Raw genomic sequence first — 288,358 nt, 5'->3', positions numbered from 1 at the left:
CTACTTGCAGGGAGATTCTGTCTTAAGCTAATTGCTGCAAATAACAAGAAAATAAAAAATAAAATTGTACCTTTTGTAAATACTAATTCTAGTAGACTAACAACAGGAGAGGATCTCTTGAGTGGCAATTCCCCAACATTATCCAAAATATTGCTGGAAACAGAGAATAGTTTTACTGGTGTTAGAAAACAGTGCCCATGGCCATGTTACTCCTTCTCTTATCAGAGTATTACACATCCTATTAAAGTAATGCAAAATTCAATTAATAATAATTTTGAAATGTTGCAGTTTTTGGCAGAAAATAAGAATTATTATGTTATTTATACTGATGGCAGTAAGGGGAACGATTATGTGCATGCTGCTATATACGATTCACATTCAAAATTCTCTCAAAGCTTTGTTCTGCACAATACTTGTAATATATTCACTGCAGAGGCATATGCGGTTTATAGGGCATTATTATATATTCGTCAGCTTGATCATTGTAAATACTTTTTGATTGTTTCTGATTCACTAAGCTTGATAAAATCTTTAGCTAACCTTTCAATTTCATTTAAGTCTAATTATATTTTGTATTTTATCAAAGAAATAATTTATCAGTATTACCTTAAGCATATCGAAATTGCGTTCCTGTGGGTACCATCTCACCGAGGCATCTCTGGCAATGAAATAGCTGATAAAACCGCATATGATGGTAATAATGCTGTTGATGTTAGAAATGCAATGGAAATTCCGATGACTGATTTCCTGCAATGTATTAATGAAAATGTACATAATTTATGGTTAGAAATGTGGAAGAAAGACCAAAACATCAAAGGGAAGTGGTATGGAAGTATTCAAGAAAGATTACCTGTTAGACCCTGGTACAATAGACTGAAAGAAGCCAGCCGAGACTTTATCACTACGTTAAATAGATTGCGCTTTGGCCATAATACTGCACCGTCACACCTTGCTAGACTTGGGATTATTACGAGTAATACGTGCCCCCATTGTGAATCACAAGAAGGAACCATGGAGCATCTTATTTTTGACTGCCAAACCTTCCTACTTGACAGATTAGTGTTGGCTAGTGAACTGTGTGAACTGAAAATTAAGTTTGATTCTTCATCCCGCCCGCCGCCACTTAAACAGTTATTAAAAGACAAGAACAGTTATAAACCCATATACAAATACATTAAAAATACTATCAAAACAATTTAAGTGTCGTGAAGTGAAGTGATAAAGTTTATGTGTAAAAAATGACTTGACTTAAAGGTCTCAGTTACCAGGTCATAAAATTCCAAAAAAAAAAAAAAAAAAAGAAAAAAAGTTTAAATATTGACATTTGAAAAGTCAAAAGTGACAAGTCAGCCGAGTGACATTCCAAGGGATTAGAAAAATAATGAACGTATTATTCTATAAATTGTAGATTTTATAGCATTAGGATTGTATCGCGTGTTAGTGGCGCTGGAATTATACGTGTTTCATTATACACTTCATAAAGGAACCATTATGTTGAAACCAAAAGCATTGACACAAGTGCTCAGCCAGGCAAACACAGGGGGAGTTGAAAACACACTGTGGGTATCATAATATTTACATTCGTTTTTTGTTATTTCGTCTATACAATACCAGTTTAACAACAATAAAAAATGGTTTCAGGTTATTAAACCATCAAGGTGCACTCCTCGCTTACTCGGGTTACAACGACAAAGATGCGCGAGTTACAGCAGCAATCGCCAGCAACGTATGGTCGGCTTATGAAAAACATGGCAGGAACGTTTTCAAGGAAGATAAACTCCACTTGATACTTGTTGACTGCTTGAATGGAAAAATTGCCATAACACAAGTAGCAAATCTGTTACTGTGCCTTTATGCTAAGGAATCTGTTGGTTTTGGAATTCTAAAGGAAAAAATCAATGCTATAGCACAATATCTTGAAGGGCCTCTAAAACAGGTTGCAAGTTCATAGCATTTGGAAATTTTCCTGTAAAATATTCATTATTACTTCAATGTTTTTGTATCTATAAAGTCTAATAAATATTTAATTATAAGATGTGTTTAGCAAAATGTAAATTTTATATTAAACTTTAATAAATATCTACTACAAATAAACTGGCCTATTCTTTTGTAAAATTAAATAATCACAGGAGTTAATCCATATTATAGTGAATTGAAAAATTTTAATGTATATGATATTATTTTTGCTGATATTTTTAGACTTTCGGACAAATAGGACCTTGGAGAATCACTTTGTTCTCAGACTATGTTGTACCATTAAAAAAATTACTATATAAGTACCGAGGTTATAAGTTCTTTGAACCCTTGATCCTTTTTGTGAGTGATCAAAATACATGCTTTGCTGTTTGTGTAGCATTTCTCTAATCCCACACCTGATTAACTATAATCGTTAGGTATGTTTGACTAGAAGCAAGATCATAAGTGTTAAGATCACAAGTGCTTGTTACAATAAAGAGGTAATTTTGAGTATATATTTTTAATGCAGGACAACGATTTTCAAATTGCAAGTTGGTGAACAGCTTTTTTAATACAAAAAAAATGTACTCTACATAAGTACAATACAACTTAGGGAGAATAGTCTCAATCTCATTATCTATTGTCTATTGGTACAACTTTGTTGCTCAGTGGGTCGGTGTATTTTTATGCATGAACATTTTTGTACGCATTGTACGGCACCTCCGGTTCGTGTCTGCCTTGCACTTCAAAGGTTTTTTATCTTCCGACCCTACCCAACTGCCGCATGTGAAACAGATTTTATTCGGGTGTTTTGACAGCTCTCTATTGTCATTTGTACATTTTTATGTTGGCACTTCTGTTGCAATTGCAAAATTTGTTGTCAAATTGCCGCAAAGTTGTGTGTGAAGTGAAGATAATTTTATTGTTTTGCTCCAAGATTTTGTCCAAATATTCTGCGATAAGGCTGCACAATGAATTTATCGGACGATAATACATTTGGAAATGGACTTCTATATGTAGGATTTAATCAGGATCAAGGTAATGGTGGCGATCTAGTTGTCTTGATTTGCTTGCGCTTCATGTACAAATCGGTTTACATTTTTGTTTTGCAATCTTCAGGTTGTTTTGCTTGCGGAACGGAGAATGGATTTCGGGTGTTCAATAGCGACCCACTTAAGGAAAAAGAGCGACAGAATTTCGCTGAAGGTGGACTTTCTTACGTAGAGATGTTATTCAGATGCAATTACATGGCCTTAGTAGGCGGTGGCAAAACCCCCGTGTATCCTCCGAACAGAGTCATAATATGGGACGATTTGAAAAAAGATTCTGCAATATCACTTGACTTCAATAGCCCAGTTAAAGCTGTGAAACTACGAAGAGACCGCATTGTTGTTGTGTTGGGTAAATCTCATTGTAAATGTTGTTTATCTTGTGTAATGTTATCAGTTGTTTTTTTTTTATTCAATTAACTCTATTGGCAAGTTTGTGTGTATTTGAAAACATGCATTTTGATGCAGATTTTGTAGCTATTGATACTCTAAAATTGGTCTTTTTATGATTTGTTTGTATGCCAATTGTAAAAAATTAAATAGAGCTTATTAGTCATTGAATTAATCTTCAAGGTTACTGTATAAATTGAACAAAAACATAAGAAAAAAAAAACATAAAAGCCTTTATTTATTTAAATGTATGCCTATTAAAGTTGTAACTTTTTGCAGAGAACTTGATCAAAGTGTACACATTCACGGCTCAGCCTCAGATGCTGCATGTGTTTGAGACCTGTCAGAACACCCGGGGGCTTTGTGTAGTGTGCCCCAATAGTAACAACGCTCTGCTTGCGTACCCCAGCCGCAAAACGGGACATGTGCAGGTAATATTTTGTTCTTACTCTTTAAAATCATACTTAATTCTTTGCTAAATTTAGGTAAGTATTATGATTCTTTGTTACAACAACCTGCTTAAGCTGTTTCATCTGTTTTTTCATTGCGTACAGTTTCACTTTGATGAGTGATTTTAAAGCAACTTAAAGGCATAAAGCAAGCTAGAAAATTAACAAAAAGGTTTTGTAGGAAAGGTCTTAAAGAAAATATGTCTTTCTGCAAGCTCAATATTATAAATTAAAAGAAGGTTTATAGTTTTTAAAGTGCATCATGTTTTAGACATTAATTAGAAATAGCCCTGTTAAGCACTGCATTTAGTAAATTAAATGAATAAGAATTTTCCTTAATATATTATTAGTTTCATGTGTTAATGCAAGTTGTTGTTTCCTGTTACATTTCTGACATAAAATGATGTCTGTTTTAAACTGTCAGGATTTATATTGACAGTCTTTATTACTTCTAAATCTTAACTAAATGTAAGTAGAGCTTATTCTAAATTCAATACAGAAATCAACTATTTTTTATGTATCAATCCCTTTTCCCTACAGTTGGTGGAATTGAGTAGTCACGCAGGGCCTAGCACAGCACCAGAGGGACACTTAATAGCTGCCCATGAGGCTCCACTCAGTTGCCTGGCTCTGAATGTTGGCGGCACCAGACTGGCCACTGCCTCTTCCAAGGGTACTCTCATTAGGGTCTTTGATACAGCTACTGGTCAAAAACTTGCTGAACTCAGGAGAGGAGCTCATCAGGTAAATTATCACTTCACTGCTGAACCTTTTAAACAGTTATAGTTAAAAGGATCCTCTAATTTATGAATTGTTTTATTTATTTTATTCATTTCATATATTGTTTTAGGCTACAATTTACTGCATAAACTTCAACCACTCAAGCACCAATCTCTGTGTCACATCAGACCATGGAACGGTACATGTGTTTAGTCTAGAAGATGACAAGTTGAATAAGCAATCAAGTTTGGCAACAGTCAATTTCTTGCCTAAATACTTTTCAAGCAATTGGAGTTTTTGCAAGTTTACCATCCCAAATGGACCCCCTTGCATCTGTGCGTTTGGAGTTGATAAAAGTTCTATTATAGGTGAATTTAAAATATTTTCCATTACAATGAAATGTATAATTCGTAGAAAATGACAGAATTATAAATCTGTTATCTTTTCAGTTATCTGCGCTGATGGATCTTATTACAAATACAAGTTCAATGAAAAGGGGGAATGTACAAGAGATGTGTATGCCCAATTCTTGGAGACATCGGAAGACAGATAAACATGTTAAACCTCAGAGAGGATGAGATTATACAAACTTTCACCAGAAAACTGAGTGTGTAAGTGAGGTTGTCTCCCGTGAGCTCATATAATGCGATATTTGTTGAATGTCTCGTGTGATTTATTAGTGATATACAACCAGAAATTTATAGAAATAAAATAATATTTGTAGATGTAAAAATCATATAATAAATATATTTATAAATACAGAAATAAATTTAACATGTATTTTCAAGTGTAACATTGGCTATAGCCAAAAAACTTGGATGCAAAAAAATCACATATCATTTGATCATTGAACTTCATGGTGTAAATCTTTTAGTTAGATGTTGGAGGCAGACTCATTTATAAACACTTATTGGCAACTAGAACATTTGGCTGCATTACACAAGTACCCTACCCTTTAAAACTATGATAGGAATAGAACTTCAGTAGTAATGTATTGTACTAGTTGTCCTGGGCGAGAATGGATGTAATATTACAAAAGCAGTAAGAGTACAGCATTGTATGTAACATATTTAATATTATAATGTTGTGGTTGTAGCCAATTTGTTGTCTTTGCCGGGTGGCATGTACATAGACTCCGGTCTGGTCGCGACGGCTTTTTATCGACAATACTGCTAAAAGTAGCATGAGCTGTCTCATGCCACTGCAATGAATTATTGAGGAGCAATGAATCATGCAAGCAAACATTCACATACTTTACCGCACGCAGTTAGAAATATCACTAGAAAACACTCATTCCATGTAAGCTTGCCATTAAAAAACGGTAAACGCCTATGTAATATTAAATGTTCTAATAAAAATACTATATACATTTTGTAAATTTATAACATGTAAAACATTTTTTTGTAGGCAAAATCAACTTTTTATATTGTTACTTTGAATAACCTTACATAAAACTTATAAAAATGTTTATTACAATGTTGATGTGTTCTCCTTTCTTATGATGTTTATTAAAGAATAAATACTTAAATTCAGTATATTTTATAAACTAAAACGAGTCATTGAGTTATTCTGCAAGGACTGTTTTTAATTTAAAGTAAAATAGTAGCTTATTAGCTGCATGTTACTCATTCGCGTTGAGATATCTTTTGGATAATTGGATTCGTTAAAATTTAAGACTGGATCTTTGTTCAATATTTGTTAGTTACTTACTATTACAATATTATTATCGCAAAATTGCGCATTATGTGTAGAATTAACTTAAGTGAATACTACTTTATTGACATGTTACAATATTATTTAATGTAAACTCTTTTCTAAGAAATCAACATTTATATGATTCCGAAAAATTATATAGAATTTGCTGCTGTTTTGTTTGAAATGAGCATAACAGGTACAATTCAATACAATGTTTTTTGAATAAGTATCTTCACTGTTTCATTTTACGATTACTTATTAGAGACGTGATAAGTGTGATACGAATTAATTGATCAAGTGGTGCAAGTAAGACGAACCAAAGAATGTGAGACATAATTTTGTAAAATATTGCCTATGTCAACAAGGCTACTCAAGAGAGTAGTAAGTTAATGGGACAACAGATAGGGATTTTCATCTTTTGATTAGCATGGATGCTGTATTCATATTATTTGTGCTATTAATATATACTACATGTTTTACCGTGCCTTTTGCTGTTATAAATATTATGCCAAATTAAATACACAGCTTTAGTTTCATAATCTTTAGATCTCGGCGACAAAATTCATATATTTTACGCGATTACTTCCAATTAGCTATTGGTTTTAACTTCATCTGTTATTAAAGTAAAAACAATTTACCATAAAATGTTATTAAAATCGATAGTTTGCTGATTTTTATTATTTTATATATAGGTGACGAGGCTCACAAACATATTGCTTTAAAAATATTTCTAGAATGTAAAAAGATAATTTTCTTTTGAATGGAATTGTGATTTCTGATGTTTTGTGCTCGATACTTTATGCTCAGTGTTAGACATGCAATCCCAGTTCATTTTATGTACCTACGACACTCGGTGATTAGCAGCTGTAGAATTATATTTTTTTTAAGAATCATATTATTTTTTGTGATGTTTGTTAACCATGCAATGTCCTTTAATTGTAATCAAGTAACTTTTTTAATAAATTAAGTATATTTTTCAAAATGAGTTTGTTTTGTTACTCGACAAATTCACCCCTTTCTAAGTCTAAAGCATCAGACAAGATGTGTATATATCTAGTTTTGGCCACTCAGTATAAGCCAATAAATTATATTGATTTAATGATGCCGATATTTTTTTGAAAAAATCTCCGCTCTTCTCATTTCTGCTTTGGACCAGACATTATAATTTATTTTTGAAGACAAGGTTCTCGAAATAAAAAAAAAACTATTTCCTAAAATACTTTAATATTAATTAGCATTATCTTTTCAATACATCTATGAAGGTATCTCTTGGTATTCTTATATTCGCCACACTGCGCATTTTCTTCTTTCCTTCAGCCTGCTGTTTCAGCAACTTCTTTCTTCGAGTCACGTCGCCTCCGTACTGAAATAATATACAAGAATAACTAACATATGTTTTATAGTACTAATTTATCAATATCAAAGATGATTTATTTCATCAAAGAAGTTCAGTCTTTAATGTCGCGACATGTCGCGATGTCGCGACACCTTTTAACACACGGTCGGTTAGCCCCTTGGTAAGTTATTTATTAACTTGTGCTATGGGTGCTAACACAACTGATAAACTACATATAGCTACATATATACATATTTATAAATACATATAGTAACACCCAGACCACGGCCAACCAGCATGCTCATCACACAAATATCGACCGAACCGGGAATCGAACCCGGGACCTCAGGTTCGGCAGTCCGGCTTGGTGACCTTTGCGCCACAGAGGTCGTCAAAAAAGTCTTTAAGTCTTGTAGCTTAAAATATATTTACCAATTTTGCTGTGACATCTTTTCTGTATGCTTTTAACGTTTCTCTAGCCAACACTTTCCCTCCAACAACTGCTTGGATGGCGACCTAAAGGAATAATTCAAAATTAAATAAGGAACCATGTCGTATCCGTACAAAAGAGCGCTGCGTTCTTTTGATACCTAGCTAATAGATATAAATATATCTATATCTATTCAGCGATAGGAAGAAAAAAAAACTGATAACATTCTTATACGAATTATAAAATAAAATATTTACGAATATATTTGCAAATAATATACCTGCACCATCTGCCTCGGAATCATTTCCTTGAGTTTCTCAGTAAGCCTCCTAGCATTGTACTCCAAACGACTGGTATGCACAATAGTAGATAACTCGTCCACTAGCATACCATTGATGAGAATATCCATCTGAAAAGAGTATTAATAAGTCCATTAATTATAGAAAACAATGTATTTTCTAGGTTCCAAGGCCAGAATGCCTTCTAAGCAATCTAAATTCATAATAGGGAATGCGTCGTCTAAGGGTGCGTCCACATCTGGCGAATGTGCCGCGAATGTGCAGCACGCGAGCTGATTGCGAGCTGTCTGCGAGCTGCGCGCGTGTAGTCACTGCAATAGTTTGGTGTGCCTCTTTAGCGCAACTCATGCAAGGCTCGTATAGAGCGCGCGAGCGGCGCGCGATCTGCGCGCACTCAGTTCTCGCCCTTACAGTTCCGTATATTGGCTCAGTACTATCGAAGATGTCAGACGTCGCGCGCCGCCTGCGCGCTGCTCGCGTGCGGCGCTTAGGTCGCGCGCGAGCTGCGCGCGGGCGGCGCAGAAGCGGCGCACGAACAAAAATGCACGCGCGCAGCTCGCGGGCAGGTCGCAAACGGCTCACGAGCTGCACATTCGCCAGATGTGGACGCACCCTTACTCGAATATATTTTTAGCCAACACTACATTTGTATAAAGTATAAATTTATAAGAACGTAAGGGTTGATTACTATACAATAACTGCTTACAATTCTTCTTCACAGCTCGTGTTTTGCTGAAAACTTAACTTATTACATACATTTAAAATTATCTATTTGTACTTTGTTACATACCCTCACTAACGCACTAGGATGAAAACCATAATCCTGGTAGTCAAAACTTGCGAATCCCGAAGTAAGGCTTTTAAGTGTATCATGGAAATCAATAACGACTTCAGATAGAGGCAATATATACTGCATCATGGTCATTCTATCATCTACGGAGTTCGAAGGGAGGGGAGTCCCCCGTCGGTCAATACACAGGGAAGTTACTGCTCCAATGTACTCCACAGGAGTTATAATAGTTCCTGTAAAAGGTATTTACAAATTCCGTTAGTGAATTTTTAACCTTATGGTACTCAATTCAAAGTTGAAAATAGTATCTCACCTATTACAAACGGCTCATAATATTCTTCAATGTTTTTGACATCTGGAAGTAGCAAAGGATTTGTGACTATGACTTCTGTGCCTTTGTATTGCTTTATCGCTTTAGCACCCTTAACTCTGTAAGATAAAATATGTATATAAGTTAGTAGACAATATTCGGAGCTTTTAAGTAAAATAGGCATATTTCTTTTGCAGTATACTCACTTAACTTTATATGGCACGGATGGAGCTGTCAGTATGGCCTCAGCCTTATATTCCTGTAGCAAGCGTTGTGTGAACACTTCCAAATGTAACAGCCCCAAGAAACCAATTCGCCATCCTTGCCCTAAGGCTGGACTGAAAGAAAATAATTTTTGTTGTTATGTGACAAACGGAATATATACTTCTAATTGATGTTCTGATTTCAATAGACCTTGTTTACTTATAGCACAGTTTCCAAGTTATTCCCCAATCACTTTATTTTTGGTCTTTGATATTCAGATTTAAATGCAAAATTGGAACTTTAGCCGTAAATTTCGGCTCATGACCCATAGACAAAAAGAGGTCTTCAGTGTTACCTGGAATCAGGAGTAACAGTAACTGCATAGTCATTCAAAGCCAGCTTCTTAATAGCATCATTGAGCTGTGGATGCTGTGACTGGTCTGAGGGGAAAATTCCTGCATAGACCATGTGTTTGACTGGCGGGACCGCTGACGCAGACTCGGAGTCTGCTACCTCTTTGGCTAGTAATTGGTCACCTACACTGCCGCCGCCTCGTGGCCCACAACCTGGGGAAAGTTAATAAGTGCTTTACAAATCCAACGCAAGTACAGTACGGGTGGATTCTATTTTTATGCAAAAGGCATTTTATGTAGGAAGAAATAAAATTAACATTCTTAAATGTTTGGCAGCGGCATAAAATTCAAATTATATATCTGCATCTATCTACTTTTGCCATGATCCTGATTCGTAAGCATTTTAAGCTCAGTCATATAATGTAAACGTTATCAGTGACTTACCTACCATAACAACTTGACCAGCAACAGCTTCTTCAATAGGTTCCTCACTTGGCCTCAACATAGCAAGAAACTTCACTGTTTGGGGCTTGAAATCAGATTTCCATTTCACTGCTTGACCTACACGCACTTTACCAGAGTGTATGTAAGCCAAACATAGCACTCCCCTGTATTTATCATGCCATGTATCAATGACATTTGCTTTAAAATGCCCCTCTGTATCAACAGTAGGAGGAGGTATCCTAGTTATGACTGCTTCTAACAACTCTTTGACACCCCAACCTTTTTTGGCGGATATGCTCATTACACTTTCAGGATCTATTTTAAATAAGGAATGCAGCTGTGACTTTACTTTTTCGGGGTCTGCTCGAGGTAAGTCCACTTTGTTTAGTGTTGGGATTATGAAAAGGTTGTTCTTTTGTGCCAGAGAGTACACTGCTACTGTCTGTGCTTGTACACCTTCATTAGCATCCACAAGCATTATAACTCCTTGGCACGCTGTTACACTTCTGACTACCTGTGAAAAAATCACTTTTATCTATCTATTTGTGCTTATTTTCTTAATTAAATTAATATACAAAATTAAATGTGTTTGTTATACCTCATTGGAGAAGTCTACATGTCCTGGAGTATCTATGAGATTGAGCAGGTACTGTTCACCATTGTATGTATAATTTAAAGATGCAGTTACTGCTTTAACAGTAATTCCTCTTTCTCTTTCAACCTGCAAACAAATATCAGTGAATCAATATTATTTAAATGATGTAATCAATATGTCTGTACATTGTTATAACATTTGTGTATTCAACATAGTTAGTCCTGCATTAATAGGCTTACCCTGTGCTGTAAGTGTTATATGCCCCAGACAGAATTGTTATTATAGTCATCTGAACTAGAGTTTATCAATAACTTTTATTTAAAAGAAGATAAATATGTTATTGATCAATAAATTTGATTTCATATTTTCTTACTTGTAACTGGTCCAGTACTTGTGCATGTTCAGCGCCTGGTTTGATCGTACCAGTTAGTTCCAGTAGTCTGTCGGCTAAAGTACTCTTGCCATGATCAACGTGAGCCACTATACTGAAGTTGCGCATCTTTTTCACGTCAGTAATCTTATCTGGTGCATCTGAACTATTCAAACGCCGAGATATCATTCTGAAATCGTATTAAAATACAATGTTTTTGTATATAAAATTTAAATAAATCATACTTTTCTCGCATAGAGACTTACCTTGGAAACCCCCGACGGTTAGTGAGAAATAGGCTTCTCACATTATTTAGGAGTCTAACCATTATGAACTATATTAATCTCATTCATAAAATATTAATATCCTTTAATTTAAAAATTAAATAATTTAGAGATACATGTTACGATTAGGTTATCTATCTGTCAAGACTGTCACATTCTTGTCAAAGTCAGCTGTTGCTGCTGTGCCCTGTCAAGTACGTGTAATCGCAGTGAGCGAGAGGTCCCAAACAGTGCAAACCACTGACCTCTATATTTACCACTATAAAATAAATATAGAGGTCAGTGGTGCAAACAGTAATATGTCTCTCTTTAGTTCAGATTTATCAATTCACCCTTCACACCGACAAATAAATCTTGCTTTATTTCCAACTATGCTTTTTATCACAGGTGCGCAAAGTATATAGTTAACACGCGACGCTGGTGGCAATTCTAAATAAATTAAAAAAAAAACATTTAAGTACTTCTTTCTTTCTTCCTCCTGCCCTAATAAATAATACTACCAGTAATAAAAGACAAACATAATTTTGCATTTTAATAGGTATAACTTATTTCATTAATTAATATCTTATAGATAGTTCAACTCAGTTGTGCGCGCGGCCCTAAGGCCAGGGTGCATAAATATACAACTTTCATTCGTGTGACAGTGACGCGGTAGGCGGCAGTCAAGTACAATCGTTCGTAGTGATTATATTATACTCTCTGCAATCGTTTACGAAAATGTCTAGTTCTTCACGGAGAAAATGTTTAAGGAGACAGGTAAATTTGCGTTTCAAAAAATGTTATTTCATTTACAACATTCAAAGCTTTTTATAAAATAAAATCAAGTATAATAACACCACACTACACTATTCATCTCCCTAAAAAATGTTTACAAAACTTCTTATTACCTATATATTTAAAATTACGACAAATATAGGAACCACAGTATTATTCTTAACTACACTCACAATCTTTATCCTTACATCTAAGTATACATGTTACAGCCATGGTGATTAAATAGATATTAAATTCTTGACCGTTATTTGAAGCTTACTAGTTTGAGATAGGCACCTACGTGTTTTCCGCTTTTATCTCCGTCCTTTTCTACCCCATATCTTGCATCTCTCTCGCACACCGACCAGTTTCACTCCCCACCAGGCAGGAGGCGACGAGTGTTCTCGGCGGCCACAGTTCGTCATTGGCGTCTTGTTTTCCGCCCGAGAAGGTTGTCTAACCAACCGCTGTAGTATTTCGTTGAAAAATAAACTCAGTGCTCTCGCAGAACACAGGTGAGTTTATAATATTTTATACAATTTGTTAACGGTTTTACCGTTCGATATTCGATTTTGCGAAATCAAGTGTTAATATTTTGTACATCTACCCCTTTTTTGTCACGAGTTTCTTCCGTGTACTTTTTTTTTCAGTAATTTGTTTTCAGAATGAGTGACTTATAAAGCAAATACAGATGCGGTAAATAATAAAGCTACCACAGCCCGTGCACGTGACTATGGAAAAGAAAGCAAGCCCGAAGTTCCTAAGGCACCTGTGGCCCTAGTTCAATCCTGCAAGGCGTTCAACGGTTTGACAAAAAAGAATGGTGTGAGGTGCGGTCCAACCAGCATCTCCTTAGTTCGGACTGATCACTACCGCACTTGAAGAGGGCTGATGGTGTCAAGAAAGCTTTTCGGCCTTGAAAGACTTGGTACGCTCCCCTCGGACTACCAGTAAGTCTGTTAGCCACCTCCCATGGGGGTCGGCTCATTATCACGGCGTGTGATGGTTTTCGGCCTTGAAAGACTTGGTACGCTCCCCTCGGACTGCCAGTAAGTCTGTTAGCCACCCCCCGTAGGGGTCGGCTCATTATCTCGGCGTGTGATGCTTTTCGGCCTTGAAAGACTTGGTACGCTCCCCTCGGACTGCCAGTAAGTCTGTTAGCCACCCCCCGTAGGGGTCGGCTCATTATCTCGGCGTGTGATGCTTTTCGGCCTTGAAAGACTTGGTACGCTCCGCCTAGGACTGCCAGTAAGTATGTTAGCCACCCCCCACAGGGGTTGGCTCATTTTCACGGACCCGCGCAGGGTACCAATCTTGCATGTTGCGAGACGCAGCATCATTACAAAGTGGGGACCAGTAAGTATACTAGCCACCCCCCACAGGGGTCGTTTCATTATCACGGACCCGCGCAGGGTACCAATCTTGCATTTTGCGAGTCGCAGCATCATTACAAAGCAGGGACCAGTAAGTATACTAGCCACCCCCCGCAGGGGTCGGCTCATTATCACGGACCCTCGCAGGGTACCAATCATGCATGTTGCGGGTCGTACCATCATTGCAATCTACCCTCGCAGGGTGGCTTTTTGGATCGACTTTCGAAGAGTCGCCATTATAACCTTCCCTCGAAGGGAAATGGTAATCACACTCACGCTGAATGGCGTGTGACGCAAAACTCTAAAAGCTCCCTTGGGATATCACGAGTAAATTACAATAGGAACCATGTCCAACAGAGGAAACAGAAAGCGTCCAGGACCGCAGGCGGACTTTGATGCGTCCAACAAGGCACGTAAGTTATGACTTTCCAGGCGGGTTGCCTAACATTATATCAAGACCAATGGAAAGAAATGGGAGCTCCGCCTTTCTTGTCAAAAATAATAAGTGGGTATCGCATACCATTGGCCAAGAGCCACCTTTGATAGATAATGCCAGATTTGACCAGAGAGTCCAAAGAGATGGATGTCGTCATATCCCAAATGATAAAACAAAAAGTTCTATTGATAGCTGCAAATTCTGCCAGCTTTCTTTCCAATATGTTTCTTGTGCCCAAAAGGCGACGGAAAGAACCGTCCAATACTCAATCTCAAGGTTCTCAACAAGTTCATAATTACGGAACCCTTCAGTTTAATAAATGTTTTTCGGGTGCTAGAGTTTCTTCAGAAAGACGAATGGCTGTGCAAGTGGATCTCGCCCAGGCTTACTTCTACCTTCCGGTAGCCGGAGGTCACAGACATGTTCTTCGACTAGTATACAGAAGAAGACTGCTTCAGATTACGTGCCTACCATTTGGCTTAAGCACGGCACCCAAGACCTTCGCCACAGTGACCAATTTGGGTGGCTCAAACTTTGAAAACTCAAGGGTTACTTATAATTGTGTATCTCGATTTTCTGGTGGCTCACCAAGATATATTTGCCTACTTTGGGATCATTTGCACCACGTTTTGGATGGCAAGTGAATAAATCGCAAGCATTATCAACAAGATAATGACAAAACGCACTACGTGACAAACAGCACGACAAACTTAGAAGACCTGCATAGCTTGATAGGACTTTTAAACTTCGCAAGTTTTCGTTGTTCCATACGGCAGACTGCATTACCGGGCTCTCCTCACTTTCCTCAATGCAGTGTTGAACAGCAATCTATACCTACCCTATTCATGGAACCGTGAGCCAAACGGTGAACAAACCATAAAAAGGGTTCTTATAAGTCACGATTGAAGTAATGATCATATTTTATAAAAATAACTACGAAAGTAATATACTGACAACATTAGAAATGATATTTTAGAACGATGTCTGTGGAACTTATGCAATCTTTTCAAACTTATTTGAAATCAAATATGTATAATAAAGGCCGTAAATTATTTTCTTAATTTTAATGAAATATGTAGTAAATCGTTTACATGTAAAATGAACCTAGAAGTCTTGACTGTCATACATAGAACCCTACTTAATTGAAGACCACGATACTAAGAACATTTTACATAAAAATGTGACGTTTTTGTCATCGGTCGGGTTATACCCACCATTTTGAAAAAGTGTCATTCTTTGGTTACATTGTGGGCTCACGGCTCGGTGAATGGAGTATAGCAATGTTGAACCTACCAGCAGATGCCTTAGCAGATCTAAAGTGGTGGCTGGTCAGCTGCCACCAAACCTTGGATATTCATTCGCCACTTCCCTGTCACCTTATAACCACGGACGCCTCCGATGTAGGATGGGGGCACAACTGAACGGAACTCCCGTAATGGGTTCATGGAACGAGAGAGAAAAAGGCTTTCACTGCGATCTGAAAGAGATGCTTGCAGTATTAACTGGAAAATCACGGCAAGTTGCTAAAGAGATCAACAGCCATTTTTCAATGCAAAAATGGGACTGTGGTGTCATATCTAAGAAATCAAGGTGGCACCCGATCAAGGAGCCTACCGAACTTGACGTACAGAGTATTCAGTTATCTTGAGCTGTATCAAATCTATCACGTCGTGAATCATATACCAGCCCTATTCAACAGTCAGGCAGACCATCTCTCCCGACACAAACCTCCACCGGAGTGGCATCTTGTATCAGCAGTGGACCTACTTGCCTCGAAGCGAGCCCAGGGACACATAGTTGTGTACTACGTGCCCCTAGATCTGAAGGACCCGAAAGCGGGGTTCCACGATGCCTTTTTCTCAAGTTTTGACTTACCCGCTAGCATGGGTATTACCGCCACCTTACCTTATACCGTAGGTCCTCAGTCATCTCAATTCAGGAACGGGAGTTAATCTCATAGTAGTTCCTTCGGTGGTACCAGGTATTTTGGCGAGCAGATTTGAAGTCCCGATCATTAGCAGTACCCTACACACTGATGAACCTCGAGCAGAAACCGATAGACACAGCAACGGGGATACCCCCTGCCAAGGTCAGGGAAATGGGGGGGGGGAGGGACAAGGAGTCTCTCCGACTGAAGTCTTCTTCAATCCACACGCAACACTTATCAATCAGCTTGGAGTCGATGGTTAAATTGGGGCGAAAAGTATGAAATTGGATCCTATGAATCCTTGAATCCCTATTTGGACCTATACTTACCCAATTTTTAGCAGACTTACACATAGTAAATAAACTAACATACAATACTATTTTATTACACAAGTCAGTTATAGCTACACTATGCAATGCAGAAACCACTGGAGAGCTAGGTTCACACGTTCTAGTCGGACACAATTTAAAATCAATAGCGCTGAGCAAACCTGTTCCCCGGGAAGCCGTCCATCTGGAATAATGACCAATTGGTAACCTACTTAAGTGCAGTAAACGTAGACGAGAATAATCCATTTGCAACTTCCAGGCACACTGCTGCTCTTTCTTTTGCTAGCTTGTTTCGGAAAGGCGAGTCCATGATCTTTCCTTGCTTGCAATAGACCCAGAACATTTCAAAAACAACAAAGATAATTTAATCTTATGGCCAGTCTTTGGCTCTAAGACCGACAGTTCTAGTCATAGGCAGTCGGGTTGTTGTTTGATGGATAATCAGGAAAATATAAATCTAAGTCCAGTGTATTGGGTCAGAAAGACTAAAGCCTTGTTAGAAGATAGACGGACATCGGCTAATTCCTTAAATTTATTTATATCCGTTAGAGGCCAACCAAAGGCAGGCACCCGAACGATGATGCGGGTGGATTAAGACATTGTTAAAAGAGGCAGGAATAACTACAACCCCAGGAAGCTTCCACTCGGCGGTAGCGTCAAAATCTGTGTTGACAATATACTTTTGGACGATATATTAGCAAAGGGTAATTGGCGATCAGGCAATACATTTGCCCATTTTTACAGAAGGGAAAGATACCCACTAAATAGAAGTAGCAAGTTATCTCGATTATTTAATTAATCCAGCTGATTAATGTCTATATTTTTGTTACTATTGTTATTAAGAAGTATCGCAATGTTTTTGTTAATTACTATTAGAAAATGAAATCAATTTTGCTTTTGTTCTTGCATCTCTCTTTTAATTTTTATTACTCATCCTTCGAGCCCATTTCCCAACTATGTTGGGGTCGGCTTCCAGTCTAACAGGATGTAGCTGAGTACCAGTACCAGTTAACTTTGATTACATTAGTATTCCAGGACGCAATACACATACTTACATGTGATTACTCGTGTACCTAAGTACCTATTTACATACACAATTTCATTGTGCTTTTGCTCACATTGGCGTCCACTTCCACCAGGCGATAACAAACACGTCTCAAACTAGTAAGCTTCAAATAACGGTCAAGAATTTAATAGCAGCGTTTTACCTGAAATAAAACGCATATTAAATACTTACCTTATTTGAAGCTTACATTTTAATTTCTGCCTGGTGTTTTCGACTCAATGACGAACTGTGGCCGCCGAGAACACTCGTCGCCTCCTGCCTGGTGGGGAGTGAAACTGGTCGGTGTGCGAGAGAGATGCAAGATATGGGGTAGAAAAGGACGGAGATAAAAGCGGAAAACACGTAGGTGCCTATCTCAAACTAGTAAGCTTCAAATAAGGTAAGTATTTAATATGCGTTTTATTTCAGGTAAAACGCTGCTATTATACATTATGACTAGCTCAGATCAAAGAATTCTTTGATTTGAGATGACTAGTCATTATATATAATACCCAAATTGACTAGAGAGTATGATAAATTAATCACTTTATCTGGATATAATTCATAATAGCTGGTCAAAGTTAGCCAAAGTAATAAATCCCTACCTCCCTACTAATATTATAAATGCGAAAGTAACTCTGTCTGTCTGTTACGCTTTCGTCTAAAACTTGGTACAGAGATAGAGTTGACCTTGAGAAAGAACAGGATAGTTTTTATCCCAGACTTATGAAGAATTCTCTTGGAAACGTGATATAACTGAACTCTACGCGGGCGAAGCTAGTATAGTATAACCAACTGACTACTTACTAAACTACTACTACTTAAAAACGGCTCAAGTTATTATCAACATGTATTTTTTTATGATAAGTCATCAAATGACTCCTCCTGCTGCCTGTGGGAGAGCAGCGTGAGGGAGTGTCAGTAGTAAGTGACTTAAACCCACGGGTGGAATAAAGTAAAATTAAGTAAAGTCATAAAGTAATGAAGTATAAAAAATGAAAATAAAAGCGCGGTTAAAGTTTTATTAATAAAAAAAGTCATAAAGTAAAAGTAATGGTCAAATTCATTTATCAAGGCTGAAATAACAGCAAAACTAAAAGTTAAAATCGGAGAAACGAATTTGACCGTTACTTTTACTCTATGACATTACTTTGGCTTTTACTTTTGATGAAGAAACTGGCTATTAGTCAGTTAACATGAAATTATAATCTTCATCTTCTTGTTTTATTACATTATCCAAGTCTTTGAAAATACTGTATAAAATTGCTAGTTAATGTGATTAATTCTGTGTCAATTATCACTTTATCTAAATTGAGTAGACATTATAAATAATGGCTAGATAACATAAATAATATCCAGACTAATTACTTTGGCTGTAACATACATACAAACATTTTAAGGCACCCACACAATAGGTACAATACACAAAATAAAAAGTATAAATTCACAAAAATTACAGTACCCTGCCATGATACTCATTACACAACCAAACCTGGGTAGGTCTTAGAGCTTGAGGCTCTATATGTATCCCGCGGAAGCGCCCGCAGGTGCGGCAGAGAGCTGCTGCTGCACCGTCTGCACTCGTAAAACAGGAGACTCGAATATCCAACAGGGCACACTTCTACAATGATTCTATATATGAAAAAAGTTAACGTTTACGTATTATTGTTTTAGACTCGAGAAACCATTGCTAAGGTGTACGAATTTCTGAAAAAAGACGCGAGAGATATATTAGAACTAGTAAGTGATTCAGTATACAGTGCAAGTCCAGTTTTAATATCGAAATTAAGTGAACATTTAAATATCGTACGGAAAAGAACAGCAATGGCAGTGGGGGTATCAGAGAGAACAATTACTACTATATTGGCTGAAGGAAAAGAATCTGACTTTAAATCTCCGCATAAAGATCGTAAAAAACGTTTAAATAAGTTAGAATTAGACAACTTTAACGTTGATGTTATACGTTCCACTATTCAAAATTACCATTTAGAACATCGCGAGTTACCTACCTTGCCAAAGTTGAAAAGAATATTTCAAGATAAACTTAACTATGATGGAGGTATTTCGACTCTGCGGACGGCTTTGTTAAAGTTGGGATACAAATGGCGAAAAACTGTGGATAACAGACGTGTTATTCTAGAGCGGCATGACATCCAAAAACTACGATTTTCCTACCTAAAAAAATTACTCAAATACCGTGAAGAAAATCGGTGTATCGTATATACAGGTGAGAGCTATATCTTAACTAATCATGTGAAAAACAAAGGATGGGGTAACAAAGATGGGCCACCTTTAAAGAGAAACCTGTCGAAAGGACAGAGAATTATCATTGTGCATGCTGGTTCAGAACGCGGTTTCGTACCTAACGCACTATTGACATACAAAGCAAATTGTGTTACTGGTGATTACCACTCTGACATCAACGCAGAAAACTACGAAAAGTGGCTAAAAGAACGTCTAGTACCGAATCTTCCACCTGACTCTGTGGTTGTGCTTGGTAATGCCTCATACCATAATGTTCAGAATGACAGAGCCCCAAATTCTAATTCTGAAAAAATAGAAATGCAGAGATGGCTGACAGAAAAAAATATAGCTTTTGAGCAAGATATGAAAAAAATTGAACTTTATGATTTGATAAAAAAAAATAAAGAAAAATATATCTCTTACAAGGTTGACGACATACTTCAGCCATATGGCATAAAAGTTATTCGATTGCCACCATATCATCCTGAATTAAACCCCATAGAAGATGTGTGGGGAATTTTAAATAATTATATTGCTTCGCATAATGTCGACCAGAATGTGACGGAAATAATGAAACTCATAAATGAAAGTTTAAGTCAAATTGATGAAGGGGTGTGGTCTAATACTTGTCGACATGTGCAGAAGAAAGAAGAAGAATACTATAGACATTTTGACATGGAGTCAGAATTCATTATTAACCTTGGTGAGAGTAGCGAATCCGAAAATTCATCATTTGATTTTTCAAGTAGCGATTCAGAATAATTATAAATAAATTATTATTCTTCATCAATTTGCCCACATCCCTTCATCAATTTGACTTAAACGTTCATTTATGAGTTTCATTATTTCCGTCACATTCTGGTCGCTATTCGGTTCGCATTATTCTGAATCGCTACTTGAAAAAAAAATGATGAATTTTCAGATTCGCTACTCTCACCAAGGCTAATAATGAATTCTGACTTCGTGTCAGAATGTCTATCTATAGTATTCTTCTTCTTCTTCTTTCTTTTGTTTTTTCTTTTGAATCGCTACTTGAAAAATGAAATGACGAATGTTCGGATTCACTATTTATATTATATATTATTACATAATACCTGTTTTTCTTTAAACACCCGTATACAACCCCTAAATAACTGTATTTGTACCCGACTGTACTATTGTCACGCACACAAAGTTACTGTATATGTACAAGCTTTACCCACACATAAGGCCGCGCGCAAAATTGAGTTGAACTATCTAGAATAAATATGGACGAATGTTAAGGAATGGACGGATTCATTTAACATGACGTATGTGACGTCTACACAACTTCTTCGATACTATGATCTGTTGAGTCGGGGCTCAAGCTTTGTTCTTCTGGTTGTTGTTGCAGAGCTTGTAGTTGGCTTTCGAAACCTGTAAAACGATTAAGTTATTATTTTCTTTGTAGCATTCATGGGGTAATAACGTCTGTGCTTAAGAGGCTGAATGCACCCAGAACACTCTTTCTCTCGCGTACGTAAACACGTACGAGAGAGAAGTCGGTTGACGCGACGTTCGTAACATACATATAGATTAATAACTTTAAAATGAGTTGACTCATTAATGTTACAAATTTTATCAATATTCGTTGATAAGTAATGCAGAAATTTTTGTTGGGAGATCATTTTAGAGGTAATTTTTTTTTATCCCACCATCTCGGAAACAGTAGTTTTACCCTTTGGTATCTGAGCGCAAAAGCCGTTTTTATCCTCTAGAGCGGTAAAGTGATTTGAATTTAGAACATCGTGTGCAATACTCCATTTGTGACAATCTTGATAAGACTTTTCATACAAATACATATTAAACAAATAAAATACTGCTTACAATAATTATTCAATTAATTAAGCAATTTTTATTATTGTTTTTACATCGATTTTTAACCTCGTTTCGTTTTTAAACTGAGTTTTCAAATAAATGAACTTTAATAGGTACTTCTTTTTAATTTGATACTCATATGTGCGCGCCATTTTGTTTTTTTGCATTTAGTAATTTCCTCGATGAGGTGGGATGAACAGTTACGTGTTGCACTCGAGTGCAAAGATTTTTCACCTTGTGCACTTTTGATTCCCTCGCTATCGCTAAGGATTCTAATTATTGAAACACTCGCTACGCTCGTGTTTCAATTTTAGAATCCTTCGCTTACTCGGTCATCAAAATTGAGCCCGCGGTTAAAAAGCAACTTTGCACTCTTGTATAACAAATAACTATTTTGTATCGACAAAACTTTTCGAAAACGTGATTTGAAATTAACAGGGTTCTAAGAAATATGTTCAAGATTAATATATTTTTTTTCGCCGTCAAAATCTGTATAGATTTGGCCAAAAAATTGTTTGAGACAAGCCAATTTCGACATTCAGCCCCTTAATAATCGTTACTTACGAGGAGCCTCAGCGTGATTCGGTGCATATTGCAGGAGTAATCGTAGTACTTTCTCTTCCGAAATCAGTCCAGGGCGACCACTCACGGCACGGAGCAACTGTTGCCCCGCAACTACACCTGTAAATATTTTACAAAAGCATCCATAAGCCATTTTGAAATTTAAGAATAATTGAGGACACAATAAAAATATGATGATGGCGATGATTATCGATTAGAACCGACAGAATAAAATGGCACTATACAATATATTGTATAGTGCCATTTTTTTTTTGTCGAACTGTACTTATGTCAGTTTGCTTACCAGGGTTTATTTCTCCTGTGTCCAACATCTTTTTAACATCCACAAAACGTTTGACGATCGCACTTTGCTCTTGAAGAGCTGTTGTTTGAGCACCTGAGAAAAAGAAGAATAATGATGTTAGCAGTTTGAAAATTTAAAATTTCAATTAACAAATCATGATGTTGGTTACCTGTATCAGTGTCAGAAGATTTCGCCAAACACCTAACTGCTTCTTTAAGCGCTTCCAGAGCTTTGTCGTAATTCTGAAAAGTAGTTTATACTTTTTAAATGATATGTAATCTTTAACCGGCTACAGGGGTACAGGTACCTACAGTGTAACGGGAAGATTCAGGAAATAAATCTGTATTTTTTTCTAAGATTAGTAACTGATAAAAGAAGTGGCGAAAGATATGAAGGAGTGTCAGGTATCTGAAAGCATATACATATGTCTAGAATAGAGCAAACTGGAAAAGTAAAATTAGGAAAGCTGACTCCACCACCGACCAACCACAGGAAGAAGAAACGAGCAAAAAGTACTAACTTCATACTCATCAACTTCAACTTTGGCGCACTCTGCATAAAAACCAGCCAGTTTCCCGTACGCCTTGGCTCTAGTATAGAAGTGCAGTATATGTCTCATGAGGTCGGGCCGGGTCCGCCAGTCCGCGCGTCTGCGCAGATAGTCCGCGGCCATCAGCTGAGCGTTGCGATCGCGGGTTGCCGCCGCGAACGTTGCTATACGGTCAGCGTCGCCTGAACGCATTAGCCAGCGCATTGCACCGGCCTGGGAATAATGTAGGTAAATATGAATATCGTTGGAGTTTAGGAACAATAAATATTGCAGAATATCTTGTTTGAAACAACTTATTAGAATTGGGTTCGTTGAAGTTGCAGCTAAAACCCAAAGTGCGGCTATACCTAGGATTGACCGGCCTAAGTGTAACTGGACATCTATATGCGGCCTGGTTGTATCTTATCGTCGCTCCGGTTAGAACGAAGTACCTATAGCCTTAATCAAAGCCTGTCCATAAAGTTAGGTGTAACTTCTCATAATTATGTACTCCCATATGTAATCCCCATTTAAATCTTATGTACTTAATTATTCCCTCCGTTATGTACTATCCCTTATGTACTTCGTTATGTAAATGAAAGCCATTTTGTTTACCTTGTCTCCCGCATGGGCCAATCTTTTAGCAGCCTGGTGGTACAAGCCCCGGGCACCCAAAACGTCAGCCAGTCTTCTGAGAAGCGCATCTCTGCCAGTCGTACCTGCGGGTGCCGCTAGCCGCTCGCTTAGTTCCTCAGTTAATGGCGTGGGTATTTGCTCCACTATCTCTAGAGCTTCTTCGTACTGGAAAAATGGATGAAGATTAATGAGAGGGCTGGTAGCAGGAAATTCAAATATAAATTAATTTTTTAACACGCTTTTATAAGCTAGGGCTGTATGTACGTACTATGTGACTATGAATGGGTTCTTTTTTAGTTAAGAAGTGTGATCTTATTATCCGCGGTAATACACATCAAAGCAATTTTAAATATCTGAAATTGTTACACTTAAAAGGACTGCTCTCCTTTAGGTTGACGAATTTATTTTTTGTGCAAAATGTAATTTAGTAAGTACCTTATTTAATTACCTTTAAAGCTTAAATGGTTATTTTCATACATGAGAAAAACCTCAAGAGCTATTAAACTATTTAATTCACCTTTCCAGCCGTAGCTAACAGCGCCGCGGCATGTGAGTGCTGGTTGGCCTGCCTCAGATGTGCTGCCAAGGTATTCGCTAACTCCGGGTCTACTTTGTCCCCGAGAGCTTCCACGGCCGCTATCATTGCGTTCGTGTCTCCACTGCTTACTGCCAGTTTTAATGCCATGTGGACCTTACCTGAAGGAAATTTCAAATTGGTTCTACAAAGAGCACAGTAGCATTATGACATAGACTACCTATTTAGCCTGAGTGCAAATAACACCCCTTTTTTTTGCTGTGAAGTCCTCAAATGAGCCCTCCCGCTGTGGGTGTAGCGTGAGGGAGTGTCAGTCTCTTACTAAAATCCATCATGTTCCTTCTCGTACCCCTTTATGTACAAGGGCGACAAGCTCACCTCTTGATAAAGCAAGGGGGTGTTACCTTCATTACAATTAATTGAGTACCTGCTTTCTGGTAGAGAGCTATGGCTTGTTCCGTCTGTCCAGCGTTCTCTAGTATAGAGGCGGCATGTAAGGCATGCGTGGCAGACGCGGAGCCGGCGCGCCACACCAGGTGCCACGCGCTCGCTTCGGCGGCCACGCGAATGGCTGACGATACCGCGCCACATTTTATGTACATCTGTGGGATTAGAAGTAAATCATCCATATTTTTAGGCTTTTTAATTTTCGCTCTACTTACACGATTCCTTTTATCGGAAATATAAAGTTACAAATATGAAAGAATGCTCAGCTTGTTTACCTTCACTGCAGTTTCCGTCTTATCTGGCTGCATTTCTAAATAGCGAGCCATTTGATATAAAGACGATCGATTCTTTTGACAAAGCTTTTCAGCCTCGTCTGTTCTATCCATATGACACAACAGTCTCGTTTGTTCGCCAAAATCGTTAGCCCGTGCATATGCTTCCAAGGCTCCATCCAAATCCCCAATACTTTCTAAATAATGTCCCCACCATGTTATTAGACTGGGGTCACTTGAATTAGACACATACTGCGCCAAAACAGGTGATTGCCCCTGTGCCACGAGCATTCTGGGTACGTGAGGCACTAACGTACCAGCACTTTCAAATAGTTTCAAGGCAGCACCAGTTTCTCCATTCGACCATAAAACTTTAGCCAGCTTATGCTGCGCGCTCTTTACAAGCAAAATGTTTTCTCCTTCATGACTCCCATTAGTAATTTCGTTGAGACCACCCTCCTTTGCTGATATTAAACGTGTGATTAAATCTGGTCTTTGTGCCTCGCGGAACAAGTTTTCAGCTTCTTCGATCATACCCAAGTTGACAGCTAATACAGCGACCTTGCAAGTGTCGTCCATATTATTGTCGCTCATAACTTTCCGCATCATCAAAGCGCCTTTTATGTTGCCCATCTTTCCTAAACATACTGCGCCAACATCAGGTCGCTTTCGGGCGACGCAAACTTTTGCTAAACTGTCCCAGATAACAGAGTTTTTCCCACCAGCCAGCGTTGTTCCTACAACTACTGCCTTTTCCAAGTACCCAGTAGTCATGTAGTAAAGAAAGTCCAATACTTGTCTAACATTAGCAGCGTCATGGTCGGCGATGTCCTCGAATTCATGTATTAATATCTTTTTGATATTTTGCTGTGCTAAAATTACAATGTAAGGCGTATGTAGAGAACACAACATAAAGTCAGTCATGTAATAATCCTCAGAACTTGAACACCAATTTTTATATTCATATAAGCTTCCCTCATGGCAGAGGAATAGATGTACTCGATCCAGATCTGCTGATCTCATGTGTACTGCTACAATTCTAGGATCATTACAGTCCCATATTATTGCTATAGGAACACTTTGATATGGAGGGGTTGCGTTCTCAGAGATGAGCGTATGTGTGATGACGTCATTTGCTACATCCCATAGATACAGCCTTGGATCGGGGGCTAAGCCAGAATTAGCGACACTAAGCGAGATGTAGCGTCCAGTACAATTTACTGATGCTCTCATGACTTCACCAAAATCTTCAATCATTTGATAACAATTCTTTGGAGGATATGGCATTCTCAGGCCTTTCTTTGTGATTTCAGCTAGTTTGAGTGTGCCATCCATTGTTGCTATAACAATGAATTTGCTAGTATTTGTGACGCCGATAGGCTCACCTTCGCCTTCAGTGCTTGGCAATATTCCGAGGCTGGTACCAGATATGGAGTAGCACTCTATATGAGGATTTACTACACCAACTAAGACATCATTATAAATTATCAAAACATCAGTCTTCCATGCGAAAGTTCGTATTAGAGAGAATTTCACATCATTGTCTTTGCTGCACATCCAAATCTAAAACAGAAACAATTCAATATTTATAAATAAAATTAATTTATATTTTAATTAAAAACATTAGGACATACATTACCTGAACTTCTTTACCATCACCCAATGCAATATATTGGTCATTAAATGCAAAGGCTCTGATGGTGATTGAAGTATTGATCATGGATGTCACATTGCTTTTGCTTGTGAGAGCAATTTCATTTGCAGACTTTTGAACCATGTGTATGTTAGGTGAATATCCCCAACAGACTGGCTGTTCACGGAGAACAAATGCACTTGTTATGCAGTTTACATGCAGCAGTGGGTTCATCAGACCCTCAGATCCCCAGCTAACTTCCTTGACTGTCCCTTTGACTGAAGTGCTACTAATAAGTTTCCAATTATTCCTATGGTCTCTTCTCCAAAGATACAGATTACCTTGAGAAGTTCCACAGCAAAGAGTATCACTTAAATTGCTGTAACTAATACTTGTGAATATATCACCTGCAACAATTTCTTCCTTCTCATTTGGTAATACATCATTATCACCTGTGTCACTGTCCCAAACCCTTATCAAATTATCTCCTGTTATAACTGCTACATAGAAGTTTCCTGCAAGTACTATGCACTGGCCATTTCTTGCAGCCATTCTGACGTGAGTGTCAGTCATTAAAGAGCCATCATCAGACATTATAAATCTAGTTAAACTAAGAGCTCCTCCAGACTCCCAAGCTACTAAAAGGTAGATATTGCTTATTATTCCCATGAATATGATGTTACCAGGAGCATTTAGTACCTCAGAACAAGCACCATTGTGGTCTATGTACAGTATGACTCCATTATCTTGAGCTGCATAGCAGGAATGGTTGTCTGGTTGGGCACCTTCCCTCATTCGTGCAGTTGTTCTGGGCCGCCAAGCAGCTAGAGCATCTAAAGCATTCTCATCACCAGCTACCGCAGCACGGGCTAGTCCTCTGATAGATGTTTCTGAGCTAGGTAGAGGAGTACAGAATGTTATATGGGTAATAACATCTCCAAGTTGGTGATGAAATGAAGTAAGTGGAGCTCCCGTACTAGACTGCCAGCCAGACAGTGAACCTGCAGCATCTGAAGCTAAGAGCCTGCCTCCTCCCAAGCTGAACGCCACTGTTGTTAATGCAGCATTGTGGGGTGCCTCTAAGCGAGCCCAAGAGTATTCCAACCAAATATAAAGTTCACCTCCATCCCATCCAACCACTAGGAGCCGTCTTATAGGATGCCATGCAAGAGCAGTTACTTGATTTGACAACAATATAGGCCAATCACAGCCTTCTAACGGAAATCCCTGAAAGAAGTTGTGATCCTTTGTTAAAAATTTCATCTTTAAAAAAAATTGATTTCAGTTGGTTTCTTTTGTTGATGGTAAACTACTTTAGATTTACTAATTTAGATGGAATTTGGTAGAGCCTTAGATTTAATTTAGATTTAATGATGGATGTAATCCAAAGGAAATCAATTAGAATTTTGATACAAATGAAAACCAGCAGGAATTTGATTATAACAGATGAAAGGTTCTTACATTTTCTTGAAATATAGTGACAAATCCACCTTTTTCTTGATTATACGAGCCTACAGCCAGAAGAGGTAAAGAAGGGTGCCATGTCCCAACAGTCGATACAACATTACCATCAGTAAAGCTTAGTTTTGTATCAATATACAAAGTCATGTCGAATGCGGCGAAATGTGAATCATTTAGTAATTCAATAGATTAAACTACTGATAAACAGTCAATAGTTAAATATTATGTGTAGCATATCCCTTTACATAAATTCAGAAACATTTTTCAATTCCAATTGTTTTGGTTTCGGTTAATGTTGACGTTGCTATGGATACTACCATAGACTATAATGCCACCTATCTTATCGTTTTCTCACTGATAGTACCAAGGAGCTTAAAACTATAACTGGAGAAAATCTATCAAAAATACATGAAGCAATCTCAAATGAAATTAGTGTGACTCTCTGTGCTGTTATTTTACTGCACCATTTCGGTTAAATGTAGACTGATCGAAACTGCGCATTTATGTTTTATTTTATACTGGGAGACAAAATTCAAGCAGACGCTACGCAACGTTATAGTCCAGTCATAGCAAATCTAAAAGATTTATGTTTTTGTCCGTTTTTTGACCAAAAAAAAATCCTGTTTGCTCACGTAGTGATTAAATACTCTCTGGTTTACTCTTTGGTCTATCTCTATGGTCATATTTTTTTTCCACAATTTCTTTTGTAGTCTGCATTTTTTTATTAGATTAGATTCGAGTAGATGTCAACAAGAAGAAAAACTTTTGAAGCGGATTTTTATATTGTTTCTTATTCTTACAATTCTGTTTTGAAAATATGTGGTACTTGACGTCTGAAAATGATCATCGAGTTTTGTATATTAGCTCATCAACGAATCAGTTAGTAATAGGAAGAAGTGTTGATAACCAAGTATGTAACTTTGCTATCCCGGATGATCCCTCAATAAGTAGAAAGCATGCAACCCTGACGGTGATGAATAATGGTTTGATTTTGCAAGACCTGGGCTCAAGATACGGAACTTTTATAAACACAGAAAAAGCCGAAGTTAACACTAACATTGAATTGAATGCAAATGATATTATAAAGTTTGGTAAGATGAATAGTGTTTGGAAAGCGAATTTTATTAATCTTATAACATGTTCATCTACTCTCAAAGGAGAAAATCTTCAGAATTTGAAGTTAACCCTATCAAAAATAGGTGGCATGTTGAAAGCAGATTGGGATGACACTTGTAATTTTCTGACTATGCCGGCTATTACCCTGACTATTAAGGTTGTATTGGCTTTGGTGCAAGGTTCTCACATTGTCACTGTAGAGTATTGGAACAAAAGTCTCGAACATGTTACTAACTTAAATGCCTTACCAGACCCTCAAGACTATCTACCTCAAGTTGTGGAATCTACGCTTAATAAAGAAGTTGTATCATTTTTGCCAGACAATAGACGTAAAACATTATTTAGTGGTAAGAAGTTTATTTTCTTCTCTAGAAGACAATATGAGATGTATAAAACTGTTTTGATAAAAGGTGGTGCCTCACCAATGCTTTTGAGTGAGTGTAGAATGACCATTTCAATGCTTTGCGCTAATGATATAATAGTTATACAGTATATTCCAACTGGAGCCACTCAGGAGACACAGTCTCAAAGGAAAACAATCAATGACATTGTGACCCAATTAAAAAACAGAGGCAAAAGAGTGATTGCAGATGCTGAGATTGGTTTAGCAATACTATATTGTTCTATGGAAAAATATTGTAATCCTAACTTTAGTTTCACATCAGAAGTAGTCAAGCAAACACCAGTACCTGCAAAACCTTCAAAGGTATTGGCTCAGGAATCCCAAGAACCCATGTCTCAACAGAAAAAGGAAAATATAAGAATAGATGAAAGTTCAATGTCTCAAGAAAGCTATGAAAAACATTCAAATAAAAGAAAATTGAGTGAATTCACAAGTGACTTCCAAGTAAATCCTAATAAAAAAGTTGCTGTTACTTCTTTGCCTCTTAGTGTTGTAAATGAGAGAACCAAAAGAAGACTCTCAGGAAATGATGATAAGATTTCAAACCCATCCAAGAAACAAGCATTAGAGAAAGACAATAATACTGAAACAATAAACCAGTCTGAGCAGGACAATGAGAATAACGGTGAGATGTTTAATTTTGTCAGACCAGCATCAAATAACAGTGGTGCTGATACTAAAAAGAAGCTCAATTTAGCCAGACCACAGAAAAGAAAATTAAATAATTTGAATGAAGATGGGGACTTGTTCAATTTTGTCCAAAGTGAAGTTCAAACTAATGACATTGAAGGTGACACTCATACATCAAAACAAAGCCTTTTCAGCAATAATAAAAAGAAAAAGGATGAAAGTGCGGATACATCTCTAGATACTTCGACTGCACCAAAAACTGAAGGTGTCTCAGCAAATGACATATTAGCAATGAGAGGATCAAAATTGAAAGAATTAATGGAGCGTAATAATATGACATGTAATTCAAATACAGTGAATACTGTGAAGAAAGAGAAATCTGAAGACTTGGAGGAGCAGATGAACAAACTTGATTTATGTTGTACTATTGTCACTACTTGCGATAATTTGATTGTTAAAAGGGACCCAGTAAATGTCACTGAAAATAATCTCACTAGGAATGATTCTCAGAAGAACTTTAAGAAATTCAAGAAAGTATGGCCTGTGAAGAGGCAAGTGACTATAATCCATTCTGCTTCAATGAGCTTCAGTAACAATACAGTTGCCTAATTAATACATAGTTACAAATAAGAAATTTCTTTTTATAATTTTAATTATGTTTTATTCAAGTAATATGTTATTTTTACAAGTATGTAAAGAAAAATAAATGTTATTGATCTAATCATCATTTGTTTCTGATTCATCTGATTCTTGATCTAGGTCTACTTCATCTTCAATATCTTCTTCAACAACTTCTTTTTTTGCATTGCTAGAATAAAAAAATATATTTAACAAAATGTTATATGACATAGTACATAACCAAAATAAGAAAAGCTGCATTCATCAGATGCTACTTTCCTTCATGCTCTGACCAGACAATAGTCATTTCTTTTAGAAATTAGTAATAATGATCAAATTACCTGGCTTTTTTATTCTTTTTGGCTCTCTTCAGTTGCACATTTCCATCAGGAGCCACCCTAACAGTCTGGCCAGGGATTGTAGACAGTTCACCTTCCACCACTGTGTAGTTCTTAGGACGCTTTTGCGTTAGTTTTGGTGGTTTGATGGTACTTGATGGTCCTACAAAATTAAAAATCCTTTTTAGTTGAATGTTTTGAAATTATCATTAATTTATTTATTTATATATGTGCCAATAGCAATACATAACAAAATATAAAAAATAATAATTGAAGAATAAAGTTTAATACTTACGCAAAGTAAGATATAATGGCAACGACATAGACAGGGGCAGCTTCAATGAAATGGATCTGATATTTCCCTCTCCACCAGGAAACTTAGTTTTTAGCTGATGAACTAAAGCTATAATATTTTCTTTTAGTTTTTCCTGAGGCATAGCAGTATGACCTATAGTGACAGTAGAAGTTTCTCCCTCTCCAAGGCGTAGAATAGCAGTGCGTAGACCTAACTCAATACTTTGCTTCAACTTTTTATTTTCATTTATTCTTACTGGGATGAGCATATTGTGTTTTTTGAAGAACATCTTTCCTAGAAGATGTGATACATGGCTCAACACTCTTGTGTCCACCATGATGAAATCATGCTGTGTTAAAAGTCTGCGTTTCAGTTCAAACTGGTCATACTCTACTCTTAACTGTCTGACTGGGAGTACTGTTTTAACCTGGAAAAGTGAAGGAAATATAAATAAAATGTGAAAACTTGAATATGGATTGTATATTTTTGATAATAAATTATTCATGATAAGTACTTACTCCAGTCACACCTTCTTTCCTCAATATTTCTTCCCAATGGTCAATTGTTGGCTCATGGTCATGTTTTCTACCTTTCTTTATGTCTGGTGTGATTAAGCATACTTCGCCTGTAGAAGCAATAGTACTATGTGGCAATAATCTGGAATTATAATAAAGTATTATTAAATAATGTTGAGAAATAGAACACTTAATTCACAGTAAACATTGTTGATATATAATTAATATTTTATGGGATACTTACAATCTCACATTGCCTCTTGTGTTTTGTATTTTGATACAATGTATCTCTGCGAATATGGGTTTTTCATCATCAAAAATTGCATTTTTCTGTTTATCAAGAGGAACAATAAAATTGAGCAATGCATTCAGGCAGTTATTCACGATATCATCAGTTATGTTCTCTGAAGGCATTACATATTTGACTTTATTTTTGGGTGAGAATTCCTTTTTAATTTCAACAGGAACTTTTTTCTCTTTTTCTTTTTTTTCTGTCTTTACTACAGGTTTTTTCGGCGCGGGTTCCTTTTTCGACGGATCAGGAATTTTCTTCTCAGTTTTTATTTTTATTACCGGTGCCGGAGTCACTACAGCTTTTTGAGGTTTGGTCTTTTTGCGTTTCTCAACTTTGGCGGATTTTTTATTCTTCTTGTTGTTATTCTCCGTCATAAGCGGTGTTTTCGCTTTTATAGCAACCATTTTTAATGACTTCACTTATATTCAGTCTTAGATAAAGTTAGTATTGAGTATATTCACTCTATTAAATTGTAATAACAAAATCAACAGAACACGAAAACTCGCTAAAATTCACACATGTCAACTTAACCTCACTTTTTGTTCGTTGCCTTCTGTCATCCCACTCATGGCTAAAACGTCCATTTGACAGCTTTGTCCGTTCAGAAATCATTTAACATAATCGATTTAGTTTTTAATACAATTACTCGCCATAAAAACGATTTTTGGGTGGGAAGTTTGCAATAATTGTTGTCCCTATTTTTTGGCCCTCGGTTGAAAGTACAGAAATGGGTATTTGTCGTTTTATTTTAAAAGTGCTCAGTAGAGAATCGCTCCGGGTGCCAATCCATGCTACGCCTGGTCTTACCTATTAAATACTTATTTAAAACATGTATCTTTCAAATCGAACCAACAGGTACTTAGTTCCTGAGATTACAGCGTTTAAGCAAACAAACATACTAACAAACTTTTCACTTAGGTAAGGGGTGCCCATTTGTAGACAAAACTTTATTAGTGAAGTTATCGACTCCAAAGTCGTATATTTAATATTATTATAGCCTTAACTACAATTATCTAATAAGGCTTTTATGAAATGGAATGAATCACGGGAAAGGAATCAGGAATTGGAAATATCCCAAATCCGGGCGAATAAGGTTGCGGGCAAAACCATGTTTTTATCAATTCATCGTTATTTTGATTGTAAAATCACCTGTAGGCACCCTAACACAGTCAATTAATTGAATGTAAGTTAACGCTTCCTGGCCTACCGCCAGATTGTGGTTAAAGGGCGTGTGTTCATTAGCGAGAACATCGCTGGCTTACATGAAGTGATTCTGATTTTAATTTATGACACTATTCATTTTATAAATTAAAAATATATGTATAGGAAAAATATGAGATTTACATATATTTTTAATTATATAGTCTAAGCTTTAGACTGTCGCAGACATTTTAGGAATATTTTTGTACATAAAATTATACACGTGTATCGGTTCAGTTGCTATGTTTTGGAAGCTATTGCAAACTAAAAACGCGCAAATTGTCATACAATCAATACACCTACTGACCTACCTATCTTCGATTCTGTTGGAATGTCATCTAGGCAGTAATCGAATTAGTAAGCACATTCCAATCCCAGCCTAAGAATTCAAACGCAATCAAGTTTCCATCTTAATTTCATTCGAAATTGTGATGTACGTTCACGATGAATCTCAGGAACAAAATAGGTTCGTACTACCACTTATATACATACAGTGGGTGTTATGAAAGGTCACCAAAGGATGTAATTGCGTATTGCGAGGGGATGAGCGGCAATATCCATCTGTGAATGAATGTATTCATGTCATCTGCAAACAACATTTTCTTTTTTAAGCGTTGTAATTTAGGGGAGTTCCCGAGGCATTCAATCGAAGCCGTCAATAGAACCTCATAAAAAGCAAAAAATATACTTTGACTAAAGCAAATAAAAGTGATATCACTTATATTGTCTTTGTATCTTTGGTGGGTGGCTTCCAAAAAACTCGTTACTAGTATATTATTCACCTAAATACTAACTTCACTAAATTCAATAAACATTACAAAATGAACGCTCCTACGAAATTGTGTTACAACAAAATAAATAACTTGACGAAGCTTTGTAAAATTGCGTTTCAGCGTACAATTAAAGAGGTGCGATATTGCTTTCAGTTCTGGCAAACATCCAAAACATAACACCTGCAAGGAAGGAAATGCATTTGTGGTCAAATCTTTCGCTGCATTTTCTGGGATTGAGTAAAGGTTTTACTTTTATGGAAAGAAAACTTGACAAAGTACTGTTAATGTGCCAAATACTTTTTTTTACCAGGAACCCATTTGTTTTCCATGAATAGATATCTACCTAAATAGATGGTTAATCTAGCTTCTTATAGAGTTTGCCTGATGGACACAAAGGTAATGATGATACTTCCTAAATCAACGACCTGCTTGTTCTTTGAAAATGGAATTCCCCGCCAGATTCGCAAATAAATGTCGCAGTTTAGGCCTAATCTTTTGAGAAAGGTTTATGGGCACCGTTGTGCATCGATTTTGAAGTCATCCTTATCTCGTTTATCAAAATGTGACAGCTGTTAGCTAATCTTTATCTCGCTTGAGTGGTTAAAGCCAATTGCAGGAAATGGCTCATTACGGTAAACGTTGCCCTGTTACTAATTATGCGCAATGGCTATCCTAAAAAGTTATGGTCTAACACCTAACTGCTTTCTGCGGCTTACCTGTCAACGTTAGCATCATTAGTAGTCAGTTACTTTGAATTTATAAACTTCCGCAAGTAAAAAGGAGGTGCTAATGGAGTCAAAAGATCGTCATATTCCTTTCATATGATACCATCAGCATTATCAGCCTTTCTATCGTACCACCGCTGGGGACAGGTCTTCTCTCACAGAGAAAAATTAAGCGCTAATTACCACGCTTGCTGAATGCGGGTTGGTGATTTCAGACCTTATAGTCCAGGTTTCCTCAAGATGTATTCCTTCACCTTTAATCAGATATTGGTCTCCAAGAAATAGATAACATATGATACTGTTTCTGCATTTATAATAACTTTGGGATAGGTTAGCTGAGGTTTCGTTTTATTTAGGGTTAATAAAAACACAAAAAAAAAATACTGAAACTTCCTGATTAAATATGCCTACCCTAGATATTTTCCTTACGAGAATTGAAGGTCAGCCAATGCTGACGAGGCTAAGCTGGGGTTTCTGAGCAAATCCTTTACGATTACCATAATGATTACCATGGAATGTAAAAGTTTTGCTTACGTTTTATTTAAGTCACTTGACGCAAGTTATATACAGCAAGTGTATTCTATGCTACTGTGACAATAAATCTTAAAAGCCGTAATGTCCGAGGTCGGTAGATGGCGCCATCGAGTTCGTACATTATGCATGTAACGTAGTGCACCTATCGCTGAAACATGAATAGTTTATGTCCTATTAGCAATTTAGAGTGTTGCGATAACCTTAATTATGTTTGAATCTCGCCTGATCTTAAGTAATGTTATTGTATTTACAGTGACATACATTATTTGATAGCTAACTGCCTACCTAGGCAGTGCCTATACCTTCTCTGATTTTAATGGTATAGACTTGACTTGCACTAACAATATTTTTATTGATATTAAAAGCAAAAAATCTCCTTAAAGTGTACCTAAATTCATACTTACCTGTTAAAGAAATAAAACATATGTGCTTGCCTAAATAAATAGGTCAAGTACATAAATGATACACATCAGATTTTATATAAAGTTACGCTCGTAAAAGTGTCAGACTTGTGTAGTCATGGAGGCTAGGTAACATCTGTTTTATTGAGTCCTTTGGGACCCGGAGCCTTCAGTAACAACCCGATGCAATGCGGTTTTCGTCACCTTACGTTTTCAATTATTTAACTTTTACGGACTCCCGAAGAATTAAACCTTACGCCATGAATTTGAAATTTATCGCTCCGAAGGTATTGCCATGTCAAGTTAACTGAGTTTCAATATCAAGAGTGCTTTAAAGGCTTCCTTGTAACATTTTCACATTATCGACTGTAGAACAAAGGGAAGTTCTTCAGTACCTACAAGCATTCTTTTCCCCGTAAAAAAGGTGACAAAAGATTTTTTTATGGAAATGTTGCGTGGTCGGGGTACCGTGGGCGCTCGCAAAGGGCAGCCCCTTCGACTTCATATCCCGGGGCTCTATTTGCTATTGCGTAGTTACAGTGTTGTTCGAGGCTACTATTTATTTAAGAACGTTTGTGGCATGAATACGGAGCTAAAGATTCGTAAATTATGGCATCCCTACGTGTTATGGGTACCTTTTTGGCTGAGTACCTATGTGTGTCCTGTGAAGAGAAAAAATATTTGCATGCTGAAATTAAATTTCCGTTCGGTGGTATTTAATAAAAATTCGATAAAGGATCGCATGATTGATGTTTATTACTTAAAATAATGGCTCATGTAATTTCATATGTTTCATATTTTAAAGGCGTACCTATCACATGTAATTAGTTAGGTTTATGCAAGTTTTATTGAGCGGTATTTTGATAATAAATTAGTTTTGAAAATAACGTACTTAAATAAAATAAATTGAGCACTTCATCTCGTTAGATGAGACTATCAAAATTATGAAGCCATCTTGGTCGTACGCTGTAGCCATAGCTTACTTAATCATGAACCACTTTTCCTTACATTAAATAGAACCTTCAAGTAAATAGTCAGCGTGAGTAAGTATTTGGGTAGCCAATTAACATACAGACAAATAATAATATCCACGAAGTGCTTTTACGGAGAGTGTATGTGACATGTATTACGGGAAAATTGTTTTCCTTTTGTGTCTGTCCCTCCCGCCGCACCTTTATTGAAATCATTTATTTCGGTATAATTATTATTCATTTTACTTATATACTTTTGGGTAAATGAATACCAATCAATTTGTATTTTAATCAGCTTTAACAAAAGTAATAAAATAATAGATCTTGTTAGGTCGCCAGAAGATACTTACCAACTAAGGATAAACCAGTGGTTTTGAAAGCCGTGTTTTTTTTTTAACAAATAAGGAAGCAAAGTATCGTCATAGTTCACAGTATAGTACTCAGTACCTGTTAGGTAATACACACCATATTTGTTTATGAATTACTCCCCTCTATAGACACAGTGAGCAAAAAATAGACCTTACAGAAGACCCGTGAGTGTGGTTTGTTTGTTGTACATAAATCATAGTATGTATTTGCAAGGACACTCGCACGTAACCTACTAATTTGACCTTAAAAGTACACACTTAATTCTAATAGACCTTCCATACAAAATCTAGAGACAAATGTTGAACCATTTCCAACTTCGAAGTAATATTTGCCCGTGTGCTACTTCTTAGTCATTTATCACGTTGTTTTTACATTTATCAGAATAGGACTGTAATATATGACATAATCCCAGCTTATTCCCCTGACTCTTTACACAAAGCACGAAAGAACGTATTTGGCAGGAGATAAAGTAGTCAGATCTGCGTCGTAGCATTTCCCGCGGGACGGGCCAACCGAACTCATATTGGTGACCGATTCGTTCAATATTTTCAGATAAAAGTTTTATATTAATTGAATCAGATCAACTGCTGCATTTGAAACATTTAAAAGTGTAAATGGTTGTCCAAATAATCATAAAAGTTATTTACGACTGCCCTCTGTTCTGTTCTTTTTCGAGTTCCGTAGTCGATTAGCAGACATTTTCCATTTTGAATCTCAACACTGTAATACAGAACTTAACACTTTACAATAATTTCATGCACATATTAAGCTAATAAGTCTCTAACTATAAAAATATGCAAATATAAACTGTCCCGCGTTAGTAAGAGAATCAAGAGAAGTTACCATTGCAACAAAGTTTTAAATTGTACAATTCAAATGTTCAATTAAATTATTGGACCGACTGTTAAACATATAGTTGAGGGCTTAAGCTGCCGAACCCCAATTTAAATCGTGTCCGATTCGAACTTAACGGATTTTCGTAGTTGTTTTGGAGCGTGCGAAATTGATAAATCATCGGAGTGGATATCGACAATTACGCAGTATTTCATGATGCCGTGCCTACTTTATTATCAATTTTGAACCATTATCGCCTGCAATTGAATGAGCTGTGATAAATTATTATTATTTATTATTAAGGAAATATCAGCAAGCTTACCTTTTCAGGCCGGGTGGGCAGAGATGTGATAAAAATGAATAAGTAAGTAGGTAGGTATTTGGGGATTCAGATGTGAAAAATATGAAATGCAAACACAATAATAATATCTTTAAGTAAAAATTGACGATACATAGATAATTTCTGTTATTTAAAATCACTGGCTACTCTACTTAGAAAAGCAAAAGTGTGAGCAAAAATAATTAACAAGACCCGTATCCTCTTACAGATAACACAAGTGGTAAAAGCGCATTGAACCAAATGGGATACCACAGCCACCGGCGGCGAGTGCCCGAGGTATCTTTTACAACTTAATGCTCTATCCAATCTTTAAACCAGCATTCGTTTCACGCGGTTTGCAGTGGCTTTGCCTTTATTTTGAGAGAAGAAAGAGATCAGGATACAATAGCAAGCAAACGAATTAATACAACGTTTGCAATGTAGTTTCTACTTCTACAATGATCGAGGGAAATAAGTTTGACTGTTACTGTAGACTGAAATAAACGTAATTGCTTTAATAAAAGCTGAAGTAGTCGATACTTTGTTAGTATGTGCGAGGCAGAGCTGAGAATCCCCGGGGGTGTGTGTGCCGGCTGTTCGCTCTCCGACCACAGCCGGGACGGCGTACGTCTCTCCGTCTACATCAGATCCGTGCCTGCAAAATCTATCAGCTGTTCTCATTGGGAAATTTACTCGAGGTGTCTGTCGTAGACAAACTACTTAACGTCATTTTGCATAGGTATATTGGGGAAGCTCTAGACCTCGTTAGAATATAACTGGTATCGAGTATCCATCGCTTAAAGTCATTATCTTGTAAGTAGATTCTCGTTAAATCAAACCTGCGATAATCCGAACATCTATTAAAATAATACCTACCTACTATTATAAGTAAATAATAAATATTGAACTCTCAATTTTCAAAAAAACATCGTAGGTACTAAACAAAACGAAATCAAAAACATACGCTTACAATCGGGATTTGTCCGAGTAATTTAATTTGGTTCGTATTGGATAAGGGTGGTGGTCTGACGTAAAATATTTACCGGCAGTCGGCGGTGCAGTGATTGCCCGCGGGCAGCGAGCACTGTCCCGCTGGTTCGTCTAAGCACCCGCCGCCGGTGTTCCAACGTAAAACCGTTTCATAAAAATAATATTTGCATACACGTGTTCATTATTTAGGTTACGTATCCCTTACTGTTTTGTTGATACAACAACGAGAAAACATTTATTGTGGAACGTAGACCAGTTTATTAATTTTTAAAATGAACTTTGTTAACGTGCTGCTTTAAAAGGAGGTCTGGGTCATAATTAAGGAGATGTTAAGGATTTTAGTCGCAATCTATACGGATAGGTACATTTTGGAGTCGGAGTACTTACTGATTTATTAGTCAAATATTAGTCACGGCAATAGTTTGCTCAAATTAGAAAAAAGAAAAACTTTACGACACCTTAAAATGTAAGTAGTTTTACCTCTGATGTACTATAACGCAGCTGTGCTTTTCTTACTACAACAGCCGCTGACTTCTTTGTTCAGATCAAGTCTTAGGGGGCCGGTGAGATATGTTTCGTATGCGCATTCAAAACTTACATTTACGTGTCAAAATAAAACAAAGTAAAGTCACAAAACTTGTTCTCACATAAAGAGATTTATACGTGCTAGTAGCTTGGGATAAATGGGCTTGGAAACGTGATTGTCGCTTACCTACCTTTTGTGTTTTTATAACTCATACGGACGTATTTATTTAGTAAGAGGTGGATACCTCGATACTCGTAAAACACGACTCATGTGATATTTAGGTACTGTCCATCGATTTTGTGTCCTCCAGACATTAAGTCTCCGAAGAAAGGTCTGCGACACTGAAGCGCTACAAACGAATGTAGGCTGAAGCTCTTCTTGAACTGAATCTTTTATAAAAGCTATTTAAAACGTTGTTCAAACAATACCTACACGTGTTCAATCGGGAAGTATTGCAAGTTACCACCGATAACTTCAAATTAAGTTCTAAATCAAATACCTTGGAGGTAACTACTGAGGTGTGAGTGAACTTACTATATTAGCTAGCAACAAACTTTGTATAATAATACAGTTATTTTGAACCAATTACATACATACCTACGATGAGGAGCACTGAAAATTGATGGCAAATAGAGTCAAAATTTATATTTAGTTATTACAAGGTACATTCGTCTTCACATTTAAGAAATATGACAGCTCAATGCTACATCACGATGGAATAACAAAGGAAGAGACAGGCCACGTTTCAATTTTGCCGACCGTCTTTACAATTTCTCAAGCAAAATTATGCGAGCGGTAACTGAGTTGGCAACTGCAACTATGCTACTTGAGGCAGACAAGAAGAATAGCAAATACAGACTTATCCGAAAGTGGTTCTGAGCAGATAGAAAGCGGATAAATTACCAATACTGCACCAACGCCGTAGCGGAATGCAATTGGATAAGTTTACGTTCAAATTGAAGAAAATAAATGCCATGGTTAACGCCTCCCTGAGTAATGTTACTGCACCTTAATATGCAGTTAAGTACACATGCACGATGCAATAGCTTAAACGAATTGTTATTCTGTTTTATTTACAAAACAAAGTGATGGCTTTTGCTGTTTATGTTACATTTCGTACGTGAATTGGAAATATGAAACATGAAATCAACTCTGCTCCTCTGTTTGTTTCATCATGATAAAGCATTTTCTAGGAGATTGCTTGACGTAGATTGCAGAATTTTTGGCAACTTCATTGTTGGTTTTGACCTCAGTCTAAGTAAGTTTTGAATATGATATGTAAAAATAAGGAAAAAGCGTTTTTGTACCCGTACAATATTTCTCAATCCAGCTAGGTACGGTAATTAATAACAATGGAGCTGGAATTTTCGCAGAAAAATGCCATTAGTAGTTTTTCTTTGTTGTTTTTTTACTCGTGGGTGTTGGATCCATTTTGAAATATAGTTAGGTAAGTATAGATAGGCACATGAAGTTTGTTATGTCTACCATATTGCTTTTAATATCTAGGAGAGATCTATGGGCTTGCGTGTTACTAAGTTCCTTTACACATGCTCAGAATTAGTAGTATCATAGTATGTTTTATAAACTCGAAGACAGTATAAAGAAAACCTACCATTGCGATTTGCGCTCAGTTCTAAAGAAACAATGTTTTATTCAAGAGATAAGACTGGCCTTTGTGTTACTTGGTAGAAGCTCAAATAAATTATTAAGGACAAGGTAATCACTCCGTTTGCCAAGAAAATACTATGTACAATAAAAATGTTTTGCAGGAGCCATGGCGAATACGTTTGGATTGTTCATAAGTTTGTAAGGGGAGAGTGCAGCATGTAACGGCAGCAAAATCTGACTGGGGTACGTCATAAATACAGAGTGGCGTGGTGTGGTCGTTACTTCAAACAAGGCGCTCGGTTTCACCTTTAAGAACGGCAACCGTTACAAATTTAACACTTTCCGACTGGCTTTTAGTTGTGCTGTGCAAGCGTACATGGGCGTTAACGGGTCCGGAGCGCGGCGGTGGCGTGGCGGTGGCGTGGCGGCGGCGCGGCGGCGCAGCGGGCTCGCCGGGTGTCGGCGGGGCCCGGCCGCCCGCGACCCGGCGAGCTGCCTCGCGCCCGCCTGCCAACGCTACCAGACTTCTTCACGCTGAGTGCGGCACTCACATTCTATTGCGAATGCTTTAAAATTTAAAGCGCCCAGAGAGTTCAGGCAATACGAAAAAAAATATGAATAATGTGTCGTTAAATCCATTCTGTGGCTTGAAAGCCACGGCATGTATGAAGGCTCTCGAGATGACTTTAGCTTTCTGAATTTTATTCACGAAAAGTCTCAAAAAGTATCTTCATACACTATTGTAGGTAATGAATAAGCGATAAAACTTGGATTAGGAAATCCATGTGACATTAGTGAGGATTCCGATATTTGTTCATTGATTTTACTCAGTAGAAGGTTGCTAAGTGAGGTAGGATAGTTCTTATCAAAAGCTCTTGTTTTTCCCTTCGTACTAACATTATTTTCTTCTACTTCTATAAACCGGGAAAACAAGTTTGTTGCATGTTCCAAGTCGAATTACCTAATTTTGGGTAAAAACATTGCTAAAGGAAACTGATATTATTATTTACATATTTTATATGCTAACAATTATTATTTACGTTCAGAAATAGCTACATACGGACGTGAGATTCTATGACTTTTTGCTTGCATGTAATACGTAAAAGTACACATACAACGCGTACGATTAATTATATTATAATCTTTTTAGTTAAAACACGGCCCAATGCCTTTTACCGACTCTTAACATTTTTATGTACTTTTCCGTGTGAGGTCGAGCACGAGTTCAGCAGCTCACAGCGCTAAGGTAAGCGCGTCGTTGGTTCTTAATAGCTCCTTATGAGAGGCACAAGTACTAAATAACGCTTCACAGTACATAAAACATAGTGACGGAGTCTTATAACATTACAGACAACAGTTACAAAATACGGTTATTTTTGTAAGAGTCTGATGCCAAAAATATCAAATATTTATGACCTTTCAGTTGACAGATGCCATTCAGTTATTCAATTATGTCTAAATAGCCATGATATGGTTAAGAGTAACTGGGTTTGATTTACTTAAAACTAGGTTTTCTCCGCGTTTGCGTAGGTACTTGTTGCGAGGAAACTATTTACGTCCCGCACCTGGATAAAAAGCATCTATCAGTGTTCCAAACTTAATTTAGATCGGCTTTCATGCCAAAATTACTGAACCTACCTAAGGATAATTAAAGACATCGTCGGTAAATAGTAAATAAGCATGTCTTTCTCTATCATTTGAGGAACTTTAGAAACCGAATAGGAAATCATTATTACTAAAGATAAGTTCTTTCAGGAACTAAGAATTTGGTGCTAATAATTCCTGCAGGCATTCAAAACGGTAAATTGAATACAAAGCCTTTACACATTGATGTATGATAACGTCGGGTGCACGGTGAAACGATTTGCATATTGTGCAAATGGTGACATCCCCTACAAGCTTGCAAGTGCCATTAAGAACCCGTTAACCCCGGTCGACCGGTACAACTTACGTGAAAGATAGCTGTTGATCATCGCACTACTACGTAAACACATTTCTTCTACTTTCTTCATCTTGATAAAAACCAAAACAAATAGAAACGATAGATCGCAATGCAGCAGAAAAACTACGAATGTCGAAATAATAAATCATTGAATTGTTCTACAACATAAATCGCGTGCAACGTTTTTCAAATACGCTTTCAAGTCATGTGAGTTTCCAAAAAGGGAAATGCATTACAGATTACAGTGGTAGTTAGTATAATTTAGTATATCGTTGCGGTCTTAGTTTACTAGTCTATATTGATACCTACGACTGGCTGGCAACTTGTCAAAGTAATATAAAGCTTCACCACATTTTCACCTAACGTGATGACACTAATTGTAACAAGGCTTACATTGTTGGACGCCATTAGTGTCGTGTTACATACACCATGTTTTAGTAAATACCTATATGCCAGTATCTATAGATTGTTTAGTTTAAGTTTTGGAATTACATCTATGATATACCCACTTGCCCTATAAGTAGACAAAATTAAAGGTACAAACACACCTTATATTATACGATTATACAAATATAAAATGTCTTAACTCACATATGTAAGAGTGGATCTAATGTATTTATCTTATGTGTCGTACATAAGTGTATTTGTATGACAAACTTTGCGCGATACTTAGCGGTGGCTATTCTAAAAGATAAAAATCTGGTCCTGAGGTTCATGTTTTAAGTGACTTGCATAAAGTTCTTGAAGTGTCTGGCCAGGCATGAGTTTACGAACTTTATTTAATTTCCCGATTGCGCAAACGAAAACTAGCGGGAAAACGGACCTAACCCACATCTGGCTGACTAATGTTGTTTGAAGTTGCCTCAAACTATATTATTTATTTTAATGTGTCTTTATTTGAATTTGTAGCCAGCGCTACGCGCTACATTGCATAGGATTAGGTGTGTACCTATTTAAGAATTAAACTTGTGTTATGTTACGAGCCGTTGCCTACGTGTACTAAATGGGAATTACATGTTTTCTGACCATAATATTGCTGCTAGGAAATATATTTGAATTGGACAAACAGAGTCTGTTTTTACAATTTTCCACAATCTCAAATTGAATCTGAATAATTAATGAAAGGAACATTTCCACTTTGTTCAATTGGTTTATGAGTTTTCGGTGTCGTAACGCTCTACTTACATGAGATTGAAAATTAGTTTGGAGAGTGGAACAGCATTCAGCTGACCGTGCACAATTTAGTTCTTTCTAAAACAAACACTTGTATCAACGCTGTTAATCTTCGATTAGGTTGTGATTCAGTTCAATCGTTCTTTAAAATCACCGCAGATTGAGGAAATGCTACGAAACAATGCATGTTTTTCTTCCTACTTGTAAACCGTTTGGGAAATCTTTGAACCTAAATATCTAATACTACGGCGTTTTGTACTGGGTTAGGTTGTGCACAACAAAGGATTTAAGCGTGGAGGAAACGAAATCTTTACTTTGTACACCTTTGCCACAGACTGTCATAGTGTGTGCGTTATAATTGATTATACTCAAGACACTCAAAACGATGACAAAGCCTTGACCACGAAGCCCAAGCAATTTCTGTGAAAATGTGTATTTACTAAGAGCAGGGTATTATTCATTTTGTCCGTTGTAGTGAGCTTAAGCAATACTGTCTGTTGCATTTATGTGTAGGTAAGCATAACTGAAGCAAATTGAATTGGTATTTGTTATATAACAAGGGGAACACTTGAATAAGCGCAAACAGCCGGCGACAGTCGCTTCCGATCTGATTTGTGTTGACTAGACGCTGACTCCGAGATTAATTTTATTACTGTCTCTGAATGAAGTCCAGTTTAAATGGTTGAAGTACTAAAATCTTGACATGATCTTATTTAAATATTTTTTAGGTTTACATTCTAGCCGTCAAATATGGCAATATAAATCTGTATCATCTCCATATTCTATAACATACTGACTGACGGCTTGAGATAACCCACTCATAGTCATCGCTCATAGTATAATACAGGGACGGGGAACCCAACTCAATCGACCACATATAAAAAACTTTGAGATTACTTACCTGAAACTTTTTGTAATACTACCATTTATCTTCAAAGTGAGACATTTATATGCGTAGTAAATTACTTTTTTATTATGAGAATAATATGGTTGTGAACTGCGCCGCAAACAATAACATGGAACTAGTCGAACGAAAATACGCGGTGGCCATACTTATCCTAGGCTTTCATTTCCGTGTAGTTAGATAGCAAGTGACTACACTTGCTATCTAGGTAATATTAATTTAATGAATCTAATCCAGTATTGAATACCTCATTGCTCGATCCTCCACCTAAATGGAACTAATTAATGAAAACATTCCTCCTGCTATCCACATCTCTAACAATGCCAAAGTTCGCGGGCAAGTTACTTCGGGGAAATAGCAGCATGAGCCGCGGGCCAAAGGTTACCATTTAAACCTGTATCCAGCTGTCACGGAACTTAATCCAATTACACTGAGAATAACTGAGATAGTCTAGCGTTCTGTAAATGAGATAAAAAATATTCAGTTTCGTTTATTCGTGTTTCCATATTCGCGTGGAGTTTATTAGTGGCGCTGGACAAGTTCTTGACGCCAGCCCCAATAAGCACGGACACCTCATGACAGATTAATTATTCCGTTTGTTCGCGCTGACTACTACCCGCGACCCCCTTCTCACCCAGCCATCCGCAAAGCGGAAACGAGTTTTAAAATGTTTCCTTTTCACCACCAGACTATTTCGTTTTTTATAAGCTTTTTTAAACAGTATATTTAATTAATTGCGTAAATATTAATTAGCCCCGCGTGTTCTTCCCTTTGAAAGACTTTAGAAAGAGAATTCCGGAAACTGCAAAGATTTTCGTAAATCCATTACGGATTATCTTTCTATCTGAAGCTTTTCCAGGTCTGTGGACATTTCGTTTTCATTTGTATTGTGAAGTTTGATATTTTTAGAATTTGGTACACTTTTGCGATATCATTACATGTACCAGTATGTATATGAATTCATGTATCATTTACTGGTGGATAAGTAACGTAAAGTCGATCATGAGGTTAATTGGTTCCTGGATGGGTGATCATCTATGTCATGACGAGTTCCTCCTCGTTTCAGAAAAGGCTAGGCAGATGATATACCACAATAATAATACGTACATATTACGTAGTGATTGTAGGTAGCCGCCTCGACGGCGCGCTGCGCTCGCCTCGCCGGCTGCCGCTCAGACTGAGTGTAATTGTAGCTTGTGTCTATTGAATTATAGAAAAGTCAACATTTTAGCCGTTTCTCACACCAACTGATCCTACGGGTACGTGAGAACTTTTTGAAAATAATAACAGGAGAGGCAACGACTCTTATGAAGATAAAACTTTTCGATTCGGTTAATTCAGCGACCGTTTATTAATTATTATGCGAAAAGTACCGATGTTCAGGTAAAAAAACTTCCCAATATTTATTATATCGGTACTTACGCACCTTTTTTCCTTTTTTGTGTAAGTGAAGATAAGAAATTCGCTATATCAAGATCGCTTTATCAAATAATAAATTATCTGGCGGGGATCTCGGCCTAATGAGATCACGGCCAAAATGAGGTGGCTATTACGTCACTGATTCCATCGAACATAATGAAGAATGAATGTTTATAATCCTGGCAGCTTTATGTTTATTGTTAAAGTCAATAATGTTGCAGTAAATCTAAACGAACAAAGCATGCAGATCACGAGCAGTTTCTCTTAAACGCATTATGCAGCGGCAATGTGCGCCGGAATATGATATTGAAACAATATCAATAAACGGGTGACGTTTGACGACGTGCGCCACATGCGACATCAGTGTGCTGTGATTTTAATACAGATAAATTATCACATTCACGTAACGGAAAATCGATCATTTTTTATAAGCTTTTGTAGACCTATGCATACCTATAGATACTGACTTCTCAATTAATTATGATGTAGAGAATGACAGGCGATCTAAGAAGTTGTATGGTTATAAGGTTCCCTCACCGCACATTTTCTGGTATCCCAGCAAAAGCTAGTTCATACAGATCCCGTTCTTCCCTAAAATGAAGACAAATAGAATTCACGTAAAATTCTCTTTCATATTGCAAATTATCTGCCTCTGGGCGCGAGTGCTACATACGTATTTTCATAATTTTATTTATATTTCATCCGATTTTTCGGTCTTTCGTAAGTAAATCGTAAACAAGTTCTTCATATTCATATTTTCATATTTGCTTAAAGTTTCTTAAAGAACGTTAAAGTTTCTGTTTTGTGTATTGATACTATATTCCTACTATCTCTATTCATTTTTATGAAAACCACACTTACGAGTCCATTTATTTTACAGTAGTCTAGTAAATCTAGTACCAAATATTTTAATTTTGAATTGCAATGCTACCTAACTGCAACTTAAAAATCCCTGAATATATTTTGAATTGCTACTAGATAGCAAAAACTTTTCACTTCGTAATTAACGCAGTACTTAGTACATACATAGATGTGACCAAAGAGGCTGGCCAACGGCCCTCCGAGCCCGCATCACACCCTTTTATTTTTGACAAATTAGATTAAAACAATTTCATGCACTAATTGTTTAATATTTAATGGAATCAGACAAATTAATTTGTAGTTCCATTGGAATAAATTTTCAATCAGCCGATTGGAATCGTACAGAGTTCAGAGGCTCATGCAGCGATATCCGATTTAAGTGGAATTAATGCACATTATTTTACATCGACATTAATTTTATCCCCTGTAATGTAGGAATGAAAAACATAATGGATACTTTATTTTTATGGAACCACAGAGAGACGTCCTTCTGAAATCGTCCCATATCAAAGTCACCTTGTCTTCTAGTTGATGTAGAGAGTAAATTAATCTGTTTGAGAGGCTTGTAGGACGTCACGTCACCGCACCACGTCCCGGGTGTCGGGAATATAGTGGGTCAAACAATGGTTCTCATGCAAAATGCAAACGTGAGCCACCACTCCGGCCCGGAGCGAATAGCTCGTCCGTCGAACGGAACTGCGGGTACCTACCTCTCCACTAAACAAACGCACTACTTCCTACTACCACCGCATGTTACTTTCGCCTATTTAAAATTTTAAGTTCGACGGGATTTTTCTGCTATGGGTAACCAAAGCAAATCTGGTTCCTTTAATATTCTATCAGTTCGTGTAAGGAAACTCTCATCGAAGAACTTTACGAGCAAAAAATAAGAGTAGCTAATGAGAGGCGCGATGTCCTATTATACTTTTGGCGTGAGCACAAAAAGGGAATGTCAGTATTGCGTGCGGGTGGAGATAATTCCAGTTTGGGTAACGATAGAGGCTCACAGCGTGGGTTGACCGCCACGGCCACCGCCACCGGACCCCGCTCTAAGGATTTGTTTAGTACTCGTAAATTGCTACACTTTGTAAGGTAAATCTGTTGTCATGTCTTCATCCTTCTTTTAATGAATGTATTTATACAATTAGCAATTTGTATTGCCTGAATGTGTCTTCTCCCACTGAAAATATATTTGTTTGGTTTTATTGCGCAGTGTTAATTTATACAAAGGATACTTTCATGTAAGCATAAAAAAGAAAAGCTAAGCAAGCTGCGAAGGTTTAAAAATTTAAATCCATCTGAAATGGGTAGCGTCATCTCGTGCGTGTGTTTATTTATTTACTTATTTTAAATTCTAATGTATCTACTGCGTGTGTGTAAATTCTTATAGGTACGCCAATGCGTAAACGTCGATGTCAAGTAATTGAAATTAGTTCAAGTAGATATCTTATTAGTGAAAATTGTTTAAAAGGTTCCAACAATCCTATAGTCATTGCTTATTCTAGTTACGTAAACTGGTGTACCTATGCATTTCCATTCTTTTCAGTATCTGTTTCACTTTGCATAGGCACATTTACGCCAAGCAGAGTTCATATAATGCGAAAAAGACAGTATCTACGTCGGACATTATGTTAGCTTTTTATTATGAAGTTTCAATGGCACAGCACGTAGAGTAGCCGCGTTTCGTTGGAGGCTTATTTTAAAATAGCGATAACGTTTGGATGCAGCTGGTTTGTCAGAAGCGTCCACTCGTAAAGGTATTATATACAGCGGGAAGCAAAATGGCCGGCTGCGGTTATTATGAAATTTGCACCACTTGCGTGTGCATAGCGCGCGCACTCCGTTCATTATGTATGCACGTGACGTTTTCCGTATTGTCAGGAATTGTGCTTTAGGCTCCATAGACGTGCTTAATTCAAAGTAAGATTCGTGCAAACTGGCTAAGCGAAACTTGTCCCACAGCGTTTGTGAATCAATGATTAATTGGGTAGGGGAACGCCGTGTTTAACGCCTTTGTTGCGGCCAGAGATTCCAAGACTGAAATATTCAATAATCCTAATTTACAAACTACATCTGTTAAGTACGACAACGAATGCATTATTTTACGATACCAGTTTCCTTGCTAGATAAGCGAAGAAAAATGAGCTTCTTAGCATTTATAGCAGTAAACTTTTGTTTTCTAAAATTCCGTGAATTTTCTTTATGTGAGCGTTGAGCGCGCTGCTGTGAGATTTCCGTCCCTACTTTTTGAGCGAGTTTACTACTAAGAATATGTTTGAGGGAACTTTAACATTTGTACATAATGTCTTGCCTCTTGTAAGAATTTAAAATATGTTTTTGTATTTTAAAGTAGACATTTTACCTTAAGAACAGACAGAGGATGTTTTACTTTAGAAAAATTACTGAGCATATCTGCATAGCTAAATTCGCCCGCATTTAAATGCAATAATAATTTATGCATATCGCACCCCAGACTCTTCACTTACCTAAGAATCGAGATATATTTTTAGCTGAGAAGTTATGAAAGTCGAGGCGTTAGTGAAGTTTGGGATACAATGTGTTCTTATTAGCAGTGCGACGGGGATTGTAACTACTCAATAAGTACGTGACGCTCGTACCGAGAGGCGAGCTGGCGAACAAAGTAAACAAAGTTTTATTTGTGTACACAACACGTTCGCAGACCTGTGGCACCTGTACGGATGCACCTACATTTGAAAAACATTAGTTTGTGGACGCTTTTATGGATTGAAACTTGTGTCTTTTGCTGTCATAAATGTGCAAAATTTCTGATGGCAATGTATGTGTGTTCGTAAGCGGATTAATATTCTTCATAAGCACCCATCATGTTACCATAAAATTCCACTATGTAGGTAGTAAAGTTGAAAATAAAATCTGGTTGACAAAGCGTAGTAGCTTCGTTAAGCACGGCGTACCACGCGCATTATTTTTCACTAGTAACGGTATACAAACTTTTTCATATTTTCACTGACGTTTTCCTCGTGTTGGTGCGACCAATCCCGGATTTTAAGGGCTCGACTTTAGTAATAAATGTTCCTGTGTCCTCTTTACGTCTATTCACTGTCAATTTACCTTCCGTTTGAGGGGACTGTCACGTGTCTCGTCTAGTTTATTAAGTAAAACTGATCCACTCAAATTCATTTCAGGATTCTTGAGTATTTTTTAGCTTTTAAAGATTTAACACGAATATTTAATTTTAAGTAGAGTGTAGAGCCAACGCTATATTAATTACCCATCTGCTATAACAACTCTGGATGCGCGCTCAAAGAAATGAAAATATTCAATTTGAATATCCCATTAAACGAAGATCTACGTGAGCCGAGTTTAGAGCGTCCATTATCGTTATAACAATTTAGTTCAAAAGGAATTAATTACCTATGCAAAAGCTTTTCCATTATTTGAAGACCTGCAACTGGCAACTAAACAGAGTACTCAGAACATGTCTTTGCCATGAGCTCAAAAACTTAATGCTTTGTAGATTAAAAATAACTTACTGAGCTTCGTTGCTCATGTTTAATAGAAGAATCAGTTATGACCATTTGCAAGATGGAAATAATAGTACAAAGTGTCTTGGTGAGTAAAACATCCAGAAGTTGTGTTTGAGTATTACGTGGCATGTCGTAACGCTGTGAATAAAATATTCTTTAGTTCGTGTAAATGCAAATGTTTTGTTACAATTCTAGACGTTATAAACTATGTTCTTAGATCTAGTAAATATATATATCTACCGTTATCACTAACATTTACTTTCTTCTTTCAACAATTCCATTGGATTATTGCGGCCAAAGTAATGAGTGCGTCGTGATTCATGGTACTCGCTTACATATGGTACTCCAGCTATCTTACGTGCTTCGAAAAACATATCGCTCCGTTACGCCTCGTAATTTTCATCGTACGTACAAGTTACAGAGAAATCCGGAATTTTGCCCACCAAACGATAATAACTGATCAGCATGATCAACTTTACGCTGAATCATTAGAGTTGATTAGAACTGGATTGTGGAGACTGCAGTTGTGTTTGTAGCTGATCATTTAAAATTAGCGATGGACACGATCAATTTAAAGTTAGAGACATCCTTATTAGCACGATTGCAGTCCATTTATCACAATTGATTGGTCGCAGGTTTCATTAGACATCTTGGAGGACAAACTCTCCAATTGCGGTAGTTGCCGCACAACTTTCCTGAATTATTAGTTGGCGCCGCAGCTATATTTATCGGTGCTCGTGACGTGACTGAAATATCTGTGCTTTCGTATTTTTACTTGTACCTGTACGAGCTTAGAAGGGTTTTTATTCTCACTTGCTACGGTGCAGATATTTCAAGTCATGTTTGACATTTTTAGAGGGATTTGTATTTGAGTTGTTGCAATTTGTACCTTCCTACCGTGTTTTTGTACTTGTGTCGGTAAATAAATATTGAAGGTGGGTTCCCTCAAACTCGCTATGAATCAGATGGCCGGCAATATAGGTAATAGCAGCGAGGCGCTCGGCTGGCCGATGAGTTACACTCGCAATTTTGTTGAATAATGAATTTTCCAGACCGCGAGCTGCCCCGTCCTTAGCAGGGAAGGCGTTCGCGTCGTCCTTATACAAATTTACAACATTTAAAATGAAAATCCACTGATTTATTTCAAGCTTTAAATTGCAGAGCATTGTAGATCTTCAACAAAGAACAAGGAGGGGTTTTGTCAGTGTCGCCTCCACCCTTTACAGCGAGTGAAAATTATGGTTGTTGTAAGTTATCTATTTTGTGATGCACGTGTGCATACTATGAAATACTGCGAGTGTTCTATAATAAGCATTTCCGGAAAGTCAGCTTCCGAGTTGTAATCCATTAGTGTAAATGTTTTTATTTCGTCTCGTTAGTTAATTTGTCTTTGGTAATCAAGCAAAATCGTTAGCAGCCTTTTCATAAAATTAATTGTTTAAAGATCAAAGTCGATGATGTAAAATCAAGTTGGAGCAAACTTTTAGAAATTCCTAAATCTTTGGAATGAAGCTCGTTTAATAAGTTTCGTCACTCGCTTCAAAACAGATTAGACATTCTTTGTAAATTCAATGTTCAGGCTTGCAACTACAAGACTAGTCTCACTGTGAAATTTTTCATGCTACGAGAACATTCCGTAATCTAAATCCTACCTCACGGCACTTCTATCTCAGTTCCAGTTTGGACTTTGATTGATTTGATTGACTGACTTCACTTTATCTCAGTTTTTGCCGACAGAGACTTTACTGAACAATGCTGATTCTTAGTATTGCTTTCATTCATGCTCTTCACATAATCATGTGGTTTTAAATACAGCACCAAAGGTTTCACAGAAAGTGCTACAGATAAAAGATTGCTCTTGTAAGCGAGGGACTTCAATGCCGCAAATCAACGATGCAATGGAGCTAAACGTAAAACGAGGACGGAGGGTTGTCATACAATAGTGCACAGTGGTGTGACTTCAGAGAGTTGGGCATATTAATTGGACGGGTTTGCATCTCACTCCACACGTGTTAAGCTTGGAATACACGAGCCAGCCAGCATAGTAAGATAGAGGCATTAGCGAGCAATAAGCTCGACACCGCCGTCGCGTAAACAGCATTCCTAAGATTTATTGTAGGCATTCATTAATTATCGCTGTAGGTGTAATGTGAATTATAGGATTGTCTGTTAATGCGTGTGTGAATTATATATAAAAAAAAATACAAATTAGAAAAAAATACGAGTAAAACTACTGAACATATAAATAATTCAGAGATTCTTCACATACTTTATTATGATGAGCTACATTCCATGTATTCCGACCATTGCTAAACACCTAAGTGGAATGCTCCGAGCCGCTGTTATTTCGCACAAAGGTACGTGATATATTACAGGACACAGGTGGATTGATTGAGAGGTATGTGTAGCGATCGCGCAGATTGTTTGTATGCCAATAGCTAATATTGCTCCTGTATACAAACGCTTCATTGTATTTTCCGGGCGTTTTGTGCACCCCATAAATTGTAAAGTGTTTACGAATGACACAAAACCGTTAAGTGCGCATCCGTATAAACAGAACGTACGGTACTTAAACAATTTTGTAATGAGAAAATTCTTAGGTCATAAAAACTCTTTGGAACATTCACAAGCGCCATCGCTATTTCGCTGATCCACCGTTAAGAATAAGAAAGCCATAAAACAACAAAGCAAACCCTACGGCTTTGAAGCTGAATGTGGAAAATATAGCATAAATTCCACAGAAGCAAATACGTTTACTTACCATAATACTTGTATTAAAGTACGAATTATGTTCATCGTTTAATTTTTATAAACGACCAAGTCGTTAGACATCCAGTTTTATGTGGTTAAGAAATGACATCGTTATTTTCATTTCATTCTTCACTAGGTATTCGAGTTTCGAGTTTCAAATTCGAGCAAAATTTGGACACGTATAATAACTTAGAACATACAATAATTTATAGAAGGTTCTATTTATTAAAATTATATTCAATATCGTTAATGTAGAGAGGCCAAATGGACACCCCGATGGGATTGAATTTTTATGTGAGTATAATAATAATCCCAGCTGCTCGAATATCAACCTAAATGATTCATTAATAATTATTAAAAAGAGAAAGTTCTTTGTTTATTGGTTCATAAAACATTCAATTAACTTCTGATTTAATTGTCTATGTCTTAGCTTTAGTCGTATTCTTTTTATCAAATACATTAGCCTCCAAATAGGCTTTATTTGTGACGTGACGGGATCACTATAATACTGGATACCGTTTTCCTCCAAGTTTCGCGCTTTCTGCAAAATGTGCAGTTGGATTTTTGTCTAAAATATCAAGTTTCAAGATGTTGTACCAGCATGCAGCGCTTGTGGTGTCTCCCAGGGGGATTTAGTTCGGAACCAAGACAGAGTTTTCAAAATATTTTAGATGTTCATTTTATAATGGAATATCTCTGTATTGATCACTATGAGACTTTCTAAAGTAAGAAGAATGGTGAAAGTTAGTCAACATGTTGGCTTATTCTTCACATTACAGATGCCAATTCTGTTACTAACCAACAAAATCCAGATCTAAGTATAAATATGTCTTATATCTCACGAACGTGGTAATTCTGAATCACACGACCTTTCGTGTTAATATCGTCTATTCAGCCTTAAAAGCCGATCTAATTCAATGATCCAATATTGGGAGCTTGTCTTAGAATATGGGTTGTCACATCCCGCCGCGCGAGGGTTGATGAAATCTTCCTAATTCCAATACTGAGCCGCAACAAAGTCTCCGTACACCGACCTCAAACCTTTATCCTCTTTATTTTTGCACAAAACATAGAAACATTTTTTGTGGGGTCAATGCAACACCGGGCAATATGACCTCTTTAATCATTTACGATGTTAGGGGTATAATTTGAAAGTATTCAATCAGAAATCTTCGTTCAGTTGTAGAAGATTTTGATTGTAAGTAAATGCTGATTACTCTGAGGTAAAATCAATCAAAATGATTGAACATTGGAATATTTAAATATTGTTAATAGGCAAAAATTTAAAAACAGTTGTTTTGATATTTGAATATTAATTTAAATGCAAATATCACATTGTTTTGTACATTATTTTCGATCATTCTTTCAAACAAGGAAATTATTAACAAATTAACGAGCTAATTGACGAAACTGTTTCAAAATAGCTCTTATGGATAACAAAGCATGCACTGGTAAATACCGCAGACATTCCAAATGAATTTATTCAGCTCTCTCGCGTCGCCGCTACAATGAATGTTCTGTTTCAACTTACAATCCGGGAGGAGGAAAGCTTGCCAAACGGTCGTTCGCAAGAAAAGTTAAATTGTATTGAAGCTCACTAATGTCCTCGGAAAAAGGCTCGGCCATTTATTATCTGCATCTGAGTTTATATATACGCTGTGTTATGAAGGGATGAATGTTAGCGAGCAAGTGTGGGCATCCCTCGCTGGCGACGGATATAGCGCGTCTATATGGGCCATCGCGTTCATATCCCGGCTGCGACCAGAATACACGACCTTTACTTACAAAGCCTGCATGTACATCGAGGGAAAATCCATTTAAATGTTGATAGAATTAACAAGCGCTTTGACCTTTATAAATGCTTCGCAGAATTCATGTTTATCGAGAGCTATTCCAGAATGTTCTTTCACATAAAGGCACCATCAGAGCATGCATGCTTTGCAGCTAGTCAACAAAAACGTTTCCACAGTCCAATCGAGTGGGGTTGTGGCCAGTGGGCGGACCTTAAACTAACTGAACTGAACTGTACAGCGCCAATTCTGAACAACGTTTTAGGGGATTTTTGTTAATTGCTTTTGCTTTTTGATTTTGCAGGAGTTCCATTGAAATAACTTAAACGATGTCTGTTCACAAATCGACCACGGTGGTCATGTGAATTTGTAAGTTATTCTTTCTACCGTAGAGTTTTAGTCCGTTTGCCTTCCCTATTTGTGGTTCACGTCTTTGCGGAAACTAATAGTTGGGAAACCGAGTAGAACGAACACGGGAAAGTAATAAAAAGTGAAATAAATAACGTCATTAAAGTTATTCTGTTATTTTAGTTACCGGCGAACTAAACCTTCTGTAACGTATAAAATGAAGTCAAAGTTATTTGTTACTGAAACTTGCGAGTATTTCACAGTTCTCTCCAAGTGCTCGGCTTCAGTCAATGGAGTGTGAGCTTAATATGAAGACTTTGCTGACAAACAACTTGGTTCGAGAACGTGTCTTACTGTGTTTGATACTTCATCAAACGCGAGTATCGGCACTAAAAGTTTTAAATTACTTTTGCTTGGCACTTTATTTAGGAAGATACGATTAAATTCAATACAACAGTCTCTGATTTAAACATAAAAAATATAATTTAATGGTTTGTGACGAATTTATTACTATATTAACGTTTGTAATACTCAGAAAGTTAAATTAAAGACGCGAAGACTTGCCGTAAAATGCTACGCGCTACGGTCTCGCTACGTGATTGCTACGCTAAGTCAATTGCTACGGTGTTTCGTCGGATGTTGTACCTGGTGAACGGTGGCGACTCGAAAAAAAGGAAAACAGCTTACTCGTTGAAATGTAAATAACTCCACCATCGAACGCTTTAAACAAACTTTCATTGATATACGTACAGAACAAACGTCGCGTCGTACAGCTACGCAATTTACTGAAAAATATTTTGAATGACGGTTCACTGTTCACGAATCCACGTATTTAATTAAAATAAGCTTTCGTCGGATAAATAAAGTTGAAGCGATTCCATTTTTTCGTGAATACGATATTGGAAATATTCCTTTATTGTGTCGTTTGGTTAATAATTATCCGTAATATTCTTTGTAACGAGCGGCCTGATTAATGATGGTTGTTGCGATGTTAAAAGTAGTTTTTACTGAGACTTTGATATAATTGTACATTTTATATTTTTTTCAATTATATGTATTTTCATGCAACTTAGTTCTGCAGCAGCATTATCGTATGGAGAGTAGAAAACTATTCACAGAGCAGGCGTGGGTAAGTTCAAATGTCATGTGCGACACAGTATTACGTTTTAGCTTACAGACGTTACAGTTCCCAGCAGCTGTGTCCGTATTAGTTTCAGACTCGTGTTGCACCAAGCTTAGAAGGAAACGCACAACTTTTTGCTAATTTCAGTTAGCTCGAATATTAGAATGACTCCGTTTTTAGCAATATAATAGGATTCAAAATACATCCTACTTCACAATTGACTAAGTACAAGATAAGGTACTGAATCTCAGAAAATTACGCTACGTGGTTTAACCTTGAAATTACAGCAGAACACACAGATCCACATATACATATTAGAATGACCTGTTGTAATCTCGAGAGCTGCAGACATGTACGTACATTAATAAAGTCCCATGTGCCATCACCTGGGACTTTATTAATGTGCGTACACCAAGCAAGCGGCCAATTACGGCACCTCGACTTTAACAGCGAAGTTCGTAATAGAAAAACTCAATTACGCTTTTGTTTATGGCATTTGACCTTTGACCTCTACCGTGGACCGCTAAATCAATCAGATGCTGGCAAACTTTTGTAGTGAGGATTTTTTTTTTCGCAGTACATTTGAACAAAGAATATAACAGTTGCTCGTTTAGACAGCTTTTCTCAGTGTTCGTTAACAAGCCTCTTTCGTTTAGAGTAATCGACTCGAGACTCTTCACAGGGTACAGAAAGCATAATAAGCCAGTTCGCCGTTAAAATGTTGCTAACTGCGCGAATGTTACACGCTAGTACAAAATGAAATTCATGAATATATTATTATAATACGTTTATTAATTTAAAGTCTACCTCTATAACAATATGATTTAACTTTATATTGGGATCATTTAGTTTATAGTTGGTGCAATTAAGCAATGCGTAGACGATAGGGTATCCATGGTTGTTAGATATAATGATGCCTTATTCATTACATAGGTATGTACTGGCACAAATTAAGACATTTTCGTACATTTAACATTCAAGTTTAGAGGTCAAATTGTACAAACCTCAATTAAAAGTATAAAAAACAGTTTTGTTTCTACGTACAACGATCAAAATTGTCCGTTGAAGTGTGAAACTTGAAAAACCTTTCGAACCTGTCCAAAAAGTGTGTTCAGCTTTAATTAGAGAGAGATACCCGAACCTGATTAACTTTTCCCTAATTGACACTTGTTTAATAATGGAAAGATTTAGGGTATCGTTGAATCAACAAATAATAAGGGTTTTGTTGTTATTTCTTAGTCAAAATTTTCGAATTTTATTAGCGAATCAAGCTTCACTGAAATGTTATTTCGTGATATGTGTAACCTTTTGCATAATCTGGTTTGTGTATGTAGGTACTCGCCTTCAATTTCAGAAAAGATATCGACTCTTAAACATCGAAAAGGTACAAAAGACGTAAGCAGCCGATATCGTGAATGTAGGACCTTTGGAAGTTCTTTAATAACGCAGATGAGTATAGTGTAACTACGCAGCTGTAGTATAGGGTGTCAAGCGAGAAAGCCTTTCTGTGTCACCCCTCGCAGCGCGGAAAGCGCCATGCCCTATATTTTCTATGAAAACTGTTTGCGTGCTAAAAGTCCCTTTTACGAACGTTTTCTCCTTACTATCATAGGTACTGGAGTTTCTTAAAGCAAACGGGGCTCGTGTTTGCGCACACCACTCCACGTTATTACCCCCTGGAAACGAGCTCAGAATGAAACAAGCTTATGATTAAGTTATTACATTTATTTTAATTTATTCGTGACAAATAATGACAATACCTACATCAATTATTATTTGTAATTACTAAGTATTGAGCGTATGAGTTCTCTCAATTCCTAAATCAGCCAAGCCAACCAGACCTCCAACGTGACCAAACATTCGCGTATGATTCAAATATTTACAATATTCACATAAAACGTGACTTATGTATCAGATGTAAGTATACAGTTATAACGTCATGTACTTAGTTATACATACTCGTATTATACGTTATAAAATACACTGTGTTCCTATCATTTTGAATTGGTAAAAATGATTGCAATTTATTATTGAAATACATTTTGTACTGTAGACTGAGGTGATTCATTATTCAATGCTGTTAAATATTTTGATGGAACTAAATGTTGTAGGTACACAATCTATTTGAGAAATAATGAAACCCTGCAGATACGTATTGTTATGTATATATGTACGTTACTATCACAGTAATGGGCTTGCTGTCGAGTGACATGATTATATAAAGTTAATTTGTGTATTATCTAGTCATCCTGGCTGTCTGCACAATCTTTAAAATGATCTGTTTGAGAGAACTTGTTAATTTAAAATGATAGTATCTGCATTATGAGCTATTACGAACATTATGAAATACGACGGGACCTCAGTCTACACGTACACGCTTTGATGTTTAACAATATTGTATGTTTTATTTGCCATTAGTATTAAATGTCTAATCTACTCGGGTTTTATTACAAAACTTCTTGAAAATGGTTTCTATTAATTAGATCAGTGAAAGGTCATCGGAGCAATGTTTATTACCCATTAAATAATCAGTAAAATTTATGAATTATATATACCTCAAAAATATTATTGATCTATTACTTCTGATCGTAATGGAATTAAAGTACTATGCGTTTAATAATTATTTAAAAATGTATAAATTTCATAAAAAAATGTTTACATAGGTATGGCAAATTATAATATGATTGTGGTAATACTTAATAATAATCCAATATAAAAACTATGGTACACTTTAATGTTTAATTAGCAAAATGACACGGACATTCAACTTGACAAAATATATGAAAAGGAAACTACCCACCAAATTGTAGCTTTCACAAAATGTATATAATTATTGTTCCTCAGTTAAAGAGAAATACTTCACCTACAGTTTATACAAAACGATTACAATTTGACGGGTAGTTTTTATAAGTGTTTATGCCATTTGTGCGTGGAAATGTCTTAATGGTATACAATGTGTATGAAGTGAATACTTTTCTGGCCAACAGTTAATCAAGTTCTTCGTCCAGTATTTAATCCTCGGTTCGCAATTATCGAACTATCCGAGTAAAATGTTTATCTATAACCGACTACCGCCTAACTACAATTTACATAATGCTTAAAAATTTTGACTATTCAGTCGGGTTCCTTATCTCTACGACGAATATTTAATGTTAATGGGTATACTAAGCACACAACTTATACATTATGTGTCTTAAAAGTACAAGTTCCTATCACTACCACGAATGCAACGTAAATAACTACACGAGTAGATTTAGAGTTCACGATTAGGTGTCGCCCCACCGTCAGCGGCTAGCCTGGAGCGACGATCATAAAATTATGTGCAAAACATACACGAGTTACACAGAAAGTGTATTAATTTAGTAGAGAACAGAAGTCTCATGGTTGAACAGCCAATCTACAGTTGCTTTCTCGCTGACGATGGGACGAATGAATTATTTATTTGTCTTTAATTACATATTTATTTTTGGGACTAGCCGGCTATACGAAAATCATAACAAGGCAAATAAATATAATAAGATCACAGAGTTCCTTTAGAAACTGAACTATAGCATTAGCTTATTAAGTATGCAATCCTTTGTCAATAATATTTACATAATATATACGTGCTTACAACGAAAAGTACACACATTCAATTCAACATTAAGACAGTACATTTGTGCTCGATTTACTTTAAATGGAAATAATTATGAACGTTAAATGTACATTGCTTATTTTAAACGTACTTATAGCTTTGTATCCTGAGCGACTTCGGTAAATTACGATATAAAAAGCAGTTGTATCACTTTGAGTTATAAGAATTGAAACCTGGATATTTTAATCATGTAAAATGTTAGCGTTCTTCTTTATTGTACACTTATATTAGTGCTTACGTATTTACAGTTACTGGATTGCAGTGAGATACACAAAAGCCTCTACGGTTTTCCTACCGGTTTTTATTTGACGTTCACTAATCTAAGTCCGACCTTACATTACACATGCTGTACAAGACGTAGTAGGTTTTATAGAAAGGTTAACTACGCAACACAAAAACAGATGAAACGAATGAAGATGGGTAATATTTCGTAATTTAAAAGTTTGCGCCACGCTCTTACAAAACAAAACTGAGAGCACACTCTGGAATAACTCCACATGTACAAAGAATTACAACGTTGTCTTTGCACAATAGTCGTGTCTTGTAGACGAGTTCTGTTGTGGTGCTCCACTCTCCATGCCCAACGTTACACAGAATACACCAACTTTATTTGCTATTTTTAGATGTTTTTTTTTTATTATTCTCGTTGTGTTTTATTATCCATATTGGTTAAAGCAGTTTTTATTAATTGTTTACGTTACAAATGTATTTATTTATTTTAGAATGTTTCACGCTAGACTTACTTCATACTAGTTATGCATGAAAGGTATGGGTTAAGACAAAGTAGTTTAGACCTTTGGCAAGTAATTATGACCAATTTTGCGGTAAATATCAACAATAATGCAAACATTGCGAAATAAATATCAAAATTCTACGTTAAGTCATATACCCATGTCGTTGTCTCTCAAAGTTGTATCTTATCCTATTGCGATGGTAATTCCGAAAAGATTTATTAATATTCAATTGACGCACGTTTATTAAGACTTCTTGGTCCTAAGTCACTTTCCTCTAAACTATTAACTGCGTCTTAATTACCAAAAAACAATAAAACAAGCTGGATATTTTACAAAAATACAAAAGTAATCGTTGGTAGGTTGATCCTCCATCGAGGAAAGCGTATTTTAAAACCTATTGTTAATTACGTCCCTCTCAAAGTCTCTAGAACGGTAAAGGCACGGTCATGATGTGTATTGCACTTATGGGATTACTTGTCCGTACAGACAGAGAGAAGAAATTCTTCTAAATGGTTCAAAACACGCTCTAATCTACGAGTCAAGTCGAGGAAAGCGTTTCAAGGCACATACTTTTAGAAACAATAGGAAGGTGGTACAGATGAAAAAATAGCTGCACCACCGTCAGGTAAGGTTACGTCAGATGAGTTGAAATCAGAGCGACCGCTAGAAGCGTAGCCTACGATAAGATTCAGTAATACAATGAACCTCCTAGTACTAATCCCGAGCGCTCGGCTACCGATACAAAGTACACCGACAAGTACCATCATGGTAATTACCCTATAATGTCTTTACACCGTAACTATGGTATTCATAATACATACAAATTGAAATCAAAGCTCTTAAAGTTCATTAAAAGTTTTACCTGCACTGTATCACCATTTTCACGAGTAGTCTAGAACACTTTCCACTTACACAACCCAATTATACGAAAAGGAGCGCCCGTCAGAAAATGTTCAGTCAAGCGTATCACGAGTTAATTATCGCACACTCCGCCGTTTGCAATAGTAGGAATATGATTCCCATTAGTCTTTTCGTGCAGCTGACAGGAGTGGTGCGTAGACTCCTGTCAAAAAACGGGAGGCGGCCTCCTGGTGTCGCAGGGCAGGGTGAGACAGCCGCCGCGGCACAGGTGGGTCGCGGCGTGCAGCAGGGCGGGCGCCCGGGCCGGCGGCGGCGCCAGCGGCGGCAGCACGGGCGACAGCGAGCCCGCGCCCGACGGGCTGTCCGCGGCCGCGGACGGCGGGCGCTACACGTGCGTGCACGCGCCCGCCGCCACGGGTCACCCGCCCGCCAGCACGTCCTCCGGCTCCGGCGACCAGCAGTTGTCCGACAGCCAGCACCCCACCACCACGGTCACGAAGCCGATCAGCAACGCTAGTATTATGTACACCTCTGCGTTTCCTACACAAAATATAACCAAATATTAGATAAGCACGACCTGTGCTAATACTACATCATGGAACAGTAGTGAAAGTTGCAAAGTGTGAATCTAACCGAGCTGCTTGCGTATTCCCAGCGGCTGCCGACTGCGCCAGAGTGAGTTGATGAGCGTGGGGTCCCCACGCGTGCGCCAGTCGCGATATCCTCTCCCTCTGGAATATTGACTGAATCTGCGAAACGTAAATTCTTATTAAATTCGTTGTACATCACGTAAATTTAAACTACCTACATATAGCTATAATGCCTAATCAAAACATTACTTAGATATAAAATGCTAAGTATGTCTACATTAATAAAATAATGTCACACCACTGCTTGTAATGAGACAGCAAAGCTGCCGAAGGTGCTTTGATCGCAAAATTGGCGTAAAGCCAAGCTTTCAATGCTGAAGCTTACTCGTACAAATTGTACTTTCATACTGACTGTAGCAAAAAAGCGAAATTGAATTGTTACCATTTTCCGTCCATAGGATATTTACGTTGCGGTTCGTGCATAGGCCTAGTGTAAATAAGTGGTTCATGCGAATGCAGTTGTAACTACCGTGATAAATAGGTATTATGAAACTATATAGTTACTAAAGCGAATAAAATTTTGTATCATAAATTCAAAAGTCAAAGCTGATTATCGTGGAAACGGGTATGGATCTGGTAGATGATGCAGTCGATTCTGAATTGCCGGAAAAATGTCTTGTTTATACATTCGGATGATAGTTTAAAACAATTCAATTTCGCAGCATTTAGGATTCAGTGTTACTTTATTATGGATTATTAGGAAAATATAATAGTTACATGTTTAGGTAGAGGACATATTTGTAGGTTTGGATTCTACTAAATTCTTGTTCTTCTTTACTTTAGGATTTAATAAAATCGAGTAAATTAACATTATTATCTAAATAAAATACCTACTTATTTAAGTAACCATTAGTCGCTAACATTATCAAATGAGGTTTCGATCAATCGTCCCTGCTTCAGTTACCCTACGTACTACTTGTGAGTCAAACGTGCAAATGTCAACCATGTAATGTTATCGTCATGCAGCGGAACTGTTCATCCATCGGACAATTGATGGCTTACAAAAATGATCTCTGCCTTTGGCCCCTAATTTATTATAAAGAAAAAGTTGTCAAAACACTCTAAATAACAAATGACTTACATTATCTCGTCGCACCGGTATTGTAGCGGATAATAAAATATGAAATATATGTATGTATTTGTTTGATTTAAAACACATTAAATTAACAAAAAATAAAACAAGTAAATTCACAGATCATTATGAATCGGTAAACCAGTGTACAAAATTACAAAAAAGTCATATGTTTTGGGAGTCATACAGTGATGTTACATTATCCAAACAAGAAGTTCGTGTACGTGACCTGACGTGATGTCTCGACAACCTCGTCGATTATCATCTATCTGTGAGCCCACACTCAATATGCTCGACGCCACTTAGGCTTCATCGTCCTCCTTATCTACATATTTTATCTTTCTTCCTACTAATATTACAAGGTATTTACAATATAGATGATACTAAGACACTCGATGATAGAGAAAAGGGGATAGAATCATAAAGGCACTTTTATGAGGTACCTACCGACCTATCGTAAACTACAATGTTCTTATTATGATAGATACCCTTTCACTGAAGGCGCGTCGAGGCTTTAACCTCTTAAGGCTGTAAGAGAGTATGTGAAAGCTCTTGGAAAAGTATCAAGTACCTATATCGAGTCTATTGGACATTATTTTTACTAAGCTGGGTGTATAATCATAATCGTTTCGAAGTCGCCTAAAGTAAACATCATTAAATGCAATGTTGACCATAAATAAATAAGCAGGTATCTTGAGCCTCGTCTCTCCAGGGTCACAGGCTGCGTTTAATAACTTTTTCTTTTTAATAACTAATTTAATTTTCTACCGCTACTAAATTATGTAACACGGGGCAGATTTCCTCATTCTTGGGGAGGCATTCTGTTTTATCTATCAAAAGATCCGCTACTGGATATATTTCCCAAGCGAAGCGAAATTTAAAAGTTGTTCGGTAAATGTCTGATATCTTTCGAATTCGATTGTTTATTTACTGGAATGAGAGATACACTTTTCTATTAGATAAAAATTGGATACTGAGCACTCTTACGTTTGTACCTATTTGCGGTACACATAACCGTCAAATTCAGTTTGTTACGTTAACGTTAGTTTAATAAGTAATCTCCTACTTTCTTACAAATGTAAATTTATATTTACTGAGAATGCAATAAACATAACCTCACTTTAAAAGTTCGTTACATAAATATGGTTTAGCAAAGTGGTATCAGTTGTGCTGTAGATTCATGTTACGGGCTTATTTTATAGCATCCCGTGAGAGCCTTTAAACTATCGATAGCAGACCCCGGCCACAAGTTTTAAGTTATTGGTGCATCGCTCTTAACTTGATCCTACCTATATACAAATAGTTCAAGGATGCGACGAATACGACAGTAAATATTTACCTCGTCTCTAGTTCTGAAGTAGTAAGTGTAACTCGTATATGTCAGAATAGTCTTCCGTAGCACGAAGACTAGACGTTAAGTTCGTTAACTATTCATGCATGTTCCTGATGTGTTTAATTTCATTAAGCGCCCTAAGTTTTACTATGTAGTCATTCGGGCGTGAATATATCAATTTATTTGCTCTTATAGTTGAAATTGTAATGTTTATGCTAGCTTTTTGTCATTTCTAGTTAAGATATTTAGTACATTAAAATTTTAATTGCTTATTTCGACACCTTAATTTGTTTCGAAAAACAACTGGGAATGCAAATAATGTGAAAAAGATTAGGTTTTTTTGCACTGAACTTCTAGACAAAATTTAAGCAGATTTTTGTGCTTATAAATGAGTCACAATGAAGTGCGAATTCGATTTACACATAAATAACTACAGTACATAGGAGAGTGCATTTACCTCAACTTAATCGGTGCCCATATTGCTGGACCGGGAAAGTAGAAGGAAGGAGACCGAGAGGCCGAAGTCCCATATGGTGGTCTGACCAAATAACCAAAGAGCTGGAGATGCCTATGAATGTTGCAATGCATCAAGCAACAGAACGCCATAAATGGCGACATCTAGTGGACAGGATCAGAAGGAGTCACGATCCTCAGCAGTGAGGGAAACGACTAAGAAGAAGAATCGGTGCCCAATCTTTCCTTACTAACAATAGCTACAACTGATATGTGATCCAGTTATTTAACGTCAGCTACCTGACCATCTTTGGTTAACTTTGATACGGTATGATACCTATACTTATGTCTCGGAAGGGACTTCGTACAGTCCCACAAAAACTTTATGTCCGGAGACTGAGAGCAAGACTGGTTTACAAAAAGTGTGTCATCTGCGGTCTGCCTAAAGCTTTTCCCGTGCATTATGTGATTGTGTTTTACTACCTCCAGCCTAAATTGCCTAATCGATTAGCAGAAAGGGTATAACAATGGGGCAATAAATAGTTGGATTCGTTTTAGTATCCGCAGCGTCATTAGTTAGGGAAGCCGTTTCACCAATACGGAATGGTGAATTTAGATCTTAACTACCGGAGATAAATCGCTCATATCGTATTCGCAGTTCACACCTGATACATTTCAGCCATTCTTCACGATATCGAACGCTAAGTACCTTATAATGTGACATTAAAGCCACTACTGCCTTCGATTTGATTCTAGAATTATTTTCAAAAATCTGAGGTGAGTGCAAATGTTGCTCTCTGACAAAAGTGCTCAAAATTTAATCTTAAAAGGAAAAGTGGAAAAAGGAGGTGTTACGTGAGTATACTTTTCTAAGATAATAATCTTACATAGCTATTTACTACATCTGGTTACCCAAACTGATTTCAATTTATAGTGAACTTTGTACCGGCCGACCTCTTGCATGACAAATGAAGGTCGTAATTGCTTTTCCAGGTATAACTATGCCATAAACCTACTTGGGATATGAAAGTTAGGTTAAATGACAATAGCTTAACGGCACAGGTTGTCGTCGGTCTGAAGAGCATGAGTACCTCTCCGAATTTAGTATGGTAAACCCACTCTTAACTTTAATTTTAGTTTAGTTGTTTAATTTAAGTATTATTTTAGGGTAGGACTTAATGCACAGGCTACATACTATACAGAAATCAGAGTTATGTCATTACCGGTGTAAATATCGCAACGCTTGTTCAGAAGAGCTTCGAGTGTCTTTAAGCCACATATACTTTTCTGTGCAAACGTTTTTGAAATTAGTCAACGCCCCGAAGAAAAATACTGTACAGGGTCAATAGTTCTGAGTTCCGTGACGCGAGGCCCATTTATATCCCACGAGTACCAATACCCTCATGCGACATACATCTTTTGAGTGTGTCGGTAATACCAATTTTCTATGTTCCTTTCATAAAATGGCATCAATATGCATATGTAGTAGTGCACTGCCATATATTCTATATGTATGCGCAAGCGTTACGTAGGTAAAAGTTAATTTTTGTAGAATTTCTGTATACTAAGTAACCAGTGTACCTTATTATTAGAAGAAAAGAAACAAAACATAGATGTATAATTGATCAGAGTGGTACCTTCGTACGCCGCCGACTCCGGCCGGAGGCGCGGTGGAGTGCGGCACCCCAGGCGGGACCTGCGCGCCTCCTTGCACGCCGCCCTGCACACTTCCTTGCGGGGCGCACACACAACACCCTGTATACAATGGAACACTTAAACTGTAGGAAAACTTTACACATGCTGCGAATGTAACCACAGCCCGTAGTCACTACAATGCGATTTTACGTCAGATGAAATGCAATTCAATTTATATCCTCATTTTTGTAAAATAAAACAACACGACGTTAAATCATACTACGTATATACTATAGCAAAACTACGCGTCAAATCAAATATCTTGCCAATTTACAACTACGAACGTCACGTCATAAATGCAGATTTTACATTTATCCAAAAAATAAATTCGGATTTGTAGTTTTGATTCGTGTTCATTGTACCAATGTGTAAAGCTAAAAAAAGTTTTAACACCTCTGCACCACAACATGCGCTTATGAAAGGCTTAAAAAAAGCGAATCTAGTTTGACAGGCATCCGCATTGAAAGCACAAATAGTCAGTTAAGTAAACAAGTCGGTTAGTGGACAGTGTGCGAGACTTACATAAATATTGACAACAATGCGTACGTTAGTGTTTTGTTTGAAGTGGAGCTAATCAAGTTAGGTCGTTAGTGATGACAGGCATTATATTGTTGTCATATAATAAGACCAATTGTTTTAAAAGCAACATTCTTTTGTTTAGTACTAATCTTTAACAACCTTTGATTTCTTTATATAAAAAACTAGATTTTAATATTTTTATCGTGAAAATTCTGGATGTAATTTAAAATTTGTAACAGGACGCCGCAGCCGCTTGATTTTATTAAATGGGTAACATTTTACGATTTATTCCATTCTAATACCAAAAACTAATACCACTGGTATTTGTTTCAACTCATATTTTGTTTCTATTCCGAACGGATACCATTGTTTAAACTAATACCAAAACAAGTTCAAAGATATAAGGTACAGTCAGTAAAAATGCTTTGTATGTAAATATAAGACCTTTAATTGAAAAAAAAAAAAAACAGATAACTCCAAAAAAAACAAATTTTGTTAGCAAACGTCTTGTTCAATGATAAAATATCACTTAAATAATCAACTTTAATATAATTTTAGTTCCTCTCTATACCTGTCTAATATTTTTTTTTGCAAAACCATCAAACAGGAAGAATTTACTTACAATCTAAAAATTACAAAATATCTCAAAAAATTAACTCTTAATTTATATTGAAATTTATCTGACATAGTTATTATTAGATAGGTACGTAATTATTCACGTCTACCTATCTCATAACAACTATGTCAGGTAAATTTTTAACAAAAATAAATCACTTTTTATCTAACAATTGTAAAATATCACAGAAAATCAACTTTTTGTATAATCAAATCAGTCATTCATCACTTACATAGCAATGAATCAGCAATTTTTTTTGCAATGAATTCTAACCTTACCTAAACAATTGTAAAACACAGAAAATCAACTTTTTGTATAATCAAATCAGTCATTCTTCACCAACAAATTAATATACACACTTTGGATGGACTTCGCTGGAGAAATTGCTAGCGTTACTGCAAACTCCGTTGAAGTCCCCGTTGAAACCCCGTGACCCTCAATATAGGTGAAAAAGGCAAACTTATCTGGGAAACAGGGAAGTGGACAGGAAGGCAGTCTGCCGACGACGGGGCACTCGAATGCCGGCCGGCCAGCGGGACACTTTCTCGCGGGCTTTTATGGTTTTTTTTTTTTATTTTTATCGCGCGACGAACCGCGGGCGATACCAATATTTGACTTTTTCAAAGAGAAGTGAAAACAAAAGCGAAACCCGTCATGGCAGGAAAAATTAAAAATAAAGAAATGAGGAAACGACCAAGAAGTCTGAACACACTTAATAAATAAAAATCACTGTCACTCTGATACCAATACGCCACCGCCACCGCACGGAAATGTACTGAGGAATTTATGTAGATAAAAGGAGATGGCCAAAAAAAAACCCAGAGTCGACAGAAACTTCATATGTATGGTTGGATTCAGTATAATGTGTAGATTACAAAAAGTATTTCATATCATCTAAAAACCATGGGGTTCTCTTTTTACAAGGTTTTTTCGATGAAGATTTTAGTACTAAAAAAGCATAACTTTTCTATTTGCTGTTCATTAGAAGTTGTGCATAATATAAAACTTTACACTCTGGTGTATGTCTGTTAGCACTATACACGAGTGAAGGTTTAGAGCTGACCTGATGATGGAGAATAGAGAAGGTCAAGGAAACTCGGCAATGGTAAATATTAACTACCTCGTGTTTGGGCTTATATTATTCGCATTGACGAGAACTTTTCACTAATGCGAATAAAAAGCTAAAAATACAAAAAAAAACTTCTAGGTTTTTTTTTAACTTCTAAGTTTTTTTTTTTACTTTTAATTTTTATTTTTAAATTAATCTTTGCCAGTTCAGAAGTTTACACATAATAGGGAAACCTCTTCAAGCAGGTAAGGAAGGGTACTTAATCGTATCTGGAGTGGTTCATGTCAATAGTGCAACGGGAGGGGGTCAAACTCAAGACCTTTTAATTACCAGGCAAACTCTGTAACTATGGGGATATTACTATTCGCATGTATAATGTTAGTATACCTTGTTTTTTATGGTCCTTTATGTAAATAATCTTTAAAATCAACATAAATTCAACATAACCTATTTTTGTGAAAATATGATATAGCTCCTATACCCCATGGATTTCAGGCTGGACTTTTTGGCACCATCAAAGGTCTATCCTAATGAACCCATTGGTACCCATTTCGTTGCTGTCGATTCTGGGTTATTTTACTATGAAGATTTGGCCATCTCCTTTCTCTCCGAGTCAAAGCACAACATTCCAGTCACACTTGACTCTGATTGGTTGTTTCGAATTTTGGAACAATAGAGCAAACTCACCCTTTCTCGCAGGTAAAAAAAATAGCAAGATGATTCACTAAAACTACTCTTACCTATGCTAACCTTTGTAAAAATATTGGAGTGAAGTGAATTTGGAAAGTTTTAAGCATTATATTACGATTACATAAAAATATTGAAAAACAAATTTACTTTGATTCGGTTTGACTGCGCTGACTGTACCAAATTCAAGTTGTTGGTATTCGTTCGTACATCAAATTAAATTATTTAAAAAGTGGTATCCGTTCGGAATAGAAACAAAATATGAGTTGAAACAAATACCAGTGGTATTAGTTTTTGGTATTAGAATGGAATAAATCCATTTTACGGGTCGCTATCTTGACCTCATTTGTTTCGGCAGTACCTTTTTGTTTACCAAGTAAGTGGGTCTGCAACTGTTGCTTTTCTTGTCAAGTCCCGAAGTTAGTGCGTTGAAAACAATCATCAATCACGGATTACAGCGCCACGACGCCGATGCGATATTGTCACAGTCTTGCCAAATAACACCGTTGGGCCAAAACTTTAAAATTGATGCTTACGATAGCTATCTAAAAGTTTTATAGCTATAAACGTACAATAGCAAAGTTGAGTGCATTATTGTTTGCGGTTGTCAATCTGGTTTCGGCAAATTATGTAGCGGAACCAATTCGTTTTGCTCAATTATTTATAATGTTCAGCCGTAATAAGCATGGAGGTACCTATTATGTACATATCTTTGCAATTTTCTCTATAAAATAAACCAATGCTCTTAGTCTTTGTACTAAGAGGAGTTGTTTTATTCGATTATACTTGTGAGTTAAAAGTTTTCCGCAGAAAACAATGTTAAGTACGAAGTCCGAGTATTGTTTTGTGTTGAAGTAAAGATCGGTCGTCTGTTGCGAAGAGTGTATTATGTAAATTGGTGCCTTCATGAAATGATTAAGACGGGTCGGCATCGACCCCGTGCGATTGGTATCTGAGGCCAATTACAGCTGTTCGCGTAATGGCCAGTAAAATTAGTTTAATGCATGTGCACAGCCTGTTGCAGCTGTAATCCCCACTCCAGCGACCACTAAGTACACATCAATTTAATTTTACAGCTTGATTCAGTACAGTAGCAGGTACTCAACATTCATGTTTATAAAGTCAGTTTTACAGAAATTGTGGAATATTTTTTTCATAGAATGCACAGCATTTTACTGACGATAAAGAGATATTTACGGTACACCTAAGTACAACAATGCCCAGTGTTATTTGCAAGTAAGCGCTTAAGCGCTAGACCTATCCAAGCCATTTTACAGCGCTCGCTGCAAAGCTACGCGGTATCCTATTATTAAAAGCGATTCATGTTGATTATCCACTCCGGAGCATAGCTACGTCATATTACACGCTGTCTTGTTCCGAGTTCTGCGTGAGATAACTCCGATACTGACTTACTGGCATGAATGTAATGACTAGCGATGAACAATATAAATTATCGGCCTATCTCAGCAATGTTAATCCTACACGTCTTTATCTGTGCCAGAATTCTCTCGGCTGTCTAAGCTAATAAGCTACTAGAGTGTACAAAATATTATTTTCTTTGTATTTTGATAGGTACGCGAAATAACGGAATACACAGGCAATATTTTGCTATAACGGAGGTAGTTACTCAATTTCAAAATGTTTATTCATTTGAGTAAAAATACAGAGTTTCTAATAAAAGCCGTGAGCGCCAAGCTCAGTGACAAACGGCGAAGATATGTGTGTAACCATAATATTCGAGAAATAAAAATCAGTGAAGCCCGTTTATTACAGTGACGCCAGTTTTCACTGAAATAAAAAATATTTCTCGTAAACGTCCAAAATAAATAATGACTGAACACAAACACCGATAGAACTGACTCGTTTGTAGATCAACTTCGTATAAATAGTTCACATAAAAGTAAATATACTTTTATGGCATGATACTATTGACATGGTTTTATTATAAAACTAGCGCAGTTTTGATTTAGAAATGTTTACGACTATTGAGAAGCTGCCCGTCATAGGCAAACGTTTAATGATGATTACGACATTTAAACGCGAAGTATACAATCCCATATTTTTACGTCTGTTTGCAGACGACGGGCTGTTATGTTTATTGGAGTATCTTAATGAAATTCGACATAATAAAATCCCGGAAATATCTTCTTTATTCATACTTTATGTGACAATAATATAAGTTGGCAAGCCTGTCATGGCCGCATTAGCATTAGAGTATTATTATAATGTTTTGGCGTCAGTTTGAGCAGGTTATGGCTACGCATATCGTAGCAGTGACGCGCGGGGGCGTAGCAATGACGCGTTTCGTAGCAAAAATACATGAGTGTCTCGTAGCCCTGACGTATGTTGCAGCTACGGGATTTAACGTAGCATAAATGCGTTTATATTGTTCAGAGAATTTTTCAATTCTTTTAAAATCACTTTGTTATTTAAAGGTTAATGATCTGATTAAGTTATTCAATAAATTACTAACATAATGTACATTTGAAATCATGAAATAGATTTAAATTTAAAAAATTATGGAAGTCGGGATATGTATTCCTTTGTGTATTTCATTGTTACTGTCCAATGAATTTCGTCTGGGCGTGTGAAGCGAGTAAGGGATTACATTAGAGAATGGGCTGCAGCTTGCGCACCTTTGGTGATGCATTACGAATTTATGTGGGGTTAGCTCGCGAGCATTGTGAGTACAGCTGTTTTTAGACCACTGTGGGAATGAAAAAGGATCTTAACATTATTCAAAGCTGACCATGAGAGCTGAGTTTTGCGTGTTTACTTCTATTGTTTTACTGGTACTTTCTAAGTTAGATGTTACTAAGATTCGCAGGAAGAAACAATTGAAAAGGCTCACAAAATCAGTGCCACAGCCACTCAGTGCTTTGTTTCTACAACAATAATGATATGGTCTACTGAAGCTCATAGAGTTGCGAGACCACTATTATTCCGGTCGCCCACATTGACTGATTTACGGCGACCACAGATGCCTTAGTGCAGCATAATAGATAGATTACGTGATGCCAACATACAGACATCCAATTATAATTATCTGCTCACGGCCGCCGTGTAACCGCAGGCATGTGTTTCATTGTGTAAGTATACGTGACAGACTTATCTACAAGTGAATACATCACCCTAACTAATAGAATATGATAATACAAATTCATTAACCTTGTGGTCCCCAGATTAACGAGGTTACTGAGGATTACACTAGGCTGATGAGATTCGGATTCAATCATATCTGAATCCCAGCGGTTATGCATTTATTTTGTAAGATTAATTTAATTTTTGAAAATAATCGCAATTATGAATTGACATTATCACCAATGAAGTACGTTATATAAATGACGCTAATGCTATTAGTGAGTTTCCTTTTATTAAAATCACGTCGCATTGTAAGGCGAGGCCTCGCGTCGCACACAATGAGTGCGGAAGGCGCGACAGCGGGAACAAGGAGACTAGAAGGCGCGATGACACTCCTTTTCAAGATGCGCTATTGCACTACATTCGCCCATTGTTTTCCTTCAACAGCAATTCAATAGACGTCGTTTATCGCACTGGCACAAATACACCTCTCATGTTTCTATTTGCTCATAGAGAGGGAGCGAGAACGACTCCTGAATTATTCATTTGAGTTATTCGCTGCTAGAGGTGAGCAGCAAATCATAATCCTCATAATCTGAGTCTGCTGCTCTACGAAGGTTTAGTGACACAAATTATGGCCGAACAAAACAAAGCTGAGGCCCGTTTAGTAATGTGTTACAATGTAACGATTTAATTCATTATTTTCGAGGCTGAAGCATGAATTTATGTATTTGAAATGGACATCAGTAAAATATATGACGATTGAGCGACATAAGCTCACGCAATACTCGTTAGCATTGTTTGTACATTGTGGTACAGAGAATTGCAGTATTTCCCGAAACTAATTGTCAGTTTTACAGAGATTTATTTTATTCTAAAATGGTTGTTAATATTGTATGACAGGATGACTACGTTGTTTGTTATGTGGCGCGATTATATAATAGCCAGGGTCTGCGTCGACAAGACAGACGCGACGACTCGTGTTGGGGGATGCGGGCTTTATCAAATGATGCCAGAAAAACAATTTTCTCCACGCCGACCTTGTCATGATACAGCTATTGTTCCAATAAGGGAGATTTAGTTATTCAAGAAAGTTTTGACGTAAATCACCTTGTTTATTTGAAAGTGAAAAAGTTGTTCTTGTTATTTGCTACAATACAAATTCCTATGCAAATTCTCAACTCATGTACAAATATTGTTTCGAGGACACATCGATAAAATAGGAATTGGTCATAACATGGCAACTAATACTGGTTCAATTTGAAGCCGCAAATACATAGTTCGAAGAACAATAAAAATTCGTTTGTTACACACCATTGCAACTGTCCGTTGATTTAAAATGGCACAAACATGCGTCGTTTTAACTGCGAGCCTCGCAATGTATCTAACAATAATAGCTATAATAGTCGTGTTGTTCGACGCACTCGGCCACATTTTAAACCGCTACTCTCAATAAACTTTCAGAGTAGAAACCTCGCAGCTTAAGTAATATTGATATTTCACAACAGTGGCGATGTTTTCTTACGTGTTAGCAAACTGTACTACTATAACTGAATATATTATTCAATCCATTGAACATGAATCATATCACGATCGCTATCGTGGCGACTTTGGTGACGTAGGGGATATACTGAATATGTATGTACGAAGATGAGCTGGATACTCAAAACATGATATCATAGTTAAGAAATCATGCGTTTGTTTGATCTGAATTTATGTGGTTTTAATACAAAAAGGTGTAGGTACAATTTGTAAGTTACACGCATGTGTGGGACAGTGGGACTACATAGACCAAGGTCGTCACTGACGTTGGAAATTGGTCTCCGAAATTCCTAAACAATATTTAATACAACATATTTTAACGGAGTTATTATCCGGTACCTGTGGAGATATAAGGGGGAGGGCTATGTTCAGCAGTGGTCGTCCTATGGCTGAGATGACGTTGATGAATCAGTTAAGTAAAAAAATGGTATAGTAAGTAAGCGAAGACATTACCGGCGAGTGCTGCGATAGCTGCCAGCGTAAGGAGGGCGGAGCGGCTGCGTGCCATGTCAGCAGGGCATGCCGCGCGCTGCGCGCCGCGTCATCGCCGCGACATGCTCCGCGACGTGCCACAACTCGTCTGCACCCACAAGCAGCGCACCACCTTCAAAAAAAGAACACATCATCAACAGTATTACCACCTCGTTAACCTGGCCAGCTCAAAAAAAATAATATGTTTATATACTAGTTTCCGCCCGCGGTTTCACCCGCGTTCAGGTGTGACTGTTTCCCGTAGCCAGATGATGACAAAAACTATCCCATTTCCTTCTCCCGGGTCTAAGCTACCTCGCCTTTAATTTTCAGCTTACACGGTTCAGCCATTCTTACGTTATAAAATGTTTAACTAACATAGCATATTTATACAGATAAGTACATAGGTAAATACGCGGTGGACGCACATTGCTTTAGGTTAAATTAAGTAGACATAAGTTTGTGAGGCCAAGACGACGAATATTGTAATTAACCATTGTAAAAAATGTAACTAATCAAAATCGCGGAACCCCAAGTCTGCGGTACAGTTTACTAACAAAAAAAAACCTGGCCACGCGGGGAGCGGGGCTGATTGTCCTTAACAAGCTTGCCAGGCTATCCTTCCCCCATCAAACATTAGACAACAAACAGATTCACAGATAAGCTAGTCGAGTTCTCGAAAGATAAAGGCCCGCCACAACAGGTGGTCCATATTTAATGGGAACTGCTTTGGTTACAATTAATTTGTCACGAGTGGTCAGCGAGTTCATTTCGTAGGCGAAATAGTAGACTGGCGAACGAAGGGACTATCTGCGTATCGACGGCGTGAGCGAAGCCGGCAGCCGGCCTCCAGTCGCCGCGCCGCCGTTCGCTCTGACAAGGGTCATGCTTGCCAAAACATCCGTCCCAACGATATCCGGGCATTTCTCTATTGGAGATTTATTTGCCTCAATAACTAAACTTTTATTTTTTGATTATTCGGATATGTCAGCCTTTTTTATTGGTATGCATTTTTTTCCTAGCCGTATCCGCTAGGAGATTAGTCATTATCAGAGCAAGCATGACTTTAGGTTGGGGGACTGTAAAGTAGCTATTATATTACTCCGGGATCTATAAGGCCATGTTTGAAGAGGAGTCAAGACCAAGTTCATAAGATAATATTTCACGAAGTTCATCGTAGTATGTTTATAAATAAATCAGAAAATGTCGTAGTCTCTCCTATAAGTAACACTGAAACTTATAAATAACGCGGATGGTGTCAATAACTTTAGCAGCGGCTATTTACATCGGCGAGTTTCAAGTGATTTGCTTTATCTCTATGTATTTAGATAGCATCTACTGCGTAGTACATACATGTATATGTTTTACAAATCTATTCTGTTGTCATATACTCGTAGATCATATAATTTTAGAAAACAAATGCCTGCACATGAATATAAATTACAAATACTTGTTTATTATTATTTAACACCCCAAGAGCACAGCGTCGGATTAATCAAGGCTTAGCGGATACGAGACGGCCAACAAAGCCAAAAAAAGATCATCTTGTGAATTATGCTTCAAGCGCACCGCTACATTTTGGCGAAAAATGTTAAAATGCTGGGAAGAAATTCAAGTTAATGTTTTTCGCAAATACTGTGTAACTTTCTGGTAGGAAATATGAAGCTGCAATAAAATAGGCGACACAGTGATGAATGAGGGGGAACACGCTCGCGACACAATACATGTCACGTACTTACGAACTCATAACCATCGATTCCAATTTATGGCAGCCGTATTATTGTTTTGGGGTGAAAAAAAAAAACAAATATCTCAAAGCAATGTTTAGACGTTGTGTAAAAACAGAAAACAGTGATGTACGTGGTTCAAATCTTTAATGCCTTGGCAGAGGACAGGACAGAGAATCGATATTCGGCCAATGTCGATAAAAAGTAATACGAGTGTGAACTTTGAATAAGATAAATGTTCGTCTTCACTTTGGCACCATAATATGTGAAGAAGGAATTGGACTGGTTGGCTTGAACGAAATCTCATTGAGATATCGAGATTCCTTTGCTATATATTAAATCAAATTTTCTGTCTGTATCTTTATAAAATTAAATTCAGTTCCTGGAAGTCGATAACACAGACTCAATAATCGCGGATTGAAAATATTCATGAGCTTTTGATGACAAATACAATAAGGGCCCCTAATTAAATGTCAAGAACATATCTTGAGTTAACTTGACGAAGCAATATGACAATAAAGTTGCAGTTTGTACACGGAAGAAGCTGAGTACTGCTCTTAATTATATAAAGATTATTATATAGAGATTTTATATAAGTAGCAAAAGCATCAAAATATACAATGCGCAATAAATATTATTCCCTACTCATAGGTGCGCAGTAACAATTTAGAAGATGATACATATTACCGCGCTCTCATCAGGCAAATCACTAACTGCGGTTGGTTATCGTTCGCTGGTTATTTTCACGATATAATTCCAGAATCACTTTGCTCTACGATGCCCGTGGGAAACTATTTGATATTTTATTTGTAACCCAGACGGTAGGAAGAAGGTATGGATAGAAAAATGGTATTCCTTCACAGTGAGTAATGCGTTCGATATAAGCTATTTTTAAAGCATATTTTGATGTACTGAAATACCTATCATGGACGCCTAAGGTAGCAGATAACCTGGTTTTCGTTCTATCATGCAAATTTGACTATATTTTCACCATAGTACCTTTTAGCTGTTTAACCAACTTCATTGACTTTGCACCACCATTCCAATTCTGATTAGCAAGAGGGAAATTGAACCTTCGAAACATTACCAAAATACCATAAACGACACCAACCTAGCAACAATAATATAAGCAAAAAGCAAAACTGAAGACATTTGCTTTGTAATACGTTTATCTGTATGAAACTTAGAAAGACAGAAGCGCTCACACTACGGACATCTATTCCATTGCGCCTTTGCATGCATCCATTACTATTCATAGAGTTTGAAATTGTCTGAACTTCTTACTCGCTATAACCTATGAATTGAATACGAAGGCTTGTTACGTGAACTGAAGATATTATCTCTTTTAATTGGGATTCATTTGCATTGGACGATTGCGATTGTTGGTCCAGAATAAAAGAGAATTCGTTGTACACGAATTGATTTTGATTACGCACACTAATATGTATCTGAAGCAGACAGTTGATGTTATTGTTGTGTGAAGGCTGTATTAACTGACGTCAGGCAGATTTATTTTGAAACGTTCAGGAATATATTGAAGAATATTTGAAAGCGTTGACGCAGAACATCCATACAAAAACAAAAACGCAACGAATTCTGTTATGTAAATATTTTGTTCAATAAAAATCAATTGGATTTTTGAATGCTAGGCATAGTTCTGCATAGATTTGCCAGTATGTGGCGTTCAATCTTCAGCGCGAAGCTTAATCTCTCACAAGCGGCTTTCGATCCTCAGCGATAACTGGCTTTTAGATAACAAGCGAGAATGCGAAGTTCAAAGGTTAAAAGGAATTATACTCTAACATATTATATTACTTTTAATTCTCAACGGCGGCTCACGGAGTTTGAATTATACAGTGGCAGAAATCTTAGCTCAATAAAAATATTAGAAGTTTGAAGTACATTTTCATGTTTCACGTCCCAATTTACGATTGGTGGAACAGACATGCGACGGCTCGCGCATATTTGCGTAGGAAGATATAAATAGGAGGCTCTTATACGAGTACAAACTGGCCGAGCACACAAAGGTACTCACACAATCGCTTTCAAAATTGTTCCTACCCTACTTTAACTAATTAATTATTGTGTACCAGGTAGACCCGTGCAAACCACACTCCAGGGGACAAATTGTAACTAAGAGCGCAAGATTTTTACTCAAACCCTGAACATTGTTATTATCCATTACGTTTGGCTTCAATGTTACGTCTTTGTGTTAGATAACTAATTACGTCCTCTTAATAAATCTCACTGTTGAGCTACTAGACACAAACGAAGCTCACGTTACAAAGAGAAATTTTGAGCGCAAATTAAGGAGTCAAAATTAAAATGTAAGCTAAGACAACCTTATATTTGTCTTTCCTATCGGTGTTTTGAAGCAGATCCAGTTTATTGCCCGAAAATAGAGTAAAGAAAATGACTATGACGAAGTTCTCTGAAAAAAGTCTTTGTTGCTCAGTTTTCTAAAAAAAAATCAACTAAACCATTTTTGAACAGAGGAAAAACCATACGTAAATGATCTTTCAAATACCTCCTAAGTAAATAGAAAAGAACAGTTCGCAGACTGCTTCTTAAAAATCAATTTTAGCGGTCACTTGTTAACAATGTGAATCTTTACCCTCATACTTACAATGTTTCACGTAATAAATTATTTTCAAAACTGGGCAAAGTTCCGTAGCATTTTTATATATCATCAGCACACAAACACCTAGGTATTATCATTCTTCTTAAAAACAAATGAGCACTGCACAGTAATTGATTGCAAAGCTTAATATTGAAGTTTGATGTAGAAGCCGGCCGTATGAATTGTGGTGGGTCGGCGAGCGAGCGGGTCTCGGCGAGCTTAGCGCGCAGGCGGCGGGCGTCGGCGCCACCTGTCGCTGTCGGCGCGGCGGTCGGGCCGGGCGACGCGGCGGCCTCGGCTGCTCACGAGCGACTGAGCGCCGCGCGCCCGGGCACGTGGGGCCGCCGCCGGCCGCCGCCCAGGTGCACCTGCTCCCCGCGCCCCCCACACCCAGCCCGTCTGCATCCTCCTGCACCCTGTCTGCACAACACCTCACACACTGCTAATTATTATACAGACCACAGCTTTCCGAGGGCCTTGTTGTAAGATGCTGACTCGCGGCGAGAGTCCATGGAATGACTCCACAGAAACACTCATAAAATATGCACGACACTGAAGATAGAGGAAATTGGAACGGGGAAGTATGTGTCCGCGTATCTATGGAGCCTGCGAGATACACAGCGTAAGATGTAAATGAATTAATTATAACGAACATACTTTTCAGCCGGGACTACGGCGTAGCTAACGCGTAGCGGCGTAGCAGCGTAGTCGAATGGTTTGTATGTACGTAGTAGTTCCTAATTTTCTGTGTTGTTTTTTATGCTGGTATATTTTCTGATTTATCTTTAGTCAGTAAAAGATGGACCTGACTGAGGTGATGAGTGATACATAATTTAGAAAATGTTGTATTGAGCTAATAAAAGAATGAATATTTCATTCGTTCTTTAATATGGATTTCCATCAAACATATTTTAAAATTGTAACATTCTGCATAGTCTCTTACATATCTTCAAGATCTCTTTAAAATATCGGTCATAAAGATATTAGGGCACCGGTCGTACCATTACTCCAATATTTTATGATCAACATTTACTGCTGGTATACGTTTGTACCATTTGCATTCAAAATAGGTACTCTTACTTACTGGCCGTATGAGAGATCTTGCAATGTCCAAATTACATACATGTGTATCTGCTTTCAAGGATGGACGACATTATATTGACCAGTTTGTGTTTTTATAGCTGCGTATCGCATCGGTATATTTTTAATTCAGTTCAGTAGTTTATTAATGTTTAAACTAAACAAAATTATATTTTTATATTTGTAATCAATCTACTCCACAACAGCTCTTAGAATTGTATACATAGTCTAATAGTGAGATTGATCAGGCAAATTGGTATATATATCGCTCCAGCAGCCCTATTGATTGCTCTTCTCAAATACTAGTCTATAAAGTTTGTATGTAGGTTCGTGAGTGGAGCAGAACGTATCAATTTGGCCATGTACAGATGATACGTGCAGATTTTTGAGCGAAACTAGAAAACCTTAGTTAGATAATTTTGAAACTAAATGATTTATTACTAGCTTCCGTCAGCGGACTAGCCAGCGTGGTATGTTGATAAAAAGCAGCCTAAGTGTTAATCCAGGGTACATACCGAATTTTACCTATCTACATACCAAATCTCAACCAAATCGGTTCAGTAGTTTTTGAAAGAATAACAAACATACATCCTTACAAACTTTCACATCAAAGTCAAAGTCATTTATTATTTGCAAACATGGTTATAGGTACAGGTGTTACATTTATAAAAGTTCTCCATATTCTACCGTCACAATTGATGGTATTCATCATTAAATTAATTCATCCTTCTCTATTGATTGCTCTTCTCAAATAGCAGTGTATAAAGTTGTACGTAGGTTCATGTGTGGAGCAGAACGTATCAATTTGGCGATGTAAAGCTGCAGCAGGCGTTAGTTATCTGTAACAGAGACCATGTTCAGGCGCTTCAGAGCTCCGCTTACACGAGTGCTCTTCGTACGATACGGACAGATTTTTGAACGAACACAACTACGGACCTACATAGATAATTTTGAAACTATATATTAAAGATCTGGCGAAGCGACTTGCTGACACTTCAAGTGATCCAAGGGCTGGCTTTTATTTTGGTAAAAAATTAATATTACCAGCTTCAGGGTACGTACGAGGAGGAGTTTTTTGATGCTATTCTGTAATTATTGTTTTTATTTCAATTGATTTCGTATTAGTAGATGTGTTCGTATATGTAGTTTGTTAAATGACAATGTATTACATTAAAGACAAAAAACTTTATAACATAGAATCGATATTTTTTTATCGATAGAATTAAAATAAAAAATGTCAGCGCACAGGTTACGCAAATGGTTAAACGTGATCAGAAAACACAAAGAACCTTTAACGCCTCATCGTCGTCATCATTTAAACCCTTCAGTTCTGAGCAATCCATCTTTTTCTCTTTCCCTTTAAAGTTATTCACAAACTCAAAACTCGATGAGTTATTAGCTGTTTTCCTGTAGTTCCAGTCGCGTCCTGAGGGAACTACTTTTCACATAACTAGGTACCTACATACATGCACATTTACTTTGTTCTTACTCCTTCTATCTTTTTCATATAAAAGCTTAACAAACATACAAAGAAAACTGCACAGTCCTTTTAAACAAGCTCTTAGTAGCTGAAGATGGTAATCCTCAAACAGGGAAACTTATAAAAACGCTGTACGGGTATAACATTAATCTAAAGTGGATTCACAGTTCCGGAGAACAGGGCGCTTGTACCTAAGTGCAGGGAGGTGAACGGAACCTATTGATCTAGCTCATGTGTCGGTCTGATACACGTTGTAACTTTTGAGCCAGTGTAGTGTATCAAGTTGCCTACAAGATACAGTTTTATGTAATGAAGATAGGTCTAAAACTGCTGAGCACACATATTTGAATCTTCACTTCATCTTCTTTGAACATTCTTACTGTTTATCATAATTGAATCAACAAAAGTCGGGGCCATAAGCTAATGTAAAATCAGAAAATCATACAAACCAGTACAACTCAAAACAGCACAACCCAAACCGACATACAACTGAGCTTTGAACACGTCTAATATGAATTTCCTTATAACACAATGCTGAACGTATATACTTAAAGTAATTACTCCCACAAGTCAAACTGTGTATACGGGCTCGGAGTTCGCAAGGCGGGACTTCGGACTTCCAAAATGACTGAAATCAGAATGGCCGCTCATTTCAAAAGGGTCATAGCGCTGCCTCCGTGATAGTTTTATTTTCGGTGTCAGACTATAGACAACCGTTCTGATTCCGTTTGCAGAGAAAGGTTTTATTTTTCCGTTTGGATTTATGGCTTGTGAATCTAGTCCTCGATAGTAAATTATTCTCACAGTTTGTTTCTTCGGCCGCCTGTCACGACTTTTTCTTGGAATTGGAATAACAATGTTCTTTGTCATTTTTTGGAGTAATTTTCTCTGAAAGACGAGAAAGAAAGTGTTTATATAGAACAGTGAATGCAAGTGAAAATGTACTACAGTGCCAACAACATTTTTAGTTCACTGTGCTGAAATACTCGCAATCAATAGGCTATCCTGGTTTTGACAACTATTTAATTAAATTAGTTTGGTAATACTCCTGTTTCACCGTGCTCTGGGAAGCTAGTTATTGAGCGTCTGTAAAAACCTAGGTATATACGTTTTGGTTAGTATTGAGATGGATAATGATTTTCGATGCGAGTGCTATTAACATATTTACTCACGGCCGTGATACGATTGTTTTGCCTGCGTTATGCGCTCTTGACACACATCAAATATAAAGTGATTGTACGAGTATGATAACTGTTATGAAGTCACACATTTTACAATCTGGTGAGTCATACCATCTCCGTTTTTATACAAAAACGCTTAACACGTTAAAATTCCATCTTCGCATTACTCACAATGTCTCATTAAGTTGTATGGGCTACGAATAATAAAAGCATTTATGCGAAGGAAGCTGAAACGTGCCCGAGGAAATTATTAAAGCAAAGTTTATTCGTGAAGTCCTTTTTGCGTGAGCAAAACCGTAATGACTGATAGTATGAGTAGGAATTGGGTATTGTAGTATAACAAAGCGCAGTTGTAAGTTTTAATTTTTGCGCACGTTGTTCCGCTGTCTATCGGACCGGAGTTGTAGACTGAATAAAATTGCTCAAAGACTGCGATGCACGCTCGCCGAAGCGTATGCAAGCGCCCCGAGTGCCCCTTACTTACTGTATTCACTCACGGAAATAAGCCAGGAACACATTCCTTTACGACTATCATATTTTTTGTAATTCCCCAAGCGACGTTTTCAACTTAATATCATAAGACTTTTATATTTTTGTTGGTATTTTGTTCAAGAATTAAACAAGGCTAGTTGTAGGTTGTTATTGTTTGATAATAGATAACAAAATCAGTAGAATACATATCATCAACTTACTTTGCTTATCTAACGTTACAGATGTTATAATGTAGTTTATGAAAAGTGACTCTAGAAATAACATTCACAGAATTATATTTCAACATTTGGATTTAAATCTAAACAAAAAGGACATAACTTTTGCTTCATAATATCATTGCGTAATTAGCGAAACCAAAATCTCTTTAGGAGTCAAAATATTCAACGTTTTATGACAATGGTAACACAAAACGTGTTTTACGGACAAAACGCCGGCGGAGTCGGCGCGGCCGGCGGCCGGGCGGAACAAGTTATAAAATAAGCCGCTAGAGGCGTGTAGACGAACTGCTAGCCGGTGCCGATGCCGACAGCGATGTTCGACCCAGCCGAACTGGAGCCCCGCCAAGCCTTTCAACCGCTTGCAATATAAATACTTGCTCCGCGCGGTCGCCCTATTCAATTGCTTCCTAGCTTTGTGCGCGATCGTAAGCCACGATTTATTGTTTATTATCAGATCGTACGCAATACTTTTTTGAGTTGGAAAACTCTGGGTTCCTGTTAACGTCATTAAAAATAAAATAGGATGTGATTAGTGATGCTAAGTTATGGATAAAGTTTGGAAATATTGATTTTCAATTAGTATTGTTTGATAGTATTATGGAGGCAGAGCGGATCAGATAGCGACTAAATTAACATAAACACGTTAATTTAGACAGTATCGGCTATTGTTGCGGCGTATAACCATTTAACACGTCTAAATCATTTAGGAAAACACTAATGATATTGGCATATTACCAATAAACGGCCGAATTTTATCATGATGTTAAAATATGAAATGAAAATAAGATAACGAGCCAAATGTGGCTTTAAATCATGAATTTTAATTAAACGATTTTCAAAAACCTATTACGTAACGACATGGAGGTTTGAGTTCATATGATTTATTGAGGTAAAAGGAAATTAAAACAGAGTCGATAAACACGATTCAAAGAAGTGGGTTCCAGACGCGCGCCTTGTAATTGCTATATTGTGTGACAAATTATTTGTCAATTTAGCTTTAATTACAGTGTGAAACGGTGGATGAATGACTGAACACACCAGGATTTAAAAGGTTGATGACACGAATGTACTTCAGTTACATAAGCCTTTGTAAGTCATGTTTTATAACCTACATTTTAGAAGAAAAGTAGTGGTGAAAGGAAAGTTAAGCACAAGTTTAGAGGCACGTCCGTCGGGATTGGATGCGGCGTACGTCCGGTCACAGATATCTGTTATTGACGGCTTTCATACCAAACATATACGAGCTATTCTCAATACAAGAGAGCTCCATTAATATTCGGAATGGATTCCTGTTTAAAAGCTGCCTTGGGCATCTTACTTTTCTTATGAAAACGGAATGTTTTATGTTTCCGTAATGTGTAAGTCCTGTTCACAGTATAATTTTTGAACGCGTAACTTTTGAGCATAGACCCTCTTTTAAGGTACCCGTACCTTAAATAAATACTTACCTTTTTATTGAGTATTAGCCTTTCACCTTTTGCCTTTCGCCCCCGCCTAATACCTCTTCTGATAATCTAATTTTGAGATCGATTTTCACCCAATTTTGTTGATTCGAATATGTTAAAAATTTTGACATATTTGTCGTATTAGGAGTGGTATTTAGGACTTATACTGGTACTATGAAGAACTTGTTGCCATCAAAAAAATCTTATCAGAGCTTCTCCGGCACATTATATAACTCCCATAAATATATCATACTTACCTCATCCGTTAAAAGTTTAATTACAACTGTAAGAGCAACTTTAAGTACCTCTTGCACACAACACTACTTCGCACGATAGATCACATCTTAGATCTCATACATTTCCATTAAAATCTCTTAGAACAAATACCTCCATAATTGTGTTATTTGACAGAAACTAGAGCACTTTGCAAAGAAAGTAAACACGAAACTTACTACTTAATAGAAACAGAGGAAGTTCATTAATTAATAAGAGAATGAGACTAAACTAATTGCCGTCGAGGCTTCCGAGGATATCACGTTAAATCAAACTTTGTGTTTTCACGAAATCACAATTTGTGGGTGCAAATGGCGTAGTCTTCTTACTAGATAGGAAAAAACTTCGTTGATGTGTTTTAATATGATTTTAATCTATTTAAAATCTTCTGAAGCTCTATAATCCGGCTAGCTCGTGGATAATGGTTGGTGAAAGAAGCGCTTAATTAAAAGTATACAATAATAAAGGAGCTCTGAAAGGCGCTGCTCTCGTGTTCTTGAATGTAAATCCGATTATCGGTAAATAACTTGAGATCCCTCAATACAACATGTTGATTGAATGTATTTACAAGTACGATTTCAATATTTCCTCATTTATTTCGATGAAAACAGAATAACGTTTGGCTTCAGTGACACCGCTGAAAAATATGCGTGATATTATCTGTTTATCATCATAACGTAGCAGATGTTGCCACGGAAACTCCTTCGGGAGGACATCAACACGAAACTAGCAAATAGTATATTATATTCAAGCCACATACTCAATTTTTATGTTTATATGTGCCGGATATTTTAGCACTGGTTTTACAATACTTTCACTCGTGCAGCGTGTGGCAAAGTATTTATAGACAGAATATGAAAGGAACAATTTCATAGGAAGGCAGGTCGAGTTGTTTCCTTTCACCGGTTTGAACAGAAAATTCCAACTGCAAAGTTGTGTACGAGGAATGAGGATATATCTCGAAGTTTATCTTGTTTATGGAAAGTTCTTCAATAGATTCGTTTTCCGAACATTCGGTTCTGTAATAAACCGTTTACTCGAACTTAAACCTGCACTTATATTGCCCGTAGTTGTCTGTTTGAGTTGAATCTTTTGAGCGTTACATTGGACTTTTATTTATGTCACGTCAGTTCGATAAAACTCGGGAAGGAGGGCAGAGGACTGTCACACCCTGTGCGTGTTCGGTTATTTGTAGGGTTCTATTGTAATAGGACGTATAGGCTAATCGCAATTCCGGGTGCTACTGCAATACCCCAATAACCCTTTTCCCGACTTGGTACCCACGTCACCCTGAGGCAAAGTTAAAAGGTATCGCGCATGTATTTTCCTCTTGAAATGGAACCCAACTACTCCACTGAGTGGCCTGAAGATGTCACAGGGAAAAGCTTTGCAAAACTTTTCTTGAAGATCTCCCTATCTATACTACCTACTTATCATTGACGTCTTGTTTCGTGACAAGTAGGCACATGTACCGTGCTAATAATTCCAACAATCGTAATAAAGCTCTTCAAAGAACTCTATTAATAGGCTCTGGGGAGTGTGGGAGTAGCCAGTGGTCACGTGCTAGTTTGTAGTAGTAGTAACGAGTTTTGTTCCCCCGGGAGCTACTGCGTAGGACCACCAGGCTGCGTGCAGCTTCCTTTCGAGCCCCGAATTCTCAACTTGTAGGTAGTATTGGGGATGCTTTCTGTATATTAAGTTATAATATAAAGAAAGCACTAATATCTTATCACTTACTACATATAATCTTATCATTTACTATAAAAAAATATTACCGCTTTTATGGTGTATTTATAATCGTAAATAGAAGATTCGTAACTAAGTTTTTGTAAGAACATTGAAATTGATATTTTGGAATAAACGATATCCTTAAATAGCTCTCTAATGTCGTCGTAACAGGCTTAAAACAGAGTTATGAACACTCAGGTGATAAGTGATCAACTAGCCACAGCAGACGTAAGTGAAGCTCGTTGACTTGATTCAATCATTTTGATCCAATAACGTAACTGAGCTCTAACTGTGTTACCTGTATGCCTATGAGGTACGCCGATTGTATTAGTCCTGTCTATAAACGTGTTAAAGTAATATATTCGCTCACAAACTCATTTCTAGAAGATTTTTCCTCAATTAATAACCCGTCTATTTGAGAAACCCTTCTGGCGTAATTTACTAAATTAACGACAACAAAAAAGGTTACCTTATTTTTGTGTTTTTTTCTCAAGGTTCACACCATATTAATACGTCACTCCAAAAATAAATTCTTTTGTAGTACCCATGGCACTTTCGCATGATTACTCTTATATAAAGTGAACAATATGATAACCATGTATTCCATATTACCATTTTATTACACAAATCGTTTTTTGTTATCAGCTACGGAGCGTAGCGTTTGTATTGCTACGATGCTACGAGCGTAGCGCGGTGCTACGTGCAGTCAATGAAGTAGCAATTACGTACAGTTCCCGAGGTTTTTATCAATAAAAGAGGGATCATTTGTTTCTATTAATGAGCCCGGGCTTGATTTATGTTAGTTGGTCTAACTAGCTAGTGGAATGAACTATAGCTGTTCACTATACATACATACGTAACTTTACGTCGTTTCGAGATTAATTGAATATATTTATTGCAAATCGTGTTATTGGTATTGATGGTTGAGTTTTTGTCCTTTAATTTATATGCTAAACATAAAGAAATATATCTTCTAAAAAGATTGTCTTAACTAAAGCTTGGTCAAAAATATATCAGATAAATTATTTAATAAAACTATTCTCTAACTAACTCTTAGGAACAAAAAAGTTTCTTGGTAGATCACCAAATTACTTTAAAAGTTCCGCTGCTTTTGGCGAAACTAAGTTTTAACATGAAGTTATCAGTGTAGCAGTGGGCTTTAATATAGTGATGTAATCAAGGGATACGCTTGGTGCCCCGGGCGAAAAACGCCCACCCTTTCCTACGGGCGGGGTAAAGTTGTCATTTTTTACTTTATCTCATAGTGTAGTAGGCGTTTTTGCCAGGAACGTAAAACTGAAAATGAGTTGTCAGCTCACAGGAATACGATAAACTGTGAGATAGCTATAGGTGTAGATCTACCGACGACACTCGCAGTTCATGGAGTGCCAATCACGAAGGCTTTTGTCTATGGAATCCAATTACGCATTTTCCAATTAGTCGCCTTGTTTTCATAAGATCGCGGTTGTTCGCGTTTTAAACTCTAAAAAATCTTCATCTCCCGAGCCTTTGCTCCCAACTTTAAATTTACTTTCCCAGTTTTAAACTCTAAAAAATGATGTAAATAAAATAAAAATATCTTGCAGCATAAATAAAATATGCATCCAATAACATAATAAGCAGATCCATTAACCTTTAATGAGGTTAACATAAAAAGCGATGGCATTATGCGACATAATTTCGCGGGAGATTAATCGTGCGAAAAATGTTAGTCGCTTGATTTACCTGTGCTATCTGTCAGTATTAGGCGCGTTCACACCGGCGGCCGCAGCTCCCTCCCCCCCCCCCCTCGCGAGTTATGGCCGGTCGCTCGTCTTGGCAAGCGTTCGGCTTTGCGGAATTTAAATATTTCCACGCTGTACTTACCCTAAGTGGCCAGAATATTAGCTCACACTCGTGTTCATTTAATAATGTGAGCTCCACTAACCATGTGCGCTTCTATACAATATTGATCCAAATTGTAAGAAAACTTTATTTTGAATTACTTATAGAATTTCTTGCAGATGCAGATGAGCTTTATAAATTGCCGTTCTCTTGCGGCGGGGAACGTTTACATTTCATTTGGCTGGCGGGTTTTTCTGCATCGAGAAATATTTTTGTGTTTTATTCAGGTCGGGTCATATCTAGTTTTGAATATAAAATTCTCAGGAGATTATAATTTCTGGTCCTCATTTTATGTTAATGTTAACCTAATTTGAATTGCATATATATTTCAGAAGCAAAACATACTCTTTGGGATTGTCCATTATTTGGCAATGTAATCAAAATGTATTAATATGTCCGCAAACAGAAACGCGCTCACACAGCTTATCCCTCGGCTTTATGTATAATAATATTTATTTTAGTATCTATAGCACTCAGTGTGCAAAGCTGGGGATATTTTATCATCGCCAGTCAATATAATGTATAGCCCAGATTCCGGCTCTGGGATCGTAATGCATTGGGAATGTTTAGACTTTACTGGCAGATTTCCTTTTTGTGCTGATCCCGGGGACATATAACGAGGAAACAAAGGATTTTGCTTCGTTTTACAAACTTTACTTTTACCGTACACTGCTTCGGTTTAAGAAGGATTTTAACGTCTCTCTTCCTGCTACTAAGTCAATTTTATCAAAAGGTTTAGCCGTTGTAAAATTTTCAATCACTAAGTGTACCCTATTTTGTGTTATTACGATTGTACCATGTGTGGCACACGAACACAAGTATGTACCGTGTCGTGTATTTACGAGAACTACAGCACAACCTCCTCCAGATTTTAATCTTTTAGATGGTTAACCTTTATATGTGTTAGTAGAGCACCTATTTCGATTTTCTTTTATCCTTTCGCGCAAGTACCAGCTTTAGTAATAAGTTAGACACAATGGCGTATAAAAGAGTTATTTATTTGATTGGAAATTTGAAAATCTGAAAACAGAGTGCACATCATATTTTGTGTTTTCCATAACCATGTATAAGCAATGTAATTTGTTCGTCGTTAGAGTACGTAACCTTGAGAAGTCGTTGACAATTGAACCCTAGCGAATGTCTCCAATTCAATTTCTTTATCTGATGGTAAACAACGATATAAATATTAGAGTAAGATATTTTCACAAGTTTGCTATAAACAAAACGCTTAATCAGCTCTTCAGTTAACGGGATGGGTATTTATTTAAACATATATATTTAAAAGAGCGTGTTTTCTAAAACCGTAAGTGTGCTATTAACATGAACATACTTTTCTATAATGAATAAATAAATGTAAAAGCTATTAATTATATTAACGGTATTACTTGCAGTTTGATATACACTAAACAATAAGCTTAACATTAGAGCTTGACTTAACTCCCGGGATCGCCGCGAGCGACGTGAAGTTACAACATAAGCCTGTGCACTGACCTGCCTCTGTTACCGACGTGTAAGGGCCGTCATTCACGTGTCACCTTTGCTTCCAAAACCAGCTAAGTCAATTTGGCCGCGTCTCCCCGCAAGCAACACGTGGCCCTCGGCGTGTGGGGAAAGTGGGGAAGTGAACAGTTAAGGGACTGAGTAGTTAACACGGAAACGAGGACGTATGCGTTGAAATAGGGAGTCGTGCACGCGAGGTGAAGCGTAAGTCCGGCGATTTACGTCACGAGATACTCGACAATACGTTACAAGTGTGTGTACTTCGGAGTAACATGTGGGTGCCGGCGAACAACCGCTTTCCTGCTTCAGATCTTTTATTGGATTGTAAAACAGAGTTATGTCGAGGGGGAAGCACAATTTTCCTTTAATAAGTACACAATTTTAACTAATAATTTTTAACTGAGCTTTGGTTAGGTCAGGCGTGTTGATTTCATTCGTTGCATTTCTGTTCCATTTTAGTAGGATGCTGTCGAACCAATTCCAGTACAAGTTGGATTCGGAATGGTGACCGCAGCATTTGATCCGGGCGATGTTTAGCAATGAATGAATACTAACCGCAGGTTGCTTTGCTGTCCTGTTCGTTGAAATTGTATAACTACACTTATCATCTAGGTTTATAACGCTCGACAATTTGGTCTTGTTATATTTTTGCAAAGAATGAGAAACACACTTAAATAAGTTAGTTTAAATTATTTTTCTGATAATCATCTTTTCATTGCACCTTTACAAATGTATTGAAGCATCTATGTAGGTATATAATATCGCCAAGTTTACATGATACATCAGAGTTTATCAGACTTGGTATTTGAAATAGCATATCTGCTGAATTTTTAAGCGTTTGCCGTGAGATGGAATTCTGGCTGGCAGCCGACGTACAAATATGAACTATGTTAGTCCTTTATACGATGTTTCTGAACTAGAAATAAGACTTTTAAGTCAGATTGAGTTTCCTTAGGTAACGTGTTATTATTATCGAGCTTTGGTACCTAAAGTATTTAAGTCAAGTAGATATACAAACATAGTTTTGCTCAAGAGCAAAAATAAAGCAACCGAAGAACTATAATGTAATTATTCTTCAAGAAAATAGGCATTTGTTGAAGCTATTAATTTTTCATAAGTATTCTCGAAGTTCTCTTTATGGTGTCTTTTCTCACTAAATGGCAAATGAGAAGTTTACGAACATTAAGCCCATTATTTACATCAAACTACGCAAAATAAATGTCTTCTCACAACTTCGGAAATAAAGGAGAAAATGAATTCCTTTTCTTCGTTCTACGAGCTTATTTGTAGTTCGCCAGACGAAGAACAGCTTAGTTACAGTTAAATGAGGAAACCATTTCCATGACTCGAAATATTTGGTAATACATAATCATTCAGCATCTAATTTAATTTGATGCTTTATTTATATTTAACACACATTACCTACGCTATAGGCACTCTTATATGATCAACAGAAAATGATATCATATTTTTAATTTCACAATCCACCGCGTCTCATTTTATTTGAAATAGCATATATTCGCGAACAACACATGGCGAGGTTATTGCATGACAATTTATACTTGGCTGGTTTTCCTCTTTTTCATTCGTCGGAATCACATATTATTATGGTTTACATGAATATTATGCGGTGTATGGCATGGCGCCGCTAAAACCAACATTCGCATTCACGATTTGAAGTAGTTGCGAGCCGACGTCGAATATCGCAACAATGTAAGTCCTATGGGAAATTTTTCAGTGTTAACAATAAGCCCGTGTTTTATTTCGACAAGATTCTGCCACTTCGATGTCGAAACAATACATATCTGTTAATGTATGTCTTGGCAATTTGATTTATGATCGACAGTTTTGCTTAGTTTAGTGCCATTTTATATATTTTTATAGAGGTTTTATAAAACCCATTTTCACAGCAGCTTTGGATGTTTTAATTTAAACCAATTCTGTGTGAGTATTGATTTCTTCATCACGGGCATACTATCTGAAATCTCGCTTAACGCGAACACCCGAACTTTATATCAACAGTAAAGTTTACAGCATTTAGAAATATTCACATACGACTGAGAAAGGGCGGACTTACGACCGAGCGCCACGCCACGAAATTCCGCTTTTGCCTTTCGGCGTGAATATCTAATTAAGCATGTACCTAGCTATATTCACCTATGTTTGTTTTTATGTATTTGTAACAATGTATATGGCTTTTATACAAGAATTAATGATAATGTGTGCCTCATAATGTATTAATTATGTATTAGCAAGAAACAGCAAAACATGGATCATGAGGATATAACAATTAGTGCTAATATGATTTTGATCACTCGCAATTCATTAAAGTATCATTCATAATGGACAATAAATCCAGCCTTCTTACAATACGACCCCAATATACCCTTATTGAGGAAAATAAATGAAATAATTACAACAATAGGCTATTGTGCGCCATAGATTAATTTTGAAAACGTTTGGGCGAGTCACAATGTATAATGATTTGTTTTTAGCGCAGCATTATACAGCATTTGGATTGAAACATATCCGATGGACAGACTTAATTGTCACTTTTGTTTGAACTAAATATACTTACGGTCAAAATAAAACATTCTTATCTTACAAAATAGTTATGAATATCAACTATAGACGCGTTTGTATTAGCTTTTATAAACTGCATAAAGTATAGGTTCGCTATTGGATCACCTTACACGAATGAGGTACAATGCTGGGTCAGTTTTATCCTTCGATGTATTGACAATGCGAAGCTCTTTGCATATTGTAATTTTGTTATGGACCCGTGAAGCCCTATAACAGACAGTAGTTATGGTATGGGCTGGACTGAATGGTCGTCGGCTTACCGTAAGGATTCCATTTTGGAAGGCTCGTAAATCCGGCCACTGCCGAATTTATATTCCCAGCTTCATGCACATATTCAATTCTACGATACTCGGTCCGTACCGATCGACATCTGAATAATCACATGTCAGGGTAAATTGGCGGCACGCCGGACGCAAAGGGTAATCCTCGGGTTTTTGGCATATATTACAGAACGGGCACAATTAGTATTCATTACGGAATTATATTTATCATTTTGGGAACATTTTCCAGTTTTTCCGATGACAAAAACACTCGTTTGCTGGAGTGGCGAAGGATATGGGAATGAGGCCGACAAAATTTATTCGGAGCCATTGTGGGGACCATAATTGCTCAAAGATTTTGAATTTAATGCAGGCTGTGCTCAATGATACTTTAAACATGTAGGAAAATCCATAATGTATTAAGTTGTAATTAATCGCGTATACTTAAATATTTTATTACTTACATACTATCGAGGATTACCCACGAATAAGTACGTACTGACAGAATAATGCGAATAAACTACGCATCATAAAATATAATAACGCAAACTGCAACCACTCCGCATGAAATAAAGGAATAAAGCGCGACGCATTAAAATTCGTGCAGACTTGGTCTTTCAGTTATTTTTTTTTTAAGTGAGCATTTAAAAAGATAAACGATAAAACTAACAATTAAGAATGACTCCTAAACTCATAATCGCCTTTTTGCCCGCTTTCGTCACGCAATTAGCAGCTATGCAAAAGGTCCGGTTTTTCTGTTAAAACACAGAAATGTGCAAACAAAGTTTCACAGTTCGTTACGTACATCATTACAGGGTACAAAACTCTTCATTTGTTGTTCTTTTTTATGATGCTTTCATTTATTTTGCTGGTGGCCAATTAAATATACAGGAGACAGTATGAAGATATTTTTTCATCAGCCAAAGGGTCAGGGACGCGACGGCCCAGACAAGATAAGCAAAGAATAATTTGCGTCTGCTGTAATATTAACAACAATGATTATAAAATGTCTTAATAAAGTTAATTTCGCGTTGCCGAAATTTTAATAAAAGATTTAATGAAGACAGAATGTAGGTTTGGCAGGACATCAAAACAGTTTCTAAGAGAGCTTTCACATTAACGGATTTGTCGTACGTTTACGCAACAACTGACAGCTCGGTTCAAACAGTGACACTCGGAACTACGTTAAGGATAACATCAACGACAAAATCTGAGTGCTTAGTGCGAGTTTTCGTGAATTTTTTTACGGACTCACATGAGAGCGCGTATACTAAGATTTGTATGGAACAAAAACAGCTCCACCTAGTGTCAAAAATTGGAACCTGTTTTTGTTCCATACAAACAGTGTTGCCAACAGTTGTAGAAGCTTACCACCAGAGTCAACTTTTAAAACCACCAGAAAACCACTAACAAAAATTTATCCCACACTTAAAATCACCAAATTCACCACTAAAAAAATATTGTTTATATTTTATTGTAACCTAAAACAATTTAATCATCCAAAGATGTAACTCGGCAACGATAGAAAATTAAAACAGACAAAGCATTACATCTGTTTAGCAATTCATCCGACCCGATCCGAATCCTTCACAAATTATAATCGGCGTAGTAGTTTCACAAATTGTTTAGTTACGCATTTGACCAATGAATGAGTACTTAATATAATTATATAGTAGTCGTTCACCTTTTTGTTTTGTAGATGCTTTTTTGACATTCCGTGAGACTTCAAATCTCCATAGTAACTCCTTAAAGTTGTACCACAAAACTTACATTTCGCTACTTGACCCGCAGTACTTTCAACATTTCGCCACTAAATAGGGGACTTAAACCACCAGTATTAGTGGAAAATCCACTAAGTTGGCAACACTGCATACAAATCTTAGTATACGCGCTCTCATGTGAGTCCGTAAAAAAATTCACGAAAACTCGCACTAAGCACTCAGCTAGTGTAAAAGTGCTCTTAGGGAACTTTAAAAATTGCATCGTTTTTTTCAGATTTTCAGATACCCACGCTTTTCAAATTATACAAGCTTTCCCATTTTTGGCTGTACCTGCATTACGCCATAAATGGCAAAGAACAATGGCAAGAAAAAATCGGTCCGTTTAATACACTTACTTATTCAATTTGTGTCACACAGATTCGATTGACAACTTTATCTTACATCTAGAAGTGTTAACTTGGCCAGTAATAAAATTGCATTTGTGAAAATAAGCAAAATCTAGAGAGTTTTTTTTGTTTCCACTTGGGAGAGCCGGGCGTGAACTCGTCGCGACGCTCACAAGATCTCTTAGCTCACTGGCTGCGACGCTGCCAATAACTCACGGAGATAAGCATTTTTAGAAATTTCATAAATTCTGGGGATTTGTTTTTTATTTTATCTTTTTCGTTTGCCTTCGATCGCTTGTTCTTTTAGATTGCGTTACCTATACAATTTACAGATTCACTGGCACGTTTCTCCTTAATAGAGGTTTGATTAGATTTTTACTGAAAATAGGTACATTAGCAGAATATTGGCTTGTTGGTAATGAATAAATGATAAGAGGTGGAGCTGTCTACATCGTCATTCCGCGTCTGTGTCCGGACATTTTCCGGCCAATTACTGTGGTTCGTTTTGCTTAAATTGAACTGGCGCTCATTAGCAAGCGCACTGCCAATGCATTCATTCAATTTCTTATATACCACAGAGTTGTATAATAAAATATGACTTGCTAAAAAATATGGTTATATTTGATATATAATCACGGTACAGGAACGGGAATATTTCACTGCACAGCTACCTTATTTAATCCCCTAATCGCTTCTTACGACACCCACGAGATACGACGAGGTGGGCCAATCTTGTCCGAGGACATATGGGGACCTTCAACAATATTATATCATGCCGTGATATGAAACATTATGTTTCCTAAGATCATATTTTCCTTACCCATAGAGACCTACAGTTTAATATATTTGAAGCTTGATTTAACTCGCTGAGGGTCGATTTCAGCGTACTTAGTGGCATGTATAGATAAGCTCGCTTCAGGATGCGATAAGTGCTTCAATGAGTGGTTCAATTTATCACAGTGTCACCGCAGTCTGCTTGCTCCGTACACAGCACCCACTCACACGATGTATAGAGCGGTGCAGCCATGCGGCGACACTGAATATATTCCATCTCGAATTCTCTGTACATTCGACTGGCTTAGGATTTAGTCAGCATCCGCAAAATACAGTCAGTACACATAAACGTTTCTTGAATACGCTTAAATATTACAATTTATGTCTATAAATAAATCAATTAGCACCTCAAAGAAATATCTATAAGCATTCACTTTGAAAACGTAATTAGCACTCGGAACATTTCCATGAATCATTGAGTACATTAATCAACGGATGACGGATACATAATGAGCACGCTTCCTTTCACGTCACGTCATTATAAGAATTAACTAAAAGAAAACAAGTTGGTCTGGCGCCTCGATAACGGGAAGACTGACAGGCGTTACACTTATATACAGCATCGTAGTAAGTAGCGCTATGTAGGCAGTGTTGATGTAGGCACGTTGTTTGCTTTAGAGTCCTCTGAGAATTTTCCACCCGGGCAGGAAAAAAGGGTTCGTTACATCACATTTATATACACGTACTTTTTTATGGTCTTTCTTGTGTTGTGTTACAAAACATGTTAAATTAAAAGGGAGTGTAAGTGTATTTGTAATTTTAAATCAATTTTTAGTAAAAATATTGTGTATATGATCACGAAAGTACCCCAAAAATGGCAATTAAAACTATGTCTAAATAACAAAATCAAAAAGTTTGGCCGATTAAAATTAAAATTAAATGAATGGTCTCATTTTTCCAGCTGTTAACAACTAATTCGCCGACCAGACGTCGTAGTGTAAACGAACGAGTGGCCTCCCTAATTGCTCTCTTGAATGTGATGGAGAAGTCTTATTACTTACTTGTACATGTGTGTATGCGTGTGCGAGTATGCATGTGTTGGGGACTTTCACAAATGTACTTAATGTAACGGCTGGGTAACTCGCGACTCGGGCTCATGGTAATTATATCAGCTGTGCACAAAGTGTTCATTAGCACCTCTACTTACTAGATTTTACAGTTGAATAGCAAATGATGTTTACGTTACGACGTAATGACGTTAATGCTATTAACGGAATTGCGTGAGAGCGCATGAATGCCTTCGTTCGACAGTTGTTGGTTCATGTAGGAAGGTATGTAAATATTTCAATTCAGTTTTAAACGACATAAATTCAAAACAATATTTTATCACGAAAATTAACTGTATTTTTTACTGGGTATAGGAAACATGATTTTTACAAAACATAAATGTCGAAAGATGTATCTGTCATACTTATAATATGGGGATCGTTTTGTCACAGATATTTGGGACAGGCTATGATGGCCGATGTCCGGACTGACTACTGTTCGCTTTCAGTATTTAATGTGCTCTCCGTATTGAATAGCTGAATCTGAACCATTACAGGGAACAGGGAATTTTATAGAGAGTTTAAGTTGCATTATGTCTGAAGGTAGGTACTTACCTAAATAAATAATATGTTTAGAAAAACCGGATTTATTGAAAGTAGCTACGGAATTGCGATATGTATTAGACTGATGTGAAAACTTTGACATAAATCTACACGAATATCAACGAAGGTCGCGTAAGTTACACGCGTAAGTAAATTATTCAGGCGGCCAAACTCAGCTTCAACGTTTTTCAACTTAGATAACTTTGTGTAATACAATGTACGTTTATGTATAGTTATTTAAACTCGAAAGCCGCGAATCACAAGTAGTTAGTCGGCGTTTGAAATAGTTGTTAGTTTACGAACATCCTGTGACGTCGAATGTCGTGCGAACGCGATGTTAATTAGTCGCAACAAGACGTATAACGTAATACATAAGTATCTACTCTAGTGCCACCGTGCCTCACCACAGATATAGCGTAGCATATCAAAGAGATGACACAGCCAACTTCATTCCAGGCTCCAGATAAAATGAGAATTATCAAAATTGTACCGTACCTAGTTGATTTTCAGAACATTCATGTAAATGCAGCCGTTTCTTTCTATTTGAAAATTACACAAACGGGTCTTACAAATACAAAGCCAACTTGGAACGTAATAGAATTATCCACGTACGAACATAATAATTAAAGTAAGTGCTCTCTTAACACTTCATTTTTGGCAGCTAAAACATGAAAAAATAATGTTCCGACGCTCGGCAAATGCAGCGCCAGACAGCGGTAATATTCTATAGTATTTAAGTCAATTTCTGCTGCATGAAAACTTCTGTAATTACATGAACCGAATGCTGGATTATAACGACCAACTTCAACCACAAATTATACGATTCGGAGACAAACTATTTCCACAATAAGTATTTACACGAGGCCGCGCGTTTAATTAAATTTCCTTTTCCACACGTTTCAATGTTACTAATAAATTAAAGGATAACATGCGCCAGCTGTCTGGGTGACGTCAAGTAAGGATTTAAAATATAATTAATAGGCTTCATAATTATGCTTTGTAGGATGATGAAATCAAAATAATAAATAATATTCTGAAGTAAGAATAGGTACAACAAACTGTAGGTGTACTGAAATCCTGCTATGCCTCTGCTAAAATAGAAAATATAAACTTTTCACAGAGCTTCAATTAAATGCAACCAAATGCAAGCAAATACATACCTGGCAGCATCACGCAAGCCGCCGTGGTTTGTATGATATTATGTATAAACTTCCACTTAGTGCAGCGGTTGCGTGGCTTTAATTAAATACCGAATTTAAGCGAGTTATTTGCTCATGAGAAGGAATAAAGGAGACTAGGTGTACTATACTACAATCCCCCCTAGTTCAGTATTCCAGAACCATGGAAGATAATTTACATACGAATGCAGCGGCTGACATTACACGCCAGCATCATGTTTGAATTTCAGACAGAGGGCTGGCACCGAGCTTATTTCTATATTTCCAACATTTCACTGTTCTTGGCATATCCGGACAGAGAAAAACCGAACAAAACAAATTTTATTCACGCTACTCAACTACTAGCGAATACTGTACAGATTTCGTAGCACTGTTTTTTGGTCTGTAAATGTTATTCGTTTTGCGTGTGAAGCCTGAAAAACAAAACTATTATATGATAACTGTGAGGAGAAAGTGCTCTTCGGTAACTATTTGTTTTTCTTCTTGGAATGTCATGTAGTTCTAAGAAAGGTACGAATAAAAAACTACGTCAGCACCGTAGTAGTAGACTCGAAGAGACAAACTAATTGCAAGGTGCTCGTTTCAGTAACTTAGGTGCCTATATTCTTTGTGTCACTAGGTAAATGTAATATTATTTATTTCAATAAAAGTGAAGTTTTCGATCAACGTCGGTACCCATCTTAACCGACGTTGACCGAAAAATATTTAGTAACTTTCATAACTTTGTGTTGTGTATAAGTATGTACCTAACACTTAGGTAAATAATTTAACTCTATCTAATTTCGACCATAAGTGATACTACATACCCACTAAATTAAAGCTTAGAATTTTTTTGCTGTTTTTTTTCAGAAGTCTACCTGGTTATAAAAATTACCTCAACATATGGGGAAAATCGACAGCGACAACTAACAAAGCTAACTGACGATTTCTTTCTTTTTCTGAGCTGCGTTTTCATTTGATCGTGATATTCGTTCGTTCAGCCAGCAGTTATCACGTGGAGCGTGGTACGTTGCAATATCGGGTCTATTTCGTTTTGATGTCTATCGATCGTTATGAAATTCCACAGGAAATTGCATTTTGCGCAAGCGTTAAATTAATTTATTAGCACAGTCAAGCAACGATAGAGGTACTATGGACTTGCAAGTCATAACATAACCAGTCTCAAAAAATTGAGAGCGGAATGTTTACGATAAATATAATATAGGATGCAGTTTTACGAAATGTGAGTTTACACTGGTTTAGACATTGAAATGTTTCTCAACCACAAATTACCTACTCTTTTATTTTAATTGTCAGTTGCCAATAACTCATGATATGGATTCAAAAGCTGTTGTATGTTTTGTAGGAAATAAGTCAATATTTATCCCAAATGAGCAGATTCCTCCAGTGATTCGACGAGATTTGTTTGAAGGGATTATTTAAAAGGTCGTTTTACAAATAGGTTAAGCCGAGATTAACTTCGTGAATCTTTTGGACATAAAAATAAAACATCAACAACCGCATCTACAATCCGATGTCATTAATTTATAAGTAAATAGGCACTTCAGGTACTATGCTTGTTCGTTGAATTGCATTTTAATATGTATATTTTTCTTTGTATCTATTATAAGTATCAGGTATGGTTCATCATCTCTTGGACCTATACCTACGTGGCCCAAATATGTTGAAGTTCAACTTCCGACAAGATGTTCAACAAACGTTCGGTAGAAACGAACCTTTTTTGTTAATGTACAAATTATTTAATAACATGAAAACAGCCTTAACTCAGCGTTATAATAAAAATGATGGAGTAGAGACTTTATTGAAGCTGGCATCCCGCCCACGCTGAAGAACATTGAAGTTTCCAATACTGTCAGTATATAGGTAGGTACTTTAGCCATTGGCCCACGATCCATAGCCTTCTTATTAACATCTAACTCGTATTATTCATATTAAACCTGCTCAACTCTTAATGGAAATAAGAAAAAAGCCATTAATATCCAAACTTAAAAAACTCTCCAACTTAATTTTGCAGACACAAGTGACTCTAATTGCCGGCTAAGAGATCCTTTGGCCTCATTCCAAAGCGATGCAGCGCGGTCTCTGAAAGATGAAATCAGTGAATTATTAGCAAGTGATTAACAAAACAAAAATAATGCTTTTTGAAGACAGCGAGCATAATAATTGAAAATTGATTTCACTATAGTACTATCTCTACTTCTCTACGGTCGATAGGAATCCAATGGAATCATTCGAAAATAATTGGGTACTTTTGTACAATTTAGGTTCTATCATTCTTTTACCTCGAGGTTTACCCGATAGGTATCTTTACACAACGCATCTTTTAAGATATAACTAAGAATAGGTGCTTTACCTACACTTAACCAATTAGTACGTTTTAAACAAAATAAATAAATAAAACACGTAGAAAAAGGCAGTCTTTAATAAAATCAAAACAGACCACTTCCAAGCAGCAAACCTCCGTGAAACGAAGATAAATGTTCTTTATATCATTGTTAATGATTTACTTAAAGCCAAGTTTCCGATCTCGTTACTTATCCATCACTATTAGTTAATACTTGTTCATTAATAACAGTATCGACAGCGCGCCTTTCCCATAAGAGTTTATAATTACTTAACAACAGTTCCCTCTGAGACCAAGTTTTGGGATGCTTTAGGGGTAGGTACTTTAGGCACACTGTAGACTAAACGGTTGGCTGAAAGATGGTTGTTTGTTTTTTTAATAAATTCGTTAATTCAATTAAAGGTTTTAGTCGATCTGATACCGGCAAATTACCTGATCGTTGTTATGCGTACTGCTAGGTTTTCCTTTCCATACTGATTTATTGGCCAAAGGGCCAAACTCAAAGGCCCGAATAAACTGTCGGCCGACTAAAAATTTGCAGTGTGTGGAAGCTCTGACAGTTTACGAATGGGAAGGATGTACTTGTTACACCTACTCTTACATACATATATTAAGTATAATACTCTTAGGTAGATACGTTTTGTTGCTATATTTTTCAGCAATATCGAAATTAACGATCAATGGAGAATTGGAAAATCTGTGCACAAACCTTAGACCTTTTAAACGTAGTTCAAGAGCCGATACTTTTTTAATAGGTACCAAGTTTATCATTATAAGATGGTATAGTTCGTAGTGATTCGCAATTCGTACATTTACCTATCAAACAAAAAGTGGATTCGGCACAATCTGGGTGGAAATAAAAAGTCTGTCTATTGTTGCAATGCAGTTGACCAAAGTCCAAATACTTACAGAATAACTCTTTTAGACAAAGTAAACGTTCATCTGGAAACATTACAATTCGTCTATATCTGATCCCCATACCGTCATATCGTAGCCAAGCCAGACTATTACTAAGATCGTAACTTATTACCTAGTAGAAAAATACTTTTAAATATGTCTGTTATATATGTGAGCATTTATTTAAATTGGATAGTGGTGACCATCTATGCCAAAACAAGACATCCATGTTTAATGTTTCGGAAGGAAAAGTACATACCTACCTATATGGGTATTTTTATAGCCGCATATTTGGCAGTCATAGTAGTCAGCAGCGAGTAAGTCTGACTACCAATCCTACCAAGGCCTATCGGGTTGAGTCCAACGGTCTGGTAAACCGTTATTCTCGAAGCAGGTCCCAATATAGTTTGTAAAAAGATAGGCAGACGATTACGATTAGAATAACCATTTCAAAGGGACGTAGCACCTATATTTCACAGTAACATTGACAAATGTTATGTAATTTTAATGTCTTCATCGACTTACGCTGCAGAGCTGTGCTCACAGCGGAGGTAGTTCTTAGGCGGTCCCAAGACCTACAATAATGTCTACAATCAAAATTATAGGCAAACATATTGCGCAATCTTGTTGCTAGCTAGGGAATTATACCTACATGTATTTTGGAGCAGGACGGGGATGCACTTTATGTACTCCATATATTGATATGACATTTTATTTAAAAAAACAATTTAAAAATATAATGTAACTTAAAATCGATGTAAATTGTACGACAATATTATAATAGTTATTCTTGTTACTGAACGTATACGAAGTTCAGTTGATTAGGACGCCATCTACATTAACTTTCAAGCATACCTCACGATTCCCAGATTTCATATATTATTATCCTGTTTAATTTTAATTATATTGAATGCTTCTTTCTTCCTTATATTTCTTTATAAATATTATCGACTCAAATTGATTAATAATTCGACTAATTAATTCATTTCCAGCCCAGCTGTTACTTGGACACTAATATACATATGTATGTGTGGTATAATAAAGATCATGTGTAGGTAAAGATTTATTATTAAATTAGGTAATGTACTTTACTCACCGTATTTAATTTCAGCAGCTGCAAATCACTGAAGATATTATGATTTTATTCTTACTTGTGAGATGTCAAACATAAAACTTACCTTTAGTCGATTCTGAATGTTATAGGGGTGGGCCCCTACTGTCAATCGTGATAATATTTTTAAAAAATTAATTCTTAAAAGACATAGTATCCAATTAGGTCAAAATATTTTTTTAAGAAAATCATACAATTCATGGATATGGCGTAAATTGGTGTATGTGAATAGAAATAGAAGAAAAACAGATTGTTCTAGAAAATAAATGATGGCTGCACGAGGAGACAGAGGTGTTTCAAGAGTACTTGATAAGTTAGAAGCATCTGTTAACTCTGGCCATTATTATGAGGCACACCAAATGTACAGAACCCTTTATTTCAGGTACAAATCCCAAATTTACGGTTCATGGTGTTAAGTGACGGTAAAAACATGTATTTCTAATGTCCTATTGAACATTTTCAGATACCTTAGTCAAAAGAAATATGAGGATTTATTAAATCTACTGTACAAAGGTTCAACGTTGTTGCTACAACGTGATCAGCAAGGGAGTGGAGCAGACTTGGCTATATTACTCATAGACGTGTTGAATAAATCAGTAACTGAGCCATGCCACGAATGGATCGAGAAAATAGCAAAGTTATTCGAATTAATGAGTTCTAGTATACCAGAAAGGGAATCCTACCTGACCAATGCTGTCAAATGGTCTATGGACAATAACAAAAAGGGACATCCACTACTACACCAGGTACGACATACTTTGTTATTGTCTAGCAAATCTCGTTTCTTTGAAAATATATTTGGCCAAAACTACAATTTGACCTAGAAATGTAATTTTGATTGACACTCCTTGATAATAGAATAAATTATTGTGTCCTTGCTGTATTTACAAAGCTGGTAATGCCTAGTTTAGGGAAGCCAAAATACATTACCTATGCACCTGTTTTGTTTGAGATTTTAATGTAATCCAAATTATTAACTAAGATTGACATAGATTTTTTACTGATGTATGTAATCATGTTTATATTACCTAAACCTGAATCTCATACAAACCTTTATCTTTTAGAGAATTGCTGAAGTGTACTGGAAAGAGAAGAAGTATGCAGCTGCCCACAGACATTTCTTGCATTCATGTGATGGAACAGCATATGCCAGTATGCTAGTTGAACTCCATACAACAAAAGGATTAAAATCTGAAATAGATTTGTTCATCGCCCAGCCTGTGTTGCAGATTCTTTGCTTGCGTAATATACAAATGGCCACAGAAACATTTGATAAATACACTGGCTTACACCCTACAATAAATAATAATAAAGGGCCACCATATCTATTTCCATTATTAAATTTTCTGTGGTTTTTATTACGTGCAATTGAACAGTAAGTCATCATTTATGTTAAAAAATTATTAATATTCTGATAATTCTAAACATATTCAACTAAATAAATATTTTTTTTTTTCCAGGAAACACTCAACTCAATTCAAAATTCTAAGAAGTTGGTATGCAATAAGTATTAAAAGGGATCCCAATTATTCAATGTATTTAGATAACATTGGTCGCATTTGGTTTGGCATAGAAATACCACCTGACGACAAGAACCCTAATTCAGTATTTGGTGGACTTTTGAAATCTATAATAGGTGAAGCTGACAGTTCTGATGATGATGGAGACTATGTAGGAAGAAATGCTGCTGCTCCTGACTTAGATTGATTAAGTGAAAGTAAATCATTTAGTTAACAACACATTGTTTTACACATCCCTTATCTGGCGCTAACTTTAATAAAAAAAAAGAACATTAAATTAATTGAGATAATAGATTTTATTTTATGCTTTGATTGTGGTTAACCTCAATTCATACCAATATGTTAAGCAATCGTCAGTTTATATTAGATTTATTCTTGATTGGCATTCAGATTTTTTAATATATTTTTATTAGGTTATGATAAGCAGATGGGAGTATATTAAATTCAAGATTTTCCTTATACTAGGTTTTTAGTGGGCAGATTGTCAGATAAATTATTGATAAACCTAAGAAAGTTTTTGCACATAGGTATTTTGTCTTGTTACTCTTCTCACTCTGCAAAGAATGGTGAAGTAGGTCTTTGTTGATAATAGCAGCGTGCAATCAATAATTGGACAGTAATTTTGCACAACTTCACAAGATCACTACTGATATTTGTCCATCTTTTTTTGTGATAGGTTATTGTTTAGACTCTAATTAAATTTGGCTGTACGGTGGCGATGCAATCAATACAGAATCATTATGATTTAGGAATGATGATGTAAGAGGTCAATTTATTGAACTTGCTATGTAAATATACTTTGCTTCTGCTTTGTCATTTTAAACATTTGTTAGGAGGTAACATTATAGGTGGAAAGATTACTTTGTATAAATTGTTTAACATTTAATTTATTTATAACAAATTTATAGTCATAAAAAATCATTATAGGTACATTTTTATTATAAAAGATAGGTAATTCAGTTGACAAATTGTAAATAGGTTCTGGAAACTTTAATGTTGTACATAAATATTCCCTAACACCATACCAATGTGAACTTAACATTTGTAAAACTGAATTATGTAACACAATAATCATAAATACATGGTGATGATTTTATTTGTCTTTATTATTTGTCACATTATTAATAAATATTTTTTTCTTGAATAACACAATCCACACAATAGTGTGTAAGAAGCTCAAAGAACATAATATAAAAAAAAATACCTATAACGACTCGTCCTACTTATCAGCATCAAAACACAGGAAGTAGTGGTAAAATCTTGTACACAGCCTAGGCACAGCCAAACATCTGTGGTTTTGATAGCAAGTTTGTACAATATATGATTTCTCTTTGTCTTATGTTAACATATTATATGAATTAAAACTGAATACACTTAAACTTTTCTGTACAAATATCATTGTAGGAATTTTGTAGAATTAAAATAAAATTCTATTTTACAATGCAAATATTTTACATAGGTACTTTGTACATACATACTGTACAATTGCACATTCTGTTACTAAAAATATATCTACAAACATCGGTTTTTATGGCAATACCTTGTTGCTTTATTGGCCAGCACCTAACTTAAAATAGATATATGTATGTATAAATTATTATACAGCTCCATACTCTTATCATTTATGTATAATAATGTTTTATCTGTTATCATTTGACCCTGAACAATGCCACTAACCTTGTTTATCTAGATCTTCTATTACCAGAGATGTAATATCCCTGGTGAAATTTCTCATTTGGAGTGTATCCTTACGGAGTTCCAATTTTAAGTTCCTGGCCTTTAAATCTATAGCCTGCCTCGCTATAAATCTATTGAATTCATGGACATCTGGATGATTTATGTATTCATCAAAGTTCATCCATTTACAAGCTTTGATTTCCATATCAGACTTAGTAATTATTTCTGATGTTGCTTTTAACAAAACTATAACATAAATATCAGAGTTACCAAACATGGAGTTATGTGTGTGTCTGAAGGTTACCATTGATTCATAAGTGGCATCAATGCCAGTTTCTTCTTTTACCTCTCTGATAGCTGCATCTTTCAGATCTTCACCTGCAGAATTAGGAGAACCATTTAAGTATTTTTGTTTATGAATAGAACATTATGTGTATTACTGAAGTTAATTATTATTTTGTAATTCTCAAAATACCTCTTTCTACATATCCACCAGGAAGTTTCCAATGTGGGTCTGAAATGTAGTTCTCAGCTACTACCAATATTTCGTTTTTATCATTAAAAACCATTCCACCTACACCAAGATTGGTATGGCAAGCTGGTGGCAAGTTAGATGGAGTTGTGGGAAGCCATTTGTACATCATTACAAAATCTCCTCGAGCATGGTGAAAATTGAAACCTACCTGAATATAAAAGGAAATTACAATCAATAACATTAATTACAGCAACACAGTTTAGTTCAAATAAAAATAAGAGAATCATAAACTTACATTTGCTAGAATTGGTACCCACGCTGCATCTTTAATGTTGACTCTGAACCATATACAACGTTTATTGGCTTCAGACCATATTTTCAAGGAATCTGAAAATAAACATCAACAATAATTTTTATAGATCAATTTCATGTACTTGTATTATAGTTCTACTGTAGCGGAATCGATTGTGATTAAAGTTTAGTGTAATTCTGCAAATAACACTTACCATTCAACTGATTCAAAAGTTCGCTAACATCACAAGGTTCTTTTTGAGAATCCACAGTAATTCCATTATATCTGTCCGTCTCACCGTTGAAAATTTTGGATCCCATGTTAATTTATTTCTCAACAGTCCCGCTATTAATTTAAACGACTGAAAAAAGGGTCTAAAGTTCTACAGCTAAATAAAATATACAGGTAAGTGACTATACCATGCTTTACTTATCAATGTCGAGATAAGGTTCTAATGTTCACTTTGCGTAGTGTGTTAGGTATTTTATTTTTATTTTTGCCTAAAACAGTTGCTACAATGTACAAAATAAATGAATGAGACCGCGTAACCATCTACGCGCTACTGAATGAATAGTACATCATAGTGCGTTCCGAGTGAAGCAAATTCATTTTAAAATAACTTTCTTTACGCTAACAGTGAAGTAACTTCATTGACACTACTTTCTTTAATTCAGTAGAAACAAATACTGTAGAAAAGGCACTCATTGTCTACTTTTATGACCGTTAGCATAAAACAATAAATCAAACATGAATAAAATCAGTCTAAAACTTTCATTTACAGATCTGGGTTTATTTTGTGATTCGGAACAGCTAAATCAGCTGAGGGCTGATGTCACTGACATTGTCTCTAGGGATGGCATATCCGAATTATCCGAATAGTCTGATGAAACATTAGAATTTAATAACTTGTCGTAATTGATACTTCAATTCTTTGTTCAGTTTTTATTATTATACTCAAACAAAAAATTAAGAAACTCAAGATTAACTAAAAAAGAACTGTCCGCAAGCAATAATATATCTAAGACAATTTCAATGACTATATAGACATGAAATTAACTAAGGGTAAAAAAAGTGCTAATTATTTTATGGTTTTACCAAAACAAAATAATACCGAATGTAAATCTTGCTTCTTTCCATTCGTTGAAAATCAAATCGATTTTTAAATTTCAGTTCGGCAACAGAATGGCAACAGATGGTAGGTATCCATAATCTTGTTGTGCATGTCAAACTGTCAATGTCAGCGTGATTGATAGATATTGTCAAAACATCTCAACAGTATTACTCGAATTAGAATTTCATTTTATTTTTATTACGTATTTTCTTTGATATCATAAGATATGCGAATTTAATAATATAATATGAATAAGCTATTATTATACTGTACACGCGTTTATCGGACGAGTGTTATCTTACGGTAGGTAACCTACGAATTTTACGCGAAATCACGGACTCGCGAAATATGCAAACTAGAGCACTGTTCTTCCTTCAAAATTTGGGAAATGAAATAAATAGGCAAATGAAGTTTTCTCAAACTTTAAAGCATTTTTTTTAATTTTTCAGAAAATATCCCGTTTGTTCATATTCTACTGAACATCCCAGCGCAATATTTATTGGGACCAAAGATAGATACAATGGCATTACAATTGATTCCAAAAAAGAAAATATCAATGAGGAAAAATTCACAAAAAATCTTGAAGGTGAGTAATAGTTTGGAAATGAGAATATCCTCTTAAATTATAAATATATATTTTTCGTATTTTGTGAGTTTGTGACAGAGAGTTGAGAAAATAGACGATGCAATTAGAATAAACATTAGATTGACCTTGGTTGTGTATTAAGAAACAATGAATACTATTTATTCACTCAAGCATCTCTTGGTAAATTCCAAACTCCAAACTCAGAGTACAAAGTCCAAAATTCAATCTTTTTTTGCAAATAAAAATGCTGTTACTTAATTATTAAAAATTATAATCCCAAACTTACAAATATGAGCAAATAAGAGTTTGATGATAATGGTCTTGTGTTAGGTACCATTTGGTATTTATGTTATGTATTTGTAAAGTTTAATTGATGATGACTATGTCTTATGATATTAATTTGTGTTTCAGAGTCACTGGCATACTGGGCAACCGAAGGACACAGATGTATATGGTTCAAGATTAACATAAATGATGCTTTTTGTGTACCCATATTAGCACAAGTAAGTTGTTTTTAAAATTCACATTAACAGCATTAAATTTTAGATTGATTTTGATTACCTATTTGTTATTATTTTTAATAAAGGCTTGCTGTTCTTAGAAAGGATTTAGTTTCCATCATGCAAGAGATGACTTTGTGATGATGTACAAATGGCTGCCTAGGGACTCGGAGCCGAACCTCCCTCCGGCTTGCCACACTAACCTTGGAGTTGGTGCCATGGTCTTCAATGAGAAGAACCACATCCTTGCAATCTCTGAGAAGCACTATGAGTATCCTCACTGGAAGCTTCCTGGAGGCTATGTTGAGAGAGGTAACTAACTTACACCTAATATATGTTTCTACTGCCTCTTCATAAATGCTAAATGAAAGTTTTAGTAAAACAATAGTTTTTAGATATGAAATCGTGTTCATTAGCAAATTGACATCAGTAACAGAATAATTCTGACCTGCCTGTTTGTATTTGCATTGAATTGATTTGGCTAATTTAAATTTTCCAGGTGAAGATATTGTTGATGCAGCTGTAAGAGAGGTGAAAGAAGAGACAGGTATTGACGCCGCATTTGAGTCACTCGTCACATTTCGTCACACACACAACATGATGTACGGAAACTCAGATATTTATGTTATTCTTATGATGAAGGCTTTGTCACATGATATTGTACCATCTCCAAGAGAGGTTAACCTTTGCAAGTGGATGGAAGTAGAGGAATATATTACCCATCCTCATGTTCATTACTTCAATAGACTTATTGTTAAAACAGCTTTAGACTATAAACAAAAGAACTTAAAACTTGATATACAGAAAAAAACTGTTAAATGGGCAACTAATGTAAGAGAAATGAATTTTTTGGTGGTTAATGAATGTAAATATTCTTAAATGTAATATGTAGGTAAATGTGAAATAGTACAAAATATTGTGTATATATTTGTGAATATGTAAAATATAATGTACCTATACTGTTGAAAATACAAGTAAAATATAAATTTAAAAATGTTTTTAATTAATCTTTATTTCAAAACATAATATCGTAAGACACAGAATAGGAACAATCACAAATTTTATTTGTCTAATGCCATCACAGTTTGGTATGGGAAACCTTCATTAATATCTAAAAGATATGGATGTACATTTAGTTCAGGATTTGTTGGTGAATTCTTTAGTATGTGTGCTGGGGCAGTAGATCGCCTTCGGTAGAATGAAGCGCGGGATCTCCTTCCACGCGATGAACATAGACTTGTTCTTCGGCTTGGTCTGGCTTGTCTGTAAACAAAGTAGTTCGCTACATTTTAAAGGTTTTTACGATAGTTATAATTTACTGGCTAGTTTGATTTGGTAAGACCCTTTAGAATAGAAACAATAGGATGTAGATTCGCTTGCTTGGTACCATTTATGTTGTTTTTAGGATAGTCTGGTCTACAATCATATTGCAATCGTTAATCATTTGCAGATCATAATATGATTCATTATTGAATCACAAAAAAGGATAAGAACGTTTATTTAAAAGAAAAAATAGCAAAAAGCCACATACGCTTCAATCGCAATTGAACCGTGATTGAATCGTAGTTAGATATCAATCGTTTGTCGCTAAAGTAAAATTTGCAGAATCGAGCCTTTGGACTCTAGAGTAAAAACAAAAGCCCAGCAAATAAATTCGTTCAAGTGGCAATGAACCGACGATGTACCACGAAGAAACGATGGCCGATGTTGCCGATAGTTGCTGGAGTGGAAACCACGGACTGGTAAGCGCCGCATAGAGCGGCCACCAACGACATGGTTGGACGATCTGACAAAGGTCGCAAGTAGGCACCGGGCGGCCGTAGGCTTTTTGGAAGTCGATGGGGTATGCGTGCCTATGGGAATAGTTAAAACACTATTTCGAATTTGCCGGGGCTGGTTAGAAATCTAGCCAATATTGCATCCTTTTATCTACCATTTATAAGGAACTTCACATATGAAATGCTCGCTATCTTAGACCTGAGCAAGTAAAACAGAGCAAAGAACACACTGTTTCGGTCTGACTACGTAAGCATTATAAAAATATAAATATAGATTAGTTATGCAAATAAAAAATGTTATCATACAAAATTAAAGCAATGTTTTATTAATGATATGCATTCCTTCTGTTCGTTCGTTTTAAATCATCATTTCTTTACTATCTCTATTAGGGGTAGGTACCAACTGTTACAAGTGCTTTAAGTTGGTCGAACTAGATAACCTAGGCAGTAGGCAAGTAGGTAGCATAGGCCCACCTAGTACCTAATTCCTATGATAACATACAGCAAACAAGACAGGCCCCTACTTTTTTAGGGTTCTGTACCCAACGGGTAAAACGGGACCCTATTGTTTTCGCTCCTCTCTCCGTCCTCCCGTCCGTTCGTCTGTCACCAGGCTGTATCTCATGAACCGTGATAGATAGAGAGTTGAAATTTTCACAGATAATGTATTTCTGTATAACAACAAATACGTTACGGAACGTTTTATAAATAATAGTACGGAACCCTTCGTGCGCGAGTCCAACTCGCACTTGGCCGGTTTTTATGTTTACCTAACCTTCCAATTCGTTAAAGGTAGAATTCCGTGGATAGCGGCTACGACAGCCGCGCGCGGCTTACGACAGTCGTCGGCCGCGCGCGACAATAGTCAACCTATGAAAATGTATGGCGCCGCTGCCGCGGTCCGCGACAGTCGCGCGCGGCCGACGAATTTCGTAAGCCGCGCGCGGCCGTATGCATCTCAACATGGTCTAGCGCTTAGTAACATCTATATAATTTTAGTAAAACCAGAATTGAATCGTTTTTTATTTAGTCGGCAAAACTTCCTTTTGTTTTCATTACAATACAAATGCTTTTGAATCAGTATTGGGTAGTATCCTTCATCATTTCTACTTTTTAAAAATAGGGTCGATTGGTAATCTATTTTCATAATACAGCCACAGCAATACGTCATCCTCTTCTTCTTCAAGGATATCAATTAGCACTTCGACTAGAGGGAACGGACGAACAAAATCTACTAATTTCAACACAATGCCGCGCGCGGCTTACGAATTTCGTCGGCCGCGCGCGACTGTCGCGAGCCTCGGCAGCGGCGCCATACATTTTCATAGGTTGACTATTGTCGCGCGCGGCCGACGACTGTCGTAAGCCGCGCGCGGCTGCGTAAGCCGCGACCCACGGAATTCTACCTTTAGTGTCTATCAGAAGTACCTATGAAATAACTTTTGTAAAAAATCGACTAATATTTGCACTTGCATATTTCCGTTGCATATTCTGGCTCTTATTTTTTATACGCTATAGATAGGTACCTAAGTATTATTCATGAAATGCTAGGTACGTACGTTAGTAGTCATTTTTGTCTTTAACGACTAGCCGACAGAATCTTTTCAGGCAAAAAGGATTGTCACAAGTTTTTCATTTCACCATTTTCGAATTTTCCAGGATTATTTTTGTATGATTATGTGAGATAGATAGTTAATAAGTAGATACCTAGGTATCAGAAACACCGTCTTCGATCGCCAGTTTTTTTTTATCAACAACGCTACGTTCACACGGATCACAATACGTCACGAATTGTCAGTGTCATGTCAGTGTCTAAAAACATTCAGATGAGCATAAAAACATAAAAACACCATGTAGGTATAACATTACAGATTAGGTACAAACTCCAAATAGGCATATCATATTTTATTCATGTTTAATTCAGTCTAAAGTTCGCATTTGAAAACTGGATATTGTAGACCTGTTTTGGTATTGTACCATGCTACACTACTTGTCAATCCAGTAATTTGCCTAGATACCGTCCTTCTTAGATTCAACCTCTGAAAGAAGTAGGTTATAATAAAATGGCCCAGCTGTTACTGTTACTGTTACAGCCTTTTTATCGTCCCACTGCTGGGCACAGGCCTCCCCTCATACGGAGAAGGATCCAGCATTCATCACCACGCTTGCTCAATGCGGGGAAAGCGACAATTTTGGTATTTATGAAGTAATTAGTGGGTATCTATTCCAGGGGCTTAAGGGAAGAAACTCAGGATAAAGTTCAAGTAACTACGAGCAAAACTTGCTCATGTCTCACGGGATAACGTTAATAAATTAAAGTTATTCTTAATTGGCAAGGCTATCGTTAGCTAATGACACTAATGCAGTTACTTTTTAACTGACTTCCCCGGAAGGAGGAGGTTCTCAATTCAGTAGTTTGTAGCTATATTTTTTTCAAGACCTCGTGTAATAAGCACGATTAAATTTAACGAAGTCTACGTTTATAACGACTGCAATTTTTCTGTGGTAAGATTTGTCAATCAGTTGTTATGAAACTACACTGCTCTATAGGTACATATTATACTTATTTAAAATATTATGTAAACAAGTGCAGCGAAGGCACGTCCAACTCACGCAAACACGCACACAGAAGACATTGCGAAAGAAATCACTTTAACATAAACTAATGTGACCATTACTAATTCTTATAAGCACTTGATTTATTGCTAATACCTTTGAGTATGTACTTAGAGCTGGTATACCTAATTAGCAATGAAACATCTAACAAAACATCTAAGTATTTTCCAAGGTAATTAACTTAGATAGGCTCATAAAACTCTCAGAAATATGAGAATATACCCACATTATACAAAACCAGATACATTCTTTCTGATACGATACGGCCTTGTGTTTGAAATAAAATGTTAAAGAATTCGATAAGCGTAGTTTACAATAACTATTTGTAGGTGAAGGCAGCGTCAAGTAACTACTACCTTCTTACAAAATGTTATTACTTTGAAACTATCAGAATAACCTACATTCAAAATCAATTCATCAGTATTTTATTTTGCATAGTTGTTGACTAAGACAACAGTTATTTTTATCAAGGTTCATCATACCTGTGCAAGCGAAACACATAGCAAACTGGTTGGCAAATGCTTCGTAGCCTAAACGAGGTTCAAAGACACAACAATGACATGAAACGTCCGCAATTGGATTTCTAAATTGATGAAACGACACTTACCTGTGTTATTCCAGATTCTTTGTTTTTCAAAGTGAAATACAGAGAGAAACTCAAAAATAATAACTTCACAGTGATCGCTACAGACACAACTATTATGAATGCGTAGCTCATGGTTAATATTTCGTCGTTCAAAGTTTGAATTGAAATTGCACGTAGCCGTGAGACGCCTTACGGTGTTCAACCAAAACTGCACGAGAACCACTCACAACATCTGAGCGTTCGTTTGTGTTGATTTTTTTATCGAAGTCAAACTCGACGCTGCCGTGCGATGACTCACGAGTCAACAGAAGCGTCTTTAGTTTAAAACGTTGTCCATCCTTGTCCAAACAATACCAGCGATGTAAGTTGATCTTGTATCATAGTGACTTGTCAGTTTCTCCTAGGCTACCTACCGTCACAGTACATAGTATCGGGTTAGATAAGCTGAATCGTTTCTCAATAAAAATCCTTATCTACAGATTGGAAATTACACGTAAATCATAATTAGACAAAACCGATTTGTCACGTTTGTGAAATCTTTTAATTAAATAAGGCTACGCGCACACTGCAGACTAACCAGACCTCCGTCTGTTGGCCCGGGGGCTGTATTTTTTTTTTATAAAATCGTGAATTTAATCAACATTTTTACTTGGTCTAATATCTCTGTTACGTGTACTTCTATACGTCTTCATGCTGATTTATAATCCCAAACCAATTATCGGCCGACTAAAAAATTGTAGTGTGCACGTACTCTTAACCTAATTAAACAACTGCTTTTCTAATAAGACCTTAAAGAAAATCCACCATACAAATGTAACTACTTACGCAAGGAAAGTTAAAGTTCAAAAATATAAATAAAATAATGTTATGTATTCTTTGGAAAATTAGATTTCGTAAAAATAAGTCTATACGGTATACTTATTTGAACCTGATGCAACATTTTTCTCAAAATGTTTGTCTGACGTCCTTTCCTGTATTGGATTGCGTGTAGCCGTGTTATGGCCCCGTAATGACGTTCGTCTATTGTCCGCATTTGAACAGACTGTAGGTACTTCTCATTGGTCGGTAGTAGGTTCTACATCAACAGGTTCATTCCAACAGCTGTACAAATCGACAGCCGAGCAACGACCAACTCAGTTTGCTTTGCGTGACAAGCAGTCATTTGTTTAGGTAGGTAATATAATCTTAAGATGAAGTTTTGCTACTTGTTTACCAAGTCGTTTTCATTCACGTTCAAGGTTTCCAAAATTAAGTGTGGGTTAGACAAACTACTCTGTTCCAGTTAAATTGTATTTAACATTCAATGACACGTGAGTAACTGAACATCCTCTTAGCGGACATTAACATTCCTTCGGGTTGTCGCTTCGTGAAGGTTTGCGGAAACAAACGCCTACAATAAAGGCGGAAATGAAGGAACGTGGGTTCTTAGAAAAATGTTATTAGAAGTCAAGTTTTTCATGATAATAATTTACGGAAATATTTCTGTTAGTATTCACCAAATGATATAAAGAGCCACAGATCTCATTTATTTATTAAAAATAAGCACACCAACAATGCAATCAGCCAATGTTATACACAACCTCAATAATCAAACAATTAAATGCACAAGCAATTGTACAAATTACAGGAGTGCATGACATTAAACATGAAACCCATTTAACAACCCAAAGTGTCAATTCTGTCACCATAATCAGGAATAGACCTTCGAATGCCTTTCTTTGAACACAGATACCTAACAAAACGAGCTTGAATATTTAATTTATATGCGACACCAGTTGATCGATTAGTTATGTATTTGCAGACTGTAGGATTAGACGCGCAGTGGTTCTTAATTTGTGAGTTAATGGACGACATGGCTATTCATATCGCATTTTTTGTAAATAAATAAAAATATAATTTTTGTGTTAGTCATACTAATGACATCTGTAAGAAAATTAAATTACGAGCAGGTACCCAGTAGGTAGTTCTATTGTTTGCAAAAAGTTATCAACAACAGCAAAAATGCATAAAATGCAGTAGCAGCGTTGTATTTCAATAAATAAGTATAATAGACATATTACAAAATACCACTTGTCTTATATTATAATCCTTTGCACACTTGAATCTATAACGTGCTTACTTATTTACAAAGACTTTTTGTTTTCTACTTATTCTTGATAAGATAGCGCTGCTTATCAAAGGAATGTACTTATGTTTATGGAGATTTCAATCAATGAAAATCACGTTTTTATCACTTTGTCGTGTTTATTCCACACGTTCTCCACCATATCTGACCTTGATTTTATACTGCGTAGTCTTTATCCAGAAACCGCCAAAGTAATCATAATAGCGTGGGTACATAATGCATTTCCATTTTTGTTTCTTACCTTTTTATATAATGACCCTTCCTGCTACGGGTGCAGTGTCAGACTCCTATTGACTAAAACCAATCATGTTCCATCTAAAGCCCTTTGTCTACCAGGGACGCGGTAACTCTTTCGAACAATCCCGTAGCCCCGGCAGGTTGGTTTCTAACCTAGGGCTATCTAGGTAAGCCATAAAAATGCATATACATGCCTATAAGTAGGTTATTAAAATACCGTACTCTACATATAACTATCTCCATTAAGAACAGTATCTTCTGTAATAAATTCTACATGAAAATGCACAGAAAGCGGACGACCTATGTACGTCACGACGCTGACGTAGTAGCCTTATCGTTCTGAAGTGACGCAGGCCAGTCTCAAACAACAATCAACGTCCGCCAACAAAATGTTCTCTAAGGTCATGCAAACAATTTGGAACGGCAGAAAAGTGATTATTTCTAAATACCACAAATTCGTATTTCCTTAGATTACCTAGTAATGAATTAAAAAAAAATACGACACAGCCAGAGCCAGCCAGAATATCGTGAATAACTTATAGCATAAAATACATGTCTATACATACATTATGTGCATATGTACGTACATATATGTGAATATATGTCCCTATGGTAATATTCAAGAGTATAGTTACGATCGTAGCAAGGGGTAGCTCGTAGCACGCTCGTAGACGGGAGCGCTACGCGGTTGCTACGAAATCGTAGAAAGTCCTATGTACTTATAATCCAGGAGAGCCACATCATTGCAATATACTGTAAATGCACGGTTTTGTCGGGTGCATGAAGGAGTTCCCACAGAAACACTAAACTAGATCTTTCGAAAATATAATCTAAAATAAAATTCTTACATATTTATAAAGTTCAGGTACACAGTTTGGTGGTCTTTTACGAAGCTTGCTTTGTCTGGCTGTCTAGCTTGTCGATGTCAGGCACGGGGTTTGCACTTATGCGCACAATGGCTTGGTACAATAGCTCTTGAGGTTGAAGACTCAAGCGCGGGTCCATCCGAGAGGGTGCCACGGGATCAACCTGTAATGTGAACGATAATTCATTGAAAGAGTTTGTCTACCTACGTGTAAGTATGCAGTATCAAGGTTGTCTGTAAGAGATCGCTTTTGGCGATAACACCGCCCAGTGTGTCACCTAAACTGAATTAAAATTTTTGGTTTACTTTTTACAATTTTGATTGGTGTGCATAATAAAGAAGGGCTTGTCAACTAATTGGATGGACAGGCCCACGTAATGTGCTTTCTTAAAAAGGTCTTTCGACAAATTGATGCATTGTGTGTGTATATCTACATTTTAAAACTCTTCTTAAAATTAGCTTGGACCCTTTTATTTGTCTCTATGTTTTTTCTCAAGGTAAAAAGAGGGAGAGTTTGTTTGTTTAATCTCAGGAACTATTAGACTGATTTAAAAAAGTCGTTCAGTGTTAGATAGGCAATTTGTTGAGGAAGGCTAAAGGCTACCTATCCGGGTGCGCAGAGCAGTTCCCACGCGGTGGGCTATTAAATAAATAAAACCTTTAGTTATTAGCGCCTGCAACTTTGTTGCTTTTATATTTTATCACTGTAATATGTTGCTATTTGTATTAAATACTTTTTATAACGAAGATTTATGTGTTTGCTATACAAAATGTTTCGTACCTTAAATTTAATTAAATATGGTAATATTACTGGTTAACATATGTTGATTAGCACAATTTAAATTGAGATTTCTTTCTTCTTAATCTTTTAATTATTAAAATTACAGTTCGTCTCCTGAACTTTACATATAATAGCATGACAATTACGGAAACCGTGCTATAACATTTGAACAGGCGAACAAACTCATATCGCTTGTTTAAAACGACGTTAACCAGTGGAAGCTACTTACACAGACATTATTTAGCCTTACAAAAATAATGTCTATGACCTCAAAGCTGCAGTTCGAAGTACCAGAAGTACAAGATTATTAGCTGCTTATTTACCTACCAATGTATAGGTATATTTTGTTTCTTGTCATTGAACGCCTTTTCTTTATCTATATACATAATACATATATTACGCGTCTCTACTTATAAACGTCGTTGAAATATAAAAGGTAGGCGTCCATGTGACTATTTAGGTACCATTTTTTTCATATGTTAATAACGTAATCTTTATCTGTAATTCCTAAATATAACTTGGATGTCAATGACTGTGTTTCAGCAGCATCCGGTGAGACTGGAAGCCAACCCCAACATAGTTGGGAAGAGGCTCGGGAGATAACTTAAATTATTTTACTGACGTCCAGTTAACGTCATTGCCACTATTTATCAGTGATAAAAATGCAATCAATCTAGATAGGCAAGTCTGGACAGGAAAATCTTTATAATTTTATCGCTTCAAATGAGCATACCAATGAGATTTTATAAATAGTACTAATGCTACCAAAATAATCGTTATAAGTAATCGAATATATTACTTCTTCCGGGCAATCTATACCTACTCATGTTATAAAGAGGGAAACTTTGTTTTTCTTTTTTTAATAGATTAATTTACTCAAAAACTACTGAATTCTTTCACCATTTGTAAGCTGCATTATCTGCAAGTAACATAGGCTATATTTTATCCCGCTACGGGCAGTAGTACCCACGGGACGCGGGCGAAACAGCGGGAAAACAGCTAGTCATTGATAAGTAGGTACGTAAGTATATTAAGCTATTTCACATAGAGATCAACTATTAGATTACGCTTTATGTTTACATTTTACTTTGTTACGGCAATTGAGAATAGAGCTTTATAGGGCCATATATCATGGTAATTTTCACAGCTGGTATTCACATATTAGGAATGGTGACTGGCAAATAAAAGTAAAAAATGATACTTCATGGAAATTTTCACAACTAAGTATACGGTGGCTAGTGATCAGAAGATTTCCTACAATTTAGACATCTAAAAGGCATCTTTCGAGTATGAAAAGAATAATGTATTAGATAGACGTGGGCCGAAGGTAGGCGCAGCTTCTTTCGATCTAGGGTTAATAATAAACTTTTTATTAACTTTTAATGGGTTTCATAAATCGTGAATGGCTAACAATCAATAAACAAGTCACCTCACTCGTTCTCAGTTCACACGATACACTGATATTCTGTTTTCATTTGATGACAGCTGCTTTGTCAATCGTTAGTTGTGAGACACGTTTCATCAAAATCAGCTCAGAGTTTTGAATTCTTCCCGATTCGTTTATTCCAATGATTAGATAAAGTTGAAATAAATTAAAAATGGTAACATTTACAAAGCTACTACTACTACTACTTTACGGAGTACCGCCAAGTTTAAACGAATACATCGATATTTTCCTACAGTTTTCGTTTCCTTCAGTTGATGATTCAGAAACACATGCAGGGAGATTCACAAAAAAGAAAGTATTTAGTTGGTAAATATTTGTAATCAACTGGACTTTTGTACCTACTGATTTTGATAAGTATTAGCAACCTTTACCTAAATTGATTGCGAGTTGAAAGAATATTTTATTGAAAGCTTGTTAATCAGCTATGTCTATTGATGAAGATCTCTATCAATTCAAAAGAAAATGAACATCTAGGCTTAATTATTATTTTAAATTCGCCAAACCTACGTAATTAACTAAAACTACTACTCCGGATTTATCGCTCTTATTGATATTAATTAATGATGATGATTTTATTAATATTATTTAATCCCGACGTTTCGGATCCTTTACAGCATCCATGGTGACGGGCAGACTGACAAACCTACGTATTTTAAAAATTACAATAAGATACGCTTTTGTTACTGCATTAATTTACGTCTTTTATCACGGAATAACGCAGTAATTTGTGCAATGTTAGTCATGGCCCGGTGTCTTGGATTGTACAGAATAATGATGACCAATATGTATAGACTCAGATAAAGGGAATTATGGAATTTGTTTTTTGTTTGGTCTGGTCTGGTCATGTGAGTTTTCGTACGTTTGTAGCTATTTGTAAGATTACCGAAAAGTACTTCATCTTTATTATATGCAGCTTGCCATGGGAGAGCTTTTCTCGTCTATCTAATGAAAATATCTAGATCTCATATCTATAATCTGGATATATAATGAAAATTTCGGAAGGCTAAAGAATAAGTTCATCTACTCCATTGTTTCCGACGCTAGAAAGTATTGCAAATAAATTACAAATATTCTTAGCAAAAACGAATCTGTTTGTCAGCTACTTCCAGTGTGAATGCAGATCCCTATTTAATTTTTTAAAATAAGTTTAAAGAGTTTATAAAATTACCAAAAAAAATCTATTCTATCCTTACACAACATTCTGAAAAAGGTCTGAAGTTGAGATAATAATTATTTTTAAATCAGTCTAAATTAGGACTCACCTTTCCCGTAGTAGTCTTCAGCGTATAGATTAAAGATCCAACCAAAAACACTGTATTTATTACGAGCAACACTCCAGCTACAATTAGGAAAGCCATTTAGGAACAATGCACTTTGTCTTTATCGACGTTACAATCCTGCGTCCGCACGCTGCCGTGAATGAAGTGAATAAAGCACTGAGCTTGGTGTTCTGTTCACACTCTTCTATATTATCAGCATAATCTCGTAGGACCAGCCAATATAAATGTTATAAAGCAGAGATGTAAATCGAAATGTTTGGACCGTATAATCAATGGCGATTGTTCTGATTTTATCAGTATTGGCGTATATTATATACTAAAATGCTCAAGTGCGTATTGCTCACTGGATGATTATGTATGCTTGCGTGTGTCCGCTGCTGATAAAGCCAGTAATCTGAAAGATTAGCTAAACTGAAATACGAATATATTTATATTCATTATAGACGTATTCGCGAGGTGCCTCGGTATTTTGTTTTAATTTTCCTGTTTTTATGAGTAAAGGAAATAACTGCTAATATGCGTGAACGATAAGGTTTGTACAGTCTCAAGTCTGTCTTCCAAAAAACCACGGCAGACATAGATAAAACATTAGGGAGACTTGTATTACAAGTGAAAGTGAAGCTTCAGAAGATAGAGAACACTATACTACTGAAAACTTATTCTTGAATAATTAAAAAAACAATCAATAGGTATTCAAAAACATTCGTCAATACCAAAACCTCATACCTATTCGTGGCACCATAAATCTAGCGAAGCGTGGAACAGCAAACCTTGCATCCTAGGCAAGAAAAAAAATGTCAATTGTTTCCACTTTATAAGTAGCATTCTGATATGTATTGTATTTACCTTAATATCAAACAACCAATAAATGTTAAGTGACGATACACTAACAAAGACGTTGATAAAAATATAGGTCATCTCATCCTAACACTTATAACCAAGGTAGGTAATTGCCGTTGCCATTAGAATTATATTATTTATAACCAAGTAAGTGTGTATTGTATATTTCCAGAGTTCCACACCACGAAAGGAAACCTAATCGAACCTATCAGCTTTCCTTCATTAAACTTTTTAACAAGCACGCGTGGATATATCTTCAATAATCTCCATGGTCGACACAGAAAATCACTTGGACCTGCAACAATTATTATTGTTATGTCTATGTCTAGCCAGGATAAAACTAGATTTTTCATTAAAATAACAGGAAAAATTCTAAACATGATGACAATTTTTTTATAAGAAAAGAACAATGTGATGATTTTACTCTTCCTTCCAAGTTTTGAGTAAGTACGTGAAAGCATTTTATTATAAGAATTTTAGATTTGTCAAAGCTGTCCTGATGGTCTAGGTATTTATTTAGGCGTTATATTACTTTCAAACATTCATTGATGACTTTTTAAATGAAAATAATGGAGAAAGAGCATAAAATAGTACGGAACCTTTACAGTTTAGTAATCTGTGCCTTTACAGCCATGATAAGCGCGCCCAACTGGCACTTGATCGCTTATTTCTATTCGCGGATAAGCATTGGCTTTTACATTTAATCTACTGATACATGAATATTATAATAGATAAGGTTTTCATTTCAAATCACACAGTGCACTTAGTGCATGTAGGTAACTGGTCACCAGTGAAGCAACGGATCTTTAAAACCTTTGTCATTTAATATGGTATCTACATTTATGCACTAGTGAGAGTATAATTGATATAAGTACCTAAATAATAATAATTTCAATGGGGTCTATAACCTAGGTTTCCTTTTATCGTATCTATCTAGGTAGGTACATTTTGAAATTGTATATCTTAGCCCAAACTATGGTCTAGCTAGACAACTGCGTGGTCTACACTTTCTTTTTTAGACGGATTCCAAAACTGGTTATTTTCTAAGTTACAGTCTAAGTGCACTGTTCCTAATTTTGAACCGACTTCAAAAAAATGAGGAGGTTCTCCATTCGACCCTATTTTCTTTTATGTACAAAAAGTACCTTAAGATATTTGTTACCTACTCGAGGTATCGGAAAGTAGGTAGGTAGATTTTTATTATTTGTATTTAATTGTAAATGCAGCTGCAATTGGCTCGTTACGACATGATAGTCGAAGATAACCGTTGTCAAGCACAGTGGGGTATTGTGCGGAAAGTATAAGTCGATTGAGTAGTATTGCCAGGGGTCGTAAAACGTGGTGGTTCGCATCGCGTGGCGGCCGACGGTATGGCGAGTCTTGTGGGTTGGCAACCCCTGCCCGACACTTGTTGCTAGGCTGACTACACCAACAGTTCAACAGGTTGACAACTATCTGGAAACAAAAGAGAAACGAACTTAGTCCAAATTACGTACTTATTTGGCTTTAAGGCCTGAGGATAATTTTAGAGTTGCCACTAACGAGTATTTTGTTGCTTTATCTACTTTATCAATTAGTATTAATGTTGTTCAATATACTTAATTATATTTGTGATTATGTATTGAAAACATTACCTATCTGGTTATCGTTATCAAGTTAGCACATTAGGTAATTTCGGTTGTTACTTTTTTAAATGTTTTGTATTGTTTAACGTGGTATAGTCTAGGCAACCATAACATTTGATGTCCTTGCCATTGAAATTTGTTTTGTCTCGTCATTATATTAAATTATCTTCCGAAAACATTAATTTGTTAATTAATAAAAACTCAAAGACCATTTCCAAAGGCTAATATGTATAAATATAGGAACTCAACTTTTCAACTTCCTTCAACCAATCAACATCATCAATACTTAAATAATAAATAGAGAAAATCGAAGATTTTTAATTTGTAGAAATTCAGACGTGTATTTTTTATTTTCTTTACACCTCACGGTTTCCACCATCTTTCATAAAGTTCACTGAGATGAATTTTCTAAAGTTTTCCAATAAGATGCAAGCAAATAATGCACCTAGTGACTATGCGCGCCCTCTGTCGCACGCGAGGCGAATCAAGAGGCGTATCGAAGCAATATTTATATCAACATTTTAATAAAGCAAACCTAAGCTAGATTAGCTACGAGCGAATATACCTACTCTTAAAGAATACTAACTCGAAATAATTGAAACGAATTTCAGAGTTGGATACAAAATATATTTAAGTACTTACATAGAGTTAGTGCAATGGTTACAACTTGTAGTTATGGTCAGGCCCGCCGTAAGCGGGCGTGCAGCGCGTGCACAGCACGCGGGCGGCACGTCCTAGGGGGCGGCAAATCTAGCGAGTTATCACGTAATATTTAAAAAATACAATATCTTTTTACTAATGATTTGATTTCAATATTTCCGAACTCAGCAATAGCGCTAAGAATATTACTTACACTGCCGGTTTCAGTTAGGTACATCTGTTGAAAGGACATTTTCAAAATTAAAGATTCTTAAAAACGATTTAAGATCAACCAGTGGCCTAGCGTGGGGCAAATGCTATTTAGGGGGCGGCAAAATTAAACCAATAAAATTTCGGAAAAAGCCGCCCTAGCTTTGGTCGTCTCCTATCAATTTTGACTGTTTCACCCTTTGCATCCCCAAAAAAATTCGCGCTCGCTGCGCTCGCGGCTCCATGTCAGATATCGCATTTTATCTTTGTTTAATTGTTGAGGCATTCAATTCCGAATAAACATTTTTCGCGCACGTCCGTTATGGCTTTTTATGATATGTTTACTTCATGAAAACTCTAAGGAAAAAATCGCGCTCGCTTCGCTCGCGGCTTTTGCACTTCACTTCTGTGCGTCTTACTTTTTGACTTTGCTTTGTTAATTTACAGTGATTTTTATTTGTTTTGTGTACTTTAAAAATAAAAATTTTGCGCTCGCTCCGCTCGCGCTTCCTTACATATGGAATGTGTCTTATAATTTTTCAACGGGAAACCCACCAAATAACGTATTTTACTGACTTTAAACATTGTTATAGATATTTAAGTGCGTTAGTTTAAGTTAATCACAATCTTTCAATACATAGGGGCCACTTGGGTAATGATTGCACTGCATTGATGCCCTAAGCAATTGCTTAGTCTGCTTATGGGCTAACCCAGGACTGCTTAGGGCTTAGGTTACTCTGAACATTTCAAGTAAATAAAAAGTTATGTGTAATGTATGTTATGTATTGCAATAGTTATTTATCCAAAAGTAGGTGGGTTTTCTGCAATCAGAGCGGTGCATGTACATATTTTTTTCTGTTGGACAAGTAAGATGGATATGAATGGGCGGGGGGTCCGGACCCCCTGGACCCCCCCCCCCTTATATATTTTTTGACAAAACGTATGTAGTCGTAGGGCGGCATAATCAGTTTTGCACGCGGGCGAACAAACAGCTAGCGGCGGGCCTGGTTATGGTTACTTAAATTCGATTAATTTATTCAAAGGTAACTTTTTCTTTCGTGCGCATGAAAACTAGATTCTTAAAAACCTCTAAACTACTTATGCTAATGAACTTAGATATTTGTATGTATCTACTTAATTGCAGGTATTAGGTAAGTTTGACAATTGAGCAATATTTGTGAGTAAAAAGTAAATTCCTATAATATAATATGTTGCTTGGAGAAAGGTCAGACGTGACGCAGTTCATCTCTGAATTCGATATAGGTGCTGCCTATATCGTTTCATGGAAATTGCAAGCGTTATTAAAAATCAATAACTGTTGTATGTGTGTGTGCCACAATATTTGTTGCAGTGTTGGGCGTAATATGGCATAAACACATAGCAACTAAACTTTATTAGTACTTAATGCTTTTACTATGAAATAGCGAGGAATAATTTGTTGTAGAGCTTTTTCTTCCGATCATATAATTATATGTAGACTTGGTATTGTATGTGAGGCTACATTTAGAAGTGATGTGGGTGTTCTGAGAGGCACCGACTCCAGGAGTGCGTCGGGAGCTGTGTGCTGGGGTGGAGAGTGGCGGCGTGGAGCTCGCGCGTCAGCCTCCGCGGCGCGAGCTCGCAGTTCGCAGTACCCGCTCCACTCCGCGCCGAGTAGCCGCCGCGAGTGCAGGCCCCGCGACCCTCGCGACTACCACGCCACTCACTCGAACCGAATTCACCGCGCACGATTACACGGAAACTATCACTTTCGCTCCAGATGACAATCAAGTTTCAACTATGATAACAGTGTGAATTTATTAGTGTGCACCGTCCGGCTCTACCACCACGGCAGCATCGCAAGGTAGGTGAGTTTATTTGATCTATACTTCCATGGTCAGAATCAAAATCGAGTCTACGTGTCAGTTCCGAATGCTAAGTGAAAGGCAAACTCTTTGTTAAATTACGTGGATAGGTTGACAACGAGTTCTATAGAGCATCTCGAAAAGCACTCAGGTACTTTCAATCAATGCAACAGGATATTAATTAAAAATCATTAGCTGTTAATTGTTAGTAAAGTCAATGTGCGTGTTTATAATGTGTGTTGAATAAATCAAGCTTCCTTCATGCATTACAGGCTGATTTTTATTACATTCGCGAATTACGTTATCTGCCAACTTTAAGGTATCATTTTGATCATTTAGCAATGACCTACATACAGAACAGATACATGCATTATTGCCATTTTTGTCCTTGATATTTTACATGTTAGAAGACAGCACGTACATTTCCCTTTTAATATACGGGTACACAAAGTAAAATGCACTGTTATTTACACACGAGTATAGACTGACTTTTAAATTACTAGTTGAACAATCTTAATATATGACTATGTATCTACAATTATACCTAATGAATTTAAGTAGAATCAAGTTTATTGTAGGTATATTCAGTACGAAATTGCAACGTGTTACATTTATTGATTATTTGTATTTTTACATAGCTCGCACATTCTATACACACTCAACATATATTAAATATTAAAAATACCCCTCTGCCCTCCGGGTATCATCCATGTAAAAACGATTGTCCAATAAATTAAATTGCACCTGAAACTACTGTATAAAATAAAACGTTCAGTAAGTTGTGGCAATATACTTTTATCTGTTGAGTTTTATGACAATGTACGTTGTAAATCAACACACCAATGTGATATTTACACGCTTTAATATTATTATCCAATTTGTCCGTCTGTTAATAAGATAAAGAAACAAAAACAATATTTTAATTACTATAGAGTGCGTATTGTGTGCATGCCCCTAACTACTATGTAAGAGTGAATAAGTGTCGTTATCTAAGTTACGTGGGTATTGCATTTCAGTGCATCGACGTTTACATAATTATCACACGTATATTACCTACTAAAACTATCAGGTCTGCGTACGCAAAACTACATACCTATTTTAAATGGTTTCATTTAAAAACTGTAAACAAAACGTATTGATAAACATCATCAAAAATCTTCAACTTAGCAGATATCGCTTTCATATCAGACGTTATAAAACTAATCGTTGAGTAGATATGCTTTATTATAATTAAAGTATAACGGAAAATCCATAAATTATACGATTCATAAGTCCTCCAAAATAAGATTAGGAGACAAGGTTCTTTAGTAAATAAGTGATTATTTATTTGCGTACGTTTACAGTTCATGTATTGTTTGAGAATTTCCGTGGTACCTAGGTATTGATTTTCATAGGTGCCTACGTAGTTGCGGAAAGCCCTTAGCAAAATCTTTATAATAAGGTGTACGCCACAGTCTTCTCATCTCTCGTGCAGTAAAATCTCTGTATCTAAAACGTTATGTGTTTGATTACATGGTGTGCGTCACGTTTAGCTACTACGTGGATCCGTGCTGCCTACATTGCATAGAACATACCGTTGTACGTACATACCTTCGATAAAAGTGAGAGTAACACGTAGTGGCGTTTAAGCATGTCCTTCACATAACATTAAAAACTAACACGAAACAATCTGATTAGATTAATAGAATGTGAAAGAGGAATCAATAAAGATAATACTGTTTTATAATGTCCTAATAGAGACAGTAGACTTTACTTATAAACTGTCGATCTATACTGTTGGCTTCACTGTTGGTTATTTTAAGAATTGCAAGATCTTAAAGTATTTTTCCCTGTGTTTCCCCCCGGAAAACTCTACAATATGTACTAACTAACTAACTAACTAGACAATAGCCAGAAAATGCAATCAGATCATACATCTATTAATTACATATATACAAAAGGGTAATAGAATGACTGGAACATAATCATAAGCCCGTAGCCGTACTGCAAACGTGGGCTTCCCCTAGCCCTAATTAGTTTATTTGCGTTGTCTATTGCTGATACAATATCCTCAAACTACAATAGATTGTGGTCTTTATACTTCTAAGAACAATCCTTCGTTTCCAATTTCATAAGTACAATATTGTTCTACAAATTGTACGCCTGTACAGGTGCATTCATCCACCCTTTCTGTTGACATAATCCCTTGATCACTTCTTACGGCACAAGCGGGAAGTGAATGGAAATTGATGGGCGACTGCACTGGTATCGGTGCCTTTAGATAAATTATTACGACAGCCATTCATTATGATTTAAATTCCATTAATCTATGAAAAGTAGACGCTGCCGCACTTATCTCAGCACTCGATTTGTTGTAACGAATTGTAAATACTTATTAGAGAATTTAGCTTCTGAACGCATTTTTAATGGTATATATTTATTTTATTTGAAGGTTCTTTTCATATTTTTCATTACAATTCGAATGCGTGTAGATTCTTAAATGTTGTTTTGATTTCTAAATTTCCGCTTCGACACGTTAAATTATTCGAGCATGTACATTTTAATAAACTGATAAACCTCCTGGTAGCTAGGTCGTAGTTACACGGCTAGCAGCCTGATTCTGTTAAGAAATTTGTAATGTCCTCAGTTGATGATTGCCACTTCCAATCCCACTGATAAATAAGCAATCGCCTCTTACGTAAAGAAATAGAGTAATCTATTAAGCATTAGACATAGTTGAGACCGAACAGCAGTAAAAAATCTAGTCACTATGCACTTTGCATTTTTAGCTCAACAGGTTATGGATATAAATGTTGTTATTGCAAGCGCTATCGATGTTATTTATTTGGACATGCTTCTACTTATTACATTTCTATATTTACCTGTTGCTTTGCTTAGGGTTTCCTATGAAATATAAATAAGTGATTAATGAGATATGAGAGAGATCTGTATCTAAATATTTTTTAAGTAACTTACCACTTTGTTGGTTTACCTATGGTTTACTCTCTGAAACCAATGAATCGTTAAAATACCTAGTTATGTTATATTTTAAGTTTGTACATACATATGAACATGGCTGGCAGCGCGCTCATTATAGTTGAATTAATTAAGTTAATCCCGAGTATTGTATTGTGCGCTACAAATGACATTGATTTCCGGACGTTACAAGTTATGTAATGCTCATCATTATCACACACTAGCTTCTGCCAGCGGTTTCACCCGCATCCCGTGGAAACCTCTGCACGAATCCGGATAAAAAGTAGCCTATAGCCTTCCTCGATAAATGGGTTATCTAACACTGAAAGAATTTTTCAAATCGGACCAGTAGTTCCTGAGATTAGCGCGTTCAAACAAACAAACAAACAAACTCTTCTGCTTTATAATATTAGTATAGATTTCACTGGAGTATTGATGATTTTCAGCATTCCCAGAATAACATTTAGAATTTGTTTGGGCTCTTAAATCAATATGAAGATGAGTGCCATGAGTGGTAGCATACGTTACAGAGATAGCCAGTCTCTGACCGACTGAAAACTTTAACTGGAATCAAGTTTTTCTTAGGAAAAAAAAAATGCCAACCATCGGGTCAACTGTTGGCCGACCGTTTAGTTTTCAGTGTGTGGATACTCTTAACGGTGACAGTTGTTCTTTTGTACTTTCCATTTCTAAGTTGACCACATTTAAGTAAGGAAGAGTCCAATAAGATATACAGTATAATGGTTATTACTTATGCTCACTATTTCTTTATGAACTCACCACGGCTATAAATTATTGCATTATTTGACTAATACACACTTCACACGCCAAATTACCTGTTGTTTAATATGAGGAAGAATTTTATCAAATCCAAGATCAAATGCGCGATCATATTGTATAATGCAATTGCAATGTACTCGTGAAAGTACCGCCTACACTGTATTTTTGCAATGTGCTTTTAGTATCAGCTATTATTTACTTATATAACTGACTACCTGACTTCGCCGGACAATGCCGGTTAATAATGACCGTTACAAAGTTGTGCTACTTTAAAAGGAGAAGACTACCATTCGTCTAACTCCAAGAGCCGTCAGGAATACCTATGTATACCTATATCCTGCTATGCGATTCGTTGCATTTCATAATACATACACACCTGCTGATGTTTTACTCTACTTTCTAATACTCTCTACATTAAGCTATTCGGGTAGTGTACCTCAAACCTCGTTTTTGATACAATGAATGCATTATTTAAATCTTACAAAATTGTTGATTTATTGTATTGTATGTAATATATAACCACATTGATACGATGCGGTGGCGTCTGCAAAAGTTTAATTGATTAATTATTATCAAAACAAATTACGTATTATCACTGCAGTGGTAGGACAGTAATAAGTACTTATCTACTATCTTTTAACGACCGAATACTGCCTGATTTTAGTAACTAACTGCATTATGACACGAATTTCGATTAAAACTTTATGTTATTCTTTTATCCTACGACCAACTGTATCGAGACAAAGCGCTTAAAATTAGGCTTCTTATAATAAGTATAATAAAGATGACGCCTTGCTCTATAGAAAGTGATGTTCTTAATCGAACGAATAAAAACTCTAAACTCGAAAGAGGCTCTGCGGGGAGGACGGCAATGTTAGCGAAAGTGGTACCTTCACTTTCAGCTCACCAACTTATTTGTATGTAAGTATCTAACATTATTTACAATTGCCTGCCACAGGCTGTTACTGCAGGCAGTAGACTACCGCAAAAAGATATAAACTCCTTGGTTCTTACAACTGTAATTCCCAGATGAATCTGTGTAGTTGTACCTAGGTATCTATAAATAGACCTTCTCAGTACATTTTTATCGCGGTACGTAAACTGTGGGCGTAGCGAAGCAAACTTCTGCTTAACCTTTTCAACATTGTAGGCGTGACAGTTTTGTATGGACTAGGTTTAATTAAGGTTATATTCTTTGATTAAAGAACGAGCACTTACTAATATAAGGCTATATTGTAGTAGGTACGCAAAGCTCTGGACAACGCTGACCTCAAACTGTAATTAAGCTTTCGTTGTATTGTATTTTGTCAGAAAATTCTGTTGACACATTTTCACGCCCAGATTTCATCTATTAATAAGTCAAGTGGAGTCATTGTTCTGTGTTCTAAGGGGTTTGTTCGACTAAAATAATTAGACTTTTTGTTTACTGTTAATGACGGCTGTCGTACAATGAGCCGGGTTAAAAAAATGGGGTGGACCTAATAACATACCTTGCAGCGTAAGAAATAAATATTTTGAAGTGATATGTTTTACAACAATGAAACGAATTATCCTTGTAGAGCTATTCCATCTGGATTCGCATTATTCCCTGAACTCGAATCCAATCTTAGACCGCTGATAAGATCGCGATAGACGGAGGCAACAAACAATTACTAACGACGCCTAGGCTTATTGGAATTGTAACTCAATTGTAGCTGACCATTTCTGCGCTGCTTATTATTTATTTCTTAGTGACATAAATAAATATCGATGGACCTTTTAGGTCCATCAGTGGTTTTGCCGAAAAAACTAATCAATCGTTACAAAACTATTAAATCCGTATTGTTAAGTTATGAGGATAAAAGTTTTATAAATCCTGTAGACAGACAGAAACCGCGTGGTATTGTCGTCATAATTTGATATCTTTTGTTTTGAAAATAGATACAATAATTAAATTTTAACATGATTATCCTACACACTCATATACAGGTAAGGATGGGATAAAATAACATAGCTTATTAATTGCATATAATATTTATGATATATTATGCTGTATATTATAAAGTGTGGTGTATTATATTATAACTTTAGCAGCAAAATTCCTGTGGAGATATTTTTAAAGTTTTTCTTAAAAAAAGTTCAATTTAAAAAAAAACAGCGTCATGCAATTTTGATTAATTACGTATTTTTTATGGTAGAAAAATAAATACTGAATATGATATAACATTGATCACCCTGGATGGCCTACATCCAGGGTGATCAATGTGTATAATGCAATTATTTTTTGCTAATTAGAAACTGCATATTATTACCTATGATTAATGTTTTGAATAAAATAAAATTAAAGCTGACGTGTTATTAATTCTTGAGGCTTTATTAAGAAACGAACTAAAATATTAAACAAGAATGATATCCTTATCTATTTTTAAAAGTGGGCGTGTTAAGCCTGTAATATGTATATCAGGCGTATGATAACACTGATACAGGAATACCCTAACATTAACTTTGAGAACAATTTGTTTTTCCTTATGCTAAAGTGATGATGATTAGAAGTAGGTACTTTTTTATATATCAAGAGTTTTTATGCACAGAATGAAAAAAAGTAACCATCGATCTCAATGCATTTATCTACATAAAACAGTATTGCAATCACGATTTGTCTGTCTATAAAGTTAGTCAATAAATTTTAATCACGATCATAAAAATCTATTGAACGCGTCACACTTTAAATAAATAAAATTATTTAGCACTTAACGTGTTACGACTATAATTAAATAAACACGTTATTGTCAAAGAAGTTGAAAATAACCACTCAATGTAAATATTTTCAGCGGAAGTAGATACCCACTGCTTATCTAATCACTTGCTGAAAACTGTTACCTACACCTATACTATAGTATATAGAAGCTAAAACAAAGATAAAAAACCCACTTCCTCAGAATAGTGTGAGAAACAATGTCCATGAACGATATATTTGCACTTATAAAACGTTTACTTTAAAATAATACGTCTAAACTACATAAAATCAATTGATTGAAAATCTTTTATATTTATACAGAAACCTTGTAACTAAAAGGCCAGACTATAATTGCGATCACAATAAAATTACTTCGATTGTTTAATGTTTAACCAGCTGATCAGTCGACATTCAAAACAGCTTACGTACACTCGAATCAAAAACACGATAATCCACGTACTTACTCTGTATGGTAGGTATATCGCGTATGTACACTGATTAGGCGACTTGCAAAATAACGCCTATGCTTTTTAAATTATGAGATTATCAAAAACGATTTATTTTTATAATCTATTTCTACAATGTACACACTATACATATATACAAACTTAAACTACTTATCTTTAAACAAAACTAAAAATAAAATACTATATACAAAATATATATATATATATATATATTATCAAAACAATTTTTCATGATCGTTCGTTTTCTTTAATAATTTTCCCTGCGTCCAACGACTCCTTTAGGCACTCTCTTAGCTCAAACTTTTCACCCTTCAGAAACGGGTTTCGGAATATTAATCTGTGTGCTGCCTCGAGTGTTTCTAATCAGGTACCTATATAATAACAATTTACAAATCAAAGCATAACGCTATGTAGGTAATGGTGTTTGCAAGGAAACCGTTTCAAACTAGTTTTAAAAACATTTAACATTGCATAATTTATATATTATAGGTATCTGCTTATTTCATTGATTTGCCAGCACTAGGAAAATATAGCGAAATGCTTTGCAGCAAGTTTGTAAGACAATGATGAAGAATTTATTGTTTTCTAAGATCTTTGCATAGATACCTACATATTAAAGTTGAATTGTTTTGTGGCATTCCATTTTCGCAATTAAACCATACAACAATTAACAAGAACGAACAATGCGAGGCTTGAAAATTGGAATTTTGACATACATAGAGTGGAATGCGCCCCCCGGTTGCCTTCTCATATAATTATGCAACTGCTCTAGTACAATAACAATGGTAACGATAAGCGTATGTGGGCTAACAGTAGTGGTAAGTGCGGTGAAAGTGTCCGAGCGGGGTCCGCGAAGGTCGCCACGCTGCTGGCCGCGGCGGAGCGGCGACCAGCGCGCACGCATCGCCCGCCGTCACTGACATTACCGATCTAAATGTCACGCAAATGTCAACGATTACTCGTGATTGTAGACTCATGCTTGACAATGTATACGACGGCGTAAATAAACCGCAACACGTGGACGCGGAAGCTGTTGCGTGCCTAAATGTGTGAAAGAAACCATTTTAGCAAAATTTACGAGCAATTATTGCAGCGTAAACTACTTGTACGTACTTGACGGGATAATCTATGTCTTGTACTTAATGTCGCTAAAAACAAATAAAAATACAAAATGCACAATAAATAAAATAAATTATCCGTTGGTATTAGAACAGGTGTAAGATTGATACAGGTGACGCAAATGGGTGATTGTAAACACATTAGTGTATTATGCTTGGGTTGAAACAATAAGAGTCTTTTAATCACTATTATGTATTAAATGAGCATTCTATAGATAACGAAAAGAACAAGTTTTTCTATTGTCCTTCAATGCAGGTTACTAATGCAGTAACGTTTCGTTCTGTTCCTCGTGTTATCCATTTAACCACCTAACCTTCATGGTTTAAACAATTAAAAGGAGAAGTGTAATTAAGTTGTTTTGTAAAACACGTATTACTGTTATTATATAATGCGATGTTACAAATGTGTGCATAATTGGTGTGGTTGATTCTGCGTGCACGTGCGGACTGCACGCGATAGTGCGGCGAACACACCGCGGTGCACAGCGAGAGAGAGAACCCTAACAAAACATCCGGATCTAGCCAATGTTGCATTTGTGACGTCATTTAATTATTGTTACAATAGAACCCGACGGCCTTTTGACAATGGAGTATTATTGTGATTAATATAGTCCGTACTTAAATATTTGGAAATATTTGGAAATACTTCTACATGGTCTTGGAACATAAATTAAGTCTTATTAAGACTTAAAAATTATGGACATTTTTAGAAGAATTTGATAGCTGATACTTAGCTGTCTGCAACAAAATAACATCGACATCCACTAATTTCCATATAATAAAAAAATTCGTAATCAAAAAAACATCACAAATAATTTATGAAGCGGTCAATCATTATTTTGGAGTTTATATTTTTCATTGAACACCAATTAAGTATTAGAAACCAGTTTAAAGTGGAACGAGACTCATAGTTACCGGCGAGCGAAAACTGGCCAGTCAATCTCGAAACCAGGGCTACGGGCGGGGTTCTTTAAATGAATAATTAAACACGTGCCTGCACTGCTCCATTCGCGGCATAAATTAAGTGAGAGTAGTCGTTCTAACTTATTGCTACAGTACCTATAACTAGCTGTAGTCTAGAATTAATCGGTCGCCCCTACCATTCAAACCAAAGACGAAAGACGTAAGAAAATTTTATAATATCTAAGACCCTAATCAGTATTTGGGTACGTGTAACGTACCAAGTAAAATGAGGAAAGTAATGCAAATAAATAAAAAGCGTAGGCCTAAGCCGTTACGCCGTAGCCGCGTAGCATCCTGCGTAGCAAAGATGACGTGGCACAGAAAGCTTTATGCATTACGTCGTACAATTTATGATAGCTTTAAAACTATGAATATTTTTGCAACTATAAATAATGAAACAGGTTGTAAATGCAAGTCTGAGTAATGCAGCCAGCTTTCTAGCTGTCAGAAATCAGCTTCTATATTTCTCAGACATCATTTATTTTTAATTTTGTGCAAATATTATGTGTGACTATTCAGGTTGGAAAATTGCCAATAATTTAACTTGCCGCCTATTGCTTTGGCTAATTAACCAGGTATTAAGTAAGTACATTATACATGTAAATGATTTGGCCGGAATCTTGGCATAATTTAGAATTGACCGGTTAATTTGTAATTTTAATAACACAAACTAATTAGTTAGGCAAGTCCAGAGATCGTACGTATTAAACGTCCTCTCTAAGAAATACTGGGATCAATACGTTCACCTATAAAACAAGAAGTGCAATTTAAGTCAAAGATCGATCGATCATTACGTATGACTGTTGTTTAGTAACGAGCCGATCTAATGGCAACCTACCGTGTAGCGCGCCTTCTCTTTTTGTTTTGACCTATTGCTGTGAGCAAAGTAAAAAACAGATGAGCATCTTGATTGGGTGCCGCTTCACAAAGAACTTTTTTAAGTAGCGTTTGCAACGTAAGAAAAAAGGAATCCAGTTTATGTCAAATACAATAACGACTTTAGTGCATCGTTAATCTAACACTAGCTTATCAAGAATCGTAAGACTAAAATGGTGCTTTCCATTAAGGCGTCGGTATATTCAGTAGGTATGTATGTGCTAGGTATATAAGCGTGTCATTTGTAGCGCGGCTGGGCGCCGCGTGGGCGCCGCGTCTGTCGCCGGCCACCGGCGGCGCCCAGCCCGCACCCCCACCGAGGAAAAGGGATACAGAAGCGCCATTCCAAATCATGACCATGTATACATAAATTGATAAGAAGTCGATTAAAAAAGACGATGTTCCCTCTCGCATGAATAAGCGGTGACTCTTAAATTTTGACCTAAGTAGACATTATAACAAATGGGGCCCTACTAGCCAGTAGCCAAAGGCGTCTAACTACATATATGGGTGAAGAAAGTTTGGCTTGGCGCGATGGTGACCGAGCACACTTTCCTACTAGTAATAGGATATGGTAAAAGTTAAAGTCTTGGATTATAAAGGAATTAGCTATATTAATTACACTATATAGCGGCACATAATAAATCTTGGTCAGTAAAGACATTATTGAGAGAGTTTTTACTTGCTCCAAGGGTTCTATTTCGACTCCTTTGTAACAGGCCTTTCTGCAAGTGAAAATTAACAAAGATAAAACACTGTGAAGCAATGGTACTATTGAATGGCTCTTCTGCCATCTACGCATTGTACGGCGCCGTAACGTTTATTCCGCGTCGTGTACGACATCACATCACTGTCATTACGTTCAACTAGCTGCCCGCCCGACACCGCCCGACACTGCCTGACACCGGCTATTAACCGCTATTCAAATTTTACTACCAGACGTCATCAACTACGTCACAGATTGTTATCAACTCGAGGGTTAGCCTTTTCATAGGGATTAAGTAGCGTAGGTTGATACTGTAGTACCCAGTGATAAGAAAGATATGTATGAATTCGATTCAACTGTTGCCCACAATTATTCAAAAAGAGAAGCGTATCAAGTTAGTGGTACTTGTATGTATGCAATTTATGTTACGTGTCCCTCGTGAGAAGTAACAAGTGGGTGTTGCATATTGGTTTATTGGAGTGGTGCCAAAATTAGGTTCGTAAATTCTGCGGGTTCTGTTAGGAATGACTTATATCAAACCGTGAATTTTGTTGTTTTACTTAGATTTCTCTTAAGTAGGCCTACAATTTACAACGAGGGCTTGGTCCTGATAAGCTTCATTTATAAGACATAGTTAGTTGACACATAGAATGTAAATGAGTGTCTCTATTGATATATTCTGAAAACTTAAGTAATGGCTGTAATTATTTTAAATCATACATGTTGAACATAACCAAGGTGTACTTGAATTAATTTCAAACCTTTTTTACTCTATTTATTTTACGTAGACATTTAAATAATAGTGAATTAATTCAGTGCTATTATAGTCGAGGCCATATAACGTTAACACAAACCTCCTGAGCACCTGTGTAATCAAAAGTTTGCTTGTTTCAGATATAAAAATGCCCCAGTGGGCGAGTGCGGAAGGCGGCGGGTCCGAGGCGGAGTCCCCTGACCAGATGATGTGCTACTACGAAGACGAGACCTCAGAGTATTATGATAACAAACCTGATATTGCCGATAAGATTGAACAGGCTGGAGGTAAGACATTCCCAATGCTCCTTGGCAACTGTTACACGCAATCACAGCTGAACACTATTTCTCTTTCTGATGAAATATTTTCTGCGGTTTAATTCGTCTCATCTTAAGATATCGAGAAGTTAGCCAGTTCCGAAACAACGCTATACTTACTCTGTCTTGAAATCAAAGTTTTTTGTTTTACAAAAGTACCGCTATAGGTACCATGCACACGAGGAGCTATGTAAGCGTATCACTGACACCGATACATTACGGGTGTGTTTCGAGACTCAACTAATGTATCGTTCCATTTTCGAATTTCAAATTCGTGATTGCGATATCCGCTGCCGTCGCTCTGTAGCAAAATCTCTCCCGTTAGACCGCTCACTATGAATTTCTAGCGAAATATGTTACTCTTAGCTGTGCTCTTAGCAACAATGTCTAGGTTTGTATATGGAAGGTATAAGCATGGCTGTGTAACTATGATTAAAGAAAATTAATCTACATGGATATTGAATTTTAATTTATTATTATAATACATACAACCGTTCGGTAAGCACGAAGCAGATAAGGGCATTACGAAAATCACCCGTAGCCGTGCGTACAAATCGATTAGTCTGCACTCGCGCTCTTACGCAAATAGTTTATCAAGCGTGCAGCGCCGTCACGTAATGCCCAAGTTTCGTACAGAGCAGCTGACTTGTTGCACAAATGTTTAAGTGTTCTCGCTTCGATATCGTGTCGCTGCCAGCTCTCTGTGGTTGCCAACGGTTCGTGACGGAGAATGTACTAATGTTCAATTGTTGAGCTGACTTATGCATTATGCATAAAACAGCTTATTTTTGATAAATCCACGTTTACGCTTTTACTTTCATTACTTCGTGGCTTATCTCTTTTTAATTACAATTTGTGACTAGTACACGTCGACGTAGGTACTTTCAAAATGTATACCTAAGTGAATTGAATATGAATGCAATTTCGGTCACCTGTAGCTTATCTGTGCAGTCTCTAGATAATCTAAACAGGTAAATTAACTTTTCAGATTTCTACGACAGCGGCAGTGGGAGTGATGAGCAGGTCGCCCGGCGCGTGTGTCGGCCGCGGCGGGCGGCTGCGGGCTCGTCGTCGTCTGCGGCCAGCAGCAGTGGCCCCGCGGGCCCCGGCCGGCGGCGTCGCTGCGGCATCTCGGCTCGCGAGCGCAACCTGCGCCGCCTCGAGAGCAACGAGCGAGAACGAATGAGGATGCACTCACTAAACAGAGCCTTTGAGGTAAACATCAATCAAAATCCAATCACAGCGACCTACTCCATATACGTTATCAATAAGCATTTTGGCTTGACTTAGCTCATTTCGTGTTTTAGGATCTTCGGCGTGTCATACCCCACGTAAAGAAGGACAACAGGAGTTTATCAAAAATAGAAACACTCACCTTAGCCAAAAATTATGTAAAGGCCTTAACGAATGCAATTTGCACAATGAGGGGAGAAGGTCCACGATACCAGTAAGTACCATATCATTATTTTTTTACTTTCCATTAAAAATAATTAGGTACTTATATACCTAGTGGTAGGAGATCATCTGGAAAGATGGGAGACTTCGCCCTCGGGCCAGATTTCATGTAGGCCAGATATCGCTTAACCCCATTCATTTTTCACAGTTGATATCTTTTTATATAAATTCATTGAACACAGTGTAGGGTACGACGAGCCTCTTCTCACATAGAGAAGGAATCGGGTTTCCTCAAGATCTTTTCCTTCACTTTAACTTAATCATTAGTGTGCACCACTGAATAACGGTACCTATACTTGATTATTCTAAAAGTGATATGCGTTTATCTCATTTTCAGATTCAACAGTGACGATGAAAACGTAGAGCCTGTATTCGTGTTAAATCGAGACCAGGAACAAAATAACAATGTGCCAAGTGACCAGGATCGAGAGGACAGCCCTGGCTCCCGAAGTTGCCTCTGACAAAGACGCAATAGTCCCCGCCTCGCTCTCCTCGTGTCCACCGCCAGCTCGCCAACTGTATTGACATGAACAAACACAGGAATTACATTCAAGCATACAGGCCGTGGATTGACAGTCTGTGTGCCCTCTAAGACCTATACCTATCTAATTGATGTTTCACTATGAGAATTACTATTTTACCGATATATTTTTTATGTTCATGCATGTTTATTAGCTTACACATATAATCGCTAAAAGTCAGAGAAGCTAACGACCCTCGTAGCCCTCGATCCATGTTATGATATGGTTTTCTGCATAGGTGTGAAGGATTTGCGCATAGGGGACTCAATTTAACATTGAAGAAGATATAAAAAGAGCGAGTAAAGTGATTAACTGATGTGTTACCGCCAGAGAAAATTATTTAAATAATGTTGAATCATTTTAAAAGAAGTATTATACGAGATAAAGCCACTATAAAAATATAGGTAGCAATGATATGCTTCGATACCTGTTAGAGCACACCCAAAGACCAATGGTACGAATTAATTGCTAGATGTTAAATATTGTAATCGTTATTTAAGCATGTTATTAAAATGTCATTAAAAAAAAAATAAAAAAAAAAAAACAAGATTGGCTGCTGTCGTGATAAGACGGATTTTTAAGCTGCTCATGTCTGTACATTCCTATGATATGCATGAATAGGTATAATTTATTTTGAACGAAGAAAAACTGAACTTCATGCAACAAAATTGTTATTTTTGATACATCTAGGTGAAAGCAAAGTAATTAGAAAACAGACGTAACGTACAGAAGTACTTAATTGGCCGGTAACCACCTAGATATGTAAATAAAATAAGCTCTACTTTAAATAATCATTTAAAGAGCAAAGATCAAGGGAAATAATCACCTACTTTAAATGTTTCGATCTCAAAGTTATAACATTAACAGAAGAAGTAAATGTCTTGGTAACAATTTAGAGTCAGTTTTAAATTGTATTTCCCTCTCATGGTGCCAAAATGACCGTTTTTTATGCCAAACTAAAATAAAATGCTTTTATTTGATACCGTCGGCAACAGCGGCTTATTTTTGTAAAACTTGTGTAACCTACTTTTTTGTTATGTTGCTGACTGTACTCAATTTACGTATGTCCACGTAGTTAACAATGCAATTACTATTATTAATGATTGTGTCTACAGGTAAACTGTCAATTCAACTTGCTAAGGTTTTTGATGAATGTAGTACCTATATCGTAAAGTGATATGTGCTACCATTTTCGTCTTACGTATCTAGGTACAATGTATTTAGAGAAAATGTCATAGAACGATACGTTCGAATCTATACGTTCTGAATATATTTTATCCAATGAAATCTCAACTTATAGTTACCTACCTACCTTTGAGTTTATTTAAGTTTAGTTTTTAATATAAATAGGTACATAATTGTTTAAGTACATATACCTACAATGAGAATGTTAGTATTATCATTGATGGACTACCAACATTCTTAGTTAAGCATTTTTACAGTCATTGCGACTTTAACTATGATGTATCAAGTAGTTATAATTATAAAATGTGCAAATATTTTTTTTGTATTTTATGCAAACAACTTGTGATTAAATTATATGACAATTATATCTGCGAGAACATTATATACACCTGGTTTATTTATTTTACCTATTGAGAACTCAGGTTACGAGTTTCTGGGTGGGAGTGTGGAAATGTGGGTTACCTACATGGTAGATTTCCATGGAAAGGCTAAAGGGTAGTCATAGCCAGTGGCTCTTATAATACGGGGGCTCAATTCTGCTAATGTAATAGTGTGGCGATTGGATAACAATTGAATAGCAATAGCAGTTTTAACCTTAGCGGGCTTTCTGCTATTATTAAAGACTAATCGTATTCCAATTACATTTTATTGGTTTGCCATTGGTCTGCCATTTGGTCTATACCTACGGTAGTTTGCTCTACAATCATATTGCAATCGTAGGTACCTAAATCATTTGCAGACAATATTATTCATTATTGAATCACAGAAAAGGATAAAAACGTTTATTTAGAAGAAAACGTAGGTAATTGGGTCGTGATTTAATTTGCTTGGCTTAAGTAACGCAACTAGCAGCCATTGCGCTTTTTTTTTAAACTACCGCTTGTATTCCGGATATTAGGTTCATACACACTTAACAAGACTGAAACGAAACGAACCCGCCCAGTGGCAGCACATCAATCTGAATTATAATCTACTTAACCTTTTCGATCGACCCGTGCAGCTTACGACTTAGCCACAAGTCCCTCTGACTAAACGGTAAGTGAGGCTAACTTACTTTTGTCAGATATCATCACGAAGCCATTAGAATTCCAAAAGTGTGCGATTCACTGGTTTTATAGTTTGGAAAGGGCAATGATGTAGTGGTAGTAAACGATTGCATTTATTCGCATTCAAATTTATTGATGCCTAAGTTATAGAGTTAATATTGAAAATTCACAATGGTTTTTAGCGACTAAAATATTTTTTAAACCACAATATTTTTATTACAACATTGCGCAATTTATTGATCGTCTAGGTGGTGCCTAAGGAGGTCCGATTACTATATAACACAAAATTGACTTTGAAGACTGCGCAATGATTTTTAGCGAACATCATTTTAATTGCTCAAAAGTATTATCTTATAATTGCGCAATTTATTATATTGACCGTCAAGGGAGCGCTTAAGAAATGCAATTTCAATGGGTGGGCTGCATCGTGGGCTGCATTGGTTCAGTTGTCAGCCGCATGCATAAAGCTGGTCCTACACAATCGTCCAACAAGCTTGCTACAAATAGTAATCTGTGGTCTAGCGCTCCAGCCAACACCCAACTCCCAGCTTAGAACGGTGTATTGTAGTCGATATTAGTAAATCAAATACTCTTGTCTTCATAGTAAATTTTATGAAATTCTGCATTGAGATATAATATGTGTTTAAATAAAGTCACAATCGTATTTTATTTTCTCAAAATTCTTGATGTTGCTACTCAAAAAATGTTTAGTCGATTCCAACTTAGTTACTCGATTTTCTCTGACTCGATTCTAGCCAAGCTCCATTATCCCAACCCAATCAAACCAACTGATTGTCTACGAAAAAAATCCTCATGTGCGTGTGTAGTTAGATTAGATCAATTTTAGAGCAATTTTGTGTAAGAAACTTTATATGCGATTTAAGGTTGATTAAACAAGTAATAAACGACTGGAGCTTGCAGAAAAATACAGTTTGTAACCAATTCCACCCAATTAAGTTACATACTTCACTTAGATACATTCTGCGTCTATCGCAATATGGCCGTCCTGTAATGATTTGGTGGCCAGTAATATTATTGTGATTTCATTGTATGCTAAATACCAAAATGGAGCTTCGAGTCGGTAATAAATACCGACTGGGCCGTAAAATCGGTTCGGGATCTTTTGGAGACATTTATCTTGGTGAGTATGTTGAGAGATTATAGTAAACAAAGAAAAGTGGTCATTCGGTAGGTCAGCTGCAGTTTTTTTCGTTTCGAAATAGCCAGCATATCTTTTTATATCATCAGCCTATTGTTAGTTACTGATCTTAAGTGTTTCTTATTAGCTAATAGTAGCTTGTGAAGTTAATCATCGCCAAGTGATCATAAAAGATGATGTTAACATGTGATTAACTATTGAATGAATCCCTAGTACTGCTTCTATGCCTTTTTGTCGAAGACGCTGCCCAAATTGTTGGTACATTGTAAAGAAAACATCTTGTATGTTAGATTCAGTTAGTTACTGTCAGTGCTTCGTAATATTTCATGAATGATTTCTTTCAGTTTGTGTTCTGATTGAACAATAATTTTTGTTTGTTTTCAGGAACAAATATTGTCACTAAAGAAGAAGTAGCTATCAAATTAGAATGTATAAAGACAAGGCATCCACAATTACACATAGAGAGCAAGTTTTATAAGCTTATGCAAGGAGGAGGTAAGTGTCAGCACAATAATAAAATTGAACAAAATGAATACCCTTGAGCAAAAAAGTCAAAAGATTAATCATATGAGCTATTTAGTTTTGTAAAGGTATCTTGAAATGTTTTGGTGATATAATCATTGTAGATGTAGTAAGTGTTCAAAAATCTTACAACTGTCCATTGTTGTATATAGGTGATATAAAATCTATAATATTGCTCTCTACATCACAGTAATCAAACAGAGAAAAACATTATAGCTATCTAAATTGAAGGAGATTGTGATAAAGGTGCTTGTGGTAATTTTAACTTATCTTGCAAAACAATATAAACTTCTTGTCAAATAAATAATCATTGTGTGTATAAATAAGGCATTTCTAATGAATGTTGTTTAATTGCAAACAGTTGGTATACCTGCAATAAAATGGTGTGGCTCGGAAGGAGATTACAATGTAATGGTTATGGAATTGCTTGGACCTTCATTGGAAGACCTTTTTAATTTCTGCTCGCGCCGCTTCTCCCTCAAGACTGTTCTACTCCTTGCTGATCAACTCATTACCCGGATTGAGGATATACATTACAGGAACTTCATTCATAGGTATGGAATTGCAGTTTACCTTTATTTGCCAGTATAATCTCTATAACTTAAGAGCTTCTATAGTTCTTCTATAGTTATTAATAACCTTGCAGCTCTTTAATTGTCCTAGTAACCTCATGACAGTTCAAAATGCAAATAAAAATATTGTACCCCAAGTGCGAGTTGTCAAAAGTCTTATTCCAGAAGCGCAGAGTTATTTTATGAAAATTGTGTCGCTGCAATGTGTACCATGAAAAATGGTCTTATAGTATATTATTATATAGCAACATGCAAATAGATTATAAAGTAAATAAAGACCACAAACAGCCAGTACTGTGGTGTATTTTTAGTTTAAACTGTTGCTATTAGCAAAATGACCTTTACTAAGAAATTCCTTGACATTGTGTTGTGTGTTATCAAGTTGCAAAATATAACCTCTAACTACATAGATCTGATGTGGGCCTTGTGTGAAATATAATTAGTAGACAATGCTTATTTCACACAAAATATATGCTTTATATGTACTTTTGTGCTGTACAAGTGTTTTATCCTCAATCAAATATATGGATTTTTGCAATGTAGTAGGTAGTTGTAATGTAACTGGTTACTGAATCAATCAAGTAATCAATTGAATGATTTAATAGATTTTAATTGTAAAGATTGATGTCAAGAAATTACTTTAAAGTTTTCTGCAAATGATTAGTTGAATATCTTACAATGGTTATAATGCCAAAATTATGTTAAAAAGTTTAAGGTTATATTTTTTACAATTTGCGTTAAAGGAACAATCTCAACATTTTAATGCAGTTTTTGCAATGTTGTAGCAATATGATATAAACTGTTCCAAGTAAACAGATAATGAATAGAAGGAATATCTTTGGTAGTAAGTACGGATGCATGTTGCAGGTCAGCACTAAGGGTAAATGATAATGGAACTACTCTATCTACCTGTTTACATAGCTCATTACACTAGCATTAATCACTGTTGTCTGGTATTGCATGCTTATAAATCTTATAGTCAAACAACTTGACTGATATTGTACAAGTTACATAAAGAAGAACAAACTATGAAATGAGAAGAATTTTTGTAGTATATAAAAAAATTTAGTTGTGTCTGCGAATGAGACACAAATTGGACGACTTGGACATAATACACACATAGCAGAGGTGTAATCATCATTTTTCATGATAAAAGCCTATTCATAAGTCCTAAACAATAATTGTTTTTTTGTTTGTTCACAGGGATATAAAACCAGATAACTTTCTTATGGGCCTAGGTAAAAAAGGGAATTTAGTGTACATAATAGATTTTGGCTTAGCGAAAAAGTACAAAGATGCACGCACATTGCAACATATCCCATACAGAGAAAACAAAAACTTAACAGGTATTGTTATTTTTCCTTCTTATATTGTGACTTGTGCTACAAACCTTGTTTTCTTATCTTTTTATTAGCCAACAGCAATCATAGATAACTTGCAAAATTTTCTTGATCATTTTTGTTAAATAATTCTTCATCATTGTACTTACAAATAAATTGATTCATATTTTGTAGCGTTCTTGCCTTTAATTGAGCGTATTATGCATTCTACGAGAGTGACGTCATTAAAACGCATCGTATTTAACCTTGATCATAAAATGCATTTCATCTTATATGTGCTTCGTCACACACTTTATCATACACTTCCTAGGAATATTAGGGCCACAATTAGAACCAAATTTCTCTTTTTGCAGTGTTAGATGACAGCCCAGTTAAACATGTACATGTAAACGATTTAAGCGGCTGTTGATGTCGCTTCACATCTTATTGTATAGTACGGTTTTGTTACTACGAGATTAAATCTATTAGATAGACAATTGAAATTAATTTAAAATGGTTTAAATTACAGGCACAGCGAGATACGCATCAATAAACACACATTTAGGCATCGAACAATCGCGCCGCGATGATCTGGAGTCATTGGGCTATGTACTCATGTATTTCAATCGTGGAAGCCTTCCCTGGCAAGGGCTGAAAGCCGCTACCAAACGCCAGAAGTACGAGAGAATATCTGAAAAGAAACTGTCAACCCCTTTCGACGAACTTTGCAAAGTAAGTTAATCTAGGGCAGGGAGTGGTGCATATCAGTCGTACGTCTACGTAATTAACTATTTGTTATTATTACACAACTAAATATTAAGCATGATGTTAGGTTATTTTTTTAAACCAAACACTGTTGTTATTAACGAATGTGATAAGAATAATAAAACACAACCAAAACAATTTCAACTACTGAAACTATGCATTCCTAATGCTTTGTGACATGATGATACTTTTCCATCAAGTTGTGGTTAATGACACACCAAAAGAGTTTTTTGAAACAATATTTATTGTGGTCATTAATGTCATTCCAGAATCATCCTATCGAATTTCAACTGTACCTTAAATACTGCCGACGGCTACGTTTCGAGGAGAGACCTGACTACAGTCATCTCCGTCAGTTGTTCCGCACACTGTTCCATCGACAAGGGTTCACATACGACTACGTGTTTGATTGGAATATGCTCAAATTCGGTAAGATTTCACCATTTCTCCCAAATCTTAATAAGATGAAAATACGAAAAAACACATTTATAACAACATTTAAATACATTACAGGTGGTCAGCGCGGAAATTATCAATCGGGTGGCAATGACCGTACACTAAGACGTCATGAACAAAATCAAGAACAAGAAAACAGTAAGTAGCTTTGAATGGCTTGATGAAGGCCATAACATGCAACAGAAGTGGTGCTCTGAGACGTGTATGTGTAGTCGGGCGGAGACAGGCTCTGACCGGGTGTGTGTTGCAGCGGCAGGCGCGGCGGGACAGCCGAGCACTACGGTGGCCGCCATCTCGGAGTGGCGGTGAGGGATCTTGGTGTCGTCGCAGTGTTAACACCACCACTATGGAACCACGTTCGTATTGTGACCTGCATGTTCTATTCGCCCGAACAAGCTAACACAGACTCGATATATTCACGTATTAAGACGGTGTGTTTTAACGACGACTTATCATGTCATCGAACCGCGCAGTAGGAATTGAGGCGCGAACGTCGTTGGACGTTATCACGTTTTGAGATAGATTCTGTATTAAAGTAAGGAAACAATTTTGTATGCATCCGTGTTAACATTCATATTATTGTAAATTATTTAATTGTAGGATATAAGTGTGATGATGAGTGGGCCGTGAAATGAAACGTTATATTTGTTTGAATGACACTCATTTAAGCATAGAGTAATTAATAGGCCTACCCATGCATCGTTGTACTTTATGCTCAGTTATATTTAGAAGTAAGATACATAATATTTCATATTGGTAAGGTAATACTATAATATTGTCAAAAGGCCCGCAAAATCTGTTGTGGGCCTTGACTATGCAGATAAGTTACTAAAATCAACCTTTTGACAAGCTTAAGTAATCTACTTGGTGATATACTTAAGTCTTAATGATTTTATGTTCTTGGCACAATAAAAAAAAATGTTATTGATCTGGTAATTTAACTCCAAAGCATTTCAAATATTACTAACTTTGATAAACGGTTACACGCGATTACATCAGATCGTGTAGAACGCGAGGCAGTAAATTACATGGTCCATGGTTATCTTCTAAAAGTATTCAATTTTTGCCAACCAAATGAGTCGCTTAGAGACACTTTGCTTGAAAAATAGTCTGTCATACTTAACACAAACTTTTTTCTACAATTTTAAGAACATTTTGGAGTTTGTATTTTTAAAATGTAATGTGGCAAATTAGGCTTCCTACATAATTATAATCAGATGTTGACCTGAGACGTCCAGTGATGATATTTAAAATGGACAAACTCAACCAGATTGGCCAATAATGTTCATATTGTGGATTCTGCTGGCTCTTTGTTGTTTCTAAAAAAATAATAATTCAATCAATCATATTTTGTGCAATATAGTATTTTTTGTTTTAGTTATTTTGCTATAAGATAATAGCATTATGTTGATTATAGCATTTTGTCTTCCAAGTTGAGTTAAAATATATTAATCACATTCTTGTTTTGTGCTGAAAGTAATTATAAGTATGTGACGTACAGGGCATCTGTCAATGGTCTGAATGGAATGGTCTTGTGTAATATTTTCATTTTCAATAGTACTGATGATTTGTTAGGCCATTCCTGTAATCCCTTATTGTACCTCTGTTCGGATAGACGGCCTAAAGTGGTAATGTTAATTCTTTACAATTTATGTCCAGCCACTGCCATAGTTTAATCTAGGTAAGTTTCAAAAACATAATTGGCCCATGAATACACTGCATCGATTAATTGTAAACAATGTTTGTTTGTCTTTTCTTTTGTAAAATATTCCTTTCACTTTAATAATAATAATCTTTATTTTGATGATTTAATTTTAATTTAGCGTGCATCCAACTGCACGTACATTCCCTTTGGAGCTATTATCCTTTAAATTGTGTACTTTCTTTTAACCGATCTAGAGCTTCTAGGAATCTATGATCTCATATAAATTACCAAATTTTCTCATACATAATGTACCTAGTTCAATTAAATCTGTTACCATTCTCGTATTCTCTCAATATATTTTGTTCATTTGCTTTTAAATGCAGAGCTGTAAAATTCCTATTCTCTGTCTATAATATTTAGCCAATAATAATATTATAATGATTAATTTGTAAACAAAGTTTAAAGAAATATGATTTTTTAACAAATGACATAATTTTTCATTAAATCGTAATGTGGACAGCATCACCTCTTAATATGACTGAGAATTAGGTTCAATTTTTATGTAAATACATAATGGTTAATATATTCAAGTTCATTTCAAGGGTTTGTATCGCAAAGCTTTGAGATTTCCAAATCATCCTGACATGATATTGTATAGATAGGGGTTTAGTTTATAATAAAAATCATCTAAGCATTTTTTACCTGACTTTCTGAAAAGGAAGAGGTTCTATGAACAGGCACTATGATAGTATGATCTTGTTATCATATTGGTAAACTTGTGGCCAACATCTTACGTTCATTGTTTTATGCACATTATTCTAAGTTCTTATCCAACATTAAATTAATTAGATCTACAGGGTATTTAGTAGCATTTTGAGTCATGCATGTAAAACAATTTTCTGTTTGGATACATTTTGTAGACAGTTCAAAGACGATCCACTAGGTAACGGAACAGTCGTATTACTTTTCAACGCTGTGCCAATATTGATATCAGTGTATTTTTAGCGTTTAAAATATGAGTGTGTTTTAGTTAATTCCTTCATTTAGAAGTTCGTAATATGTTAGTACCCAAATATTATAATGATATTGTGTTGCTAATATTCTTATGAATTTATATTAATTATTGTATAATAGATGATGTTTTCGTGTTCAAATACATGGAGGCGACGAGTGTCGTGACTAATATAAGTGATGGTCGGGAGTGCGGCGGTACTGTGTCCTGTGCTTGTCGTCAGTGTGGGAGCGCAACTTGTATCTCAATGCTTTGCCGAGGGAAGGTCGTGGCTTGCTCCTAAAGTTAAGTGTACGCTATAAACGACGAAAGACTTTACGGACTTAATTTTGTAAATATTAAGTTTAAGGTTATTAAGTAAGCAGACACACTGTTTTTTACAATATCCTAGGTAATGGAATAAATACATACATAACTGTTGTAGCATTAATGTCATTGAAATTATTTTGCTGTTATTGTATTTTTTGTAGACGTATGCGTGACATATGATATATAATGTCTTTGAGGTCGAAAGTTGCGTATATTTAATATTCTTCAGTTACTGATATAGGGGAGGGAACAAATCTAAATTAGTAGTTTTAGAATGAATAAGGGATTTAGGAAAACATCGTGGCTTTTATTGAGTATGATACAATTTAAATTTAAGTGTCCCTATCCGCATACGTTTTGTTCCCTCCGAAGAAGACGAAATTGTACTAATAACATGAGACTAATAAAATTGGATTCTTGTAGATTAACCATGCTACATTTTAATTTACCTTTTCGTATAATTTCATCGAAATAAAATGTGCTAGCCTATCGAAGCATATTACGCATTATAAAAAAATGTTATGCTTGCATTGTTTTTATGTCCAGTATGTATAAATTCCTTTGGCACAATAAACTGAGTAAAATCAAGTCTGTTTTTCTTAGCTTTATTAAAGAACAGTAAAATATGATTAGTCCTATTTATGTTGCTAGGAATCCTCCATCAACAGGTAGGTGTGCACCAGTGATCATACTGGCACTGTCACTGAGAAGAAATAAAACCGTGTTGACAACTTCTTCTACTTCTCCAAACCTTAAAAGAATAAATAATATCTAATTAGTCACTTTCCCTTGTGGAGGCTATATTTAAATGATGAATACAAGAGCCATTACCTTCCCAAAGGAATCTTCGAAAGCATTTCTTGAGACTTAGCAGGCTCAGACCAGACCTTCCTGCCCAGATCTGTCATAACCGCTGTAGGATTGACCGAGTTCGCCCGAATGCCGTGAGGCCCAAGTTCTAATGCCATAGTCCTAGTCAACGAGTCGACTGCACTTTTTGACGCGCAGTATGAAGTATGATCCTTAAGAGCTGCCTGTGAATTTGATGAAGACAAAATTAGACTAGATACAGTAATATGTTCAGAAAAACTACAAAGATTTAAAGGTCAAACGTCTGATTTACGAACATATAACTGCTCTGCTTAAAATCCTTTTTAAAGTCTACACCTATTTTTTTTTCCTTGTGGGAAAGTTCATTAGCAGTTTCAGATCCTACAGATACAGAATCTTGTTTTTGCCGGTACGAGACAGACAAACTCTTCCGGCGTCCCTGGGCAGAGGATGTCTATCTCCCGAAAGTAATCTGTAAAACCGCTGGCACTAACAAGAGCAGAACACTTACTTTTGATGCTTGCGAAGAAATATTCACGAAAGATCCTTTGATATTGTTGTCAATCATTTTCTTTGCTACAATTTGACTTATGTTAAGGATTGCCCTTACGTTGAGCGCTATAGTCCTGTGGGAGAAAGAACCATTTTGGATCTTAAAGCACTCTACCTTGATTTAGGTACCTAGGTACTTGTAATAATTATCAACAACGCATTATATTTATAGTAAACTGCTACTCACTTGTCAAAACTTTCAGGGGAACATTCAAAAAATGGTTCAAGAATAACAACTCCTGCATTGTTTACAAGGCCGTCGAAAGCGCCTAAGGTATTCACAAGTTCTCTGGTTTTGTTCCAGTCTAATAGATCAACACACGCAATTTCAATAGAGGGATACTCCTTTTTAAGCTTTTCTAAATTGTCTGGTTGATTGGAGATAACTACAACGTTAGCACCTAGCCTCCACAACTCAACTGCTATTCCTCGTCCAATACCTGAAAAGTTAGTTTGTGACTGATATTTAAATTTTATCTAATCATTGCTCCGGGAAAAGAATATTTAACTAAAATACCTTGGCATCCACCAGTAACCAGTATTCTTTTTCCTTTGAAATATTTATCCATGATTGAATTCTGTCCACAACAAAACTTCAAACGTTACTTATTGAGAGCGCGCAAACTAATTAATGTATTGTACTGTTGTCGTATTCGATAAGCCTTAGTTATCTCGATTATTATTGCACAAACATTCATTTTATTACTTACCGAGACGATAAGAAGTTTGTTTTCGTTCTAAATTATCACTCAAAGTTAATACGATCAGTTGGCTGCGAATAAGTCTCTATACTTACAAGTTCGAGTTTTAATAATTTACTGGCTGTTCCCCCAGGCTCCGCTCGCATTCTAAAGGAACTAACTCCCGCAGAGGGTTAAAAAGTAGCATGACTATATGTGTACCATATTTCATAATCAGTTCAGCAATTTTGACGTGAAAGAGCGTCAGACAAAATCAGTCAAGTTTGATTAGTAGGAACTCAGCTTATCCTAATCTTTTACTACCTACGATAGTAATCAGTTTGTTTATGTCACGCTTTCAAATAAAAATCTTGTGGTTTCAACTCTGGAATAATAAAAGATACTTCAACAAATTGCATTTATTTAACAAAATAATTTTCCTGGCTTTGATAAACTATATTATTTATGTATCAGTAAGCAAATTATTCCAACAGGGTCTTCAGTATTGCAAAGAAAAGGAAATAACAAACATAATGTCAATTGATTATATTTAGATTGGCTGTTTTGTTAGACTTTGTAATCAATTGACCTCAAATAAGTGGTTTTCTATTTATTTATTTTTAATGTTAGATTTTAATTGGGAATTTCAGTGTCCACCTCTTATAGTTTCTAATGACTTAATTAAATATAAATGCTTTTTCGAAGGACTGTGTAGACATTGGCATGATACAGATCTAATAAACTATCATAAGAATAAAGCAAAGTTGCCTTACCAACACTTTTAGCCAACCAGAAAAGAAACAGTTATTACAGTCATTATGAGAACAATTATATCTTAATTTAGTTTTGTTTGTGTTAATGTTCTTAAATGATAAGTAGGTAAAAAGTTAACCCGAACTGATAACAATATTATCACACAAAAACATACATGATAACTTTATATGGCGATATTTATATAAGGTACCATCTTTGGTTGATTTAATAACATAGCTCCAATACCTATACTTAAAACTAAAATATGCAATTGTTAAAAAAATATCCAATATTACAAGCCATAAATATTCAAGTTATTTTAATATTCTTTGCTAAATGAAACATGCTGTAAGCAATGATATTATGTGGCAAGGAAACCTCCATCAATTGGCAACTCTACACCATTGATCATACTGGATCTCTCACTCAAGAGGAACACTACAGCATTCACCACCTCAGATACTTCTCCAAACCTGAAATAACAGAACATCTAAATACATTGAACTTCTGATAAGTTTTGTCTTGACCTATCTCAGTGTAATTAGCTAAATGATGAAACCAACACTACACATCAAAAAGGGTATCATTCCATGAAACATAAAAAGTATTGAATTGATTACCTTCCTAATGGTATTTTAGAAAGCATCTCCTTGGCTTTGGCTGGGTCTGACCATCCAACTTTGGCCATTTCAGTCATGATTACAGTTGGATTAACAGAGTTCACTCGGATGCCATAAGGACCAAGTTCAAGAGCCATGGAGCGAGTCAGGGCATCCAGAGCAGCCTTTGATGCACTGTAGATGGCATGGTCTTTCAATGCAGCCTGGAACCATAAACATTCAATGGTTAGTTTATCCTTGAAATTTTGACAAATGTAACTAAAATTTTGATGAATTAAATTATTGAATACATACAAATTAATATATTTAATATGAGTTTGATCTATTGGGAAAAGATAAGGATATTACACATCTAAGCTGTGCTGATTGTCAATAGATAGCAAAATAACAGTGATATTGTATTGATAAAAACATTGAATTACCTTTGAAGCCTGTGATGATATATTGACAATGGCACCATGGGTTTTGTTTTCAACCATCTTTCTTGCTACTATTTGACTAATATTAAGGGTTGCCTTTACATTTACGTTAAACATTCTGGAAATATGAAAAGTACATTAGGTATGTAGGCAATCTAGAAAGTGTTCAAGTTAATCTTGGTTTAATCACTTTGTGAACATTAATGGGCTAGTAAGTACTATTTTTGTTTTGTTATCACTGGTTAGACCAGCGGTTCCCGAATTCTTTTGGCTTCGGAACCCTTTTCGTTTCACCATTTTTCGGCGGAACCTTAGCTTAAGTAAGAAGTAAACTAAAGACGTAAATACACTTAGGTATGGCTCGTGGCGTGTGGTAGTGCACCAAATGGTTATATGGTTAGAGACATATACATTATACTCGGGCGTAGCATGGCTATCAGCCACACGTGCCAGAAAACAATTTAGCCGCCCTTGACTTTGTATTATGTGAATAGTTTTCAGTTTGAAGACTGACAAAGTAAACGCAAAAAGAAATACATTGGGTTTGTACAGGTGTGAGCGAGCGCGATTTTTTTTTTAAGAAACTTTTTTTCCAAGCACCCGCTAGCATTAAAAGACATTCAGTGGTAGCCAGTATTGCGAGTGAAGCGAGCGCGATTTTTTTTAGTTTAAGTAACTACATACAAAAAATAAACAAAACCACTGTAAATTAATAAGGACTCAAAAAGTAACAATTTAATTGAAAATGAATAATAATTTAATATTGTCAAAAGTGAAACGATTTACCATATGGAAATCTTGAATTTACCGCAGAACCCCTGAGGGCCTGTCAAGGAACCTCAGGGTTCCGCGGAACCACATTTGGGAACAGCTGGGTTAGACTATGGCTAAATAGTATTGGTTTGATTGACAGTAAAAAATATTCAACTGAGAACATACTTATCAAAGTCGGAGGGTGAGCAATCGAGGAAGGGTTCACATATAGCCATCGCGGCATTGTTCACAAGAGCATCGAAGTGGCCGAGGGATTCAACCACCTTCCGGGTTTTTTCCCAATCCGCTACATCAACGTCCACAATGTCTATAGAGGGATATTCACTTTGTAGTGTCTCTAGATGAGATCTGGTTCGAGACAAGGCGACGATGTTCGCTCCAGCACGCCACAACTCAACAGCGATACCTCGACCGATTCCTACGGGTTTACAACTAAGTTATAGCACGCACACGAACAAAAAGTCATGAAATGAATTATGAAATATAACCATGAAAAGTTAATGTGGTAAGCAATGTTATAAGTTAATAGCTACAACATGGCTAAGAAATTAAACAAAAGAGATTTTATAACTCTCAACTAACCTTGGCCAGCGCCGGTAACGAGTATTCTCTTGCCTTTAAATGAGATTTCCATTTTAAGTCCTGTAAAGCTATTGGACTGCTATTATAATCAGAAATGAAAAACCAACCAATATGTTGCAATTTAATTTAAACACGCATTATCTGCAAGTCTACACAGCCGTTCAGTCCGAAACTCCGAAACGAGAATAAAATTAATGCGATTGACGTTTCAACTTTGACAATGACAAGTGAATCGTAAATAACCATAGACAAATGATCTGCATACCAAGAAGATAATGCTGGCTCCCGTACTGGCTCCGCACGATCGTCCAACAATCAAACTGTTCGTAAATATGACCGTCTATACCACTTGGGTCGTGTTAGTGTCGAATCTGTCTAATGGCTTCAAAAATATATGTATAATGTAAATACACATTCTTAACAAGTCTGTAAAAATTCTTTAGAATATAGTTAGATACTCTTACGCATGCTTAGCTAACCCTTTTGAGCCTAGGAAAACTGAGGAAAACATATTCTAATCGAAACGATTTTGCCAAAGAGTTCTTTTATTTAATGGTTTTTACTATGGGTGCAGACGCACGATAAAATATTTTTGAAAACTTGTTGGACAATCATGGGGAACCGGCATAACACTATTACAGTGGAATTGTTTTTTTTTGTTCAACCACAGAATTATTATTCCGAATGTTTTACTGCAAACTTTATTTGCACCTGTTCTTTTCCTCCTAGAATAATGTTAAAATTAATTTATTCAGTTTTTTTCCTCATGACAGAAATTGACTAGAATAGTAAAAATAAAAGGATTTGCGATGGGTTGCGGATGAAAATAAAACGTCGCTCGTTTATTATTCTTTGTTTATTAAACAAGAATGTAATCAAACTTAATATAGTAACTTAGATTTAACAATATAATGTTTCTCTGTACTCGTAAAACTTTGTTAAATTAAATATAAAAATAAGTTATTATAGACAGGTTCAGGTATTACGGGCAAGTTAGATGTTTTATTAAATAATTTTAATGACTATTTTAACCATTTCGTATTAGAATATCTACTTATAAAAATTGTGTTGCTAAAACGCGACTGCCCTGAAGGCTAGTTTTGGGTTAAGTTTTAAATATTGTATCTACTATAAAAATTGCTTAAAATATTTTTTTTATTCTTTTTGCTGTCTAGCGCCTTACTTTGTAAGACAACATTTAAGAAATAGGTAGGTACCTATGTGGGAGAGAACCGATGACAATGTATAACACCTGTAGAGACCTTCTGCATTTAATAAAGGACTATTATAGGTATTCATTACAAAGTAAAGTAAAGATATTATTATGATATTTTAGTTTTACTGGGTAAATAAATATTTAGGTAAGGGGTAGGTACGTCAGATAACCTTTTGAATGAACTTTTCTTGCCCAACTTTTTGTATATGCGTTATAAAAAAAAAAATCAACATTATACCAACACTTAGCACTACGATGTATTAAATTCATTGTCAATAGGTATCTACAAATACATAAAATATTTATTTACTCCGAGTTAAGGCACTGTTAAGACAAGACACTAGTTTCCACTCGAATATCCGAGAAAGTCATTTTAATTTTCACATTCATCATCCTAAAATATTGTAAGAGATAAAAGCATTGAGATTAGCTGTTGACGAGATTTTCGAATATTATGCAGTCAGTTTCGCAGTTGTCGGCTTATCGTCTGTAGGGAGCCTTACGGTACCGCCCTCTTTCCTCTTCGTCACGCACGTCTAAATAATGGCTGAACACCACTGCCCACAGGTAGAGGTACAGACCTGGAATTATAGAATGAATAGTTAGCCTCTCAGGTTAGCCTTATCTTATTTTCCTACAACAACAAACAATTAAACAATTCCGACAATAAACAATTAAAAATATTGTTCATTTATATTACAATAAAAAGATAGGTTAATTATTTATTATTCTTGATCATCTAATATGATATATTATAATGTTTCATTAAGACAATGGCTAAACAAACACAAAAATATATTTAGCCATTGTCTTATGCCCGTTTTCCCCAACAATCTCTTAACCTTTCCCTAAGTGTCACGGGGGGGAAGCCAGGGTATGGTCTTGGTGGGAATCGCTGGATGTGAGACCAGCATTACCTATAAAATGCCAAGAAACCATCTGCTGTGTTAGTGGTGGAACACCGAATTTGAGCAGAGCCCTGGCCAGTCCGAGTCACCAACGTCCCCGCCGTCCCTCCTGGGAACTGCTGCACCGCGCAATCGCGTGGCCACCACCACGAGGTGCAGCTGAGCTGAAGGTGCAGGGCGCAAGGCGAGTCTTCTGCGCCTCAAAACAGAACCAACTCATTAGGGAGGAAACCCGAGAAAAAACCCGAGCACGCCCACAGGCTCCAAGGTGGCAGCCCCACCAGTGGGCTAGGGTATAGTGGGCTAATCACTCGCTTACCTAAAACCAAAAGATTAAAGAAACTGAAACAGTGCAAAACCGGACCGATCAAACTACGACGACCTTTGGCATGAAAATACGGACACGAATTGCTTGTTGGAACGTGCGAACACTGAGCGAAGATAGCCGACTAGCCCAAGCAGAAACAGAAATGTTGCGATACAAACTGCAGATACTCGGTCTCAGCGAAGTGCGCAGAAACGGATTCGGTGAACTGAGAACGTCCAGGGGCCTTACATTTCTTTACTCCGGGAAGGAAGATAAAGAGGACGTACGTGAAAACGGCGTGGGATTCCTCCTTTCTGACGCTGCAAAGAAGAGCCTACTGGACTGGAAACCCATCTCAGAGAGAATCATCACAGCCCGGTTTAACAGCAAAGCCCGCAAGATAACCGTCGTTCAGTGCTATGCGCCTACAAACCCGGCATCAGAGGAAGACAAAGACGATTTCTATAGTGCACTCAACCTGACCTTGAAAAACATCCGCAAACAGGACATAGTAATCGTCATGGGAGACCTGAATGCCAAGGTTGGCACAGACAACGACGGCTGTCAAAGACACATGGGTACACACGGGATGGGAGTACGGAACGGGAACGGGGAGAGATTCTTGGAGTTCTGCCAGGACAACGACCTGACCATCGGAGGCACGCTTTTTATACATGGAGACCACCATAAGTATACATGGAACTCACCCGATGGAATCACTAAGAACCAAATCGACCACCTTGCCATCAGCTCCAAATGGCGCTCATCACTGCTCGACGTCCGCAACCGTCGTGGCGCGGATATCGACAGCGACCACCATCTAGTCGTAGCCGAGGTGCGGCTCAAAGTAGCGGTAGCTCGTGCTGCCAGCTCGACGTCCAGGGTAGGAAAAAGATTTGAGGTCAACAAGCTGCGGGACCCAGACATAACCGAAGCCTTTCGGTTAGAGCTGCGAAATCGCTTCTCCGTTCTCGAACCAGACTCCACTACTTCTGTCAACGCGGAGTGGAACCACATCAAAATGGCCTATACAGAGACCAGCTCCGTCGTTCTTGGACACAAAACATACGCTCGTGAGGACTGGATGTCACAACGAACCTGGAACCTCATTGAAGAAAGGCGCCAGCTCCACCTTCAACTTCTGACAACCAGCGACGTAGCAGTGCGCCAAGACCTGAAGCTGCAATACTCCCTGATACGCAGGAAAATCTACCGCAGTACTCGTCATGATCGACGAGTATGGGCTGACTCTATTGCGGATTGTGCACAACGCGCTGCTAACTCCGGCAATCTCAGGGAGATGTACAAGGCGACGAAGACCTTGGCCGGGAATCGGAACCAGAGGAAGAAGAAGCCCTTAAAAGATAAAGGAGGCCAGCTGATTGTGACATCGGAGGGACAGCTTCAACGCTGGCGGGAGCACTTCGAGGAAATCTTCCGAGTCCCAAGTGACCCCGTAACCACGGCCGTACCTGCTGCCAGCTTGCCCACATCAAACCTGGATATCGATGTGTCTCCTCCTACAGGGGAGGAGGTAATGAAGGCTATCCGTAGGCTAAAAAATGGGAAAGCCCCAGGAGTCGACCTCATCACAGCGGAAATGCTCAAAGCCGACATTACCACCGCAGCAAACGCACTGACTCCCCTTTTGCAGAACATCTGGTCAGCAGAAGAGTTACCTGATGACTGGAACAAAGGCCTTCTCATCACCGTACCCAAGAAAGGAGACCTCAGTGAATGTGGCAATTGGAGAGGCATCACTTTGCTCTCGACTCCTTCCAAGGTGCTCTGCCAGATCATCCTGGACAGGCTGTCGGGGGCCGTCGAGCCTCTTCTGCGTAAAGAGCAGGCTGGCTTCCGTCCCAACCGATCGTGCACGGACCAGATCAACACCTTGCGCATAATCCTCGAACAGGCATCAGAATGGCAGAGGGACATGTACTTGACCTTTGTGGACTTCGAAAAAGCCTTCGACACGCTGCGATGGAATTGCATCTGGGACCGGCTTCGTGAAATTGGAGTCCCCGAGAAGATCACGACCATAATTAAGGCCATCTACGGGAAATATTCTTGTAGGGTAACTCACGACGGCCTCGTCTCGGAGGACATACCGGTTCATGCGGGTGTACGCCAGGGGTGTCTCCTTTCGCCTCTCCTCTTCCTTGTTGTCCTTGATGGCATCATGCACCATACCACCAAGAACAAGCGCCGCGGCATAGAGTGGGGACTATCCAACGTCTTAGAAGATTTGGACTATGCCGACGACCTATGTCTATTGAGCCACACGCGAACCGACATGCAAGCCAAACTGGACGACCTGCAACGAGAGGCCATGGAGACGGGATTAAAAATTAACACCCGGAAGACCCAGGAAATGAGGTGCGGAGTGACGTGCTCATTACCGTTGCTTATCGGCACAGAGGGAGTGGAGAGGGTCCACAAGTTCACCTACCTCGGGAGTGTTGTGTCGGAAACAGGAGGGACCGAGGAGGACATCACGTCGAGGATCGCCAAAGGGAGAGCAACCTTCGCACAGCTCCGTCCTGTGTGGCAATCACGGAAGTTGACCAGGAGAGTTAAGCTCAAAATATTCCGGTCCAATGTCAAAACCGTATTGCTGTACGGATGCGAAACATGGAAGGCCACAAAAGACATCTCGCGTAAGCTCCAGGTCTTCGTCAATCGCTGCCTTCGTCGTATTCTCGGTATATACTGGCCCGAGAAAATCTCCAACATAGAACTGTGGGAACGCTGCGGGGAGACACCGATCGACCAGCAGATCAAACGCCGCAAGTGGAACTGGATCGGCCACACGCTCCGAAGGGACCCCGATCACATCCCGAGGCAAGCCCTAGACTGGAATCCCCAAGGGAAGCGGAAACGTGGCCGCCCTAAACAATCCTGGCGGCGGACGATCATTGCAGAGGCGGCGGCTATAGGCAGAACGTGGAGCGAAATAAAGCGCGAAGCTCAAGACCGAACGCGATGGCGGAGCACTGTGGATGCCCTCTGCCCCATCTAGGGGACATAGGACTCTAAGTCAAGTAAGTAAGTCAAGTGTCACTTAGAATAAGGGCTCCCCTACTACCTAATAAAGGTTACAAGGGACACTTAAACTTTGGTGAAAACGAAATTCGTATTATAATGATGAATGATGAATGATGATGAATCCCTAAATACTCTTAGGGGATCCCTAAATTTAGGTATTTGTTGGTGAAAATGAGCATATCTAATGCTTATATAGGTAAACTGTCGACTTACATAAATAGAATAGCCCGCCAATAAGAATGATTGTGGCTATGATGGTGTGATCTTCTTTATCGTCGAGATAGTAAGTTATGGAGGTGTGTAACACGCTGATAAGCAAGCCGATGGCCAGCACGATGCCCAGCACCACCCAGGGTAACATCAGCCATGATCGCCGCTGTGGAACAAAAAATGCAAGTTAGGGTGTGTCAGTAGTAGTAAGTATGGCGGGAAGGAGGAATGGTCGGTTCTTTTGCATTCATCACATAACAAAGAAGATAGTTTTGAAGAGTCCCTAGCCCTATCAGTCTATAAATAGGTTTTATTGGTTAGGTGTTTGTCATATAGGCTAAATGCAAATAGTTTGTCTATTTTACTATAAGTAGACATTCCTACTAATTGTAACAGTTTAATAACATGTTGTTGCGTTAAAAGAGTCAGCACGTGTCTGACTAAGTATCCCGCCTCTAGACTTAACTCATTGACAAGCAGGAAAATTAAGTTAACAAGAATTTTACTCAACAGTTAATAGAACTATGTTATGAATCATGTTCATTCAACAGATGTTACAATATTTAATAATACGTTGATTGCGTGAGCTTATTTTCAATAACAAAGCTCTTGCTTACTTAATTATTATTGGTCATGCATTGTTTTTCTTGCAGTGACGACTCACTGAAACTCATCTGAGCAGAATGTCATCATTTTTCACCGCCTTTCCAAAAAGGAGGTTTTTCTTCGAGATTTCAAGTGCTGTTTCATCGGCCTTTTGGTCCCTGCGTAACTATTGGGCATGGGTTTGTCTAAGTTGTGTTGTTACCTTTTACGGCTTAGATATGTATGAGGCAACACTCTGTTGATGGAAATTGACTCACAAATGGGTATAGTACTCAACTAGTGAAGTCTTATTGCCTACAAGAATATCCTACAGTTATAGGTACTACGTCCGAATTTTTTCTAGAGCTTTCTATGACTTACCGAAAACGACGTCTTTTGGGAGCATGCAATTTGAACAATACCGTTAGTCTTCCTTCAATTATTCACGTTTGTCCTAGACTAGCTACGTTAGGTAAGTAGACAGATTTGAAATTAATTAAAAGGAAAGAGTTTACTCACTTTATGTACGGCTATCATAAGTAGTGTGCATATCAGTATGGTGAAGCACAAGTTTATAGTTAATATTATTCTCGGAACTGAAAAAGAAAATAAACATCTTATTAAAATCAGGATTTATAAAGCAATATTGCTTTAGGTTCGCGTAGAGCTCGACCCTCGTCATTTTGTTCTCCATGGCACGACACGATGTAATAATACAAGTAATTATAAATTAATCTTTGATTGACTGTGACTAAACTCAGTAATAAACCGAACTAATCAATTACTAGGGGATTTTGTAGTGGATGCGTCAACTTCAAGGGCGGATCCACCGTTGTGGGCACAATGGGCATGCCCACAACCTTAATAGACTTGTGACGTCACACTTTTACGGTTTTTTGAAATCGATAGGCTGATGATAACACAAGGGATAAAATAAGACTTTTTTTTGTTGCATTTAGATAATTTTATGACTGTTGTTTACTAATTCGAGGTCACCATATTTTTTTTTAACAGCTTTAGTTTTTGAGGTACTTTACTTTTGTATCCCAAAACTCAAAAAAATTCTCGCTCGCTACGCTCGCGGCTTCTTCACTTTGCGGTGTCTTGAGTCCAATGTCGAAAACGTTCGATTAGTTTAAGTTAAAATTGAAAGTAGAAAAGGATAGCACCCCCATAACCACCACTTTCTGGTTAAGAAGAAGCGGTGAAGAACAAACTTTCGAGCAACACAGCTGTCTATTACAATAAAATTGTTATTATTTACAATTGGCACTATTTTACATTTTTTTTTGTTGTTTAGGTACTGTTTTGTTCCAAAACTCAACAAATTTCGCCTTCGCCTTCGCCGCCTCAACAAATTGGCCTTTTCACTTAGCACTGGCTTTTTTTTACTTGTTTGGGTGATTTCGTGTCCCAAGACTCCAAAATTTTGTGCTCGCTACGCTCACAGCTTCTTAATTTCATAGTACTTTTTTTATAATTTCTTTAGGTAATTTGTGGCACAAAACTCAATAATTTCGCGCTCGCTTCGCTCGCGCAACTTTATATGGTTATGGTAGGCGTCTTCGCTTTTGGTTTTATTACTTGGTAACTACAACAAAATCTAAAAATTTTCCGGCTTTCCATACATAGGGAGCACCCCTATGTATGGAAAGATTGTGGTTTTTTTTTTCGCGAGCGTTAGCAATGATTGCACCCGGTACATAAGCTAAAGACGGAACTGATAATGAGCATAATATGCGTTTAGATTAGGGCATGCAATACCGGTTTACCGGTTTCGTTTTTACCGGTAAATCGCCCATTTTCACGAGTTTTAAATTACCGGTAAAAATAATACATAACCGGTAATTTACCGGTTTTTACGTTTTTCTGATAAAATATAGCAATTGTTCATTTAACGTCAAATCTTCATTATGTAGCCTGAAAATAATGTAATGTTGCATACATTGCTTGTTGTAAGGGTGTTAAAGTTGCTGTTTTTTAGGAAAGTAAACTTATGTGACTCCCTAACTATCTCTAGGTTAGGTACAAATCTTCTTTCTCATCTTAATTTATAATATCTAAACAAATTGTATTCATTCGGTTATTCTGATTTTCCTCTGAAAAAATGTAGCTTATGCTTATTTGACCTACTCTATGACCTTACTGCAAGGGCTTTTACTTCACCACCGTGCGGAGAGCTCCGAGGACACAGTGGAGCACACAGTCCAGATGTGCACTGCCTTGGAAGGGTAACGCCGTGTCGTCACCGAGGCAATAGGCAGCGGCGACGTCTCGCGTCCAGCCTTGGTTCAAGCCATGGTCCGGAGCGAGAAGGAATGGGAAGCCGTCGCCTCCTTCTGTTAAGCAGTCACGCTCGAGAAGGAGACGGCGGAGCGACTGCGAGTTCGCACCTCTCATCCAGGAAGACACCACGTCGAGAGACGACTCCCGGCCACCGTAGGCGTCGGTCTGTGGGCGGTGAGTTCGGGTGGCTCATCGTTCCTCCGTCTGCATAGATAACAGACCCGTGTCGGCGGCGCGCATTGTTCCACGCGCTCCTCAAGAAGATGTCATCAAATCCAGTGGGGCCCAGCAGGGCCAAGGCCTGCCGGGGCTGCGGGATTGTTCGAAAGAGTTACCGCGACCCTGGTCCATAAAATGTCTACTAAGAAATATGGGTTTTAGAAAGAAAGAGTCTGTCATTTGATGATTTACCAGAAAAAAGGGCTTTCACTTCAATGAAAAAAAAATATATATTTTTTCACGGTAATTCTTAGCCCATCTTGTGACGGGGTCCGCATTCCGTATCTTCTTTTTCGGCTTCGCTCTCTATCCTCCTGGATAGACATCTTCCTCTTCGAAGTCGAAGAGTTCGACTACCCAATCTTATTGTTATAATATCACATTTAAAAAAATACAAAAATTACCGTTTTACCGGTTTACCGGTAAAAATATTTTTATTACCGAATTTTTACCGGTGTATTTTATTTTACCGAAATTGCATGCCCTAGTTTAGATATATTCCTAAAAAAATAAAAAATAAATGAGTCATACATAAGGTAAAAGTTGAGAAGTGTACCAAATGCGTCAAACCCATACATTGGCTTACTGGCTACTAGAAAAAAAGAAAACAATATAAGGTATTGATTGAAATATTGAAATATCGGATCGAAACTGACTTTTTATTTTTTTAAATCGGGTCCGACTTCCTCCTACGTTTATTTTCATTCCTAATGCCAAAGTCCTGATGCTCAGAAAAAAGGAAATAGTTTAATTCAAAAGTTCATAAACGACTTTCATGATTGTTAATGAGCATGTTCATGCTCCGACTCGTACTTAGTAGCCGATTTTCTAGTAGCTGTGACCACAACCTTTTTTGAGGGCTGGATCCGCGCTTGGTCAACTTCAACTTACTATTAGGTGGGCCATACCTGAACTATGTACATACTGGCAGTTACCATACCACGCCCTACAGCGCAGTGGCCAAAATGCATAAAATATCTCTATTATAATCTATACTAGCATATCTGCAAGCTGTTTGATTCGCATTACGTGGGAACTACTTTAGTACTAAGACAAAAAAGGCGCCTAGGTTTCCTCCATAAATAGACTATCTTACACTGAAAGAATTTCTCAAATCGGACAAGTACTTCCTGAGATTGACGTGTTAGGTTTATAATAGTAGTGTGGTTTGGTAGATACTTACTGTCTAAATCTGAAAGTTTCCTATCGAAGTCTTCATCAAAGATGAATGTGCTGAATGTGATTCTGTGTCTCTTGACGACCCATACTATGATGATTGTGGCAATAGAGAGAATGATCCCGAGGATGGCAGTGATGAGCGTGCCAGTTCGAGTGGAGGCACAACAACAACACTTCTGTAATCGCTTCATGGTGTCTGGTTTATGTCTCGTCAAGTCCCAAAGTGTCTGGAATCCGTCTCACCGCTTCATGACTGCAACAAAGTAATTAGAATTATGTAGCTCTTTGATAAGGAGTTTGCGTGGCAGATTAATCTTAGTTCAACAAAGACGTTTTCTACATAACATCATGACATGTTTTAAGTGTGTACATTAGAACTAAGTAGTAAATAAATACTAAGTTTACATTGTTACAAATAGGGATTTAAGAAGGCACCTAAAGAATATTCTCATCATCTTCCTAGTTCCTAATTCTTGCTAAGATCTGAAAAAGGACCTGTATTTACCTATTCATTTGCTTCGCGTTACATAACATCAATATGCAAATTTTAATTACCTTTGTAAATGTTCATTGCGTTCATAAAACTAGCTACAAAAGTGGTGTTATCTTTATCGCAGTGATTGTGTTTTATAAATGAAGCTAACTAGCTGCATACCTACTCGCTAGATGTGGGCGTTCGTCATTGCCCTGACCCGTTACTTCCGCGTCGCCATTGACTTTTAGTGATATCTTGCGGTTCTACAAGTTTTGGGATATCGTTAATATTAGATAACAGTCGAGTCTATCTCATTGATATGCCTGATGTTGCACCATCGCGCATAAATTTCAACAATTTTGTTTTTGGCCACTCAGGAATGCACGACACCTATGTTTGCATGTATAAGAAGATTTTGCTAATATGTACTTTATTCCTGTTAAATGTACGATAGCAATGATGACGGCTGCGGGAGCAATTATCAAAAACAAACACTTCAGCATTAAGAAAACAAAAAAAGAAGGAACTTTAATGCGTTTCAAAATGCTTTAATATTTTTATGACGTGAGAAGACAAATATCGATGCTTTGCTATCCGACCGAGTAGAAAGCCATAAAAACATTGCATCACCGTCACCGTAGCGACTTCCGTTCAAAGTCGGCCAAAGTGCGACACCGCTGTTATCGGTTCCTCAAAGTTCGGCAGGGCTATTTCTGATGCGGGGACACGTGCCTGCTCATTAAGACGATCAGCACCGTGCCTCGACCGGCTATTATGCTATTTTTTACATAAAAACAGCTTGGTAGATGGCAGATGTGGAAAACGCAAATGATATATTATGCTCTATAGTGAACGATAGACGATAGAAGAACGAGAAAATATATAGGTTTCATTCTTGAATCAGAGTTATGGAGAGGTTTACGAACGAATAGCGGGCTTAAGTACCGAGCATACTTTTTTAGTTGGTAATGAGTTATTTTGGTTGCAGAATAGCTGCAACTAGTTGCTGAGCGGTCTTTCCAGACTTCTTTTCATATAAGCCAAATATAAAAGTTTAAACGTAAGCGAAATACTATCTTATCGCCAATTAGCGTCAAGAAGATTAGATGTAGAAAAAGCTCTTGATGGCAGCTTCCTGCTCAACTGGTTTAGAAACACTCCAATTTAAATGTCTGTAGGTAAATGTATTTTTTTTATTGTGTAACACTGCCGGTGAATATCAAAGCGGTGTAACCAATTTCCCAGGGCGTGCATTAAAAATTTCGCAATAGCGATCCATTTTGATTGACTGCAGTAACGTTGTGATCCAGAATTAGATGTGTTGCCCAACAGGTACCAAATCAATTGTGGATCACGCTTAGTAGTTCGATTACGTATTTATGAACTCTGATGGATTGGTATATTGTGACCAGCGGATGTTTTGCTCCCTTTTGATTTAGGCAATCGATCAACCGTAAGTGCGTATTATGAGACTAATATGATATGATGCATGAGACTACTTTCGGATATTTAAAAGAAACTTGTTATTTCTTCTCTTTGAAAACATTTCAGTAGAATAGTTATTATAAGCATTCGTTCTGGCTTGTTGAATGCGTTCAATTTGTTAACAACCTTACTGCTTTTATCGGCCGGATTGAAACGGATTTACAAATAGTATGTAATGGGTGGGATGACGATAACCCTCGCTCCATTATCGCTGGCATTGGCCTGACCCAGTTCGCAGATCGGCCCCATTAGAACAAATGCCTCGCCTATACAGCTACAGCTAGTCTATGGGACACACCTAGACATTTTACACCCCATTACCATTTGCAATGTTTAACTTCGAAAGCTTTTACTGGGAAGTCAATCTCATTACTTCTGTGATATATGTGTAGCAGACGAATGATTGAATGGTGTTCAATCAAAAGGCCAGCTGTTTGATTAAAATGCTATTTCAGCAATGACTACGACGTATGCTTTACCACAGGATACCTAGCTAGGCTAGAGTATGGACCTCGATTCAAGGGAACTATCTAATCTGCAGAATCTATTCACCTCATCATCGCCTAAGGGAAATTATTTGAGACCCAGAACTCATCAATATTGTTACACAAATTCAACTATGGGTATCAAAATATCTATCTAATTTAAAAGATGTTTTGTTGGTATGAATTTAAATAGACAACAGTGGGTTATTAATCATAGTTTCCGCGTGAGGCGCGGCGTAGTAGGCGGCAAGGCATATTACCTCCTATCTATGGAGTATCTACATTCTTGTCTTTGTCAGGGGCATTGCGTAATATGTAATACGGATACCGTAGTAGATGTCATATCATCTACTGTTGTTTGAAGTACGGCACCGTATCCAAACCAAACTCGTTTGATGTTTGCTACAACATTCACCAGTCGGAAGAGTCAGCAGAAAAAAGTATTTAATGTAAATTAAAAAGCTACGTTTTACATTAAAATTTATGCTTTACTATAAAGTAGGTACTTGTATCTACTATGACCAAAGTGAGTTGTTACCATATAAAATGGTTCGCAGTACCTGTCGTCTACCTAAGGAAGTTATAGCACAGATCTACATATGGATTACAAAGTTATGGTTATGGTTTGTTTTCTCTCCATGTTGAGATTTATTGGTGCATTAGATTACTAATCCTTGTACTTTTATAGAGTTGTAATGCCTCGTGAGCCGTGAACGTTGTTTCTTTGTTACATGGAGTACTGTAGATACTACTTATAGCTTTGTTTATATTGATGTTCAAGAAGGATGAAGCTACCGACTAATGACTCCTTTCCTGTCACAGTTGGCTTCAATTGTATTAAGAGGCAATTTTGAAGTCATTATGGACGAGCAATAAAATTTATGAACTTATCTACTATGGTTCGTGGATTTGCCAAAAACTAAAAAATAATGGGGAATTCAGGCGTTCCTTTCGACTTTCAGTAAAGAAAGTAAGAGTAACAACCAATAGTTATATAAGTGCATCATGAGATTGAACTGTGATATGTAATAATTTCTCCTAATAATATCGATTATCATTTTTTTTAAGTACCTAAAAGTAAACTATTAATTAGATCAACGATGCCTTCAGGTGAGGATTTGCTTACCCGTTTGCCAATTCAGCAGGCAGTATTGGACTTATCACTGAAAATTATTTATATCTTGATTCTGCTCAAGCCATTGATTGTTTGTAACCCAGTTTCATCTTCTGAATCAGTCTGTCAAAATAGACTTGTAGTATGCACATAAATATATAGCACGGCTATATACACGCTATCGAAAGTTTTGGCAAGCGGAGTGCGTTCTTGACAAGGTATCGGTCATTAAACACTTGCAAGGCCGGCCTTATAGTGGCGCTTTCTGTGTCATTGTCACCACAGGGGACGCCTTGAATTTTACTGGAATCATAAAGTGCTGAAACATTTTGTAAATAAAATCTTATGTCATGGCATCAGTCATATTCCATACAATGAACCACTAACCTTCATATTCATATTATTTATTGCGTTCCACAAGTTTCACATGGTGTTACAATAAGCTTACAGCTACGTACATGTGTGGACCCTGTTAGGGCACAGCAACATTGGGCATTTAATGCCAGTACATTAAAAAATACTTAAAACTAAAGTTCAAAAGTTATAACCAAAAAAGAACTCAATATATGATATGCTTCACACGCCGACTGTACTATCAACGCTTATTAACCATACAAAACGTTAATAACGAGATCCACTTACAGCTGTTCACATACCGTATCATCTAATACTATCACGCTCCCAATTCACTTAATCGATGTTAAGTAACGCAATCAAGAGCCATTGCAAGCATCTGTATGCAATTGATCCGGGCATTCCACTCGGTGCCCACAAGTCCCAGATGCGTGCTCCCGATTAAAACGCCCATACGCTCCGTAATCTCTGGTATCTATTTACTGTTAGATTGATATTGACACGACATCACGAAGCTCCCGGTCTTGTGTAGTTGTCTTGTGATGTTGTTTTGGATTTACGCATTTGAAAGTCGTTACGCAGACAAATGTATAGCTACATTTTTGTTCTTCAATTGTTTATTTTTATATCAATGATGATATTCTGCGTAGGTACCATTATAGCATCTATGTGTACTTAGCTATAAAGTCAGTTAGCTAGCCAGTCTGTCTGACTTATAATACATATTAATGCAGTTTAAATAAATACGGTTTTAGAAGGTCACACGAGTACCAGTCAGTAGAGCAAAGTCAGTGTCATTAACTAATTAACATGGGGCCTTGCTTCTGCGCCGCTGTACGCACACTAATCCAATGTGTGAAGATAAACATTACACATGTGTGTGTCATCAATGCACCATTCAACAAAATTGTCTTCCTGTACTTTTTATTACGCTCTACTTCCAGTTACTGTGTACTATGTTGAAGATATGAATAGGTAGTTACCGAAACTATGAATACCGACCTACTTTCTCGTTATCTGTGACTTAAACGACTTAAAAGTTACCCAATCTTAAAGTCCGTTGTTTACATTCATTGCACTACAATGGAAAGACAAATACGGATATTCTCGGAGTCGATTATGTAAGGATAAGATAGTAACAGAGGTCCGCGGACACACCGTGTCACCGACGACAAGCGCGGTTTGCCTCGCTTTGGCCAGAGACGCGTGTGCGAAGGCCAGCGCACGCGCAACCACAGAAGGTAGCGTGACGTCACTGCGTTCACGTCGTGTGACGCTCACTCATTTGTACAAGAATGTAAATCGTAAACAATGAATCCTCTACAAACTAACAAAGGCGTCGGTATCTTTTATTGTAGGGTCTTTCTCACACAGTCATCAAAAGAAATGATTTTTTTCTGGGTCTCACATGAAGAGAAATGTTACAAGCAATAATTTTAGAGTAAGGTACTAAATGATGTGAGCTCAAATAAGTTTTTTAAGAGCAGGTTTACATATGAATAAGAATAAATCCCTTTCCTTTTTACCTGGTTTCGTGGAAACTATGATCGAGCTGTATATTTTAGGGATAGAGGTCTTTTAAAAATTCTGTGGTACCTGTAGGAACAAATAGTAGTCTTGTTGGATACTATTTGCCCTAATACCCTAAGAGCCCTAAGACAGGGTTCATCCAATAACAGGAGGCTTTCAGAGGTCTAAAAGCTTAAAAAAACACAGTTTTCGTAAATTGCGACGCATAGCTTTTAGATGCTAATAATGGTGCTAGAATTAGTTCTAGTTCCTCTAGCTAGATAGATGTTCGTTAGACTTGTGTACAGTATGTTTGATCTTAGTTTAATGTGAACAACTATAAATACTACGGAGTGAGTAACAAGGTTCTGATAGTTGCAACCACAATGTCAGTGTCAAGCTTGGTTTGTAGATTACGATTCGTCGAAACAGTGAACTCACGCAAAAACTATATATGGTCATAGACCTCAGCGATACTGACGGAGACCAAGGTTAACAACTATTGACTACTGATTTAATAAAAAATCTATAAACATTTCAACTCACTTCTGGCTATCGTAAAGTTATTCTATGAAAAACAGGCCACCGAGGCGGAATGAAGTAGGTACCTAAGCATGTTGTTTTTTTTTTTCTTTTTGTTCTGAGTAAATGTCAACGTGACTCCTTTACTGAGGCACTGCGTGCCTATGACCCTCAGTTTTACCCACTATTCATTACTTGGTCAAGGTTTGGTTTTGAGTGACGTCATGCTTAGTAATGATGTTTACCTCGTCTGGTCTAGGTACAAGTCAGTCATACCAGCGTCATTTACAATAACATTAGTACTATACTGCAAAAACACTTTATATAGCTGACCCTGTGTCGCCTTCCACATAGAATCTTAAATCGACATAAAATACTTGACGTGGATGACATCACCCAAAACACCAGTGTTATAGCGATGTGTAATACAATATGCATCAGAAATGACTCATGCACACAATGTTACGATATTATAAACTGCTGATTCCACAAACTCCATTGCTGGATGGAAATGATATTCGTGGGGATGAATAACAAAGCATTTCTATTACGTGTTTCTTAAGTTGAACATCGACGGACGTTAATCACCACTACCACTACAGGTTCATTGACTTTTAGTAATTCTAATTTGATGACCAAATTAGGTTACAGTTCATGTATCTTTCATTTGGAATGTTGATACGCGCCGTTGTTCCAGATCAACGATAATTATTCAAAACGATTCGTCACTCAGCAAACAATCCAAGAAGGTTCAACGTTACAAAATCCTTTTGTATCAATTCCGTAGGTGTTAGTTTCGGCAGGTAATTGATGTTAATTGTGAGAATCATAGAGGTATAACGAAGAAGGTACATAGCTACGTGGGCTACCGTCTAGTTCTCATGCAGTTGTTAAGTGGAAAGTAGGGAAAATGAGGATAAATTACGGACGGGCTCTCATGGCATGTTAGTACTACCATATGCAGAGGCTCCATATATGGAAGGAGTCGGGAACATAGAGACGTGTTCTCACGTACATCAAGAATGTCACAACCGCTCGTACCGTTTTCCATTTGATACCGGTATTGACACAACTGTTTTCCCAAGAATATTAATGAAAAGTAGTTCAGATAACAAAAGTCGTGGTCGCCTAGTGGGTAAAGAACCAACCTCTCGAGTATGAAGGCGTGGGTTCGATTCCAGGTCAGGCAAGTACCAATGCAACTTTTCTAAGTTTGTATGTACTTTCTAAGTATATCTTAGACACCAATGGCTGATATAAAGGTGAAGGAAAACATCTTGAGGAAACCTGGACTATAAAGTCTGTAATCACCAACCCGCATTGAGCAAGCGTGGTGATTAATGCTCAATCCTTCTCCATGTGAGAGGAGGCCTGTGCCCAGCAGTGGGACGATAAAAAGGCTGTAACAGTTCAGATAAACGTTCTGTATTTCAGACAAAAGCGTTTTATTGACAAAAGGAACCTTATAAAGTTTTTTATTTCGCGTCAGATTTTTTGCTACACACAGAGTTTCTTACCTACATAGGTAGCTCTGGAATGGTTTTTATAAATACTTTGACGATAAAGTCTTTGGTTTGACGCAACGGTACGCATGTCTGAACTACTGAGCTATCACTATGGAATTCCGCTTCGTTTATATATCCCCACATGTTTCCGTTTTCATGGTTTTCGTAACAGAATACTGTGCCGTGCTAAAATATGGTTTTATGGTGCTATTTAACTGTCGTTAACGTGATACAGTTACTTTGTATTTAGCTTTGGTCATTCGTTACTGTCCTTTTGACGCTTTTTGTTTCATCTTAAGTATATTTTGTCTAACGGAATCTTTTGATATTTGCTCTCTTTCGAAGCAGGCTAATTAAGATTAATATTTAAACCCTAGTTATACTCGATGTTAACAAACACCGTGCCTTATGTTATTTTAGGAAGATAGGTAATCACATTTCTCAATATATCAAAGAGAAATACTGCATACTAAATGCAAGCCAGTTGTTTACACGGCCTTAAAGGCACCTTGATAACCTGATACAAGGAAAGCTACTGGAAATACGCAGATAATAATATAATTTACCTAGTTATGTTCTAGATAAAAAATCATCCAAGCCTTAAGTTTTACAGGTTATTCACACTCAGATAAGTCAGGCAATTTTTAAGTCTACATTCAACATCATTTTAATGCTTTTACATACTTATACTGATACACATAGAGGGTAAATGTGAGAGTAGAAATCAACTAAGGAATAATTTTTAAGTACCCCACTTTTTCCCTTCTGGAGCTCTGACCGCGGAAACTCTTTCAAATAATCTCTATTAAGCCCCGGCAAGCTTCAGCAGCTTGAAAATCCCTTAGGACTGAAGCCTGAGACTCTCTAAGGGCTGAAACCTGCAAGTCCCTTAGGGTTGCTGACTGCCCTTTGAGAGCCTTAAACCCTAGTCTTTTCTCCTCCGTGCTTAAACCTATCTAAATCTTTTTTACTTTCAAAGTATACCAGTGCAGTTCAAAGATTGCACGCCAACGCCGTTAATGAACGTACATAAGTATTTCGTGCCATTATTTAATCGATGATCTAACATTTATTACAGAACTATTTTGCGATTGTACATTCATCCTTTAATAGCGTACTAAAATTAAATTTGATCCATGAACAAATTGTGCTACATGTTGGGGACTAAGTGACTTTAAATTACGCTGTGCGGTGGATATGAATGACATCATACTCAAATTCTGTTCTTATATTAGCGCAGTGAGAATATCTGTCTGTACAATATTTGAATTAAAACTTAGTAAGTAACGGTGGTTGAGAATACATTTGGTAATGTTAGATAACCATCTCCATCAACTTATATGACGGGGTTTTATCGAATTCATCGACACGTGCGTTCTGAAGTCGGTAGGTTTAATGTTCTTTTGCGCAGTTTATAAAGTCTCGTCATAACAATGTGCATTATTTGTATAAGCGATAAGGCTTGTTTCACTGTTACAGTATGTAAGTATAGATGTTTGAACAAAATATTCGCATTTATGTCTAGAATGATTATGGATTTGGTACCTAGGTAGATCAATATTTTAACCTGGTCATTCCAAAGTTTCCAGTCTTTCTTAACTTGCTCAACATGCTTTGTTTACTAGTTAAATATATGGAAGACGTCTTTTAATTTACGTTGACTGATCACAATGTGTATAAATCTTGTTTCAAATAGAGACGACGTCAATGAATACTAATTAGTATTCATAGAATATTTCATTCTAAATTAGGTAGGTACTTATCAAAACCCGTTTTGAAATTGTGCACGTAATATGGATCGTTTTAAATTATGACGAATATTTAATATGTTAAAGGAAAACATCAAATTGCTACCTAAATGTTTACTTACCTACCTACAGCCCAAATGTTACCATATATTTTTTATTTTCCTGTCGGTTTTAAATTCAAGTATTTTTTTGTATTTGCCTTGGATTTGAAATAAGGTGTAACTATGTTATTAAGTAGGTACTTTGTATTATTTACTTAAATGCTTATTCTAGTATGTTTTCAGAGGGATTACAAACCTACTTCTCGTTGAAAAGTTTAGTCTGTTGCGGCTGTGTTTGTTATTATTATTTTAAAGAATGACGTCTACTTGTAAATCTCTATATAAACGTAGGCGAATGGTGCGTAAAGACTGAAATTTTAAAAATAACTTGCGACTCACACTGTTCAAGGTAAGGACGTAGCGTAACCTAAATATATTCTAAAACAAAATCAAGGCCTTTACCACACACATCGAAAGCATTAAATATGATGTTAATAATCGGAAATAAAAAGAAACACTTAAGGTTATTTTTATAAATGACGCTATATTTACCTTGGTCAGTATATCACGTTCAAACAAATAAATTAAATCACTGGTTATCACTGTTTACACTCGCTAATCACTTGGACAATGTGAATGATCACGGGTATCGGTCGGGAGTAATGCGTTTGTTCGCGGCAGTACGCGATGTGACCGTGCGCTCGCCAGAGATCGTCTGAAGGAGCCGCGACTGTACCGCCGCCGGCCACCCGGCTGACGCTGACGCACCGTGATGATGACAGCGCTAATCATACTGCAGCCGTCTTCTAGGATTGGATTCATTGATTTAAGCTTTATTAATAAATTCAATAAAATTTGTATTTACATTCTCTCGCTTAAATAATTTGAATAACCCTCAGCGGTTTTAAAGACACCATGACTACATAAAATAAGTCTTTAGGCCATTTTAAATATAAATTTCGAGGCGCTTGGAATAAAATAAAAAATATTTGCTATCTTTGAATGTAAAAAAAAATAAGATATTACTTGGGTTTGTGGTGTGTAGTCACAAGAGTAAGAAAAGAGGTTTATCTACGGCTTAAATGGGAATAACATCACATGAAAAAAAACCTGAAATAAATAAAAAAAGTTAACTGACAGATGTTTTGATGTTTTGCTCATGTTTTGATTCCCTCGTTTGGCAGTAACCCGCATAAATCATAATAAATACAAATGAAGTGAATAAAGTCAGATAGCTTACAAAAAATGTTTCCGGCTTCTGTGTAACTTGGTAACAAAATCTTAAGGATATTCAAAATGATAAACATACTTTCTTATGTGGGCATGAACATGCAATCCGAAGTTTGTTTGTGGTGCCTGCTGGGGCTCGTGCGTACTATCTTCGACGCCACACTCTTCAAAGTGAACGCCAATTTAAAGCAGGTGTGCTAATTTGACGACAGATTTGTTCATTATTGTTATTATGAAGTTGCTTTAAGGCAGCCGCCTACTGTCTGCTCACACGTGCTATGTGCGAGGGTGTTGTTATGTAGTGGGGTAACGACTTGTATTATAATTCGTGAGCATTGGCAGTGAATCTTAATAGCCCAATACATAAGTAGGGGATCCCGTTAATTCTTTGCAATATTTGTACTTATATGTTATTATTATGTGTGTGTTTTTGTATCCTACCGTAGTAGTATACGGACACTATATACGGAGTACGAATATACTACTAAGTACGGAGCAGTGGTAGGTATAGTTTTATCCATATCCATCCAGGAGTAAATAACTGAATTACCTATACACTTTCGTAGTAGGCAATAAGATTTATTGCATGTAAAAATAAGACACCAATTAAGACAGTTTTATTTTAGCGAATCGTGAATACAGTTAGAGACGTGCCGTACCTTACCCGAGTCCATCGACCATCTATTAATAGACCTTTCTGTCTATCAGTTTTGATGACTTGCGTGAGATAATACGCAGATATGCTTCCGTATATCCCGTTATAATAATATTATGATAGAGTTACTGTTGTAATTCAAAACTTAAAGCGGGCCTGTAAATCCTGCCATTAAACCAATAAACCGTCTATATCCAGAGGGATATTATGCCCGCGAAGAGATTGTAAAAACAATATCGTTCTGGCCAGCTCTTACATATTTAATGTGCATACCTAGTCGTAGTTCGGCACTTTGATTATAGTACGTGGCTTTTTCCTCCACCGGAATAAAATAGAACTTATGTTATTCGGGGATAGTAAAACTTTGCCGTGTAGCGACGGCTTAAGAATACATGTGTCGCTACCCCCTTCTTCCAGTGGGTGTCGTAGAAGTCGACTAATGGAGTCAAAAATGCACCGAACACCGTGCGAGAGAAGGAAAACTCGAAAAAAACCCTCTATCAACCCGTCTGGCCAGCGTGATAGCAGTAGGCTAAATTCCTCAATGTGCAGAACGAAAAAGCCACGGCCCCTAGTTCCCGGCAGTCCCGCTATTCCCGGTCACGGTGGCGACCGTGGTTACGGCGGGACAGGGGGTGCGAAGAATCTCCGGGTTACGGGAGGCCACCAAACACAACTTACTCTTGCGACGTACAACGGCCGCACGCTGCGGCTTGACTCGCATCTGGCGCAACTCGAGGTGGAACTTGGGAAGATTAGGTGGCATATATTAGGGTTATGTGAAGTTCGAAGAGAGGGGGAGGACACCATAACCCTCGAATCAGGTCACCTAATGTACTTCCGAGAGGGAGACCAACAATCCCAAGGTGGCGTTGGGTTTCTGGTAAATAAGTCCCTAGCTGATAACGTTGTGGAGGTGTCTAGTGTGTCGAACAGGGTAGCGTACCTTATCATAAAGCTCACCGACAGGTATAGCCTCAAGGTAGTGCAAGTGTACGCACCGACCTCGACACATTCAGACGATGAAGTGGAGGATATGTTTGATGATATATCAAGGGCCCTCCACTTCACTACAAAGACCCATTACACCGTTGTCATGGGGGACTTTAACGCTAAAGTGGGAGTACAGATTTGCGGCGAATCGGCAGTAGGATCCCATGGATTTGGAAGCAGGAATCATAGGGGGCAAATGCTCGTCAACTTCCTCGAACGCGAGGGGCTCTTTTTGATGAACTCCTTTTTCAAAAAGCAGCCCCAAAGGAAGTGGACGTGGCAAAGCCCCGACACTATGACTAAAAATGAGATTGACTTCATCATGACGAACAAGAAGCACATATTCAGAGACGTCTCCGTGATCAATAGGTTTAATACCGGGAGCGATCACCGACTTGTCCGAGGCTCTCTGAATATCAACTTCAAGGCCGAACGTTTCCGTCTGGTGAAGGCCAGGCTCCGACCAACACTGCTCCAAACCATGACAGGATCTGAAACGTTCCAGTCAAATCTGGAGAACCGATTTGCCGCCGTGGAAACCACAACAGACGTTAACCAGAACCATGAATATGTGGTTCGGATCCTCAGGGAGGAAGGTTCGCGATTCTGTAACATGCAGCGTAAGGGCAAGAAATCAAAGCTTTCGGAAGAGACATTAGGGCTTATGAAGAAACGACGTGAAAACCCGCCTGTCACTTCGTCAGCTAAGCGGGCTCTAAACCAAGAGATCAACAAGCACGTACGACGCGACCTCCGGTGCTCCAATACTCTTGCCATTGAAAGAGCAATTGAGCTGAATCGGGGGTCAAAGGTGTTCGTACAATCTCTTGGAAGAAGCCACTTGACGAAGCTGACCACAACAAGTGGAGAAGTCGTTTCTTCGGTGCCGGCAGTCCTTTCGGAAGTGGAAAATTTCTATGGCCGGTTATACGCATCGCATGCATCTCGACCTGATCCCGGAAATGAGGATTCTAGAGCCACATTAACACGCCATTTCACCGAAGACCTGCCAGAAGTCAGCAGTGGCGAAATCGAGATCGCTCTGAGACAGCTCAAAAATGGAAAAGCCCCTGGCGAGGATGGCATTACAACAGAGCTTTTAAAAGCAGGAGGTAAGCCCGTACTGGGGGAGCTCCAGAAGCTTTTTAATGCCGTCCTGTTTGAAGGGAGAACTCCAGAGGCGTGGAGTAGGAGTGTTGTCGTCCTGTTCTTCAAAAAGGGAGACAAAACCCAGCTGAAGAACTATCGACCCATTTCCCTCCTAAGCCACGTATATAAGCTGTTCTCAAGAGTGATCACGAACCGACTTGCGCGAAGACTCGACGAATTCCAACCACCGGAGCAGGCTGGGTTTCGGAGCGGATACGGCACCATAGACCACATCCACACAGTGCGGCAGATTATACAGAAGACCGAAGAGTATAATCAGCCCCTGTGTCTAGCATTTGTGGACTATGAGAAGGCCTTTGACTCGGTTGAAATCTGGTCTGTTCTGGAGTCCCTGCAGCGTTGTCAAGTAGATTGGCGATACATCCAAGTGATGAGATGTCTTTACGAAGCCGCTACAATGTCCGTCCAAGTACAGAATCAGCAAACAAGGCCCATACCGTTGCATCGAGGAGTGAGACAAGGGGATGTTATTTCCCCGAAACTGTTCACTAATGCAATGGAGGATATGTTCAAGACGCTGAACTGGAAAGGACGCGGCATCAACATCAATGGCGAACACATCTCTCACTTGAGATTTGCTGACGATATCGTCATCATGGCGGAAACGCTGCAGGACCTACAACAGATGCTGAACGACCTGGCTGAATCTTCTCTACGCATCGGCCTACGGATGAACTTGGACAAAACCAAGGTCATGTTCAATGAACATGTTCTACCGGAACCGATTGCGATACACGGCGCCGTTCTCGAAGTTGTTCGGAAATATGTATACCTCGGGCAGACATTGCAGTTAGGTAGAAACAACTTTGAGGACGAGGTGAATAGGAGAATTCAGTTGGGTTGGGCTGCATTTGGGAAGCTACGTCGAGTCCTAACATCGTCGATCCCACAGTGCCTAAAGACAAAAGTCTTCAATCAGTGCGTCCTACCTGTCATGACTTACGGAGCCGAAACGTGGACACTGACGGTACGGCTGGTCCACAAGTTCAAAGTCGCTCAGCGGGCTATGGAAAGAGCTATGCTCGGCGTTTCTCTGAGGGATCGCATCAGAAATGAGGTAATCCGTCAGAGAACCAAGGTCATCGACATAGCCTACCGAATCAGCAAGCTGAAGTGGCAGTGGGCTGGCCATATTAGCCGAAGAACCGATAACCGTTGGGGTAAACGAGTTCTAGAGTGGAGACCACGCCTCGGCAAACGTAGTGTAGGACGTCCTCAGGCACGGTGGAGTGATGACTTGCGCAAGACGGCTGGCAGGAGCTGGATGCGAGAAGCCGAAAATAGATCTCAGTGGCGTGCACTTGGAGAGGCCTATGTCCAGCAGTGGACTGCGATAGGCTGATGATGATGATGAAAACTTTACAATAGTGACACATTTTTTCTGCTTCCTCTTTATATAGGTACTAGCTTTTGCCCGCGGCTTCTCTCCCGTCAACTGACTTCTCTACTTTACCCTATTTTTCATAAGAACCTTCTCCTGACAATAACAAACACAACAAAAAAAGAATAAGCCAAATTGGTCCAGGCGTTGTTGAGTTATGCGCTTACCAACACATTTTGCGATTCATTTTTATTTGACCCTCAATAACTAAAATTAAGACTGTTATCATCCTGCATCTTTATTGTTTTATAAAAGAAGAGAGGATCGTTTGGCCGAAGAGCCACGAATAGATTATAGAGGTTAGATTAGTACAGAATAAATTTTCGGTGTGGCAGGTATGGCAGATGACGATGCCACCGGAGCTGACGATGCCGGTGCAGCGCGTGCTGCGCACCATGATCTCGGGCGTCATGCTGGTGCAGTGCTTCACGGTCTACGTGTACCTCGCCTCCTACATAGTGCTGCTCTATCCTGTGTTCCTGGTACCCTCACACCTAAATAATTACTACATAGGGTACTGGCTTCTGCCCGCGTGGTGTGGCAGGTATGGCAGGTGACGATGCTAGCTGAGCTGACGATGCCGGTGCAGCGCGTGCTGCGCACCATGATCTCGGGCGTCATGCTGGTGCAGTGCTTCACGGTCTACGTGTACCTCGCCTCCTACATAGTGCTGCTCTATCCTGTGTTCCTGGTACCCTCATACCTAAATACTTACTATATAGGGTATTAGCTTCTGCCCGCGTGGTGTGGCAGGTATGGCAGATGACGATGCTAACGGAGCTGACATGTATTCCTGGTACGCTTACACCTAAATACTTTCTATATGATGATGATGATATGTCCTCCTAGCCGATTATTGGCTACGGCGGCTGTTCTCATATAGTGAGATTAGCTAACTGCGCAGGATATAATATTATAGTGCACAAGCATTTGCGCAGTCACTTACTATATAGGGTTTTACTAAGTACCTAATGGGCAAACGGAAAAAATGTGTTATCACCAGGAATGGGGAATAAGTACCTACTTAATATGGGTATTGAAATGATTTCATTGTTTTTCGTTTCGATAGATTATGTTTATACCCTTTTATAGCAAAAATACGTATTTAGTATAGATAAGCGAGTATTGCCTAGTTTTCATTTGGTTTGTTTTAATTATATTATAGGTGCTTTTGTGGTCGTGATACCTATATTATAGGTATTGATTGATACAGCGTGCACTATGCGGCGACTACGCAGCTACTACGCGGATCACTATACGGAATAACGGAACCGCGTAGTTGCAATCATGGTTGTTTAGACTGCTTTATTATAGTTTCTTTTATTTCTAAAGTGTAAGCTACTGAGAATTTAATATTTGGAGAAAGTATTGTTATGGAAAACATGAATAACAATATAATTAATTGTAAACAGCTGACATTGGACATTTTATAGTCGACTCAGCATAATTTAATATCTTAGGATTATATCAGGCCACTGTCACTCGACGTACTTGCGCGCGATAAATGCCTACCGCTCGCTGGGTTACCGGTAGCCCCACGCGGCTCAGGGCTTTCAACTGTCACACGCGCTGCGCGCGCTTATTATTTTTATGTTATGCTGTTGGTTTTTATTAGGTTTTTTAAGCTACCTCACAAACTGATGAATTATTTTGAGTTGTGTTGGTTTATACGCGACTATTGTAAGATTTAGAAACATTTTATATGTATGAACTTATCTAGTAATTCTATTTTTTTTTAAATAAATTAATACTTATCTACTTTATGATTAGGTAGTTATTTTACTTTAGATATCTACTTAGTTATATGCACTGTATTGTGAGTTTTGTAGCTCAAAACACTTCTCGAGTGTAAGTAGGTATAGTTCTGGTCCAAGTTAATGACGACTCGGAACATTACGCGTGTCGCTACGCAGAAACCAATTTTAGGTATGTATCAACACTCGACGGAGTTGTACCATATGGGGTATGGCACTTGTGCTCGAAAAATAGTTGGAAACCGCCTTTGATTTTGACGAAAGCTTTACTTAAGTCCTTACCTATGCTTACGTATTAGGTAATATTTAGTAATATGTACCCATACTCCATTTTAGTAGGCAATACAATAGTTAACTAAAGAAAAATATTCTTGACATTACGTTTTATTTAAAAACTCAGTTTTAAAAAAGGCTATCTTAAAATAAGCGTAACTTTGTTTTCCTACTTAAATATTAATAAATTGTAAGAAGCAACCCTAAGCACGGCCACGGCACGGTTGCGGTCACTGAACTGTGCGCTATCGCATTGGAATAACAATCAAGCGCTCGAGCTTTTAAGGTTCATTTTATAACGCAGCTAGGAATTTGTAGGTAGTTGGGGAACTTGTAGGTGCTTATAACAGTAGGTATGGACTTTTTTGTATGGAGTGATTTATCTGTTACGTAGTAACTATTATATAATCTGTGATTATATCTTACTTTTACCAATTTCATCCAATATTATTGGTTCGTGTTGCCTTTGCTTCATCGCCACCCCTACTGCACATCCTACAGGAGGAACGTCCAACATTGGTTTTGCCTTGGCTTCTTCTGGCTGCCATCAGGAAACTGCTGTGTGAGCTAACGAGCCTGGCTCTCGGGCTCGGTACTTGCGTTCTACTGGGCCCCGCCAGACCGCCATGCATCAAGTTCGTGGTTTTCAAATTCACGTCAATCATGCCTGCCTTTTACATGTGGATGCTTGTTTTCAGGTAATAATGATGTTATTTAAACAAAAACTTGCGGATAAAATATTATTATAGGAATATTATCTAATACTGCAAAGTCATTAAATATGCATATGTAATGTATGATTTACCTTGAATCAAAATCTGGAGAAGAAGAGGCATTTTACGGGTTATCTGAGGTTAAAAAGTGGATAGATTCTTTTTCATTCGATTTCATCCCGCCATAAGTTGTCTACCTGGGCCTATATTCAGCTCATTTTTGGAAGCATAATGAAATCTTGTCGCGCAGTTACTATCATGCTCTCAAAGTGGCGACGGCATTCAAAACGTTCCCGGCTGTTCTTCCCCCAAACGATAATGACTACGGGCTGGAGCTGGCGGTTCGACGGCGACGCACTAAGTCCTTGCTTGGCGAAGAGCAGCTCCGCAAGAAACTAGTTGCACACTTGTGAGTATCATTTATTGAGCTAACATTTAACGAAACTTTGACATTAATGTGTAGTTAATGCTGGTACATAATTCCATACCAAAATATAATATGGCAGTTAATACAAGCCTCGTAGGTTTAGGTTTCTCTTTAACAGATGAATAAGCGGAGAATGAAGTGCTTCTCTGTCTTTTGCTAATAGGATTTAGTTTTCCTATTTCCTATTCGATACCAAAAAAATACAAATAAAAAGTTTGAAATTTGATTTAAATCGAAAAATAATTCTGACTTTACAGTAACGGGGAAAGAACATCAAGTGTTACCAACGAAACGTTTATACGTACTCCGTTAAAAATATCTTCAGGAATAATAAATTCCACTGATAATAGTATTGAAGAAGAAGGATTGGAGTCTGATACAATGAAACCGTTGACTATATCCACTACAGGATGGTCAGATATAGGTGCATATGAGGATTGGTTCGGGAGCGAAGTTATGATACCTCGAGATACTGACCGGATTTTAGAACAAATTGTATTGATGTTATTACGAATAGGTGCTTATTTGAAAAAGGAAGGAATCGAATCTATTTTAGATTCTCATAAATTGAGCTCAGCTGTGCCTCCCTCGTGGCATCAGTTTGATAATATTGAATGCACGACAATGAACGCAGACGATACTGACACGCCTCCACTTGTGGGTAGTAGTAAAGGAAATATGGCATCGTACTTACGCGAATATCCACAAATATTTATGAAAAAAATAAATTCTGATAATCCTCCGACTGAACTAACCATAGCATCTTTAAAAAATGTTCATAGTCATGGAGAAACTGACGATGGCATCGCAAGCAAAAATAAAGTTCAGCGTATCTCATCTGGAACATCAAGTGAAACAACATCATACGACTTTGAAAAAATCCCTAGCAAAAAGAAAATTACAATTTCAGACAATACTACTACAGAGGAGAGAAAAAATACACCTAAAATGTCGCCAATGTCTTTGGAAAAATCCCAATTAGCTAACGCAGAGGACAAAATTAATAATACGAAATTGAATAAACAACAGGATTCAGAACAACAATCAAAAACCAATGACAGTCCAATATCTAATGAATGCCAAAATAATTTGCATGAAACTAACATTTTAAGAGACAACAACAAAGAAAATGTAGATAGTAAATCATCAACCAATGATAATAATCAAGATCGTCCACAGTATCTATTACACACCGACAACAATATAGCTTCTTCTTCAGCAAATTCTACTGCTTCCGTAGCAACAAACGAAAATAAGAATAAAGGTGCAGCTGATACAACAAATATTAATGTAGCTTCTGATTTTACAATATTAGGCGAAAATGCTACAGAAAAACTTACAAATAGCTCAATGTTAGATCTGAACACAAATGAAAAGCAACCAACGGCTGGTAAAAATGACGGTGTGGCATGTGTTGAAGATAATAAAAGTGGAATCGTGCAAGATAACAAAAATAATGGTTTGACAAATAATATTATATCCCACGATAATTATAAAGGCAAACAACCATCTGGAATTATTATTTTAGATATTGAGAACGTCATGTTGGTAGATAACAAAAATAAAAAATCAGAGGAAAATAAAGAACAAATATGTAAAATTGAAAATGTCAGTGAATTAGCTCAAAATGAAACAGACGATAAAAATATAGAACCATCAAATCGTGAAGTATCAATACATAATATCACTACTGATTCTTTAGATGTCAAATTATCAAATAAAAACATCGAAAAAGAATCCAAACATAGTGTGAATTTGAATAAAGACAAAAATAAAGAATCGCCACGCAAAGAATTATCGAATAAAGATAATGAAGAATTGCCCGACAATAGGGTGTTAAACGATGACAGAAATAAAGTATCAACGGATATTCAAGTATATACAAAAGCAGAAACTGAAATCACTACTGAAAATGAAAATGTCAGTGAATTAGCTCAAAATGAAACAGACGTTAAAAATGTAGAACCAACAAATCGTGAAGTATCAATACATAATATCACTACTGATTCTTTGGATGTCAAATTATCAAATAAAAACATCGAAAAAGAATCCAAACATAGTGTGAATTTGAATCAAGACAAAAATAAAGAATCGCCACGCAAAGAATTATCGAATAAAGATAATGAAGAATTGCCCGACAATAGGGTGTTAAATGATGACAGAAATAAAGTATCAACGGATATTCAAGTATCTACAAAAGCAGAAACTGAAATCACTACTGAAAATAAAAAATCTAATGAAGACGAACGTAAAGAATTAACGAAGGATTTTTCAGAAAGCAACTCAAAAGAAGAATGCGTTGCTGAAAACAGTAAAAAATCAAAACAATAATACGCTTAGAAAACATTAATGAAATAGATATTTCAGTAACGAAACTTCAGTTTTAGTTCAGTCAACAAACAAAATGCAACCGCGCAAAATAAATTATGTAGGTACGTTTTTTATAAATCAATATTACATTTATATATTATGTATTTTATTTTATTTTATTTTACGTGACTGTTTGTTTCCTGAATAAAATAAAATACATAAAAAATCAACTTTGTTGGCAATTGTCATTACGAGTTCTTCGGTGTTTTGGAAGGCACGATAAACTGGTGGGTTCCGACTGTCATTTGAACATCTTGGGCAGTCGTTACACCCGTAATTCAGAAGCCAGAAAATCTGACAACCAGTTTTGCCAAGGGGTATTGGTAGGGCTGCCATCTCGAATTTCGCCAAACCCGGACAAACATTAAAAAAAACCCGGACATTTGGCGTAAATCGCATTTTTCCCCGAACGAGTACGATTTTTTAAAACAAAATAGTACCTAATTTGTAATCCATTTACTATTAACATATACCTAAATTCAATGAGATGCTTCCTTACATGAAAAGTGTCCGGGTTTTCCCCGGACACTTCTTGAAACCCCGCCCGGACGGCCCCCGGACGGCCTCCAAACGAGGACAAATCCGGGGAAACCCGGACGGATGGCAGCCCTAGGTATTGGGCTGTCCCGGTAACTGGGTTGAGGAGGCCAGATATCCAGTCGCCCCTTTAGCACTGGTACTCAGATGCATTTGTTTAGACTGGAATAGGTAGATGATGACAGGCAAAAAGTTCCTCGGGGACGCGGGACCACGGGAAACAGCTAAAACGTATATAAGTTATTCCTTACGCATAAGCACCTATACATATATTACCTATTTATTGAAATTACTAAGTGTCGTTCTCAGTAATTTACTTGTATGTCTCTACCAGTAATTTTATTATTATTTTATTATTACTTCGGGGATCAAGAGTCATAATTAATTTCACCTCAAAGTCTTCATAATTCAATGTGTATTTATGTGGGTTTGATAGGTACAATATATTTATAAATTATACACTGAAATATTCATTTGGCCTCTTTTTCAATTTATTGGTCAAATGCAACAGATCGTTAATAAAATTCGTTTACAAAACAATCTTTCAATATTAGTTATCACGTAGGTACTTAGAATGTAAATAGACTTTTAAAATGTTCTACTACAAAAATTACTCTTTAGTCTCTACGTTTTATCCCTATTTAACACTTGAAGTACATCCACATACATTGTCTGATCAGTATAAGCCTGTCAGTACAACACCCTTTTACTTTAAAACAAAACCTATTATGTGCTCAAGATGCCTTAACAGTAACATTAATATATACCAATTGGTAGTGACTCGTAGGAATATGATTGGGGGTACATACAATTCACCTAGACAAATCATTTTACATAGGTATTTAAAAATTTTCCCTAATAAAGGTAGAGTTAAGATTTTCAGATGGGCACGCATTTTTAATTGCCACCTCTGGATCAAAATATAAAACGCGGTAATTGTATTCATTAGGCTTCATCAACATAAAATAGTATTTGAAAGCGTTGGCTGATATCATCCATCCAGTTGGTGGTATTTCATGATCTAGTTCAAAATCGCGGAGTAAAATGTTTGTGAGATTGAGCCGGCTTTCAATTATATTCTGGATGTTATATGGTTTGCTTGTATTCTGATTCCAACAAACGATAACATCTGAAATAAAAAATATAACATCGTTGCGCTCGGTAGCTGCAGCGGCAATGTCTTCGCGTCGGCCGAGCAGCCTGAACTCACCAGCAGAGTTGTTTACGCGCTTTGGATCGCGAATTACAGAAGATTTTACTACGAATTTATTTGAACTCGACCTGGACTGGTAGTACAAAGGTCTGTCACCATGGCGATACTTGCCAAGATGCATGATCAACTTGATGCTTAAAAAGTCAAATTCCATGTCATATGGACGTTTTAGGAAAGAGCCGGCCGTGTAGAAGCTGTAGTGGGTGAAACGCCAAAAAGCTGCATCTTCATGTCTGAAGACAATCAGTCCAAATTCCCAAGGATCTGACATGTACACGTGTAGATCTCTGCACTGCGCGTCTCTCGAGTCCACGACGAGATTAATGATCCGAGAATTTTGTAGCAGTTGTTCATTCGGGATTGGGTATCTTCCCACTACCGTATCAGAATCTAAGTTGATAGCATACAGGGTTGGCGGGCAAACTTGACGAGATTCTCGTAATCCAGAGTCTAGAACCCACATCACACCACAGTCGTCTATACTCATGCAATAGATCGAGACGAATCCGGTGCAGTTTACTGTTGAAAGAAAATAAGAATTTGTACTTACGTATATAATGCAAAAAACAACTTTGAATTAAAGTAGGATGAAGCCCATTGCAAAGCGAAGAGAATACGACAAAAAATATAGGAAAAAGAATTAACGTGCCATTAAAACTCTTCATCCTCCACTTCCCGACCTCGGATCATCCATAAATTATTATTTTCCAATGATTTTTGTTTGTTTTTCCTTATGCAGTGGTTTTTTCATCCTATAAATTACTTTTTATTTAAAATGCTTTTTTTACCCTGGCCTAAAAAGTTCAAACATTGGTTTGCTCGGCTACTTTATAGCCCTGTATTACGTATACCCGGGTAAAGAGAATCAATAATCTATTAAGCCTACATGATCACTAAGTTGTTGCGGAGTCAACTACCTACTTAACTTTCACTAGCGGCAATTTAAAAAAAAAAGTTGTGATTAAAGCTGGTTGTACCTTCATCTTGCCACTTCCAGTCGGGGTATGGTTGTAAGAGGGGTGAATCTGTGGGTGCGCCAATTTGTACAGACGAGAGCGTCGCTGGGATTCCACTCTTTAGTCTAGGTGTACTAATGAACACGCGGTCTTTCCACCGTTCTACTTCATAAGGGAAAACCTCTGCTTGAATAAATTCCCTGTTAACATAAACTTTGTACTAATAAAAAGGTACCTTCGTTTTAATAATAAATGGTACTTTATTTGTAGTTTGAATAATTATCAATTTTGAATTATAGTGAACAATATAATACCTGTCATCAATAGCTTGCTGGCGAGCTTCAGTCGAAGGATATTCAAAGTCAATCTGTTTCCATCTGAACAAAGTTGTTAGTAATGGTGCGTGTCCGAGGTTTTTTGCTAAGGTACTCGTTACCATTAAAAGTAAAAATATCTGAAACAGAAATTAGATACAAAATATTTTTTTTAAAGAGGTTCATACACTGTGTACCTAAGAGCTGGCGCTTTGCGTTGCCCCTGGTTAGCCCTCGTAGTAAGTAAGTAGTAATAACATAACTTTATGAGAAAGTACAAGTAAATGGATAGGTATAAAAATCTATTACAAATCGGGCTAATAAAAAAAATCTTCGCGAGTATCTTGGAAAAACGAGCACATACAGTACCAAACAAAACTTTAGTCAATTTCATAATAACTCTATTATAGAGGTACATAGATGTAAAACGCATGTTTCGGTAAAATATTTTCGATTCCTTTAGATTTAGATTACGGGGTGACCCCCGTAATCTGTCCTGTAATTGTCCTCCACTGAAGAACTTGGTTGGTGTCAACCAAGTTCTTCAGTGGAGGACAATTTTACAATTCCATGTCACAATTCATAAATCCCGCCGAGTCAAAAGTATTGTCATGTGTCAAAAGGTTTTTGACCGGCGAGGACAACGACTTCACGAACTAGTTTGTTCCAAAGCATCGTAGCTTTTTTGTAGTGCAAGCTTTTTTTTAGTAAATAAAGTATGCATATCACATGATTACTTAATTCTTAAATATCGTATAATTTATAATATTTTCTTATTTAAAGTTAAGAATGATTAAAATTAAAAACTTTGAGAATTGAACTAGGAACACATTTAGTATTTGCCTGGTTTTTGGTAGGACAAACTTACTCCTAATCACAAATTCAGTAAATAAATCTGGAACTCACCTTTTCCATAATGTTTCCACTGAATCACTTCTGCATAAAATATAACGTCCTTGAACACGTCCTTTTCATCGAATGTTTAGAGTTGTAATGTAGGTGTGTATTGGTAGGAGAAAGAGTACCGTTTGGTTATTATCTTACGAGTAAGGCTCAGAGCTGGCTAAGCTTTGTGAATTGTAAATATGTGTTTTAAAATATTCTATGCTAGTAATAATTTCCAGTCCAGGTCTTCCTTTCGCTAAAACTTCTTCAAGACCTACTTTGCTTCCATATTGAACAACTACTTAACTACACACAGTAGGTATCGATCGTACGATCTTCCTTGTGGTGGAATGCTAAATATTTGTTATCTTCCATACCTATGTATTTTATCAAATAAATCTGGAGGCACAATACAAACTTCAACTGACTTCAACGTTCAAAAAAAGGTCAGTAAAAACGAAACCACGATAATTTGCTTAATTGTTTAATTATTTTTGACAGTTAAACTATTGTTTTTTACAAAAAACTTAATTAGAGACAAGTAACACTCCCTGATTGTCGGGTGATTTCAGAATTTCAGGTTGACACAAGCTATTTTGTACAGCTGCTGCTGGATTCAAAAACATTACTCGATAATTGAACGCATTTGGATCTATCAAATTAAATTGATACATTGGTAATCTGTTTGTTATAATCCAACCCATTTGTGGTACTTCATGATCCAGTCGTAAATCGTTGGGAAAGATCATTGTCTCGTTGTTCTGAGCTACAACTACTAGGTTCTGTGTTGTATATGGTTTGCGTGTGTCCCAACATCCGATACTGTCTCGTGAAATGAGGTTAAAGAACATAACACCGTTGCGGTCGATAGCTGCGGCGGAGACCTGCCCGTTTGCGCCCCGACTGTCGCCAAGCAGAGCGAACTCGCCCACCGAGTTACTCACGCGTGCAGGGTCGCGAATCACAGACGTTTTTACCACAAATTCTAGGGAACTTGACATGGAGTGGTAGTACAGAGATCTATCACCTTGTTGCACCTTGCCAAGAGACATACCAAACAGGCCATCGGACCATTGATAATTCAGTCCATGCAAAGTATAGTTTGACAGCAAAGGCTCGGGGTAAAAACTGTAGTGAGAGAAACGCCAAAAAGCGGCATCTGCAAGTCGGAAGACAATGAGTCCGAAACGCCAAGCATCTGCGATGTACACGTGTAAGTCTCTGCACCGCGCGTCCCTGGAGTCCACAACGAGATTGGTGATAAGTGAATTCTGTAGTACGAACTCTGCGGGGATTGGATAACTTCCTAGCACGGTGTCAGTTTCCACGTTTATGGCATACAGCGTTGGCGGGCACAGTTGACGAGGTGCTTCAAAAGCATCTACTTGTCCAGAGTCAAGAACCCACATTACGCCACAGTGGTCTATGCTCATGCGGAACACGGAGGTGAAGCCCGTACAGTTAACTGTTGAAACAAAAAAGAACATAAGTTAGTATTCTGCAACAAACGTTACGGATTAATTATAACTAATATAAGAAATGTTAAGCAGATGAGTACCTGCATTGTGCCAATCCCAGTTGGGGTACGGTTTCAATAGAGGAGATTCTGTCGATGCACCTATCGGTACAGTCGAAAGCGTAGCTGGAGTTCCACTCTTCCACCTAGGCGTGCTTATGAACACGCGGTCCTTCCAGCGCTCGACTCCCAAAGGAATCACGTTTGCTTGAATGAATTGCCTGAGAAGAAAAACTAAGTTTATTCTCAAACTCAAATTATTTCTTGGTAACTGTTATCTAACTTTTGGGAAAATTACCTGTTGTTAATAGCTTGCTGGCGAGCTTGGGCCGAGGGATATTCATAGTCAATCTGTTTCCACCTGTACAAGGTGCCTAGAGGCGCCTTGCTGGCAATTTGTCCATATCCGAAGCTGGTTGCTAAGATACTCCAAAGCACAAGACTTAAAAGTATCTGAAAGACAAATTGAGTCAGTTTCATGTGGTTTCATCGCAGGTACCTGTACCTGAGATTCATGTGTAAACATACAATGTGGTTTGAAGTTAATGAACATTATTAAACATGAGGAAAAATGTTCTGTTTTATAGCAATAAAAGTCAAATTAGTGTTTTTGTTTACAGTCTGGTACTTTATATTATATATTTTTAAAATCTTTGGTAGGTAGTGATTAGAATTATGATAATTTCCTGTGACCTACGGCTTTTGTGAGTCTTAATACATAGTTACGAGATGCATAGAACTATCAATTGAATAATACCACTGACGTCAAACATTTATATTAAGTAGGTTATTAATATGTAAGTGTTACAAATTCAAAACACATGCATGTTGCCTAAACCACTAATGTTTAAGCAAATTCTGATACTTGAGCTTACTGGGTTAGAAAACCACGCTAAGTTATGGATATCTACATATACTAATACACATAATAAAGATATTTTCTTTGATTGTTTGTCCTCGGGCGCTGAGACTACTGAAGTGATTTGAAAAATCAAATCACCCTTCTGTAGTCTTTCTGTATTCTCAGCGCCCTTTTTCTTGGAAGCTAGACTATCCCCAAATTGCATAGGCTTTATTTTTCCCAGGGTCTTGAAGAAGTTCCCCAGGGAAACGGGTAAAACTGTGGGAAACAGCTGGTATTAAATAATTCATAATATGTGTTGTGACTTCTATAGTAGTAAAATAGTCATACTCATAGTCCACCTACACCTTTTATAACATCTAATCAGGGTGCGTGCACTTAATGAATGACGGGTTGATGCGGATGAATGTTTCAATGAAAATGTTTGTACGGGTTCAATCACCTGAAAACCCTTAATCGAACTGTTATCAACAACAATTGTTAATTATTTCAATACGATTTTAAATTAGAGTATTAAAAGTTTTGCACGATGTTTAGCAGATAAACCTTAGCGTTCATGACTTCTAATTCCGCAATTAGACTACTGTTTTTAATTAATTTAACATGTTTTTAAGGCCATTTGAATATGACCTCGGATTTGAGGCTAAACTTTTCTGCCGGGCTACTAGGGCTGCTTAAATTAACGTGACCGTCGAGGACAACGACTTCAAGAACTAGTTTTGTTAAAGTATCGTGGTGGCTTTGTTGTGTAATGTGTAATGATACACATATGCCTATGCATATCAGCTGTTCTATGTTTAAAGTGGAGAAAATATATGTTCAGAGTATTTCTATAAGAACTGCAATCATTGTGTTAAAATTCGAGCTTTTCAACTTAATGAAACTGTGCAGGTACCTTTACCTATAAATTATTTATGGTAGTCTTAGAGTGAAAATCACAGAATGCATTTTTCTCATAATTTTCTATATCTTCTTCCTGAACTGAGACGTAACATTTACTTCTGAGGTTTTTTCACTCCTTGAAGTATCGTGGTTGCTTTGTTGTGTATGATGTGTGTTCTATGTTTAAAGTGGTGAAAATATATTTTCAGAGTATTTCTAATGTAAGAACTGCAACCATTGTATTAAAATTTAAACCTTTTAACTTCATGAAATTGTGCAGGTACCTGTACCTACATATATATGTATTATTTATCGTCGTTCTAGAGTGAAAATTTCAGAATGTATTTTGTCTTTTCAGATTCTAAATCTTCCTCCTGAACTGAGACGTAACATTTACTTCTGAGGTTTTCACTCCAAGACGTTTTTGTGGAAATGCATTTGAGTAGATAAGTAAACAACTCTATCTACTTACAAGTATTAGTGTTAATTGACGGCGAATTTAAATATTGTTAAGCGTCTGTACTTTATTCATTCAATCTTACTCTTAATACAAAACCAAGCCAACAAATAATGAACTCACCTTTTCCATATTAACGTTTTCACTGAATCACTTATGCATGAATTTAAGCGGTGCGTCCGTTCCGTCTCATGCTTAGAACTGTTATGTGTAACATCGAGGACTTAACATGAATTAAAGAAGTTATTGCATAAACAACTTTGGCGTGGCCGATTTGCCTAAACCCTGCTATTTCTTGGAGCTGTCTTTAAAAGCGGTCGTGCTTGGTTCGTGTAATGACGCTCCCTACTCTAATTGCATGACGGTCCACGAACGGTTGTGTTTTGTTTCCTCAGTGTTCATCTATATTTGTACTACATCTATGTATAAGTGCGGGTATTCCTTAACATCTAAAAACCTGACCTGATTAATATAATTTTATTGTCGTAAAAGTCCTTAAGTATCTTAAGTAATAAAGGTACAAGGCCAAAAGCAATTGTATTTAATAAGATGTCACAAAAAGTTTTAAGTTACAGTTATTCAGCTTTCAATGTTTTACATTTTCTATTCCTGCAAGTACGAATACTTTCTCATACGCAGTTAAAATCTCTGTATTCCTCCAGTAGTAGCTAGATAGGTACCTTCTCAATCAAATGATTCAATTATTAAGGTATATTAGCACCTAAAGTAATGTTCAATAACATAAAGTATCAGAACTAATGAAGTATGTTTTTTCTGGCTATTATATTCATAATTGTTGGACCATTATGCGGGATAGTCGTATTTAAATGAAAGATATTATTACAAACACAACTTTATAGAAGAAAAAAATATCATTAGTAAAACAAATATTTACATTATTTTGTGACTGAAAAGGATGATACAATGCCCTTTATTTTAAGTGATAGCAACGAAGTGCTGTATATAAATTAAATAATATATAATCAGTAGGCGTTAGCGCCTACACATAAATAAAGAAACCATTACAGCAAATAGTGACAGTAGCAACCATTGAACACATAGGCGCTTACAACGATAACATCGGTAGTAGATACCTTGTCTTGAATAAAAAGTGCTCATTTCTTTATTACTAAATAACATTAGGTACTTGTGAGATACATTTTATGGCAACCACCCTCTGTGTATAACAGGTGCGGGGCGGGGGAGTTCGGTGTCGGGGTCGCAAACAGTTCCTCGCACTGCCTCCGTGGTGTCCGCGTACAAGATGCGGTAGTTGTAGTCATCAGAGTCCAGAGGACCGGCTTGGAACATCGGCAACCGATTAGTAATGACCCACAAGCTCTGCCTTGCATCCTGATCAATTTTAATGTCATTTGGAAATATTAAAGTCTCTGAATTTGAAGCCACTATTCCATTGGTTCTCCTTTTGTATGGTTTCGTTGTGTCCCAGCATCCAACACTGTCCCGGGTCACTAAGCCGTAGAACATGACACCGCGTCTATCTATCGCAGAGGCAGACGACTGGCCATTGAGACCTCTACTTTCGCCAGCTATATTGAATTCCGTTGAACTATTGTCAACTCGGAGTGGGTCTCTTAGAACCGATGTCGGCACGTAAAATTCTCTGTAACTAGACATGGCGTGGAAAAATAATATGCGTTCCTCGTATGGATCAATAGGTGACAAAGCTAATCCAAAAATGCCATCGGTCCATTGAAAATTAAGTCCATGAAGAGTGAAATTCGAGGCTAAGGGATCCGGGAAAAATAAAGGATTAGAAAATCTCCAAAACCTGACATCTCTTTCCCTAAAAACTAAAAGGCCAAATCGCCAAGTATCTGCTATATAAACATGAAGGTCTGAGCAATCTTCCATTCTTGTGTCGATGATAATGTTTGAGAATAATGAATCTTCCAACACAAACTGTTTTGGTATATTGTAGCGTGCAATTAGTTTATCCGTTTGGAGATTAAATACCACAATACTGGGTGGGCACAATTGTTTTGGATTATCTTGGGAGTCTATCTGTCCGGAATCTAATACCCAAAGCCGGCCGCATGGGTCAGCATGTATTCGGAAAACTGATGTTAGTCCCGAGCAGTTCTGCATATCACCTGAAAAATAGAAAAAGATATTCGTTAATTACATATTTTTGAATTAAAATCTCCAAAAGAAAACTATTAAGCTTTGCTCTTCCCTCTTCAACTCCTTTTCAATGAAACTGCTTACCAAAAGCTCTATGAAAGCTCCAGTCAGGATATGGCCTGAGTTGGGGCGACGCGATGCCTCCCTGGCGCGGGAGCGTGGCGAGCGTGGCGGGCACGCCTCGTCTCCACGCCGGCACCGTCACCCAGACTCGATTGCCCCACACCTCAAGTCCCAGGGGAAGCACGTTAGCAGGCACAAATTTTCTGGAATAAACAAGTCAAAGCTCACATTAAGGGGTTGGATTAGATATGTGTATTTATTTACTTAAGTAGGTATAAACGCGCTAATATCTTGATGGATCCGGTTTGAAAAAATATGTCGGTGTTACAAAGCCCACCTAAGAAGGAGAACCTATCTAAGAACTTTTTATTCGAGTGCGTGAAGTAGATACCATGGGACGTGTGCTTACCCGGTAGCAAGTGCATGCCTTCGATGTCTGGGCGTGGGGAACTCGAAGTCGACGTGCTTCCACTTGTACAGCGTGCTGAAGGGCGGCGTGTCATTGTCTGCGGGCACGGACTGCGCGCTCATCACGCCCAGCATCGTCAGCCACAGCGTCACACCCGCCGCGCGCGCACGATCTGACAACGAACATAGAAATGTTTACATTATCCTTGTTTAAACATTTTAGGACTCGTCATTTGTTTTTAAATGGTGAGATGACAGCGTCCCAGAGATAGAGAAAAACTAAGTCTTTATTTGTATACCATATTTATATGTCAGGAACGCATTCTCTGAATGGCCGAACTATATAAATTGGAAATGTGTATTATATAGTCGCATTTGATTGGACTAGCTAGACCAACAAAACAAACAGTATAATTTATTTGAACTAAATTGGATTGCGTTTCAGCTAACTATGTACATAATTACTTACAGATTTGTTCGTTTAACCAATCATGAAGACACGTGAAAAAAAACAATTAACGCAATAATTTGCGACCAAAAGGCATGCGTAAGTAATTACAATAAACAATGTGAAACTTGTTGTAATCATCCTCGTTGTTTTGTGTCCGTTTTTATATCAGTTTCTATGGGAAATCGTGTCAGAACCGTGCAAATAGCTATTATAGGTGGAAATATTGCAGTATTCTAATATGTTATTTTTATTCAAAAGTTAATACAAACAGTTTAATTTTACTTATCAAATACCAGGAAAATAGAACATCGAAAAAATGCTTAAACTAAAATACGTATACATAATAATTTAACTTATATTTTAACAAACTATCACTAGCTAGGTTAAGTATTATTTTACTAACATCTTATGGATCTTGTATTTTCGTCTGAAATAAATGTGTTATTATTATTAAAATTTGATGAGCTTCTTAAAAAACATACTGTCTAGTGTTTTGTAATAAGAGATATTCCGTGTGAGAAGCGAATTTACCACAATATGAACTGTAATCCTGATCAGTGAGCCATTGCTGTCGATCGTGTCGATAATACATAGCTATTGAACGAAACAATGTATTAAAATGTTATATGCTTAATCACTTTATTATGATTGAACGTATTGTGATTAGGTATACGTAATGTCGGTCCGTAAGGAACGCAGGTACTGATATTAGTACTACATTTTTTTCGAGTTTCATAGTTGATCCTTCTAATCTTCTGGGTATGTGATCGGTGCCACATAAAATGTAAATTAATAAGAGAAAGGAATAAACTTTACCTATGTGTATTGTTGGGTACATTTACAGCTGTGTTTCTGTTTGTAAGAAGTACAAAAGCACTGTTAGAGAAAACTTTAATGGTTCCGTTTAAAGGAATAACTAAGAGAAAAATAGTTTTATATACTTAATTCCGTTCTCTATGTTTTGCCTGAGCATAAGCAATAAAAATAAATTTTATTGCTACTATTCCGAGCTATATGCAGGTTGCTATATGTACTGGATGCAGGTCGCTTCCAACAGGTATCTGTGGAGATCAAAGGGGGAGGCCTATGTTCAGCAGTGGACGTCCTATGGCTGAGATGATGATGATGATGAGCTATATGAACTATGAAGTGATGAAGTAACGTTATTTATTAGCATATCATTAAGCATCTACTAAGAAGGCTGATGGTAATTGCAGGCAATCGGTGTGTTTCTTGTATAAAAAATACTGATGTTTATAGAATTATTTGCAAAAAAAAACACAACATGCATTAAAAAAATCGCCACTCTTGTAAAAAAAAAAATAATAATATTCATATCTAAGTCGGTCAAAAAGCTTAGCACTCGAATCAATAAAATTGTTACTCTATTTTTTAAACAAAGTTGTTATTCCAACATTAATAGTAGGTATGGTAATATCTAAGTTTAAGTTCTAACACAAGCCTTAGACATAGAACAAAATTACATAGAACACATACCCAAATTCATTTCAAGAATCCAAAAATTAATAGCACAGCACTTAATGCACGAAAGGATACCTCACAACTGACTAACCGAAATTGTAAATTGTTTTTAAATAAGTATTTAAAATAAACCTTCAAACTTATGATAGTTATGGTTCGTTTAACAATGGTTTTGTAGCCAAACATTTCTTCACAACATTAACATGTCGGATGAGTTTACAATGTTCGAGCGTGCGTCTTTCGAGTGCATTTGAGTCATCGTAGCTACATCTTGCAGACCTACACTCGTAAATTAATAAGTGTAGCTTAAGAAATATCTAAAATAGCTAGAAATAAATACCTACTTTCATTAGTGAACTAGCTGTTTATGGAGAACATTCGATTCAAACAAACCAACAATCAAATATTTCCTCTTTAAATATTAGTACAGATAATGTAAAAATAGAAATACTGACATACTTCCAGTGATGTAATTTCGACACAAAATGGAATAAATATTTTAATTAATTCAAATATTCGAGAAAAGAGGGAATTTCAAATATTAGAAAAATAAAAAAGTTGTTTTAAAATAAAGCTTCTTATTTTGAGTTTTAGGTACAATTTTCTTTAATCAGTTGGTGAGTTTCAAGTGAATTTCAGCGAGCGATTAAATTGAAATCCGATTATAATATAATTATAATAGGTAACACTCCTTCTTCCCCTTTGATGTGTTCATAATTATAGGTGTTAAGTGCCGTTTCCGTCCGTCAAAAACCTAATAGAGGATGTCCATCGGTTAAATAGGGCCGTAGCTAATGACTCAGTTATCGGGACCTGCAAGTGCCGGCAAACTGGTACCGTCTGTCTACGCACTCTGCACACAATAGGGAACCTTGATCATTGATCCAAATAAAACATAGTTAATCGATTTAATGCGTCGCCGATTCACTTTCTTTCATTCAACGATCGTAATACAGGAAAGTCTTTAAGAAAGAGTTATAAAACAAAAAACTATTCCGAAATTAAGCTAGGAATTATACAGTCTAGTCAGGTATACATATTTGGCAATGTGTCGTTTACCACATTTATATTCGTGACAAGATAGGCGTCTGCGGATAGTATGTCAAACGTCCACTATGTTACAGCATTTTGTCTAAAGCGTCGCACACAGTTAAATTTAATTTTACACTCTAATATAACAATATAGTAAAGTTTAAGATTTTTTGTAATAAACAAACGCTCTGTGGAAAAGCTAAAGATATTTTTCTAACCTTTCACAAATGATACTATTTGAACGGCCAAAAATGCTTTTTTAACTTGAGGTAGGTGATCTGTGTTATGGGCAATAAACCAAGTATATTTATAACCCAGATTTTCCGTTGTAGTCATTTGTTGTTTATTATGTAAAAGCCTCCACGATTGTAGCCCTACATATCCAGTCTATTAAGCAAATTCTAATTGTACACTAGTACCATTCATGTTGGTAATTTAACCGTAGATTATGCAGATATAAATCAGTTTTATTAGTTTTTACGCTGTTCTCTTAAATTTGCGTGCGTTTGCACTACAATTAGAGGCATATTCCAGCGACTATGGCTTTGTTGACCGATAAGTGTAATCGACTTTACTTTCACCAACTCGATGTTGCTTAAGAAAAACGTATACTGGGTTACATACTAACTGTTAACATGCAGCACTTTAAAAATATATAATTATTATTTTACACGGAGTATGTTGGAATTTTTATGTTTGTTGTACTGAAGAAATACAAATATTTCAAGTTTCCATATTAATTATTGTTAATTATTTAAAAAGATCCTATTTATTTTCAGATGACACTGACAGTGAATTAGGTACTTGAAGAGTTCAAAAACGATTTCTTAGATCTATATAATTCTGCTATTAAAACTATCATAGTGCTTTTCCTTATTGTTGTCTATTACATAACGATAAACCAAATTGATTATGCTACGATAGACGCGTCTAGTAGCTCGTGACACTGAGCAAACTTGGCTTATGTCACGTGCTAATAGAGGTAATATGGACAATTTCTCTAATATACCGCATCACATTAGACGTTTGTTTGGATGTGTAGGCGATTGTCATTCTTTCATATGAAATCTACTGAATGGATTCTGATAGGTATCTACCTACCTACTTCACAGCAAGCGTATAGATATTACACTTCAGAATAACAGATACTTAGGTTTTTCTTATCCGTGCGTGGGAAGTTGTTCCCGCCGAACGTGGGTGGAAATTGTGCTAAAAAAGGATTAATTGCGATCCCACGAATTTCATTATGAATGATTGCAAGCAAGGGCTGAGCTCATGAGACAGTTGGCCCTGACTGATATAAAAGTAGTCAAGTTTCTTTCTCCAGTTTATGAACATAAACTGCAAAGGCATGCTGTTACGCATACTCGCATTAATTTGATCTTGATTTAATTCAAAACTCGTCTGTATATCTTTTAATGAATAAGAATTTTAGTATACTTAATTATCTCTTTATAAATGTTCAAGTATTTTAATAAACATTGTCCCTATTATGATAGGTAGCTCAGTGTGTTATGTATTCTAGCTACTACACAACTATCAACGATCTATAATCTATCATACAACATAGACGAAAAGTGAACACATCGCTCCGACGGAGTAGAAATACATAATACTACTAAAGTAAATATTAATTGCTGCAAGGGAAATCACTAATGCCGATTAGTTCATAAGATTATTTTATTATGGCGATCATTATAAACGTTAAATAACAAGTAATTAGTGCGCAATCTAAGCATAATGTGCAGAACTACTTATACGATTAAATATTTCCAGTTCAATGGACCCCAGTACACTGTAATTCGGTACCTACATGAGGCTAAAAACGCATTTCCGATTTTTCGGTAACTTGTTGTTCATGCTCTAGAACGACGGTATAATTGTTTGGTTTGTCCTTGTAAATTCGACTATGCACAAATCAGAAACTCACAGATGAGATCACTTCAAAGAGAGAAAATAGTGACCACATGTGATACATAAGATATTATGCATACATGCTGGAAGACAAAGTCACGTTCATATTATAAAAATATTCATGAATAAGTAATTCAACTTACCATTGTTTTTAGATCGATCTGACTTAAACTTATAATTATCGTTTCCTATCCAACTTCCTTGATTTTGATATTCATTATGTACATCATCACTTTCAGGAACTGCTAGCGGCTCGCTCCATTTCGGTTCATTTTGCCGCCACCGATCATTGACGTTATTGTATTGACTAGAAATATCCGCAAACAGCATCGGTGGGGCGGACCACTGCACAAACCACTGATGTGACACAGCCATGCTTCATGTACCATGCAAATATCCATTAAAAACACTTTAATTGAAACCTCTCACTCTGACAAACGCTTATTTCACTGATCCGACGAAGAGAGCAGAACCGCTTCGGCAAAAATATCTGCATCGCAAAATACGTGAGCGCAAGTACACTACTTGAATTTGTCTGCCGGTCTGGTGTGCTCGCGCCCTTCCCATAAGACCACGTTCAGCCCCTCTCGGCTTAGCTTTCGCGATTTTGACACATACATGAGTAGCTTCTGCATTTTATTGTGGGAGCGAGGATACATCACGATTAATTACGAAACGCTTGAACGTTTCAAATTAACGAGCCTTCTGATGCGGCCGTTACGGAACATTCTCTACTACCATTACAGATAGACGTTGACGAATCCATTTAAGTATACGTATATACAAAGTGACAAGTTAAAGGGAATTCATAGGCATCTGCCGATGTTTCATAAGTGGGTTAATACAGCTTGAATTTGAACGGTGCAATCACTGTTTCACGACTTCGTAAAATTAATGGATACCGTTTTATTCTGCTACATTAGTTTGCGGATAGTAAGTTGAGAAAACAAATCTCATATACATTTATTGATAATTTATCAAACGTTAAAGACATTTCATAACACATTTTAATTAGGTACAGATATCTTAAATTGGTTTTTAGAATTTATTTTTATTAGAAAGTACTTGTTAGTGTAAATCTATTATATAAATTATTTTGTTTAATTAAAACAAATCATAAACGTTCAAGAGTCGGTAGGTAAGTATTGTACTATATTACAGCATAAATCTGTTATGCCGTCAGTTCCTGTTATACCAAAGTCTTAAGGAAATTAGATCACAAGTGCAAACGTACGATAAACTTCAATAAAATACTAACAAATGGTCCAATCAATAGTTGCCGGGTGGCCACTTTGTAGTTTTTACGATTGCCATTAGTTTCCACTATTGAAAATTGTTAGTTTTCTACAAAATGTGTACAAAATATATCGTCTTGTTAATAATTGTGACTGCTGAGTTTTCTTACGGAATATACCCATATTTTGACACGCAGGACTTCATTTACAATGTACCGAAAGTTTACAGAATATCTATCACACTGGACAAATTGTTAGAACATTACGAGAAGAAGCCATCAAAAGATCCAGAATGGTACATTGCGCTGGGAATGGCGAGAGGTATTACTTCGATTAACAATTACTTTTTGAATAAGGTCAATCGTTCTAAGAGTTTTAAGCTTATGCGTTCCTATTGTTGCTGAAATCTTTCAAAATTGCACCAGTTTGCAATTCAAGTTTCACATCAAATAACATAAATCAAGATCAAAATGCAGATAATTATGTCTGTCGATAGGTAATCAGAAAACGAAAGGTCAGCACATGACTTGGGCCTGACCAAGAAATTCCAAAGGTATTGTTTAAGAAACTTTTTCCTCTTCTAGGACAATTAGAGTACATTATTAACGAGTTGGACAAATCAGTGCCGGGGAAGCTTAAAGAGAATTTGCAGAATATTACGAGACGAATGGACCGCATTAGAAACAATACAGACTTCGCCAGCTTTGTATACCGGAGCAAAGATTACGAATATGGTATGTACTCTATTATTATATCGTTGGATTTGCATTGTACTATAGATCAATATAAATGATAGGTTGCATAAAGGTTGAATTTAGACTTACAGCTTTTGTGCCTTCAGAACAATAACTAATCAGACTCAACCATTAGTTTGTGGTCACGATTATTGATATATTATGTGGAACTCCAGACTAACTACATTGAACAAAAAACAGCTCATTATTTTTTGTATCATAGTATTGGACAGGTAATAATTCTATTCTACTTTTTACCACTGTTAAAGTCAGCCTTGTTTGTTATTTCGATAACGAATCGGTTAGTCACTTTTACCTAAGTACATGTATTTTTTTTGATAATATACATATTTAAAACTTAGGTGTGTTGTTTTTTAAAAAGTCCTTGTATCAAATCTAGTTAACATACTAAATTACATGTTTTAGCTAAGTAGGTAATTAATATGTAAATGAACATCCAAAAAAATCTAATTGCTTCTAGTAGCCTCTAGCAGTCTAGTTAGGAACGGCACGATTAGTCATTACGATGAACACCCCAACAGGTACCTTGAGGTGTATTTTGGAAAAAGTTGTTTAGTCTTTGCATGATGACCTCCTTTGATCAGCCTACATCCTTGGAATCAATCGTTACTTAAGTAATTCACGATTGCCTAATCTGGCTTTCAAGAGTACGATGCTAAAGCTAGTTAGATACATATCTAGTTGTTACGAGCACCTTGTCTAAAGTTACACTATTGTTTTGAGAATAGTTTGCAGGTAGGGTTCTGTACAGCAAAAGCAATTCAAATCGACAGAACTCGACAGAAACTTCACATGTATCATTAGATTCAGTATAATGTGTGGATTTAAAAAAGTATTTCATATCATCCGAAAACCATGGGGTTCTCTTTTTATAACGGTTTTTCGATCAAGAATTTAGGTTATGAAAAAGTTTGCCTTTACTGTTTGCTGTTCTTTAGACGTTTGGGATTTGCAAAATTATTTTATTTTTTGATAGGGTATACATCCCAGATGTTCCCATAGTCATCAGGTCAGGATCTGATGATGGAAACCCTGAGAAATCGAGGGCAACTTACGAAAGTTGTAGGCGTGCATAAAGTAAAAACTTAACACTCAGCTGTATGTCTATTAGCACTATACAAGAGTGGAGGTTTAAATTGACTTGATGATGGAGAGCAGAGAAGATCGAGGGAAGTCGATGACTGAATATGTAAACTACCTCGTGTTTGGGCTTATATTATTAGATAGTATTGACGAGACTTTCCACTAATGCGGATAGTGACAACTATACTTGACACTAAAGAGCCAAAAATAATAATAAAAAAAACTTTTTATAAAAACACTGACTTCTGGGCCGATGCACCTAATAATAGTTTTTTTTATGATTTACCTTTGCCAATTTATGAAGTTTGCACATAGCTGGGAAACCTCTCCAAGTAGATAAAGTCGGTGTTTAATCGTTTCTGGAGTGGTTTATGTCAATAGTGCAATGGGTAGGGGTCAAAATCAAGATCTTTTAATCTCCAAGCAAACTCTGTAACTGTGCGAATATTACTATTGGCTTGTATAATGTTAGTATACCTTGTTTTTATGTGCCTTGATGTAAATAATCTTAAAAATCAACATAAATTCAACATAACCTATTTTGTGAAAATATGATATAACTCCTATACCCCATGGATTTCAGGCTGGATTTTTTGGCACCATTAAAGGTCTATAATAATGAACCCATTGGTACCCATTTCGTTGCTGTCGATTCTGGGTTTTTTTACTATGACAATTTGGCCATCTCCCTTAAATACTAAAGGTAATTTTGACAAGAACACGAAGGGATTGTCTGGGTGAAAGGTTGTATTCAGATAGATATGAATAAAATATCCCCGAAATGTAGGAAAATTATGCGGGTTGTAGATATTATACTTTTTTGGATGCGTACTGTTATACACTGTATGCACTTTAAGCATGTGTGAGAGACCACCCAGCGCGATGTTTGTCATCCCGTGAGACAGCGGGCAGTACTAATTAATAATCCGATCTAACCAGTCGTTCATCCAGTGACTCTCTCATCCAGTGACTCTTTCATCCAGTGACTCTCTCATCCAGTGACTCTCTCATCCAGTGACTCTTTCATCCAGTGACTCTCTCATCCAGTGACTTTCTCATCCAGTGACTTTATCTTATCCAGTGTATCTCTCATGCAGTGACATTTACCAGTGACGTTTTATGTACTCATTTGTGTTTTACTGCAGAAAATTCTAATATACCTAATATTTGGAAATTGGACCTTTTATTCCAAATCACCTAACTATATAACAAATCTGGTGGCAGCGTAGCGGGATACAAGGTATCCCTGGTTCGTCTCCAAGCATACTTCTCTGATCGTGAAAGTGCTCGTCGTGGCCGTTCCTGCAAAGAAAACCATGTTCCTGTACATTTTCTTCGCGTTCCTGTAAGTAACTATAAAGTGATTTATAAAGTGGTTATAGTGCAAGTGCAAGTGCGTGATCCGAGTGAAACTTCGTGATCCGAGTGAAACTTCCATCACCTCGTTTGAACAACTATTAAATTTCAAAATTATAACATTTACATTATTGTCACTTTTATTACAACATATTATTTAACATAACTTTCTCACAGTTATTATTGTCAATTCTAAGAAGCTTCGTCGCTCATCGCACACCTGCATACCGATACCACATAGCAACCGCTGACACAGAGTTTTGCGAATAACAGACAGCGACTTAGGTGGCCGCCTGTTACACCGTACTATATATTACTCTTTATTAAATAAAATTACCTTCACTTTATTAAATTAAATATTTGCTATAAACATGGCTACAAATCCGCAATTGAAACAAGAAAAGGGTGAAACTATCCAAATAAGTACATTATTTAAATTCATAAAAACTTTTGATGGCTCACGTGACAAATTAAATTCATTCATAAATAATTGTGATAATGCATTTGAATTAGCTACGGCAGAACAAAAAAAAATATTATTCAAATATATCCTTTCTCAACTAGAAGGTAAAGCTGAAACTGCTGTATCTATAAAAGAATACGAATCGTGGGATCAATTGCGTGAGTTTTTAAAGACACAATTTGGCGAAAGGAAGCATTATTCTCATCTTTTAACCGATTTGCAGGAATGTCGTCAACAAACCAGCGAACAAGTTCATCAATTTTCATTGCGCGTTGAAACATGCCTCTCTAAATTATTAACTGAAGTGACCTTATCTAATAAGAAAAAATCAGAACTAGCGGGTCGTACAGCAGCTATGGAAGAACTGGCTCTTCATACTTTCTTACTTGGCCTTAAATCTAACATCTCAAACTTAGTCCGTGGTAAAAACCCTTCTAACCTCAATGAAGCTATAAACTTAGCCATTTCCGAAGAAAAAATATTAAATTCGCTATACAAACGAAATTCTCAAGTATCTAACTATGTCCAAAAACCACACTATACCTTTAGACCTGCTATAAACAATGTAAACACTAAACCTCAATCGCATAGACCTATGGCTCAAAATTATCAAGGGTTGTTCTGTCGCTACTGTAAAGCTCAAGGTCATACTCTTGAAGTCTGTAAAAAACGTGAGTATAACAATAATAGATTTAGGGTTCCACAAACGGCACAGCCAGCCTCAAGTCAAAACTACCCAAAACCGGGACCCGCTCATGTAAATTACATGATCAAAGATCATACTGAATATAATCCCGAAAATCACCCAAACGTAAATGACGAAGATGAAATCAAACACTATAGTCATGACTACTCAAATAATAATGATTTAAACGAATAATGGGCTCACGGAGGTGTCTCGTGAGACCCAAATCACAATTTTCTGCTAGACCCATTAATAACAACGACACCTCCCCTATATCCAAGGACCACAAGGGTAGCCAGCCCCAAATAAGCGTCCAATCTTCTATATCCAAGGACCACAAGGGTAGCCAGCCCCAAATAAGCGTCCAATCTTCTATATCCAAGGACCACAAGGGTAACCAGCCCCAAGCAAGTGTCCTTAATAAAGATAATGTAATATATGAAATATCCTGCAAACCTACTAAAGTATCCTTACCTCATGTTATTGTCCAGACATGTGTTTCCAACAAACCACTTACGTTACTTGTCGATACCGGGTCTTCTGTTTGTCTCATCCGAAAATCTTCCATCCAATCTTATTCTAATCTTACCCTAAAAAACAACATAATTAAATTAAAGGGCATAGATAATACTGAAGATACAGTACCAACCTTAGGCAGTTTTGATCTAAGTCTTATATTTGGGAAAGAGTCAATTTCTTTCAATTTCCATGTTGTTGAAAATATTCATCTTAACTATGACGGTATTATAGGAAATGATTTATTTACCCGTTTTCAATGCTTTATTGATTATAATCAGCAAATACTTCACCTAGAAAATAATAAAATAAAATTAAACTTAACTGACCCTACTTATCATATTCCGGCTCGTTCAGAAATGATTGTAGAATGTACGGTCACGAACCCTGAATTAAAAGAAGGTCTTATCCTAGATCAACATATCAGTGATACTCTTTTTATAGCAAACTGTTTAGTTAAAGTTAAAGAAAACAATAGGATAAACCTCACAATTTTGAACGCTTCTGAGGAACCTATTACGCTGAAGTCGAATCTTCAACTTACCTTACACCCCGTCGATCACGACCCTTTCCAACCAAATAATTCAAATAAATCTTGCTTGAATAGAACTCAAGAAGTTCTCAAACTCCTCCGCGTCTCCCACCTAAATTCTGAAGAAGTTGAAGCCCTTTATGAAGTATGTTCAAGATATTCCGATATATTTCACTTACCAGGCGATCAGCTGACGTCAACTGACGCCATTCAACATGAAATTCGAACTTCATCAGATCACCCAATTAATGTTAAGTCCTACCGTTTTCCTGAAATACACAAACAAGAAGTTAACTCACAAATTCAAAAGATGTTAGATCAGAAAATAATCCAACCTTCTGTTTCACCTTGGTCTTCTCCAATATGGGTAGTTCCAAAAAAAATTGATGCATCGGGCCAGAAAAAATGGCGTATTGTCATTGATTATAGGAAATTAAATGATAATACGATTGGAGAAACCTACCCCATTCCTAATATTGTCGAAATTTTAGATCAATTAGGAAATTCCAAATATTTCTCAACTCTTGACCTCGTTTCAGGATTTCATCAGATCAAAATGGCTCCCCAAGACGCCTGTAAAACCGCATTTAATGTTCCCCAAGGACACTTTGAATTTACAAGAATGCCGTTTGGTCTGAAAAATGCACCATCAACTTTCCAACGCTTAATGAACAATGTCTTGACGGGCCTTCAAGGTGAAAGGTGTTTCGTTTATTTAGACGATATAGTAATATATTCTTATGATTTAATGCAACATATAAATAATTTGACCGCTGTTTTCCAAAAACTCCGTGACTTTAATCTAAAATTACAAGCTGATAAATGCGAATTCTTACGGAAAGAAGTAGGCTACCTTGGACATATTATTACCGAAAACGGTGTAAAACCAGATCCTAATAAAGTTAAATCTGTTCAAGACTTTCCAATTCCAAAATGTCCAAAAGACATAAAATCCTTTTTAGGTCTAATATCCTACTACAGACGTTTTATTCCCGAGTTTTCAAAATTATCAAAACCCCTTACACTTCTTCTCAAAAAAGATAATTCTTTTATTTGGTCCAACGAACAGCAATTGGCCTTTGAGACCCTTAAAAATAAACTAGTCACTGCTCCTGTCCTCATATACCCAGACTTTACAAAACCTTTTACACTTACTTGTGATGCATCCAATTATGCCATATCAGCAATACTCTCTCAAGGCCCAGTAGGTAAGGACCATCCTATAGCTTATGCATCCAGAACCTTGAATAAAAACGAGACAAACTATAGCACTACTGAGAAAGAACTTTTTGCTATAGTTTGGGGTTGTAAAACTTTCAGACCTTACCTATTTGGCCGAAAATTTTATATAATAACCGACCATCGGCCATTAAAATGGCTGTTTAATCATACTGATCCTAGTAGTAAATTACAACGTTGGCGTCTTCAACTTGAAGAGTTCGAGTATGAAATTATCTATCGAAAAGGCAAACTAAATTCCGCAGCTGACGCCCTCTCTCGTTATCCTGTGAACCCTATAAATCAAAATGACCCTAAAGGTGAATTAACGGACCCTAGTTCACTGGACTGTACGCCTTCCCCTCTTCAACCCTCTACTAGTAATCACAGAAATGCAATACCTTATCTTGATGAAACATATTCAAAATTCTTAAAAACTTCTCTAACCGCACAGTATAACACTATAATAGTTGAACACAACGATAGTTTATTAAAAAGCAAAAATAAAATTCTAATAATTCCCACATCATTAGATCTAGACGACTCCATACCCTATGTTCAAGATGTCTTGTCAAACGTAGAAAACTCTGAAACGATTTTTAACTCTGAAAGAACTCTATATTCATATAAATCATTTTCAGATAATAATAAAATTTATTATTTCTTGTTCACCAAAGTGCACCATTTTGACACCTGCACTTACGGCGAAATATTCGAGTCCTTACAAAACCTTAGGAATCACTTAGTATCCAATAATGATTCTATAACTCAAATAAGTATAACCGATTTTAAAAATCCTTTTGATAGGCACGTTTATGTCAAAATCTATAATATGCTAACGTATCTGTTTAATAATACTGGAATACAAGTCCATATTTATTGTAATAAGATATATTATCCGAGCCCTAGTGAAATAAATAAAATTCTTAGAGAAAACCACGATATCCCTGTCGCAGGACATCTTGGATCCACCCGGATGTACAATAAAATTAGAGAACAGTATTACTGGAAAGAAATGCGCAGAGACATAGAAAATTACGTCAAGACTTGTGTTTTATGTCAACAAAATAAAGCCTTACGAAAAACAAACAGGGCACCCATGCAGATTACAACTACGTCCACAGCGCCTTTTGAAAGATTATCCCTTGATATTGTTGGCCCGCTTCCAGATTCAAGTCCAGGAAACCTTAAATACATACTCACTCTTCAAGACGATTTAACAAAGTATTCTGTAGCTTATCCTATTAAAAATGCCACTGCTGAAGAGACCAGCGAATGCCTAGTTCATTTCATATCCTTGTTTGGCATTCCTAAGACTATACTAACAGATCAGGGTACCAATTTCACAGCGCAACTATTCAAAATGACCTGTTCCTTCTTAAAAATAAAGCAATTGTTTTCTTCCGCATACCACCCTCAGACTCAAGGTGCTTTAGAGCGCAGCCACTCTACTCTTAAAGAATATTTAAAATCTTATGTTTCCGAAAATCAAAATAATTGGGCTAGATATGTATACACTGCTATGTTGGCATATAATACAGCAATTCATACAACAACTAATTTTTCACCATATGAATTGATCTTTGGCCACAAACCATACATACCTAATTCCATATATGAACCAGTCCCACACGTCACTTATCCAGACTATGTTAGAATGTTACAACATCGTCTTAAATATGCAAGAGATAAGGCAATTGAAAACATAACAAAGTCCAAAGAGTCTTCCAAAGCTTATTACGATACCCGCACTCGTCCTGTAAAGTATCATGTTGGCGATTTTGTTTATTTAAAGAACCATCTCAGGCTGCGTAAGGCCTTATCTCCCATATGGAAAGGTCCTTACAAAGTTGTAAAAATAAACGGTAAAAATAACCTAACGTTGCTCATAAACAGACGTCACGTGACTCATCATTATGACGAAGTTAAACTTGCCCGTCGTTGTGAACCGTAACTTAATGTCTTAGTGTTAAAACCTTCAAGTCTTATTTAGAATATTATTATAATGTACTTAATGTTTTATTACAGTTCACTATCCCTGGCACAAGAACCCTTCATCCAACCCACTGTGAATAGCCCCGGTATATACTTCGACCCTGTTGGTTCTCTAAAAATAATAGATGGTTATCTTAGCGTTATTATACCTTCTGATATTTCTTTTATACGACCACATATTAACAATCTGTACGGTGTGATAGACTCCTCCAAGCGCTTATGTAAACAAAGTAAGTTGTTTACTGATATCGAATGTCTGAACTTGCTCCAACCTTTATCTACTCGGTACCAAGACATATTACGCGATTTTGAATCAATTTCTTATTTGATTGATAATCGATCTAAAAGATCAGCCTGGTTTGGTGGTATCGGTACAGTGTTCAAACACCTTTTTGGTGTAATGGATGAAGAAGACGCCATAAGATACAGCAATGCTATTCAAACTGTCGAAAAGGATCAAACCCAATTGTCTAGATTGATAAAAGAAAATATTCTAATTACCACTTCAACTCTGTCTTCCATTAAAGAAATTACAAAAAATATTACTATAAATGAACAACGTTTAAATAGTGCTGTTGAATTATTGTCGCGTCATTTGTTGAATGTAACTTCGTTATCAGGTAACTTGTTGTTACGAGCTAAATTAAATGAAATTGTAAACATGTTAGAGGGAAGTTTATTAGCACTGTCCTTTAAGTTAGAAGATATTATTAATGGCATTATGTTTAGTAAATCAAATATTTTATTTCCTTCTATTATCACCCCTAAGCAATTATTTTCCGAATTGGCTGAAAATTATAGATTTCTGGCTGACTATAATCAATTTCCTGTTAGTCTATCTTTAGAAAATATTTACCTATTAATTAATGTATCTGAAATTGCTTGTTACTTTAAAGATGATAAAATTGTTTTTGTTTTGAGGGTTCCCCTTGTAACAGCCAAAGATTTTAACTTATATAATTGTATCCCATTTCCTGTAACACTCACAAATAACACGTTTTCTACAATAGTGCCCTCTACTAAATATTTAGGAATAACTAAGGATTTATCGTCTTATTGTAAGCTAGATAGTTTAACTAATTGTAAAGTTTTATATAGCTCGTATTATATATGTGAAACATTAGATACTTATTCTAGTTCCGTAACTCCGATCTGCGAATCGGAAATAATTTCAAAGGCCCTAATTTGTGTGCCGAATCAATGTGAAACCAAATTCTTACAAGGTAATTATGAAATTTGGCAAAGATTGAATAATAATAAGTGGATATATGTAATAAACAAACCTTCCAAATTGTTAATTGACTGTCACAATCTAAGTAACACAGAAACAACTATTTCAGGCACAGGTATACTGAGTATCCCGAGACATTGTATAGCATATTATAAAGAGTTAAGGTTAATTCCAAAGGTTACTAAAATTATTAGAATGCAACAAATAAACTCAAATTTTAATTTGATAAACGATTCATGCTGTAATAATGTAACATTCAATAAACTTAAACAAAATATTCCAAAATTGAATTTAAAAAATGTTAATCTTGATTCTGTTATGGCAGAACATACTAAAGCAACAAGCCTTATTATAAAAGGTTTAGACAGAATAACTGAAAAACCACATATAGTTTTATACAGTGAATATTATTGTTATACTACTATTTTAATTAGTATCGTAGTTTTAATCTTAACCCTATACTTATTATATAAGTGTATCAGATCAGGCAAATGTCACCGTATGACAGATAAGAAAAACAAGAAGAATATTGATAAAAATGAGGAACCTTTAGAAATTGCCGACTCTACTGAAATTCCTGCACCTAAAATCCGGACATCATAAACGTAAACTTCACTCTTCAGGTGAAGTTTAGTCTTACCCTCGGGGGCTGTTATACACTGTATGCACTTTAAGCATGTGTGAGAGACCACCCAGCGCGATGTTTGTCATCCCGTGAGACAGCGGGCAGTACTAATTAATAATCCGATCTAACCAGTCGTTCATCCAGTGACTCTCTCATCCAGTGACTCTTTCATCCAGTGACTCTCTCATCCAGTGACTCTCTCATCCAGTGACTCTTTCATCCAGTGACTCTCTCATCCAGTGACTTTCTCATCCAGTGACTTTATCTTATCCAGTGTATCTCTCATGCAGTGACATTTACCAGTGACGTTTTATGTACTCATTTGTGTTTTACTGCAGAAAATTCTAATATACCTAATATTTGGAAATTGGACCTTTTATTCCAAATCACCTAACTATATAACAGTACGTCAATGGAGTTAAATCTGAATTTGGATTTCACATGTAGCTTTCTCGACTTTTAAATTATATTTCATAAAAACAATCATCTGAGCCACAGAACGTCAACTGCTTAACGTAGGTCTCCCTATGACTTCCAATACGACCGGTCGGAAGTGGCCAATACAATAGTTACCTACTCTCAAATTCCGAGCACACAAAAAGCTAGGTCATTTCAAATAGTCAGTATTATTGTGTAAGTTCAACGTCTAATTGGCGTACGTTAGAAATAAAAATAAATCATTTATTCACGGTTACTTGACTAATCCACAGGCTTTTGCTTGATAATGCTACGTATAGGTACGTTTGTATAATGTTGCATTCACTCCCCCGAGAGTTGGTCAATATTTCTTCATGTAATGAAAACCGGTGCATCTGAATTCAGTTATAGTTTATCTGATAACTAAAACTTGATCACCGTGGCATTTTAGAATAACTACATAGTTACTAATAACATTGCCAATATAGGTCGCACGTGCCTCTCTTCATGGCTAAATTATGCATAAACACACCCATTATTTAATTATATTTATTTATACACAGGTATTCAATGGCAATACATAGATAATTTATAATTTTTCTAGATTGCGCCGGAAGGTAATGTTTTATCCGTCTATTAACATTAATACATAAACAAAAAATAGTTGCTGCCAGTTAACGTTGTATTACTAATAACAACAGACCGAAAATAATTTCCTTGGCTTTTCCATACCTTCACGTGGAAGTTGTCACAGAAGCTATGATTAATTTAAACGCCAGTTTAGTCGAATGCAGTTGTGACGTCACTGGCCTCGTCTAATCCAAATGTTACGCACTACAATTACTGAATATGCACAACTTATTTTTTTCCTAGACTAGGATATTAGGCAATTATCTAGAACAAAACTTAAGCAAGGCCTCTTTTTTATTTATTATAGAATAAAATGTATTTGCGATTAATTATCTTGCTAATGCAATTGTAACAAATTATACGTATAGTTTTTTTTTTACTTGTGCAATTTATAATAATGTGTTACTATATGCTAGGCATGAGCTAATTTAAAGAGAACATTTAATTTCTATACTGTTAGACTCAACTGTAATTACTTTCACGTCAAGCAGGCTTATTTATTGCTTGCAATGTCTGAGTGTATGAGATGACTTTGCAAATATTTTATGACCCAAGAAAGGAATTATACTTATACCGTCGCCGATTTCTCGCAGTTTAACTCGCGTCCCGTGGGAACTAATGCTCGTACCGGGATAAATAGGCCTAGGTATGCTACTCAAGAAGAGCTTCCCAACATTTAAAGAATTTTTAAATTGGTTCTGTAGTTTCGGAGCCTTTAGGAGTGAACATTTTTCCTCGACATTATATTAGTATAGGTACAATATAATGTCGTAGAACAACACTAGCCCAACGTCATTTCCACATTATCGGAGGACATCTTTACAATAAAATAAATAAATTTTGTAACATTTCCTCTCTCAACAAACGACAATGTAAAACCGTGGTTTCTATGTGGCTACATGGTCAGAGCTATGATGAGACAGAAAATCTATTAAAAATGTCAAATCTAGGATAACCTTCACGAAATTACATTTCACATAACACAAATATCACATACACACATTCTCTACATAACATATACCTACACACCTTTTTACATAACACATGAATTCACTCATAACACACACAACACAAACACATACATACAAACGAAGTCACAATAAACACGCACGCACTTAATAAACACGCACGCACTTGTAACCGTCTTCTGATGCATTTAATGTAACTTTGTGTACAACTAAATGTGGGAATACTGGTACCCATAATAGATATAAGTTAAATCTTACCTTGGGTACCAGAGTTCAAACAAATACTTACTACATATTGTGTTATATTGCATACGTTACTCCCTTATGGGCTCTGTTTATTTTTTTCTTTTGTAAGTGTTTGTATGTTCACAATTTTATGTGAATAAAATCTATTTATTTATTTATTATTTAAAAAATAATATATGTATAATTTTCAATGCATAGTATTGAAAGTTACATACAACACATAAAGGAAAAAGAAATAGTTACTTTAACCAAGTGTGATTGAAAAAACATAAACTGTCATTATAAATGAACGCAGGTGCTATTATGGTTTACGCCGCGGCACCGAGCGGTGGACAGCGACACTTATTGCGCGTTTCTCTTAAATGGATTTTATTGAAGTTATATCATTGATTCAATCGTTTGTGCGCTTTCCCTTGATTTATTAATACTAGACATCTAAATGTACGCTTTGAAGATATAAAATACACAACACAATACTATTTCGCAATATTATTGAGAATTATATAGATACCTATGTTGTTTTATGACCAACTTCTAAAGAGGTCCTCTCTCTATTTATTTTAATTAAAACCAGTAGTAAATGGTGAGAGGTTTGCTGCAATGTATTTACGTTCTAAGATGGTCTGGCTTTAATTAAATCATTTGTAATACGCAATCATAAGTGTCTAACTTTAAGTAGGATATTTCAAATAAATTGCAATGTTTGCAGAATTCAAATAAATGTAATGTAATAATGTAGAGCAGAAATACTCTTTTTATTATTTTTATCAAAAAGCGAAACTGTACCGACAACTCATTATCTTTTCAATCAATGACTTTAGCTATCATCTTTTTTTGCAGTTGCTAAAGCGATATTCGAAAATCTGGAAGTGTTAGCGAGTATAATGGAACCAATCACAATTGGCACAATGGGCACACAGAAGCCTTATCGGTTCTCGTTCGAGCAATACGTGCAAGAGGCAAGGACTAAAATGCCAACAAGGAAGGCAGCAGGTCTGTGACTTTATAAAGAATTAATGTAAACAGTTAAAAAACAGGCTAAAAAATTGTTGCATTTAACTAGTGCTGTAATCTGCAATGTTGACACTATTATGAATATAATTCACGTTTAGGTATTCTAATTGCGCTACTGCGTAACATATAGCATTCAATATAAAGCTAGTTTTCAATTCAGACCCTGACACGGTTGATTTCTTCGAAGGCCGCTTTTTTTAGTTCCGCCATTAACTACAGAGAGTCGCCACTTGATAATGAACATTGGTGACAATGGAGATGTGGTGAAAGCTTGACAACCCAGTTTTAATTTGAAGTACGGGGTTTTAGATGCGTGTACGATGCAGTTGTTGATATCGGCCATGGAGTCACAGACGACGCAGAATGAAGGCACGTGCGAACTGACTCCGGAGTGCGCCGCGCAGATCCTCAAGGGCTCCGGCCTCGCCTTCCAGCAGACCAGTCGCATCAGGGCGGCGGCCTTAGCTTACATCTTCGATTGCTTGGAAGGCCTCGACCTTGCAGCACATATTTACAAACTGTGTATCCAAGTTTATAAAGAATCTAAATCCTTGGAGGCATGGGATCACCCGCCTGGGACTAGGACTTTGTTCATGCAACAAGGTAAGGTCACAAACTTTTAATTATTGCCCTATCGATAAAAACTTATGCGCGTGTTATTTGACCCAGCATGTGTATTAATCATGTATTGGTATTTTTAGTGCTGTATTGTGCGTCACAAGGCTACGGGGAGTTCATTAAGCCTCGTTGGATGAACAAAATCCTGGCGTGGCAGGAGCCGAAAGGATGCTACTCAGATGACCGCCAACCATTCTTAAAACTCACAGGATTTGTGGGGCCCGCGTCAGCGCCGACACCCAAAGAGAGAGAGGTACGTAGTTGTAAAATTATTTTCTAACAAAGGATACTGATGTTTCTTCGGTAACACAAACGTCGTCAATCAAACCGTTTTACCTTTTAGTGAGAATAAACTGGTGTAAATTACGATTCAAATCGCAATAATTTGCTGCACCATTCATTTGTATCTTGAAAAAGAAACCGAAAATAATTGTTTTACTGAAATATCAACAACATTTTGCTATGATTCAAATCTTGAATGACTATATTAACCGAAACGAATTACCGTAGACAGAAAATTCAGTCATTATTTATTCACCTAGTTAGAGTGATAAAAATAATAGTACAAATTTGGTGCAGAGGTATTTCAGTTATTTTATTCATGTCGCGGTGATAATAATTCCGAATAAATAAATACTTTCATGTTTTCTGGTACTGGTAAATAGTAGTTGATTTATTTAAAGGTATACTATCTAAGTAGATTCAACTGTACCCTTGTCCTATATGATTTTAATTAAGCTTTTATCCATTGCCATGTTTTATCACCACAGCAAATAGTTAACTTACCTTACGAACTATGGTTACAGGAGGAATATAGAGTGAAGAAAGCAGCTACGTCAGAAGGCGGCGCTTGCAACTCTCTGACGTCGGCTATGGCTCTCGGCTCCCTGGTCATCTACATCAGAGCTCTACTTGAAACTGATCAAGCTTTCCAATACGATGTTCTCACATAAATTATGTTTGTCACCTTAGCAGTAACTATTATGGACTCCTTGTAATAAAAATGCGTTCACGTTTTTAATAAAATTGTATGCACTCTATAATTTTGCATTGTCATCTTGACATTTTTCATTATATGTCGGTGTATAAACAATACGCTTTGCAAATTAAACTTGTAAAGTAATTTGACGAAAATGTTCCGAATGTTCATCAGAACCCTTGCGTCAGCTCCTAGAACTAAAAAAACACCGATTCCCGTATTTGGTAAGTTTGTAAGTTGTGCACAAAAAAGAGATTCATGTTTAAAGACCCGGAGAATGGATAGGTACTTTAGAAGCAGATTCAACTCTTCAATTTCAAGTTACTTATTACTTGAGTAAAATTCTAAAGATTTTTCCAGTCCTGGTATTTTCCGATCTGCAGATTTTACAAAATTAAAACATTTAAGCTTTTTATGCGTAAGTGAATTTTCTTTAAAGAACAAATTGCCTGGCTACTATTATAACGCCACATGCTCTTGTCGCGATAGTTGGTAAGTAGTGACTTGTAAGTAAAATTCTCTTCACACAAAGGATTGGAAGGCCGCTACGTGAACGCCCTCTACAGTGCCGCTTCACAAAAGAATGAGTTAGAAAAAGTCGAGAAGAGTCTACGTGACCTTCAAAAGGTCCTACATAAGCCAAGAATAGTCGACTTCATAGAAACCAGCTTGATATCACGAGCTGCTAAATCTAAATTACTGATCAGTATTGGGAAGGAAGCAGGTATGTGCTAATGTTTGAATCAACTAGATGTTTTAACAATGTGTGCCAAGGGTGCTGCTAAGACTAGTATGTCTCACATCAGCGCCTTCTACTGGTGCAGATTTATAAAATGTTACACAATGGACAATTTCACTGAAACTTTTCACTTTTAGCTTAAAAATACTTGAAATTGCACATTATTTACTTAATATAGTACCTATACTAGGGAACTTAATATTATGTCACCCAGGGATGGTGTAGCTTGCCAACTATTTTTTCAAATCAGTATAGTTCCTCTTTATAGTATATAAGAAGTCTATACAAAAACAAATTAAAGTTGTTTTAATATAACCGTATTTATTCAGGTATGCCGTCAACGGCAACCAACTTTCTAGGCATAGTAGCCGAGAATGGCCGTCTGAAGCATTTACGTCGAATGATAAACATGTTCCTCGTTGTCATGGTAGCGCATAGGAACGAAGCTCTGTGCGAAGTCATTACAGCCGACCCACTCGATGATGCAACCAGAAAGGCAATCACAGATGTGCTAAAGAAGTTTGTCAAACCAGGGAAAAATATTCAACTCAAAGAAATGGTCTCCGCTGATGCTATAGGTGGGGTTGTCATTGGTTTTGAAAACCAACATATTGATATGACAATAGCAAGCCGACTTAACAAGTATCGTGAGTTACTAAAACAAGCTGTTTAGTTGAATTTAAGTTCTATGTGATTAAGGTGGTTAGTACTCAAAAGGTTTTAGTTTTCAGAAGGACACGTATAATTGATTTTTGCTATGGTCTAAATTTTTTTGTTAGACAATGACAACAGAAAAGAAAAAATAAAGGGCTGTCAATATTTTAGTATATTTTTATTTTATTATTTAAATTAACATGTTTATACAATATTTTTGAATTATGTAGATTATTCAGAACGGGAATCTATAATTTATAATGTGACTTTGGCGGATAAGCATGTAGGTAACAATATTATTAAAGACTTCACATTAAATAAAAACACGTATGCGTTTTAATGCAATGAACTAAGCTAAGACTTCAGTCATCTCTTTCGTATCGGTAATCAATCAATAAAATAAATCGGTGTCAATCATTAAAATAAATTTCACGAATTTATTAAAAAGATGACAAACTTAACACAATTACTCAAGGTATATTCAATACCTAAGCGAATAAATACCTAGCGCCACTGAGCGACTTACATCAAATCAGCAATGGTACTACACTTATGGCTAGTTATGCCACAAAAATCTTCTGAGCAACCGATCGGACATGGCACTAATCTCTACAGATACCAGGCACTGCCATACCTGTACGGCCGAGGAGTGTGACCGTCCCCGGCTCTGTCGATAAGGTTGGCCTGGTAGCCAGGCTTTTGCCCCTTTGGGGAATCTTTGCAAGGAGAGTTCGCTAAGATATTCGGAATTTTCTCAGCATGAATTCTGAAATTTACCCTATCAGAAGAAAGAGATCCCGTCATTACTCTTTGGAAGCTTGATGTTAAGACCCAAAGTTCTTGTTCTCCCTTAGCATTCATGACAACTTTTACGCCACTGGCGAATTGCAACGTTTCCTTATCGGCAGCTACAGTATGGAAGTTAAGAGGAGAGAATTCTGTGGCCGAATTCCAGCACATGATGCTCGGTGGGTTCATGAGGCCGAAGTATAGTATGCCATTACGGTCCATGGCTTCAGCTGCAGATTGAGACGTGCGCTCATTCGGAAATACCTGAAAAGGACAACGGTATATGTAACAAATTGTGCCTACTATATTTACAATTACATTATTATCAGGTGATGGAGTTTTAGATGACTTACGTAAACAGCTTCTGGATCGATGTTAGGGTCTTCAATGTACGAACTATTCCTGATAACTTTGGTGTTGACAACGTTTTCGGTGGTGGAGGCCAGCGAGTGGAAGTAGAGGAAGCGATCGCGGCCGGGCTGGTATGGTGACAGAGCCATTCCCAAAACGCCATCCATCAGATCAAAGCTTTCATCTGAAATGTTGACCATTTTTATAATTAACTGTTTTCTGGAATTTATAAGACTCAAAGCCGTTAGATGACAAAATCTCTCAGTTTGTACAGTGAACACAAAAATGAATAGTAACGGTTCGTAAATATTTTAAACATTACTGCATTACTGCGTCGTTGAAGTTCTCGTAAGTACCTGTTCTACAATAAGGAAAATTCGCTGCAACATCTTATGCTAATGTTGGTTATTATTTACGACTGTTTCGTGTCATCTAAACATAATCACAAGTTTAAGTTTTCCACCTTATTTGCCCATTGCATATAATGTTTAATGTCTTTGGTTCAGGTGATAATTTAGATTAGCTCGGCAAATCGTCTACGTGACAAGGTAATCCAGATTTCTTTAGTAAAGAATTTAGGAAAAAGGGGCTAATTACTATTGTTCGTCCATCTATGAAAAACTTAATTGATTAGTTTAATACCGTCGATGGTGAATGTTCCCCTGGACGGGTACGGGAAGAAGAGGCGATGGGTGGTGCGCCAAGACCTGTCCCGCATCACGTCCACCACGAGAATTGCGAAGGCCGACACGTCAGCTATGTACACAAAGGTGTTAGCGCAGTCTCCGGGTCCGCGGGGTCTGATGTCCACAACCTGAAGTTATAGGTAGATAAATGTAATACTAAGAATTATGTGTAGCCGCATTGAATACATAGCTATAATAATAACGAGCTGGCATTAGATATTTTCTTAAGTTTTTCCGAGTGATAAGTCACACGGCAATCTATTACAAGAGAATGTGTTTGTAAATCTTTGCTATTCTGTTATATGAGAGAGAACCTAATGAACGGATGTCTACCGCTTAAGGTACGTACTATTTTATCAATAGATAGAATTAAAATATAAATGGTCAGTGGCCTACTCGTACTATTGATCGAGTTTCAAATTGGCACAATGCCAGGTTGTAATCGATATTTGATCGACTAAGATCGATTACTTACAGGGGTTATAAACAGTGACTGGTCCGTAAACAGGGATGCATTGACGATATGTCTGTAGATGAGTTGGTCGGTCGCTAGGTCGAAAGCGAGCAGCTGTGGAGGGCACAGCTGCTGATCACCAATCTTGCCGGCATCCATCACCCACAGACGTTGGCATTCATCAATCTGAAATCGAATCGAAGAATAGATATGAATGGTGAGTAGAGCTTGCGCGAGCAGATTAACCGCATCTTGTGGGACCTCCTCCACGCACCCGGATAAAAAGTAGCCTGAACAGCCTTCCTCAAGAAATAGGCTATCTAACTCTAGAAGTTTTTCTAAATTGGTTAATAAAATCCTGAGATTTACAAGCTAAAGCAAAGAAACAAACTCTTCAGCATTAGGTATAATGTTAGTAAAAAAAGAAAACCTAATATTTTGAATTCGTACTTCGGATTTTATTAGAAATGACTTCAGATAAGGCTCGTTCACCTTTTAAATCCAGGTCTATCGACCTTTGATGACATTGAAAGTGTAATCCGTGTTGAATCCCTAAAGATGTTTCGATCCATAAACACTTAAAACTCATTGATTTATTTCTTTTGAACTCGATACAATGTCTGATTAAAGTTAAAGGAGAACAATAAGTCACGCCCAGTGTTTTTTGTTTCTTGGTGTAGGACGTGACTGGCAAAACAATACCTAAGTTTTAAACGATTGGTCCCACGACGAAATAATATACTTTTAAGACGCTAAGCAAAGGACCTGTGTCCATTAGAAAATCTCTTTATCACTCATGTTTATCGTAAGGAACAGTATTGGCTCTTGTTCAAAAATGTTATTGTCTACTATTGTATAGTACTGTTGCCCTATTGTTTAAGTTGTGAACACTTCCTACGTCAATATATCACGATGCCACTGTTGCCGTAAGACCCATCGCGTGTTCGTGAAAGACCTTTTCAATATCCTGGGCTTTGCTAACTTCTTCAAAGCCTGCGTCACACGAGGAAATGTCACGAACTAATTCTTTGTCTCAATGTTATTGCAGAGGATACATCCTATTATCTAGCCCATAAAATGTACTTACCCATAGTTATTACTTATTACCTCGACAATGGCCTTTGTTTGACTATAGTGAACTAATAGAAATATGAGCAAGGTTGTCCTTTGTCTTCTTTTATGTGTTAATCTCAAAAACTACCAAGCAACATTGTTTAATTATTATTAGTAGCATCAATCTTTAATGGTATTTACACAGAAGTATTATAGTTATAAAGCAACAATAGGATTTACGCAACCTGATTAATTGCTGGTCAATGGATTCTAGACTACGGTTTCGAAAAAGATTTTTTTTCCTCTAATAATTGTGAATTAATACGTACAGCAACTCTGAAGACGGACGTTAAGCTACCACAGTTATAACCCTGGTTGTCATGCCAAGAGTAATCTGGGTAGGCGTTGATCTTGCCCTGCTCGTCCACCGTGCCCAGTGTCATCGGCCGACCCTCGTCGAACCGCGGGATGGTCACGAATATCCGAGATGCATAAGGTCCTATAAACAAACCAAAAGATATACATATTATTTACTTGTATAGTAACACAGTGTTCACCTGCTCATACTCCACAAACAAAAGTTTAACTTACATTGGTTCTAATTTAGGTGTAATAAAAACTTCTGTATTCACCCGAGCAAAACGTGCGTGCCCGTAACTATTTACATGGTTACTGATGCGTACGCCTAAGAACCTTATGAAGCCTCTAATAGCGTGTAATCGCCTCATTCCAGAATGTGATAGCTGCAGTAGTCGTCATGCGTACTTAAGTGCTCGGAGCGGCAAAAGGAAAGGTAAGCAATATGACGTTTACACAAAAAAATTAATAAAAAACAATATTTTTGTAAGGAAATATTCCATATTTTCAATGATCATCTTCTTTAAGCCAGTCGTTTCAAGGTTAACGAGGTCAGTATTCTAAATGCGGTAAATAGAGAGCCAAGCGTCTAAAAAAGCCGTTTATGTAATTTGGTATGCATAAATCTCGTTCTATTCGTCCACTCGTCCAACTAAGATTGATCTTCAGACACACGTCACCGACCCACCTTACAACTGACTTTTGTTTGAACGCAAACTTGTTTGGTTTTGATATTTCAAAGTTTTATCATAGCACACATACCTAATTGTTGTAATGTAATAAAAATAATCTGACTTCCAGATTACTGTATCTATTGTGTATTTAAATATTATGTTATTTTTGTATAAAAAAAACTAAATGACCGTTATCCAATACATCACTAATCATATTTTTGATATTTTGTTTTAATAACAGGAAAGATTCGTAAAATAAATAATTAATAGATTCAATTTGTTTATTAAGATTATTAAAATTTATAATTCAAACCGTAAAATCGCTAACAACCCACGTCAATTTTGTTAGATCTTGTCAAGATAAATCGTCTCGCTTTAAATATTAGTTATGAAGTTTTTACTGACGACAAAAAAAGCGTTTAAGTCTCCCGTCATCATCAATTGAAAGGCTCTTACAAAAAAGAAGATGCGTGCGTGAACTTGTATTTTGTTCTAAGTTTAGTAGACTCGTGTCACAATCACGTCATTGTGTGACAACTGTGATAGAATATGTGAATGGGATGGTAAACATCATATCTTACCCTTGACCTTCACAATTAACGGGTTTGGCAAAAGCCTTCATTACCACGGTACAGGGTTCGTTGAGCTCGAGTTGATCTTTCGCGATGTCACGTTAACGCAAATATAATATACTTAATACATAAAATAACACCAATGTTTTCGTTAGCATTATGTCATCTATTGATTTTTTAACTATTCCTCGGAAGCAAATACCTAGCTATTAAAATATTAATAACTAAGTTTCCGTTGTAATTTAAATTTCAAAATATCGCCTATTTGATTGAAAAGGAGATATTTCGTAAACCAGTGTTTTACTTCGAACTGTTGCGAAGTAAACGGTACTTTATGTGGGCGGACGTCGCTTGTGTCAATTTTAGGTGCCTTGTTTCCATATGACACATATGTGTGAAGTTTATGATTTTTACACCATTTCAATAAATCAATACACGTTCTAATATTTCAAGGAAAATGTATAATACCTATCTGCAATACAAAATGGACCTTACAAGTAGTTCACTCACCTTGTCTGTGGTGCACATCAACGTCTATAGGCACTGAATTCCCTGGGACGTAGTAGCGCTTCTCAATGGCTGCTTGCATAGCATCTTCGCTAGGGAACACGAACTGTAGCTCGGGCCATTGTCGAACCACGCGCAGATCGCTTTTGGCGCCCAGCCCGGGCCAGCAGCAAGCCAGGCAGTATGACAGCAGGAAGAACCGCTCGATTCCTTGCGACATCTCTAACTTGAACGTGTCAAGCAAGTGAGGATCTGAAGGAAGAAACATAATTCTACGTGAACTCTCAGTGAATATACTGTTTACACCGGTTGCACAAGATTTGTGAACAACAATCGAAAATCTTTATAAATAACGCGTCGCGCACACACTCGGTTAATGTGAGCTTGAATTTTATACTGAGACGTTACATTCAGTTAATTTAACTTTTACCTTTGATTTCCATTTTTAGTTTTGCTGTTAATATGCTTGATGTTAATATAAAACTTGCAAGATCTCGTTAAGAATCTATTTGTGTAAGAGCACTCGTAGGCAGGTAGGTAGAGCGTGCACTCACTTAGAAAACATATTTAAGATCTCAAATCTTAAGTATGATCAGTGCACATTTGTATTCTTCTAGTATAGCATACAAGCAAATTACTCTCTTAAAAATTGTCTTACTTGTGCGGTTGAAGAATGAAGTGCAATTATGTATCTAAAATATAGTATAAAAATAAAAAAAATAGTGAATACCATATTGGCTGAGTAAAACTTTGCAGTACTCCCGTTGTTCATAATACGGAACCATCTTGACTTGTAGAAAGAACAGAGAAAATATCACCAAAACTTTCATAGCCGTACTTAGCACTTTTTGGAGCCCCATTCTCGACGCTTTCAGATATATTTAAATTGAACACTGTAATGTAGCCTTTAAACAAATTTTAAATCAAATAACCACTTGTTAATCTTGAAATAATTCATAGAAATTATCGAAACTAAATTAAATTCACAAGCAAAAACCAACGGTATCAGTAACTCTTGTTAAATTTTTACTGACTGATATATAGTTTTTCCAATTCCAAATATCGTAATAAATATATTTTTTAAACTTCATGGGATAAGTACTGACTATGATGAAAGTCGCGCGGACTAAATGAACATCGCGGTACGTCTGTCTCTACTCTTTTTTCATTCAAAACTGACTACCGATGGACACCGGTGTTGACCATACTATAGGCTATATAGGTTACATCTATTGATTCTAGAAAATTATAGTTATGTATAATTTAATTATAAATAAGCAAAGGATAACATTGTGATGACACTATTGAACCGGCTTAATGTCAATGCAGGTGTCACCGATGTGATATATTATAGGAACTACGTTAATTAATTGGAGATATTTTTTCATATTGGTTTTGACGCGCACAACGTATTTCTAAGTATTTTGCTTGGAAAATACTTAGAAGCACGTACGTACTAAAACATTTTATGCTAATGATATTCTACATTATTAGTATTAAAGTATTTGCCATTATTTTCAATTGGTTTTTTAATTGAAATATATGTTATCAAATAATATATTCGCCTATATACCTCATTGTTGTTTTTGTACTGATTAAATTAATCATCTTGTCTGCCTATTTATCAACTATTTTGGGTTAAGTAAAAGAACATTAAAATTCATGATAAACAATAATTTCATCGTGTTAATGACTTGTACATATATTGATTGAAAAAGTCGTGTAGTAGACTCAGCGGTCAAAGTTGCTTCATTTTCAGGTCAGGCAAGAAATTAACGGATAACTATAAAGTGAGAAAGAACCTATTTTTTAGGAAAATGTGTTTTTACAACCTATTAAGTATAGATGTTGCCAAACTGAATGTCGGTTCACAACTAACTTCCGACTGTACACAATGCACTATGTAGCTCATTTGTACCTTTTGCACACCTTGGCACCAATGATATGTGTACATTATAAAAATGGATTCTGTGTAGCGCCCGCGCTATGTTCGGCGCTGCCATTAAATTTAGCGAAAACTATACTATACCAATGCCAGTTACAAAACCGTACCTACCTACCTACATATATAGAATAGCAGATAGATCGACAATCTTTTAGTGCTGCAAAAATGAATGAATCATGTGTGAGAAAATATGTGCTGTATCCTCAACTAGAATTCGGTATTTAGGCGAATTTTTTATTAATTTTGATATTGATTGATGACATTTTTATTCATAGATCATTCGAAAAACTTCTCAAAATGTGGCGGGTTTTGATGTTAATTAACATTGGCGTTTGATACAGACGGGACCTACAGACCTCTAGAATGCCCGTTTTTTGGACTCAAAGTTATCTGTCCCGCATTGCCAATCTATCAAACAGTAGTGGGATCCTAAGTCTATGGTATCTATGTAATATGCCTGAGATGTCGTTAATAACTTAACCCTTGATGAAATTTTGGGAAATTATTGAAGGTAAAGATTTCGGATAGCATTCATCAAATTAATAAAACTTGGACTTTTGAGATCAGTTTCCGTCATAGTGCCTGATTGCACCATTGTCATTGTGCCTTATAACTTTTATAGGAAAAGTCTTCGTTTAGCAGAGGGGTAATAAATAAGACGATGATTATCATCGACGGTTGGATTGTAAAGTAATTGTCTTAATTTTTTTCCAGGAAAGTTGTTGTATCAACTATTAGAAGTATATCACGTGACTATATCTTATCCCGTGCTATGTGGGTTAGTGCCTATTCCTGGAATTTTCTCAGGGGTATATGGATGCTTAGTAAAGTCGCAGAGCTTTTATATTATTTAAGGCAGATCATCGTCAATATACTTTGTCGTCGTGCTCAGGTCATTTCTATTTGATCTTTGTGTAAATAAGGAATAACACTTTTCATTCCTTTTGATGGCCTAACAATTCAATATATTCATAAGATGTCTACTTTTAACTAGCTGTTCCCCGTAGCTCCGCCAACGTCTCGTTGGAACTTGGAACCACTTTCCACAACTGGAAACAATACAAAAATACGAAACTTCCGACTAAAATACACAGATTATAATCAGCAAGCAATCCTCAAATAATATAATAATAATAAATGGCATAATCAAGGCTACTTTATAGTCAGCTAGATTTTATTAGAAATAGAGGCAGTAAGTAACTAAAAGGTGTCCAGCGTTGAAAATAATGCTTATTTCAGGATGAAATGAAACACAAATTAAAAAAAAAAAACAAATAAATTTCGCAAGAGCAACATGACATTGAAAAAAAATTAAAACATTAATTATATTTATAAAAACACTTGATAGTGGTATATATCTAAATATATTTAGGTAATGATAAAATTATTTAAATAATTATTCAAGAATATACCACTAGCATATCGTTTTCATAACTTAATTAGGTACATTAGATAAATAAGAACAAAATTGCATTATCGACTGTAACAGAAATAAATGAGGTAATGATTTAATGTACAATAATTCGAACTTAGGTAACTTATGACACTTTAATTACTAGCACCCAGTTAGGGAAATAATTGCACTGCTGCTCAAATTCGTATTAATCCGCAAAACACGGTATTTTGAACTGAAAGCGAAGGAATTCGGGCTGTAACTGAAGCAAATCAAAGATCGAGCCACAATTTAAGGTAAACCGCTATAATTGATGATAATTTAGATTCAATCATCTTAAAGGAATAGTGTGAAACACGTAGGTTTTGATCCTTCTTAATTATCATTAATTAAATCTTGAACATTAGGGTTTATTTACACAAAACTGTGATGGAGTTTAGCTAAGTTGATAATTACGGAATATGTACCTTTGAATAATAGAACATTGTAGCCTTCTTCTGCATATAATCACATTAAATAAATTAAAATCCTTGATGATCAATAGGATTCTATACAGGTACCAGGTTCGTGACAAGCGACCTAGTTATTATCTCAGCTAATTGATGGATGTCTGAATGAACTTGAATTATCCTGACCCGAGGTTTATTTATTATTCTGGATTCAAAGTTGCAAATCATAAAATTATGCTATTTCACGGTTTATTTATCGTCTTCAGCAAATATATTGCATCTATAAGCTACAGTTATCTCTGGTAAAGATTTTGACAAACTAAGTTGCTAGCCATAGCCGGCTAGCGGGCTTCGTAATAAATGTTTTTTTGAACTAAAAACCTTCACGGGCAGAGCGACTATCGGAAAGTTTCATCACAATCGGATGAACGATTCAGTAAAGGACAGAGATTCATTATAGGTTCCGTATCTCAGTAAGCCAAAATCTATAAAACACTTTTTAGGTAGTTACTTATTACGAAATTAGGTTGCAAGCGAAACCTTTGGGATTCATTAAGGTGTACAGAACCCCGAAGTAAAAAAAAATATCACTGGTTTGAAGAGATCAGTATCAAATTTTTATTTTTCGACATAATATATGAACAACAATAGGCGTGATGACCGGTTAACAAAAAATTGAGAGTTTAATTAGTCCGCATTTTAGATAGGCCTAAAATATTGGACACGTATTTTTCATTTTATGTACTTAACATTAAATATTTACATATAAAAACACAAAACATTAAATATTTATGTATTGTATATAACGCAACAAAGATTGAGAAAAGAAAAAAAAACGTTTCCATTATTTCAGGGTTATCTAAAAGACGGACTAATTACTTTTTTTTCAGTCACTATGCCTATTACACTATTCCAAAAAAATCTCGAACATTGTGTAGCTGTAGGTACACTTGGCAAATTTTGAAAGACTAGATCGCACGTGCGCGTTATTTTTTAAAATTAAATTACCTGTATAGGATTTGGTTCCATTCCGAAGGTATTCCTTATATGGCACCGCATTATAATCCGCCCACTTTTCACAAATTTTTGTACTGAAATTCACCATTCTTAAATAAAACCTATTATTTAAATATTGAATCTAAATCGAAATACTCTTGAACACCGTGAAACACTACACGCAAATTATTAACTGAATCTTGTGGTGTCGTGGTTGCTGCCCAACGCTTGATCACAGTAAATAGTTGCGACACTTAATATCCGTTGCAATTCTGTACAAATAATTGAGATACAATTGCGAATCAATCTATTTAGATCTGTCCACAACGACAACGTGCCAACCCTAACACGTATGTATTCAGGAAGATTGTATTTTCACACAGTTGTCTCAATATTTTTCTTTCCACGCTCATATCAACATATCCTGTTGTACCATATTGTAATTGAAACGAAGTATAATAGCTCTATTATGTTAAAACTTAAAACCACTATTATGTTATTATAAGTGAATATTATTAGTTCTACTGACTGACCGTCCTAATTGAAGGGTCTTAATAGAATAACAAATCGACTGATCCGTTCTTGCGTCTAAATACAATTTTCTCGAATAATTGTTATTTTTTATAAACATACGTATAAAAAATAAAGTAAAAAAAAACAATGGCACCTTCTAACCCTGTGACAATGAAGTACAATTAAAGCGGCACGATCAATAAAATACAACATGTTCTACTGTACCATTTCCTGTATCTAACTTTGGTTTATTTTTCAGAAAACCAGCGATTAAAATAGACGACCACTTGAAACAGAGTATTTGATTACTTATGTAAAGTTGAACTAATGGTTTGATCTATTATGATCTATCATCCTTCATGGGTATTTAACAGTTGTCATGGCGACGCCGTACCAAAGTCATGGGACCGCTGCCCCATAACGCTTTCACTGTTCCTTCTCTTTTTATAGTTGCTTCGATAATTGCACTTTTTTGCTACAGCTTGTAACGGTAAAAATAAAAGAGGTTTTTAAGTAATACGCCTAGCCATGAAATATTAATGCGGTACCTATTTCAATCGATGCTGCGTAATTTATAAACCTTTTTCATGATACTCCTACAATTTGTGCTTCTTATCTGTACTAATACATATAATACACAGGATTTTTTTTTACATATATGTACATATAGGTATTGGTTTTTCTTTGTAACCTAAAGGCTCCCAAGCTACTTAACCGATTGGAAAACATCTCACTGTTGGAAAGTTAGACTATCCCCGAGGAAGATAATTTTGTCAAAAAAAAAACAGGACTTGACTTTGTGCCTGCTGTTTTGTTATACTTTCGTAACTTATATCGACATAGGCACAGACACTTATACCTATGTATGTACGTGAGTACTTCTCTGCTTGCGGTTGAAGCGAACATAAATAAGTACCGCATAATCATTTCAATTCTTAGTCTTGTTTTTAACTGTGCCCTTGATCTTAACGGTTTCCAAAAACGTGTGAAAATTCGACATGGATACCGTAGACGCATTTTGCTATCGAATTCCGATAGTTTGTTTATTTTTGTACCTTTTGAGATCACTGACCTAATCGCTTTTTTTTTCAAATAATTGCCTTCTATCGGCTTTCTAATACAGTATTACAGTACCTACGATAAACTTTTTCCAATGATTAGGTACTCTCACTGTGCCCGTGATTAAGATAGAAAAGCTTAAAACTTATTCAAGCGTGCTTCCGCGCTATATTACGGAAACAGAAGCCCTAATACACTTTTTTAAGGCAACCGCCGGCTTAAATAATGAAAATAATGTTGTCTTATCAGCAACGATTAGCATTAACATTGTAAAACGTTTTATGTACATACCTACATAAATTATTACCGATCCAAATTACCCAGCCGATGAATACTTGCAGTGGAATGCAGGAATTATATAATGTCAATAAAAAGTTTATCAGTTTGACTTGTGTGTAAGTACGTATTATTTATTGGAAGAAAATATTTTTTTTTTATCTTGATAGGTTTAAATTAGTGTTAAACTGCATGTGTTTATCTCCCAATTTATTTTTTTGATATTTTTCCAGGATATTTCATTGGGTTCCTGGATGGTTTGACATGGTAGGTAGCGTACGACGCTATCTATAACTGGTGAAGTCTTCCATGTGATTAACAATGATATGAATTACTTTGTAGAGCTATACTTATAAATATTTTTATAATAAAAATAACAATATGATGATTTAGAACATGACTAAACCATATTATTCATTGAATCGAAAATGGCAAAAAATCGTATGTGTTAATAGTAGATACCTACGTAATTAACTTGTGATGAAATGCAATATAAAGTAGTTCAATATTATCATAACAACAAAGTACCAGTACCTACTCGTAACTAGCTAAACATTTTAAGCACAAAAAAAATATTTTAAGTGCGTTCATAATTTTGGGGACAAAAGTTATCAAGCAACAACTTATTTTGGTGCAGACATACCCCACTTAGTACTGTATTAATTTCTCGTCGTTAATAAGTGAGGTATGTCTGGAAGGCATCTTCTGATGATATGAACAATTATTTAAAATCAATAACAATCAACATACAACACACCATAGTCCACGAGCACACTAATAAAGGCTTAGGTCAAAAGGGTCATTCACCTTTTACTAAACAAACTTATTTTGTAAATTAAGACTGTCTTGTCATTATGAGCACTTGTACATTATGTTTTTTGATCCAAATTGTAAGTCATCAAATGTTTTAACGTTTGTTCGGACGATCCATAAGGCGTTGCTCCATCAACTTAATTCCTTGTTTTTCATTTTTATATTTTTTATTGATTTTAGGTGTGCATATGGCCGTATCTGACCTGATGGTAAGAGACGAGTTGTAGCTATCGAGATACACAGACTAAGTAGGTTTTATTATTCCTTCGAATTGTCTTTCGACATTCCTGTGTCTATTAATATTATTTTTTTAGAAACAATCAAAACATGTTTCACAGCTAAAAAAATCAACTTTATGATGTTATTTTGGACTTCGATGTCTATGTACTGGTATCTTAATTTATTATTTATTCAACTTGAAATATGCGAAGAGATATTTTTATCTACATGACTTTGTAGATCGTGGTAGGTTTTACTGGTGTGGCATCTTCCTTATTATGTTTTACAATATTGGGAGTTTATCGTGTAATAAAAACCTAAACAATATAATAGCGAATAGTGACGTCACGGCAAATAATTACCTGGACGGTCTGACGCGCGACTGTGGCATTTATTTATCCATAAATATCGTGTAGTGATGAAGCAAAAATATGAATTATTCTATGGTGCTATGAATACACTGTTTCCAAAATGCTTTATTTGTATCAGGTGGATACAAATACAATTATATTTATTTTTTTAAGTAATTATATGCAGGAACTACGCCGAGTGAACGTAGAGAGATATATATTAGGTATGCACAAGTGCAGCCGTTCCTTCACAAAGACAGTTTAACGATGCTCATAATCGAAGCATTATAATAATCTAATAAAATATTTACAACGTAAAGCACATCAAAATAATAATTTCATTAAAGTTGTCTCAAAAGGGCTTCAGCGTGTTGGATTTGGCCCCACGTTCGCCTTCCAAAAATCCGGGACTCTGTAGTCCCGTGGTCGGTTAGAGACAAAAAATATTCAATCTCTACCTTATTCCGGTTTTGTTGGTTTCGTATAATTGTTATTGTATTGTTTTTTTACCTAGAGTAAATAATTTATTAGATTATGTTCTGCGCATGTTAGTCATAAAAGATTTATAGTTACTAAATAATTAATAAGTACTTGATTTCATAGCGTCGTTAAGATGCCTTTTAATTGCATTCAATTATACTTATTACGATAGATTTAATACAGGAGCATCACTCAGATTTAATTCAGTCCTTCAATCACTTCAAATTTTGAATTATTTATACACACTATATATATATACACACATCAAAAGTGTCTAGGGATCAAGCATTTTTATGCGGATTTCTTGAGATTGAGATGTGGCTTTGTAATAAATTTATGATTTTATAAATTTATATGGATCCTTTTTGGTGCATTTCATAATTTGAATCAGGAACTGTGAATCAAATTCGAGTAAAAGATGAAAATCAGCTGTCAATATTTTCCCTATAAACACATACAACGCATTGAAGACATTATTAGTGCTACTGTTTCCCTACTACTGATTAAAACCAACGTTATTATGGAGCGGCGACGTCATTTAAGCAGGGAAGAAATGCTCAGAGCCGTGGGAATGATAGAAGCTGGTTCCCGGCAACGTACTGTGGCTTTAGCTCTGAATACAAGTCAGAGTGTTATCAGTCGACTTTGGACACGTTACCGAAGCACTGGTACCGTAGCTGAGCGCCATGGAGGACGGTATCGCTGCACCACACGGAGACAAGACCGATACATTCAAATCTTAACTCGAAGAGCTCCAACAATAACCGCCATGATGTTAGCCGTGAGGCTTCATCACTCTTCAGGGAACTTAATTAGCGACCAAACAGTCAGAAACCGCTTGCATGAAGTGAACCTTCATTCCCGAAGACCGCTACGGGTACCACCTATAGCAATGCACAATCGTAGGATTCGATATCAATGGGCTCTTGAACACAGAAATTGGGCAGAAGAACAATGGCGTTTCGTGTGCTTTTCTGATGAGTCTCGTTTTGGTATGAGACCGGATACAAGACGTATACGACACTGGAGAACCCCTGGACGCCAACAGCGATTAAAATCCTGCCAGGAAGTCCATCCTTATAGTGGTGGAACCATCATGGTATGGGCGGGTATTTGGATCGGCGGAAGAACTGAGTTGATTTGGATCAGAAGCAACCTCAACGCTCAAATTTATGCTGAGACGATTGTATCAGACGTCATCGTTCCTCTACAAGTGCAAATCGGTCCCTTATTTCAGTTAATGCATGATAATGCACGACCGCACACCGCAAGAGTTGTAAGACAGACTCTCGCGGCAGCTAACATCAATGTCCTGCCCTGGCCTGCTCAGTCGCCAGACTTGAACCCGATTGAGCATGCATGGGATATGCTACAGAGAAGAGCTCTGCCGAATATGGAGGGTATCCAGTCGCAAGAAGACCTTTTTTTGTTGTTGCAACGAACATGGGCGGCCATTCCACATCGTGATTTGGATGAACTCATTTTGAGTATGCCAAACCGATGTTCTTGTGTTGTTAGTGTTCGCGGTAGAAACACGGATTATTAATTGTTTAAGTTACCCAATAAACTTTTAAAGAAAACTGTTATTTCAGTCTTTTTTTTCGAACTTTTGTGTTAGTGTTTCAAATGTCAAAAATCCCTTTATTAGGAAAATGGCAAATTTCTTTATTAGTGCAAAGGTGACTTGGTTTATCGTTACTGTGACAAACGAAAACACTTTATTTGATGAATCCTTAAAGAAAATTTTAATTAATATCAATCAGGAGAAAAGTTATTGCAAAAATATATGTTGATCCCTAGACACTTTTGATGTGTGTATATATACAAACTTAAACTAAATATCTTAAAAAACAAAATATTCTTTTTTACATTTCATATGCAAGTGACATTTGTTTATTTTGAATGTCACATGAGCATTTGCATCTTACAAATAAATTGTGTTACAGAATTAGGTGTCAATAGATACACCTCTCATGTATTGCTAAAACGTGAGATAATTAGGTGCTTAGATTTCTAGAGCTCGATAACTTGTACCATTACGTTTCTATGTTAACTTGCATAAATACATAGGAACATGCAATTTTAAAAAACACGCGCGCAAATGCAATGCTATTCGTAATTTTCTATAAATTAAAGAATTTAAGTTTTCGTAATTATCCATTTAAGATAATTACCTAAATTGATATGTTTCTTAAAAAATGCTATTTGGTTGATGTAGGTATGTGTAACGCTGGAAAACTAATTAGCGAAGTATATGATATGAACATATCAGTAGATGTCACATGCCCAAGTACCTTATACATGATATGTAGGTACTTTGTGAAATTCGATATTCCAGTTTGTTGAGCAATAACTGGTTACAATTAACAGACATAATGATAATACGTTAAACATGCGTTTCAATTTATAAGTACTTAGGTACGTAAACGATTAGATTGTCGAACAAGCAGGTACATCATTAAAACAAATGCTGTTAGTAATATTAACGAGAGGAAAGAAACAACGTTTGAGATCTGCTACCTGAGCCTGCCAGGGCTGCGGGATTGTTCGCAAGAGTTACCGCGGACCTGGTACATAAAAGACCTACGACGGAACACGACGGGTTTTAGTCAGTAAGAGTCTGGCACTCCCTCACCGCTGCTAACCCACAGCGGGAGGGGTCATTTGATGACTTTTGATGTCGTTAAAAAAAAAAGAAAAAAAAAAGATCTGCTACCTGACCCGAAGACAACGTCCAAGTAGACTGACAACATTTATTAGTTTAATCATTTAGGCCCAAGTCCATTTACAACATACTTAAACGTCAGTTTTCTTAAAACAACTTTACATTTTCTAGTAAAATTGTCAAAGTAAAACAGTTTGTTTTATCGCTGAACTTGAGCCTACAAATTATCAAACTGAAAATTTAAGTACCGGAATCGTTTCCTATGCGGGTTGAACAACATTGGTACGATATTGCTAGATATATAAAAAGACTGATTGCGAAAATGTCGCTAATGAGAGCCCTGAAAACGGAAAAAACTAAGTGACCATTCTGGACTACGATATTGGTGGCTGAAAACGCGGCAAACAGACCGATATGTTTCAATTTCATAAGATTTGCATAAAAAGCCTTTTATAATATCAAATTAATCTAAAACTCACCATTACGACAAAACATTATGCATTTTCTTACATGTAATCTGAATGCCTACCTAAGTTTTTTCACAGTCATTAAATCTCAGACATGTTGTCTAAGTGAAGAACAAAATTTGCAAATAGTCACGAACGTAGCTAACCTAGGAATGAGCTCTCTTAAAAGTTGGTAACTGAAGGCGCGATAGTCGACAATATATATCTTAGAGTCACGTACCTATGTACTGATTACTGCAAGATGTTCATAAACTGTGATACATCTGGGATATTTATGTCATTATTTACTCAATAAGAAGTAAGACATGATAGATAATAACGAAAAAACATGAGCATATTAATGGAACAACAAGAATAGTATGCGGAAATATTTGCAATTCATAATACAGGAATTAATTATTTTTTTTGTAAATATTTACAAATATACAAAGTATCAAAACAAAATATATAACAATTAAAGGTACCTACATATCTTTCCACATTAATATGACACGTGAAATTTATTGCTATTTTTGATTTTATAGCTATTGCAAGAATTCACAAATATTCGAACATCTTATTATAATCAAACTTAATATTTACCTTACTAAAACTGCTTGACTTTAAACAAACCTTAAATGCTTAAAACGCCGTTATAAATAATGCATAAGCCGTAACAATGAAGCTGCGCGTACGCATGCGTTACTGAAAACATTTTTGTTATATTGAGATATAATGTGCCTCACATCCGTAATCATATCATGATTATTTTTTCCATAACAAAAATTAAGTATCTTATGAATATTTTGTGTGAAAACGTTACATACCTTTCTTGAATCGAATCAAGCTTCTTTGATATTGATGATGTTAAAAAAAATGACAAACTACTTATTCAAAAATTGAAAATATGCGGGTGTCTCCCGCGAGAGACAAACGTGAACTGTTGCGAAAGCCGTCAAAATGCTATAAATAAATGCCGTCAATCGTATTTGACCGGAAAGGTGTGGCGCGCATCTTCAGCGATTTCCTCCTTACACCATAGCGTCCTGCACTCGAAAATAGCCTTACATGCACCACATGCAGTCGCTACTTACACGTCACTACACACCTGGTACACTATCACAAAAAATATTAAAATATATCTTTAGAACACTCTCAAACCATCCCACTTATAACAGTCTACTGGATAAACTAAGTAAAATATTAATAATTTAATAAATAATTATTATAATAATGCAAACTTAATTGTTATTTAATGAGGCCGCAACCTATTGATTGTCATCATAGAAAAATCTTGCAAGAATTTATATTATTTGATAGATTTATAACTCTAATTTAGCTATTAGTAAATTAATTTCACGTAAACTTCACTTAGCGATTTAAATAGGAAGTAGGTTTTGTTTGAACGAGGGCACCAAAATGATCAGCGAATATCGATTCCCAATCGAAAGGCTACACTATATTATTCGATTCGGATAATTAACAAAAGCCGGATCAAATTCTACACTACATTTTGAAAATTACAATGGGTTGTGACAGATATACTTATTTCTTGTCACGTTCTCTATGTTATAAAATGCGAATATACTGAACGCATGACTGGATTTTTTCAATAGTTCCATTACTGTCTATTTTAACAATGTACCTATACGCACGCGGAATTCCATAGAAATCATTATAAATAAATAAATACTCATTACTCTCTCTGACTTACGCTTTCAAGTTTCAAGGGCTTGGTTTTAAATAATAGAGTTTTATTTATGAGTTCAGAGCCTGTAAAATTAGTACCGTTTGTAACCGATCAGTGATAAATTCGCATGTAGTTATACTTACTAATTTGTATAATGATGGATTTATGTGCATTTCTCTTTCAAAATCATGAAAAGAAAATATTCCCACGTGACTGATTGGTATGCAATTATATACACTACGATATTGAAAAAAAAACTTTTATTGTCTATTGAATTTTATTTATATTCTTTTTATAAATTGTACTGTTTGATTTAAATTTATTTTCTGTTTTGGTATGTATAAAATGTTATACAAAAAATACTTCCCTTTGGAACAGTACCCACTTATTTATATAATACTTACTGTTTCTCACGGTTTCATTCGCATTACGAGGAAACCACTTCGCACTTCTGGATAAAAAGTCTATTAACAGACAGCCTAGGTCCATCTATATCCATACTAAATTTTTTCTTAATAAGTCCAACCGTTTTACCGTGAAAGGATTGGCAACGAACAATAGAAAAACTGAATGAGTACAAAAGAGAGTACTGCACTGGTACAAAAGTAAGACCCATTAGCATTCATAAATAAATTTTAATTAGAATTCGTATAACTAACAACGACTTTCTAGGCATAAGTTAGCTAATGACAAATCGGTGCCTAACGCACGACTTCACGTTCCCAGGTTATAGGCTTAGTGGTCATACCTTATGTCATTGTGAATGCACAAAGAATATATACATAGGTACCTATTTTAGAATTGCAATTTTATTCAAATGGATATTTTTTCCTATAGGCAATTTTCTGATTCAGTGGTAAATAATGCTAATTAATTCACATTGGTAATTAATTATCTGCTCGGCCTTTTTCCAATACTAATGAATATGTCGTTTTTACACATTATGTACCAGGTACCTACCTATCTACACATCCACCCTTAATCGGAGAATGGAAAATTAGTCTTTATTTAATTAAATAAATCGTTATTTTTTATCATTGATGAGCCCGCCCGGTATCTAAGTATTTCAAGTTCTGTCATTAGAAGGTGTATTATTAAAGTACTAATAAATATGTAGTCGCCTTAATGGAAACAATCGATTTGCTAATTCGATGAAGCGGAGGTCTGTACCGATTTTACTACAAGTATCTTTAACAGGAAACCTGTTTCTTCACACATTTTTGTTGCTATTTGTAAGGGAAACCCAGATTTTTTGTAATACAGGTTTAATTGACTTGCTCTGTTGAATTTGGGATCCACAGTTTCCTCCTAAACTGGCGTATGTGATGTCACGGCTCACCATTTTGTTTTTAGGATAAACATAATGGCTAATTGCGTGAGTTCTACACTACCATCTATTATGCAAATGTATATATAGGTAGGTATGTATCTGTACATCTCTGTACCATCATAAACATCACGACTCACGTTCTCAATTAATTTTACTAAAGTTGTTTGACTGCGGGCGATGGGGCGTCCATAATTTGTATCATAATAGAAGAACAGATAAACATAAGAGTAGGTAGTTCATCGGGTATTATCGTTTTGTATGAATCATGAATGGGCCTGAAAATTCCCCTAACATTAAATAAATAATTGCTTAGACAAATATGTATGTAGTTACGCATTGATGAGGGGCAATTTTCCAACAATAATGTTCATACATAAACTCGCAAGAGACCCATGATGGCTTAATTTATTTTTATTTACTGGTTTGCTTCACTCCTTTTTGATCGAAGCTTTATTCACTTAATTTTTACCTATTTCTCATACACATAGGTACAACCGTTAAAGTGATCTTCACAACATCTTAGTAGGTAGGTACCTACATTTAATGTTGTAGCAACGAACTCGCTTGCAGTGCCAGGATCTATTCTACTGAAATTAAGCTCGTCATTAACTATTCTTACTTATATTTATGTTTAAGGTAGTCAATTTCAGACTGATAAGCAAAATATAAAAAAGACTATCTACTTACCTACTTCTTTTAGAATTAGATATTTAAATTGGGGTTCGACGATATTACTACCATTTTTAGAAAATAATAAGGTTTAAAATAATATCTATGGTAAACATAAAATATATTTGCACTTACAGCACTCACAGATCGAGAGCCAGCAACTCATCATCGGCATATTAACAAAAGGACTGATAGATAAATTACATAACTGAACATGATTTCAGAATAATATGATAATGGCGTGCCTGTCGTTATTGACCGTAATAACACCACCAATTAACCTAAGTGTTAATGGATTATCAATTTTACAAAAACCTGTTAAAATTGCTAATGCAGTACTTCGTTAAATGGTTTTGAGGTTCGCCGTAATAATTTCCTATTCAGATGCTAATTAGTGTGTCAAAATTAATTGACTACAAACAACACGGCCGTTTTTTCCCTACCAACAATGTCGGTGTTCTGAAACGATACTGAAGTCGTTTGATTAGTTGAAATAATGTTAGCATAATACTGAAGGATTCCGTCAATTAATACACGAACAATACAGAACTTAATACTTGACTCAGTCGTGTGTCTTGGCTGGCAATAGAACCAAAACAACGACTTCGGTAAATTACATCTTTCTCCCGTGCTTGCCTCTACATACTCAACTAAATAGGTCAGTAAATAAAACCAAGATTTTATTAATTGATTTTTTATTATCAAAATATAAAATAGCATGTAAGAAGAAGTATCGAAATACTTAAGTACATAGAACTATAAATAAGCACAATCATGCGAATGAGAAATTTACAAAAGCGTAGAAGCGAACTCAGATTAACATAAATATTCGTGTACGTAAGGTATTGCACAGGATAGGCATATTATACACTATTATTATTTTACAAAATCCTGACTGGTTCTCAAACCACAATCACTTGATTTACAACTGGTTACAATAATAATATTTTTTATTTGCGGCAAAACAAACATTGATAATTAGAATGATGTCAGACATAAAATTAATTCTTGCTGTTTGACTTTAAGTGATGAAGGCAAACTTTTATTTTTTTCAAAAAATATTCTTGCTTATAAATTAACAGACAAAGTTAGGCCAAATGCTCAATATATGTCGGAATAAAAGTCGTTAACTTAATATTATAATTAAAGAGCTGTAGTAGAACGTATTCCCACTAAATTAAGTAGTATTTAATGAATGAATATTATTTACATATAATGGTAACCATAAATGGTAATGCCGTGGGTAAAATACTGAAGCTGAAGCATTATTTAAAACGGAAACGTAAAACGTAAGTATTCAAACTTTAGAGAAGAAAATATCTTTATTTATTAAAAGGATACATAAGCTTTAACTTTATTCGAAAGGGCTGCTCACACTAACTGATAGAAATAACGTAAGGACACTGAAATTAATTTTAGATATAGAATTAATTTTAGATATTAAAGAAACTCTCTAGGAACATTCTTAATGAAATCCTGACAAGATTATACTTATCTACCAATATTGCATAAGTTATGAATACCTACCAGTGATACCAGGAATAATTTCGAAGTTACTACATCGTAAAAATACTCATTGGCCAAACATTACAATTCGTAGAGACGTTCTACGTAAATGATTGTGTAAATATTTATTAAAGAATGTAGGTAGGTGTACCTCAATGAACGGGAAAAACCAAACGACGAAAAAAATAATGCCCATGTTGTTTTGAACTTTCATTGACCTATCGATAATGCATTTTTATTAATGTTTTATCAGTTAATGTGAAGAGAGATAAAGATGCACTTGTGGATAAACCCATAAAACTGAATAAGTTTCTAGCATTTCACGTAGGATTTTATAAAAAAAATCCCTAAGTTATAATTTAAAGATCATAAAAAATAATTTAGTGTCTGAATATGACGGGTTATCGAAAGACAATGATGATTTATTAAATGAAATGTAATATCTTTATTGTCTTCTTCTTATTCATAGGTACAGCCAATAAGTCTAGCGTGAACTGTATTTATTTACAAGTTGACATAAAATAAGGTTGAATACCATAACGCTATGGCACGAGAGAAAGCCTTGCTCGAGTATTTCTAGATTATAGTTCGTAACCCTGAAATGTCCTACTTGTTTTCCTTACTTAATTAAGTTAGTACATGATGACTTAATCAAGTAGACATAACCCTTAAAATTAATAAACTTACACCATGTTCCAATATGTTGTTAGTAAGTTACGACTGTTCTTGAACTAAACTATTTCAATAAAAATATAAGCTTCACTTTAAGAGGTAAGGTATAAGCTTCAAGTGGCTGAGTATATTTAACACAAGAACAAGGGAAATAAAATATGTAAGATCACAATATAACAGAAATCAGGGATGAAAGACTATGTGAAATAAAAAACCAATTTCTACCCAAACATTTCAACATATCCAAAACACACATTCACACTTCTAACTAGAATCCAACCGTGATGTATTAACGTAAATAAATTATAAATGGAAATTATTAAACTAGCCTCTTCTCATCACCTTTGTATCAAACAGACCGAGTAATTTGAACAGTTAATTTTCTGATCAAAATAGTCTAACAATTAATGAAACACGAAATATATTTTTGTTGAGAGATAAGTAGCACAAATCGCGAGCGAATACAAGTACCTATCTATGTCTGCATAGCCACTGCTTAAAATCTGTCAAATGTTATTGATCTAACAAACAAAAAAATCCTCATGTATAATTTTTGAGAAAAATTGTGACAACAGATAGTCGAAAACTAGTGACTTTAACATGACACAGGTACCTACAAGAATTCATGCCATTTGTACGGAGTAAGTAATGTAGATAAACGTAACTGAAACGCATTCACGATTGGTCTCTTTAGAACAACCTACGTCACTAAATGAATTAAACAAGAAAGTACGTTAATATCAATTATCTACAACCCCTACATAAACTATAAATAAAATATATTCCGCAAAACATAATATTCCTTCAGAATAATGTTTGCGTGAACTCGGTTTTATTTCCCCTTTTGTAACGCGTTTAGTTAGCGCTAGTACAAGCCACGAATCTGCAAACGAATATCAGTTCAATAACCTCAGCGATAGGTAATATAATCTTAAAGCAACTGAGACAATCGACCGCGTTCTATTGAATTAATAACTCGCTAAAGTGTTAAAGTTTTTTATTCGTGCATGTTTGCCAAATTGTTTGCTAAGCGTGCGTTGCATAAAATGTAATTATGATAGGATGGTTACCAAAAAAAGTTTCGGAATGTTTGTTTAAAGCAGGTTAGTGCTATTGTTTTTTTGCATGTCTCAGTTGCTCTTATTAATTACTACACATTGTTATGGAACTACTATTTTGCGATCGCACTTACCCAATTTTTACAAATAAATGATTAGCATTCCCCATATTTTTCAGAAAGCACCAAATCTGCAATATTTAGCCCTTAGAATGTTAACCCCTAAAAATATTAATTTAATACCTTAATTTTATTATATAGCAGATTGAACTGAACATTAAGGACCAGCAATACTCCTTAACAAACTAAGACTGCCCATGAATATGGAAACTGTGTCCGGTAACTAACAAGCGTATCGTTAGGTACAGTTTAGCTCTAATACATCCTGAACACATTTATTTGAACCAGCGCTTAACAATAGAGCTATATGTTTAACTGTCGCGTGGAAATTGTGATACTTTGGCAGTGAACGTCATGACGTCATGGGACCACGGAGGAAGAAAGATTAGCGGAGATGCCACAAGGCAGGCGGGTTCCAAAGAATGCGAACGAGGTCGTACCTCGTCCGCCGAACTCCCGCATTTTGGCGACGCTACATTCTTAGGAGATTTTGTTTTATGACATCTCCGCTTTGCATTTTGTTCTCCATGCATGGGATGTGGTGACGTCAGGAGACGTGGTGACGTCAGCAGACGTGATATGACGCTAGTGGCCGAGCGTGGCGTTGAACTGGCGCGCGGCGCGGCGCAGCACGTGGGGCTGCAGCGACACGAAGCCACTGTCTACCACGCGAAGGATGCGGATGTTCGTCTGGTGAAGAGAGGACAAAGTATCAAAACAAAATATCCAAAACTTCGGGTTTGGGCGACAATAATCCTCTTCCAATTTTGTTCTTTTTATTTTTGTAAAAATGTTTTAAGGAAAAAAATAAAACCTCTGCGAATTTTGAGATCAATGCAGATGAGAGATTCTGTTTGATATCATTCTAAAGATGTATCGAGCCAAATATATTTAAGCATTCGTCTGAAACTAAGCTATGGGTCTACAAAGGTAGTAATTTAATTGAGCTTTAAGCATGAAGAACTTTATTTCCAGAATAAAGTTCAGGTTTGATACAGACCTCGTGTTTGGACGCGGAGCGACGGAAGAACTTGTGGAACCGCGTGGACAGTGCCCACACTGCGCCGTTGTCGCGCTCCGCCCACCGCACCTCCGCGCAGAACTGCAACTTCTCCGCGTCCTGGGCCAGCACCCTAAGATAATATAACAAAAAAAAAATATTTATTATTTAAATATAACTACTTTTACGGATTTTATCGCGGTTATATTAATATTATTTAATCACAACGTTTCGGATCCTTGACATCCATCGCGACATTCGCGTAAGTGCCAGCTATCAATATTTTTATTATATTTCAAGTAGCTTATTCATGAAGTGATTTTGAATCCAGCTAATCTGTTAAGTAGGAAATGTTGATACAAATAGATGCGTAGTAGGTAAATGGGTATCCACAAACTGAGTAATTTTAACAATACCTATACAATAATTGACCATTTATCGTATCTTCTTGAATCATCAATTTTTACGATATAAGTACTCATCAAAAAGTTATGATCGCTGCAGATAATAAAATAGTAACTTCATTTCTCAAGAAGAATGACGACAAGGTATTACATTATGTACTGTTCTCTTAATTATGATCTTATTTCATCCTATATTGCAAGAGTTTGTTTTACCATAACCTCACCTTACCGCAATCTATCGGAATTTCCCACGATGTTGAGCAAAAACTGCCTCGTTAAAGGAAAATTTTACCTCTACTCTTTCAAACGTTTTTTTATTAATAAGTCTTGAAATCAATCCGCACCTAGTTATCAACCGTCGTGACTACAAACTATCATTAACTTCTACTACGTACCTGTATGAGTTACAGGGAAATAGTAAACGCAATCGGGCGGAGATTCCGTGTCGGAAAATTCATGGAAATTATTTATCGATTGTATTACTCACTGATGCATTGAATGAGTATATCTTGACTATAATAGCAAGTCAGGTCAGTTACTGAAATTTGTATTGTAACAATGAATAAGAGAATATCTACTCATACAAATTAACACAGAAACTCGTAGTAGCTACGGCGTAGGCCTCAGCTACGACATAGATTTCAAAAAGCTTAATTAGGTCAAGTAATTTTTTAAAATCCATAATATTCATAAATCGACAGCATAATACGTATTCCTATTCCCGTAATCGTCCAAAGTCGTTGCCCTTTTACAAAGTGGGTAACTAACCCAAAAACTCCGGTTCTGGGTTAATTGACTTACTCTAGGACAAGTCAATAATAATAATAAACTGTCATCGACATTTATATCAATTATTCCATTAGCAAGCAGTCAAAGCGCGCATGTACATTGACTTTACTAAAACTAGTCCAACAGTTCATGAATATTAATTTTGCTTTTACACAGATCAATAATTGATCTGATTGATCTAATTGAAGAGAAATAAAAGGAACTTCCAATCCCTCTATATTACATTGCGAGAAAATATAAATAGGTAGTACAAATTCTTTTCAATTACTTGTGGGAGTTAGTGATGGGGTTCCAGGCGGCGATGGCAGTTTCTGTCATGGGGCTGAAGATGATGGTGTCATCGCGCGGGTCCACCGCCACACCGAGACCCTGCGAGGACTTGCGGCCCACCAGGTTCACCGGCAAGTCAGTACCCTCGGCCGGGGGACCTGATGCCAGCACCGCGGTAGACACGCTGAACAATCTGCAAACAAGACAAAAAAAACTTAAAATTTTGGAAATCCTCAAATGACCCCTTCAGCTGTGGGTGTAGCGCGAGGGAGTGTCTCTTGCTGACTAAAATCCACTATGTTCCTTCTTAAGCCCTTTATGTACCTGGGCAGCGGTAAGTCTTTCGCACAATCCCACAGAACCATTACATAAAAATACTAATAGAACCTTGTGAAGTATTGAATGGATTATTACACCACCTTTGTTGTTTGAAAGATTTATGAGTCAAGTTTTTTTTGCATTCGATTTCAAGGTGAACTTAATTATTGGAGGTGTTTGATACAAGTCTTTTCAAAGCTATAAATCTTTTATAAATCATTGAAGCAGGTTCTTTCGTTTATTTCTAGTCTCCAAGGAAGTGCATTCGCATTTTTTTATCCCGATCATTGCCCCTGATATAACGTCGTCTACATATACAACTGTTATCTGGGATCGGAAAGGTTACCTGTCGGTAGCCAGTGGCTGGTAGTAGAGCAAGCCCTGTGCAGGAGAGTGAGCGAGCCCGACGATACCGTCCATGAGGGTGAACCTCTCTCCGCCGATATCGTACTCGCCCAGGTCGGGGTCGGGGTACATGGACGCGTGCGTCACTCTCCATGCGTTGTCGCGACGACCATCGTACACGATGATACCTGAAAATAACAAAAAAATTACTTTAATATGCTTTTTGTTGTAAGAAACGATGGATTTATTATGTGAACAGCAGAGAGAAGAGTACGTTAGAAGAAAATATGGTGCACCAATCCCAAATAAAATTGGAACAAGAGCAGGAGGATGATAATATGATATGCTTTTTGTTACTAAACCTTGCTTTGCGTAAATAGGTCAAAGTCTTAATAAGGTCATGTAATTTGTATTTCTAGTATCTTTCCCATGGTGGCAACAAACTCAAAGATAAAGTATCTAGTGTGTGAATCTATCGCCTTCCCATGCTAGCTTTAAATACATATCAATTGTGGGAATTTTAGTTAGAGGTATAGGCTATATACCACATGATAGATAAGTAACGGTGATATGCAATCCTGCTGATCTTACTAGATCAGTAGAGGCTTTACTGATACGTATTCAAAATATTTTTGCGGGTCATTGTTAAAATTCCAGGATCACGATCAAGCAGTATTAAAATTTAACGATTTCCATTTATTATACATGAACCAGTTTTCATGAATTGCGTTCTTGATCCACACACGACGTTCAATAAAAAGTCGCGGTCAGTCGCGGTTGGAACTCGAAATTTTTAACGTTGATTGCTGTCACGCAATTGAGTTGAAAAACCAAAATAACAAGTAATGTTATGCTGCATAACTATTAGGTGCAAATATTTTAATGATAATATAATTTGTTAGCTAGACTTACGTGTTTTGATTGATTACTTTAAAATCAGGTGTTCGTGTTAGGGAAAGTGTCAGAACCCTAACCGTTCCTATGATTTGAGAAGGCTCTACCTCTAAATTGTACGTTACCGCTAAACGTTTATTGTTATGCAATGCTACAGTTAGAGAAATACCACGGTCTGTCAATTTAATTAGTAATTGTTGCGACTTTGCGTACGTTAGCGGTTGCATCATATTTTCGGAGAAAGCAGCGTTTTGATTGAGGCAGCACGCTCGGGTGACCACTAAACTTAAACACTGAAACATGAGCATTTAACTTGCAATTATTCAATGTACTACTTAGCAAAGATTACCCCTAATTGTGTGATGATTAATGTGCACTATAAATACGCAATAGTTATTCAAAGTGGTCATCATTTGTGTTAAACGATTTCATCCGCTTAAATATCTGCTCGTTAGTAATGATTGTTTTTCTGATATGATACCTGGGTACTAAATGCACGCTATGAGGTTTAAAATCGAAAAAAATCTTAAACTATGCATGAACAGAGTTTCACTTAGTTCCACATGACTTGTTTGATCATTAATACAATTAAGTTCATTACGTTTTGATATCGTACATATATACGCTTTTTTGGGAACGAATATGAATACTACCTAATATAAAATTTCCATTAATTTCCGTGCGTTTTTCTTTAATTTACTCATACCTACCCATAGAAGTATCAGTTTTAGTTTTTACGCGTCAACAAAAACGAATGTTATTTATGGAATTGCGTTGTTTATTTACCTCCATACCTCTATAGCAGGAGTCTTTGGAATGATATTTATATCTGATCAAGGTTCGTACAAAACTATGTTATTGCGGTAATTTAAACAGCATAGGGGAGAGTGGGGGAATTGCGGACGCTGAAGGGAAATAACGCACAACATTCGTACTATTAGTAATAATCAGTCTGTCTTTATTAATTATCAATCTTTAGTTATTTGTCTACCAAAACAATTATACTTATTATACGAAATCAATCAATAAATATAATATTTTTATCAAAAACAAAACCTTGTCAGTCCGTATTTACCCGTAGCGCTCGGGGTAAAATCGGACTGACCCTGGGTTAATTACGGACAGCATGGGGTATTTACGGACTAGGTCCACATCACTAACGAAAATCACAAGTAAAGCCTTTAGAAGAACTTCCTGCAGTGCAGTTCTCATGAGCCCACTTGTTACCTACACTTTGAACATATAATCCAGTCTTCGGTGGGTGGATCACTGTGCTTTTCCTGACAATAAATGTAAAAGTAATCAACATGTCAAATAAAGTAGCTCTGGGAATACCATATTTTTCTTGCGCCTGACGCAAAGTTATCTACTAGTCTTTTATTTTTGCACAGCTTTTTGTAATGATTCGATTTTTTTCTTATACATTTCCGAGGCACCTAAAAATGAGTATTGAGTAGTGATTGATTAATTTCATAATAGTTTTTCGAATTAGGGGTAATTGCGGACGTACGTATTTACCCCGCGAGGCTTGTCCGCAATTAACCCAACTGGGTATTTTTAAATCAAAGAGAGAAATTTGTAGGTTATGAAAACATTTCATAAAAAACAAACATTGGCGATTCAAACTCCATTGACAAAGCTATCCATAGAAAATATCACTTTTTACCATTACTTCATATACAGACCTGTCCCTCGAATTGTAAAACACTAAAAATTAGATCAATGTACACTTTTTTTTAAAATTTTACCTACCTTTGAAACAGTGCGCAGCCGGCTGTCGTAAGTTTTTGCGTGGCACTAAAATGGTGGAAAGAAACAGATGACAGCACCGGGCTGCCGCGGGGGGGATTGAATGAGTAGATACCTGCTAGTCCGTATTTACCCCGCGTCCGTAATTCCCCCACTCTCCCCTAATAGCCTATATTACAACGTAATACGTGAGTGAAACCACGACAATAATCAATTTGACTAAAACATAAATGTTAAGTACAATGAAGATGAAAAACTACAGTTTAACAAGCACAATGTAATGTGGCCTAGTAATGTGGACCCAAAAACGTGCGAAAATGTATAAGGAATGTAGAGTTCAGAACTCTAATTCAATGGTTCTCACTCACTGCCCATTACTAAAATAGTAAATTGAGCATTACTGAATTAATTGATGATTTATTTGACCTATCTTATTTGGGAAGTAGAAAGGAAGTATTGAAGATTATAGAGATCCACAATATCTGATGTCTCATTACGTAACGGACTATGAAATTAGACAAGAGATGACGATATTTTTGAGCTGACAATTTATTCAAGCAGAGTTCTTCAATCAATCATGGATTGAGAATAATTTATCAACGTATTTTTTGGTCAGTAGTTCTAAAAAGCTAGGTTATCGAACTGCTCTACTTAATTTCACTTTCTCTACGCGTCATTGTACGTACTTACATAATATACAAAATGACTAGCTTATGATTCTTGATGTATTTGTTTTAAATGCGAAAGTTAACTAGGCAATTGTCGAAAGAAGATCTCATATATTTTGAGTAGTGAGATCTCGACCGACGTTGATCAATTTAAGATCATTAGTTAACTAATATTTACTTAGTGGTTACTATAATTAGCACGTAGAAGGAACTATGCCTATTACATAATGCCTCTTCATCCTCAAACGTGTTTACTTTTTATGGAGTACCTACCGAATGTGTGTTTTGTTTGACCTGTGGTTTTTACGAATGGGTTTTAAAATTATCCAGAAAATTTTGCTAAACAAAACCCGTCCTCTTATCTTAATCTTCTTGCATTTTATGTAATAAAAGACTTGTCATATTCATGTTCATGTTCAAAAGACTTGTCATAAGTTTTTTTTATATACTTATAATGTTTGTATAATATGTATGTTAGTCTTTAAGGTATGTATCTATGGGGCTATGCAGCCTGAAAATAAAGAGATTTGGTTTGATTTGATATTCATGAACATCTTAGATACCTGGTGCAACAGTATCACTGATGTAAGCGAAGAGATGGTCGCAGGATGAAGACAGGCGAGATGAGGTAGACCTCGTATCATCCAGCACTAAGTTGGTGAGCAGAGAACTGGGGCGCAGCAGTTCACGAGGGAAGTACACGCTTCGTACCTGAAAAGTATGGATAAAGAATTTTTGATCAACAATTTATCGAATAGAATACCTTCTTATCCTATAAGTAATTAACACAGATGTCAATGCAGTGGTTTGTAAAGTACCGAATGCGATCATGCCTGGTGGAGAATTAATTGACCCCGTAAAAAATATAAAAATCGTCCATTCCGTACGTACGTTTAAATATACACGTACGCGCATGCGGATCTGAACATTTAAGTTCAATGAAGTTATGTTATTATTACATAACCATCTATTGTCTCGAAAGTTATGGGAATTGTTGCTCTTATTACCATTTGTTGCTTTTTCTTTAAAAAAAACATAAGAGACAGCGAAATAAAAATAATAGCCAAACTACCTACCTAACATACATATAAACATGTAATTAGACCCATTGGTGTTCAGACAAGCATACAGACAGACTTCAAGTCAAGTGCTCATAAAGTACGAGAGAGCATACATTATCATGCACTTAGCACGCAACTGGAATGTATGCGTATCTGTTTCTACGAGTATGTTACTACACCAACATCTACTATTTTCCGGAAACACTTTACCAATTTAATGGTCAAGAGTATTCGCGATTCTCTTTTGAAAGCTACTCTTTATAAAGTAAAGATTATTTTGTTTTTTAAATATCCATGTAAATATAATAAAAAGGTTTCCTGCCGTAATTAAAACGTAACTTAATTTATACAGTCTGTTCTGTAGAGAATTGAAAGTCCTTTAAGTTCTATAAGCTAAATGACAACAGTACTTTCATAAATCACAATGAATAATGTTGCCTGTTTATAAATCAATTGCCTACAATTATAACTTTGCTAAATTGTCTGTATTTCAATACACCGACGGCCTTACGAATCTATCTAGGTAATCGATCGTTAAAAGGCGTTAGAGAAATGCATTACATCCCGTCATGGAATAATTAGCTTGCAGGCAAATTTTGTGAAGACTTAGGGCATGCAATTTCGGTAAAATAAAAATTACCGGTAAAAATTCGGTAATAAAAATATTTTTACCGGTAAACCGGTAAAACGGTAATTTTTGTATTTTTTTAAATGTGATATTATAACAATAAGATTGGGTAGTCTAAAAGCAAAAAATACATGGTATAAGGTGGTAAACATTTTTTGTGACGTGGGCCGTAACAAAAAATCATGTCAGTACCATCCGTACGCGATGTCGTCGACTTAATGCAAGAGAAACGGCTGCGGTGGTACGGACATGTAAAAAGGAGACCACCTAAATACATCGCCAATGTACTCAGTCTCGATATACCCGGTCAAAGGCGCAGAGGAAGGCCGAAACTGTGGTGGTTGAGTGTGGAATGAATGACATGAAAATCTACGAACTCGACGAGGAAGATGTCCTGGATAGAGTGAAGTGGAAGAAGAAGATATTTAAAGCGGACCTCGTCACAAGACGGGATAAACGCTAAGAATTACCGTGAAAAAAATCATTTTTTTCATTGAAGTGAAAGCCCTTTTTTATGGTAAATCGTAGGCATTTTATGGACCAGGGTCGCGGTAACTCACTTGAACAATCCCGCAGCCCCGGCAGGCCTTGGCGGCCAACACGGGTCTGTTGTCTATGCAGACGGAGGAACGATGAGCCTCCCGAACTCACCGCCCACAGACCGACGCCTACGGTGGCCGGGAGTCGTCTCTCGACACTTGGCGCCCGTGGTGTCTTCCTGGTCCACTACAGCGGCTGGGATGAGAGGTGCGAACTCGCAGTCTCTCTGCCGTCTCCTTCTCGAGCATGACTGCTTCGCAGAAGGAGGCGACGGTTTCCCATCCTCTCAGGACCATGGCTTGAACCAGAACCGGGCGCGAGAGGTCGACGCTGCCTATTGCCTCGTCGACGACACGGTGGTACTCTTCCCAGGCAGTGCACACCTGGACTGTGTGCTCCATTGTATCCTCAGAGCTGTCCGCATGGTGGTGAAGTAAAATCCCTTGCTCAGTAAGGTCATAGAGTAGGTAAAATAAGCATTAGCTACATTTTTACCTAATATGAGCTGACAGCTATCAGGAAAATCAGAATAACCGAATGAATAGAATTTGTTTACATATTATAAATTAAGATGAGAATTGTATCTAACCTAGAGATAGTTAAGGAGACACATAAGTTTACTTTCCTAAAAAACAGCAACTTTAACACTCTTACAATATGTAATGTATGCAATATTACCATATGTTCAGGCTACATAATGAAGATTTGACGTTAAATGACCAATTGCTATATTTTATCACAAAAACGTAAAAACCGGTAAATTACCGGTTACATATTATTTTTACCGGTAATTTAAAACTCGCGAAAATGGGCGGTTTTACCGGTAAAACCGAAACCGGTAAACCGGTATTGCATGCCCTAGTGAAGACTGTATCGCGAATTTAATAACTAGAGTAGCTTAGCTATTCACGAGGTTGAGCCATTCACTAGTTTCGAGTAATATCGTGCATGGTTACTGGTCACCCACAAATAGTGCGTATTTAAGGCGGAACGGACAATTGCACCACGGACAATTGAACAAGCCACACCCTTTCAAATAATACCTACACGTAATACGACCTCGGTGGCTGCCACGCCACTTCCAAAATTAAGATCGACAGATAATTTATTTCTATCTAACACTATATAAAAATGACTAATGATACTATCATATCAAATGGCTTGACATTAACTATTAATCTTAGCTATCATTGTAAATTACGGGTTAATTAAAAAGTATTAAATTACTTTTGTTCAGGGCTTTCATGAACAATGATTAAATGTGCTAGTGCTGGTATTGGTATCTAATAAATAAGATAATAGACAGGTTAAAGTGTACTCAGTTTAATGAGAATTATTTATTTTTTAACTTTGTCTGCATTTTTAAGTACCTATACCAAAGAATATATTCATTTTCGTAGAACTCTTAACCAATGAACTTAGGCAGTGTTTTGACGAATTTCAATTTTCCGGAAATAATTTTGAAAGACTAGGCAGATGATGAATAAATAATATCAGTCATTATATTTAAATACATCCACAGCAAGTATACGTAAACTTAACTATAAAGTTTAGAGCGGGCATTAGATAAGCGTAGTAACTTCGCACCCTTTCTAACCAAACTCCAGAGGTATTCAGGTTCCTGTATAATAAACACTAAGGTATCTAACGAACACAGCTCTCCGGTTACTATAGTATTTATAGCTTAGTTATCAAGCACGACGAATAGATAAATCTCCTTTCACTGCAAATGTTTGTATTAATAAATAAATTAAATAATCCATGTATTTAATTCTTGTAACTCTTTCGTGACTTAGTAAGGACATACTTATATTAAATGTACAACCTACTCATAACAATGAAAAGCAAAGAGGTTGCCTAACTGAGAGCTTAACCTCATTACATGTTCGTGACAACTTTATGTAGGCATTGAGCCAATGCATTCAGCTTTATAGTATCTAGACACTAATCTGCCTAAATCCTTTTTCATAATGCTAACATCCTTGGCAATAAACTTAAGCTAGTAAGTCTAACGTGCATTATTCCTACCTAGTAACCTACTTTTCTCCGAATACAATTTATTAAGATCTATCAGATGATTGCAAATAAAGTATTAAAGTAATTAAAATTGAGCTATGAATGAAATCGTTGTTACGTAACAGTAATAAGTCTGTTAAAAAGCCAATGACCGAGATCGCGCTAAGATAGCGATTTGATCTTGAAAACGTCGACGTTAGAGGCGCCTCATTACAGATTAACGTTACAACATCAACTTGCTTGTTTTTAAAGATAAAATAAAATATATGCATTTAGTTCGCAGAAATTTTGCAAAGGTACTTTATCAAACTTACGAAATATGATTTCAAAATCATTTTTAGGGCCTATGTGTAGGTAATAATGAATTAGTAAAATTACAATGTCAAATATGCATATTGTGATGTACTTACATAGATTGTTGAAATGTAAATACGAAAATCAAACCTAAACAATCTAACCAGTAACTACATTTATGTAAATGCAATATATTAACCTTGTTTAAATTGAAATTTATTCAAATTATTTTAACACGCGTCGGTAATTATAACCATTAACGATTGTCTGTTAACAAATGTTATTACGTAGTAGTACAAAAAACAACTGCTATCGGAATACACTCATTCAGTAAATCCATTCAACCGTGGAAAGCATATCAGTGAGCAATCCATTACAATTTGATTGTGAGTCTATTTCAAGTTTACTAGAGCTCCACACTTGACCAACTGCTTTAATTTAATTATTGTTGTATTGCTTATCATTAATTCCTACATATGCATGGAAATATGGATGTTTACACCGAAACAAGAAATAATTGCTTAATTAACTGGTGCATTCTAAACTGAAGGCAGGATTTCGCTCTGAGACAAAGAACAATTTTTAACATTATCCATTAAGTACCTCTTATGAAAAGTTTATATTTGAGACTATTTGAGATGCAAGAAGACAAGCTGAGTCAATAAACAGGTCGGTCACATATTTATAGACGTGAAAAAACATGATGACTATTACGTACCTACCTATACCTATTTTCCTCAAATAAACCATGCATGCCTAATTTGTTCTTCACACCCGTTAAAACTATAAGGAAAATTGGCGTGTTATTTGTATGTCAAAATAAATAACTGATAATACGTTTATTATTCTCGGTTTCAATTAAATGTCATTTTTAATTGTTTCATTCTTAAATGAATTAAGAGTAACTAATCGTTTTATGTGTACCTACCTTACCAGGCTACCTAACTCATAGTGATCAAGATAAGCTACGGCACGTATTTGGATTGGTTCCTGTTACACAGTTCATGCTTGACTTTAAATATTAATTGATCAGATGCATTTTAATATAACCATGCACCGTCAAGATAGACATAGACACAGGTAGAAAAACTGCAAAAAACATAGCCTATTTAAATAAATTTTAAAACTTAGCTACATTCAATGCTACAATATTTACTTAAGTAAAGACCGCACAAGTCGCGTACTAATAGCCAGTTTTTGCACTACATTAATTTGAATCGTATTGGAAAACTTACTGCAATCTAGCAAATGAATTTAAATGTAAGTGTTCTTTGCCAAATCCTAAAATCTTATGGAAAGTTAGACGAAAACGTGCGTTGAATTGAGTTGCTTATGTAGATTAAGATCAATCTGTATGCTAATAGAGTTGACATTACTATGTAGAGTGCAATGCAGCTTGCGAAACTTAAATCCCAAGACCGTGTTTCCGCAAAGACAAAAACTGAAATTATTTAGAGTTCTGTCATGTAGTAACGAGACATAATATCTATTGTTTCTATTTCCAAGTATTGGCGACTCAGGCATAGGTACTGGAAGTATCCGGTACTGTTTGAAAGAATTACTACGACCTTGGGCAATAAAAGGCTCCATAAGATACAAAGTTGGGTCTGTAAGTCTGTCACTTCCCATAGCACCCTCAGCGGGAGGGACCATTGGATGATATACTTGCTACAAAAAAGTTATAGTTAGGTATATTAAAGTGTGCGACTCTTTCCTTTAAACTTACCAAACGGTCAGTAGCCATATCGAAAATGAGGATCTTAGGGGGGCAGACTCTTCTGAAGTCGTCGATGCTGGTGACGACACCTGCGTCCAAGACCCAGAGTCTGTTGCAACGATCAGCGCGCACTCGGTACACGGATATCAGACCTGTGCAGTTGATGTCGCCTCGGCCAGCTGTGTGCCAGGACCAATCAGGGTATGCCTGGAAGAAGAGAATTAACAATTGGGTTTAAATAATAAATTCGTATATGTATTTAATTCTTAAGAGCTGTAAATGCAGGGACAGCTCTCTATTGAATGCTGTGTTTGCTTCAAGAAGTCAACCAACTAGCATTTTACTGACTGACACTTCCGAAGAGCAAAGAACTGAATTAGCTTTATCTTAAGTCTTGAAGATCATTTAATTCCAACAACTTTGTAAGCTATTTTTATCCAAAATAAATTATGTAAGTTCTCATGTATTTTATGTGAGTCAGCGGCAAAATAAAAGACATTTCACGGTTGACTGAAAGCTTTTTACAAGAATTCGAAACGTTAATTATATCACTTTAAGAGCAAAAAATTTGGTATAATCTTATAAATCTATAAAATTGGACACTATGTACATATACTTATGTTTAGAGTGTATATTTTTTAAATGTTGCATTTGTCAACAACGATTGGTATGCACTTACAGCATTGAACATTGATTTGATTTCCGACAACGTATGTTTAAATGGAAAACACATCATTTATTGACATAGCAGTTTTTCGATGGCGGCATACAAATAAGCAAGCGAACAAAGGATGAATAATCTTGTTGACACAGCGAAAATAAACAATAATTCTTTTAAAACGATATTGTAATCGATGTGTTTGTTTAACTTTGAAAATATTTTGATACAGGAGCGGTAAGTTTGCCAAATGGCGTTTTTCAATAGGTAGGTACACTTAGGTGCTACGAAAAATAAATAGGAGGCTTGCGCTTTATTTAAACGTTAGCAATTTTGTATTAAATTAAAGTTTATACAGATATGTTCTTTTTTATTTGAATCAATTTACTTTTGTTCTAATTTAAAAAAATATATTCTGATTTCAAATTGCATTAGTCGCCTTTCAAGGAAGTGTATTGAAAAACAACATTCTACGCAGATCAAAAATAACGATTCCCCTCTAACTCAATAAGTATATCTGTATAGTGTTGCATTCGAAAGCTGTATTTGTGCTTAAAGGCAAAAGCGATATCCAGCTACATCTTTTATGTAAGCCGTAAGTTATTCTAGACAAACTCTCTCCTGGATCTAAATTCTAAACAACAGTAGCACATACTGAGCGAGCTTTCTTAAAGGAAGCAGTTTTATAATTGAGGATACAATTTCGCGTGTAGATTAGAAAGAAAATGAAGAAAACTTTTATGAAAAAGCAATGCTCCTAATTTCGTATTTCTAAAACTTAATTTCTATGTCTTTTGCAACATGTAATATCGCTTTATATCATAGAAATCGGTACCTACAGAATTTTATGAATTTTACACAGGATTTAAAAACAACAGACCTTTTAGCCAAACTGTGACTACATGTGATACAGCATAGTAATCTTTAAGTACAACTTACCAACACCATTCCGTATCTAGATGATAAGTTCAACAAGTGACATACAATAGCTAACTCTGATTAATACAATAAAGTATGTTGATACAAACGTGAATGTCGCACATCGAGGTGTCTCTCGCAGTTCGCAAGGTCATCCGCGCAAACTATTCGCCTGCCCTTCACGCTTTCCCGTGTCTTACGCGTAACGCGTATTTGTAACAACTATAACATGGCCAGCGTTATCTAATTCCGACACGGAACATTTATTAAAATCACTTGAACCACATGTACGCCGTATAAGCTCTGGTAACTCACAAATGGTCAGGGCTACCTTCTAAGTACAGCCTGTTTAATCAATTCTAGTGGTACAGGAAAAAAATAAAAATAGCACAGTTTTTTCCGGAAAATCGAATAACTTTTTTGTTCATATTATTTGAACGCAAGTGCGTGCACATTGCTGTTGGTCATCGTAATCATGAGGGAATGCAATTTAATGTAGTTTCTATGTGATTTTGATTGACGTATTACCGAGTCACTTTATATCGTGGCGAAACATTTTTCCAATATACTATATTGTCTAACACGGCTATAAAGTTTGCAAACAACGTTCAGCAACGATCTATAGACCTAAATAGCAATTTTACATAGGTAGGTATATCCACATAAACATTAAAGGAAATATTATGCAGCGTTGTGGGAACTTTATTACTGCTAATATTGAAGAAATAGTTGTTAAACCAGTTAAAACAACCAACAAATGTTTCATAATTATAACTATTAACATATCGACCGACCGTTGTGTATTAGAATGGCAATTGAACAAACAGAAACTATTAAAAGTCCCAACTCCTAATGCAAAGATATAATTATTACAATAAAGCCGTCAAAAATTGAAGTAATTAATCCAATCTAGCTTATTTAGGTGTCCTAGCCTTTCACAATTCTAACACAAATTAATCTGACATTTTGATTTTAGATAGACAGGCCAAATTGCAATAATCTATTAGCCTACACTATTGATTTTTTCAGAACGCCTACAAGCATTTCAATCACAATTTCTGGTGTTTACTGTTCATTCCGTTATTTTTTTTTATAAAGTGTACGTTTACAAATAATAATCTTCCTAAAGTTAGTTGTAAAAGGACACGGCTGAGCAAGTAGGTCAGTTAGTACCCAGGTCCTATTGAACGCATTTGTAGCAGCTTTCGAAGGCGACACAAGCTCACAAAGTAATTGCACAACTTTTCGTTGAAATCCGAATACTGCAAGCATTGACTACAAGCTGCAAGTTGTTCCTATACAATTTATTTCAAACACTGATAGCATTAGGTTTTTATGTCGTTGGACAGCTAAGATTCCGACAAAGTCATTCTCAGCCGATAAATTATACATGTCTTATTCAGTTATGAGTGTTCGACATTCCGTTTAAAAATTAATGCCAAGTTCTCAGGCACGCATGCAGACTTGACTTATAAGCTGTTCGTAATATACTAGAGAAGCCAAATCTGTACAACTTTATAATAAATGAGAGTTATTAAACGCTAATTGCAGTTGAAATATAGTAATTACATGTTTGCACACTTCATTTTGTGTAACTTTTAAGGTATAAGTAAGCTTTATATTTAGGTATAATTTATTTTTATAGATTTTAAGATAGATTGGTGCCTACATTAAAATATTTTTTACGATACGATACATTATGAAATGTCTACCACAATAACAAAAATGTGTATAAATAACATGATAACTAGTTCTTTACACACGAGCCACGACTTGTTTCATAAAATGTTACGGTGCTTAGTACAAACTAGGTAAACACCGATCCAGTCTTATAATAAAATGTATAATGCAACTTAATAACTGTTGCATACACAACTAAATGTTTAGTTTGCAAAGGAATTAAAAAAAACAGTTACTTGGATGATAAGATAGATTAGAACTTAGACTTATTTACTTTACCCATCGTTAAACAAATAATTTATCATGTTAATCGAACTCGTAAGTTACAGTTAATCGAATTACGGATAGCGAGACGTGATCTTGGCAGCTTTCTGATAAAACGTAAAGAGATAATCGATTCTTAGCATAAAGCTCGACTCGTACTTCTGACTATCTAGACTCAATCTAGAGCATTGCTAGAGCATGCATCATGACGTAATGAAGATTGATGACACCGGTTTTATTTACACAAGACAATGTTACGTACTCTCATGCAGTCCTTTCATTAATTCCCTTTAGTTTAACGTAATTTTATTAAGGCTCTGGTAATTGTAATCTATGTTAACTGACCTCTCGATTCTCGAGGCGCCTGATCGGTAACGGCGTGATATGTCACGAATACCATTGTGGCCATCAAGGCCAAGATAAGTTCATTTTACTTTTTATATATTTTGATCATTAACTAAATTGTTTATTTTAAGTGTAGGAATGAGAAGAAAAAAGTGCGTAACACTCAATGCCACGCGAACGTGTTAAGTGTTTACGGAAATAACAAAAAGTTGTCGTAAATCTCACCTGAAGAACAGGACTGACGCCAGGTGGCAGGCTTCGAGGTATCCATGCTAAGGTTGCGGGAACTCCCGCCCTCAACCTTGGAATGCCAAGGTACAATCTATCCCAGCCTATCTCGAGCCCCGTGGGGACGGTGTTCTCTGGTTGGAATTTTTCTAAAAGCACTGGGTCCGGGGGAAAGTCGAACTGCATGAAGCTCCATTGGTTGACGACTTCAAGTGTAGCGCTCGCTGCGGCTACGTAAGCCAACAGCACTATTGCGTGCCTCCTCATGGCGTCTCAGTCTGGAACAAGAGTAAAACGTTTCATTAAATAATACTAATATACACACTAAGTCTAGACTCAGTAGCAATTAATTTAATTATTTCATATCTAGATTTCCTTGTAAAAAAGCTTAAAGTAATCGAGTGTTATTAAAGTCTAGGATTTCCTGTTGCAGTCAAGTTTAGTCACGTAATATCAAGAATTTGACAGTCAATACAAAATTAAACAAAACAATACTAAAGTTACTGCAACGTTACGCAGCATAGCAACATTGACATTTAATAGAATGTTGCTTATTTTTTGTCTGCGAACTGACCTGTTGCTCGAGATTTATTTCTTAATGCACGTGCTCATCAAACAGGTCGACAAACTGGTTCAACATTAAAATCTCTTTAGCAATGTTTCAAGTTGTTTAAAAATGTAGCTGCGAATTATTTTAAATAATAAGAGCATTAGTTATAATATTATTATTCGCGTGCACATGACATTTGTCTGGCCACTTATTCAGTTCAGACGTACATGTCAAAAACAAATGCCTGTTAATGACCTAGCGTGGCACGTGACCGACTTTTACTTTTCAGTTCAAGGACGCTTCCGCAGCCTCAGCGAGATGATTATGACGTAGAACAACAACAACGAACAAGATGTCAGATAGGCATCATTTGTTATTTATTTTGTTTATGAAACAATACCTTATGACCTCACTACTTCCCGTATTGCATTACAGAATATGTCTAAGAAAGAAGGTTAGTAATAGAAGATTTTATGAATCGTTAAATCGATTAGTTTCAGAGATTTAACTTCTGTAGTAACATTGTAATATACAATCAATCCTTTCGCTTTAGCTAAAGTGCAGTTTATGTGAACTTAAGTTGTGTCTATTAACATTTTACATAGACTATAAATCGTAGAAATACCTGAGCTAGTAATACTAATTAGATGTTGCGGCAATTCTAATAGTATGTGATTTAATTAAAATTAAATTGCTTTTACGCAGAAATGGTACCTACTTACCGATTGCAAATAATACATATTAAAAAAAGCAACAAAATGTTTTTATGGCATGGAATAACTGCTGCCACAGGTAAAGTGTGCAACTATGTTAATAGGTGTATAATTAGACCAAAAAGTTTTTCAGCGAGATAGTTGATCAATTTATTTTGTTACCATATTTACCTTTTAATTACGGACAGAAATGCAAATGCATGGCTTAATTTAGAAAATGTGTTCATAAGGTAAAAATATTACACAGCACTTGCGTTGTAAACGAATATTTATTTCAACACCTACGAATCGACAAAATGTTTACAAAAATTTTTGAAAATTCAATTCACACACAAAAAATGTATATCTATTAACATTGGGCACAATAAGACTATAAACATGACATCTATAGACTAGTAAGCAATTAATTACATATATGGCATAATACTATACTTCTTGCCACTGCTTTAAACTAGTTCATCAACTATCACTGCTCAAAAAACTAGTGCTTGCTCAATATGTTTTTGTTCTAAACATTATGCAACTTGCATTTGCTAATCACTCTTATTGTCATGAACGCACCTAAGACCTAATATAATATGTTATACGTGTTGGATTTAATAAAGATTTGTAAGGGAGGAGGAGATACGCAGCGCAAAGAAGCTGTTGTACGAGTCGCTGCAAATGGCAGACCGAATGCCGACCCGCAGGCGAGATGAAAAGGGAGAGAGGAGTCTCCAAGACACTATAAGGCTGTTAAAGGAGACCGACCCGGACGACGTGCCAACGTTCGTGGCAAAGGAGTTGCGGAAGCTGCCCCCGGTCACTTTCGATCACGTCGACGTCACCAGGCTGTTAAAGGACATCACGAGTATGAGGTCCAGCCTGGTCGAGCTGCAATTGAAGCTGGAGGCATCACAATCCACCATCTGTGATCTACGTAGCGAGGTAGCTGAATTGCGAAACTCTGTATGTAGGTCACACGCGCATGCCAACAGCGACAACACATGCCACGGACAGGTCAACGCATCGCCGCAGCGCGCCGAGTCAGCAAAATTGCACTCGTCGCCTGCCGTCGCCACTACTAGTGATGCGTCACCGTGCCCCGCCCTCCCCGCGTCCCCTGCCCTCGGGACACCGACAAATGTAAGCACGTCTAGGCTTGGACGTGTTTACTCGGATTCCGTAAAGCGAGATCCCGTCCAACGGCCACCCAAAGCTACTGTGGCGATACAAAAACAGCCCGAAGGAACCCGAGGTACGGTACAATCTGTACCATGTAAAGGGAAAGCTGATGCAGATGGTTTCGTCAAGGTGGAGAGAAGGAAGAAGAAGCCATCTAGCCGAAATCAATGCGGAACTGCGTTGACTGGTCCGAACATGCTGCTGCGCCCCGCAATACCGACGACGCAGCTGTATGTTTCGCGTTTACATCACTCCACGAAGGTCGAGGAGATCGTGGAGTATATACGAGTCAAGACGAACTGGACCTTAAGAGTCGAGAAGTTGGAGCCGAGACACAATACAAATTTCAAATCGTTTGTGGTACGTGTGCCGACTCAGCATCTCGACATGTTCCAAGAACAGTTTTGGCCGAAAGGTGTCGTTTTCCGGCGATTCCGCGGGAGGCTACGCGACACCACGCAGTGCAACACGACACCGCCTATTCGTGTCAACAAATAGACTTGACGATTGTTTTTATTTTTGTATGTATTAGTTTATAATTATTTTAATGTTAATTGTTATTTGTGTATTATATTTTCTATGGGCCCTAGTTGCCTGAATTAAAGGAATAAATAAAAATAAAAAATAAAAATAAATAAAGGCAATAAACAGACATTTAACAAGACAAAGAGTCAAAAATAATATAAAAATAGTGCTTTAGTCTTGCTAACTAAATAAATAATAGCTCTACATGACATTCATAGACGTTAAATACTAGCTTGAGTCAAATAAATATGATGTGGGCCAGACTGTGATATAATATGACAGGACCAGTTTCATGTTACTATTAATAATTCTTGTTTACTCTAGCAGACATAACTTTACACGAAGTTTACCCCTTTATGCTAGACATAATCCAAACGACAGTTCCTTACTTTCCCTGTCCAGTGTCCAACTTGATAATTAGATAGGTCCTTTAATGAACACTTCGTAATACAATGTAGCTACGGTACTTTCCCTAAGAACTTTTCATGAACAGAGTGAATGGGAAATGAAAACGCGTCATATTATTTAGCTCTAAAATCAATACCAGTTTCCTGATACATATTATTAGCAAATGATTTTGTTATTATGTCTTAAAAGTATAGACCTACTTTGCGTACTTATTTATTTTATTGAAATTAAAAATGTTGTATTTCCTGGTTACTACTGAGACTTATAAAAAACTAACCACTGTTGAATCGAATGTACCTACCTACTTATAATATATTTAGAGCCCATTACCAATAGGTATGTCTTTGTATTCATTAAGCTTTGTTCTTAGTAGTTATCCAAAATGGTAGTGACAATAAAACTGCTCAGGGCGTAACGGACGTACTTACATTACACTACATCCGTATGTACTTACACTTGAAGGTTAATGCACATTCAAAGGCATTATTACTATCAAGCGACCGGAGATTAGGAGTCCTAATAACGTAAGGCTCGACACAGATTACCGGAATTAAATAATTTTACAAACTATTGTGATATACCTGGCACGTAAAATAGAGTTGTTTCACATAAATCAGTGCCTTCATCCCTCGTTGTTGCGCACTCTATTGTTCTCGTATTATGTAGTTATCAAGTTAAGAATAAAGCATTAAATCAAATTAAGCTCAATTTTCATGTCAGCGAGCCACTCAACATGTCAACCGGCGAGTGGATTTGTTATGTTTCAGGAAATTATATGGCGTAGTGTTGACATCCTTCTTAGAACAATATGCTGCACTTTATGTTCGTTTGAAGTTTAGTTATTTTACTGCAACAACAACGGATTTGATGATTTATAGGTCGATTAATATACTTAAGTGTGTCCTATTATCTGAATTAGCCATAGTCGTTAGAGGTTGTCGATGTTATTTTCTATATCTATATACAAGGATCAGCGTTGACATAGTGGTATTTTATAATCCGAGGTTAATATAGATTTGTGCGACAACAATGTTAGTGTTACTGATGTGAATGGAGCCCATCCTCCAGCTCCGAGGATAATGTATCGCACTAGTCTTACGACATTCACAGGAAGCTGTGGGCTAGTTCGATTCCATTTGAATGTTGAATAGTAAATAGCTGTACGCATTGTAATCGAGATCACTTCAGTGTGGCATACACGTGCCGGATTTATTCCACTGGCACCAAGGTTGGAGTGCGTTCACTGCTTAGGAAGTGCTCACAAACAAAAAGTTAGCAACTCAAATAAATAGTAGACTGCCTTTGCTATGTAACGAGGTATAGGAAGGACATGTCAAACGAGCTGAAATACTACACGTGATTAGTGATCAAATATCTAACCGGATCGTATTAAGTGAATGTATTGTTTTGCCTTGTACCGTGACGCGAAAATAATTTAAATGATAATTTTTTCACGATTCATATTTCCTTTCCTTTTATTTATAGTTTGAATTAAGGTTGTTTGTTTATCGGCCTAGTTAAACAGTTTCGTACATGAGATGCAACAGCTGGAAGCATTGACCGCAATTTTCGTATGGTCAATGAACGCAGTACATGATACAAACTACTCATATGTACTGACGCCGCAAAAACTTACTTGTAAACCGCCATTAATTAGCACGAGCATAATTTGTTAGACGCACGACTATACAAGACTATTGACTGACATACTTTACGTACTGACTGGACCATATTTCGTGACAACATTGACATTAGTGACATTCAATGCAGTTTATTATGTACAGCAAAAAAATAATTGGTGCGTATATTTTCAGGTTCATTATTTGAAGTTAGCCAACATGTATTTATTGTTTCGAGCAGAATTACAAATTTTCACATAGATCGACGAGCAGATTGCACAGAGCCTACAATCACGTAATTGCAAAACAATGGGCTAAACGTTAAACATAGTCCTTGCGCGTCAGCTGGAGTGATGGATGTTGCACCATTTATCAGTTCCAAACAACCACCACGAAGGAGAATGAGAGATGAACTTCTTTATCTCAAAATTTATGACGCTACAATGATGCAATTGGAAATTAGAATACCTATATAAAATACATATTATCTAGATACTCGATAGCCTTGTATCGATTAAGATACCAAGATACCAAGTAATTGATGTTATGTAAGTACGAATAAATAATAGAGTACTAGGCAATTTCAAGCTTACTAGAGCAAAATCAATCTTTGCAAAGTGATTTGTCATTGTGAATAATTAAATCTTGCTCAACACATTTTTTGTTTAAGAGGCACTGTGAGTTTACATTAAAGTGTAGGTAAGCTCGTGATTGCTGAGATAATTAGTAGAATTTGCAAATATGCACAAACATATTTTGTTTCATTACAGTCTTTTATTACTTTCAGTTCTGAAAAACTTCAGACGGGCTAATGAACTTAGGTACTTAACGTAGCTACATAAGACAACTGGTTGTAACAATATACATGTACATATCTCAACATTTCATAATGTCAAGCACAATATGAAAATAACTCCATTTTCAGAATAATTAGGTACTGTACCTACAACTCGACAAGAAGAGTCAGTAAATGGAAGTGTTTTACAATTTTTGTTTTTATGAAACTGAATAAGATTTGTATCTTTGTTTTGTTTTAACATCTATAAACAGTGTTTACAGATGTATATGTATAGATGTATTTGTACTTAAAAATAGGCTAATAAAAAGGATTAAATATTTTTAATTATGTACGATCACGGATACATTTTGTGTTTCGTGCCTCGGCCTCCTAAATTCCAAGTAAATTAAAATTAGGCACACGTTTCCGTACAAAGTGCATACCTGAATCATTTAACTGCAAATCAGAACGAAACTAGAAGGTTAGAAACAAAAGATTTAATTGACTATTAATTTTGAAATTTGAATAGCCGGATGTTTTATAATTATAAACAAAACGAGACTACACTGAAATAACTTCAAAATTGTTAATCGTCAAAATAATGCATTCTTAGATGTTCCTCGACTAATGAAATAATGTGTCTGGATGATTAATGAGCACTAAGCATGTAGTTAAATAGTGGAAGTAATTAGAACTGTTCGAAACATTTTGATTACATTACAATTTGCGTGACGTGATCGGCTCTATTGCACCGCTGGACTTTTTTATGTGGAATAACTAGAATACGATTAAATACATGTAGATATACATTTTATTTTTGACAACGCGGTGTTCTGATGATTATGTTCGCATTTCTGCGGTTGACAGAACAGTGGATAAAAACGTGAACGAGGCCGTATGTAAGTGAAACCGGACTTAATGTGAAAATGCCTTCACCTATGTCGAGACAGTTTGCCTGCGTAGACGCTCGTGTGCACATTTTTGGCAAATTAAAAGAGTTTTATGCGAACGATTTTCTGCAGAGCTGACGATTTTCAATGTTATTTACTCTGTAGTTCATTATAACTACGACAATTTATAACTGCTTATTATTAGGTGTAGTGGCATTGAACTTGACGAATTTTATTTATTTAATTAAACGACAAATTAATCTAGTGCAGCTTAATTACCTAATGTATTTAAAAAAACACATAATTTATTAATCACCACACACATAATTAAACATAATGTCTACACTTATTTGGTTAACAGGTGCAAACATAATCTGGCCGCGATAACGTAAATCATAATATGCATATCTAACAGAATTTAAATGAGTGAAACCTAGACGTTAATTGCTGGCCGGCGAACTTAGTGTTACCTGTACAGTGTACTATAAGTGCACGCTATTGTTCTTATTTAAGCGATATTACCACTTACGACGTTTTTCGACGTAAGGCGATGTCATGTGCGGTTTCGACAGTACCTAATTGGTGCGATTTACGGTATTGCTCAGTGTTGTCATCGGAAGTTGATGCTTCACTAATTATTATGTAAGACTAGCCATTTTCCCGCGGTTTTAACTTGCGTCCCGTTAGCACTACTGCCCGTACCGAGATAAAATATAGGGCATGTTACTCGGGAAGAGTGTAGCTTTCCTTTAGTGAAAGATTTTTTGAAATCGGTTCCGTTTCGGAGCCTATAGGGTTGTACCCTACAAACAAAATGTTTCCTCTTTATTGTAATCGTATACAAAGATGAAAGATTAGAAGAATAGTTAAATGAACGATAAACTAATGACAATCACAAGCCAGTTTATGTGTACGAGTTTCGCAGAGACGCTTTCACAATGTGAAGTCAGGAGTATCATGGTGAAAACTGAGAAAATCTACATAATAGAAACGGCCTGTGTTCGGTTGCAAAAATAATATTCCTAGTTAAAGGTCACGCAAGTTACCGGCACGTGGATGTTGAGATGTATATGTTCATATGACAAGGCAGTCGACATTGATATTGAAAAGCTAAACCTACTTAATTATCACTCGCTATATGATTTTTAATTACCTATGTAGTAATAGGTAATATAATAAGTTTAATCCGCTAGTTTTAATTTCAATTTACTTCCTTGATAAACATATAATTTGCTCTAGTTATTTTTTATTGTGAAATATATTTAGCAGGTAATAAATTTTATTGAAACAGAATAAAGCATTTCGAAATTTTATATTTTTAAAAGAATTATTATTTTCATGCTTTTGTAATTTTTACTAATTAATGTTACATATTGTATTATGAAGCAGGAAATATGTTTTATGCTAAATAATCTAATTCATTTTTTTCGGTTTTATAATGAACTATAAATGCAAATGCATTTTTTCTGTATAATAATAAAATATAAAAAATGCATAATACATGGACTTACTCTCAAAGAATGTGCGATATCATCACAGGTCTATGACTTTCCATTTACACATAGGATTACACATTTTTATTCAATTCCATTTGCACCGTAATATAAGTTTTTGATTAAATATAGCCATTGATCGACAATAAGCGGCTTATTTGAGACGGAAAGTGAACAAAAAGTTAAACTCAGCAAACCGGTAACTGCATATGTATCAGCTGATGACGCGTTTCGACACTTTGGAACCACAACAAACCACTTTCACTAGGGCTGCGAACACTACGCACGACCACGTTAGGAATACCGCGAAACAATAATAATTATCTACAGTACTTATATGCCAGTTACGCACTTGCATTATTACCTAACTGAATGCAGCATAATAGAATAGTTTATTTACTAAGACATGTCCTTATATACCGTAAATGACTAAAATCTTTATTGCATAACTTGTGCCATGTATTTACTATTCTAACCACTTCCTGTTTAAATAATGTTTATTTCGTAATAAAATTTATGATTAATATCATAAAATGCTAAGTAAATAGTGAAATTTTATAATTTTTAAATTAAATTACCAGATCTCATCTCTCTCATCAGACTTGAAAGTTGCATAATTAATGTATGAACAATAATTTTGAAATAAGCGGACAAATAGCAATAGAGTAAAATGAAGAATAATATCTATGAGATCGCTGGTAACCCTAGAGATGCAACGATTAACTGAACACTGATTGCTATGCGTGAAGTTCACCACGTAAAGATCCGCATCACGAAATTATTGTTATTAGGTATGTTGTCTTTAACGCTTATTATCCATTATTTTAGTCTCATAAGTATTGTACACAAACTTTTTAGTTTGCTTACTGTATAATACAAGTTAAGTAAATAAGAAACACTTCTAGTTACTCCATAATTAAGGAACAGAATAAGATTCAGGGTAAGTAGGTATACCTATTACATATTACCGTCAAAATTAACGAATCTAGTTTTAACTACAGACATAATATAAATCGAAAAACAAGGTTTTTGATTGCATAAGTCATTAACAACAGTTATTACATCAATTTAAACGGTGCATGCACACAATCCGCAATCGTAAAATATGTAATAGGTAATAGCATCCAGACGAATCGTCGGCTACGAAAGCTGTCTTTTCTAGGAAGACAGAGGACTCTCTCTCTTCTAGGCCAGCTGAGCAGGACATTACTTATAGGCAGTACACAAGCAGACAGTAACATAACAGTAACGAACAGAAAGAAATCAGGACTTTTCGAGTCACGGGTGTACCAGTCGCGCTATGCTACTATATAGTTGATTCTAGGGGTTTATAAAATAATTTAAGAATCTGAGCAATTGTCTCTTTCACGAACAATTCTAATATTTATATTAATTAATCTAGAAACTCTAAAACGGATTAAACTATCTATTCTGCATGTTGAGTTATGCGATCGAATGCCGCGCGCTTTTGCAAAACGGTTCCAAGGATACATTGTTCACTTCACAACATAATTGTACGAAATGTATAAATAGACTTTATTACGTTAAAGGATAAACTTGTTTATAGAATTTAAATATGCAGGTATTTGTTTTCATAGCTTTTAACACTGGCAAATCAGGTGCATTATCTACAGATCTGAATTACGAAATCAGGTGTCTCATTGCGGTAATTCGTTACGTTAGCTGCTAGGGCCAAATATAACTTTAATTTATTCACTATTATTTTTTATACCAAAAATTTTTACTCTCATTTCTAGATTTTAAAACTAAGCCATACAGCAATTGCCTGAAAGGAAAATTTAGAAAACCACATTATCCTTGAAAATTAATATTTAATACGAGTAATTATTTTTCCGACTGACTTGATTTGACGATAATTATATGATGTATCTATGTACCAAATTGGCAAAATTAAAAATCGCTTAGTGGTTTCGAGATAATGCTAAAATATTAACACAATTAGGAACTTCAATAGGCATATCGCAATTAAAAATAATTCATGGATGCTGTCAATATGCAATTAGAACTGCACTTAGAGGTAAACTGATTCGATTGCTTACTTCTAATCCGGTTACGATTAAGAAAAATAGAAAAAAGGAACTAGTAGTGTCAATGGAGTATATGGATATATGTGACGAAAAGGGCGTGGACTAAGGTATTGGATCACTTGTCACAGAAACACTTTTGCAATCCTTAAAGCCGATGGATTGCTTCACGATTCTTGGCCTCCAGCGTTATTAACACACCTCAAATGGGGAATGCCTTATCGCTAACCTGCCGAACAGGGAGAATACCATACACATATAGGTACAGGATTATGTGTCAAAAACACATGGCCCGCATAAATGAGAATTTATAGATTTACAAATATTTTTACCTTTAGAATATTGATGTGGATAATACACTAACACAATTTAAATGGTTGCTTATGGACTGAACTTCTTTTATATAATTAACAAAAGCACCGTCGGGATCAACTATCCTTAGGAGATTGGAAAATAAAATCACTTACGGCTTGTAAAAGAAACGCACGTCAGTCACTGGGAAGTTTTGCGTCAAAACTATGAACGGAACAGCTAGACAGATATTGATAATGTGCATGAATGCTAAACAATTACAATTACCTATGTCGTAATATACTGTCCTATGATTTCATTCATGTAGGGATTCCAACGAGTCATTGTTTATGATTGTCTTGAGCTATGCGATTGTCTGGCTAGCAGGTAATGAAATAATCCTGACAAACGTGAAATACTTATATAATGATTCCATTGCTTATGTTATCCTGGCCGGAGAGAGTTGCAATCATATGATGATTACATAATATGATGATTGCAACTCAACAATATTTTACTAGAAGAAAAAGATTTTCCAAGCACAACAATATATCAATATAACTGACAAGATTGACCGCGATGCTAATTTCATGATTATAAATGAGTAAGTCTGGTTACTTACTTTGAGGAGTTTTGTAGTCTTATTAGATGACAGGGTGTCACCCGATTTCGAGTAGGTAAAGATGTTCGTCTGCCTTCTCGAAGTTGGTGAACTCTTTTATAACGAAAGATAAAGGCTGTAATAGAAATATGCCCAGGATTACCTATACAAAACTTGAATAGCTATTTACAAAGAAACCTACATTGCTGCGCAGTTTCCTGATAAACGCTAGTACTTAAAGTCATAGTTCGAGCACTTTTTTCGTCAATTATGTCGCAAAAGCACGATACACATCATGGCACAGAACCAGTAAGTAGGTACATTCACACCCACCGGTGTAATATTTACCCAGTTAGCTCAGAACAATAGCTAGCTTCTATGGGAACATGCATATCGTAAATATTTTGACACATACCCACATTATGTGCTTAAAACATATGTGAATAGTTTGGCGATTGTTTTACCTTTATGAGGATAATAAGCTTACAGATACTCAGAACGTAGCTTCGTGTTGATATGTAAATTGTACCGATCCTATATATTTTTTTAAAGTCCCTGACGAAATGCTTAATATTAGCCTAATTGTGCCGAAATATGGCTAAAGTCTATCTACGAATTTAATGCATTGCGGTTGATCTCCTTGCCACTGATCGGGTGTAGAACCAAATAGATATGACATGACATTCTATGAAAATTTAGGTGGATGGATGGAGAGTGAGAGGCAGACCGAAGAAGAAATGGATAGGGTGCCACTTGCCTGAAAGAGAACATGAATAAAAAGGGAACGAATGATGGTTGATGGAGGGACATCTATTCAGAAAAAAGTTGTCCCTCCCCATATAGCTAAACAGGGACACGAAAAAGAAGACTCTATGAAAATCTCAACTGCCAAAAGAAAATGGGCATTAATATAGCATCATCTTCCGAGCCTTTTCCCAACTATGTTGTGGTCGGCTACCAGTCTAACCGTATGCAACTGAGTAGGTACCAGTGTTTTACAAGGAGCGACATCCACCAGGTTGCCCAGGCAAGACTAGCTAAGACTAGTTGTCAGACTTACAGGCTTCTGAATACATGTAACAACTGGCAAAGATGTTCCATGACAGCCGGGACCTAGAGTTTAACGTGCTCTCCAATACATAGGGTCATTGCTTTATTATGAACAAGTATAATACAGGTACAGACCTAATTGCTTATTTTAAATTCATTATACTATGGCTATCTCTACTTATTTCTGTACTTCAAATTGATGTGCATCTTAATGAAGAAAATGTTCGTAAATAAATAATGAAAATGTCCGAGTGGTAAGATAGCTCTGACAGCTACAACAACTTCCTCCGCTTGTTAGACGTCCACTCATTGTTTCTGTGTTTGTAAACATATAACGGCCAATTTATCACACAATGAACTATTGTTTACCTCGGATTATTATAGGTATTGCCTAAACCCAATTACGACATTTACCTATGGCTATTTCTAAAGACTGCCACTAAATACGCAAAACGTTTTCGGTCATTGATTTCGATGGTTTCAAGCGTAAAACTTTAATGGGCTTTATTTTGCTCGGACCACATTTCGTATGTACGTACGATTAGACCGTTTTATTTGAATCTTTTAGCTAGTCTTGGTTTACATTCAAAAATGTTATCCATGAAAAATTAAAACATAAACCCTGGCAGCAAATTAAACCAATTCCAAGCAAACAAAACACTAGTGCACACACATAATCAAACTGCCGATGTTTGAGTTAATTGATTGTTTACATCGGTAATTGGAATAAACAATTGAAAAAAATTAACAATTGTTTATTTGAAAGTGTCCAGAAGAAAATGATTCATTGTTATTTCTATGTACATATTTGTATAACTGTGAATGAAACGTATTTTCAATAGCCGCATTTAGCATTAATAACTTTATTATTATAGAAACGAACCACTGCACAATAAAGTTCAGTAATATGGAATAGCACTGCACTGTGTACCTGTGTGTGGAGCGTGCGGTGCGCCGGCGGCCGGGGACTCGTGCGATCGCTCACAGCACGTGGTCAGTCACAAATTCGCGTGCTACGCAGGGAGGCGAAGCGTGTCACGGTGCGCCGCCTACGACCTATACTGGAAGAGAACCTTCGCACTCGCACCGATTTTACTCGCCCCTCTACACAACATAACACCTTAAAAGTAAAAGTGGTCGATCCCAAAGGCGTGGCAGCCGGCAGCCTGCAGCCGTGACTCGGCATTGCCCACACTATTATTTTATTATCAAGGTGCGTGATTGCAGCTCGTGATAGCAGCTATCATGCCTGCCAGTCATGCATTTTTAATGAGGAAATGTCAAGAACAATATTTGGCAGTCTAGGTCTAGTAATCTAAGCTTACACACGTGTAAATTTTTGTCGACCTTGCATATTCTCATTACATATCTAGGTTACTTGTGCAAGTTTAATCTAGCCGAATTTGTATATCCTGACTAGACATAATTGCAATAAAAAACCGGTCAAGTATGAGTCGGACTTGAGCACGAAGAGGTCTTAATATGAAAAGGCCAAAAGTTTTGAATTTTTCATAAAACAATTATTCTAGTTTTTTGAGAAAATTTCAAATGTCTAGTTATCACACATTCATGAGATAAAGCCTGGCGACAGACGGACAGAGAGGTCTTCGTACCTATTAGGAACTCTAATAAAATGAAATTTAACGGAAACAAATAAAATCCATCCTACCAGATATGGGTACTTCATCAATTATTCGATACTAATTACTATTAATAAACATCGATACCTTTGTAAGTGGTCTTATAGCATCCGCCTTAAACGAGAAATATGTTATCAGCCTCCACGCAAAACTGAACACTAAAATTAGCCAGGGCAATTAAAGACATATCATTAATGATAGAAGCTACTGACACAAATGATTGCGGTTCGTGTATATCTAGTAGATACCTAAATGGCGCAACTACGTTGACGCTGGTTCCCAGGCTGCTCACAATTGCCGCTTTTTGTCCTCAATCGATATAATGCCGCGGTATTGGAGACTGTGAGAGCAACAGGAAACATGAGCCCAGCCCTATGTGTCGGAAGAGTTGGCTCATGTTCCTGCAAAAACAATTAGAGCGAAACGGAATTTGGTTCCTATCAATTTACATTGATCTTAGTTTCGTAACTCTATCTAAGCGTGATGAAAAACATGTCGATGTTGTTAAATAATATCGAAGTCAATGGGTGATGGTCATGAAAGGGCTTCCACTGAAGTATGACTAATTAAAACATTGCCACTAATAACGTTTCTCTGAATGAATACTTGGCACTTTAATTCAGTGCATTAAACCGGCGAATAATTGGTTCAAGTACTTAGTGTCAAAAATATTTGGAACCATCCAAACGCGCATCGTTTTAAAATTAATTTCGATACAATATGCAGCACTTTGTTAACTCTTTCATATTATTTTGTTGGTGTATAGTGATTTGTGATGGTCACTTGAAGAATTTAGCTTGGAACGGCGGCCCGCTGCACCTGAAATGTGAATTCAGCCCGGATTTGTGGATGAGAGGTGGATACATAAAGGACAATGTGATTGCTGTGAAGGCGGTGCCGTATAAGGATGACATTTACGTCATCACACCTAGGTAGGTACTAAAGGTCTATAAAATTTTGAAAGTTAAGTAGCAGTAGTTAAAGCTTAAGTGTATTATGTGTTTAATTATTTGCTAATAAAAATCTGCACGATGAAACGAGTACGTACCTACATATTCTACCTACCTAGTTTCTTTTTATATAAGAGCTATTATTACAGTTCCCGGAGCAGTACAGAAATATTTCAAAGACGATCCACAGAAATACCCAATTTAATAATTACCTAAAATAAATTGCAGAAATTGTATGTACGTTTGTCTAGTATCAATAAGTTCCTATATGAAATAAAAAAAATCTTACATGAAATAGAGAAGGTCAAATTAGTATGTGAACATACATATCTACATACTTTCATGTATATGTACCAAGGGCGGATCCAGCTTCGGCGCCAGGGGGGGGTCACACAGTCGTGGTCAAGTCTCAAAAAATATTATATTGTAGCGTATAGATCTGTTAATATTAAAAGTAGTAGTATAAATACAATAAGCGCGATCGTAACGAGCTCGAAATTTTTACGAATGTTTAAGAAAAGTGTTTTCATGTAGAAAATGGCCCGAGCAGAGTGAACGCAATTTCTCGTATTTATACTACACACACGCGAAACTGAAAAAAGCGCGAGCGAAGCGAGCGCGAAAATTTTTTTTCAGTTCGAGGACTAAAAGTAGATGAAAACGCTTTCTTGATGTATAACAAATATACAGCACAAATACAAGAAAGCGCGATGTTCATGAGATCAGGGCCGTCTAGCTTATGTAGCGCCTGGGTGCAATCATCACCCAAGCGCCACCTATGTATCTATTGAAAGATTTTGAGTAGTACATATTGATCGAAGTACTTTACAAGGAATATAAATAAGAACGTTCGAACGAAAATCACTTTTTTGGTAGGTAAAGGACTAAGAAAAAATGTTTCCAAATCATCGTAGGCTCAATTTTAGGCTCACTGTTGGCCAGATTTAAGTTATGAAAGTCGAGACGGGACAACATAATTGTAAAAATTTGCGCGAGCGAAGCGAGCGCGCAAATTTTTTAATTTTGGGACACAAAAAGTTCATAAGTTTTAAAAAGCGCTGTAAAGTAACAAGCAGTCGGAAGCGCAAACTGTTTTGTTTTTGAGGACCCCATAAATATATTTTTTTTGCTATATTTGACTTATGAAGTTATCAAGGGAAGGCATATATAATATTGCGCGAGCGAAGCGAGCGCGAAATTTTTTGACCCTACGACACAAAAGCACCTGATTAAGTACATTGTAAAGCAACAAGTAGCCGCGAGCGCAGCGAACGCGAACTTTTTAAAATTATTTGTTTGAAGACTCACAAATCAGACTGGGAATTACGTACAATTAAAAAGGAACCGTGATTAGAGCGAGTGCCATTTGTGTTCGTTGATTCGGTGCGTCAATAAAAATAATAAACAATCAGAAATACAGTACCTACAGACATAGTCATTTACTCGCGAGCGTAGTGAGCTAGCATTTTTTCACTTAGTTGGAGGATGTTAAAAGTTAAAAAAAATAATCAAAATGATCAATCCAACAAAGCGAAGGCGACTTTTTAAACGGTTTTATTTAGCTTACCCCGTTTGTTTTATTTATTCATTCTTGGGTCAAATTTAGTAATTCAAATTTCACCCTCTTCCTGTCAACCGATTAATCTGAAATTTTGTATACACCTTTAATTCCGATGACAATACAATATAGTAATATCAATAACATTGTAAATCCAATATGGCCGCCGGCACAAAATGGCGGATAACGTAGATTTTATCAATCCCATCAATATGGGTATCAAATGAAAGGGCTCAACAAGCAGAATACAATATACTATAAAAAATTGAAATCCAAGATGGCGGCCGCTACAAAATGGCGGATAACGTAGGTTTTATCAATCCCATCAATATGGTATCAAATGAAAGTTCTCAACCAGTAGAATACAATGTACTATATAAAATTAAAATCCAAGATGGCGGCCTCTACAAAATGGCGGATAACTTAGGTTTTATAAATCCCATCAACATGGGTATCAAATGAAAGGACTCAACAAGTAGAATACAATTTACTATAAAAAATGAAATCCAAGATGGCGGCTGCTACAAAATGGCGGATAACGTAGGTTTTATCAATCCCATCAATATGGGTATCAAATGAAAGTTCTCAACCAGTAGAATACAATGTACTATATAAAATTAAAATCCAAGATGGCGGCCTCTACAAAATGGCGGATAACTTAAGTTTTATAAATCCCATCAACATGGGTATCAAATGAAAGGTCTCAACAAGTAGAATACAATTTACTATGCAAAATTGAAATCTAAGATGGCGGATAACGTAGGTTTTATCAATCCCATCAATATGGGTATCAAATGAAAGGGCTCAACAAACAGAATACAATATACTATAAAAAATTAAATCCAAGATGGCGGCCGCTATAAAATGGCGGATAACGTAGGTTTTATCAATCTCATCAACATGGGTATCAAATGAAAGGTCTCAACTAGTAGAATACAATTTACTATGCAAAATTGAAATCTAAGATGGCCGCCGCTACCAAATGGCTGATAACAATTTTTTATCAATCCCACCAATACGGGTATCAAATGAAAGGGCTTCACAAGTAGAAAACTGTCAGTAACTCCAGCGGGGCCCAACAGGGCCAAGGCCTGCCTGGGCTGCGAGATTGTTCGAAAGAGTTACCGCGGCCCTGGTACATAAAAGGCCTACGACGGAACAAAACGGTTTCTAGTCAAGAGTCTGACACTCCCTCACCGCTGCTGACCCACAGCAGGAGAGGTCATGTGATGATTTTTGGGGTTGTTAAAAAAAAAAGTATCTGGAAGGGCTATGTATTGAGGAATTAGATTGTAATAAATTGTCAGGTAAGAGACCGTGTAATAATGATACACTAAATGAATTAGATAGAATGAGGAATATTCGGTACGCATTTTCATTAAATACTAAAAACTAGAAAATAAAAAATCGGTAAAAAAACTTTTAAGTTAAACGGTTTTATCTTATGTGCACTGAAAACTAGAAAATAAAAAAATAGTTACTTACCTGTCAACCTACGTAGGTGGTCCCGGTCATATTAAACTAAAATAAAAACGTGGGGCCCCTGTGAAATCCTACCTATGGCAAAGCATATCTTTATACTTTGGTAGATCATGAGCTCGGCGTTCGCTGGTGAAGCCGCTACGGCTGATTATTGATTGTCAAAATCTCCAGTTACGATTATAGTAAGTCGATGCAATCCACACCTATTATACCTCTAGAAGAAAGTACTACAGCAATAGTTAATGGGCCCCACGTTTTTATTTTAGTTTAATATGACCGGGACCACCTACGTAGGTTGACAGGTAAGTAACTATTTTTTTATTTTCTAGTTTTCAGTGCACATAAGATAAAACCGTTTAACTTAAAAGTTTTTTTACCGATTTTTTTTTGTCAGTATCATGATACAATGTGGAACTTCCTTATCCAACGGGTGTAATTTCTTCGAAATTTCCTGGTGGTGGGGCGTCTCGCTGCGCCCCTGATATCGATGCGCCCGGGTTATTCGCACACCCTGCACTTAGGTTAAGACGGCCCTGCATGAGACTAATACATTACAGCATGTAATGTAGACAACCCGGACAGCGGATTCTTAGTAACAGGGTCCCGCTTCCTCGTTTTGGGTACGGATAAAGAGTAAATAAAGAATAGAGAGCGAGCGTTGCGAGCACGAATTCTTCAACAAAACTACTCTACCTGTAACTATGTAGGTATCTACCTATTCACTCGAAATAAAAATTATCTTATACTTATAACAAAAACATAAAACATCGTGTTTAACCATTTCAATTATTGGTCCTCTTAGGTCCTGAACCAGGCCCAGGGGGGGCAAGGGCGGATCCACAGTTGTGGGCACGATGGGCATGCCCACAACCTTAATAGACTTGTGTTGATGATAACACAAGGGAAAAAAATAATACTTTTTTTTTGTTGCATTTAATTTTATGACTGTTGTTTACTAATTCGAAGTCACCATATTTTTTTTTTCTAACAGCTTCAGTTTTTGAGGTAGTTTTGTGTCCCAAAACTCAAAAAAATTCGCACTTTGCGGTAGATTAGTTTAAGTTAAAATTGAAAGTAGAAAAGGATAGCACCCCCATAACGCCCTCTTTCAGCACTTTCCGGTTAAGAAGAAGCGATGAAGAACAAACTTCCCAGCAACACAGCTGTCTATTACAATAAAATTATTATTATTTACAATAGGCACTATTTTACATTTTTTAGTTGTTTTGGTATACCGTTTACTCAAAAAAAATCGCTTTTTTTTACTTGTTTGGGTGATTTCGTATCCCAAGACTCCAAAATTTTGCGCTCGCTACGCTCACAGCTTCTTAATTTCACAGTACTTTTTTTATAATTTCTTTAGGTATGTTTGTGGCACGGAACTCAAAAATTTCGCGCTCGCTCCGCTCGCGCTACTTCATACGGTTTTGTCCTGCGTCTTCGCTTTTGGTTTTATAACTTGGTAGCTACAAAACAATCCAAAAAGCTTGATAAACTCGCGCAAAAAAAAAATACTCACAATCTTTCCACTTGGGGCTTTAGTAATGATTGCACCCGGTACATAAGCTAGAGACGGAACAGATAGTGAGCATAATATGCGTTTAGATATATACATACCTAAAACGTCAAATATCTTCAAAAAAACAAAAATCTTCGCGTTTTTAGCATTATTAGATTCGTTCGTAATTTTATTTTGTCGATTTTTCTTGTGGTGCTCAATAGGTAGCCGCCCCGGGTACCACCCGATGCTATGCTGCCACTGGTTAAAGTTGGGAAGTGCACCAAATGCGTCAAACCGTCAAAAAATATAAGTTACTAGCCGTTTTCCCGCGGTTTTACCCGCGTCCCGTGGTAACTACTGCCTGTACCGGGATAAAATATAGCCTATGTTACTCGTGGATAATGTAGCTTTCGAATGGTGAAAGAATTTTTAAAAACGGTCCAGTAGTTTTTTTGCCTATTCATTACAACCAAACAAACAAACAAAGTTTTCCTCTTTATAATATTAGTATAGATTGATTGAAATAGGTATGATGCTCAGAAAATATCGGAAATAATTTAATTCAATAGTTCATAAACGACTTGCATGATTGTTACTGAGCATGTTCATGCTCCGACTCGTACTTAGCCGATTTTCGTGTAGCTGTGACCACAACCTTTTTTGACGGCTGGATCCGCGCTTGAGGGGGGGGTCATGACCTTGTGACCTACCCCCTGGATCCGCCGTTGATATGTACATAACAAGTTCTGTTTTCTGTCATGCAGAATGAAGCAAGGTGTGATGGCGACACTCTGGCTGATCATTCGCGAGAAGAATAGCGTGGAACTCCAGCCATACCCAGAACTGCGAGACCATAAACTAAGCGATTGCAACGCCATACAAAATGCCGTAGACTTCTATCTGGATCATCTAGTAAGTATTTATGTTACAGCCTTTTTATCGTCCCACTGCTGGGCACAGGCCTCCTCTCAGCATTGAGCTTTAACCAAGTACCTAAGTATTAATACCTAAGGATAATTTATAGGTAAGATAGCAGAAATCAAACTATCTAAAACTTTTGAAAATTTGCCAACACATTAATCGAACTCAATACCTAAAACACAGATACTTCTTTAAATGTCTTCCAATTCTAGATAAGAAAGATGATGTAGCTATACTAGCTATGCTATATGTGTTAATTGCATTGCGCAGGAAATCGTTTCCTTTTTTTGAACGAGACGTCGTAAGACCGATTATTGCCAGAAATTACATCGATGGCCTAGTAGGGACGATAATACCTGTTACATTAGATAATTATTTCAATTAACATCCGATTGCAATTCATTAAACTCAATCATAATCAAAGCATTTCCCGTGCCCCGAAGCCAATATACCCTAAATACGCGTTTGTTAACATAATGAACATTAATGCTGCTAATAGTATAACACACCAATTTTAGCACTAAGTTGCAAACATGGAATTGTTGCTATTATTGGTTTCCATAATCAGTTCAACTATTGTTAGGCAACCGAAATCAAAGCATAGTTTGTAACAACAATCACAATGACTAGAGTGTGGCCTACGCGTTCGACCTCATGAGCGCAAGTCACACCCAACCATTTCAGCCTGTAATTGTTTCATTGAACACTAATTAATCATTCGATTTTTTTGCAACGTTGCATAAGGTCATTTAATATTATAACTAACGAATCTCTAGACTAGATTTGCAATTATTCTACTCTACATATTTACCAGTCACTGATGTTTTGAAAGTAGCAAGGCTCGTTACATCAAGATTGATGTGAAAATATCTTGATATCATTTATTTGAATGTTACCCAATTCAGGCTTCTGTCTGAAATTATAGTTTACAATTTAGTTAATGTAGATGTAAGATAATCTAAGTGGCCGTTAGGTGTTCAATTGAAACACAGAGAAAAACCGATGGAGTTTTCCGCTCAAGTTTCATTAGCTAGCGTGATAAATTATAAATTACAGATTCCAAACTATTCATTGGAATAGTTCTGTAATACGCAGTTCAGTTCAGAAGAAAATTACTCTTATTAATCTCAATTACTCTAATTAATACAAAACCATTGAGCTTCGTTAAACTATTTCTCCAGGGAAAACTGTGGATATTGGACACTGGCATTATCGACACACTGTCGAACCCGCAATGCACTTGCCCGCCAAAGGTGGTCGTCGTTAATCTTCTCCTAGGCAAACTGATCAAGCGCATCGATATCTCTTCTCATATGGAAGCAAACTCCTTGCTGCAGAACATCGTCGTAGAATATGCCTTAGGAGGCAATGCTTTCATGTAAGTACCTACTATGCACTTTCTTATTTTTAATAAAGTAATTTACAGACTAACAACCCTATTGAATTTTGTAATCTAAAATAAGAAACATGAAATGTTAATTACAATGCATTCGATGTCAGTCTAGCTAGATAGCTAAGCAAGACACCTACATGATTAGGTATAAAAAATAATGACCTGCCTCAATAAATCAACTAGAAATCTATTGAGGTAGGTCAATTTTGACTTCGCCTGTCCTAGTATTGTAGTAACAAACCAGATCAACATTTCAAAAGCTCTAGGCAGTGTCATGATGTTAAGCAAGCCGTCGTGTCTGATAGTATTACGATAATATAATCAAAAACTACATATCAAAATGTCGTAATTACTCACATCTTATTTGCACTAACAAAAATGCGATATGGTAATACCTAGGTACTTAGGCAATCTAATTAAAGTCTGTTTTGTAAGTACCTAAGTGCGAGCAGCAATAAGATAATTCTTTGATTGATACTTCCTTATAAGAACAACGTACCTTTCCATCAAGAACACCGACTAACGGCCGGTTCACACATGTCTCCGTTTTACTGTTCCGTTTTATCGTGTACGTTTTTTTTTCGTCGATGGCGTATGTAGTTGTATGAGTGACTTCACACATGGCACAGTATTCTGTATACAACTACATACGCCATCGACGAAAAAAAAACGTACACGATAAAACGGGACAGTAAAACGGAGACATGTGTGAACCGGCCGTTAGGTTTTAAAAGTTGCCTAAAGTGTTTCAGAACAAGGTGACCTATCTAGACGAATGTTATATGCACAAAAAAAGTCAATAAGTATCAATTGGTTTGCAGATAAAATCTAAATATTGTAATCACCTCTCAAAGGTACAATTATGTGTTACTTCATGTTGCCGATTTTAAACGTAGAGAGATTTTTCAGAACGTTCTTAGCATCTACTCGATAACAAACTTAAATACCTAAAAAATTGCGTCAATTCAGCATCCAGTAGATCCTCTGGCATCATATAGACATCACTCACCTAAGAAGATGACATACCTTCCTAGTCATATTCTGTAAAATCTTCTGGCTCTAGATATGCATCGGACGCTTCTCGTGGAGCAATTCTGGTACACGAGGTATCAACTGGTGCCGGCTGGTCGGTGGTGACATGTGGCCCTGCAACTGGCCTGCAGATATCGTTGGTGAAACGAGTGACACACGCCGTCTTGATCCTCGTCAGGCTACACTACCCTGGGATTATCGAGTTGGATACCACTACTCTACGAAGGAAAGATTCTCTCACTCCGATGACAGGTGAATTGATAGAGAAGGCGAGGGAAAAATAAAACTTTTCGTATAACTCAAACTCAAACTCAAATTTTTTATTTCAAATAGGCCTATTAAAGCTCTTTCGAAACGTCAAAGTTAGGTGCACGGTTCCAAAGAGTTGGTCTCATGGAGAAGAACCGGCAAGAAACTCCATGGACACTCTTTTTAAAAGAAATAAAAATAATTACAAACATACAGTTTTCTATCTAGTCCTGAGAATGTTATACAATACAAATTGAGCTAAAAATGTACTAATAAATTATACAAAATAAATTTAGTGCAATTTTTACTAGAAAAATAATTTATACAATTCCAAGAAAAGATATGTATACTAGGTAAACAAGTTTTCAAACAGATACTTCAATTAGTGGTCCTTTTGGCTGGTCAGGGCGGCGGCAGTCCCGTGCCCGTGGTCGCCGGGGAAGCCACATGTGCAGAGAAAAAGAAAAAACAATATTAATTTAACGCCAGGCATCACTGTCATTAATGTAATCCTGGATTTTATAATACGCCTTTTTAATCAAAATGTTTTTAACTACATTCTTAAACTTTTTATCAGTGAGATCAAGGATACATTTAGGTAGCTTGTTATAAAAACGTACACAATTCCCTAAGAACGACTTATTTGTTTTTGTTAGCCTAAACTTGGGAACCACTAATTTATGTTTGTTACGTGTATTTATCTGGTGAATGTCGCTTTTAACTGTGAAATTATGGAGGTTTTTACGAACAAACATAATATTTTCAAAAATATACAAGGAAGGTAATGTGAGAATATTAATTTCCTTAAAGAATTCTCTTAGAGATTCGCGAGAGCCCATGCCGTAGATCGCTCGGATCGCCCTTTTTTGCAGAACAAAAATTGATTGGACATCAGCCGCTGCCCCCCATAGCAATATGCCATATGACATCACGCAATGGAAATAGGCGAAGTATACAAGCCTGGCCGTAGCTATATCGGTCAGTTGTCTTATTTTTCTGACTGCAAAGGCAGCAGAACCAAGTCGCCCTGATAGGGAGGATATATGGGGACCCCATTGCAATTTACTGTCAATGGTAATGCCCAGAAATACTGTACTGTTAATTAAGTCTAATTTGCTCTTTTCGAGCATTATATTAGTTTCAACCGCGGTGACGTTAGGCAAACAGAACTTAAGACATTTAGTCTTGGAAGCGTTTAATAATAAATTGTTGGCTGCGAACCATTTGGAGAGAATTTCTAGGCTTTCATTAATGTGACTAACATTGGGGTTCTTACGCTTAACTTTAAAAACAAGGGAAGTGTCATCCGCAAACAAAATAACATCCGAAATATCAGACAACACAAATGGAAGGTCATTTATATAAGCTAGGAACAGAAATGGACCCAGTATAGAGCCTTGAGGCACGCCCATTTTTACAACTGTCCCCGAAGATGTTGAGCCGCAGACATCCACTTTTTGCTGTCTGTTGGATAAATAAGACCGGACAAGTTCAAGAGATTTTCCACGAATACCGTAGTGTCTCAGCTTAGAAATGAGTGTATCGTGGTGCACACAATCAAACGCCTTGGAGAGATCACAGAATATACCGACGGCATCCTGCGAACTCTCCCAGGCTTCCAAAATTTGAGTAACTAACCGCGCACTTGCGTCCGTAGTGGACCTACCCTTTGTAAAGCCGAATTGACGGTCGTGCAGTATATCATTTAAGTTGAAATGGTTTAACATCTGATCAAGCATGATCCTTTCGAATATTTTACTTAGAGCCGGGAGAATAGAAATGGGTCTGTAGTTTGACGGATTTTTCTTACAACCTGACTTAAATATTGGAATGACCTTACTGTGTTTCATCAAATCAGGAAAGGTGCCTTCATCTATACATGAGTTAAAGATTTGACTGAGTATTGGTGCAATATTGTCAATCACGGAGCTCAGGGCTTTAACAGAGATGCCCCATAAGTCTTCCGTTTTTTTTAAATTTAGGTTTTTGAAAGCTTTTTTTACTGTATTAAAAGTTATGTGTTGGAATCCGAAATCCGGTACTTCTTTAGTAAAATTTTGTTTTAGTAATGACTCTGCAAGTGTAGAGGACGAGTTAAGTGATTTAGTAACCTCTACTGGTACATTAGAAAAAAAATTGTCAAACGCGTTAGCAACCTGCACATTATCCGACACAGTTGTGTCATTAATCGTTAACGATAGTTCAGTATCCCGGACTTTAATTTGACCCGTTTCCGCATTTATTATTTTCCAAACGGTTTTTATTTTATTCTCCGATTTAGTTATTCTGTTACTGATTGATTTAGACTTTGCAAGAATACATACACTTTTGAATATCTTAGAGTAGTTCCGTACATGCTCATGAAAAGATTTATCAGATGTCATATAATGTACAGAAGGTAGGTTAGGTAAGAAAGCACGTTCTAGCCAGACAGGTGCAATAACGATGTTTTTAACTAAGCTTTACCTTGTTTCAATTTATCAAATAACATAAATATCTATAACTACTCCATCTTTACCAAAAGAAATATAATTTGCACACCATTTCAATGTCGCAAACCCACAAAATTCCCACGGTAAGGTAGAACCATAATCAATTGAAGATACATAGACAGATAGGTAGGTATGTTTAACATGTACTTACTTACACAGACAGATAACGAGGCAACAGGTGTTCCGAAAAATTAATTGATTAATTAATTTGAGTAAATGTCAGTAAAGCGTAATTTTTGCGGTCTGTTTGTCAATAACTATTACGAAGAATTCTGGGGTAGACATTCGCGACACCTGTTTGTAACAATTTCATAAGCAAACATATAAATATCTAATAAAATAATGAATTTATTTGCAACTAATTCAAAATTTTAGAAAACAACTTTCTAAATAAATACATGCATAATTTTTAATTTATTTGTTTTCAGTATTTGGTGAGCACAGCAAGCCAGTGGTGCTATTGGGGGCAGACAATTTCCACGTATATCTTCGTCATACAGAATGTTCAGACGTGTTAGTATGGAACTCTCGGGACGCCTACAACTCGTCATGCCTTGATAACATACACTCGGCAGGCCCACGAATGACGACCACCTCTGTAGCCGCTGACCCTCTGAAAAATGTACTAATTGTTCTCGATTCTAACTACCTAGATACACTTCAAGGAAATTCACCCACGTATCATAAAATTAGTTTTATAAACAAAAATGTTTAGTAAATAAAATGCAATCCAAATATTTGTCTGTCTGAAAATCAGGTAGGTACAGAGATTTTTAAAAAATAAAACCTGACATGGGATTAGCTCTTTCTTCCATTGCTTTACATGAGCTGTTACTAGGGGCTGAGTGCGAGAAGTGAGTAGGTGTTTGTTTCTATCTTTCTATGTTTGGACATACCTACTGTTTTTTCGATGTTCAGTAGGTAATTTTGCAACCTGTTGCGGTTACGTTTTAAATAATAAAAAGTCACTTTTATTGGTAATTAAAATTAACCAAAACATGCAGAACAGGTAGGTACCTACTTTAGTACATATCTAGACACACGGCAGTGTGTCCGCCAAGTTCGAGCAAAAAAAGCGTCACACCGGGGCCGTGGGTTATATTACACGAACCATTTCGGGCCAAATTCGACCCCCCTATAGCTTGTGGCACATTAAAGCTTGTGGCACATTATAGCAGCACCGCAACAGCACGGCTGCAGCACGGCGTCGTCTCGAATTAAGACTACGGCGAACGGACAGCGCGCCAACCACGCGCTGTCCGCTCGCCGTCGGCGCGCCGGCCGCGCGCCGGCCGCGAGGTGTAAGCTTGCTGTCACAGCAAACTCAATATTATTTTAAGACGATTATGATTGATGTTATGATTGAACACGACGTAATGAAGTTGTTTCGCTGCCGGCTCGGAGTCGGCGCGCAATTAGCACGTCGTTGGCGCGCTGTACGCATGAGGTCAGCACGCGGGCGGCGAGTCGAGTTGTGTGGAAGCGGCAAGCACGCTGACTGCTCGCCGTTGGCTTTTTCATATTGACATTACGAAATATATTATAATATACACGATTTAATGCTCTAAATTGAATGACAACTTAAATGCTGGTGTGGAGCCGTGCTGTTGCGGTGCTGCTATAATGTGCCACAAGCTTTAAACTCAAAATCTATTTTATTTACGCATATCAAATTTCTAGTATCTGTTGAGACCCCCTCACTTAACTAAAATACAAAATTTCATTAATATACCTATTGTAGGTCTTGAGATATTGACGTCGGAAAATCGCTATTTTTACTATACACTCACTGATTGACTGACTGACTCACTGACTCACTCATCAAAAACCTAGACCACTTCCAATGGTCGTATTGACTTGAAATTTGGCATGGAGGTAGGTCTTTATGTCAAGGTAAAGGGAAAAATCTGAAAATGGCCAAGTGTGAGTCGGTTTCAAAATAATGAAGGTGTAAATTTATACCCGGTGTAAATTTATACCCCTAAGGAACTAAAACGAACTAAAATCTATATTTATATAATATATCTTCGAATGGTTGTACCGATCTAAAATTCGTTACAAAGGTTTGTATTTAGTCAAAGTAAAGTAAAAATCTGAAAACGGCCAAGTGTGAGTCACTTTCGAAAATAACGAATGTGTAACTTTGATCCACATGATAACATGTCGTGTCAGTCAGTTGGTAAATCTAGTCCATTTAGTTAATCTAGTTCATTTCTTTGTAAGAAGCATAGTGCATATTCAAAAATCTGAAAGATAGTATAAATGAGACATTTCCTTAACTAACATAATAATAAGAAAAAAATAAAATAAACAACCTTACAAAAATAAATGAAATCCCACCCAAAACAAAAATGTGAAAGACTGCCAAGTTCGATAATATGGGAATGCTTCGCCTATAAAAGTGAGATCTGAATAAGTACCAAGTTCCATACACATACCTCAGTTAAAAATAGTTTTTAATGATGTTACTTGGCAAGTTTTAATATAAAATTAAATACTTGATTCATTGCGTTTAGTAGGTTTATAACAAGGTGTGTGAAAACTTGCCAAGTAACATCACTAAAAACTATTTTTAACTGAGGTATGTGTATAGAACTTGGTACTTATTCAGATCTCACTTCTTTTATAGGCGAAGCATTCCCATATTATCGAACTTGGCAGTCTTTCACATTTTTGTTTTGGGTGGGATACATACTTACGGCTGTAAACATATATTCATTCTAGACTGGCTCTTAGAGAAACAGAAACCAAATTATATGACTGGTCATAAGTCCTATTGTATACCAATCTATGTGTATCTAATACCCCAATAATG

The 288,358-nt window shown here is 36.5% G+C and overlaps 26 protein-coding genes and 1 long non-coding RNA gene across 33 annotated transcripts; 13 read left to right on the top strand and 14 right to left on the bottom strand.

The window, feature by feature from the left end:
* The first annotated feature begins 1,316 nt into the window (after positions 1-1,316).
* LOC124632936 (ragulator complex protein LAMTOR2 homolog) lies at positions 1,317-2,094 on the top strand. The gene is made up of 2 exons (XM_047167953.1): positions 1,317-1,559; positions 1,642-2,094. The coding sequence occupies exons 1-2, from the start codon at positions 1,492-1,494 to the stop codon at positions 1,949-1,951; spliced, it is 378 nt and encodes a 125-aa protein (XP_047023909.1). The 5' UTR covers positions 1,317-1,491; the 3' UTR covers positions 1,952-2,094.
* A 714-nt stretch (positions 2,095-2,808) lies between these two features.
* LOC124632935 (WD repeat domain phosphoinositide-interacting protein 3) lies at positions 2,809-7,241 on the top strand. The gene is made up of 6 exons (XM_047167952.1): positions 2,809-2,994; positions 3,076-3,357; positions 3,675-3,826; positions 4,385-4,588; positions 4,695-4,932; positions 5,014-7,241. The coding sequence occupies exons 1-6, from the start codon at positions 2,928-2,930 to the stop codon at positions 5,115-5,117; spliced, it is 1,047 nt and encodes a 348-aa protein (XP_047023908.1). The 5' UTR covers positions 2,809-2,927; the 3' UTR covers positions 5,118-7,241.
* Positions 7,242-7,464: 223 nt separating this feature from the next.
* On the bottom strand, positions 7,465-11,836 carry LOC124633282 (translation factor GUF1 homolog, mitochondrial). The gene is made up of 11 exons (XM_047168458.1): positions 11,657-11,836; positions 11,394-11,580; positions 11,024-11,146; positions 10,426-10,939; positions 9,984-10,194; positions 9,631-9,762; positions 9,428-9,543; positions 9,115-9,347; positions 8,306-8,434; positions 8,028-8,111; positions 7,465-7,622 (listed from the first exon to the last, which is right to left on the bottom strand). The coding sequence occupies exons 1-11, from the start codon at positions 11,716-11,718 to the stop codon at positions 7,497-7,499; spliced, it is 1,917 nt and encodes a 638-aa protein (XP_047024414.1). The 5' UTR covers positions 11,719-11,836; the 3' UTR covers positions 7,465-7,496.
* A 451-nt stretch (positions 11,837-12,287) lies between these two features.
* LOC124633092 lies at positions 12,288-20,727 on the top strand. Its single transcript, XM_047168187.1, has 3 exons — positions 12,288-12,430; positions 19,212-20,417; positions 20,704-20,727. The coding sequence occupies exons 1-3, from the start codon at positions 12,392-12,394 to the stop codon at positions 20,725-20,727; spliced, it is 1,269 nt and encodes a 422-aa protein (XP_047024143.1). The 5' UTR covers positions 12,288-12,391.
* Positions 20,728-20,774: 47 nt separating this feature from the next.
* On the bottom strand, positions 20,775-28,296 carry LOC124633453 (intraflagellar transport protein 140 homolog). The gene is made up of 11 exons (XM_047168680.1): positions 27,996-28,296; positions 26,541-27,761; positions 24,905-26,464; positions 24,610-24,784; positions 24,165-24,343; positions 23,627-23,812; positions 23,003-23,245; positions 22,652-22,724; positions 22,483-22,575; positions 22,182-22,298; positions 20,775-21,176 (listed from the first exon to the last, which is right to left on the bottom strand). The coding sequence occupies exons 1-11, from the start codon at positions 28,140-28,142 to the stop codon at positions 21,082-21,084; spliced, it is 4,089 nt and encodes a 1,362-aa protein (XP_047024636.1). The 5' UTR covers positions 28,143-28,296; the 3' UTR covers positions 20,775-21,081.
* A 393-nt stretch (positions 28,297-28,689) lies between these two features.
* Positions 28,690-30,866, top strand: LOC124633170 (nibrin). The gene has a single exon (XM_047168307.1). The coding sequence runs from the start codon at positions 28,813-28,815 to the stop codon at positions 30,751-30,753; it is 1,941 nt and encodes a 646-aa protein (XP_047024263.1). The 5' UTR covers positions 28,690-28,812; the 3' UTR covers positions 30,754-30,866.
* LOC124633171 (ribosomal L1 domain-containing protein CG13096-like) lies at positions 30,783-32,775 on the bottom strand. Its single transcript, XM_047168308.1, has 5 exons — positions 32,155-32,775; positions 31,914-32,052; positions 31,396-31,822; positions 31,104-31,263; positions 30,783-30,952 (listed from the first exon to the last, which is right to left on the bottom strand). The coding sequence occupies exons 1-5, from the start codon at positions 32,607-32,609 to the stop codon at positions 30,862-30,864; spliced, it is 1,272 nt and encodes a 423-aa protein (XP_047024264.1). The 5' UTR covers positions 32,610-32,775; the 3' UTR covers positions 30,783-30,861.
* A 30,144-nt stretch (positions 32,776-62,919) lies between these two features.
* Positions 62,920-75,788, bottom strand: LOC124633271. The gene is made up of 4 exons (XM_047168448.1): positions 75,672-75,788; positions 67,647-67,764; positions 63,135-63,250; positions 62,920-63,041 (listed from the first exon to the last, which is right to left on the bottom strand). Exons 1-4 carry the CDS (start codon positions 75,724-75,726, stop codon positions 62,920-62,922), a joined length of 411 nt encoding a protein of 136 aa, XP_047024404.1. The 5' UTR covers positions 75,727-75,788.
* A 28,593-nt stretch (positions 75,789-104,381) lies between these two features.
* Positions 104,382-106,836, top strand: LOC124632866 (Golgi to ER traffic protein 4 homolog). The gene is made up of 4 exons (XM_047167842.1): positions 104,382-104,602; positions 104,684-104,966; positions 105,285-105,595; positions 105,681-106,836. Exons 1-4 carry the CDS (start codon positions 104,487-104,489, stop codon positions 105,925-105,927), a joined length of 957 nt encoding a protein of 318 aa, XP_047023798.1. The 5' UTR covers positions 104,382-104,486; the 3' UTR covers positions 105,928-106,836.
* Positions 106,608-108,855, bottom strand: LOC124632869 (nudix hydrolase 8-like). The gene is made up of 4 exons (XM_047167844.1): positions 108,399-108,855; positions 108,188-108,279; positions 107,893-108,100; positions 106,608-107,795 (listed from the first exon to the last, which is right to left on the bottom strand). Exons 1-4 carry the CDS (start codon positions 108,502-108,504, stop codon positions 107,413-107,415), a joined length of 789 nt encoding a protein of 262 aa, XP_047023800.1. The 5' UTR covers positions 108,505-108,855; the 3' UTR covers positions 106,608-107,412.
* Positions 108,856-109,414: 559 nt separating this feature from the next.
* Positions 109,415-111,375, top strand: LOC124632867 (nudix hydrolase 8-like). Of its 2 annotated transcripts, none has more exons than XM_047167843.1 (5): positions 109,415-109,598; positions 109,745-109,881; positions 110,293-110,384; positions 110,483-110,693; positions 110,881-111,375. In XM_047167843.1, the coding sequence occupies exons 1-5, from the start codon at positions 109,543-109,545 to the stop codon at positions 111,258-111,260; spliced, it is 876 nt and encodes a 291-aa protein (XP_047023799.1). In that variant the 5' UTR covers positions 109,415-109,542; the 3' UTR covers positions 111,261-111,375. The 2 variants fall into 2 exon arrangements, 1 of the variants encoding a protein (XP_047023799.1); XR_006984682.1 differs by having other exon boundaries at positions 109,436-109,598; positions 110,468-110,693.
* A 7,192-nt stretch (positions 111,376-118,567) lies between these two features.
* Positions 118,568-122,957, bottom strand: LOC124632870. Its single transcript, XR_006984683.1, has 4 exons — positions 122,943-122,957; positions 122,823-122,874; positions 122,079-122,490; positions 118,568-118,752 (listed from the first exon to the last, which is right to left on the bottom strand). It is a non-coding gene; the product is annotated as an uncharacterized LOC124632870 (long non-coding RNA).
* Positions 122,958-127,038: 4,081 nt separating this feature from the next.
* LOC124633417 (class A basic helix-loop-helix protein 15-like) lies at positions 127,039-142,451 on the top strand. 2 transcript variants are annotated; one of them, XM_047168630.1, is made up of 5 exons: positions 127,039-127,253; positions 138,730-138,876; positions 139,895-140,121; positions 140,214-140,353; positions 140,699-142,451. In XM_047168630.1, exons 2-5 carry the CDS (start codon positions 138,738-138,740, stop codon positions 140,820-140,822), a joined length of 630 nt encoding a protein of 209 aa, XP_047024586.1. In that variant the 5' UTR covers positions 127,039-127,253; positions 138,730-138,737; the 3' UTR covers positions 140,823-142,451. The 2 variants fall into 2 exon arrangements, with proteins under 2 accessions (XP_047024586.1, XP_047024587.1); XM_047168631.1 differs by having other exon boundaries at positions 127,039-127,257.
* A 1,440-nt stretch (positions 142,452-143,891) lies between these two features.
* LOC124633239 (casein kinase I) lies at positions 143,892-149,710 on the top strand. The gene is made up of 8 exons (XM_047168410.1): positions 143,892-144,254; positions 144,657-144,767; positions 145,156-145,348; positions 146,570-146,712; positions 147,215-147,417; positions 147,720-147,879; positions 147,964-148,044; positions 148,157-149,710. The coding sequence occupies exons 1-8, from the start codon at positions 144,164-144,166 to the stop codon at positions 148,213-148,215; spliced, it is 1,041 nt and encodes a 346-aa protein (XP_047024366.1). The 5' UTR covers positions 143,892-144,163; the 3' UTR covers positions 148,216-149,710.
* A 1,753-nt stretch (positions 149,711-151,463) lies between these two features.
* On the bottom strand, positions 151,464-152,930 carry LOC124633241 (D-erythrulose reductase-like). Its single transcript, XM_047168412.1, has 5 exons — positions 152,773-152,930; positions 152,443-152,695; positions 152,215-152,329; positions 151,704-151,906; positions 151,464-151,623 (listed from the first exon to the last, which is right to left on the bottom strand). The coding sequence occupies exons 1-5, from the start codon at positions 152,822-152,824 to the stop codon at positions 151,512-151,514; spliced, it is 735 nt and encodes a 244-aa protein (XP_047024368.1). The 5' UTR covers positions 152,825-152,930; the 3' UTR covers positions 151,464-151,511.
* A 409-nt stretch (positions 152,931-153,339) lies between these two features.
* Positions 153,340-156,292, bottom strand: LOC124633240 (L-xylulose reductase-like). Its single transcript, XM_047168411.1, has 5 exons — positions 156,084-156,292; positions 155,667-155,919; positions 154,731-154,845; positions 154,309-154,511; positions 153,340-154,161 (listed from the first exon to the last, which is right to left on the bottom strand). Exons 1-5 carry the CDS (start codon positions 156,133-156,135, stop codon positions 154,050-154,052), a joined length of 735 nt encoding a protein of 244 aa, XP_047024367.1. The 5' UTR covers positions 156,136-156,292; the 3' UTR covers positions 153,340-154,049.
* A 632-nt stretch (positions 156,293-156,924) lies between these two features.
* LOC124633243 lies at positions 156,925-176,015 on the bottom strand. Of its 2 annotated transcripts, none has more exons than XM_047168413.1 (5): positions 175,832-176,015; positions 166,046-166,294; positions 162,877-162,953; positions 161,776-161,938; positions 156,925-157,880 (listed from the first exon to the last, which is right to left on the bottom strand). In XM_047168413.1, the coding sequence occupies exons 2-5, from the start codon at positions 166,230-166,232 to the stop codon at positions 157,780-157,782; spliced, it is 528 nt and encodes a 175-aa protein (XP_047024369.1). In that variant the 5' UTR covers positions 166,233-166,294; positions 175,832-176,015; the 3' UTR covers positions 156,925-157,779. The 2 variants fall into 2 exon arrangements, with proteins under 2 accessions (XP_047024369.1, XP_047024370.1); XM_047168414.1 differs by lacking the exon at positions 175,832-176,015 and adding an exon at positions 169,613-169,751.
* A 560-nt stretch (positions 176,016-176,575) lies between these two features.
* Positions 176,576-186,301, top strand: LOC124633244 (dual specificity protein kinase splB-like). Its single transcript, XM_047168415.1, has 5 exons — positions 176,576-176,701; positions 181,044-181,190; positions 183,237-183,433; positions 183,699-183,857; positions 184,133-186,301. Exons 1-5 carry the CDS (start codon positions 176,576-176,578, stop codon positions 186,204-186,206), a joined length of 2,703 nt encoding a protein of 900 aa, XP_047024371.1. The 3' UTR covers positions 186,207-186,301.
* A 915-nt stretch (positions 186,302-187,216) lies between these two features.
* Positions 187,217-190,393, bottom strand: LOC124633252 (protein yellow-like). The gene is made up of 4 exons (XM_047168424.1): positions 190,172-190,393; positions 189,266-189,405; positions 188,973-189,151; positions 187,217-188,514 (listed from the first exon to the last, which is right to left on the bottom strand). The coding sequence occupies exons 1-4, from the start codon at positions 190,178-190,180 to the stop codon at positions 187,625-187,627; spliced, it is 1,218 nt and encodes a 405-aa protein (XP_047024380.1). The 5' UTR covers positions 190,181-190,393; the 3' UTR covers positions 187,217-187,624.
* Positions 190,394-190,620: 227 nt separating this feature from the next.
* On the bottom strand, positions 190,621-194,074 carry LOC124633491 (protein yellow-like). The gene is made up of 4 exons (XM_047168731.1): positions 193,991-194,074; positions 191,965-192,119; positions 191,709-191,887; positions 190,621-191,615 (listed from the first exon to the last, which is right to left on the bottom strand). The coding sequence occupies exons 1-4, from the start codon at positions 193,997-193,999 to the stop codon at positions 190,678-190,680; spliced, it is 1,281 nt and encodes a 426-aa protein (XP_047024687.1). The 5' UTR covers positions 194,000-194,074; the 3' UTR covers positions 190,621-190,677.
* A 648-nt stretch (positions 194,075-194,722) lies between these two features.
* On the bottom strand, positions 194,723-201,843 carry LOC124633200 (protein yellow-like). Its single transcript, XM_047168354.1, has 4 exons — positions 201,506-201,843; positions 196,485-196,656; positions 196,097-196,278; positions 194,723-195,981 (listed from the first exon to the last, which is right to left on the bottom strand). The coding sequence occupies exons 1-4, from the start codon at positions 201,735-201,737 to the stop codon at positions 195,029-195,031; spliced, it is 1,539 nt and encodes a 512-aa protein (XP_047024310.1). The 5' UTR covers positions 201,738-201,843; the 3' UTR covers positions 194,723-195,028.
* Positions 201,844-202,623: 780 nt separating this feature from the next.
* LOC124633288 (UPF0764 protein C16orf89 homolog) lies at positions 202,624-217,992 on the top strand. The gene is made up of 6 exons (XM_047168464.1): positions 202,624-202,918; positions 203,182-203,331; positions 216,158-216,310; positions 216,641-216,934; positions 217,033-217,202; positions 217,756-217,992. The coding sequence occupies exons 1-6, from the start codon at positions 202,714-202,716 to the stop codon at positions 217,900-217,902; spliced, it is 1,119 nt and encodes a 372-aa protein (XP_047024420.1). The 5' UTR covers positions 202,624-202,713; the 3' UTR covers positions 217,903-217,992.
* Positions 217,993-218,071: 79 nt separating this feature from the next.
* Positions 218,072-219,482, top strand: LOC124632985 (ATP synthase subunit O, mitochondrial-like). The gene is made up of 3 exons (XM_047168041.1): positions 218,072-218,152; positions 218,461-218,652; positions 218,997-219,482. Exons 1-3 carry the CDS (start codon positions 218,083-218,085, stop codon positions 219,338-219,340), a joined length of 606 nt encoding a protein of 201 aa, XP_047023997.1. The 5' UTR covers positions 218,072-218,082; the 3' UTR covers positions 219,341-219,482.
* A 2-nt stretch (positions 219,483-219,484) lies between these two features.
* LOC124632982 (protein yellow-like) lies at positions 219,485-237,346 on the bottom strand. 2 transcript variants are annotated; one of them, XM_047168037.1, is made up of 7 exons: positions 237,196-237,346; positions 224,768-225,016; positions 222,984-223,153; positions 221,623-221,787; positions 221,104-221,275; positions 220,464-220,645; positions 219,485-220,374 (listed from the first exon to the last, which is right to left on the bottom strand). In XM_047168037.1, exons 2-7 carry the CDS (start codon positions 224,982-224,984, stop codon positions 219,931-219,933), a joined length of 1,350 nt encoding a protein of 449 aa, XP_047023993.1. In that variant the 5' UTR covers positions 224,985-225,016; positions 237,196-237,346; the 3' UTR covers positions 219,485-219,930. The 2 variants fall into 2 exon arrangements, with proteins under 2 accessions (XP_047023993.1, XP_047023992.1); XM_047168036.1 differs by lacking the exon at positions 237,196-237,346 and adding an exon at positions 225,495-225,926.
* Positions 237,347-240,735: 3,389 nt separating this feature from the next.
* LOC124632983 (protein yellow) lies at positions 240,736-273,397 on the bottom strand. 3 transcript variants are annotated; one of them, XM_047168038.1, is made up of 8 exons: positions 273,257-273,397; positions 260,196-260,476; positions 256,115-256,312; positions 250,413-250,560; positions 246,540-246,726; positions 245,874-246,068; positions 244,413-244,545; positions 240,736-244,102 (listed from the first exon to the last, which is right to left on the bottom strand). In XM_047168038.1, exons 2-8 carry the CDS (start codon positions 260,463-260,465, stop codon positions 243,998-244,000), a joined length of 1,236 nt encoding a protein of 411 aa, XP_047023994.1. In that variant the 5' UTR covers positions 260,466-260,476; positions 273,257-273,397; the 3' UTR covers positions 240,736-243,997. The 3 variants fall into 3 exon arrangements, with proteins under 3 accessions (XP_047023994.1, XP_047023995.1, XP_047023996.1); XM_047168039.1 differs by lacking the exon at positions 273,257-273,397 and adding an exon at positions 270,851-270,943; XM_047168040.1 differs by lacking the exon at positions 273,257-273,397 and adding an exon at positions 268,357-268,480.
* Positions 261,515-263,241, top strand: LOC124633091. Its single transcript, XM_047168186.1, has 2 exons — positions 261,515-261,540; positions 262,067-263,241. The coding sequence occupies exons 1-2, from the start codon at positions 261,515-261,517 to the stop codon at positions 263,121-263,123; spliced, it is 1,083 nt and encodes a 360-aa protein (XP_047024142.1). The 3' UTR covers positions 263,124-263,241.
* An 822-nt stretch (positions 273,398-274,219) lies between the features above and the next one.
* On the top strand, positions 274,220-286,282 carry LOC124633411. Its single transcript, XM_047168624.1, has 5 exons — positions 274,220-274,897; positions 280,221-280,368; positions 281,559-281,755; positions 282,834-283,054; positions 285,972-286,282. Exons 1-5 carry the CDS (start codon positions 274,686-274,688, stop codon positions 286,256-286,258), a joined length of 1,065 nt encoding a protein of 354 aa, XP_047024580.1. The 5' UTR covers positions 274,220-274,685; the 3' UTR covers positions 286,259-286,282.
* Positions 286,283-288,358: the final 2,076 nt, after the last annotated feature.

This window comes from Helicoverpa zea, chromosome 9, assembly GCF_022581195.2.
Source record: "Helicoverpa zea isolate HzStark_Cry1AcR chromosome 9, ilHelZeax1.1, whole genome shotgun sequence".
NCBI classification, from domain to species: Eukaryota; Metazoa; Arthropoda; class Insecta; order Lepidoptera; family Noctuidae; genus Helicoverpa; species Helicoverpa zea.
The sequence above is the reverse complement of the archived record's forward strand: the minus strand, read 5'-3'. Positions and strand labels throughout refer to the sequence as shown.

Coding starts and splice junctions, on each gene's coding strand:
- LOC124632936 (XM_047167953.1), top strand. CDS start 1,492: ATGTTGAAACCAAAAGCATTGACACAAGTGCTCAGCCAGGCAAACACA. Junction 1,560..1,641: donor GGGGGAGTTGAAAACACACT/GTGGGTATCATA, acceptor AAATGGTTTCAG/GTTATTAAACCATCAAGGTG.
- LOC124632935 (XM_047167952.1), top strand. CDS start 2,928: ATGAATTTATCGGACGATAATACATTTGGAAATGGACTTCTATATGTA. Junction 4,589..4,694: donor TCAGGAGAGGAGCTCATCAG/GTAAATTATCAC, acceptor ATATTGTTTTAG/GCTACAATTTACTGCATAAA. Junction 4,933..5,013: donor TGATAAAAGTTCTATTATAG/GTGAATTTAAAA, acceptor TTATCTTTTCAG/TTATCTGCGCTGATGGATCT.
- LOC124633282 (XM_047168458.1), bottom strand. CDS start 11,718: ATGGTTAGACTCCTAAATAATGTGAGAAGCCTATTTCTCACTAACCGT. Junction 10,195..10,425: donor TGGTCAAGTTGTTATGGTAG/GTAAGTCACTGA, acceptor AACTTTCCCCAG/GTTGTGGGCCACGAGGCGGC. Junction 9,348..9,427: donor TTATGAGCCGTTTGTAATAG/GTGAGATACTAT, acceptor TACCTTTTACAG/GAACTATTATAACTCCTGTG.
- LOC124633092 (XM_047168187.1), top strand. CDS start 12,392: ATGTCTAGTTCTTCACGGAGAAAATGTTTAAGGAGACAG. Junction 12,431..19,211: donor GAAAATGTTTAAGGAGACAG/GTAAATTTGCGT, acceptor TTATTGTTTTAG/ACTCGAGAAACCATTGCTAA. Junction 20,418..20,703: donor GGTCTAATACTTGTCGACAT/GTGCAGAAGAAA, acceptor ATGAATTTTCAG/ATTCGCTACTCTCACCAAGG.
- LOC124633453 (XM_047168680.1), bottom strand. CDS start 28,142: ATGACTTTGTATATTGATACAAAACTAAGCTTTACTGATGGTAATGTT. Junction 23,813..24,164: donor TGTTAGCTACGGCTGGAAAG/GTGAATTAAATA, acceptor CCATTTTTCCAG/TACGAAGAAGCTCTAGAGAT. Junction 23,246..23,626: donor TGGCCCATGCGGGAGACAAG/GTAAACAAAATG, acceptor CATTATTCCCAG/GCCGGTGCAATGCGCTGGCT.
- LOC124633170 (XM_047168307.1), top strand. CDS start 28,813: ATGTGGTACTTGACGTCTGAAAATGATCATCGAGTTTTGTATATTAGC.
- LOC124633171 (XM_047168308.1), bottom strand. CDS start 32,609: ATGGTTGCTATAAAAGCGAAAACACCGCTTATGACGGAGAATAACAAC. Junction 31,823..31,913: donor GGAAAGAAGGTGTGACTGGA/GTAAGTACTTAT, acceptor TCACTTTTCCAG/GTTAAAACAGTACTCCCAGT. Junction 30,953..31,103: donor AAAAAGAATAAAAAAGCCAG/GTAATTTGATCA, acceptor TTTTTATTCTAG/CAATGCAAAAAAAGAAGTTG.
- LOC124633271 (XM_047168448.1), bottom strand. CDS start 75,726: ATGGCACGCAGCCGCTCCGCCCTCCTTACGCTGGCAGCTATCGCAGCA. Junction 67,765..75,671: donor AGCTATCGCAGCACTCGCCG/GTAATGTCTTCG, acceptor CATTGTATACAG/GGTGTTGTGTGTGCGCCCCG. Junction 63,042..63,134: donor GGGAATACGCAAGCAGCTCG/GTTAGATTCACA, acceptor TATTTTGTGTAG/GAAACGCAGAGGTGTACATA.
- LOC124632866 (XM_047167842.1), top strand. CDS start 104,487: ATGATGGCTGCACGAGGAGACAGAGGTGTTTCAAGAGTACTTGATAAG. Junction 104,603..104,683: donor TACAGAACCCTTTATTTCAG/GTACAAATCCCA, acceptor GAACATTTTCAG/ATACCTTAGTCAAAAGAAAT. Junction 105,596..105,680: donor TTATTACGTGCAATTGAACA/GTAAGTCATCAT, acceptor TTTTTTTTCCAG/GAAACACTCAACTCAATTCA.
- LOC124632869 (XM_047167844.1), bottom strand. CDS start 108,504: ATGGGATCCAAAATTTTCAACGGTGAGACGGACAGATATAATGGAATT. Junction 108,280..108,398: donor ACTTTTGAATCAGTTGAATG/GTAAGTGTTATT, acceptor GTTTATTTTCAG/ATTCCTTGAAAATATGGTCT. Junction 107,796..107,892: donor TGGTGGATATGTAGAAAGAG/GTATTTTGAGAA, acceptor CTAATTCTGCAG/GTGAAGATCTGAAAGATGCA.
- LOC124632867 (XM_047167843.1), top strand. CDS start 109,543: ATGAATAAGCTATTATTATACTGTACACGCGTTTATCGGACGAGTGTT. Junction 109,882..110,292: donor ATTCACAAAAAATCTTGAAG/GTGAGTAATAGT, acceptor TTTGTGTTTCAG/AGTCACTGGCATACTGGGCA. Junction 110,385..110,482: donor GTGTACCCATATTAGCACAA/GTAAGTTGTTTT, acceptor TGCTGTTCTTAG/AAAGGATTTAGTTTCCATCA.
- LOC124633417 (XM_047168630.1), top strand. CDS start 138,738: ATGCCCCAGTGGGCGAGTGCGGAAGGCGGCGGGTCCGAGGCGGAGTCC. Junction 138,877..139,894: donor TAAGATTGAACAGGCTGGAG/GTAAGACATTCC, acceptor TTAACTTTTCAG/ATTTCTACGACAGCGGCAGT. Junction 140,122..140,213: donor CACTAAACAGAGCCTTTGAG/GTAAACATCAAT, acceptor TTCGTGTTTTAG/GATCTTCGGCGTGTCATACC.
- LOC124633239 (XM_047168410.1), top strand. CDS start 144,164: ATGCTAAATACCAAAATGGAGCTTCGAGTCGGTAATAAATACCGACTG. Junction 144,255..144,656: donor TTTTGGAGACATTTATCTTG/GTGAGTATGTTG, acceptor GTTTGTTTTCAG/GAACAAATATTGTCACTAAA. Junction 145,349..146,569: donor TACAGGAACTTCATTCATAG/GTATGGAATTGC, acceptor GTTTGTTCACAG/GGATATAAAACCAGATAACT.
- LOC124633241 (XM_047168412.1), bottom strand. CDS start 152,824: ATGGATAAATATTTCAAAGGAAAAAGAATACTGGTTACTGGTGGATGC. Junction 152,696..152,772: donor GGTTACTGGTGGATGCCAAG/GTATTTTAGTTA, acceptor CTAACTTTTCAG/GTATTGGACGAGGAATAGCA. Junction 151,624..151,703: donor TCGAAGATTCCTTTGGGAAG/GTAATGGCTCTT, acceptor TATTCTTTTAAG/GTTTGGAGAAGTAGAAGAAG.
- LOC124633240 (XM_047168411.1), bottom strand. CDS start 156,135: ATGGAAATCTCATTTAAAGGCAAGAGAATACTCGTTACCGGCGCTGGC. Junction 154,846..155,666: donor TCACCCTCCGACTTTGATAA/GTATGTTCTCAG, acceptor TCATATTTCCAG/AATGTTTAACGTAAATGTAA. Junction 154,512..154,730: donor TATCATCACAGGCTTCAAAG/GTAATTCAATGT, acceptor TTATGGTTCCAG/GCTGCATTGAAAGACCATGC.
- LOC124633243 (XM_047168413.1), bottom strand. CDS start 166,232: ATGAAGCGATTACAGAAGTGTTGTTGTTGTGCCTCCACTCGAACTGGC. Junction 162,954..166,045: donor GAAACTTTCAGATTTAGACA/GTAAGTATCTAC, acceptor TTTCTTTTTCAG/TTCCGAGAATAATATTAACT. Junction 161,939..162,876: donor TTATGATAGCCGTACATAAA/GTGAGTAAACTC, acceptor TTTGTTCCACAG/CGGCGATCATGGCTGATGTT.
- LOC124633244 (XM_047168415.1), top strand. CDS start 176,576: ATGATAAACATACTTTCTTATGTGGGCATGAACATGCAATCCGAAGTT. Junction 181,191..183,236: donor TGCTCTATCCTGTGTTCCTG/GTACCCTCACAC, acceptor CACATCCTACAG/GAGGAACGTCCAACATTGGT. Junction 183,858..184,132: donor AAGAAACTAGTTGCACACTT/GTGAGTATCATT, acceptor CTGACTTTACAG/TAACGGGGAAAGAACATCAA.
- LOC124633252 (XM_047168424.1), bottom strand. Junction 189,152..189,265: donor CAGCAAGCTATTGATGACAG/GTATTATATTGT, acceptor TTATGTTAACAG/GGAATTTATTCAAGCAGAGG. Junction 188,515..188,972: donor CTGGAAGTGGCAAGATGAAG/GTACAACCAGCT, acceptor TTCTTTCAACAG/TAAACTGCACCGGATTCGTC.
- LOC124633491 (XM_047168731.1), bottom strand. Junction 191,888..191,964: donor CAGCAAGCTATTAACAACAG/GTAATTTTCCCA, acceptor TTTTCTTCTCAG/GCAATTCATTCAAGCAAACG. Junction 191,616..191,708: donor CTGGGATTGGCACAATGCAG/GTACTCATCTGC, acceptor TTGTTTCAACAG/TTAACTGTACGGGCTTCACC.
- LOC124633200 (XM_047168354.1), bottom strand. CDS start 201,737: ATGGCTGTGTCACATCAGTGGTTTGTGCAGTGGTCCGCCCCACCGATG. Junction 196,279..196,484: donor AGGCATGCACTTGCTACCGG/GTAAGCACACGT, acceptor TGTTTATTCCAG/AAAATTTGTGCCTGCTAACG. Junction 195,982..196,096: donor GAGCTTTCATAGAGCTTTTG/GTAAGCAGTTTC, acceptor TCTATTTTTCAG/GTGATATGCAGAACTGCTCG.
- LOC124633288 (XM_047168464.1), top strand. CDS start 202,714: ATGTGTACAAAATATATCGTCTTGTTAATAATTGTGACTGCTGAGTTT. Junction 203,332..216,157: donor GAGCAAAGATTACGAATATG/GTATGTACTCTA, acceptor CTTTTTTTGCAG/TTGCTAAAGCGATATTCGAA. Junction 216,311..216,640: donor GCCAACAAGGAAGGCAGCAG/GTCTGTGACTTT, acceptor ACGGGGTTTTAG/ATGCGTGTACGATGCAGTTG.
- LOC124632985 (XM_047168041.1), top strand. CDS start 218,083: ATGTTCCGAATGTTCATCAGAACCCTTGCGTCAGCTCCTAGAACTAAA. Junction 218,153..218,460: donor AACACCGATTCCCGTATTTG/GTAAGTTTGTAA, acceptor CTTCACACAAAG/GATTGGAAGGCCGCTACGTG. Junction 218,653..218,996: donor CAGTATTGGGAAGGAAGCAG/GTATGTGCTAAT, acceptor GTATTTATTCAG/GTATGCCGTCAACGGCAACC.
- LOC124632982 (XM_047168036.1), bottom strand. CDS start 225,624: ATGGGGCTCCAAAAAGTGCTAAGTACGGCTATGAAAGTTTTGGTGATA. Junction 223,154..224,767: donor TGATGTGCACCACAGACAAG/GTGAGTGAACTA, acceptor GTTTGTTTATAG/GACCTTATGCATCTCGGATA. Junction 221,276..221,622: donor AGTCACTGTTTATAACCCCT/GTAAGTAATCGA, acceptor CTATAACTTCAG/GTTGTGGACATCAGACCCCG.
- LOC124632983 (XM_047168038.1), bottom strand. CDS start 260,465: ATGAGGAGGCACGCAATAGTGCTGTTGGCTTACGTAGCCGCAGCGAGC. Junction 250,561..256,114: donor ATATGGCTACTGACCGTTTG/GTAAGTTTAAAG, acceptor CATACTTTTCAG/GTACGAAGCGTGTACTTCCC. Junction 244,546..245,873: donor CCCATCACTAACTCCCACAA/GTAATTGAAAAG, acceptor ATATTATCTTAG/GGTGCTGGCCCAGGACGCGG.
- LOC124633091 (XM_047168186.1), top strand. CDS start 261,515: ATGGCATGGAATAACTGCTGCCACAG. Junction 261,541..262,066: donor TGGAATAACTGCTGCCACAG/GTAAAGTGTGCA, acceptor GATTTAATAAAG/ATTTGTAAGGGAGGAGGAGA.
- LOC124633411 (XM_047168624.1), top strand. CDS start 274,686: ATGCAGCACTTTGTTAACTCTTTCATATTATTTTGTTGGTGTATAGTG. Junction 274,898..280,220: donor ATTTACGTCATCACACCTAG/GTAGGTACTAAA, acceptor TCTGTCATGCAG/AATGAAGCAAGGTGTGATGG. Junction 280,369..281,558: donor ACTTCTATCTGGATCATCTA/GTAAGTATTTAT, acceptor CTATTTCTCCAG/GGAAAACTGTGGATATTGGA.